At 48.3% G+C, this 276,907-nt stretch overlaps 15 protein-coding genes, 1 long non-coding RNA gene, 2 other non-coding genes and 2 pseudogenes across 48 annotated transcripts; 6 read left to right on the top strand and 14 right to left on the bottom strand.

Annotated features, from left to right (window-relative positions):
• Positions 1–4,448: 4,448 nt before the first annotated feature.
• LOC102531678 (small ribosomal subunit protein eS10-like) lies at positions 4,449–7,549 on the top strand (annotated as a pseudogene).
• Positions 7,550–38,340: 30,791 nt separating this feature from the next.
• On the bottom strand, positions 38,341–38,998 carry LOC102536875 (GTP-binding nuclear protein Ran-like; annotated as a pseudogene).
• Positions 38,999–62,708: 23,710 nt separating this feature from the next.
• Positions 62,709–71,684, bottom strand: CHRD (chordin). Of its 5 annotated transcripts, none has more exons than XM_072963092.1 (23): positions 71,226–71,684; positions 70,888–70,991; positions 70,287–70,416; positions 70,022–70,150; positions 69,829–69,928; positions 69,617–69,704; positions 69,118–69,259; positions 68,862–69,002; positions 68,695–68,777; positions 68,471–68,618; positions 68,213–68,319; positions 67,980–68,099; positions 67,182–67,338; positions 66,620–66,840; positions 66,080–66,193; positions 65,516–65,779; positions 65,344–65,437; positions 65,172–65,228; positions 64,793–64,896; positions 64,223–64,325; positions 63,692–63,846; positions 63,465–63,564; positions 62,709–63,167 (listed from the first exon to the last, which is right to left on the bottom strand). In XM_072963092.1, the coding sequence occupies exons 1-23, from the start codon at positions 71,380–71,382 to the stop codon at positions 63,115–63,117; spliced, it is 2,871 nt and encodes a 956-aa protein (XP_072819193.1). In that variant the 5' UTR covers positions 71,383–71,684; the 3' UTR covers positions 62,709–63,114. The 5 variants fall into 5 exon arrangements, with proteins under 5 accessions (XP_072819193.1, XP_072819148.1, XP_072819011.1 ...); XM_072963047.1 differs by having other exon boundaries at positions 62,709–63,170; positions 71,226–71,683; XM_072962910.1 differs by having other exon boundaries at positions 62,709–63,170; positions 68,695–69,002; positions 71,226–71,382.
• A 3,688-nt stretch (positions 71,685–75,372) lies between these two features.
• On the top strand, positions 75,373–78,668 carry THPO (thrombopoietin). 3 transcript variants are annotated; one of them, XM_015236660.3, is made up of 5 exons: positions 75,373–75,500; positions 75,794–75,880; positions 77,377–77,544; positions 77,780–77,860; positions 77,977–78,668. In XM_015236660.3, the coding sequence occupies exons 1-5, from the start codon at positions 75,384–75,386 to the stop codon at positions 78,358–78,360; spliced, it is 837 nt and encodes a 278-aa protein (XP_015092146.2). In that variant the 5' UTR covers positions 75,373–75,383; the 3' UTR covers positions 78,361–78,668. The 3 variants fall into 3 exon arrangements, with proteins under 3 accessions (XP_015092146.2, XP_072818261.1, XP_072818259.1); XM_072962160.1 differs by having other exon boundaries at positions 77,797–78,668; XM_072962158.1 differs by having other exon boundaries at positions 77,780–78,668.
• A 3,440-nt stretch (positions 78,669–82,108) lies between these two features.
• Positions 82,109–86,152, bottom strand: POLR2H (RNA polymerase II, I and III subunit H). The gene is made up of 5 exons (XM_006201024.4): positions 85,377–86,152; positions 84,391–84,474; positions 84,214–84,307; positions 83,426–83,509; positions 82,109–82,460 (listed from the first exon to the last, which is right to left on the bottom strand). Exons 1-5 carry the CDS (start codon positions 85,447–85,449, stop codon positions 82,343–82,345), a joined length of 453 nt encoding a protein of 150 aa, XP_006201086.1. The 5' UTR covers positions 85,450–86,152; the 3' UTR covers positions 82,109–82,342.
• Positions 86,153–87,347: 1,195 nt separating this feature from the next.
• CLCN2 (chloride voltage-gated channel 2) lies at positions 87,348–101,714 on the top strand. Of its 4 annotated transcripts, XM_072962151.1 has the most exons (24): positions 87,348–87,625; positions 89,895–90,051; positions 90,192–90,323; positions 90,678–90,806; positions 90,893–91,026; positions 91,132–91,209; positions 91,292–91,370; positions 91,488–91,613; positions 91,714–91,798; positions 91,888–91,989; positions 92,873–92,957; positions 93,094–93,249; positions 93,644–93,713; positions 93,967–94,077; positions 94,300–94,513; positions 94,842–94,975; positions 95,249–95,421; positions 95,548–95,662; positions 95,893–95,966; positions 96,193–96,252; positions 96,394–96,432; positions 96,608–96,712; positions 100,918–101,004; positions 101,146–101,714. In XM_072962151.1, exons 1-24 carry the CDS (start codon positions 87,548–87,550, stop codon positions 101,338–101,340), a joined length of 2,718 nt encoding a protein of 905 aa, XP_072818252.1. In that variant the 5' UTR covers positions 87,348–87,547; the 3' UTR covers positions 101,341–101,714. The 4 variants fall into 4 exon arrangements, with proteins under 4 accessions (XP_072818252.1, XP_072818254.1, XP_072818253.1 ...); XM_072962153.1 differs by lacking the exon at positions 90,192–90,323; XM_072962152.1 differs by lacking the exon at positions 96,193–96,252.
• On the bottom strand, positions 101,626–110,708 carry FAM131A (family with sequence similarity 131 member A). 6 transcript variants are annotated; one of them, XM_031682332.2, is made up of 7 exons: positions 110,034–110,708; positions 108,785–108,845; positions 107,735–107,877; positions 105,408–105,501; positions 104,976–105,158; positions 104,691–104,807; positions 101,626–103,371 (listed from the first exon to the last, which is right to left on the bottom strand). In XM_031682332.2, the coding sequence occupies exons 4-7, from the start codon at positions 105,475–105,477 to the stop codon at positions 102,893–102,895; spliced, it is 849 nt and encodes a 282-aa protein (XP_031538192.1). In that variant the 5' UTR covers positions 105,478–105,501; positions 107,735–107,877; positions 108,785–108,845; positions 110,034–110,708; the 3' UTR covers positions 101,626–102,892. The 6 variants fall into 6 exon arrangements, with proteins under 6 accessions (XP_031538192.1, XP_072818256.1, XP_015092140.1 ...); XM_072962155.1 differs by lacking the exons at positions 108,785–108,845; positions 110,034–110,708 and adding exons at positions 107,262–107,308; positions 108,475–108,583; XM_015236654.3 differs by lacking the exon at positions 108,785–108,845.
• Positions 110,709–110,832: 124 nt separating this feature from the next.
• Positions 110,833–129,807, bottom strand: EIF4G1 (eukaryotic translation initiation factor 4 gamma 1). 10 transcript variants are annotated; one of them, XM_072962137.1, is made up of 33 exons: positions 129,657–129,807; positions 128,780–128,836; positions 128,464–128,557; positions 128,080–128,166; positions 126,814–126,990; positions 126,503–126,602; positions 125,292–125,404; positions 124,385–124,477; positions 124,114–124,180; positions 122,988–123,824; positions 122,633–122,721; positions 122,353–122,539; positions 122,127–122,260; positions 121,842–122,000; positions 121,509–121,697; positions 121,113–121,310; positions 120,748–120,894; positions 120,302–120,538; positions 120,000–120,104; positions 119,723–119,882; positions 119,419–119,519; positions 118,716–118,818; positions 118,378–118,480; positions 117,921–118,153; positions 117,659–117,777; positions 117,363–117,535; positions 116,918–117,043; positions 116,671–116,752; positions 114,962–115,060; positions 114,718–114,852; positions 114,508–114,589; positions 114,228–114,368; positions 110,833–111,452 (listed from the first exon to the last, which is right to left on the bottom strand). In XM_072962137.1, exons 3-33 carry the CDS (start codon positions 128,521–128,523, stop codon positions 111,268–111,270), a joined length of 4,821 nt encoding a protein of 1,606 aa, XP_072818238.1. In that variant the 5' UTR covers positions 128,524–128,557; positions 128,780–128,836; positions 129,657–129,807; the 3' UTR covers positions 110,833–111,267. The 10 variants fall into 10 exon arrangements, with proteins under 10 accessions (XP_072818238.1, XP_072818244.1, XP_072818250.1 ...); XM_072962143.1 differs by having other exon boundaries at positions 121,509–121,694; XM_072962125.1 differs by having other exon boundaries at positions 111,121–111,452; positions 122,353–122,557.
• LOC116282911 (small nucleolar RNA SNORD66) lies at positions 119,599–119,674 on the bottom strand. The gene has a single exon (XR_004192452.1). It is a non-coding gene; the product is annotated as a small nucleolar RNA SNORD66 (small nucleolar RNA).
• LOC116282912 (small nucleolar RNA SNORD66) lies at positions 122,856–122,932 on the bottom strand. Its single transcript, XR_004192453.1, has one exon. It is a non-coding gene; the product is annotated as a small nucleolar RNA SNORD66 (small nucleolar RNA).
• Positions 129,808–133,945: 4,138 nt separating the features above from the next.
• On the bottom strand, positions 133,946–142,543 carry PSMD2 (proteasome 26S subunit ubiquitin receptor, non-ATPase 2). Its single transcript, XM_006201036.3, has 21 exons — positions 142,334–142,543; positions 141,830–141,886; positions 141,290–141,454; positions 140,386–140,507; positions 139,995–140,219; positions 139,538–139,696; positions 139,236–139,380; positions 138,994–139,054; positions 138,594–138,740; positions 138,314–138,420; positions 137,978–138,105; positions 137,679–137,766; positions 136,783–136,945; positions 136,562–136,663; positions 136,241–136,386; positions 135,911–135,994; positions 135,501–135,669; positions 135,314–135,408; positions 134,979–135,105; positions 134,437–134,555; positions 133,946–134,287 (listed from the first exon to the last, which is right to left on the bottom strand). Exons 1-21 carry the CDS (start codon positions 142,466–142,468, stop codon positions 134,105–134,107), a joined length of 2,727 nt encoding a protein of 908 aa, XP_006201098.1. The 5' UTR covers positions 142,469–142,543; the 3' UTR covers positions 133,946–134,104.
• Positions 142,544–148,050: 5,507 nt separating this feature from the next.
• On the bottom strand, positions 148,051–178,118 carry ECE2 (endothelin converting enzyme 2). 5 transcript variants are annotated; one of them, XM_072962118.1, is made up of 20 exons: positions 177,824–178,118; positions 173,524–173,807; positions 161,075–161,161; positions 160,595–160,730; positions 160,170–160,385; positions 159,593–159,717; positions 159,330–159,476; positions 159,110–159,175; positions 155,392–155,580; positions 154,551–154,693; positions 154,052–154,166; positions 152,564–152,674; positions 151,589–151,687; positions 151,410–151,487; positions 150,777–150,880; positions 150,478–150,588; positions 150,293–150,360; positions 149,913–150,103; positions 149,708–149,803; positions 148,051–149,028 (listed from the first exon to the last, which is right to left on the bottom strand). In XM_072962118.1, exons 1-20 carry the CDS (start codon positions 178,017–178,019, stop codon positions 148,852–148,854), a joined length of 2,739 nt encoding a protein of 912 aa, XP_072818219.1. In that variant the 5' UTR covers positions 178,020–178,118; the 3' UTR covers positions 148,051–148,851. The 5 variants fall into 5 exon arrangements, with proteins under 5 accessions (XP_072818219.1, XP_072818214.1, XP_072818216.1 ...); XM_072962113.1 differs by lacking the exons at positions 173,524–173,807; positions 177,824–178,118 and adding an exon at positions 161,440–161,631 and having other exon boundaries at positions 160,937–161,161; XM_072962115.1 differs by lacking the exons at positions 173,524–173,807; positions 177,824–178,118 and adding an exon at positions 161,440–161,631.
• On the top strand, positions 169,709–172,046 carry CAMK2N2 (calcium/calmodulin dependent protein kinase II inhibitor 2). The gene is made up of 2 exons (XM_072962121.1): positions 169,709–170,128; positions 171,010–172,046. Exons 1-2 carry the CDS (start codon positions 169,960–169,962, stop codon positions 171,078–171,080), a joined length of 240 nt encoding a protein of 79 aa, XP_072818222.1. The 5' UTR covers positions 169,709–169,959; the 3' UTR covers positions 171,081–172,046.
• A 677-nt stretch (positions 178,119–178,795) lies between the features above and the next one.
• Positions 178,796–183,863, top strand: ALG3 (ALG3 alpha-1,3- mannosyltransferase). 3 transcript variants are annotated; one of them, XM_072962110.1, is made up of 9 exons: positions 178,796–178,985; positions 180,615–180,714; positions 180,809–180,956; positions 181,066–181,226; positions 181,690–181,810; positions 182,240–182,445; positions 182,601–182,678; positions 183,269–183,412; positions 183,557–183,863. In XM_072962110.1, exons 1-9 carry the CDS (start codon positions 178,895–178,897, stop codon positions 183,717–183,719), a joined length of 1,212 nt encoding a protein of 403 aa, XP_072818211.1. In that variant the 5' UTR covers positions 178,796–178,894; the 3' UTR covers positions 183,720–183,863. The 3 variants fall into 3 exon arrangements, with proteins under 3 accessions (XP_072818211.1, XP_072818205.1, XP_072818206.1); XM_072962104.1 differs by having other exon boundaries at positions 178,812–179,022; XM_072962105.1 differs by having other exon boundaries at positions 178,812–179,022; positions 182,601–182,679; positions 183,272–183,412; positions 183,557–183,803.
• VWA5B2 (von Willebrand factor A domain containing 5B2) lies at positions 183,854–195,621 on the bottom strand. Its single transcript, XM_031682267.2, has 21 exons — positions 195,482–195,621; positions 194,804–194,912; positions 194,449–194,594; positions 194,190–194,360; positions 192,113–192,332; positions 191,775–191,932; positions 191,130–191,261; positions 190,770–190,894; positions 190,214–190,369; positions 189,654–189,764; positions 189,365–189,573; positions 189,165–189,276; positions 188,494–188,679; positions 187,873–188,044; positions 187,472–187,785; positions 186,799–186,988; positions 186,335–186,691; positions 185,258–185,395; positions 185,091–185,174; positions 184,769–185,013; positions 183,854–184,682 (listed from the first exon to the last, which is right to left on the bottom strand). Exons 3-21 carry the CDS (start codon positions 194,585–194,587, stop codon positions 184,134–184,136), a joined length of 3,768 nt encoding a protein of 1,255 aa, XP_031538127.1. The 5' UTR covers positions 194,588–194,594; positions 194,804–194,912; positions 195,482–195,621; the 3' UTR covers positions 183,854–184,133.
• On the top strand, positions 194,269–211,583 carry LOC140696635 (uncharacterized). Its single transcript, XR_012073143.1, has 2 exons — positions 194,269–194,476; positions 211,223–211,583. It is a non-coding gene; the product is annotated as an uncharacterized lncRNA (long non-coding RNA).
• Positions 211,584–213,600: 2,017 nt separating this feature from the next.
• On the bottom strand, positions 213,601–221,264 carry ABCF3 (ATP binding cassette subfamily F member 3). Its single transcript, XM_006201042.3, has 21 exons — positions 221,096–221,264; positions 220,720–220,867; positions 220,502–220,581; positions 219,963–220,009; positions 219,700–219,797; positions 219,477–219,599; positions 219,057–219,323; positions 218,665–218,745; positions 218,516–218,575; positions 218,356–218,412; positions 218,221–218,243; positions 218,049–218,104; positions 217,730–217,930; positions 217,553–217,629; positions 216,290–216,334; positions 216,080–216,212; positions 215,398–215,486; positions 215,202–215,293; positions 214,887–215,019; positions 214,662–214,749; positions 213,601–214,572 (listed from the first exon to the last, which is right to left on the bottom strand). The coding sequence occupies exons 1-21, from the start codon at positions 221,262–221,264 to the stop codon at positions 214,414–214,416; spliced, it is 2,226 nt and encodes a 741-aa protein (XP_006201104.2). The 3' UTR covers positions 213,601–214,413.
• Positions 221,265–223,128: 1,864 nt separating this feature from the next.
• On the bottom strand, positions 223,129–232,169 carry AP2M1 (adaptor related protein complex 2 subunit mu 1). The gene is made up of 11 exons (XM_006201045.4): positions 232,013–232,169; positions 229,977–230,093; positions 227,904–228,169; positions 227,077–227,159; positions 226,323–226,458; positions 226,092–226,233; positions 225,460–225,579; positions 225,225–225,360; positions 225,024–225,121; positions 224,419–224,530; positions 223,129–223,747 (listed from the first exon to the last, which is right to left on the bottom strand). Exons 2-11 carry the CDS (start codon positions 230,048–230,050, stop codon positions 223,613–223,615), a joined length of 1,302 nt encoding a protein of 433 aa, XP_006201107.1. The 5' UTR covers positions 230,051–230,093; positions 232,013–232,169; the 3' UTR covers positions 223,129–223,612.
• Positions 232,170–233,308: 1,139 nt separating this feature from the next.
• Positions 233,309–249,757, bottom strand: DVL3 (dishevelled segment polarity protein 3). 2 transcript variants are annotated; one of them, XM_006201047.4, is made up of 15 exons: positions 249,314–249,757; positions 243,852–243,921; positions 243,204–243,325; positions 242,974–243,083; positions 242,648–242,783; positions 242,377–242,470; positions 242,093–242,162; positions 241,344–241,483; positions 241,105–241,181; positions 240,922–240,989; positions 240,619–240,768; positions 239,902–240,033; positions 239,554–239,721; positions 236,349–236,564; positions 233,309–236,249 (listed from the first exon to the last, which is right to left on the bottom strand). In XM_006201047.4, exons 1-15 carry the CDS (start codon positions 249,472–249,474, stop codon positions 235,813–235,815), a joined length of 2,151 nt encoding a protein of 716 aa, XP_006201109.2. In that variant the 5' UTR covers positions 249,475–249,757; the 3' UTR covers positions 233,309–235,812. The 2 variants fall into 2 exon arrangements, with proteins under 2 accessions (XP_006201109.2, XP_072818200.1); XM_072962099.1 differs by lacking the exon at positions 249,314–249,757 and adding an exon at positions 244,323–244,360.
• Positions 249,758–255,225: 5,468 nt separating this feature from the next.
• Positions 255,226–263,552, bottom strand: EIF2B5 (eukaryotic translation initiation factor 2B subunit epsilon). The gene is made up of 16 exons (XM_006201048.4): positions 263,246–263,552; positions 262,003–262,127; positions 260,995–261,180; positions 260,726–260,903; positions 260,555–260,635; positions 260,201–260,278; positions 259,618–259,930; positions 258,564–258,709; positions 258,219–258,360; positions 257,995–258,096; positions 257,704–257,811; positions 257,488–257,578; positions 257,060–257,183; positions 256,353–256,478; positions 255,828–255,938; positions 255,226–255,652 (listed from the first exon to the last, which is right to left on the bottom strand). The coding sequence occupies exons 1-16, from the start codon at positions 263,438–263,440 to the stop codon at positions 255,593–255,595; spliced, it is 2,166 nt and encodes a 721-aa protein (XP_006201110.1). The 5' UTR covers positions 263,441–263,552; the 3' UTR covers positions 255,226–255,592.
• Between the last annotated feature and the right edge of the window lie 13,355 nt (positions 263,553–276,907).

Genomic DNA, 276,907 nt, shown 5'->3' with positions numbered 1-276,907 from the left:
CCCTTGTGCACCACTTCAAATCCTCTTGGCTATAACTTTTACTTCAGCCACTGCTTTGGTGTCCAGTTTTGCACACAGATTTCAACCAGCTCTTAGCCTGGCAACCTGATTGTCCCTTGCCTTGGGCCCAGTGCTATGTACATCTAGTTCTGTCCTCAATGCTATTGGCACTTATACATGTGCAACCCCAAATACAGGGGGATTTAAGGCTTATGGAGCTATTCTTAGACTCTAAGGATTTGATCAGTAGGGAATGGAAGCCAAAGGATAAATCCTTACTCTTTCATTCCTCAAGCAGACAACTCTGAGATGCATGAGGCTTATCAGAACATCCTCTAGTTTGAGCACCAGTCATACATAGCAGTGGCCAACTCACAAACACATCCTTCCTAAACAACAAATGCTGGAGACGGTGTGGAGCAAAGGGAACCCTCCTACACTATTGTTCGGAATGTAAATTGGTGCAGCCACTATGAGGACAGTATGGAGGTTCCTTAAAGAGCTGAAAATAGAGTTGCCATATGATCCAGCCAGTCTACTCCTGGGCATATATCTGGAAAAGATGAAAACTCTGATTTGAAGATACATGCACCCCAATGTTCATAGAAGCAGTATTTACAATAGTCAAGATGTGGAAGCAACCTAAATGTCCATCAACAGATGACTGGATAAAGAAGGTGTGGTATATATTTTAGTGGAATACTACTCAGCCATTAAAAATGAAATAATGTCATTTGCAGCAACATGGATGGACCTAGAGATTATCATACTAAGAGAAGTAGGTCAGAAAGAGAAAGACAAATATCATATGATATCACTTATATGGGGAATCTAAAACATGATACAAAAGAACTTATTTATAAGACAGAAACAGACTTCTACACATAGAAAACATACATGGTTACTAAAGGGGAAAGGGGGAGAGATAAATTAGGAGTTTGGGATTAGCAGATACTAACTACTGTATATAAAATTGATAAACAACAAGGCCCTACTATATAGCACAGGGAACTATATTCAATATTCTATAATAAACCATAATGGAAAAGAATATGAAAAAGAATATATATATATATATATATATATATATATATATATATATGTATAACTGAATCACTTTGCTGTACAACAAAAACTAACACTACATTGTAAATGAACTATACTTCAGTAAAATTGTTTTTAAAAAAACATATCCTTCTGTCAACTAAAAACTGGCACTTGCCTCCTGCCTCTACAAGGATTAAATTACATTGTCACTTGCCACCTACCTCCGCTTGGATTAAATCACGAGCTGCTATAGCCACTGACATCCAACACACTCTGAAAGGAGTTCAGGGTGGAGATCAGGAATGAGGAACTCTGTGCTCTGGGAAAACTGGCAGAACAGGCTTCAGATAGATTTTTTCAGGAGAAGAATCTTACATCTCCTCATATCTAGAAAAGCACTAAAATCATTAATGGTGATATCTGCTCCTTGTGACTAGCAGCAAGCCTCTGTCCTGACTGCACGTATCCTCTTCACTAAAATCATATGTAATACTGAGTTCCCCCTGCCTCTTCCGAGCAGTTCCTCAGAGCTATCTGAGATGCTGTCTCCCAGACTATAGTCCTCATTTTGCTCCAAATGAAACTTAACCCACAACACTCATGTTGTGTAATATCATTTCAGTCAACACTTCCTTCCTTGTTCACTTCCTTGTTCTTCATTCTTACTCCCTGAGATCACATTCCCAAATAAACTGTCCACATGAAAGCCTTTATCTCCATTTCTATTTTGGGGGAAACCAAGATAAGATGCAGGCCACCTAATAACTGCAAAGGAGTCTGGGAAAACGATGTCACTGGGCAGCTGTGTGTTCAGTCTCTGTTACTGTGGAAGAAGGAGGGAGTGGGTTTTGGTGGCCAGAGAGCAGTCTCCACCTCCGCAGAGAAATGTGGAAATCTTTGGCAGATGCTACATCCAAAGAAGTAAAAATAGTAAAAGTGTGATGCTTAAAGGAATGAGGAGTAAAATTGCCCTTGTCCTAAGAGGAGAGGACATTTCCTCGGCCATGACCAATACAGTGGAGAGAAAAGGGGAGATTTCCAAGGGACAGATAGCTGGAATGTGACTGTACTTAGTGGACAGGAAGGAAAGGATGAGCCATTAAAAAAGAAAAACATAAGAAGCTTGGAAAGAGGTTGGGGGCAGATGAGAAAAATCAGGGGGTAAGATTGTTATTCACACACCTATCATGGCTATAAGTAAACTATAAATTTGGCCACAAACTTCGTCAATATGAGAGTCGTGACTTGCCTCGCCTCCCGGTCAACACCCTTCCCTCTCCTGACTCAGGGTCTCTGCTTCTTTTCTATCTCAAAAGAAGCTATTTCTTTTTGCTTAGAGTCATCCTTCCCCTGTGTTCCAGGCAGGCTCTCGTTTTTTAGAACTTGCTTCAAATATACCTGATCTCCTCCCTCTTCATCCTCATGGATTCTTTCTCCCTGTCTATATTTCCCTCATTTCCTTTCCATTTCACTTTCCCCCAGACTGCCAGAGAGCAGTCCAATTGCCTTGTCTCCACATTCTCACCACCCACCCTGAACCCATCCCAGCCTAGCTTCAGCCCCTGTCCCTTAGTGGAGACTCTTCCAAGATCACCAAGGACTCCCAGTAGTCAGTCAAAAGGCTTCCTGTCTGTCTTGATCCTACTGGGCTCTCTGCACTGTCACTCTTGGCCACTCCCTTGCTCTGAAAAGTCTTTCCTCCCTGGGTCTTCTGGATCCTTCTCCTACTTTCCATTCTCTCCTTCCCGTTAGCTCTTGTGGGTCCTCCTGCTCTGTAAATACGGGTTCTCCCTGGAGTCCACTCTCCGACTCCCTTCTTGCTGTACACATTCTCTCCAGACAATCTTGTTGACTCACATTGCTTCCACTTTTATTTTTATTAAGCTATTTCCCAGATCTCCAACTCCACCTCCGTATTTCAGACCCACATTTTTCAATAGCTGCCTGGGGAGCTGCACATGGAAACCCAACCAACGTTTTAAAGGTAGTTCTTGCCAGAGAATGACTATTCTTTTGCTATATGAGAGTTATAGATTCTACATATTTAAGGTATTTTATATTTTCATGATAATGATAAGAAAAGCCTGGCTGTTTGCTCGCTGAAACAACCACACAAACACACACACCCTTGAGATCTTGAGCAAGAGGAGTGGGCATGCTTCCCTCAAACACCCTTAATTCTCAGTACCTGATTTTGTTATCCACCCACCTCCACCACGCACTTCACAACCATTCTGTAGATCTGCACTTACCAATAACTAAAGCCAACAATTGCAGTCATGCATCCCAGTTTTTGCCCTCATCTTCTGTATTTCTAGTTCACTCCCCCAACACCCAAACTCCAGGAATGCTTTGCCCCACAAGGACCTAAGTTCCATTGATTGTACCACCCTTCCAGTTCCTTAATCCCCGAAATCCCCTTTCCTCCTAGCCACATTTAATGTCCTAAGCCAATTATTATAATTGCTCTATTTATCTCAGTCTAATTTTTTTGCCCTTTTGTTACTTCATGATACTCAGAAAAACTACAAACCAGGCTAAATCCAGCCCTCCACCTACTCCACACCTGCCCTCATGCACCTGAGTCTGGCTGGAGAAAAAGACAAACTGCTGACTGTCTTCACTCTAAATCCATGACCGTGACCCTCAAGCACATTTCTACCATAGCCAGGCAGTCATCCTACACATCCTAATCCTTTCACTCTCCTGTGGTCCTAAATGATGATTTTTTTCACCTGTTTTCCCCTCAGATCTCCAACACCTCTCTATTCTCACTCTTACTTGTGATCTTGCTTCTTGTTTTACTGAGGAAATGAAATCTGTCAAAAAAGGAGAACAGTCTTGGACTCTTACCACCACATCATCCCACCTACCGCATCTGTGTCAGTGTCTCTGTAACACCTCTTTTGACTACAGATAAACCATCTGTGATCCTGTCAAAAGCCAACCCCTCTCCAACTCAAGGCTGTCTCTCCAGTTAGTCTACCCTCTCTCTCTCTCATATCATCAGATTGTCCCTCTTTACTAAGTCTTTCCCATAAACTTATAATCATTCTATTATTTCTCCCATTTTCAAAGAAAAACTCTTGATCCTTCCTCCCCCTCCGGCTGCCATCTCATTTCTCTGCTCCCATTCATAAAAAACCAGTTGACAGTATTACTTGTACTTACTGTCTCCAGTTCTCCAATGACTCCACTTCAATCAGGCTTTTTTAAAAAAAAAATCTTATTTTTTTTTGTGTGTGTGGGGTAATTAGGCTTGTTTGTTTGTTTCTTAATTTTTTTTTAATGGAGGTACTGGGTATAGAACCCAGGACCTCATGCATGCTAGGCATGCACTCTACCAATGAGCTATACCTTACCCTGACTTCAATCAGGCTTTTGCCTCTATCACACTACCAATGTCTCTGAACAGGGTCACCAATGACTTCGTTATTGCAAAATCCGATGACCGGCCTGCAGTCCTCATCTTACTTGCCCTATCAACACACCTGGCACAGTTCTTCACCTCTTCCTCCTGTAAATACTCTCTACCAAGACACCATAATCTGGGTTTTCCTCCTCACACACTGGCTTTTCCTTCTCAGCCTCTTGGTTCTTCAACTTGTACTTCTTTACTTTGGAGTCCTCCAGGGTACTCATTCACTTCTTTCTCTATACTAACTCCTTTGGCAATCTCATTCAATGTTAGGATGTTAAATATCTTTTTTTTTAAACATTCAACATTTCTTTAAATTGAAGTATAGGTGATTTACAATATTGTGTTAGTTTCAGGTATACAGTAAAATGATTCAGTTATATATGTATTTTTTCAGATTACTTTCCTCAAGTTATTTTCCATTAAATATACCTTTCCATTAAATGTAAGATATTGAAAATAGTTTCCTATACTATACAGTAAATCTTTATTGCTTATCTAGCTTATGTATGGTACTTTGTATCTGTTAATCCCATACTCCTAATTTATCCTTCTTCCCTTTCCTTTCCTGTATGGTAACTGGAAGTTTGTTTTCTATATCTGTGAATCTGTTTCTGTTGTGTACATAGGTTCATTTATATTATTTTTTAGATATCATATACCATTTGTCTTTCTCTGTCTGACTTACTTCACTTAGTATGATATTCTGTAGGTCCATCTCTGTTACTGCAAATGGCAATATTTCATTCTTTTTTATGGCTGAGTAATATTCAATTGTGTGTGCACAATATATGTATATCTCACATCTTCTTAAACCAATCATCTGTTGATATTGTTAAAATGGCCATACTACTCAAAGCAATGTACAAATTTAATGTGATCCCTATCAAAATATCCATGACATTTTCCACAACATTAGAATAAGTAATCCTAAAATTCATATTGAATCACAAAAGACCTAGAACTGTCAAAGCAATCCTGAAAAAAAAAAAAAAAAGAACAAAGCTGGAGGCAAAACCCTCTCAGACTTCAGACAGCACTACAAAGCTTCAGTAATCAAAACAGTGTGGTATTGGCACAAAAATAGATATATAGATCAATGGAACAGAATAGAGCCCAGAAATAAACCCACACATCTACGGTCAATTAATCTATGACAATGGAGGCAAGAATATACAATGGAAAAAAGACAGTCTTTTTAGCAACTTATGTTGGGAAAATTGGACAGCCTCATATAAATCAGTGATATAAGACCACTACCTTACAGCATATACAAAAATAAACTCAAGATAGTTTAAATACCTAAATATAAGACATGATACCATAAAACTCCTAGAAGAGAAAATAGGCAAAACATTCTCTGACATAAATCATAGCAATATTTTCTTAAATCAATCTCCCAAGGCAAAAGAAATAAAAGCAAAAATAAACAAATTGGACCTAATCAAAAGCTTTTGCACAACAAAGGAAATCATCAACAAAATGAAAAGACAACCTGCAGAGTGGTAGAAAATATTTGCAAGTGCAACTGACAAGGGGTTAATATCCAAAATATACAGACAGCGCATCTAATTTAACAGCATCAAAAACAAATAACCCAATCAAAAAATGGGCAGAAGACCTAAACAGACATCTCACCAAAGATATACAGGCACATGAAATGATGCTTAATATGACTAATTGTTAGAGAAATGCATATCAAAACCACAATGAGCTATTACCTCACACCTGTCAGAATGACCATCATCAAAAAGTCTACAAATAATAAATGCTGAAGATGATGTGGAGAAAGGGAATCCTCCTACACCGTTGGTGGGAATGTAAATTGGTGAAGCCACTATGGAAAACAGTACAGAGTTTCCTTAAAAACCTAAAAATACAGCTACCATATGATTCAGCAATTCCATTCCTGGGCATATATACAGAAAATTCTAATTCGAAAACACATGCACCCCAATATTCATAGAAGCATTTTCACAATTGCCAAGATATGGAAGCAACCTAAATGTCTATCAAAAAATGAATGGATAAAGAAGATGTGATACCTTATGGCACACAAACATGTAAAGACAGGGAAAGATGTTCAATATAGCACATAACTACATTTTTGCTAAGTTAAGGACATTTTCAACATTACATTATGTAGAATATGAAACCTCAGCTCCAGGGACAGGCACAGGGTCTTCAGATCCTTTTTCAACTTCAGCCCCAGAGGCAGCAGCCATTGCAGTGTGGATGACCAAGAAGGACTGGATTGCCACTTATGAACTCCTTTTTCAGGAGCAGGTGATGGTGGCCAGGAAGGATGTCCATATGCCTAAACACCCCGAGCTGGCAGACAAGGATGTGCCCAATTTTCACATTATGAAAGCCATGCAGTCTTACATCACCTGGCTACAGGAAGGACAGCTTGCCTGGAGACATCCTTACTGGTATCTTTCCAACAAGGGTACCCAGTACTTCTGTGATTAACCTCCACCTGCCCCCTGAGACATGCCTGCCACCCTGCACTGCATCCAACCCGAGACTGCAGACCACAGCCCGTGGGTCTAGAGGGAGAACAACCTGCGAGACTCACAGGAGGGGAAGTGGACAGAGATGCCTACGACCAAGCACTGTGCCCCCTGGTGCCGACAGGAGAGCTGAGGCCAGGCTGGGTCAGCGACCAAATTCCAGTTTAAAGGTGGATTTGTTACAAAACAGAAAAAGACTCACATACATAGAAAATAAACTTATGTTTACCAAAGGGGAAGAGGAAGAAGGGATAAATTGGGAGTATGGGATTAGCAGATGCACACTGCCATATAAAAAACAGAAAAACAACGAGGTTTTGCTGTATAGCACAGGGAATTACATTCAATATCTTGTAATAAGCTATAATAGAAAAGAATAAAAAAGAATATAGACATATGCATATACATGTATAACTGAATCACTTTGCCGTACACCTGAAACTAACACAATATTGTAAATTAACTACTTCAATAAAAATGTTTTCATAAAAATAAAAATAAAGGCGGATTTGGTCGTGGACATGGTCAGCCACCTCAGTCAAGCTGGAAGAGATTGTTTTGGGTTGAATAAATCCATAGAAAGAAAGACAGAGAGAGAAAGAAAGAAAGAAAGGTAGAGAGAGAGAAAGAAAGAAAAAGGAGGAGAAGGAAGGAAGGAAGGCAGGCAGGCAGGCAGGCTGAGAATAGTTCTGCAACCTGGCCAGCCAGACCACTGGCTACTGAGGAATCTAGGAGAGGCTCAAAAATGTAGGACCAAACGTAGCACTCTTTGAAAGGCTCTAGTTCTAGGGAGAGGAAGGCAACCTAGAAGAGGGAGGCATTACTTGCAGATTGAGAAATGAAAGAAAAGGGGGAAATGGTGAAAAGTAGGAGTCCTATGGAAATGAAAGAAAATCACAATAACAGAAGACACGCCAACCTTTCCCTCACAAAAGGACAATCTACTAAAGAATTTCACTCCACTTATCACTAGAAGAGGGCATTCTTGAACTAAGGATCTTAGTAAGCCACCCAAGCTTTTCACCCTTCCCACAAAGAAACACCTGTTATTGACAGGCCAGGAAAATTCAACACACTTTTAAATAAATAAATGACAGGTAGAATCTATACTAAGTCACTATGAGAAGAAAATAATGAGAGACTAATATCTTCAGCTGACAAATTTATTCCCTTCCAAAACAGCAAAGAAACATTGAAAATTGTGACACAATATCCAACACAAATTAAATATTATTAAATAGGCACTTGATGATGTAAAACACCAAAATTCAAATTTTCAGGATAGAAATGGACAAAATACAAGATGTGAAATGAGCTAAACAAACTGAGGAAAGAAACAAGAAAAATTAAATAGCAATTTATATAATTATCAACTCAGTATGTTTGTACACTTTAAGTTTATATAATGTTATATGTCAATTACACATTTAAAATTTTTTATTTAAGTTTTTCAATTTTTTAAATTAAAGTTTTTATATTTTTAAATTAAAATTTCAAAAATAAAGACTTTAAAACTGCCATTATAAAAATGTTTAAGGATTTGAAAGGGAAAATTCATGAACACAGTGAGTGAATAAACTGGGGAAATTCAGTAGGTAAATGGAAACTATTGAAAGCATCATGTGGCTTAATCAGAAATAACGCAAACCAGAAGACAATGGAACAACATCTATAAAATACTGAAGGGGAAAATGTTGCTAACCTCTCACTATGATTCATGCAGTGAAAATATCCTCAACAGTAAAGGCAACCAATAAAAGGAACCAGAGCTCCTTGTAGAAATAGCTGATTCCAGGGCTAGAACATGGAAAGTACAACATGAACCTGGGACATCTTATGGAGCTAGAAAGTACTAATAAATATGGAGGGAATGGTTAAATTTAAAATCATCATTTTGCAACCATTTTAGTAAAAATCAGGAAAGTGGGTGCTAAATCTGTAGGGGAAATTTTTATTAGAAGCAGGATATTTACAAGGTCTTAAAATTTCTCCCCAAAGATGGCTTATTAATTGCAAGGAAAAACAAGTTGATAAAGCAGACAATACTGGGCAATCCAAATCAACATCACCAATGATGGCAGGTGAACATGTGTCTTTAAATGTGAAACCCTGAAAAGAGCACAATGTCACATGTATGTTATTATTGCCCAGGATGTGAGCTGAATCTGATCATAAGGAAATAATGAGATGCAATGTTAAATGCACAAAATTACCCAGTGAGTGTACCAAAAATGCTTAAACAGTTTAACATAATCAGATAAATCCAGAGTGTAGAACATTCCACAAGACAGCTAGATCAAGCTTTTGAAAAGTTAGTACCATGAAAAACTACCCCCCAAATTGGTAAGGGGGAACTGTTCTAGGTTAAAAGGAAATATGGAAACATAATAACTAACTTTGTTTTTAAATATTTTTAAAAATATTTCTTTAAATTTTATCTTTTTAAAATCTTTTTTTATTTTTATTTTTGTTGGGGTGAGGTAATTTGGTTTGTTTGTTTGTTTGTTTGTTTTTAAATGGCAGTACTGGGTATTAAAACCAGGACCTCATGGTAGCTCTCTCTACCACTGAGCTATACGCTCCCCTCTAATAACTAACTTTAATATGTGACTCTTGACTCAATCCTAAATCAAAAAAAAAAAAAAAAAAACCAAAAACACTGTTGAAGTAAGTTTAGGCACAACTAGTAGATTTTAAATATGAACTGAATATCAGAAGATAGTATTAAATTGGTGTTAAGTTTTTGGAGTGTGGTAATGACCTTGTAGTGTATAGGGAAATGTCCTTATTCTTAAAGCAAATACATGTTGAAGTATTTAGAACTAAAATGTCATGCTGTCTGCAACTACTTTCCAATGATTCAGAAATACAAAAAGTAGAAAGAGAGAAAGTGTGACAAAATGTTAATTATTGGTGGTTAGGAAGAGGATATAAATCTCTATGTTCAGTGCACTATTCTTTCAACTTATATGTAAGTTTGAACATTTTTTAAATAAAAAGTTGAAAGAAAAATAAGACAAGAAAAATGACGTTGGAGAAAACAAGGCTAATTCAGAGAACAATAGAAAACTTAAAAATAAACACATAGTATCTTCAGAGAAATTTGAGAAGCTATTACAAGCATAAAAAAAAGCACTGAATACTCTAAAATCAGAAAATTCAGTAAACAAGATAGCACTCTTATAAATTAAAAATTTGATCACTGAAAAAAATTTTAATAGAAGGATCATAAAATAGATTTTAAAAACGACAAAATAGAAAATGTGAGAGAAAACATAAAAGCTACAGAGGATCACTCCAGGATTCTAACACCTGACTAATAGCCCAGAAACTGGGAGTAGAACCATGTGGTGGGGGGGGGGGGGGGAGAAATGGATATTTTCAAAAAATAAAACAAGCAAATATCCTAGAGCTGAAGAAAATTTGATTTCCATCCAAGATCCCAGGACAATGAATGAAAAATAACTCCACCAAGGCACCCCGACATTTTTGTAGAAGTTCAAGGTGCTGGGGATTGTTAAAAGATTCTAGAGATATAAACAAACACAGTAACATGTCACCTACAAAGAACAAACAGTCAAGTAAGGTTCTGAACATTCTGACCAGATAGCTTGACGCTCACAGCCCTGAAGGAGTGACCCTCATACCGGGTGGCGTCCCTGGGGGAGGCCCTTATGCTCTGCCCAATACCATTGTTACTGGCATATATTTCTTTTTCACAAGAAAGTGAATCGTCTGAGTATGAGCAAGAATACCAACTTATTCATCTTTACCTCCCCCTCTCTTCTTTATTTCTAAAAGTCCTGCAAAGAATACACAAAGTTCTTTTGAACAAGCTCTAGTCAGTCTCTGTCTCTCCGCCCCTTCATTCCCTTGCCTCCCACTTTCTGTCCCCTTCCTTCTCTGCTCACCTGTTCATCCCAGGAACACAGAGAGACCCAGCATGCTAGGCCAGGGGCATTCAAATGAACAAAGACCTCTCGTGGGTCCCATGAAGGAGTCCATAGCTGTGAGGAGACAGACCATGTGCAGGGATGTGGCCCTTCTGGGAGCCTGGCAGTCTTCCTCCCCAACTTACATACAGCTCAGAATCCAGAGTACCTACACAATAGTTTAATGCTCCCTATTCTTTTTTTTAAATTTTTTGTTGAAATATAATTAGCTTACAATGTTGTGTTAGTTACTGGTGTACAGCACAGTGAGTCAGTCACACACACGCATATGTATTTTTTTCATTATAGGTTATTACAAGTTACTGAATATAGTTCCCTGTGCTATACAGTAGGACCTTGTTTATTGCTCCCCATTCTTAAACTTGAGTTAAACATGAATTAAATTTTCTATTGTTTTAGTTTAAACATTTAGCTAGTTTTTTCTTATGGAATTCTCTAAAGGGTCAGGGGCTCCTGAGGAAAGAAAAGTTTCCTCCTTTGTAACATCCAGTTAGAATCCACAGGCTCCCTCCAAATCCTTCCCCTTGTGAGTTGTTCCTTGAAAGGGGAGGCCACAGGATGCAGCTGAGGCCACATCAGCAGAGCTTGGCCTGGCCTGACGGTGATAGCGGGCATGGCCCAGGGACAGTGGGTGCCATGGAAGGGGGACCTGGAGGGTGAGGCGTTTCACAAACAGTTCCCAGAGGAGTGGCTCCCTCTAGTGGCAAAAAGTGGGAGCTGCAGCGCTCTTCCGCCAAGCAAATGCCAACACCAGTGCTAAGGCTTTTCAGGCTTTCCACACACACCCTCCGTTCCCACCTCACAGACACTGCACCCCCTTTTTGGAGTCTGCCTGTAGAAAAGGCACAGGTCACAGATCCTCTCTGTGACCATAAAGACCTCTGATACAAAGTAAGTAAGTCACGGATGTAATGCACAGAATAGTAACTATAGTTAATAACACTGTATTGCATATTTGAAAGTTGTTAAGAGAGATCTTAAAAGTTCTCATCACGAGAAAACAATTTTTGTAACTCTGTGTGATGGATGTTAACTAGACTTATGGCAGTGACCATTTTGCAAAATATACAAATATTGAATTATTATGTTGTACACCTGAAACTAATGTATTTGTCTACGTCAATTATACCTCAATAAAAAACTTTTACTTAGAAGGACCTCTAATGGAATAAGCCCTCCCTGCCCCAGCGCTTTTAGTCTTAATGGCCAAGCGTCTGTGCAGCAAGTTTCTGCAACTGCAGCCCAAACCCTGATTCTCATCAGCCAGACCACAGACGTTCCCTTTGCCCCCAGCAGTCCGTGAGACGCTGTTCCTGGCTGCCAGCCTCTCCATGGCATCAGCTGCTCTCTGGAACGCAGCTCCAGTTTTGGAGGTGCTGGGGCTCTCCTGGCCTATTTCTAGCCCAGTACTTGGCACCTAATCCAGAATATCTCTTTCCTCACCTGGCTCTCAGGGATGCAGGGGAAAGTCTAGTGGGGAGGGATCCAGGCCCAGATGGAGTCCACACAGCAGAGGCCCCACCTGGTGGCCAACCTCCACTAGCCTAAACCTGTCTCTGAGAAGCACAGTCTCACAAAGGTTGCTCTCCGTGAGAGCTACCCTCTGGCTGTTCCTATTTAACTATTTCCACTCCCAGTGTCCCCAGGCCACATAATCTTAGAGAACATATGCAGAATCCCAGAGCCCCTGCCACAGGCACAAAGCACAGTCCTGACAACCAAGCCAGGCGTTCAGCTAGTTAGTTGGTCAGAACACAATCACAGGGGCCCTCAGAGACCGCGGGGCGTGGGGAGGGTACACCGTGCAGACTGTGTCAGTAGAGTTCTCTGAGGAGCAGAGGCTGGCAGAACTGGGAGTGCACAAGGTTCATCAGTGAGTAACATCATGAAAGAAAGGGGAGGAAAACGGACTGGGGATGGACAGCTGTCACAATGCACACTTGACCGTTTCTGGAACAAAGATGTCCAAGATTTCCTGTTCAGAGTCCCTTGTTGGGCAGAAACAGCCAGGCCCTATACCATCATCATGCTCACATTGGCTGGGCTCAGCTCAAAAATGGAATTGATCTTGAACATGGACCCAGACACTGAGGCTGTCAGCTCATCTCAGTCTTCAAAGCTTCTTGAAGGAGAAGCAGGAGGTGCAGCTCTGTGTCTGCCACTGTGCGTGCCTTGTGCTGTGTGGACCACTTTTCCACACACAGACTCTTGGGGCCTCTCTTCCTTCAGGAAAACCTACAAGAGGGAAGTTAAGGGGATGAAATAGAGACCCCCATTTGCTGAAGTTGGTCTTGGGACCGCAGGTGGTACCTGTCACTTCCCTCCTCTGCCATTCATTCTAAATTCCCCTTACCCTCAGCTACCATTCCTGTGGTCTCAGTGGTTTACCTGGGGTATGACCCAAGCCCTGGTTCTTGAGGAGTCTGAGGCCCTGGTAACAAGGAAGGTGCATCATCCAGACCCTCCTTCAAGAAAAGACATGCTGTGGAGGGAGGGTAGAGCTCAGTGATAGAGCACATGCTTAGCACGCATACGGTCCTGGGTTCAATCCCCAGGACTTCCATTTAAAAAGAAATAAACCTAATTACCTAATAAATAAACCTGATTACCTCCCCCCACAAAACAACAAACAAAAAAGTATTGCTTAAAAAAAAAAAGGAAAAAAAACAGAAAAGACGTGCTGACCACCCGTGATGAGTGAGGTTAGCTGACAGCCTCCAGCTGTTCATTTCCTCAGGATGGGCCCCCGCCCGTAACTGAGTAAGACAGTGGCATGGGACCTAGCATTGTAACAATCATTGCTCTGGAGCTGCCCCATTGGGCGGTAGTTTATCATATTTGCATTTCCAAACTTGATGGCTGCCCCTGCTCAATCCCACTCTCTCCCTTTCCTTTCACAGTTGTTCCCCTCCAATAAAACCTCTGCACCTAACTCTGCACTCCTAACTCTGTCGCAGCAACTGCTTCCTGGAGAGCCCAACCTGTAACGCTTGGTACCAGGAGTGGCCCAAGAAAGCATCCCCCATGAAAGAGGCACTAAGGAAACAAAATGACTCAGCCAGCCTTTGAGGATGGCCACCCCTCTGCCAGCACAATGGGCACATGAGCAGAGTGGCAATGAGGGCAGAGACAGGGGCTGGGCAAGGGCCCAACAGAGTGGATTCACACTTAGCAAGGACAGCCTGGCTGCTGCTGACTCTGAGGTCCAACCTACCAGCAACAGTGACCTAAGGTCTCTGGTAGCAGGTTGACTACATTGGGTCCCTTGTATCCTCAAAGGTCAGGAATAGACATCTATTCTACATTTAGTTTTGCCTTTCTTGCTCATAAGATCTCAGCCAGCACTGGTGGTTAAGGAATGCCTGATTCACAGATGTGGAATCCCATACAACACGCATCTGTTCTAAAAATGTACCCAGGATTTGTTTTAATCGGGTATGGTGAGACATGCAGACATGAAAATGATTGTCGTGATGGAAAAAAAAATTGATACAGATTTCTAGAAAGAAGAAGGCTTCCATGCCGTGCCACACACAGGACCACATAGGGAAGGATCAGTGATGGTCAGGAGGCAGAAGAGGGGAGAGCATGGCTTGAGCCCTCACTGGGGTTCTTGTGAGAAGGGCTGCGCAAGGCAGGCTAGGTACTCAGAGTAAGTGCAGGACTGGAATTGTTTCATCAGGCTCTGGGCTATACGGCTGGTCCCTATTCATTGGTACCTGGGCAAGTTTGATAAAGGAGATAGTTGGGGAGGCAGGCTCTGGATTGGTTGGTTCGTGTATCAAAGGTGCACTTGTTGGTTGTTAGCTATCTCCAGGAATTAGCAAGACCCAGGAGGGGCCATCTCCCCAACGTCAAGGCCCCAAATGCCAGAGGATCAAGAATACAGGAAGCAAGAAAATATAGACAATACAGCATCCAACCAGGGAATTCTGATACAGCAAAGGAAGCAAAGCCCTGATCACGGGACTCACTGGTGACATCACCTTCCACACCACTCAGAGGCAGAAATCAGGGATTCAGTATCTTCCAAGGTATCCACCCAGAGGTCCCCATCCCATGTGCCCGGGTCCCACAGATCTGCCCTAGGTGAGCATTCAGCCATCTTTGGAGATATGTCACTCGGCCACTTTGTCTATTAAATCCTAGGTTTCATTGCCAGCTCTTTTTTCTTCATCAACTGTATGAGATGAAGGATTCTTTGAATATAGTTCCTTGTGCTATACAGTGGGCCCTTGTTATTTATCTATTTTGTATGTAGTAATGGATATATGTTAATCCCAAACTCCTGATTTATCCTTCTCCACTCCCCTTTCCCTTTTGGTAATCACAGTTTGTTTTCTGTGTCTGAGTCTATTTCTGGTTTGTAGATAAGTTTATTTGTATCTTTTTTTTCAGGTTCTACACATAAATGATATCATATGATATTTGTCTTTCTCTGACTTACTTCACTTAGTATGATAATCTCTAGGTCCATCCATGTTGTTGTAAATGGCATTATTTCATTTCTTTTTATGGCTAACTAACATTCCACTGTATATTTCTACCACGTCTTCTTTATTCGTTCATCTATTGGTGGACATTTAAGTTGCTTGCTTGTCTTGACTATCATAAGTGCTGCTATGAACATTGGGGTGCATGTAATTTTTGAATTAGAGTTTTCTCCAGATATATGCCCAAGAGGGGGATTGCTGAATCATATGGTAACTCTATTTTTAGTTTTTAAAGAACCTAAATATGAAAACCTATCATTACATGCAATACTGAAAGGAACACAAGTGTCCAGTGTGCTCAGTTACCTTTCTTGCCACCCTTCTCAATTACCTCTTAATTGTTCACGGTTTGCACCAAGCTGGAGTGGAGACAACTCATCTTTTCCATCTGACAATGAAAGTACTCAGGCCTTTAATTAGATTTGTCAACACATACACACACATACTCAAACATGTTGCTGCAATTCTAATCACCCTACACAAAGTAGTAAAAATATAAAACAGATAAACAACACGTTTCTGCTGTATAGCACAGGGAACTATATTCAATATCTTGTAGTAACTTATGGTGAAAAAGAATATGAAAAGGAATAATGTATAAACATGGATGACTGAAACATTATGCTGTCTACCAGAAATTGATGCAACATTGTAAACTGACTATACTTCAATTTTTTCAAATTTTTTTTTTAAAGTAGTAAAAAATATTAATAGCACTTACTAGGTGCCATGGCACTGTTTTAAGCACTTTATATACATGCTTTCTACTTCCAGTGAAAAGTCATTTGTAATTTAAGTGAAAAGCATATCTGATTAGGTCATGAGTTGTGAAAAATAAGTGAGTTCAGAAAGAAAAAAGATTTTAAAAATTGTATATACAATGTGAACCCAACTACATAATGTTAAGACCCCTGCATCTTTATCTGTAAGACATAACACAGAACCTAACTGGTCTAGAAGTAAATCCCAGATAGATCTGGAATCACTTGCATGTCTCCTGCAAGAGGACATATTTACCAGGAAATCTGGGGAGACTTGTGGTACTTAACTCCATATGTCAACTTGACCGGGCCACAGGGTGCCCAGATACTTGGCTGAACATAATTCTGGGTGTGTCTGAGAGTGTTTCTGGATGAGATTAGCATTTGAATCCATAGACTGAGTAAAGCAGATAGCTTCCCCAATGTGCGTGCGAATCATCAAATGCATGGAGGGTCTGAAAGGAACAAAAAGATGGAAGAAAGAAGAATTCACTCTCAGCCCTACTGTTGAGCAGGGACATCGGTCTTCTGCCCTCAGACTGGGACTCACACCATGGAAGCTCCTGGTTCTCAGGCCTTCAGACTCAAATTGGAACAACCCTACTGGCTTTCCTGGGTCTCCAGCTTGCAGATGGCAGATTGTGGGACTTCTCTGTAATCACATGAGCCAGTTCCCCATAATAAATCTCTATATGCATATATTGTATAATATATATACACACCATAATAGTATGCTACACAGAGTGTATATACAGTTGATCCTTGAACAGCACACAGTTGAAAATCCATGTACAAATTATAGTCAGCAGTTCCTTTGTATCTGCCATTCCTCAACCCATGGATAGTGTAATTTTGTAGTACTTAATATTGAAAAATTTCATGTATAAGGGGACCCGAAGTTCAAACCTGTGCTGTTCAAGGGTCAACTTTAGTATAGTATATACATAGTACATATGCAGTATATACTATAGATGTGTATATATATTATACTACTGGTTCTGTTCCTCTGGAGAACACTGACTAACACATCTGTGTGTGTGTACATATATGTACATGTGTACATATGCACATAAATATACGATATGTGTACATGTACACATAACATGTATATACATGTACAGTAGTCCCCCTCTTATTCGCAGGGGATATGTTCCAAGACCCCCAGTGGGTGCCTGAAAATGCGGATAATACCAAACCGATATATACTATGTCCTTTCCTAGACTAACAGGCAGGTAGCATGCACAGGGTGGACACGTTGGATAGAAGGATGCTTCACAACCCGGGCACAATGGAGTGGGGTGGCTTGAGACTTCACCGTGCTACTCAGAATGGCCCACCATTTAAAGCTTATGAATTGTGTATTCCTGCAATTTTCCATTTACTATTTTAGGACTACAGGTAACAAACCATGTAAGGCAAAACCGAAGATAAAAGAGGATTACTCTACATCCAAACACGTGTATTGTACATTATTATTACCTCGTACAGTGGAGGTGCAGGCACCGTAGACATTGCAGACATCAGGGAGGGATAAATCAGGAGTTTGGGATTAACATATACACATTACTATATATAAAATGGATAAACAACAACTGTATAGCATAAGGAACCATATTCAATATCGTATAATAACCTATAATGGAAAAGAATCTGAAGGAGAATATGTATATATATATGTTATATATATATATATATATATATATATATATATATAATTTTGCTGTATGCCTGAAACTAACACAGCATTGTAAATCAGCTCTACTTCAATTAAATAAATAAATAAACAAGAGACTGTCCTTCTGTCCCCAGCAGTGCTTTGTCTTGTCCCTGTAATGAGTTTTGTGAGGATGCCCACTAGGCGAGTGACACTGTAGTGTCCTGGGATCCACAGAGTGCCTTCCTATCTCAGGAGCCGTGCTCCTTGTCCCCAGATAAAACTGCCAGCTGCTGGGGTGGTTTTTCATGCTGTCAATCTATCAGCCTTCCTGTCTGTCTAGCTTGCTCTGTGGGTGTGGTTTCCAGGCCTCACTGAGGGGATTCCAGGCCTTCTCTGGCTGCTTCTGGAACCCAGGAGGAGGTACAGGAAGAGGAAATGGAGGAGATGAGCATGAACTGCTGGACAACCCAGTCTTTCCAGCCCCCTTACACACTGATAACTGGTAGGAAATCTCCCTTCCTTATTTTTCTTCTTAGAAAGTAGATTGTCTATCCTTGACCTTTCTCAATATTTAAGATGCAGCTACTTTTAAAAGTATGGTGATAATAAACACAAAATTCTAGAAGATGAACCCCTCAGGGGTAGGGGAATGAAGGAAGCAGAAGAATAAAATATGGTGGGAACACAGAGGTAGATGCAGGTTATTGATAATGTTTTAGTTCTTAAAACTAATGGCAGGTTCGTGGGTATATCAGTAGGTAAATAAAAGACCAATCATGGACCAATGGTGAGAGTTTGTCATGATCCAAGATCACAATTAATCCAGTCTGCACACCCAAGGTCTGTTTAAAGCTGTGGATGGGAGTAGGCACAGAGTGGGGTCTCTTGGGTGGAAAAGGCTGTGTGCATTTGTGCCTGAGACTGAGTGCTGAATGTGAGAGGGAGGGAGAGGGAGGGAGTCTGCAGCGGTGGCTCTCAACCACTCTTGTATATTGTGAGGATTTCAGATGCCTTCATTTTTCTGTCCTTTTTGTTTTTGTTTTCTATGTTAATTATAGGTGGTTGGAGAACTTGTTTAAAAACAAAACTGACTCCATCCACTTCTGACCCGAGAGGAAAGGGGGCAGGGCTGGCATAACTGGCAGCAGATTCTGGGGAAGGAAAGGGGGACCAAGGCACTTAGCAGAGGAGAGAGGGAATCTGTGAGGAGTTCCAGCAGTAAGGCAGATAAAGTAATGTGGAGTATGGTGGGAACACGAGGTAAAGGTAGGTTACTGAGACTGTTTTCCTTCTTAAAACTGGTGCTGGGCGGGGATATCTAACACTTAATGATAAAGTAATTTGTCCTGCTGTCATGTAAAAACATCTAGCCTTTTCAGAATTAATGGCAGAGGATGTTGAAAATCTAGATTTATATTCTTCAACAGATGTTAGCCAAAGAGGGATCAGCTGAAGCGGTGATTGTACAGCAATTTCCAAGGTGAGTTATGAATAATTTTTTTTTAGATCCAGCCTTTTCAATAAAGTCTGCTTCTCAAGTAAGTGTTTTGTGTGATTGATACTGGGGAGAAACAAAGAAAGGGGCCCTCTCTGGGTTGGTAGTAGCGGAGGGGAAAGAATCATGAAATGTGGGGTGCAGGTGATCTCAGTGGTACCCAAGACACAGGGACTCGGAGCTAAAAGGGAACCTGAGAATGTCAGCCCCCTGGCATCCACAGTCGTTTTCAGAGCCCTCGGGCTTCTCTCAGAATGAGGAGAGGCATGCAAATCAACCATGATGACAGCTGACACGTTATGTAGACGAACTGCAACATGGCTAAAGCAAGCTCTATAGACATATGTATCCCTTAGTACAACTAAGAGTCCGCTGCTTCGGGTGACATAAGCCTGCCGTGTGTGATGGGTCAGCACAACATTTGGAAGTCTGGGGGGCGGAGGAGAGAAGCGAGGTGATGGCCACCAGAGACACACAGAGAAGATCTCAAATTGAAATCCCACTAGTGAGGCCACTACAGTGCCACAGTGGAGTCTGTGGTCAGAAATGCTGTGATCTGAGGCTGGAAGGCTTCAAGGCGTGGAGAGAGGTTTTCCACGATGGCAGCCAGGTTGAGCTGCAGTTTGAGGACATCACCGAACTTCACCTGAAGGAGCAGTGTTCCTGAGCATCAGAAATAGGCCCTGGGAGCTGCATGGTAAGTGGTTCAATTAGAGACTGTCTAGAGGGGGTGTGGACTTCTTATTTGGAGGGTCAAGTGACATTCTCCTCGAAAAGACACAACATGGTAAACTGACTATACTTCAATTCAAAAAAAATGTATATGTATAAATAGTTTATTTTTAAAAAGAAAAAAAAAGAAAGTGAACTTCTGGTATTTTTTTCCTTCCAATCTTTTAAATCTATGTTAACATTTTTATCATTGGTTGCAAGTTTTCAGATGAACATTTTTTAATAAACTTGTTTTAAAGAAAGTAATATTTGTTCATTGTAGAAACCTGGAATGGATGGAAAAGTGGAGACAAATGTCCCACAGCATCACCACCCAGGATAATCCTCCTGGGTGTGTTGGTCCATTTCCCTCCTTCTGTGTCAGTTGCTAAACTCACATAGTATTTACACTATTAAATCCTGCTTTTCTTCTCTTAATTCTCTTTCTGTAAACTTTACTCCATGATGGGCAGGGTTTTGAGAAAGTGCCAGAGTTCACTGTTTCCCTTCTGTGCAGGAAAAGGCCTTCATAAAAACCCAGGTGCCCTGCTCCCTTGTGGGCTGCCAGGTACCACCCTGTCTGTGTGAGCCTAGGCCCTCATCCAACATGTAACTGAGAGAACTGGACCCAGGTAATATGTCTCAGATGCCCAGAAGCCAAGTCTCAGGCAGATGAGCCACCTCATGTCAGATTCAATGGGAGCTGAGTTGCCAGCAGAGCAGAGGGAGTGTTTGTTTCAGAGGTAGAGGTGAGGATGGGTACAAACCCCCAGGGGGAGCAGGCAAGAGCCAGAGACAGACAGCAGCAGCAGCAATATCTGCCCCCAGAGCCAGGGCTAACAGCCCCTCTGTTCCAGAGACTATCCCAGAGAAGCTCCAGACTTCTCCCTAAAGATCCTATAAGAGAGATACCGTTGTCTTAGGAAGCCTCAAAGGTCCTGACCATCTTCTCAAAGGAAGAAATGCAGATGTTGTCTGGTCTGTGGTTCCCTCCCTCTCCAGCATTGTCTTCACCCCAGCTGTTTCCCTCTGGGTCTGGCTCTTCTCCTTCTTGCTTCTTTGCCTCAGTAGCATATCACTCTGGGCCTATGAGTGCTCACACCCACCTCCAACCCAGCCAAATAAAACCATTAGAAGATTCAATAAGCAAGATGTTGCTTTTCAAAAGTCTTTGAGCATGTCTACTACACCCTGAGAAGGGTTTGGTTATCCGTGAAGGGTGGATGTGGCTGGTCCAATGTGTTGGGACCCTCTCAGGATCTGTGCTCATGTCCTGTCTATTTCACCACGGTCCAAATGGTCTAGTACTTTGAGCAGTCTTTGCTCATTCTCCTACAAAATCTTGCTACTTTCTAGCTGTGTGTCAGTTAGCAAATTATTTGCCTTTCTGAGTCCCAGTATTCCCCAATTCCAAAGTTGCCTAAGGTCAGAGCCCAGGGTCATTGACAAAGATGATGCCCCAAAGAGGCAGCAGGGAAAAGAGGCTGGGTGCAAGCAACAGGGACAGTTCCACATAAAAGGTGTTATGGGAGCGGAGCCTTGGAGTCCTTCTGGCAGAGTTTTTAAGAGCATGTGGAATCTTGGCTCTGGGTGACCATCAGCAACCTACCACCTCGAGGCTTTAGTTTCTTCATCTTACAATGTCAATAACAATGCCCATCTCAGAGGCTTGTTGTGAGCATTTACAGATTAAGTGTCAAGAGCTCAGCATCCTGGACCCAAGGTAAGGGCTCAAAAAATTGTTCTAGCTACTTTTATAGTGTGAACCATGATTATTATTTACCAGGTGGTGAAGGGTGGGTGGTGAGGGCATGTGGGCAGAAAGAACACCATTAGCAAATATTTGACAAGACAAAGTGTGTTTAGAGACAGAAGACCCATCTGCAGGGATGGAAGCAGGTTGGGTGGGACTGTGGGACCTGGGTGTAGGACAGAAGATGATGGTCCCACAAGCTCCCCCATTCTGTTCCCTATCTCACATTTTCTGACCCCCACCACCTGACCAGGTATTCTGTATAGAAATGCTAGCCACAGCCTTGCCTTTCACCAGCCCTCACCTCCTGGAGTGGGAAACTTCTCTCCAGTTCCCCCAGTGCTGACTGTGTCTACGTCCTTGTCACCACCTGTCTGGACAGTACAAGTCTCCTAAATGGACCTCCTGGGCCCAGTGTTCCCTCCAGCACACACAAGCCCCACACAGGCCCCAGAGCCAGCTCTGCAGAATGTCAGTGTGATCAGCTTACAACCATTCCACCTGCCCGCTGCCTCAGCACAGAGTACATTCACGGCCTCCCCTTCCCCTCCAGGTCACTCCCTCCTCCCCTAAAGTCTAGATGACAAAACCACCTGCCTTCATGCAACTATATCACGGACTTGTTTCTGGGCCTTTGCATGTGCTGGTCCCCCTGCTTAGGATACCCTCCCCCATTTCTTCCCTTGAAAACATTTTTTGGGTCATTTTGTATCCAGTTCACTCTTCCTTCTTAGGGCCGTGTGGCTCCAGGTATACTTGATGCTAGAACTATTGTATCATGTTCTCCAAGGACCCCACTGCCAGGCTACGAGCTCTCAGCCCATCCTTACATCTTCAACACCCAGCACAGTGCCTGTCTCTCAACAGAGGCTCCATAGGTACGTGTGGAATGACTGAGACTGGAAAAATGGGTCCAGAGCCCGGAGAGAGGGTCAGGTTATGGAAAGACACCAAAGATTTGGAGGCCAGGAAATGGCATTCCGAGGTGTTTTAGAGAGATAATCATGGGCAAGGATAGGGCAGACTGGATGTGGCCAGGATGGTGGGACTTCTCCACCTCCAGAGCAAAGCTTAAGGCAGGAGAGCAGTGCACATCCGCTGGGAGAGTCAGAGGGCTAGACAGGAGAGGAGGGTTTGTCCTCCACCACCCCTTTAACAATGACCTACTTAGAGGATTCACTCCTGTATTGCAAAAGAGAGCCACGCCTGCAAGAGCTGCCGCAGGGTCATCCTGCCAAACCGGAAAAGGAGAAGAAGCTGGAGTATCTCCGTGCTCTGGGACATGGCTGCCTGGGGAGGGGCGTCTGTGAGCAGTCTCCTGCTGCTGCTGTTCCCTAGAAGGTCCGGTGGCTGCCGGTTCCAAGAGCCTGCTCCTCAGGATAGAGAGGCTTCAATGTGGTGTGTAGGCCTAAGAACCGGCTTTTATACCACCCGAGGTTCCAACCTACCCCCCAGCTCAAGGCTCCACCCCCACCGCATCCTTCACTCCTGGGGCCACTGCTGGGACCTGAGGCCCTTCCCCATCAACTCCCTCCTTGCCTTCCCAAACCTCCCCATCCCTTCCCCTGGCTCTCTCAGAGGAAGGAAGCTCACTCTGCTCCACGACACCCCTAGTACTCTAGGGAGATGTCAGCTGCTGATCACAAAGCTAAAGTCACACTGCCTCAAACCATAATCAGGATTTAGCAGCTCCTATAACAAAAATCTAGGCCAGGGAGGACTTCTGAAGGGTTTTGATCCACAGGCCCCTAATCTCTTTTCCATCATCTCCTGACAACATGTGGCAGCCCCTGCCATTCATATCTTAGAGATAGAACAATGGAAAAAAAAAAAAACCTCTCTGTATTCCAGCATTGCACACCTCCGTCCCACAGCGTTAGCCAGGGTGGAGCCATGCAACCCTTTCTTGTATGTACATCTACATTTCCCCTCTCCTGACTTTTTGTCTGATTCTCAAAAGAACCCATGACCCAAAAGAGATTATAAATCATTACCTGGCCAAAAAGAAAATTATTTCATGATAGTTGTCCTTAATTCTAAATGTTGAGCAAATACTCAAATTCTGTTTGGAATTTTAAGTACCTGGATATGGCAGAGGGTTCATTCTGACTCCGCTGGAGGCTGGAGATATTCTCAGAGCATAGAAGAGGCAAAACAGAGGACACTGTAGCAGGAAAGTGACAGAAGCTAGAGCTGAACACATGACCGGGTAGATTTATTTCTCTTTGGCATAATGTAGCTGTAATGTGATTAAATGCTTAAAGAGGAAAGATTGAAAGTAATATCAAAACTCATTTATTATCTGTGCTGTATAATGTGCATAAGAGTGTACATAACAGTATACATAATTATTTGTAACTGTTTATTCTTAGGGCAGTTGTATGGGTAGAATAATTCTCAACTCATCTTTCTTGATATTTTTATGAAACCCTAAATTAAAAGAATTCCACCTAAAATGCAAGTTAAAATCACAAGGATCTATGTATAAAATAAATAAGCTACAAGGATATATTATGCAGCATGGAGAGTATAGCCAATATTTTATAATAACTATAAATGGAATATGATCTTTTAAAAATTGTCAGTCACTATGTGTACACCTGAAACTTACTATATTGTAAATCAACTCTACTTCAATTTAAAAAAAACACAAGAAGACACCTCCATACACCTATTAGAATATCTAAAATTAAAGAGGTCAACTATATTAAGTGTTGCTGAAGATATGGAGCAACTGGAACATTCTGTGTTGCTGGTGGGGACATAAAATGAAGCAAGTACTTTGGAAAATAGCTTGGCAGCTTTTTAAAAAGTTAAACATACACCTGCTACATGATCCAGCCATTCAACTCCAGGTATCTACCCAAGAGAAATGAAAGGATGCCACCATACAAAGACTTATAGACAAATATTCATATCAGCTTTATTTGTGATGGCTAAAAACTGGAAATAACCTAAATGTCTATCAACAGATAAAAGGATAAACACATTGTGGCATATTCATATGACAGGTTACTATTCTGCAATGAAAAAAATGAACTATGGACACACATACAATAGCATGAATGAATCTCAAAACAATAATGTTGAGTGAAATAAGTCAGCTAGAAAAAGAAAATACACATATTATTTCACATATATAAAATTTTAGAAAATTCAGAAGTTCTCTATAGTGACAGAAAGCACATCTATGATTGTCTAGGTAGTGAGGGGAGGGGAGGAAGAATTACAGGGAACACAAGGAAATGTTGGTGGGTAATGGATACACTTATTATCTTGATAGAGATGATGATATTGCAAGTGTATACACATGTCAAAGCTTATCAAGTAGTACGTTTTAAATACAAGGTATATTGAATATGAATTATACCTCAACAAAGCCTCTTAGAAGAAAGAGCCCCAAATGTTCACTGCACTGCTTCCCCTTTTCTTCTTGGAACCTTGTGTGTTTAGGGCCTCGTTTTAAATTCCCCTTTTTTCTGCCCTGTCTCTTCTTCAACTTCATAATTTGCCTTAATTAGGCAGGATTCTCCTCTCTGGGCTGGGGAGTAATGTCCTTCTTTCACAGCAGTGAGATGAAAGGTCAGGACTCAGTTAATCAGAGTCCATTCACAGGGTTAACACACCCCGTATTTCCTCTCCTGGTGCCAAGCCATTCCCAGATATTGACCCCACTGATCTGGCCCTATGCCAAAGGTCTGAGTTCTTTGCTAGTCTAGGCAGCTATGGATCTCAGAGCTGGGGTAGCTGTCCTGGTGGCAGAGTAAACAGAGAGGAGTCTTTTCTGAAGAGCATGGCCAAGCTTAGAGCAGCAGCCAGATACCTGTTCCAAGGGCAGAAACTGTTACCACACCTTTTGCTACCTTCCCCCCAGGGTAAAAAATGTAACACTTAATGGCACATTCTCGCAACATTCAATGACAAAATGGAAAAATCTTTATGAAAAGAAAGCCAAAAAGCAAACAAAGATGGCGTCTAGTCAGAGATGGATCTAGAACAGGGAATTACAAGTATTTCTAATAGACCTCTGGCTGTATACATTACAAATAAAAATAATAATCAAGTTTGTTCATCCCATCTGCTTCCTATAAAAAGGAAAAATTCCTTCCCTGTAAGTGTCAGGAGGCCTCAAGTCAATGGAGGGGCTCTCCCCATGGTCTACCTGAATCCCCTCCAGAATGACACTGCTGCCTCAGCTTTCTTCTCATCACCCGGCCCTTAGCTCATCGCTAGCTTTGGCCCCACCCCTCCAGGGAGGAAGCTCTCAAAGGCCACCAGCAGCCTCAGGGTTACTCTCAGGACCTTTTCTCAGGATTGATCGTCTCTCAGTAGTCTTTACCCTTCCTCTCGCTCTGCCCTTCTCCAAGGCTCCTGCTACATCTCCCGCTGCTCTTTCCCACTGGCTTTTCATTCTATCCCAGCCCCTTACGTATGGGTGATTTCCTAAATTCTATTCTTGATTGACTTTTCCTCTCTCTGTACACAGGCTCTCTCTGAATATTTTTACCCTTCCATGAGTTTTATTTTATTTAAATGACTATGTGGCTAGCCCTAAGCTCTCCCTCCATGCTTGAGATCCACAGATGGCAGACTATAAATAAGATACTTCCTAACAAATGAAAGAAAAGATTTTTTTAAAATCTGCAACTCAAAATTATGAAAGGGTCCCTTGATGGATTAGAAACTGTGGAGAATTTCTAAAGATGAAATGTTGATTGGATTGGAGTGAAAAAAGAAAACACAGTCCAAAATGTGGATGGGAGAGCACCATGCCCAGGGGAAGGAGTGCCTGGGAGCTGGACAGAACCAGGGAACTCAAAGGGAAAATCACCAAGAGAAGTATTTGGTTTCTATAAACCAACCCCTGCCCACATTCATGCAAACACCAGCCAGTCAGAGGAAACCGGGACAACACAGTTGCCTCCAGGCAACACAGTGGATGTGGACTCGAGTCACAGAGAGAAGGCAGGGTCCCCTGCACACCAGAAATGAGACACCCACATTGCAAGCCTTGGCCATACCCTGTTCCCAGCTGCCTACCCTCCCCTTCTCCCCTCTTGCTCCCAGCCCACTCCTTCCCCAAACGAGTGGCACAGATACTAAAACCCAACTTGGCGGGCCTCTCAATTATGACCACAGCACAGTCAACAATCACCAAGCTCTTGGGTAAGGTCAGCACTGTGGAAGAAGTAGAGCAGACCACAAAAAAGAACTTACTAAGGCAAGGTGCATTCACAGCAAGACCTAAACATCATCCAAGTCCTGAGAGGAATAAGTGAGGGTCTGGCATCCAAAGAACAAGAACACTCAGGCTGTGCCAAAAAGGAACCAACGAGAACCCTTGAAAATAAAAAATAACAATAATGGAAATACAAATTAAGTAGATGAGCTGATAATAAAATAATGACAGTTTGTAAGAGTTACTGAGCTGGAAAACTGAGCTGAGGGATTCTTCTGGAATGCAGCACAAGAGGAGAAAAATATGAATTAATATGTTTAAGAGATGTGGAAAATAAATTCTGAAGTTCCAATATCCCTCTAAATAGGTGTTCCAGAAAAAGGAAATCAAATAGAGAGGGAATTTTCAAAGAAATGTTAAAACTAAAAAATAGGATAGAAAATAATACTGTGTTCCCATCAATCAGTACTGACTGATGCTTTAATGTTTTACCAGATGTGCTTCAAGTAATTTTTTTTTAATGGAGGTACCAGAGATTAAAGCCAGGACCTTGTGCATGCTAAGCATATGCTCTACCACTGAACTATACCTACCAGTCTTTGTCACCCAGTCTGATGGGTGAGAAATTATAACTCATTGTAATTTTTATTTACATTGCCTTGATTCTAGTAAGTTTGACCATCCTTTCATAGACTACTAGCCATTTGGGACTCTTTTTCTGTGAATTGCCTCTTAGAATCTCTTTTTTAATTGAGATATAATTGACATATAACATTGTATTAGTTTCACTGGGGCAGGGAGCTGAAGTCTGCTGATGGGGGTCTTATGACAGCTAAATGGCAGAAGTGAGCCCACCTGGCTCCATCTCCCACATTGACTCTTTGGGCAGTGCTTCCCCCATCAGAGAAATGGGAAACACATTTCATGTTCTTCTCTCCCCCAAGGAAGATTGTGCTTGTCATGGAGGTCCCACCTCTCTTCTAGAAAGATTAGGCTCAAGACAATCAGTGGCAAGAAATGGCTTTTGCCAAGAGAACTTGGCCTTGCCATCAGACAGACAGACAGACAACATGATTCAGGCATAACATGAGCTGGAGGAAAGTATGTCAGGGCAAGAGTGGACCGTAAACCAGATGTTACCAAACTGAACTTCGGTCCGCTTGCCTGATGTGCAGCAAAGCAAATCTGCTAACACCAGGGTGTAGTGAAGGAAAGCACAGCATTTACTGCAGGGCACCAAGCAAGGAGAATGAGTGGCTCATGCTCAAAAAACCTGAACTCCCTGGTGGCGTTCAGGAAAGGGATTTTTAAGACAGTGTGAGGAGAAGGGTCACGGGGTACATGATCAGCTTGTGCTCAGTTCTCTGATTGGTTGATGGTAAAGTAACAGGATGACATTTTGGGAATCTCAGTCATCAACCTGGTTCCAACTGGTCTGGGGTCTACGTGCTGGTGGTCAGATGCAGCTAACTTCTTCAACCTGGTGGGGGTTTTAATGTCTGAAAAGCAACTAAAGGGTATGGCTCAGGATATTATCTATAGCCCTTGGAAGGAACTAAAAGTCCTTCACTTTGTTTTACAGCTCAACTATTATTATTTTGTCTTGCTTGATCGCTTTCTTTTGTTTCTGCATTTTCTCACTTCTCTGATTAAATTTGTTCTTTGGAACTCAGGGAAAGCCTAGGAAACTAAAGCTTTTTTGCAAACAAGAGATGGGGAACACAGGGAGCAGGGCGGTCTGTCCCTAAGGAAAACCCAACAGGGTCTCGCTTGGTTTCACAGGGACAATCAGGTGAATGGGGCACAAAGAGTGATTGTTGGGTATGTCCCAGCTGCTAAATGCTATGTTCAGAGCCCTAAGTAACTGGCATGCTGTTTCCTTATACCAACAGCATTCCAGGAGGGGACCCTCCCCGGCCTGGATGACAACGCCAGTTGGCCTGAAGTTTTCTGCTCATTCTTAGAATGAGGGTCTGTGGTCACTTTGGGTTGCAAACATAGTCTCATTTCAGCAAGTGGAATGCCAATGTAAAATATTCATCAAAACTCTGAATTTCCTCTCTCTTCCCCCAGCCTGGGCCTGCCCAGCTGGACCCCACAGTGGGGACAGTATAAGAGGATTTGGCTTCTTCTTTTTCCACTAGGCTTCCCCAGCCAGTTGCCATGGCTACGACTCTGCCACTCTGCGGGAGCAGGCGGGGAAGGGGGCAGCAACAGCTGGAAGTTGACTTCAGGCTTTCTTGCCACACAGATGTTAAACTCTGCCTCTTGCTCATGGAGTGCTTTAATGCCCTCTCCACAGGTTCCCCATTTAGCCTCTTTCTCCCCAAATTCTCTCTAATCTGTGGTTGTATCTCAAGTCTTATCTCATTTTGGGTGGTCACCTATGACCCCTTCCTCAGAGCTAAACTTTAGTTTCTAAGGAAATGCCAACATCTAGCTATTGGAGTCCCTCCACACAGGACCCAAGACATGGTGTCCTCGTAGACTCTCTGCTGTGAGGTCCACAGCTGTCCATGCTCCCCATATCCTGAAAAAACTCTAGGAGTGCAGGGGGTGGTCCCAGAATGGTGACAACCAGAGCAGCTAGTGAGCCCTCCTCTCCCCTTCCAGACTTCCCAGGTGGGACCAGAGCCCAGGTCATCATGCCCCAGCAGTGGGTATCACATGTTAGGCTCTTGAGCAGCCCCCTCACAGCTATGCTGCCCTCACTAGGTTTGAGGTAAGGGAGCAGGAACTCACCCTGCCCTCCACGTGGGACTCACAGCACAGCTTTCTTCAAAGAAATCCTCCTCCTCCTCACAAAATCCTTCTGCCTCCTCTATTTCTGCTTCTTCAGAGTCTCAAAGTGGTCAAGGGGTTTCAAAAGTCTTGGAACAGATGTTGGCATCTCCTTAGAAAATCCCCATAAGGTGACTTGGCACCTCACTTTGGATTTTCACATCTATAATACATATTAGTGCTTGGTGGAAAATTTAGTTAAGGCCTTGTTACATTTATAGCCATTGACTCTTTTTTCGTTCATAGGTACAAAAAATATTTTTTTCTTTTAAGGTGAGGAAGGTAGGGAAGGATACATTAGGGGTTTGGGATTATCAGATATACACTACTATATTTTAAAAAAGTAACAAGGACCTACTGTACAGCACAGGGAACTATATTCAGTATCTTGTAATAACCTATAATGGGAAAGAATCTGAAAAAGAATATATATCTATTTCATATATATATATATGAAAATCACTTTGCTGTACACCTGAAACTAACACAACACTGGAAATCAACTATACTCTAATTAAAAAAAAAGATGAGGAAAATTCATCTCTGAGGACTTAAAGAGATAAGGCCAAGGTCACCCAACCAATCATTAGTGGAGCTAGGATTCCAACCAGGCCTGTCTGGGGTCATCTGGGAGATGCATGCTCACTGGCCTGGAGCCCAAGGGAAGAATTTGAGGACACAGAGGGAAGTAATTCCTTCATTTAGGACCCAGGCCCCAGGTCACCACAAGAGGCTCCAGGCTACTACAGCACTGATACAGGTCAGCTTTTGCGGCTTGGCCCAGGCCACACGCTCACAGGACACAAACTGGGACCCAGTTTCAGATAGAGGGCTGGGAGGACTTGTGTTGTGAGAAGGACCGATAATTCTATTCACCTGGCAGCCACCCCATCTCAATGTGACTTTCAACTCAGAGGAGGGTGCCAGGAGGGCTGACTCACCTAGTCTAACATCCAAGCCAAACACTGTGAGGAAAGGGCTCAGCTCCGCCAACGCTGTAACTACAGCAGGATGGGGAGTCTGTGCTGGGATCCCAGCCATGTCTTTGCCTCAGTGTTTTCTCGGTGTGTTTGGACCTCCTTTTCTCCATGACTTCTGTGAGCTTGGGAACAAGGCATGCTAGGACTTCAGCAGGTGGTCCAGAACCACCATGGGGTGGTGCTGAGAGGTGAGAGATGGAGGAACTGACTTAGCTGGTCCTTATAGAAGGGAAAGGATATGGCACTGGCCAGCTCCCAAGATGGGCTTAATTTGGTCTCCAATGAGGTCCAGTCTGGTGGGCGTTTCCAACACAGGAGGGTAGTTAATAAGCCACATTCCATCCACAGTGGAGTGGCTGCTGAACACCTTGGCATAGAATATTTAGATGGAGAGATATTTACAATATATTATTAAGTAAAGACTGTGTAGAGCAGGATCCTGTTGTTATAAAAGCAGTGCTCTTGCTTTGAACAAGTGTTTCTGGAGGGCAGGCCTAAAAGGTGCAGTCTGAGTTCTTGGCTCCATTGATGCCTTTGGGTCCCAAGATCACACTCTTTCCAATAAGTTTCATATTTATCTTCAGGCTGACCCAAAGGCATGGGGTCAGTAAGGGTCCAGCCCCCTCTACTTCCTACAGTCAGAGCCACTCACCTCCATCTCTCCTACAGCCTCTCAAGGATCTACTGTCTTGTCTTCTACACCTTCCAAATACAAAGGTAGTTGTTATAACCCCATGTCATTTCCCCAGACAACTGGGCCACTCACTGGGCACCCATCTGTGGAATGCATCCTTCAGTGATTCCAGAAAGCCTCACTCCGTCCCACCCCCAATTTCTGTTGGGGACAGCATCCATGAGGCCAGAATGTGTTTGGGGTACTTTCTCAGTGAAGACCCCCCCCCCCACACACACACACACACACATGCACACTTGTTTAATCTAGAACAATCTACTTTGAAACAAAAACATAAACACAATATAAATATTGTTTATTTTTCTTATTTACATGCAATTGGCTCATAACAGGTATATTTTTCTGCCTCTAAGATTGAGCTAAGTTCATACTTAGGTCTGACACATTTCTCCAAGGAAACAGTCTGCAGAGATGCGTCTCTGCGGCCCCACTACAAAGATGATCTTCAATATGTTGTGCAAGACAGCGTGGCTTCTTAAGGCCACAGTGCCCTCAACCTCCGCCCGCCAGAAGAGGGTCTTCGCAGGACTTGTACAATTAAAGACCTGCAGGCGGACTGCTCAGGACAAAGGGGAGAGGTCCCCCAGCTCTCTCCTATACACTGAGAACCGGTCTGCTCATAGCTCCAAAATTACAAGATTCAGATTCTGTTCTTATTCTCTCCAGCAGAAGGAAGGACTGACTTGCTCTGTTATATATTTATCTACTTATGTATATGTATGCTTAGAGAAAACTCTGGAAGGAAACACAACAAAATGTTAAAAGTGGTTATGGCAAAGGCCTGGAATTAAAGCATTCTCATATTCTTTTATTGTTATCTGTGTTTTCCACAATGAATGTTTCTTCTCTACTTTGCCAAAGAAATCAAAGCCACTGTCTGAAACTGCCTCAAAGTTCTGTTGCCTTCTCTCCAGCCCTCCCCTATGTCTAATCCATCTCTGTGTCCACACGTCCTTCCTGCTGTCCTTCCAAAACCACAGACTGAGGCAGACTCCTTCTGTGTCCTTACTGCCTCTCACTATGTTCCTATTGTGCCTAATATGTAAAACCGAGCGATGAATGCATTACAGATGTGTTGTCAATAGTCATACCCCTAATAAATAAAAAGAACTCAATAAATGATAACAGTGATAATTGTTTTGACTCTCAGTACCTCAGTTTCCCTTACCTGTAAAATAGGGTAATTGTAGTACCTACCTCATTGGTTTGTTACAAGGATTAAATGACTTACCATTCTGTTAAGCACTTAGAAGAGCCTACATAGTAGACGCTCGATAAGTGTTTGCTAGTATTACTAGTACTAGTTAGTGTTGTTAGCATTAGTATTAGCGCATTCCCCATTTCTGCCGAAACCTTGATTTCATTCATTTCACCATCGCTCATGACACAACTCAATCTGCTTCCCCTCAACTTTCTGCAATGAAACTCCTCCAGTGAAGACCACAAATGGCCTTCCTTTGCCAAAGTCAAAGGACAGTATTCAATTTTTATTTTTCCAGACATTTCTTTCTTATCCTCCTTATCACTGAACTACACTCTTTCCTGAAACTTTTTCCTTCCCTCACCTGTTCTCCTCCTCCTCTGGACTCAGCTTCCTTGCCTGGGTTCTTTCTCTCCACTCAGTCCTTAAACACTGATGCTCCCTGGGGTCCGTCTTCAGCTGCCCGCCCACCCTGGGGAGGCTCGTGCACTGCCCCGCCGCTTACCCTCCTTCTCCCGGGACAACCAAATCTGCGCTGCCAGCTCCAGCATCTCCCCTAAGCTGTAGACCCACATGTCCTAGTACACACTGGACACTTACACCTGGAGGTCTCGCGTCCCTGTCTGTAATTAACCTCATCGCCTTTTTAAACCTATGTGTCCTTCAGGCTTCCTACCTAAACAGGTAAACTGTCAGTGGTGACTCCCTCCCCCGGTGGTGGGAGGCTCAGTAAACCCCGGCTTCTCCCTCTCATCCATCATACCTCCACCAGCAGAGCTCTTCTCAAGTGTCTGTGTCTCTCCACAGTCCTCATAAGAGGCAGGCGGTGAAAGTCTGTCCCAATCTCTCCATCCGTCCTCCTTCTGACCTTCCTCCTTTTGCCTTCCCCCTTTCTCCATTTATCTGTTCATTCTGTCAGTCAGTCAACTAACAAGCATGGGTTGAACATCTACACTATGCTAGGCTCTAGGAATATAAAAAGGAAAAACACCATGTCCCTGAGAGAGCTCAGGATTTAGCGGGAGAGGCTACCACAAGCCTTAATGTCATGAAATGTGGACACACAGGGAGCTCAGGAGTCCTTCTGTTCGAACTGACAGTTATGTAGATCTGGATTACGAAGGTTTTTACTACAATATTTCAAACAAAGAAGTAAAGACACTAACATATCTTATATCTAAGCACCCAACACCCACCTCTATGGGATTCTTGTATTATTTTCCACATGTGTTCATATTGTATAATATATGTAACTATATATAATATCCATGTTTTCAAACTTCATGCAAAATGTATCACCCTCTACATGTCATTTCTCAGTGATTTTTTTCTCGACGTTATGTTTTTGAGATTTATCCACATTTTGAGATTTATATATGTACATTTTCACTGCCTTGTAGTGAATTGTAGTATTCCATTTATTTACTCATTCTCTTGTTAGTGGGTATGTAGATGATTTCCAGTTTTTTCCAAACATGAGCAATTTTATAATGGATTCTTGTATGTCTCTGCTGTCTCCTTGTGCACATGGGAGGATTTCTTTAGAAATCAACCTCAGGGTTGAAAGCCATGCACATCTGAAGTTTATCCAACATTGCCAAATTGCCCTTCAAAGTGATTATACCAATTTACTGTCCCACTAGCTGCCTGTGAGAGTTTCTGTTTATCTAGTCTACATCCTTGTAAATACTTGGTAGTATCCTTTTTTAATTACTTTATCAATTTGATGGGTGTGAAATGGTATCTCATGTACTTTAAATTTTTATTTCCTTGATTTTAATGAAGTTGCCCATTCAGATTTCCTTTCCTCTTAATTGTCCTTTCATACTTTTTCTATTGTATTTTCTATCTCTTTCCCATTTCTTTTGTAGGATTTTTTTTTAACAAATTGTAGAGACTAATCTTTGGTCACTTCTCTGAGTGGCAAATATGTTCCCCTAGACTGAATCTTATCTTCAAATGTCTTTAAAGTGTCTTTTTTGAACAGAAGTTGTTCATTTAATACAGGTATGATGTCATTCATTCCTTTTATGCTCTGTTTTTGTGTCCTGTTTAAGAAATCATTACCTGCCCAAAGGTCATAAAGATCTCTCCATATTTCTCCTAAAAGCTTTAAAGATTAGCTTTTTAGTGATTTATTTTGGAATATGGAACCAGGAGTCTAATTTGATATTCTTCCATGTGGATAACCAATTTTCTAAGCATCATTTATTTTTAAAGGTAATTTCTTGCCCCTACTGATTTGAAACGTCAGCTGTTGTGGATCTTTTCCATATGTGCGTGGGTCTCTTCCTGGGCTCTCTGCTCTGCACCACCACCCCACTCTCTAATTACTATTCCTTTACAATACTCAGTCCTCTTATCTTGTAGGTTAAGTCTTCCTTCCACCCCACCTCCTCGTGTTCTTTTCCAAAATTATCTGGTTCTTGCTCTTCCGTATGAATTTTAAGATTATTTTGTCAAATTCCATCAAAAAAAACTTCATTGGAATTTTTATTGAAATTTAATTAGATCTGTAGATTATTTGGGAGCAATTGGCATGCTTAGGACATTGAGTCTTCTGATCCATGAACATATGTCTCTTCATTTATTTTCCGGTCTTTTTGGTATTCTTCCCACAATGCTTTGTCATTTTCTCTATAAAAATTCTCTCTTCTGTTAGATTAATCACTGGGCACCTCACACCTTATCTTGCTATTATGAATGAGATCTTTGTTTTTCCTCGTATCTTTTCTAACTGGTCAAGATTGATTAGTGGGAAGACTAGTCATTTTTCTGTGTTGACTTTGTGTCTAGCAATATAGCTGAGTTAATTTAATACTTCTAATAGTTTACCTGTAAATTCTTTTGAATTATCTATGTAGACAATTATATTCTGCAAAAGAGAACACTTGCATTTCTTTCTTTCCAGCTTTATACCCCTTCTTTTTCCCTTTGTTCTGTTGCATGCGTGAGGTTCTCCAGTGTGGAAAAAAAGTGATAATAGTAGGCATCCTCATCTTACTCCCAAGTTTAAAAGAAATGCTTCTGAAATTGTGCTATGTGAGTATGCTTGCTGTTGATTATTGATAGATAAATTTAGTCATATTCAAAAAGTTTTCTTCTAACCCCAGTGTGGTAGGTTTTATCATGAATGGATTTAAAATTTCATCAGATGCTTTCTGTGCATCTGTTAAGATGAACACATATTCTCCTTTAATTTTTTTATATGATGAATTACATTAATAAATTTTTCTAAGTTAAACATTCTTGCATTCTGGGCTAAACTCTAATTACACCCTACTTAATTCATTCTGCTAGTATTTTATTTATAACTTTTGCATCTAGGTTCTCAAGCAAGAATATCAGTTCCCTATTGCATTAATAATCTTTATCCCAAAGTCATCGATTAAAACAACAATAAACATTTATTATATCTCAGTTTCTGTGGGTTAGGAGCATGAGAGAAACTTAGCTGGATGGTTCTGTATTAGGGTCTTTCATGAGTTGCAGTTAAAACATTGGCCAGCGCTACAGCCATCTGAGGGCTTGACTATGACTGGAGAATCCACATCTAAGATGACCCACTCAATATGACTGGCAAGCTGTGCTGGCTATCAGCAGAAGGCTCAGATCCTTGTCACGTGGCCTTCTCTACAGAGAGGCTTGAATGTTTTCATGATATGACCTCTGGCTTCCTCTGGAGCAAGCTGGACAAAGGAGAAGGCAGAGAAGCTCTAATGGCTTTTATGACCTAGGCTCAAGTCATATGCTGTCACTCCTGCAACACTCTAGTGGATACACAGACCAGCCATTATTCAGTGTGAGAATCTACACAAGGATGTGAATATCAGGAGGTGAGGGGCGTTGGGGGCCATCTTGGAGGATGGCTACCAATGAGATTGGTTTATAATTTTCTTTTCTTGAACTGACCTTGTTTGGTTTATATCAAGAATATACCAGCCACAAACAACAAGGTCCTACTGTATAGCATAGGGAACTATACTCAATGCCTTGTAACAACCTATTGTGAAAAAGAAGAGATATACATACATATGCATAACTGAACCACTAGGATGTATACCAGATTCTAACACAACATTGTAAATCAACTATACTTCAATTAAGTATATATATACCAGCCTCAAAAATTAATTTCCCTTGTTCAATTCTCTGAAGCAGTTCTTTGAAAGTTCAGTAAAACCTTTCCATAAAACTTGTCTTTTGAAGGGAGATACGTTTGATTAATTGTACAATTACTATTGGTTAATTCAAACTTTCTATAACTTCTTGGGTCAAGTCTGATTATTTATTTTTTTTAGAAAAGTATCCATTTCCTCTGTTTTCAATTTCATGACATGAAGTTGTACTATTTTTCTTACTATTTTTTCAAATTTCTAGTTCAGTTCTAATATTACTTATTTGTGACTTTCTCCTTTTTTTCCCCTTGAAGAGTCCTGCTAAAAGTTTGTCTGCTTTGTTAGGTTTCTTTTGCAATGAACTGCTTTCGTGTTGTGTGTCTTTGTGTTCTATTTTGCTCCCTTCCATTGTGTTTGCTATTTTCCTCTGTGTTCCTTGGGCTTACTCTATTATACCTTTTTCTAGCTCCCGTACTGAGTGCTTAATTGATTTTAAATCTGTCTTGTTTTTAATAAATGCCTTAAAATTAGAATTGTTTTGGCTTCATCCTACAAGTTCTGATTATTTTTGTTATCATTCAGTTCTAAATACTTGGTAAATTCCATAATGATATCTTTTTTATCTCATATATTTAGGAGTGACTCCATGCAGTTCTAAACATGTGGGAAATTTAATGTTATTTTTATTATTAATTTCTAATTTACTTGTTTTGTGGTCAGAGAACAAAATCTGCATGATGTTGACTGAAATCCTTTTTCACCTGGTATGTGGTTAACGTTTCATTATCGTGTCATATGTACTTTATATGTATTTACATTTGGAATTTGTTGAGAATATTAGACTAAGAGTAATAATTTTCTGGTGAAAATCATCTATGTACTTACTATATTTTTGCCTACTAGACTTAATCAGTGTCTGATAGAGATGTGTTAAAATCTCCCCTTGTGGGATTTTTTTCATTTCTCTTTGTAATTCTATCAGTTTTTGGTGTACTGTTAAGAGCACAGAGGCCCATGACTGTTGTATCTGCTTAGTAGAGTGGTTTTTTTTTATTGTGTAAAGTTCTTTTATTTCTCTCTTAGTAATGCTCTTCACCTTGATTTTGTCTGTTATTAGCATGGCTACACCAGCTTTCTTTTGGATAATACTGACACAGTACATATTTGTTCATCGTTTAGTTTCAACCTCTATGTTTGGTTCTATTTTAGATATGTGTCTTTTTTTTTAAGATATTTGAAATACAACTTTAATCTGATTCTAAACAAAAAGGAATGGGAATGACAGTAACAAACAAGATTTCACCACTGAATATTGTGATGTGTCTGTAGCAGTCTTATATTTGAAATTCAGGGAGGAAACAACTGCATTCCAAAACAGCTAAATATGTAGGTCCCAAAAAATGAAGGTTTTTTTTTTCAACTGCCACATTCGCTCCAAAGCCCATTCATCTCCTTCAGCATCCCAAAGATTAAGCACATATTCTGCTTAGCTATATAATAAAGCGGCAAACACGCTGCACCACAGACATCACAAGACAGTTGCCTGTAAAACTAGACTCTGACACTGGGCTCTAGCTTCACTTTCTCACAGGTCATCATCTTCATCCAGGAGAGCAGTTGCCTGTGCAATGTCTAGAGCATGCTCATACTGCGCAGCCAGGGCTGGGTCCATGACCACCTCAGGCGGGGCCAGAGTAGGCACGGGGGTGAACTCCAAGTTCGGGTCTCCAATCAGTTTTCTAGCAAGCTGGAGGAAGGGCTTTTCAAAGTTGTAGTTACTTTTGGCAGAAATATCATAGTACTGAAGATTCTTCTTTCAGTGAAAGACAGTTGATTTTGCCTTAACTTTTCTGTCCTTAATATCCACTTTGTTGCCACACAACACAATGGGAATGTTTTCACACACTCACACCAGGTCTCTATGCCAGTTCAGCACATTCTTGTAACTCTCAACGTTACATCAAACATTATAATGGCACACTGAGCTTGGATATAATAGCCGTCTCTCAGTCCACCAAATTTCTTCTGACCAGCTGTGTCCCATATGTTGAATTTAATAGGCCCTCTGTTGGTATGAAATACAAGGGGATGGACCTTAACACCCGAGATAGCTACATACTTCTCACATTCACCAGTCAGATGACGTTTCACGAATATAGTTTTTCCAGTACCACCATCTCCCACCAATACAAGTTTGAACTGAATTTGAGGTTCTCCTTGGGCAGCCATCATGATGTTACTTCCAGAAGCGTCTCCACACCTGTCGGACTCTAGATGTGTCTTATAAGCAGCCTATGTTTGGTTCATCTGCTTTTATCCATTCTGATCATCTCAGCATTTCACTGGCCAACCTAATCTGTTTATATAAATAGTGTTACTTAAACATTTTAACTTATTGACATCATTTCATTTCGTTTCTGTTTAACAACCATTCCTCTTTTTCTCTTTGAAAAATCTTTGCTGTTTTCTATTGGATTGATAAAATTTTTATAGTCTATTATTTTCCCTCTGTTGGTTCAGAAGCTATATATTATATTTTAATTATTCAGCTCATCCTTAATTCTTAATTTTTATATCTAATCATGATTAATCTTAACAAATCTAAAGTTGTTCCATTTTCTTCTTTTCCTTCACATAGACCAAGGACATTGTCACACTTTACCTGATCATTAAACAAATTCTCAATCTCTTGTCATTGTAGCACTGCTGTCCTATAGAAATAAAAAACAATCCATGTATGAAATTTTATATTTCTAGCAGTCACATTTTATTTTTTAACATTTTTTATTGAGTTATAATCATTTTACAATGTTGTGTCAAATTCCAGTGTAGAGCACAGTTTTTCAGTTATGCATGAACATATATATATTCATTGTCACATTTTTTTCTCTGTGAGCTACCATAAGATCTTGTATATATTTCCCTGTGTCTAGTAGTCACATTTTAAATAGTAAAAGAGTGAGGCTTAAGTTAATAATATATCTTATTTAATCCAATATATCTAAAATATTGTCATTTCAATATGTAATCAATAATTTAAATTACTAATGAGATATTTTGTGGTCTTTTATGCATTCTAAGCCCCAGAAATCCAATGTGCATTGCACTGTAATACAACTCTCATTATTGACTAGCCACACTTCAAGTGCTCAATGGCCATATATGGCTAATAGCTACCATATTGAACTATGAAGGTCTAGGGTTTTAGTTTTGCCTGTTGTTTAGGGGAAAAAAAAGAAAGTTGCAGATTTCCAGTAACCTAACTCCTTCCCAAATCTTTATTTTAGAACTGTCTAAAATGATTTTTTTAAACACTGAATCACAGAAGTAAGGAGGCAAAAGGACATCAACAAAATTTGGAAGCTGAAAAGCAGATGGACAAGGAATGGCAGATCCAATATATCTGAATAAGCTGACACCAAAGCCGACTCTACAGGAAATGCAAGAGCAAACTGACACAGTGTGTGCAACCCTGAAAGGTCATAGAAAATTAGGGCACCAGGTATCCCTGAGACTAGGGATGTGGGTGGGGCTAATTGGGATGATTGATTTAAAATCTGTATGAGAAGGATTATCCCTGTGGGCTCCTGGAACATGGCAGGCAGGCTCACACCTCACAGTCAGCAGATTAGAAGATTCCTCTCTGGGGAAGCTGGCCAGTCCTAGAGAAAAGACTTACATATACTGACATTGTGGGCCCATGAGAAAATGGTCCAGCCAGACGATCCTACAGTGAAATCCCCCAGGGCCAGCGACACCCACAGCCACAGAGCTTCCAGTCAGCTTTTTATGCTTTCTCCTAAACATTAACAAGCAAGGATTACCAAACATTTGAGCTTCCCATGTGAAGAAACAAAAATAAACAAGTAAATAAAGAGGAATTTTGAAGGGGGAAAAAACACTTTGAGAACAGGGTAAAAAACTGCTTTAAAAATCTGTAATTAATATCCTCAGAGAGAAAGGCAGTGATGTGTGGATAATAAAAATATGAGAAAATAAATGAAAATTTTAGAAGGAGATTTAGAAATAAAGCCAAGGAATCTGAAGGTAATAGAATGAGAGAGAGACAGATTAAAAATAGAAGTAAAATCTCCAAAACTGTAAAATATATGAATTTTGGTTGTCAAAAGAAAGAAAGAGAAGAAAGGAGCACCTTTAAATGATCGATCCAGAAGTTCCAACATCCAAATAATAGGAAACCTACAAAGAGAAAATGGAGAGAGAAAAGTACCCAAAATATAATTCAAGAAAAACTTCAGAGAGAAAAAGACACAAGTTTTTAGAGTAAGAGCGTCTCCACATTATCAGGACAATTAATTTCTTTTTAGCACCTCAAGAAAGAAAGAGAGAAAGAAAGACAATTAATTTTTAAAAGATCCCACCAAAATGTGTAATCATTAAATATCAGAACAACAGGGATAAAGAAAAAGCCTAAAATTTTTCCAGGAGCAAAGAAAGTCCTTACACAGGATCTGGAATAAAAACATCAACGGACTTCGAAGCAGTAACAATGGAAGCTAAAAGATAATGGAGCCGTGCCTTCAAATTCTAAGAGGAAAATATTTCTGGCCCAGAATCACATGTACAGCCTGACCATCACTCAGACGTGATGGTCGAACAGACATTTTCAGAGATGAAAGTTCACCCGTACACAGGAAGCCTCTGGAGACTATAATCCATCAAAATGAGGGACTAAATCAAGAAAAAAGAAGACACAAGACACAGGATACATCCTCAGAGGGAAAGAGAAGTGATGACCCAGCAAGACAGCTGTACAGGAGGCACAGCCACCATGGACAGAAACAGGAGGACCAATGGTTCTAAGAGGAGATGTCCCCAAGAAAAAGATGAAGTTGATAGATTACCTAGCATGTTCAGACATATTGAGAGGAGACCAGCCACTCATAGGAATAGAAATCTAATCAAACAAAAAGATAGACTATCTTTTTTAATGGCAGTACTGGGGATCAAACCCAGGACCTCACACATGCTAAGAACATGCTCTACCACCAAGCTATACCCCCACGCCCCCCAGACTATTATTTTCACCAGGGGAAGCAAAAAGTGATACAAGAACGGAAAGGTAATCATAGCACAACACAAAGTTTAGCTGTGAAAAGTACTAATATAGTAATACTAATATGAGCATTGAATAACTAGAAAGTATGATGTAATTACTTTGAAAGGGAAGGGGGGAGAACTGGGGAGGGAGAAAAATAATGTCATCTTCCATAATAGGAGATCAATCCATGTTACCTAATGAAAAAATAAGAAAAATATAAATGAGATATATAGAAACATAGAGGCAAAAAAAAAAACACAACAAAATACTAGCTAAAGGGAGTTGAAAGTGTTTGCCTTTAGGGGTTGGGAACTGAGGTGGGGTAGGAGTGGACAAGGGGTTGCAATTATTCATTAAAAGTTATATAGGCACACATAGGTGATATCATGGTCTTGGTTCCAGACCACCACAGTAATGTGAATATTGCAATAAAGCAAGTTACATGAATTTTTTGGTTTCCCAGTGCACATAAATTTATGCTTACACTCTACTGTAGTCTTTTAAGTGTGCAATAGCATTATGTCCAAAAAAATGTACATACCTTAATTTAAAAATACTTTATTGCTCAAAAATGCTAACCATCATCTGAGCTTTCAACAAGTTATTTTTTTTCAGTAGTAACATCAAAGATCACTAATCACAGATCACCATAATGAATATAACAATAATAAAAAAAAAAAGCTTAAATTATTGCTAGCATCACCAAAATGTGACACAGAGACATGAAGTGAGAAAATGCTGTTGGAAAAATGGCACGAATAGACTTGCTCAATGCAGGATTGCCACAAACCTTCAATTTGCAAAACACACAGTATCTGTGAAGCACAATAAAGCAAAATGCAGTAAAACAAGGTAACCCTGTATTAATTATCTACTGTTGTACAACAAATCCCCCTAAGCTAATCAGCTTAAAATAACAATGAACATTTGTTATCTCATTTAGTATCTGGTGAGTCATAAATTCAGTTTAGTTGAGTGGTTCTGGCTCAGAATCTCTCACTAGCTTGCTGTCAATATCCCTGCCAGGGCCATAATCATCCGAAAGCTTGACTGAGGCTGGAGGACCCCTCTCCAAAGCGGCCCACGAACACACCTGGCAGTTAGCATTGGTTGTTAGCATGAGGCCTCAGTTCCCTGCCACACAGAACTTTCCTTGGGGCTGTTTGAGTGTACTCACCACAGGGTATTTTCCTTCCCCAAGAGCAAGTGAGCCTAGAGAAAACCATGTGGAAGATGTGGCAGCTGCAATGTCTTTCATCTTTTAACCTCAGATGTCACACACCATTATGTTCTGCAATATCCTCTTGGTCACACAGGTCAGCCCTATTAAGTGTGGGAGGGTACAACACCAGGGCATGACCAGGAGGCAAGAGTCATCGGGGGCCATCCTTAGAACTTCTGAAAATTAAGCGACTTTTAAAAATATGTGTATGTATATCTTTAACAAAAATACGAATTTTAAAAATTTTGTTTATAGTCAATGCTCATTTAGATGTATCAACATATCTTTATCAATTTTTGTAGTTGACACTGTCTTTTTTATACTGTCCTCTTTCCTTATGGTTCACTTTTTCTTCTTGAAGTACGCCCTATAATAATTCTTTCAGTGAGAGTCTGCACTTCGTATTATGGATATGCCCCTTTTCTTTTAACTGTAAGTTATCTGGGTATAAAAGTCCAGTCGGCACTTGGGAGCTACTACTCCAACATCTCTGGCCTTGGCTTTTGCTGAGGCCGGAAGTTCCTTTGCGAGAAATCTGTCTTTTTCCCCTTACATTTGATGTTCTGTAATTTCTCCCCAAATTTTCTCTGCTACTACTTCCTCATGTATTACTTCTCTGGTGCCATTTATTTTCTTCTTCCAAAACTCCCATTGGACATACAGTGTCTTTCAAACAAGCTATCCTTCATGTCTCATAACTGCTTTTCTATTTTCTAATCTTTGTCTTTATGTACCATATCAGTGTTAACGTCTAGGTAATGTCTTTTAATTCACCAAGTCTCTCTGTATCTAGTCTACAGTCTACTCTGTCTCTTATGTTTTTTAATGGTCAAAGTTTTTGTTTCCAAGATCTCTGATTCTTTTTATATCTCCTTGTTCTCATTTCATTTCTATCTGCCTCTGTTCATTTCTTGTTAATGTTAAGCCTTCATTTGCCTTTTTTAGGCATCCTAAACCTTATTTTTAATTCTTCATAAGATTTTCACAAAATTAAATTAATCTGGAATGAATTCATATTCCAAGTGTTGATTCTGTTAACTGTTTTTCTTACCACAAAGTATTTTTCGTGTATTTTGGTTCAACTCTCAGTGAGTTGGAGAATTTTTTATTTTTGTTTTTACATCTATTTTTCACTCTGTCTCTGTCCTGAGCTGAGACCCCCAGGCCCACTTGAAAACCCGGTCCTAGAATAGCACGGCAGGGCTCCCATTCTTCTGTGGTATGAGGACATCACAGATCCAGGCATGTAGCCAGAGGGTGGCTTGGCTCAGCTCCTAGTCAAGAGTCTGTCTTCATCTTCCCACATTTCAAGCCCCAGGCTGTACATGGACAGCTGGCTTTTTTTCCCCTTGCCTCTTTTCACAAGCAGAGGGAGCCTCACCGCATCCCTGGCTTCAAGGGTCCTGGCTGTTGTCCCCTGTCTTACACAGAGCATGTTAGCTCTTTAGCTTGTACCCAGGAGCTATGCCTCTGGCCGCTACTGCTGCTTCTAGACCCGAGGCCACAAGGCCCTCAGCCCCACTCATCATGTTGCATTTCTGATCTGCTTCTGGTACACAGAGATATCTATCTTGGTTTGTGGCCCAGCTATGTGCCTTTGTTTATCATTTTCTTATTTTGTTTATTACTGCTGTGTGTTTGGAACACAGGGCATAGGCCACAGCATGAACTCACTATGCCATCTTGGCTGAAGTTAAGAACAGAATTGTGTGGTTGCCATACCTATAGAGAAGTCCCATGTTTCTTTTTATTAAACGTAAAAAGGAGAGATCGTTTTATAAACACTCAGCAGGCTTTTATGCATGGGCTTTGCTATGAATACTATCTATGGTTCTGGTGGAACACGTTCCTTCCTCAGGATAAAGGAGGTAGATAGAGTCCGTATGTTTTCAAGTCATTCACATGTCCACTCCACACACACAGTCTGCGAGTTGTTCTTTGAAAGGAGAGACCACAGGATGCGGACGAAGCTTCATCAGCATCCACTCTTCTCTCCTAACGGCACAACCGAGCCCGAGGTGTGGCCCAGAGACCGCGAGCCACGGTGGGATACCGACGTATACCTCCCCCTAGCGGCCACCAGAGGAAGCTGCGGCGCCCACAGCTAAGGAAATGCCCACAGGAGTTAAGGTTTTCCATGCACATTCAATCCCGGCTGAGCTTGGGACCTGTGGAAATGCCACAGGCAGCTGAAAGGGCCCCAGGGTGGAATTCTCTCTACTGTCTCTCTTGCTGTACCAGAACGTAGCCGACCCTATTTGGGCCAGTTCTGTCTGCCTGGCACTTCGAAGCTTCAGAACCTTGACTCTAGGGACCACTTGGTCCACAGAGAGTTATTTGAATGGGTTTCTTAACTCATATCCAGAGGATCCCCACCTCCGTCGAGGCCACACAGAGGGTTGTGGGAAGGCAGTCTGTGCAGGGGTACAGAACATGGGTTTGGGGATTAGCTAGACCTGGGTCTGAATCCCACCGCCGTCACTCACTAGCTGTGTGTCTCTGAGCAAGTTACTTAACCTCTCTGTGCCTCTACTTCTTCGTTTATAAATAAGGATAATACTTTCCTACTTCAATGGGTTGCTGTGAGAATAGAACCAGGTAGTCAGATAAGTTCCATCTCCCCTATATGTGGTTCTTATTTTGAAGGTGCCTGGGCTCTTATAGCCCTTTGCTATCTTACAAGCTTCAATCAGCCTTTTCCGGGCTTTGGGTTTCCATGATGGGGGGATTTTTCTTGAGGAGGAATCAGACCCAGATGGAGTCCACACTGCAGAGGCCGCATGTGAGGGCCAAAGTCCTCCAGCCTAAAACTGTCCCTGAGAATCACAAACTCACAAACATACCCTCTGGCTGCTGGTGCCTGGGTGGTTTCTGTTTAACTATTTCCCACTCAGTGGCCTGCAGTCACACTCTCAGAGAACACATGCATGCCAGAGGTGCAATTCAAGCACAGCCACGCTGGGCGTTCAGCTGGTCAGTACCTGCTCTGTGCTTGGAACTAGGGTTCTGAGGGGAAGGGGATCTCTGCCCTCAGGGCGTTCACAGCAGGGCAGGAAGGCTGTCCACAAAGGCAGGACTCTTTGATGACTGCTGTAAAGAGAGGTGCGCAGGAGCACAGATCAGGGTCAGCCCAGGATCATCAGGGACTGCTGCCCAGAAGAGAGGCTGCTGGCTGGGCCCTTGAATGTGGAGTAAGAGTGTGCTGAGGACAAACTTCATCAATTCATTCAATGCTTTTTTGCTCAACACCTGCCGCCCTCTCCCCCAGCATCTGTTCTCTGCTCTAGGGACCCCATAATGCTAAAGAGAACAGCAGGCCCTGCCATCCAGGTCTTGGCCCGGCACTCACAGAGAGGTTGTGATATAAACAATTCCACAGAACATCGACCTCAGACAAGGCCACTCTGTGACCGTGATGGATCCAGGTAGAAATAAGCCCAAACCCTGAAAGTCCTTTCTGACACCCCCGCACCGAGACCTCGCAGCTCCCCATGGTGTGCGTTCTCCTCCACTGCAATGAGCAATAAATCCAACATGCTCCACTCAGGTGGGATCTTCGTGCTCTTTGGGTGGAGGGTGTTACAGTGATGACCAGGAGGTGGGATTTGAGTGGAGACAATGAATGAGGAACAAGCCATGTGGAGACATGGGGGAAGAATGTTCCAGGCAGATAGAGTAGCCAATGCAAAGGCTCTGAGGTGAGATGTCAAGCATGTTTGAAAAATAGTAAGTAGGTCGACCTAGCTAGAGTAGAAAAGTCAGAGGCGGTAAAGCCCTGTGCTTGCCCAGCATCGAGTCCAAAGAGAGAGCCCAGAGCCAGCAACAGAGACATCAATGGTTTAATGGATGGGGGTGCTTACACGTCTGAAGCAAGGTCCTGGAGCGACACCCCACCATGCATATGGCAAACAGCAGGAAATTTTCAGGGATTTTATTCAGTTTTTAAGTAGCCAATTCAGTTTCAACAAATGCCAGTAATAGACAGTAATGCATATTCACCCACATGCACATACCTCACTTTCAGAGGAACATCAATCAGCATTCAGCTCAGCCTCTGTGGCCTTTCTTAATGTAAAAAGAAACGACCAGCCCACAACTGTGGCCACCGCCTTATTGGCTAACTTCTTTTTTCCCACTGTAATGGTGGCCAATATTTCCTCAACTTTAGGGGTGTCTGTGAATTCTCCGTACTCTCTTGTCAGCCCCCATTCATCAAGGACAGTCACCACAGGACCCCACACTAGTGGACGGCCACCCGGGGATCTTCTCCACCTCTTTTGAAATCACCCCTGGAATTTCTGAAATCGAGTGCCCGTAGAACTGAGCTCCTCTGTCAAGTTTACAATTTACCTCTCTATCCAAAACGTTATCCCCTTTCTTCTCCAACACGTGTTCTCCTCAAGATTGAGGAGTAGCAAAGAAAAGGAGGGGTGAAAGTGAACAGGACCCTGTGGGGCCCTCCTGGGCACAAAAGCCTTTCAGTGCCCCCTGTTTCTTATTTGCAGGAAAAAAGTTTCAGCCTCCTAGGCCTTTCTGAACACCAAAGAGCAGATTCGAAAAGTTGCTAATCAGGGAAGGGAGGGAATGCAGAAACAGTCAAGAAACTACAGTGCAGCGATTAAAGTAGTGTCCTGGTTCCTCCTCAACGAGTATAGGGTACCAATATCTTTGAGTTCTTCTGCAGGAACTAAGGCCCCCGCCCAGATGGAGGATGGTAACTTCAGGCTGCGCAGAGGATTCCTGGAGTACCACCCTGTACCTTACCACCAACCAATCAGAATAATAAATAAATAATTACCTGCATCCCTCACCCCAAATTTTGCCTATAAAAACTTCTTTCTGAAAACTATTGGAAAGTTCTGTCTTTTGAGCACGAGTCCCGTTCTCCTTGTTCAGCTCTGCAATAAATCTTTCTCTGCTCCAAACTCTGACATTTCGGTTTGTTTGGCCTCACTGTGCATTGGGCACATGAACTTGTGTTGGGTAACACTTTTGGGCCCCACATGTTATTGGACAGCCTACAACTTTCCACTCCCCATCCTTATTTCCTGACATCTTGGCACTCACAGGAGTTTCCTTGGTCTCCTGGCTGCTCTGCCAATTGTTGGGCTGCATCCTGCAGCCTACAAGCCCTGTGCTTGCCAAGCTTCAAGACCGAAGAATGAGCCCGGAGTGGGCAAGAGGGACATCAGTGGTTTAACGGATGGCGGAGCTTACATGTCTGAAGCAAGGTCCTGGAGCGACACCCCACCACGAGCGAGCAGGTGGCGGGGCAGGTCAGGGCAGCAGTCTTCACTCTTTCCCAAGCACAGGGGGAGGTTACCAGTTAGAGGGGGAACTGATGTCAGATTGGCTCACCAGATACCAGGGAAACCAGCAGAGGGCAAGCCCCTCACCACCCCTTTGATAAGTTATGGCGATGTTCTCATCTAAAGTTAGAACAGGGGGAGGGTATAGCACAATGGCAAGGTGCATGCCTAGCATGCACGAGATTCTGGGTTCAATCCCCAGTACCTCCACCAAAAGAAATAGATAAACCTGATTACCTTCCCTAAAAAATAAATAAATAAATAAATAAAGTTGGAACAATCATTAGCTGGGGCCTGAGGCAAGTATGGAGAACGGTCAGTCGGATGAGGAGGGTATAGGTGAAGCAGGCATTGGTCAAGCAGGGGAAGTACAGAGAGCAAGAGAACAGCCATCTTGGGTGGCCCGATCATACAGTCTTGTTTTGAGGAAGAAGGACAAAAGCCTTTATTGCCTTTTTAAAGAGATTTTTAGCAAAGTCACCATGGGTCCTAACGCTCCGTTGGAGCCACTCATGATGGCATTCTTCTTTGATATGGTAATAGAGTAAATAGAGCGATATATTCTGTCTTTGAGTAAGGTCTACCAAGGGAGACTCCCAGCTTTTGGATGATCCTGCCAGCTCACCCTGTGGCTGTATGTCTCTCTAGCCATCTGGGGGAAAGCCTGTCCCTTTGGGGTAGGTCTAATAGGGTAACGTAGGCCAAGCATTTGTGTGGTCCAATGTGATTTAGGAGTGAATAGATTGAACAAATTTTATCACCAGCTGCATTTTATGCTCCGGAAAGAATACAAAAAAAGAGTCTGCCTTCTCATTGCTGGCAACATAAACCGGAAATTCCCTGCACCAACTCAGGGCTGCAGGCCGCAGGTGTGAACACACACACACCACACTACACCACCACTGAGCCCCAGCAGCAGCCAGCTCAGGGCCCGGGACCACTCAGCAATTAAAGTTTCCCAGAGAAAAAGGGCTGTAAGTTATGCAGGTGATAGTCAAGCACTGTTTTAGGTTTGGCATTTAACAGACAAAAGTGAACTTTCAACTCTTTCTTTCTCTTGGTGTCCTGAACTTTCTGTTTCATTAAAATTAATAGATTTTTTTAAAATTTTTTAAGTAATAGCATCAAGTACAGTCCGGTCCATAAGAGGAGTAAACTCTGACTTGGGGCAGAGCCAAAAACACTACACACTAGATTTCTATTTCTTATCCTTTTGCCAATCAGGAGCCATGGAAGTATTTTTGAACAGAAGGGAGATATCATCACATTTAAATGTTAGAAAGATGACTCTGGTAGCCGAATGGTGGTGGATTGGGCCCACGCATTCATCTCCAGTGCTTTCTGAAATCCTTTTTTTTTTTTAAGTTTTTCATATTAAAATCCATAAGGAAAGAGAGAACAGGAGAGATGTCAAAAGCAACATTTTGGAAGCTGGAAAAAACTAGACAAATGGTAACCAGCATAGCACAACGAAGAAAGTTCAATCCTCAGCTGTGGGGCAATAAAGAAAAAATTCTATTTATACCCCAGACCTGCCAAATGGTTCAGGAATTGGTGGCTCCAGGTACCTCTGAAAGTGGAGATGGAGGAGGGATGCTGGTGAAGGTGGAGCCAAAAAGCAGAACTAGGGATTCATTCCTGCCCCTTGCCCCAGCCATTCCTTCCCTCATTCCAACAGATGCTGGAGGTGTTTTTTCTTAAAGGTTAAAACTGAGGGTCTCTGGACTGGCATGCCACTGGCATGGACTGGCAGGGCCCCACACTGAAAATGGGATCAAAGTAGGGGTTACACACTGATTACAGAGACATGCCCCATCCACAGCCTCCTCACGCATCTACTTCCCAACACTGGCAGCCAGGTTTCTGACCCCCAGCCAGGACACTAGAAGAGGTGTCTGCGGAAATCTGAGAAGCCCAGGAAGGAAGCCGAAAGATCCTAATAGTCACAGCAGCCCTGCCCAGCCCAGCCCATCCTGCAGGGACGCTTCACAGCAAATTGGCTAGACCTGGTGACCCCCACAGTGAGTGAGGATTGAGGAGCCCGGTCCCAAAAGAGACTGATCCATGTCCCTCTCTCACCAGTCTCCTCCTGACTTGTGACCTTTCCCTTCCCAACTCCAGGTCCCAAATGCCATCACACCTCCCCTGTTGCCCATGCACCTGGTGCACAGTGCCAGGTCGGCACTCAGGAATGGGAGGGATGCTGGCCTTGGGTCCCAGGGAAGGGCAGTGACCATTCCCTCAAGGCCAGGATGGATGGATCTGCCCACAGGGTAAGAGGCTGGGGCCTGTAGTCTCTCAAGGACCACCCAAAGCAGGACCTTGCCCAGGGAATGAGGGCCTTGGACAAATCATTTTTGTGGAGTCCCGGTCAATATAAACAATTTGATTTGATAATGTATTACCAAAACTCATAGGCCCACATGAGTCATACAGATTGATGGAAGAGGTGCCCGGGTGTTTGTTTATTGTCCATTCAGAGCACTAAAGACTCTCCAAAACGTACAGCACCATCTTTTCCTGTCCAGCCTGGGAACTATCTCTTCATGTTGTTTATGCTCAAAGCTGTCATTCTTGGCTGACTTCATAAATCTCACCTCACGGAAAAGAGAGCAAGGCTGTGATTATTCACAATGGCATGGCTCTTCGGAACCTGTTTATATTGAAACAAGACAGACCGTCCTGCCTCTGTGGTTCCCTGATACCGTTTATCCAATGCCGGTCCCATCACTGCTCACAATGCTGCATCATCAGTGGTGCGGCCATGAGCGCTGGCTTCCGGTGATTCTCTCATAGGTGGCAAAGTTGCTTCCTTATAATGGTCGTAAATGCAAGTCTTATCCAGCAGGTTTAAAAAATACTAAAGAGCAATTATTTATTTTTTGCTTATGTTAATTTACCACTGGGAATTTTACTGTGTGGATGTAGAATGGCACATCTGTGCTGTCAATGTCTACAGCTTAGGGATCCTCCACAGCGTGGCTCAAATGCCACCTCTTCCGTGAGGTCTGCTCTGCCACTCCTGCTGGGAGTGTGTCTGTCCTCAGATCCCTGCTGGCCTCACGCATTGTCCTCATCACTCCTGGGGACTTTATGCATCTCAGGTCTCCCTTACTAGACGGTAAGAACTCAGAAGGCAAGGTCGTTGGGCAGGGCGTTGATTAATTAGAGTGGAGGGTGGGGAGCAGGATCCAGGAAAAGAGCACAAGAGCCCAGAGGAGGAGACAGGAGGGAGGGAAAGACAGGGCCAGCATCTGCAGAGCAAGCGAGACCAAGTTATCAGTGGCACAGCATCATGGCTGCCCACACAAAATGTAACCGTTGCACAGGGATACTTTGGCCCCTAGGAAATACCTCAGGGCACCTGCCTGGCTCACAATGGTCCTCTCTGTCTGAGAAATTCCTCTGCCCACTTATTTACCCACTCCCCCACAGAGGTGGGACGCAGGCAGCCGGTTTTCCTGTGTGACTCCATTCTCTGGCCAAATTTCCTATCTATGGATTTGAGGCTCACACACAGTCAGGGAGTCTCTGAGCACGGTTGGGACTGAGTGTCTATAACCGCATCCCCGTATAACCCAGACTGTGGATAGACCACTCTGTACTTGGAAAGGCAGCAAAGACCAGTGTCCAAAAGAGGAAACTGCAGCAGATGAGCCACAATCAGGGGTACTGGCCAGGTCTCCTTCAGAAACAAGTGACAGAAACCCAGACCAAGCCAGCTTGATCAAAAAGGGACGGCTCCGCTCACCAGCTGCCAAGCACCAGAGTGCCGTGTCCATGTGATAGAACTTTGCTCTTCTCTCCACCTCTTGACTCTGCTTGAATCTAGAGTTATTTATCAAAGGTGTAAAAGCCTTTAGAAATGCCAAGGAAATGAGAATTCCTCCCCTTTTGTTCATGGCTCTGCCCACAGGAGACTCTAACTGACCTTAGACCACACTCCAGCACTGAGCCAAAGAGGTGATGGATGCTATCCTCTGTATGTCTGCGTGTACGGGGGTTGGGGGCTGGGAGAGGATGCCCAAAGGCACTAGAAGATGGGTCCAGCTGGGTAAACACAGCGAGCCATCCAGAAGTCCGCGGACCTCAGTGCTTTTCAGAGCAGGCATCTGTGCCTAGCTCCAGCCTCAGAAGGTGTCCATATTTGGGTGGAATCCCCTCCATCCTCCAAACACATTTCTTTCCTTTTTGATTAATTCTACTGAGGATGATTTCTGTTCTCTGATTGGAAGAGCAAGACAACCCCCATCATGTGTATCTGTGACAGCATAGGGAAAAGTCTAGGTGGTTATATCAAAACCTTAACAGGAGTTATTGCTGGGTATTGGGGTGATAGATTATTTTCATTTTCTTCTTTATATGCTTTTTAAGGTTTTCCCAGATTATATTTATTTTACTTTTATTACGCAAGTACCAAATATCTGACATAGCAAAAGTTGTAACGGAAAATAACTAATGTTTTTTAGCAAGAATCCTGACACGCTAGGAATCGTGATCATTACCATTTTGGCCTCTTACCTTAGAGACACACACTCACCGTGGCTTGTAGTGACACCACCCTGTAGGTACCCTTCTGCCAATTAAGTTGTTGCAAAAATGTTTGGAGACGTTGAAGTAGTGTTTTGTACCCCATGGAAAATAACTTGAACTCTAATCACATTCGAGTTCACATGTGTATAGACAGTGGTGATGCACAGTGGGGTGGATGGTGAAGAGATCCGGTAGAGGCCCATTAAGTGAGCAGCACCCGGAACCCCAGGAAAGAAATCACCGGGAGGGAGGAAGTGGGCCAGACTCAGTACCATGGTGCAAAGGTCAGGGGCAGCAGTGAGGTCAAGCTGCCTGAGAGGCGGCTGCTGAATACTCCAAACTCACCTCCTCCTGGGATGTGAAGATCTGAGGTTAAGGGGGTGAGGGAGAGCTACATCATGAGGAACTGACCCAGCTACACTAATGATACCGTATCGTGCACTTAAAAATTTAAGAGGGTAGATCTCATGTTAAGTGTTCTTACCACAACAAATTTTTTTAAAGAATGAATTTAAAAATATATTATACACCTTAATTATGTGCAGTTTATTGTATGTCAATTATACCTCAATAAACCTGTTTTAAAAAAAAAGACCTCTCAGACTGGAGAACTCAGACATGATGAGTGATCTCTGAACTAGATGAGCCCCCAGGCAATCTGGGACCCAACAGGATTGGGAGATTTGACTGACAGCCTCAAAACGACAGCGGATCACTACAGTACCATTTTTCCTCCAATTTGTATTAAGGTATTTTACAGACAGTAAAATTCACCGTTTTTAGTATTCAGTTCTAAGAGTTTTTGACAGACACTTACAGTCATGTAAACACCACCACAACCAAGACATAGAATTGTTCCGTCACCCATAAAAATTCCCCTGTGTATTCAACCTCTCCCCAGCCCCAGTCCCTGAGAACCACAGATTTCTTTTCTGTCCATGTAGTTTTGCTTCTTCTAAAGTGGTATATGAATAGAATCATACAGTAAGTAGCCTTTTGAGTCCAGCTCCTTTCACTGAGCATAATGAATTTGAGATTCATCCACCTTGCGGGGCGTATTCATGGTTCACTACCTCTTATCGCCAAGTGGTGTTATTCCATTGATGATATAACAGTTTGTTCATCTGTTCACCTATTGAAAACTTTTGGGCTGTTCCTAATTGTTGACAATTGTAATAAAACTTACGTAAACATTGATGTACAGGCTTTTGTGTGAACATAGTTTTCATCTCACTAGGCAAATACCTAAGGGCAGAATTGCTCCTCTGTATGATAACCACGTGTTCAACTTTATAAGAAATTACCAAATTACTAATCCATCTTCCAAGGTGGCTATTTTTCATTCCCACCCATGTATGAGAGTTCCAGTTGCTCCACATCTTCACCAGTATTTGTCTGAAATACCTTTTTAATTTTTTCCTCACTTCATCCATATACCATCATCACAATAGATAAACATTCCCTGGGCATCAGCTGTGTCTACAGCTCAGATATAGGCCTGAGGCCCTCTCATCTCGCTCTTGAGCTTCTCCTTCCATCCAGGGTGCAGATATCCCCCTCCACTGGCCCCACCTAGTAGCGACAGAAGCTTCATTTCAGAGCCCTGGACCAGGCCAAGTCCTGAGGGATGCTGAGGTGGGAGAGGGGGCACTCCCCTCAGGGAATCTGCAGGAGGAGCACTGTAGCCCCCAACAGTTATATCCTGACCCTACTCCTTTCCTATGAAATGCAGCTCCAAGAACTGTAACCCTACTAAGCCCAAATACCCAGAGCTCTGGGTTCATTCTCAAAGGAGATTTATATTCAGGAAGTAGAATCTGTGCCTCCTGATATGATCCAATGGGAAATACCCAGCACCCCTCTGAAATGTTCCTGTGGGAAAATTGACAGAATCTAATCAAAACTCTATTCAACTTTCAGTTTACAGGAAATATAAGGGATGGGGGAGCAAACTAAATGGCACTACGAGGAGGCAATACATACATCTAGAATGTGAATCATTCTCTAGAGACAAATAATCCAGTTTCTCCAACAAAACAATGTCATGAAATAAAGAGAAGGAGGGGCCATAACAGAATAAAAGGATTTGAGAAACATGACAAGAACAAAAGATGCACAGCCAGAGGCACTAAAAGAGGCATTCCAAATTTAACAGAATCACCATCTAATTACCACTTCAAGATAGAGACCCAAAGAATTGAAAACAGGGACTCAACCAGATTCTTGCACACCAATGTTCATAGCAGCATAATGCACAACAGACAAAAGGTGGAAACAACCTAAATATCCATCAACAGGTGTGTGGATAAACAATATGCAGAATGTACATACAGCGGCATATTATTCAGTCATTAAAAGGAATGAAATTCTGATATATTCTACTACATTAAAAACATTATGCTAAGTGAAATAACCCTGACACAGAAGGCAAATACTGTACGATTCTAATTCTATAAGATACCTAGAATAGGCAAATTCATAGAGACAGAAAGAGAATAAAGGTTACCAGGGGCAGGGGGAATGGGAAGTTATATTGTTTAATGGGTACAAAGTTTCTCTTTGGGATGATGCAAAACTTCTGGAAATGGATAGTGGTGATAGTTGCACAACATAGTGAATGTACTTAATGTCACTGAATTGTACACCTAAAAACGGTTTAAATGGTAAATTTTGTGGTGTGTGTATGTATATATATATACACACATATATATACATATATATACATATATATATACATACACACACACATATATATAATGTATATCACAAAAAAAGGAATTCAATTTTTTTTCTTATGGGGGGAGGTAATTTCAGGTTTATTTATTTGTTTGTTTGTTTTTTAATCAGAGGTACTGGGAATTGAACCCAGGACCTTGTGCATGCTAGGCATGCACTCTACCACTGAGCTATACCCTTCCCCCAGGAATTCAATTTTTTATTCATATCTTGAAAAGTATTCAAGGAAATCCATACACACAGCCCATAGCAACATGTTAGAATCTCTTTGCTCTGTCCACTTCCCTCTTACCCCAGGTATATTGCTGCCCACTCACCACCTCCAGCCCAGAGCCTTCACCCCTGCACCCCAACTCACCCCTGCACCCCAACTCTCTCACCACTTTATTAGGTGGATTGGCTTAGCCTCCCTCCCAGCAAGAAAGAATGCTTCTCTAGGCTGGGAGAGTGAGGATTAGGCTATGAAGCACTCTCCTTGACAGTGGAAGGGTTGTGGTCACATCCACCGCAATGACTTTCCTCCCATCACACAGTGGAGGCCTGAGCGCTGTTTCCTCTGCCCCAGCATAACCTCGCCCTTTCGTGCGCCTAGCACTTTCCACCCAGTAATGACTCTCACAGCCACCAGACCCGATGATAGTGAAGACATGAGTGCCAGACTATATGCCAAGCACGTTTCAGACCTTTACCATAGTCCTTATAACAGTCATGCAGATAACCATTATTACCACCGTTTTGCAGGAAACTGAGGCTCAGATATGTCAAATGACTTGTCCAAGGTCACACAATCAAAAACCATCAGGCCTTGGATTCAAACCACTATCTATACCAAACTGCTGCTAGTTCAAGTCCAGCCATATTTCCAGAAAGTTTTCAAAAGCAGGAAACTGAAATGATGAAGCTCAGGTGACCAGATGGGTTACTAGCAAAGTTAGCTTTTCTGGCTCCCCAGGTCCCTCCTCCGCTATCCCTCCCTCAACTACCTCCCTTCTCCTCACAAAATGTCACCTTCTGAGCCTGAATCCACTCAGCTGACTCTTCTTGGCAACCAAAATGAATACACACGTTCCAAACTATTAAGGTGACCACAACTATGCGGGGAGAACTCCGTCCAGCTTTGGAGCCGCTTTGACTGACCTCGGGGGAAGTGCCTCCCCTCCCCCCCCCCCCCCCGTCCTCTCCCTGCTTGCCTGTGACTGCCACTTTCCAGCCCTCATGGCTCCCTCTGTCCCCGACTGTGCTCCATTGTAGATGTCCAAACTCATTCCTTCCTCATCCGAGGCACCAAGTACCTGCCCTGCCGGTATCTCGCTGCACTCGGACAGAGGCCCCAGGTTATCCCACCGAGAAGGTGCTTGGGCTGTGGGATTTCAGCCTGTCCCCCGGCCTCCGTGTCTGGCGTCACCCAGATTCGGCACAGGCATCGACTCTCTTCAAACTCCGACAATCCAGGCAAAAGCTCACGAGATGTATGACTCTAGGGCCAAGAGACAAAAAGAGGGATACAGAACTATAAACAGGGTAAACTCAGTAAAACCCACAGAAGAAAAAAAATGCTTCAAAGAGCTGTATTCTCTACAAAGAATTTTTCCCGGGTTTTTTTCTTTAACCAAATTTTCTACTTCAAGCAAACATTAGTTTTATAATTTAAAAAGATGTTTCAATAGAAATACCATTTGAAAGGTTCAAGTAAATCATGTTCAGAAAAAAAGATTAGGGGGAAAAAATCCAAAGTAAATGAGGATTATTTCTGAGTTGGCATTTTAATTTTATTAAGTAATTAACATTAAATTTCCTTCATTTTGTACTGTTCTGTTTGCCAAAACAGAACACTATATTTACAGAGAATGTAGACTCATTCTTGAAGAATCGTTACATTTATGATCACACAAAAATAAACCCTACTTCTTTTATCCCTGTCAGGAAGTCCTCTCATTTGGCTCTCTCTGCGGGGGGGAGGGAGAATTTAAAAGCTAGTCCTGAAGGTCTTCCCTGGTGCCATTTCCATGGTACCTCGGTTGGAACCTATGAGAAAAAGTTCCTTCATAATGACGTCAACCTTGCTGCTTAAAAAAAAGCCTCTAAAACTTATGAAAAACACAGTTGATGTGAATCATATGTCTGAGTGGCCGAGTTCCCGCTAAGCTGGGAGAGCACACAGATGTGCAGGACAGAAATTCCTCCCCACATAGCAACTATTTCTCCACCGCACCCTGGTGAAGGTGAATGGCCTGGCCCTAGTCAGCGTCCCCGCCTGGAGGGTCAGCTGTGAAGTCCCCACTTCCCTACCTCCTCCCCCTTCAGTCTACTTTTTTCTAACCTTCCCCTTGTCAAAAAGGAACAGCATCTGATAATAATCATTTACATTTGTTGACTGGTAGTCCGACTGTAGCAGGTGACCTAATATCATAACCAGTCATTTGCATTTTAAAATTCCCACTTTCAGTAGTGGAAGGAAAAAATGTCTACTAAAGGAACTTCAGGCATCAGCCAGCAGGTGCAGTAATGGGGGAGGGGGATGAGTCCTAGAAGTAAATGTGATTTAGACCTCCTGGGACCTGATAGGGTGGTCAGAAGGAGAGGTGTGGGGCCACTCTTCTGGGAGACAAGCTGGAGCTGGTCTGATTGCAGCTGCTGGAGCTGCTGGGAAAGAATGTCCTCCAGCATCTGAGGTCCGCCCTTCCAGGATGGGTCCACCAGGTACCTCCCCCCACCATCTTCCCTCTGCCCTCCACCTTTCACCTTGACCCCTTTCCTTAGAGTTTTCTGGCATGGTGCCTCTTCAGATGGTATTCGGTGAGATTTCAAACTACAGCCTGCCTGGTCTGCTAACCTGAAAACCTCTTCACGTTTCATGTGGCGTTTGAGACTCTCACAATTCCCACCATAAAACTTGTGCTTAAATTGCAACCTCTTCCTTGGTAGAGACTTTGCCATAAGGTTCCTTTCCCATTATGAATAGAACCCCAACTCTTCGTCCTCCTTTGCCAGACTCGAAAATGCCTGGATGCATTATATCTTGGCAGCAAACCCATGCAGGCAGAACTGACACCTTAAGGTATGTGACCTAATTGCACTGGGTACTAGATATTTCTTTAACTCTTACTCTAATTATATTTCATCTTTATATATTATATAATTCCAGTGTTAGAAGAGATTTTGTACAGTTGAAGCAAGACCTCATCCTCTGTTCCTGCGGAGGTCCACTTCTCTCCCTGATACTCCAAAGGGCTCTTTTTCTCAGAATCCACTCTCGCTCTGAGTTTAGATATCTACTGACAAACTGATTTCACATATATCTCATAGTTATGGCCGGTCTCTTCCCTTCTTCCCTTAGACCCATTCATAATTTTTTTAAAAAATTCATTACATATCCCAATGGTTCATTCTGTCCCCTCCTTCAAGTCTTTATTCAATCACCAGAGCACTCTGTGGTCATCTTTATTAAAACTGCACTCAGAACTGCCACTCCAGAACACCTAAGTCCATTGTTCCTGCCCTATTTTTTCCATAGATCTTTTTCTGGCATGCTATGTGCTTACTGTGTGTATTGACTATCTCCCTCCACTAGATTATAAACTCCACACAGCCAGGACTGTTAGCCAGTTTAATTCACTGCTGAGTCCCCAGCACCAAGAACAGTGCCTGGCACAAAAAAAGATGCTCAATAAATATTAGTTGAGTGAATAAACTTACAGTGGCATGGCAGATTTGCTGAAAATGAGAAGTGATGGATTGTTTCATCCCTGCTACTCACAGTGTGTTTCTGGACTAATAGCATCACATTACCTGGGAGCTTGTCAGCAATGCAGACTTTCAGGCCCACTCCAGACCTTCTGAATCAGAATCTACATTTAAACAAGACTCCCAGATGATTCATATGCACATTAAAGTTTGAAAAGCACTAGGCTATGTATGACAAAAATTCAAACAACTGACACCTGGATCTTGGTCATCCCTCTTCTTAAGAGACATTCTTATATGCAGGAAATAGTTAACAGTGGGTCTCTAGGGAGGGGACCTGGATGGGGACAGGGATAGGGATGGAAGGAAGAAACTATTTCCTAGGAATCATCTTGTGCCTTTTGCATGCAGCTAGTAGCTATTTAAGTGTGAGTAAATTGATTACTTGTGAAATGAATAGTAATAAAAAGTCTTCTGATGCTTCTCCATGGAATGTTTCTTCCTGGCCTCCTTTCTCAGTAGCCTCTTGTCTTGCCGCTTACTACCTGCCACCCCAGCTCTACCTCCAGACTAGTATAAAGAATATGTCTCTACCGATACCCACCCAGAAGGCAGAAAGGACCACAGAAGAATGGGTTTTGAAGAACAAGTTCTTTGCATTTTTTAGATTCATGTAAGGCAGAACCACAAAGAAATAAAAGAAACTGAAAATGTCACAGTCAAACAAGCATGGATGTAAATAACAGATGCAGTGTGGATGCTCCTCTCTCTCCCACATGACACACTTCAGATGTGTGTGTGTGCACGTACACACACCAGTGCTCCCCAAAAGCACCTAAACAAGACACAAGCTTGACTCTGCTTCCCTTTCATCTTTCCTCATCTCCCCTCAGAGTAGGGGCTGGTCAGGACCCCAGAACTCCATGGTAAACACCAGGGCCACCAGGGCCACCAGGGCCACCAGGACAAGTGGTGGCAACAACAGGCCATGATGGGTAGAAATTCACAGCACAGCCACCTGCTCCAGCTCGTAAGGTCCACAGCTACTGGGCTGGAAAAACCTGTCTGTGGCAGAGCTATCTTCCCAGTACCCGGACAGCAGCCTCACTGCCCCCTGTGTGGAGAAGGATTCAGTGGGATCCTCATCACAGCCCTCCTCCCTGGCACCTACTCCCTCCACGTGTCCCCCTTCTTGTCCCAAAGCACAAACGGAGAATGAGGAGTCTCTGTCTCCACAGTAGGACCAGCAGCTCACCCAGGCATGGGGGACGCCGGAAGAGGAGAAAAAGTCCTGGCATCTCACGAGGAGGCTGTGTCTCAGCCAAGGATCCAGCCCAGCCAAGGCAGGTGGACTATAAGAGGTTGTGAATGACTCCTCCCAAAGGAAAGCTAGGGCCCTGGCCCACCAGGCGAGAACCTCAATGGCCCACCTCTGCTGCCCAAGACAGGACAACCCTCAGGCCTGCCCGACATCCATCAGCTGAGGAGCTGGTTTCCCACTGGTGGGCTCCAGTCAACTCACTGAAAATCAGATCACTGAATGCCAACTTGCCAAGTTCTCTGAGTTGCTGAGGATTCTTTTTTTTTTTTAATTTCTAGGTTTTTGCCTCCCCCCCACCACTTTAAATGCAAAAGGTCATATGTCCCTTAAATGCAATTTCCTGCTTTCCCTATTTATACAGATTTACATGTGCTCCAGCTCCAGAGCTGATCGTACAAACACCCTTCACTGAGTCAAGGACAGACATCACAGCCACTTCAAGAGAGGGTACAGAGGTGCTGCAAGGGCAGGACCCAGTGTGGGGGCGGGGCTGGGGCCAGGGGCCCAGGTAAACTAAAACTCAGGAAAATGCTCAGTGATTTCTTTTTTCTTTTCTTTTTCTTCTTTTCTTTTTTTTCTTTTCTTTTCTTTCTCTCTCTTTCTTTCTCTCTCTCTTTCTTTCTTTCTTTCTTTTGGTGCTGAAACCAGGTTCAACTCAATGATTTCTTCATAGCAGTTACCTAGGGGTTGGAATTCTTTCTTTCTGACAGGTGAACTTTTCTTTCTTTCTCACATATTTGTGTATTGCCATAATTGTTCACAGTGATTTACTTTTATAATGAGCAAAAGTAATTCTGGCAGCTCCCCTTGTTCATGAGAACAGATACCAAAGCCAAACAATGTTAGAGAGAGAGGGGGCTCCATTCACAGAGCACTATCATCATTATATGACCCCTAAGAATTTTTCCCCTTTGTCACCTACAGTGATGTATTTCCGGTACTCCAGACTTTTCTCTTTTATTTTTCTTCCCATATCTCTGATCACAAAAGTTTGATAAGTTAGAATGTGCCCCTTTCAGCATGCCTGGCCAACCTCCACCTTGTCCCAATTGTTACTTTATGAGACCTCCCCTTTCTGTCACTTTTGCTGTATCAGAAATGTCACATTTTTGTTTTTTTATTTTCTGTTATTTTCATATAAGACTACGGATGAAAGGCAATGAGACAGTTGTTCAGAAACCTTTTTTGAAAGCAACCAGCTCTTCTTTGGAAAGCGGGCTTTCCTGGAAGCCGAGCAGCTGACATGTGTGTAAGAGTGGGGGACCTTGGACTCCCACTAAGTGCCTGGGCTGCCTCTCTCCAGCTCCCATTTCTCCCTCTTCAGGAGGAGGCACCTTCATACGTCTGTAGTCTGTAGTCTGTAGCCACAAATTACTCAAATACCTGCACTGACACGGACTTGGCCCAAAGTGAACTGGTGGCTGCCAGCAGCGCCACCGTGCGATGGCTCCGAGTGGCTGTTCCTCATCTGACCCCAAATCCAAGTCCGACGTGGCATGTAAAAGATGGCAAAGGGCAGTCACTGGAGAATGCTGAAAGGTGGTTCACGAGTAAAAAGGGGCAAAGTGGAGGATTGTGCAAGAAGGAGTTTTCTCTTCAAAAACCAAGTGTATCAGAACACCCCATTTCTCCTCCGGCCAGAGCCCCTGTGTATTACCTTCCATCTCTTTCTGCTGAAGCTCAGAGGCCTAGGCAAACCCTCTGCAAAGTAGGCCTGACTGACCCCAGGGTAACAGACCAAATTTTAAATCCTACCAGCAACTGTTTTGAGACACTGTAATACTCGGCAAAAATGCCAGCCACGAGCAGTCCAGTGGAAACTAAACTTACGTCCAAATCCTGCCTTAGGTTGCCTGAGTTCTTGGAGCTCTATTCCATCTTGAAGACAGCCCAAGCCCCTCTGCTGAATCCAGCCATGCCGGCCAGCTGCTGCACCATCCTGCTCCCTCCCCGGGTCTCTCCCTGCTCCCCCCGAGGGTCAGAGGAAAGAGCCTGGGGCTCCTCTGTCCCCCTACCTAGCCTCAGACCCTTCTTCACTGGGGCCCACTTAGGCCCCTGGTCACAATGAAACAACCATTAGCTCAAAGACTGGAAAAAAAAAGTTTTAATAAATACAAAAATCTCCAATAATGACTCTGCTCAGCTCAGGGGCAGCAGGAGTGAAGTGGGGGGACCCTTGGTGCTGAGTGAGGATAAATTAAAAATCCCAACAAGCCAGTGACATTATGTACAGAAGGAAAGGGGTGGGGCTTCCAAGGCGGAGGCCGGATGGTGACAAGGCAGGAGTTGGAATGGGCATAGCCTTGGTCTGGCCTGGCTGCCCCTCCCCCTTGTGGAGCTGTGGTTCCCAGAGGTAGTGGGGGAGGGAGAAGAGGCAGAAAAGAGGAGCCAAAGGCACTGTGTTTCCCGCAGGAGAATGCGGGGTCCTCGGCGCCACTCCTTCCCCCGGCCCAGGCCCCGTCCTCTTGGTCATGAGGCCTTCTGGCTGCTCCCTAGGAGCCTTCAGCTTCTTTCTCCAGCTCTGGAACTGTCCTGGTCTCTGGGGCTGCTGGAGACAGAAGGGAATGAATTTTGCAGGAGGACAGAGGCAACAGGGTGGCACGAAGGGCATGGCAGGGCATCTTTGTTCTGGTCTCAGAAAGGCTGGAATTTTTTTAAGCAAGCCAGCACGTACCAGCTGTGTGACTCTAGTCTAGTGGCCTGATTCCTCTGAGCGTCAGAAATCTCATTTGAAAAGAAAAGGTAACCAAGAATAAGCCCACAAGGTGGCTGTGAGGAAGGATGGGGTGTTCCTGGCACTGACAGATGCTCCCCTCCCTCCTTCCCCGGACCCCTCACTTACACCGCCGTGGTGCGCAGTGGGAGCAGCAGCGGCTCTCTTTCCCCGGGCCACAGGACAGTGGTGGTGAACAGTCATCTCGCTCACAGTGGGGCACCCCTGCCTGGTGCAGGACAGACCAGATCCTGAGGGTCCCCAGAGGCTTTGGGGCACAGCGGCCTTCAGCCTCTTGAGGGGATCCCTCCCTCAGGAGCCTGCCCTCCCTGGGAAGGCCTCCATTCTGCACTTACCCCACATCTGCAGGTGATACAGCTCATCTCCCCAAAGGGGGGTACCGAGGGGTGCCAGCTCTGGCTCTCTGGGAACCACTGCCCTGCAAAACGGCAGCCCCGGGGCCCATCAGCCTGCATGGGGTCCCCCAGTTGGGGTTGGGCTCCTGACCCTACTGTTGGAAGGGAGAGAATGAGGGAAGGAGGAAGAGGTCAGCGGATGTGAGCTCTGTGAGGGCCATCCTAGTTTTGTTTTTGAATTGCCATCACCTAGCAGTTTCTGGCACTTAGTAGGTGATACATTTGGATGGATGGATGGGGCAGGAACTGGATCTGTCACAGCCCAATAACACATGCACATTCTTCCTGCTTCGTTTAGATCCCTGGCTCCAGGCTAGTCACGGAACAGTGCTTAGTAAATGTGGAATTAGCTGAGAAGTCCCTCCCATCCACCCTCACTAAGCATCGCCTCAGCATGCATTCCTCCCACCTGGGACAAGGCTGTGAAGAGCCTTATTCACCCCAAGAGGCCTCAGTACCCACCCCCCTCACCTGGACACTGTTTGCAGCAGTCAGTGGGGTTGGCACGGACAGGCTGGGCACAGGCCAGCCGGGGACACTGCACCTTCTCACAGTGCACCTCTCCAGTGCCCCCCTGTAGGGATCCATTGAGTGAGGGGTGTCAGGAAATAGGAGGCACACATAAGCCTCCTGCTTCCTCCCTCTCCTTTCCCATACCTCCAGTGTAACATGTCCCTGGCCTTTTACTCAGAGTCCCTGGACTGGGGCTTTGCATACCGAACTCAAATCCTCATTATAGCCCTGCAAGGCAGGTGCTACCACATCTGCTTATAGGAGAGGAAAGTGAGACTCAGGGAGGTAGAGAAAGTGCCCAGGGTTACGCAGAGCTAGTCAGCTGGCAGAGCCAGAATTCACACCAACTCAACCCTTGCCCTTTTCCTACAGGAAGACAATTCTCAAAGCCCAAAAGAATTTTCTCATATTATTTTGATTCTTGCACCCTCTCCACCAAGGCTGGGTTTTCCTCTCCTGGCAGACCACCCGCCCCAGCTCTGCAGACCCAGCTGGGTTCTGGTACCAGAGAAGATTGGATGGCCATACCTTGCAGGTGCAGACAGCGCACTTAATTAAGCCAAATGGGGGCACGATGGGGTGCCAACGGGTGCCCGCTGCCCGCCAGCTCCGGTCACCATCAAAATAACAGCCTGGTGGGGGACAGTGCCCAGCTGCCATTAGCACTGAGCTCATTGAATGGGCCCCCAGTCAAGGCTTGAGCCTCAGGCCAACCCCACACTTGTTAACCCCAGGGCCCACTTGTGGGCCAGTGACACTAATGAAGCCTATCAGGTGTCACTTGTAACCGATGCCCCTCAGCCTCCCCGCCCCCATATATACTCTCCCCCTCCCATCTTCCCCCACCCTAGTCCCACCTCACAGCTCCTCTGAATTCCCCACCCCTGCACATGCACTTCCAGCTCACCCTCTCCAGGGTCCCTGTTCCTTGGCAACCCTGGGAGGTCTCTGACATCTTGTTTCTCTGTGGATCCAAAGAAATACTGAAGGCAGAGGGTGACCCCCTCTTTCCCTCCCCAGAAGTCTCATCCCCTATGATGGACCCTCCATTACCCTCTCCACTCCTGCAAGGCACTCACCCAGGCACACAGGGCAGCACTGGTCCGGTGCCTGCACCGGGCTAGGGCAGCTGGGTGGTGGACACACCACGGGGTCACAAATCACCGTGCGTCTCTGCAGGGAGAGGCTGGGCGTTGACTGGGATCCTGCCCCAGAACCCAGGCCCCAATGTGCTCTTCCAGGGCCTCCTACCTGGCAAGTGCAGAGCGAGCAGAGCGGGTCATAGTTAGGAGCCCAGCGAGCCCCATGGGGGCGCTGCTGCCCCTCGAAGAAGCAGGTGTTAGGGTCTCGGAGCCGCCCAAGGCCACCAGGTTTGGCTGGCGCTGGGGCGTCTGGGCCCAGCACAGCGGGCAGTGCAGCCACCACTGCATCTGGAGCCCCAGGCACCCGTGCCTCTTCAGCTCCTGCTGCTGCCAGGCGTAGGCCGCCCACCTCGCACTGGTTGGCAATGTGCACCTGAGAGGAGAGGCGGGTTGAGGCAGCACCCGGGCTCCCCCTCGCGTCTCCACCAGTGGCAACCAGCCAGCCCAAGACACCTTGAGCGCCACTGTGCCCCAGGAGGATGCTATTAGCCACAGCAATCATCCCAGCTGCCAGGGACAGGTGGTCTGCTGCCAGCCTCATTAAGTATGTAGTTTGGCTTCATCCTCCCAACCAGCCAGGGAATGTGATTCTACCACCCCCAGGGCTCAGAGAAAGCAAGTGACGAATAGCCCAACTCTGAACCATCCCCACCAGCCCTCACTGCCTGCTTACCTGCCCTTGCAGCTCCCCTTGGGGGCTACCCTTGGTGGTGATCAGCAGGGAGGCTGTGCCCTGTGCCAGGTGCCGCAGCAGCTCAGGCTCCAGATCCTTCACCACGCCCTGGGCCTGTGAGTAGACAGGATAAGGGACAGGAACAAGGCACTCTAGGTCTGAGCCTACAATTCCCAATTCATAGATAAGGAAACTGAGACCCAGGGAGGTTAAGAAAGGTCTCCAGGATAGCCAAGCCCATCAGCAATGGTGTAGAGTGCAGAAGCCAGGTCTTTTGGCCCGTGTCAACCAACCCCATGTCGGGGGCTTGGTCCATCCAACCTACCCCTCTGGAGGTCCAGGATATTACCTACTATCCTTGGGATCCCACCAAACCAGGACACAGGCGGGAGGGTGGGTAATAAAAGGCTGAGTCAGAGTCAAAACCAGGTCTGACACCTGAGGCCACCTGCTCTCTGCTTTCCCTACCACAGGCCCACAGAGCCTTTCATGCTAAAAAGCAGATATTTTCCAAACTGTCCCCCATCATTACATCCTCACCTCCGGGCCATAGAATCCCTTCAGCAGCCGCCGGGGCCCTGGCATCCCAGGAGGCCCGAGGAGGTGGGCAGTGATGGTGCCCTGTTCTGAGCCACCAAGCCCAGCCAGCAGCACTTCATAGTGCAGGTGACAGTGGGTGTCCAGGGAGAGCCAGGCATGCCCTGCTGCCTGGCTCTGCACTGGGGGCAACACCAGGGCTCCTGCCAAGGGCACAGGTAGTGCTGCATCCAGACAGAGGAGAGGTGATAGGTGAGAAGGTGGCCTAGAGCAGCCATTCAGTCCCTGTATTCCCCATCCCCCCCGACAGGAACTCCACAAGCTGGCAGGCACGGTCCACAGGCCCAGGGCTAGGGGAGCAGCAAGTTTGAGCCCCGTGCCACAGTAACAGGGAGGGCCTCCCAGTAGGCCACCCTATATACATCCCCACCTTCTCCAGATGCCAATCTGGAGCTCAGGCACAGAGAAAGACACACTAGACTCTGGCCCTCTGGCATCATCCCTCACGTGCTTGAGTCACAGATTAGAGGACACCAAAGGGCAGGCAGACCCCTGGAGCACTCACTATCATGGCGGGCGCTGTGCCCACTGTAGGGCAGGGCAGCCACGTGCCCCCGCAGCTCTCCATCTGGGAAGTCCTTGGTACCCACGTTCAGGAACAGCTCATTCTGTAGCAGCATATGAGCCCCCCGGGCACCTAGCCCAGGGCAGACACCCACGGCCTGGGGGGCAGGGAAGGGTGAGTCCCAGCTGCAGCCTGCCTGGTCCTGCATGAGCCCCTTCCTCAGCTTTCATACCAGTCCAAGATTCTGAAGCCTTTCATGTTTCGTGCCCACTCTACCCTTACACACTTCCACACATCAGTGACATTGGATAGGAACCCAGCAGGCCCAGGGTCAAGCCCCTTCGGTGCCACTTCCTATCTTTGCAACAATTTTAAGGAGTTACTTAACCTCACTGATTCTTCACTTCATCATCTATTAAACGAGTACTGTGAAGACCAAAAGTAACATAAGCAAGGCAACCAGTGCAGTATGTGGCATATAGAAAGGCTCAATAAAGGGCAGCCCTTGCTATCACATTTATTATTATATGATCTGCTGCACTGATCTCCCTGTCTAACTCCTCCCACTTGACAAGAACTTGCTGAGGACAGGGGCCTCATCTGATTTGCTCTGTACTCCAGTCCTTAGCCTGAAGTTCACTAAAAATATGTCCAGTGAATCAATGCATCAATGAGAGAGCCTGTGAGTGAATAAATGATGCTGAACATCCCTGCTCATCCAACAGGGCTTCCCATGGCCCCCGCACTGTCAGCTCTGGTGCTCGGGCCCTGCGGGCCAGCTTGGCCTGAAGCACTCACCATGTGTCTTCCCAGCTGGAGTCCAGCCATGTGGCACAGGACAGTGTGCTGGTTCCTCTGCTGAGGCTTGGTCTCCAGCGTCATGGCCACCACCTCACTGCCTGTACCTACCACCTGTACCTGGTAGACAGGGTCAGGGAGGGCAAATTGGAGTGGCAGAGAAGGCCTGGGCCCTGAAACTTTGTAAGCCGAAGCCCTGCCCTGCCCTCCCACCTCCTGCAGCCCCTTCTTACCTGGTAGATCAGGGAGCCATTTCCTAGTAGTGTAAGGCTGGCGGAGCCGGCTGCACCCGTCTGAACTGGGGTTAGGGCATCGGCCCCACAAAGGACACTTTGCAGGACTGCAGAGGGGCAAGACAGGTGGAGGCAGTCCTGCCCCATGGCCATTCATACCCTGGTCCACAGGACCCCTCCTATACCCACCCTGGCCCCTCCTCTGGCATTTGTCTGTGTCACTCAGTTTTGTGTCCCAGGAGTGCCACCCTGTCTCACCATCACAGCTCTGCCTGGCAGCAATGTGTCCACTGATGCGCAGCCCTGGCCCGCCTGCCCTCTCCAGAGCCATCTGCAACTCCCCCAGTGCCAGCCAGTCCATCTCCTGGGTTGTCAGGTTGGGCAGCACTTCAGCGAAGCCCGGTTCCTGGGGGCAGAGCAGGGTATGGTAGGCACAACAAAAGGCCAGAGCAAGTGGCAACAAGAGCCAGACCCTCACTCACCTGGACTGAGGCATTGGCCTGGAGCTCTCGCAATAGCTTCCCCTGGTGTAGAATCTGAAGCCGCAAGGGAACCTGGGCTGGTCCTGCAACGGCCACCCAAGTGGACACCTCTGAAAGACAGGTACTCTCCCTACCCTCTTCACATGTGCTGCCCACATCCCACTTACCCCCACTCCTGGATTCCAGCAGCCCACGGAAGAGCAGCAAAAAATGCAAAGAGTCCTCTGTGTCACTGAGAGTGAGTAGGGCAATGCCCCCTATGCCCTGCTGTGGGGGGCCTTCCAGGGTCAGGATGGCACTGAAGGTCTCTGGGAGAAGAGGGACCATAACTGCCCATCAGAAAGTCCCCGCCTCAGCCCACTCCATTCCTGGAGGTAGAGAAGATTCTAGACTTCACCTCCAGGGGCTGTTTGCTCCCCTCACCTGCAGCCAGGGCCCGGTGCCGGATGAGAGGTCCCCAGACCTCCCCTAAAGGATGAGTGGGTGTCACGAGTGCCACATGCAGCTGTTCTGCCCTAAGAAGTCGCAGAGATAACCGAGGCACTGCCCGCCACACCCCACAGACCTGGAGCAGAAAGCAAGAAGGCTCTACTCAGACAATATATAGGACAGGCCTGCCCAGAAGCCCACCTCTGGTGAGGAAGGAATATGGGAAGGCGCCCCTAGGCCCTAGGAAGTTTAAGAAGCAGCCCTGGAGGCAGATGCTGGGCCCAAATCCTGGCTTCACCACTTACTAGCTGTGTGACCTTGAGCAAGTCACATTCTCTTACTGAGCCTCAGTTCCCTCATCTGTAAAATGGTCATGGAAATGTCAGTGCCTTTCTCCTACTGGGCCGTTATGTGAATCCATAGAGGCAATGCAGAACATGCTCTCAGCACAGTGCCCAGGCTGGATAAGCACTCATAAACGGCATCATCTCACCAGGCCATCTTGGGTAGGGGCTGCAGGGTGTTCAAACAGGACGCTGCCAGTGGAGTCTGAGAAGCGAATTCGAGTAGGGCGGTCCAGCCTGGTAATGAGGGTCAGGTGAAGGCTGCCTCTGAGCCCCGGCCAGAAGCAGCACCTCCAGCCTCTCCCAATTCTCTCTCCCTGGCCCTCAGCTGACCCCCTCCTCCCTCCTTTCCCTTTCTCACCACCGGTAGGAGATGGAGAACCGTAGACTGGAACGCAAAAGCGACACTCGAGCCCGTGCCACCGCTTGCGACTTTGGCCCTGTCAGCAGCGCCACGAAGTCTGCGAGAGAAGGAAGATATCCCTAGTACCATCGCCAGCGGCTGCAGCCCAGCCCAAGCCAGGACCCCAGTCCCCGCCCGGCCCCCTGCCTACCGGTGTGGCCGTCTCCACGCGCCCGATCCTCAGCGCCCGGCTCCCCTCGGTCGCTGTAGCTTCGGTGCTCTGGGTCCCGCGGATACTCGAAGGCCAGGCCCGTCGGCTGCTTTTCCGGACCGCTGCGCTCTGCCGGTGGTGGGGGACGGGCTTCAGCTGGGCACCGGAGGGCCAGTCGGCTGCCTGCACGTTCTGCGCGGCCCAGGATCAAGCATCGCGGCCCTGCAGCCCTGCCGCCCTGCCCTCACCGCGGAGCGGGCCTTACCCTGGGGGCAGGTCTGGCAGCAGTGTCCGGGCAGCTGGCGCGGCTGCCCGCAGGCGAGAGTTGGGCACTCGGGTTTGATGTTCTTACAGCTGACCCTGCCCGCGCCCCTCGCGCGGCGACCCCACTGAGGCTGCTCGCGGAGAAGATGGGAAAACAGAGTGAGCGCAAGACGCCAATTGGTGAGATTCGAAGGCGAGTCAGGAAGAGGCAGGGGACCAGGACAAGGTTGTCCCACGGAGTCAGGCTGCTCAGCTACTCACAAGCTGCGTGACTCTAGACAAGTTACTTAACTTCTCTGGGCCTTAGAGTCCCTGTGAGAGTAATGATAGTATCTATCTAGCATGGTTGTACTAGGAGTTAAGTGAGAGACAGACGAAATGGAGTTGGTAAAGAGGCTGACACATAGTGGGTGATCAATAACAGGCAACACCTGAGACTTGAAGGGGGCGCTTGCTCCCCTCTTCTTCCATCAGAAAAATATGCCAAATATCTGCAGACTGGCTTCTTTCTCTTCAGCAGCTCCGAGTCCACTCCGACGTCCTAAAACCCCAGCGCTCCCAGACCCGCGAGGGCCCCAGCCGCTGCCGTTGGGTCCACTCACCGCCTCGCAGGCGCACAGCACGCAGCGCATCACCCCGAAGGGCTCCCCCAGGTCCGGGTGCCACGTCTCGTCCAAGGCATAGACCTTCCCGCCGAAGGAGCAGCCTGCGGGGAAGGGCTTGGCTGGCGGCCGCTGTCCCACTCCTGCCGTGTGCCCGCCCCGGGCGCTGCCGGCCAACCCCGGGTCCCCGGGCACAACGCGCCTCGCAACCCCCGCCCACCCACCCCTCCGGCCGCCGGCCGCGCCGAGCCACCTGCGCCCGGCGCCCCCTCCGGGAGGGAGCGGACTCGCCCCAAGCCAGACTCCTCGCCCGCGCCTCCCCCGGGGCGCCCACCTACCTGCTGCTCCCCGAATGGGCAGCGGCTCCTTCTCGGGCCGGATGGGCAGAGCGGGGGCCTCGGGTCCGGCGCCGCGGGCCGGCCGGGAGCAGAGCAGCAGCAGCCCGAGGAGCAGCAGCGGGGCCGGCGGGGCCGGCGGGGCCGAGAGGCTCGGCATGACGCGAACGGGACAGCTGGGGAGGCGGGAGGGAGGAGGGAGCAGGAGAGGGAGGAGGGAGGTGGGAGGAGGGCCGGGCCGGGGGCGGTACGGCGGGAGGGGGCCGGGGCCAGGGCCCGGGCAGTGCGGCGAGGGGCTCGTCGGGCGGCCGCGGAGTCGGCGCCGGGCCGGGTGGGGCGGGAGGAGCGGCCGGGAGGAGCGCAGGCGGGCGGGCGCTGACCCGGGCCGTACGCGGCTCTAGTGCCCCGGGGCGCCGGCTCTGTCCCGTTTTATGCCCCGCGCCCGGCGCCCCGGCCGGGGGCCTCCTCCTCAGCAAACGGGGCGGCGGCGGCTCGGCGAGGGGCCGGGCTGAGCCCGGGGGGTCCGGCCCAGCAGCAGCGGCCCGGATCGCGAGTGGGGGAGGGGAGGGAGGGGCTGGGACCGGGCAGGGGAGGAGGGAGGGGCTGTAGGGGAAGGGGGAGCGGAGGGTGTAGGGGGAGGGGAGGGACCAGGGGGCGCGAAGAGGGGAGGAGAGGCAGGTCTGGAGCCCCCCACCCCCACCCCATCCCCCCCACCTCCCCACCCCCTCTGCTGGCGGCCACAGGATGGCTGGACCAGAAGGTGCGTGTCTGGCCCGGGATGGGAGCCCCAAGCCAGGGAGGGGCAAAGGCTGGGCCTGAGGCCTGGGCCGGACACTGGGCTGGGACTCGGTTCCCTCTGGAAAGATGAAGAATTGTCTAAGGATGACAACGTGCAGAGAAGGCCTGTCAACTCATCTTCTGCTGACTCTGGGCCCACAGCACCTCTCAAACCCCACAGCCACTCTCACCGCCTAGCCTGTGTCCCCACATCTTCTCTGAGATCTCTCCTCATTCTACTGTACCCCAGGATAAGGACTTAGCCAGAAATAGATAGTGTCCCCTTTCTGTCTGGTGACAGTGCTTCTCTCCCTACCGTTACCTGTGTTCAGGCCCATCCAACCATCTTCGTCCCCAGCCTGACAAACTTTCTCACCCTCTTCGTTGACCCAGGGGACCCTCTGCCTCTCCACCCTACCCCCAACATCTTTTGTCTCCGTTTCCTAGTCATGACAGTCTCTCTGTCCCCTCCCACCCCCACACTCCCACCATCCTCCCAACCATCCCAGCACCCTCCTTCCTAATCTTGGGAGGCATCTTGTCTGGCTGAACTGGAGAATTCCGGGATCTAGGCCATACTCCTTAGCAGACAGCCCCATCCTTGGGAGGAGGAGCAGGAGAGAGCCTGAGGAAGAAAGGGGGTGGGGGGGTTGGTGGGAACAAGGTCAGGCCAGGAGGCCCCTGAGGACAGACTGTGGGGAGACTGGGACTGAGGGGAAAGCACAGGAACTAGAGCCAGGGCCAAAGGAAGAGGGGGGCCAGCGGGAGGTATTTGCGGGGGAGGTTCAGCAGCTGTCTTTCCTAAGACAGGGACACATGGGCCTGGTTATTGCTCTTGTCACATGTGGAGTGGTAGGAGATGGAAGAGGGAGAAAGACAGGGCCGGCAAAGGAGAACATCAGCACAGAGATAATTGGGCTTAGCTGTCAGAGCCACTGGTCCCCAGCAGAGGGGCACCCAAGGCCAGCTTAATCCAGCACACACACCCCTCACCTTCGAGTCCTCTATCCCGGTAACACTGACCCCTGACAGGGTCTTCTCTAATACAGGTAATACCCACATTCCCACTTGCAAAGGTAAAATAAGACATGACCCCCAGGGGGTTATTAGAGAGAAAAGGAGGAAAGCAAGAGCCCTACTGAATTTTAGCAGCAGGTGTGGTATACAGGGAAAAGAAATTTGGACAGCCAGGAGCTGAAAGACCCCCCAGTTTAAACCAGACCTCTGTGTCTCTTCCTCAGGGACCAAAATGTCCTGCCAGATTCCTCCTGGAAAAAACCTGTTTCCCTCCTGTCTCCTCTCCCAGCCAGTTTCCAGATTTCCCATCTCCTCAGAAAAGAGAGATCCACCTATTCAGATCCTCCCTGTAGTGTGTGTGGGTGGAGGAGCTGGGCTCCGCTAGTGGACCATGGTCCAGGCAGGGGCTCCAGGTCCAGAGTGGGTGGGAGGAGAAGGCGTCACTTCCGGGGGCCATCGCCAGTGTCTGGTGGCTCCCTGCTCTCTGATTGGGCAGAAATAGCCTGGGCAGGCGTGTGACCCCACTGGCGTGGAGGGGCTATGCCCCAACGCCACCTGTCTTCCTACCCATCTGCTCCACAGAGTGTTGCCTGCTCTGCCCCTGGGCCCTGGAGCCCTTCTCCACCCGGTGAGTGGTGAGTGGCGAGCAAGGTTTGGAGTTAAGTGAGGGTAGGAAGGACTGGAAAGAGGAATTGGGCTCTCTGCTGGGGGAGGGGCAGGCAAACTGGAACCTACAGGCACTGACCTTTGTCGAGAAGAGTGTAGACTTCCCAGAATGGGAGGAGCAGGACAGAGCAGGGGTAGGGGGTGGGGTGCTGCTTTCTGAGGGACTGATCACAGACTTGGTGGAATATGGCACAGTCCTGGCTGGCCCAAAGGAAAGAGGACCTAGGCCCAGGGAGAAAATAAGAAAGGAGGTACATTTCAGGCTTAGGGAACACAGATCCAAGCTGGACACAGCTGCAATCCCCATTCTTACCCAGTCATTCCTAGTTAGCTTATGGGGTTCTGAATCCTGGGGCTGGGGAAGCTGGGCCAGGCAAGCCAGGCACAGGGAGATGGTAAGGGGAGGAGGGCTCATGCATGTTGACAGACCTACAGGAAATCCCAATATTGAATCAGGTGCAGGCCTCTTTGCACAACTTGTGAAAGAAGGAGGAAGCTATGTGGGGGGTCCTGCAAAGGAACCGGAAGGGGTCTGTGGCGGGGGCTGGGAGGAAGGTGAGGGCTAGGAGACGGATAAGGTGGGTGTCTAAGACGAGGTAAGCCCTGTAAGGCGGGCATCACCTCACCCAGCAGGTGATCATTCCTGGGCAACTTGCTTCAGGAAGGAAGTCTCAGGACTGTTAGCCCATCTCTTTACCTTGGATAACCCAGTATTTCAGAACTTAAGAGTGCAAAGGAAAACTCCAAGAGACTTTATGTGTTGGGGTAAATAGAAAAAGAATGAGAGGTTAATTTCTCCCACACCACCTTCTCAATCTTTTAATCACCGACCTCTAGAAGTCCAGTTTTATTTTTGCCTCATTCCCCTCTTCAACCCCATTCCCCAATCTACTCCTCAGCATACTTTGCATGTTTGGTACCTCCTCGTCCTGGCCCTATACCCTGTTTCCAAGCTCTTCTCCAATACTTCCATTCTCCATCCCCACCCTAGATTTTCTCCAATGAAACAACCAGGGTTGCTCAGACTTTGAGGAGAATTGAGATGTGTGTGTACATATCCTGTCCTGCCGCTCTTGGCAGGGGGCAGGGCCAGACCTGCCTCAGGAACTAAGGAACCCTGACAGAGGAGACCCTGTATGCTACAGTCACAAGACGATGTGGGAGCACTCCAAGCTTCAGCAGTTCTAGGCTGGTCAGCATCTCACACCTTCCCAGCATCTGTTCCCCGAGCCAGGTAGAGTCTTTTCCTTGAAACTCAATTAAATGTTCCTCATTCCTGTCACTTGCAGGATAGATTCTAGACCCTCTTCCTCGACCCACCTGTGCCCCACCTGTGCCCTACCCTACTCTGCCCAGAAGTGCAAGAGCCCAAGCCGCCTCCATGGCCCCAGGAAGGATTCAGGGGAGAGGCCCCATACAGGGAGCCACTCCAACCAGACAGCCTGGCCAGAATGGAGCTGACTGGTGAGAACAGCCTTGAGAGAACTAGGGCTAAATCAGAACTTGGTGGAGGGGAAAGAGAAAGGAGATGGGGGTGGGGGTGGGGGGTCCCATTTCCCAGGAAGAAGGTCTCTGAGGGGCACATTCCCTGGATTTCAGATCTGGGTCCTAAGTGGGAATTCCTGGGCCACAACCCAACAATAATTTCTTCCTTATCCACCCCTTTCAACCTCACATCTCTTCATTTAAGAATTGCTCCTCATGGTCATACTTCTCCTAACTGCAAGACTAACTCTGTCCAGCCCGGCTCCTCCTGCTTGTGACCCCCGACTCCTAAATAAACTGCTTCGTGACTCCCACGTCCTTCACAGCAGACTGGTGAGAATCCCCAAGCACTCTCCCCTCTATCCACCTACCTAGTGAGATACCCTCACTCCCATCACTTCCTCTCACCCCCTGATCCAATCACCACTCTCCCAGTAGTCTTTGGTAAGACCACCACCCCCTGATCACCACATGTTGACAATGATTGTGGTTTACAATCAAACCCTCTTTTAAAAGCTCTCTTCTGGTTATATTACTCTTAGACGCCTATCCTGGTTATTGGGCCACCATACCCCCCTCTATTTCAGCTCCCTCTCCACCACCCCTCCACCAATCTTTTTCAGCAGAGCCAGTGCCCAGACATTAACCCTTTGTCCACACCTGTCCTGCTGCCTGCTGTGGACTTCAGCTTGGGAGAATGGAAAACCCAGACGGTAAGAAAGTCATCCTTTCCCTTGGTTTCCCTAGTCCTGTCTTCATCTGTTTCCGACTGCTTCCCATGGATTCTTCAAAATTCCTGAGCTCCCTAAAAAGATCTCACCTTCAGCTTGGCCATTCTAACCCAATCTACATTCTGCTATGGGGATATCCTCTGGACAAGATGATGGCTTGTGGTCCAGTATGTTAAATAGAGTCAAAGCTGACTACCAATGAAAAGCAAGATAGAAGTCTCTTATGGCCATGCCTTTGACCTATTTCCATTCAATCTTCTTAAGCTGGCATGAAGAAGTAAGATGATCTGCTGTCCTCAGATGACACAAAACTGGAGAGTATAGCTAAAATTAAAAAAAAAACAGAATTGAGGTTCAAACTGCTAAAAGGCTAGGTTGAAAACAAGGTGGAATTTAACAGAGATGTATACAAAATTCAACATATAAAGTAACTGAATAAAGTCCTACTCCAGCTTTCAGGCCACAGTGCTCCTGCTTCCCTCATATAAACTTCTAGCCCCAGTACTTACTATGAAAAATATCTGGGAGGGTTAAATTGATCCCCAAATTAGCATTGTAATGACATTATCGAAGCAGCTACTTAAAAAGCTAGGGATTCTAAGTAGCTTTAGATGTTTAACATCCACATTACAGAAACATTCCTGTAAAACTATTCCAAGTGGACTGCACTTAAAGTACTGTGCTGAGTACTAGCCAGCCTCTTTTAGACACATGCTTATTTCTTCAGAGGAACTGTATTAAACTAGCATGTTTCCAAAAGGAGGAAGCAACCTGAACAGTAAGAGATTAGAAAATACGTTATGTGAGGAACAGTTGAAAAAATATTGCAGCTTGTGTGATTAGCTTGGAGAAGAGGGGCAGTCTTGTGGTAGAGCATGAAGTGCTTTAGTCTGACACTCAGAAAACCTCCTGGGAGGGAGCGCTCCTTGGAAAGCCAGCTCTTCTACCCGCAAGATCCCTAGAATTCCCTGTCTGCCCTCAGGTCTTCTGGGGTCCTGGGTTAGGAAAGAAGGGCAATTGCTAGGGATCTCTTATAGTTCCAGCTCCAACATTTATCAGTAAGCCTGCCATCCCTTTATCTTTATAATCTTTATGATGGTCTCAACTCTACATTGAGTTTTTAAAAAATCATATGACCCTAAGATTTTGTAGCAGATAGAGTAGATTTGCAGCACTAGAACCAGGAGTTAAAAGCTACAATGGGACAGATTTCAGCACAATGTGAGGGGGGATAAAAGCTTTTCTGACTGGAATGAAGTGTAAGACCAGGCTGGGTTACTGGACACTGGAGTTATTCAAGCAGAGGCTGATGACCAATTGTCGGGAGACTGTGAAGGAATTCCTGTGCTGGGTGGGACCTTGGTCCTGTCCAATTCTCAGCTCCTATGATTCATTCTGCTGGCTACTCCTACAGGCTCCCCACCCACTATTAGCATACCCTTTGAAGCTGTCTGCTTCTCTCCTCCATCTCTTTCCAGGAGCAGACCAAGGCACAGGACGTTCTGGGAGCAGCGACCCTTCTGCTGGAGGCAGTGATGGCAGCACGGGGACAACTGGGACCCAGCTGCCTCTCATCCCTTCTGGTGCACCTTTCTGGACAGGTCCGCCTCCTCCTTGGGGCCCTACAGGGCCTCCTTGGAACCCAGGTAAGTCCCAGTCAAGGCAACTACAGAAACTGTCTTTCTTTTCTGACTCCCCTTAGAAGATCTGAGGGAAGAAAGGGGAATTCTAGAAATCTTGAGGGTGGAAGAGCTGACCTGCTAAGGGGTGCTCCCTCCCAGCCACAAAGCCTGGGTGCTGGCACCTTATCTTTCCCACATAGACCAGGAGGCATGATGTCTGGTGCAGGTCTCTGGCCTCAGGCCCATCCTCTGCCCTCAGCTTCCTCCACAGGGCAGGACCACAGCTCACAAGGATCCCAGTGCCATCTTCCTGAGCTTCCAACAACTGCTCCGAGGAAAGGTGCGTTTCCTGCTGCTTGTAATGGGGCCCACCCTCTGTGCCAAGCGGGCCCCACCCACCACAGCTGTTCTGAGCAGCACCTCTCCATTCCTCACCCCGAACAAGCTCCCAAACAGGACTTTTGGATTGCTGGAGACAAACTCCAGTGTCTCAGCCAGAACTACTGGCTCTGGACTTCTGAAGAGGCTGCAGGGATTCATAGCCAAGATTCCCAGTCTACTAAACCAAACATCCAGGTCTTCAGGCCAAATCCCTGGACACCTAAACAAGACACACAGACCCTTGAATGGGATTCATGGACTCTTTCCTGGACCCTCCTCCAGGGCCCTAGGAGCCCCGGGAATTCCTCTAGGAACTTCAGACATGGGCTCCCCACCACCCTACCTCCAGCCTGGAGATTCTCCTTCCCCAGCCCATCCTCCTCCTGGACAATACACCCTCTTCTCTCCTTCACCCCCCTTACCCATCCCCATGGTCCAGCTCCAACCCCTCCTTCCTGACCCCTCTGCTATCACACCCAACTCTACCAGTCCTCTTCTAGTTGCAGCCCACCCTCACTTCCAGAATCTGTCTCAGGGAGAGTAAGGTACTCAGGCAATGCCAAGCTCAGCATTGCCTCCCACATACAATCCCCTTACTCAGAGGAGAGGCCCTGGGACACAACTGCAGCTAGACAGGCATACCTAATTTTATGGCGCTTCATTTTATTGTGCTTTACAGATACTGCATTTTTTACAAATTGAAGGTTTGTGGCAACCTTGTGTTGTCGGATGATGGTTAGCATTTTTTAGCAATAAAGTATTTTTTAATGAAGGTATATACATTACTTTTTTAGACATAATGCTATTGCACTCTTAATAGACTACAGCATCGTGTAAACATAACTTTTATATGCACTGGAAAACCAAAAAGATTCCTGTGACTCGCTTTATTGTGATATTCACTTTATTCCAATGGTCTGGAACCAAACCCACAATATCTCCGAGGTATGCCTGCACCAGATTTCCTGCTTTTGCCTGAAACTGAAGCTCTGGTAAAGGGAGACATGCAAGAGAGAGAAAGTAGAATTTTTTTTACTATATATCATAAAACTTCAGAAGCTATCTTTTTTTAAACTATCAATAGTATCTACCAGGGCAGCCAGTTACCTCTTGTCTATATTCTGCACAAATGTACAACTTACTAGTTCTCTTGTGTTCTTTTTTCATAAAATAATTCTGCAAAGGCCTGGACTAGCCTGGCTTCTGAACAGAGGTAGAGACTGAGCTTCTCTGTCAGAGAAAATGAGTTTTGATTTTCTGCTCTGAACTAAGGTTAGTCTCTTTACTCCTTTTACTATATTGTCCTTAATGGGGTTCTGATCGCTTTTTCTTAGGAGATCCTTACTCTTGAGAAATGAATGAGAAGTTGTATCTGGGAAAGGTTGTCCCTACACAATAGATAAAACTGAGCCTGTGTAAATAAAGAAAAAATGAGAGCACCCAAGAGCTACTTGAATAGCAAGGGGAAGATGTTCTTCTTGTGGGGGCAACAGATCTCCCCCTGCCTGAGGAAAAGCTAACAGGAAACTCTGGAGAGCCTCACACCCCAGGTAAGGCTGTGCAGACAGGTCAGTCAAGACAAGACATGGATGTGACAGCTGAGCAAACAGCCAGCACTGCAGCAGCTCAGCAGGGAGCTGCACCAGGCATGGGTTCCTGCCTCCCTCCTGTGGAGGTCAGGGGGAAGTGCAGGAAGTGGCATGAGTCAGTTTCCTAGGGTTCACACAGCAGGAGGGACAAGTACACGTCAAGTACAAGTTGAAGTCTCATTTCCCAGTTCCTAGATGCACCACATCTAAAAGGCGGCCCTATGTGACCACATAAACTCTGTCAGGGGATCTCTAGAAAAGACACCAGGCTTATGGGGCTTTGCAAACAAATGCCATCTTGGTGCTTAGGAAGAGATCTCTACTGCCCCAAATAAAAACTCTATTGCAAAGTTCAGTGCTACCTCCAGAGGCTCCTGTAGCAAAACTAATGGAAACTTTTTCTTCTCCCACCTCAACTCCCCAAAGGAGAGGAAAAGCTACCATGTAGGAAGAGGAGCCAGGAACCTAGGGTTCCAAACACTGTCACAAATACCCCCAAAATCATTAAAGGCATTCCACAACAGAATGAAAGCCAGTGTGCCAGGAACCTTATGTACATTACCTTTTTTAACACGCACGTCTCTGTAAGGTGGGTACCCTCATCTCTACCTTACAGATGAGAAAATGGACTCAGAGAAGCCAGGCAAGTTCCCAATGGTTTCACAGCCTGTGAGCAGGTAAAGAAACACCCTAGGCTGACTTAGTCTGGAGCCCATACCTCTCCCCAGTGTGGTGCACTGTCCACTATATCAGTTAGTGACTCTATTTATTGGGAAAGATCTCCAAATCCTTAGGAAGCCACACATCAACAGTTAAAAAGAGTTCTGCGTTGAAAACGAAAGCTCTTGGTGCAGGTGACCAATTTGGACATCTCCAGGTGTCCCCCTCTCCCGTCACAGACAGAACAGTTGCCATAGAGAAAAAAAATCAACAAATGCACAAAGCTCAAAAGTGCTGTCCAAATCTCAGGTGGTGTCAGTTTCTGCATGGAAGAGAATCAGTTCATCCACACTACACATTCCAGCATGCACTCAATGGAGTGGCAAGTGGACCTTTTAATTTACTGAAAGACTAAAGACTAAAGTAAGTTATATCTAACAATCAAATGAAATACTTATGGCACCTGAAATCCAGTACCCAGGACGAAATATGTCAAAAGGACCAGAGACACAGAATTAAGGGCTCTCAGCACAGTCAGATGAGAGGCAAAAACTGCAAGAACTATGTGGCCAGAAAGTTCCAGGCATCCAGTACTGGCATTTGACTTACCCCAGGGCAAATGCAAATAACTCACAGGCTTCTCCAGTGTGAAGCTGCCCCTATGGAGGACCTAACCCGTTCCCAAATCATTCTGTCTGGCTGACTGTGTCCCTTCTTCCCTTTATAGAAATGACAAAAACTGTTACAAGAACACTCTTATCTCTATTCAACTGTACGTCAGTTCTCTTCCTTCTGTCACCCGGGGCAGCAAGACAGTCTGCTCTGCCACTCCTCAAACTATTATTGGTAATTAGGTTCACTCTAACCTAAATCTATTCTTCTCCAACCCCTGCAAAAAAATCTGATGGCAGGGAAAGGTTCTAGGATTCCATAAAAATTCATCCCCACCCCCACTTCATCTCCTATTTCCCTCTCCCATCACCCCCACCCCATAGTAAAGCAAAAGAAACACCTTTTCCTCCCCCCTGCAGAGGCCATTCCTTTTCAACCCATTTCCCTAAATACTATTTCTAACACCTCATGTAAAGACCTGAAAATGATAGGGAAGGAAATACCCCAGGCATCCCAGCAGGAGGACCAGCTCCCATGGCAAAACCAGGAGAGCAAAAAAGACAGCTGCTTAATACACACTCACAATCTTTCTAGATTGTTACCCTGGGCTTCCCTTGTAAGCACCACCATTTCCTCAACTTTGTTCTCCCCCCACTTTTAAATTAGTGACTGCAGTCAGGCTGTTGTATTGTCCTGGGCACTGGCACTGGACTGCCAACCTCATTGGTATTGCTGCCCTGTCCACTTCAGTGGTCTGCACGGCAGCTCCCCATTCAGTGTCACTGGTAAAAACCACCACCACTTATCCTCCCTCCAGGTCAGCACCAGAACGTAGAGCAGAGAGCTAGCTCCTCCACCTGCTTCCATAACCACCAAATTGCTCTTCCTCTCCTCTTCAGAGTCATGTCCCATGCCTGAGTCTAAAAGCCTCAACCCAAAGCTTCCATAAAAATAATGAACATTTCCAGGCTATGCAAGTGACTCATTCAAGTCAACGTGCTCTGACTTCCTAAGCAACGGAAAGGGTTGGAAGGACACAGCAGGGCTCCTTGCCTATTCAAAATTCTATGCCAAATGGGTGGTATCTTCCAGGCCTGGGGTGCCCTCAGGAGACAAAAGTACAATACTCTCTCCTAGATAGAAAATCACATCGGAGGACAGATGCTGGGGGTAGTCAGCCAGCAGGCTGAGACAACCCTCAACCCAGAAGCAAGAGGTTGGGATAGATCCTACCTGACATGTGAACATCTGGCGGTGGGCCAGAAACATGATGTACCATACACAAACTAGAAAAAATGATTTTAAAGTAAATGGAAAAAAATTTTTTAAAAAGGAAGGGGAAAGAGTCTGAGAAAGTAAAGTTTAATTTTAAAAAGCATCCACATGAAACAACTTCTGATTCCTTTTAAGCTCTCCCATTGAGTCTTTCACAGGCAAGTCGGTTTCCCATTGAGTCCAGACCTCCTAAAGATGCAGCCACAGTGGACAGAAAACAGGTAAACAAGAGCAACTGCTCCTTGGGCTTGAACGAATATCCATGACCTGAGTGACTGAGCAGCAAGGTTGGCTTCCCGGGTGGTTCAAAATGCCAGTTTCTTCATCAGCAGATAAACTCTGGAATCCACTTCAAATCCATGCAGGTTGTTGGCATCACCCTGCAGCCTCATGAGCAGGCCCCCATAGGACACGTAGGCAGAGCTGAAACAGAACACCCAGTCCCATGAGTCTGAGGTCCAGAGCAATTGCTACTCTACTCAACAGTTCTCCACCTTAGCCTAAGAAAAAGAGGCACCCTCATAAAGTTTTGTCATCAAGAAGCAAAATTCAGACAAAGATGAATGCACAGACATGTGCAAGGCAGTGTTCTTTATATCAGCAAAGGTGGAAAATACTCCATGCCCAGAATAAGGGACATGGTCAAATCAATTACAATATGTCCATTTCCTGGAATGTTACACAGCTATCAAAATGTTTAGGAAAAGCTTTAAACTGACTTGAGGAAACACGTTTTACATAACATTAAGCAAAAAGAACAGAACAAAACATTGTAATAAACAACATGATCTAACAGAAAAAAAGTACACAGGAAAAAAATCCTAGAACATTCAAGAATGTTTATGTGAAAGATTCCCTCTGGGTATAGAATTATAGGTGACTTTTTTCCTTCTTCAAGTTACTTCTCTGCTTTTCAAATTTCTTACAAAGGGCACATATTGTTTTAATAAGATTTTAAAGAAAAGAAAAAAATAGTTGAGCAGGGAAACCAAAGAACTGGGGATTGGATTGCAGAGTAGCAAAACACACACACACACACACACACACACACACACACACACACACTCACACACTCACACACACAAAAACAAAAAAGCCTAGCAGTTTAATCACTTACGCTGCATTTAGTTCTTGGAGAAGTAACTTTCCTTTGCATTTCACACAGCAAGACGTTTCAGTTCTGACAGACGACAAAGTGAGGAGCCTACACTTCAGACTGGAAACTGTTCCCAAAACAGTTTCTTTCTGGGTCCTGCCTAGGTCTGAGATGCTTGGGTAGAGAGAGACCCAATACAGGAAGCCTGAGCAAGGCCCATATTTTTAGAGCTCAGTCCAAATTCTCACAAAAGAGAAGGGGGAAAGGGTTCTCACAAGACCATGGAACTTACAGGCGTGTTGCTGCTTCGGTAGAAGTTTCATCTCCCTCAATCCTATACACTTTCCCATACATTACGTACTCAAACTGGTCAGCCCTGTGAAACAATAGTGGCAGTTATTCTCAAAAGCAGTTAACAAAAAGAGGTCCTTTAAAATGGTAACTGGTAGGTAAGTGCCAACATCATAACAACAGGCACTTTCCAAATGATGTCATTCACTCCTCACAGCAACCCTGTGAGCTAGGTATGACCATCTGTATTCTACTGATGAGGAAACTAATTCAAAAAGGTTAAAGTTATTCAACAAGTAAGTGGTACAGCCAAGATATGAACTGAGTGGGGCTCCAAAGCCTTTCCAACACACCAAACTCCCTCCCAAACAACAAACATAGGTCATTCAGTGGTCATTTCCTTAACTATCAAAAAGCTACAACTCAGGGGGGAGCGTATAGCTCAGTGGTAGAGCATGTGCTTAGTATGCACGAGGTCCTGGGCTCAATCCCCAGTACTCCATTAAAAAAATAAATAAACCTTGTTACCACCCCCCACCCCTTAAAAAAAGTTTTCAAAAAATAAATAAATAAAAAGCTACAACTTACACACATGTAATCACTGCTCTGGATAAACACCTGGATATCTGGATTCTTAGGTGCAGCAATTTCCTTAAGGTTACATAGATTCTACTAATAATCATTTATTCTACAAATTAGTAGAGTAAACAAAAAGTAAGGGTCTTTCTATACCACTTATCTACTTAGTCCTCAGGCAAACTTCAAGTACTCCCTTCTCCACTCCCTCACCTGGAAGGCCTATCATCTGTGGGGTTATATTCACCATCATCCAGAGTACCATCTTCATACAAGGTACTGGCTATGACCAACCGGAACTTGTCACCTGAAAATCACGGCAATATCAGAGAGTAAAGAACAGCTGAAACAGTAAAAAGCCTCTCGCTATTGTCTGTGTTCAATACTTACCCAAGTCTACGGGGTAAATCTGAATGTTTACATCTAAGATGAGGTCCATCTTGAAAGATTCGCTCTCACAGTGCAGTCGAGACACTGGAGGGGAACAGGGAAAGAGTGGCAGAGGTAATTGCCTGGCCCAGGGCAGACCCTGCAAACTCACTTTGAGGGACTGTATGCAACGGAATACTCAAATCTAACCCAATCTGCATCCACTGGCTTCTCCTCTGCTCTCACAAAAGTGCAGGCCTAATCAGAATCAAATATGCAAGAAGGAGAGAAAAACTACAGCAAGCAGATAGAATCCCCAGAAAAGATTCAAAGATCCTCTGGCACCAAATACTATCTAGGTTCTAGGCCTGCTGAGGTAATTAAGAAACAACCTGATTTGGGGTCAAGTTACTCATTCATCCAAAGGTTTCATCTTTCAGTGCCAGGCACTGTACTAAGGGGATTATCAAGGTGTATAAGAACTGGTTTTCATCCTAAAAAACATGTCTCCAGACAAAGGAAGAGACACCAAGGACAAACAATTATTGATCAATGTCATAAAAAAGAGGTGTGTATCAAGCCGTCAACTCTTAACTGTAAGGATTTCACAAAGAACCAGATTCTGAGGGCGGATTATTCGCTGTATATAGTCTTGGATGGATTGCTGAGTCTCTCAGAGCAAAATGGGTGAGACACCACCTACCTCATGGAGACTCTTAAGTAAATTACGACAAAGTGTGTGTAAAGTACACAGTACAGCGCCTAGCACAGAGTGGGTAGCGAAGAGAAAGATGCCCATAAGTTCACTAGTGCCTCGAGAAAAGGCCGCCCAGGCATCGGGCACAGCATGTGTGAAGACAGGGAGAGCTCAGAATCTCCGTTTTCACACCTATAAAGTTTCCTGGACCTGTAGGGGCAGACCACGTGAGATGGGTGGACCAGAGGCCCAGGGGCGTGGCCCCAAGATTAGCCCCTTACCCCAAACTGCCCCTACATATCTTACTTACCTCGGTCAAACTTCTTGCCCTCTGGATCAATGTCTTTCACATCAAAAATATCCTCAAACAGGATGCCCGCCATGGTGAGGAGTCCACGAGAGTAGAAAAGGCGCTGAGCGCGCGACCACGGCTAGGGGTACGCGCACCCCCTCGCGTGGAGAAAAAGAGCGGAAAAACAGGAAAAGCAGCGCTTGAAGAGCGGCAGCAAAGAATTAGGATGACGCATGCGCACGGACAAGCAGTCACACGGCCACTTCCGCCGCCTGGCTATCGGGGCTTCTTAACTTCCGCCCCGAACTATTGTTTCCAAGAGGCTTCAGCTTTAAGGGCGGGTCTTAGGTCCAGATAACTCCGCCCCAGGGCGGGGACACCATAGGTCCCACCCCCGGCCGAGGTGGCGTGGTGGCACGTTCTCTCCGGAGGCTCTACTGCGCCCTCTTCAGAAGCCGGGTCAGGAAGACTGGAATGCTTGGGGGCCTATCCCAGCCAGGGACCTTGATCTCTGGCCCAGAGAAGCCCAGCCCTGGCCCTACCCTGCCGGTCCGAGCCTGCCGAGGCCACAGTCCGCGCGAAGGGCGAGCGGAGCAGAACCCTGCCCCCGGCAGGGCGCAGTACCCAGCCCCTCCAGCTGGCACCGAGGCCCCCCCAGGCTGGCCAGGGCCGGCTCGGCCCAGCTGGGTGTTACCCGAGCTGGGTCCATCCAGTTTGGGAATTTGCCATGATATTACCATGAGAAAGAGGAAAGCCTGCACTGTCTCCTCCCCTGGTATTGCACCCCCCTCACCCTTGCTCTCCTCCCTCTCACCGCCCCTTCAGCATGGCATTAACCCCTTCACACTGCCCTCCTCAAGCACTGCCTCTTCAGCAAGGTTCTGCCTTTACCCCTACCAGAGCCCTCTCTGGACATTGATCTCCTATGTACCCCTTCATCCTGGCACTGTCCTATCCTACGGATACCACCTCTTCCTTTACATTTCCCCTTCCTCTAGGGTGCTGGTTCTCACATTGCCCCCTTCCTGGTCACTACTTCCTCCTCCTGGGAACCCCTCTGCCTCCCACGTGCCCATTCACCCTGGAACTGCCTCCTTCCCACACTGCCTGTTTCCTGGGCACCGGCCTCTCCCCTGACACTATCTCTGACACTGTCCATCCACCTTGCGCTTACCCCACCCTCTGCTCTATCGTTCTCCCGACCCTGATGGAGAACACAGAGCCCCAGCAGACTGTTCCCCGATGGCGGCTAGATGTCAGCAGCTACTCGGGTTTCTCCTTGGGCCTTGTCAGGGAGAAACGACCTCTGTTCCCCCACGCCCGCCTCCCAGGAGCGGCCTCCTTGGCACCTAGACCTCCCTTCCCTCTGGCCTCACCCCTTCCCGTTACCTCCCCACCTCCACCCACCACCCCGCCCCCGCACACTCTGCCGGCCAGGATGCTCCCTGGGGGAGCCGCAAAGAAGGGAAGGAGAAAGGAAGGGGGTGAGAAAGACCGAGGGTCCCAGTTCCAAGCATCCCCTTCTGGGTCTAGCGTCCCCCTCCAAGTCCCTCTAGCTTTGTTTCTCACCCCTCGACGGAGCAGAGGGGTCAGGCCAAGCTGGTCTGGGCCATTGGCCCCGCCGGAGAAGCAAGAGAGGGAGCCACTCCTGAGAGAGAGATTGGGCCCCAAAGTCTGATTGAGACGGCTCTGCAGCCCCCGGGCTCAGGCCTTACTGGGCCCGGCATCTTCAGTCCCCTCCCGCCCAGGCGCAGAGAGCCACAGACCCGGCCTGGCCAGGCCCCTGCACGTGCCGAAGGACCCGCCTCGGCTCTGGCCCCGGACTCCCCTCTTCAATCACCGGCCTCTGCGGAGAGCGGGCGCGGGCTCGCGCGTTCCAAGCGCCCCCTGCTGCCTCTCCGGAGCCTGGGAGGCGGCCCCAACCTGGACCCCGGCCGGGCTGGGCCGGCTCCTGTGGATGGGCCGGCGGGCGGAGCAGCACGGAGGGCACCGCCCTCGGCCCGCCCGCCGAGGAGGGGACGCGAGCGGGAGGCTCCGCCAGCGGCGCCCGCCCGGGGCCCGCCACACTCTGCACTCGGCCGTCCGGGCTGCGGGAACGGGACGAGTGTGGGCGCAGGCTCCGCGGGTCGGGAGTCGAGTCCGGGCCAGAGCCCGAGCCGCCGCGGGAGGCCAGAGGGCTGTGAGCGGAGATGGCGGCTGCCGCGGGAGCGGCGGGGGTGGCGGAGGAAGGGATGGAGCCGCGGGCGCTGCAGTACGAGCAGACCCTGGTAAGTGAAGCCGAGCGGAGCCCTGAGGAATGTGCTCCTGGACCGCTGGTCCTGGTTACCCGTAGAAGCGCGAGGTCCTGGGGCCCAGCCTTATCCCACTCCAGCCCTCTAAGCTGGGGAAACTGAGGCTTGAGGGCCTGAGAGGCTGAAGGGCTAAGGGGTGGAAAGCTGCATGCAGGTTTCTGGCCGAGGCTGGGGGCCTGCAGAGGACAAGGACTTCAGGTGCTAGTTCCAGATGTCCTGCCCTTTACCCACCTTCCAACATTTTCTTTGCTCCTCCCCACTACCACCTGGGTCCAAGTCTCAGCACCCCACTACCATTTTCCAGACCACTCTCATCCTTGAACTTTCTGTACACTCCTATCTCCACTATCCAAGACTCCTTCTGTCTCTGCGATGTGCATAGAAGGATGATCAGACCCAAACCCAGCCCTTGCCCTTACTCCTAGGGTCTGGCAACCCAGCATTGACAGGAACCCTTTGGTCAATTCTCTGGGAAAATGTGGCCTGCCACCTTAGGGACAGGAGTTTTATGGAGAATGGGTAAAGCAGGAATGGGTGTGGGAATTGGGACCTTTGTTCATGCTGAGTCTATATAGCCCCTACTCAGCCCAGGACCGTCCCTTAACATCATTAGAAGCAGGGGTCCTGGGGTTCTGAGCTGACTCATGGCCACCACTGTAACTCAGTGTTTGAGAAACTTATTGCTCCTGCTTGTGTCATTGGGGTGGGGGACCCAAAGTCTAGGGAAGGGAGTGGGCCCTGTAGCTCTTTTTTATCAGTGCAGGCTGGAATTTGCCCAGGAAGGAGGCAGGGAAGGAATCTCTTCAGGAGGAGGGGGCCTGGGCTATAACTGAGGCTGGGAGGTGCCCAGTTACAAGATAGTGACTGGATGAAACAGGATGACAAGGAGAGGTGGCAGGGATGGGGGTGGAGCAAGGGTAGAGGGGTAAGCCTTTACATAGGGTGGAAAGTGTCTGTCAATTTACACAGACCAAGAATGGGGCATTGGCCAAGGAAGCCAGGCACCTGGCCTCTGAAATCGTGTCTATCTTTACACCAACCACCTCTCCATCTCCTTTGCCTGGTCTCTATCTCTGGAATGAGTTCTCAGACTCAAGCTCTCTCCCCAGTACTGTCTGCTTCAGCCTCTCCCCCTTGTCCTTCCAATTCCTTTGTCTTTCTCTCACACACTCACCTCCCCCTCCTTCGCTGAGTCTGCCTCTTTATACTCTACTTTCTCTCTTTTCCCCCTCCCTTCTGCCTCTCTGGTCTCCTTTCTCTTCTCTGCCCCTTCCACCGGCCTCTCATCTCCCCCTTCCTCCTGTCTCTGGTTCCCTTTCCTCCCTCTCCTTGCTCTCTATCACTCTCTCTCTCTCTTGTGTCTCTATCTTTCCCTCCCTCTGCCCCCCCACCCCAGCCCCAACAGGAGCCCTTTGTGTCCCGAAGCTCTGCGGGTGGCAGCCGGAATCTACTCCTCCCCACCCCCCAACACACGCCCAGCTTGGCAGGTCTAGCCATGGCTCAGCCACTCTCCCATCCCATCACCCCAGTGTCCACAGTCACAGCCCAGCCATCAGCTTCTGCTGTCCCCCAGCCCGCCACTGGACTCAGGGCAGCTCCAGAGTGGCGCTGAGACCACCAAGCACTCTCCACCCACCCAGAGAGACTTTCCACTCCCAGCTGGGTAGGCAGGCTGGTGGGGGGTGGGGGTGGAGAAAGGGGACAAGGGGATTAGGGTGGGTGGGAGGGGTGCAGCTGAGTCAGTCACAGGCCAGAGGCCCAGCAGGAACGTGATAAGGATTGGGGCCCCGCCTGTTCCTAGGCCCAACGCAGCTGCCCCCAGTTCCCTGAGGCCCTTATTGTTACCCATGTGTCCTTGACCATCCCTTATTCTCTGACCTTCCCTCCTCCCACTTTCAGACTGCCTTAGGTTTTTCCATCTTTTCCTCCTCTGGAGCCTTCCCTCCCACTCCTCTTCAGTTCTCCTCCTACCCAGTACCACCCCAGGCCTGTGAGAAGAGGACCGATTATTCTGCCACCCCCAGAGCTGTGTCCCTGTACCTTGGCTGTTTCCATCACTCCAGCCAGGACAGCCCCCACAGTCTGCAGTGTGCATTGTTCCCACACCCTAAGCCGAAGTGGGGACTGTGGGTTTAAGAAGGGTATAATGTGGGAGCTGGGAGAAGGGGAGTAGAGGCCCCAGGAGCTCTCCCTTACATCCCCACTCAGCCCATGCCTGCTAACCCCCATCTCCTCTATTGCTCAGATGTATGGCCGGTATACTCAGGACCTTGGGGCCTTTGCCAAAGAGGAAGCTGCTCGGATCCGCCTGGGAGGGCCTGAGCCCTGGAGGGGTCCACCTTCCCCTCGGGCTACCCCAGAGCTCCTGGAATATGGACAGAGCCGTTGTGCCCGATGCCACAGTGAGACCTGGGTTGGGGCAGGGAACTTGGCTGTGCTGTGCTGAGGGGATCAGAAACCACTATAGCTGCCCATAGGGAGGGGGACAGAGGGAGGACCACTTCGGTGCCAGCCTCCCCTTTCTTCCCTTCCCTGCTCCCAGTCTGCACCGTACACTGCCATAAGTTCCTAGTGTCCAGGGTTGGTGAAGACTGGATCTTCCTGGTCCTGCTGGGGCTCGTCATGGCATTGGTCAGCTGGGCCATGGACTATGCCATCGCTGCCTGCCTGCAGGGTGAGGACAAGGGCTGGCGGGGGAGTGCTGGGAAGAACCCACCTGCTTCCTCCGTGCCACACTTGTCCAAGTATCTTGGCCACTGGCCACTCCCTCTGGACAGCCTTACTGCCCCGTCTTCAGGCATAATCATTGCCACTCCCATAGGCCACAACTTCTTCCTTCCCTTGTCCAACTGACCCTCTTACCTATAGTGATCTTTGTCCCAGTGAATGTCCCCAGCCTCCTCTCTACCCCTTGTGCCCGGGTTCCGTGTGGTATTCCCTGGGACAGCTTGTCACATCAGTACCTCAGTGGCCAGGCAGGGACTGGGTATGCACATCGGAGCTCCAGTAGCACATCCTCTCCCCACAGCTCAGCAGTGGATGTCCCGGGGCTTGAACACTAGCCTCTTGCTCCAGTACCTGGCCTGGGTCACCTACCCCGTCGTCCTCATCACTTTCTCAGCTGGATTCACACAGATCCTGGCTCCTCAGGCTGTCGGTACAGTAGGAGAGAAAGCGAGGGCGAGATGGGACCTCCTGAAATGGGCATATCAAGTGACTCTCCTAGGACTGTACCCTCTCCAGGGTCCGGCATCCCCGAGATGAAGACCATCTTGCGGGGAGTGGTGCTGAAGGAATACCTCACCCTCAAAACCTTTGTAGCTAAGGTCATCGGGCTGACCTGTGCCCTCGGCAGCGGGATGCCCCTTGGCAAGGAGGTGAGTGTAGATTGGGAAACAAGGGAGCCCCCCCAAAGGAGGAGGAAGCCAGACCAAGATCAGGGGGTGCCCCTTCCACACTCACCACCTGCCCGCACCCCCTAGGGCCCTTTTGTGCATATTGCAAGCATGTGTGCCGCCCTCCTCAGCAAGTTCCTCTCCCTATTTGGGGGCATCTATGAGGTAAGGGGGACCCTGGGAGGAGGCAGAGGGAAGGATGGGCTGCTGAGCCCACACTGACTCCCCTTTCTACCATTCTCACCAGAATGAATCCCGGAACACAGAGATGCTGGCTGCCGCCTGTGCTGTGGGAGTGGGCTGCTGCTTTGCAGCACCCATTGGGGGTAGGCAGTCAGGCCAGCCCAGCCCTGCCCTTGGCCTTGCCTCCTTTGCCCCTCTCATCTGCATCTGCAACCTTAGGCCAGGCCACGGCCTCAAGTGGTGCTCTCCTTGCACCGCAGGTGTGCTGTTCAGCATCGAGGTCACCTCCACCTTCTTCGCAGTGCGAAACTACTGGCGGGGCTTCTTTGCTGCCACCTTCAGTGCCTTCATCTTCCGCGTCTTGGCAGTCTGGAACCGCGATGAAGGTGAGGGGACCTGAGGCATGAGGGGAGCCCCCGAGATGGCTGGGGTTTGGAGACTCTCGTGGCTGCACCCACCTTCCTCTGCTACTCTGCTTCCCTTCAGAGACCATTACGGCTCTATTCAAAACCCGGTTCCGGCTCGACTTCCCCTTCGACCTCCAGGAGCTGCCAGCCTTTGCTGTCATTGGGTGAGGAGCTGAGGGAGTGGGGTGAGTCGGAGAGGAGGAGGTAAATGAGGGAAGACCTCCTTTCACCCAGGTGCTTCTTCCCTCTCCAGTATTGCTAGTGGCTTCGGTGGAGCGCTCTTTGTCTACCTGAACCGGAAGATTGTCCAGGTGATGCGGAAGCAGAAAACCATCAACCGTTTCCTCATGAAGAAGTGAGTTGACTCTGGCCCACTTTGGGTTGTGTGAGCAGCATGGGTGGGGCAGGTGGCCGGGGGAAGTGGTGAGACTGAAACGGCAAGTTGTGGCCCAGTCAAAAAAACAGGCATTCCATTGAGAAAATCAGCCAATGGTGTCTCCCAGGCAATTGAACACTTCGGCTTTTATTTGAATCACCTGAAATATATTTGAAGTTTTAGTCAGTGGGAAAGGGCATTTTGGATGAAAGACTAAGGCCTCCCTGAGGCCCTTGGCCTGCCTCGGAGAACAGTGCTCCCCGGATGCTGTTTGGGCCTTACCTCCTCCCCTGTGGATTTGTCTCTGAAGCACAGCTCTCTCAGTCATGACCCTGAGGACTGGGAGTGGGGAGTCCTGTGACATGACTTCTGTTAGGACTGATATCCTTCAGGGAAAGGGCCTCCAATAGAACCTGCTCCCTTGGGCACCTTTGGTCAACTTCATGAGTGACCTGAGCTTTCCTCAACACTGGCCTTCACTCTTATGTCACCACAGAGAAACAGATGGAGGCAGAAACTTCTCCACACTCATAATGAGCTCTTCAGCCAGGGTTTCTGATGGGGGAGGAGTTGCAGCTCGGCAGTTGTCCAGAGAGGGCTGGGGATGGATTTTCTGCTGCTGCTGCCCACTTAGGGAGTCAGGAGCCAGCAGAAAAGCATTTGGGCTCATTATAACCCTGGATGGCCATCACCCTCAGGGCCATCATATCATGAACAGCAAAGAGGGTCTTCTCTCAGAACTGCGTCCTTTTATGTAAGAGCCAACGCTCTCCTATGGCCTCGGCCCTGAGGTATGTGAGGGCACCCAAACCTATCACCAGTCTGTAGTAGGTGTTTGATGCTGTGAAACCTACATCTCTAGACGCCTGCTCTTCCCGGCACTGGTGACCCTGCTCATCTCTACTCTGACCTTTCCGCCTGGCTTTGGACAGTTCATGGCCGGACAGGTAACCCCAGGAAGAACAGGAATTGTGTTTTCTCTTGGCATGCGTCCCTTCTAAATCCAACAGCCCTTGCTCTCCTGTGGGCCCCTTCCCTTCATCTTGTCAGTTCCCCAGCCTGAGGAACCCTGTCCATCTATAGCTCTCACAGAAAGAGACACTGGTCACCCTGTTTGACAACCGGACATGGGTCCGCCAGGGTCTGATGGAGGAGCTAGAGCCACCCGGAACCTCACAGGCCTGGAGCCCACCACGCGCCAACGTCTTCCTCACCTTGGTCATCTTCATTCTCATGAAGGTGCGGCTGTTTACATATATATACGCAACATAGGCTTACTGTGATTATGCCGGGCACAATCTAAGAACTTTCAAAATATTAACTCCCTTTAAGCTTCACCACAATGCTATGGCAAAGGTACTATTAAGTACCCTTGTTTTAAAGATGGGAAGTTGAGGCAGAAAGTGGTTAAGTAACTGGCCCAAAGTCACACAGCTTTAGATGGCAGAGTGAAGATTTGAACCCAAGCCACCTGGTTCCGGAGTCCTTCCCTTTTTCTTTACCTCTGGGGGATTCTGAGATAGCTGGGATGTTTGTGCCTGACTAATAAGGAAGGTAGGCTTCTGGGGTGAAGCTGGGGGCTGCCTGGGGCCAGGTGGCGCCTCTCCCTGTTTGAACGACCTCCTGCCTGCAGTTCTGGATGTCTGCACTGGCCACCACCATCCCAGTGCCCTGCGGGGCCTTCATGCCTGTCTTTGTCATTGGTGAGTCTTCAGCTGCCTATTCTCCCAGCCTGCACCCTCTGGCCACCCCTGTCCATCCCCTCTCTACCTGGGAAGGGGTTTTGGTCCAGCCCCAGCCCCAGCCCCAGCCCAGCCCCAACCCCAACCCCTGCAGGGCAGTCCTCTGCACTGAATGACCCACTGGCCCCTTCCCTACCCTCTGACCCTCTCTCTTCCTAGTGTCCCTGCCCTCCCCCTCCACTACCTGTTTCTCTTCCCACCCCCCTCCCTAAAGGAGCAGCATTTGGGCGTCTGGTGGGTGAAAGCATGGCTGCTTGGTTCCCAGATGGGATTCACACAGATAGCAGCACTTACCGGATTGTGCCCGGAGGCTATGCAGTGGTGGGTGAGTGCTCCTGGTCCCAGTCTGTCTTGGAAAACTCGTCAGGGCACAGGGCCTGAGGCTTTGGTGCCCCCTGCTGGCAGAAACTAGGCTTCCTTCAGATGCAGAAACCCACTCCCCAGAATTGTACTGAGTGGCCTCAAGCGGTCCTACAGGACTGTGTCTGGGTGGGGAGGGTCGTCTGGGACCTGGGCACTCTGAGAGACTGAGTGTGGCTGTCCGCAGGGGCAGCTGCACTGGCAGGAGCAGTGACACACACAGTGTCCACGGCCGTGATTGTGTTCGAGCTCACAGGCCAGATCGCCCACATCCTGCCTGTTATGATCGCCGTCATCCTGGCCAACGCCGTTGCCCAGAGCCTACAGCCCTCACTCTATGACAGCATCATCCGAATCAAGAAACTGCCCTATCTGCCTGAGCTGGGCTGGGGCCGCCACCAGTACGAAGGACTGGGTGATGGGGGGTGGGGGGTGAGGGAGGGGCAGAAGGCATCCTAGGACCCCCTCACACCCACCTCCAAGAAGGTCCTCAGCCAGTGAGGCTGGGAGATCAGCCACCCTGCTCCCTCCTAGTCAGAGCTGACCTTGTCCACTCCCTGGGGGAGCTATGGCTGGCCCACCTGATCAGAACGAAGTCAGTGGGTACTCCTTGATGCTTAGCCCTTTTCCTCATAGGCTTTGAGGCTTTCCTTATGGCCCTGGGATGGTTGTGCTCCGGGCTACCCTCCCCATGCTGACCACAAACCAAGTGCCTTTCTCCACCCTCAGGCAGTACCGGGTGCGAGTGGAGGACATCATGGTTCGGGATGTTCCCCACGTGGCCCTCAGCTGCACCTTCCGGGACCTGCGGTTGGCACTGCACAGGACCAAGGGTCGCATGTTGGCCCTAGTAGAGTCCCCTGGTGAGACCAGGAAGGGGCCCAGGTGCTAGGGTCATCTAACAGGGTCATCTCCTAGGGTCAGGGTCATCTCCCAGGGTCGCTGCTCAAGAAATGGGCGGGGCAGGAGCTCAGGACAAGTCTCCTTGGTTTCAAAGGGAGTAAGCCAGCACTGCCAGCCAGGGTTTCCTCGAATGTGTGGCCTGTGTCCAAGGCCCCATGCTGAGTGTGAGAGAAGGCCAGAGGGTAAGAGGGCCTCATTCACGGCTCCTGAACCCTCCCACCTGCTCCATCCAGAGTCCATGATCCTCCTGGGCTCCATCGAACGCTCGCAGGTGGTGGCATTGCTGGGGGCCCAACTGAGCCCAGCCCGCCGGCGGCAGTACATGCAGGAGCGCCGCGCTGCCCAGACTGCCTCACCCTCTGATCAGGAGAATCCCCCCAGCCCTGAGACCTCTGTCCGCTTCCAGGTGAGGGGAAAAGGCCCACGGTGGAGGCACCCAGACTTCCTAAATGTCATTGTGTAGACTGATTGGGAGGGCGACATAGAGGTGGTCTGGGGCCACAGGCTCCCCAACTCCTTTCTGTCTGTGCAGGTAGACACAGAGGACTCAGGCTTCCCTGCAGTCCGGGGGGAGATGCACAAGCCCCTGAAGCCTGCTCTCAAGAGGGGCCCCAGCAACACCACAGACCTCAAGGAGAGTCCCACAGGTGAGCCCATCTCCTGCTAGCCTTCTGTCCTCCAACAGAGCCAGAGCCCAGCCCCTGAGACCCACTAGGATCCCTGCCCAGCCTTTCTACTGGAGCACATCCCAGCTAAGACGCTGTCCAGATGGGCCAGGAGTCGAACTGGGACGCCTCTCCCCTTGCCCTCGTCACCTCTCCTGGTCCTTTCTGGCAAAGATGACCTTGCCCTCGGGTCCTTGTGTTTGGGAACACAGGGAACATGGAGCAGGCAGGCATTGCCCTCAGAAGCCTCTTCTGTGGCAGCCCACCTCCCGAGGCTGCTTCAGAGGTGAGTGTTTGGAGCCTCTCCATCTGGCTCTTTCTTTCCACCTCTCTCTCTGATGCTGAGACCACCTCTCCATTAACCCTGCAGTGCCTGCCTCCTGGCCCATCTGCCCTCCTAAATACCAGCTCTGTCCCTGCAGTGTGCCCTTCCTCCTGGCCCACCACTTTCCCTCACCTCCCTCCTCCCTATAACATCAACTCCTCTTCTCTCTGGTTTGGCTCTAACAAAGTTGGAGAAGTCGGAAAAATGTGACAAGCGCAAGCTGAAGCGGGTCCGAATCTCCCTGGCGGTGAGTGCTCCCTTTCTGCCTAAAGCTCAGAAGCACTAGACAGGGAGGGCCAGGGTCTAGGCCGGGCAAGCCTCCCCTGAGCTGGGGAGATACAGCCACCTCCTCAGCTCCTAGGTGCCAACCTTCCTTCCTCTCTCCTAGAGCGACTCCGACCTGGAAGGCGAGATGACCCCTGAGGAGGTAAGGTGTGACTGGACTCTGGACTCTGTTTCTTCCTGGATGTGTTCAGTCATCACCTTGGCTACTGTCCCTGTGGGAGGGACCATGGGATAGGAAAAAGGGAAAGTCAACTTTTAGGGAGGTGAGAACAGCTATTGGCACCTTCTCCCTAACCCTCCTAGTCTTGTTCCCTCAGATTCTAGAGTGGGAGGAGCAGCAACTCGATGAACCTGTCAACTTCAGTGACTGCAAAATTGACCCTGCTCCCTTCCAGCTGGTGGAACGGACCTCTTTGCACAAGGTAGGGCCAGAGGGCCAGCGCTGCCTCTGCTCTCAAGAGCAAAGAGTAGGGATCTAGATCCTCCCACAAGTTTAGATTCAAGCCAGTGGGGAGAAAAGAGACAGCAGAGAGCTCTGTGCTAAGATGTTTTTCAAACACATTGCTTCAAACCATGGGAGGTTAGGAGCCAGGGCCCCTTAGCCTCTTCCTGCCTATGGTGGAGCCAGGCATCATTTTTCCTCTGCTCAGCCTTACCCCCAGGGAACTCTGAACCAGCAAAGACAGGGCTTGAGCTGGGTGGAAGCCAAAAGGCCTCTGACCCTCTAGGGTCAGAGCTGGGCAGGAGGCTGCCAGCACCCAACAAAGCTGATACACCCACACTGAAATAAATGGATGACAAACAAGGATAAGAAAATTTAATAAACAAGCTAACAAACATCCACGTAGGGGTGGAGACACTGTAGAGAAAAGATAAACAAAGATGAGAAGTGCCTAGTGGGGGGCTTGGAATGTCAGACCCCAGAAAGTCTGACTTAACGTAGGCCAAAGGAAAACTGGTAGGGACACAGGAAGATAGCTCAGCAGAAGGGCAAGACAGCCTGCATAAATGGGGAGAAAATTGGCGTCAAGGCAGGTTGCTGGGGCGTAAGGCTGATGCCAATGGAGGGTGGGGGCTTTCTTTGGAGGACTACCTCAGGGGCTCCCCAAGAAGGAGTGGCTGGCATCATTGGGCATCTTCAGGCCTCTAAGTGAAGGCAGGGAGTACGGGCACACCCAGCAGGCTGCTAGGGTGGAAACCTGGGGGGTTTAGCTAAATTGCTGACTGACTTAATGTGCGAGCTTCTGAGGCATGGGGTTGGGAAGGTGCAGAGGTGGGAGATACTCCCAAGGTCTGCAACTTGGGCAGCTAGCTTAGACGCAAGCTGTGCCCAAGAGCCAGCCTAGGACAGACAAGCAGAGGCTGGGGCAGGAAGGACGGGACGACAACAAAAAGCAAAAAGTAATAAAGGTACTTATAAACCTTGGGGTAAAAACCTTGGATCAAAGTGAGTGGGGAACTGCAGTGCAGTTGCAAGAAAAAAAGAAGATAGGCCTGTGAATAATACATTTGGCTTTTATTTAAAGCCTTTCTTCCTAAGACCTCTAAAGCTTTTCCATCATCTTACTTAATCTTCAAACATTGCATGATGATGATGATAATGCTGACATTTTTTTAGTGTCTGCTATGTGCCAGGCAGTGGGCTAAGTGCTTCACATGTTTAATTTAATCCTCACAACCAAACTGATGGTTATTGTGATATTCCAGTTTTTATAGATGAGGACACTGAGATTCAGAGAGGTTAAGCAGGTTTCCCAAGGTCACACAGCTAGTAGGTAGCAGAACCAGGCCTGGAATCCTAGATGGTCTGACCCAAAAGCCTGTGGATTTTTTTTTAATAGCTTTTTAAAAAATTGGGGGGTGGGGAGGAGTAATTAGGTTTATTTATTCATTTATTTTTTAATGGAAGTACTGGGGATTGAACCCAGGACCTTGTACTTGCTAACCAAACATTCTCACACTGAGCTATATCCTCCCCAACAGAAGCCTGTAGATTTAACCATTTTAATACATGGGGAAACTAAGGCAGTGAGGAGGTCACTTGCCCAAGTCAGTATAGTGGAGTCAGGCCCAGAGGCCAGATTTTCTGGCCCCTATCCCAGGAGTCTTTCAGAAGGCCACACTGTCCCTCTCTCTGTCAATTAACTGTTCCCAAGCCCAAGAAGTACGAGCCCTCCAATGGGCTCCCTGGTGTCTAATTAAATTAAAATGAAAAAAACAAAGTAGGTGTTTGTTACAAACTTAAAAATCAGAGGAAGAAAAGAAGGCTTTGAGGAACCAACTAAAAAAAGTATAAAGAACTGGAAGCGATAAGAACATAAAAGATGAGAAGTCACAATGTCCTTGCCGGCCTGAGGAGTCAGTAAGTAGTAGCCCAATTAAGTCCAAGAAAGGAACATTGAGAGGGGAGAGAGAATACACTGGAGATGTTTTAGGAGCCTGTGCAACTGAACCTCCCCGTACTAGCCTAGCCAAGCACCTCATTCTTTCAGGGCCGCCCGCAGGGCAGCAGTTGGGGTGGGGAGGGGTTGAGTGCCAGCAGGAGGCCAGTGGTTTGAACCCAGTTCTCACTCTACCACATGGTAGCTGGCTTTTTAACCTTGTCACATTTCTTAGCCTCTCTGTGCTTCACGTTCCTTATCTGTAAAATGGGATCCTTGAACCTGTATCGTTTTTCTGAGGATTAGCATTGATAACGTATGAAGCACTTTCAACAGCGCCTGGCACATAGTACGTATCCCACATATGTTAGGAATTACTACTACTACTTATACTGAGAGGCAAACAGCAGGGGACTTTAAAAGATGGTATTTTGCAGGAAGGGCTGAAGTGTGGAAGAGACGGATGTTTTCAGAAAAGGATGAGTGATTATATGAGGCTGGAAGCTGGGGTGCCTGGCAGCATCTGAGGCTGGGAAGACAGCCTGGAGTGGGCTTAGGAAGTGTCTTATGGGCCATGCTGGGGAGTCTGGGGTCTAACTCAAGTTTGGGAAAGCTCTTAGGATGGCAGAGCCAAGTTGGAGGAAAGTAGGGCAGGAAGCAGAGCCCAGTAGGAGGTTGTGGCCCCTCCTGGTGAGGATTGTGAGGGAGTTGGGGAGAATGGCCAGGATGTTCAGAAAGTAGATCAGTAAGGTTTAATGGGACAAGTGGTTTGCAAACCTAAAAGGCTTATAATCTGCCAGAAGCTCACTCTGATCAGGATTGTGAAGAACAGCAAATCCAGGGGAACTATTTAGTAGAATCCTTGGGAGAAGATGAGAGGGATTATTAAACCAGAAGAAGGCAAGGCCAAGGGATTAGTGAAACAGGAACTCTTAAAACAACAGCATGTTAACTTGTAGTACATAGGATTCCAGTCAGATATGAGGAGGAGCTCGCTAACCACATGACAGTTATGACATAGGTAGCAAAGGAGCACAGAAAAGCTTATTCTAAAACTGAACTTCAAGCTCCTTTTATAAGTACTGTCATGCCACAGATGAAGAAAGTTAAGAAAGTTCTGGAAGTCCTTTAGTAAAGGGTTTAGCAACTGTATAAGAAATCATTTCTAAAGTGCTAAGATGATTACAATGAGTTCTTAGTAACTGGTACTCAAGAAGCTGGGTTATTAATGCCCATTTTGATTCAAACATTAAGCCAAAAGGTTTACAACTAAACTCAAAACAGTGTGATAAATGATAGGCCAAAAATTCCAGGAACTGCTGAGTCAGTAGAGTGCTTTTCAAGACATCTGGCCCAAGAAAATCTACTTAGAGCACAAGGGGAACTGGCTGGTAGTTTCTGAACCCTTGGTGATTACATCTGAAAGCTTGGAGGAGGGCCCAAAGCAAGAAAAACATGGGGGGATGGGGGCAACTGTTATCCCCCTGGACTGCAAGGTATATGTCAAAAGGACCTTGAGTGCTACATAGGCCCCAGAAAAAGCAAACTGTATGAGAGATGCAGAGTGCTGCAGGCCAAGACTGGGATGTCAAAGCCAGGGTAAAGGGGTTCCAAATGGGAAACGTGTGTCAGCCACTGAGGTGGGCTAGAGGATTCAGGGCCAGTACCTCTAAGCGGTTGCGGGGTGTGTGGAACCTCCGTCCCGGGTATCTCCATGACTAATCGGACATCTGCACAGGACAACTGGGGCTGTGCTTCCTCCTTCTATAGTGTGATGACAAGTGACCTGGGCTGCAAGACCACTTCTTACCAATGACCCTGAGCGGTCACTTCAGCACTCAGCCTCATGGTGCCTCTCCCGTAGAATCGGTATCATACTTACTGCTCAGGATACTACTGAAATTAAATGCTAAAGTAAGAAAGACCTAAGACCTAACCCAGTGCCTGGCCAGTCATTAGATGCTGGATTTGAACAGTCATTCTTTCCTCTGTCCTTTCTAACGTGGGATGAGGATTGCTCCATCAACATAAGCAACATAAACATTCCCAGTATCGAGTTTCTGAGGCCTGGTTACAGAAACACTCTCATTATTCCTCTTTTTCCTCCAGTGGGCCTGGCCCCTTCCCCTCACCATCCATGGCACCCCTCCTACTCCCTACCACCACCTTCCTGGGTCCCTCTGGCCTGTAATTTAGAGCTGTCCCCTCACACATCAAGTCCAATGTGTTTTCTCTCCACCCCACAGACGCACACCATCTTCTCACTGCTGGGAGTGGACCACGCTTATGTCACCAGTATTGGCAGACTCATTGGAATCGTCACCCTAAAGGAGGTGAGATGATAGTGGCCATCAAAGCCACTTCCACATCCAAAAAGGCATGGAGGCATATGTCCTGCTCACCTGGGGAAGTGCTGGGGAGGAGTCTGAGCAGGGAGCTCCAAGTCCACACATCTGACCCTCTCATCTTTCCAGCTCCGGAAGGCTATCGAGGGTTCTGTCACAGCACAGGGTGTGAAAGTCCGGCCACCCCTTGCCAGCTTCCGTGACAGTGCCACCAGCAGCAGCGACACAGAGACCACTGAAGTGCATGCACTCTGGGGACCCCGCTCCCGCCATGGCCTCCCCCGGGAGGGCAGCCCTTCTGACAGCGACGATAAGTGCCAGTGATCCCCTGGGAGGGCAGCCCGGATCCTACACCTCTCCTGTTCCTCCTGCCTTGGGAAAGTGGGAGCACCAGCCCCGCTTCCAGACGTGGGGTGCTAGCTTCTCCTGGCTCATCCTACCTAGAATCTGACCCAGTGCCCACCTGCAGCAAGTGTCCCAAGGGCAGGAAGATCAGCACTGCCCAGCAGGATGGGGAAAGGGTCACGTGACCCCTGCTCCCCCTTTGAGGGGGAAGGGGTAGAACTAAGATGGGTTTATACTGGAACCTCCAATGACCAGATGTATATAGAGATTTACAAAGATTTTTATATTAATTTAATAAAACAAATTCTTAAATAGAACAAAATAAACACCTAATGAGCCACTTATATATAGAATGCCTGTGCCCATCAGCTCTGTTCTTACCTTGGGCCCTCTCACTTGCCAAAGCCGACAAGGCTCCAAATTCAGCAGCCACCCACACCCACCATGGCTGTAACACTCCAGAGCCCGCAGTCCATGGAATGCAGGATCTGCAGAGGCCATCACCATTTGCTCATCAATACCCTGGCTGGGGCAGAGGCCCCTAGAAAGGTAGTTTTGTCCTTTCATTCAGCCAAGAAAGGCACTACCTTCTCTCCTCCCTGAGGAGAGACACTCCTCAGGACTGTCCCTCGTTGGCACAACTCCTGCAGACAACTGCCCGGCCACTGTGTGGCCCCCTTGTGGCCCTCTCCAGAAGAACATCCAAATCTCCACTCTGGCAACCAGAGCCATCCCTTCTTCCAACACCACCACCCGAAAGAGAGCTCTGAGTGAATGGGGCAGCCTGCTGGCTGTGAGGCCCCAGGACCCTGCCCACAAGGGGCTGGGAAAGGGCCCAGACCCCATCACAGGGGCCAGGAAAAGGACCAAGAGAGTACAGGCTTTCATCATTCCAGTGCCTCCCAGAGAAGATTCCACTGAAAGAACAGACCATACCCCTCTTTAGGAAAAAGAAGATTTAGAGACGATGGAGAGGTGAAGCACAGCACGAGCCCAGGTGGGCAAGGGGCCCTCGAGGGGCGGCTTAATCTGTCCGCTCCTGGAGGGTCAGAGCCGGCCCCCCTAGAGGGGATGATTCTGTCAAGCACTGCACATGGACTCGGAGGTGAGGAGAGAAGCAGAGAAGAGAGGCAGGGGGACGGGGCAGGGGAGGCCAGGCTCCCTCCCGCTCTACCCCACAAAGCCCAGTCACAACCGCCCCCTTAGGGGTTCACATCATTTGAGGAGAAAATGTGTACGTGGTGTTTTTGATTTAAGAACATGAACATCACTGTCTGCCACAGCTGTAGCCATGCCCCAGGGGCCCCGGGCAACCCCCGGCAAACCCCAGGAGTGGGGGCAGGACATGCGCCCCCAGCCTGGCCCCTGCCTCCTCTGGAACACTTTCATGCAAAACACACAACGGAGTGAGTGCTCCCAGGAGCCCTCCAGGCTTTGAAGCTCTGCTGGAAGCCTCACCCGAGCTGGGGCACGGAGGCTCTGTCCCCAGCAGCAGCCAGGGGACACATGCCACCACTGGGCATGATTTGGGTCACTGTTCCTCTGGCTCCACCTCTTCCTCGTCTAAGGATACCACCCCAGAAGAAGCTACATCAGAGGCTTGCTGCTGCCATTCCCAGCTGCCTGCTGGTGGCGGGCAGAGCGGCTGGCAGTCCTTGCAGGAGGCTGGCTCCTCCTCGGTGGCAGGGGAAAGGCAGGACTCTGTGAGGGGCGAGCTGTAGAGAGAGTCCTGGGCCTCCAATGGGCCCAGGCTGCGGAAGGCACTTTCCCGGCTGGGGGGCAGTTTGGCGAGGAGCAGCTCGTCGCCCAGCAGCTGGGAAGCCAGGCGGGCCGGGGAGCCCAGCAACCCGTCCTCCAGGCTGCACAGACTAGAGCACAGGGTCTCTGGGGACACGGTCTGCGAGCAGTCGCTCTCAGGCTCCACAGAGCCCTGGCGCAGAGGCCGGGAGAATCGGTGGCCGGTGAAGAGGTCCTGGAGGTGAGGCCCCAGGGGCAGCTGCCCAGCCATATCTGCAGAGGGAGAGGAAGGAGACAGACCTGCTAGCCCCATGTCAACTGGCCAGCCCGAAGGCCACGTCCCCCAGACTCCACCCTCATGGGAGCTAGATAACTTGGAGCAAGTCACTTAACCTCTTGGTGCCTTAGATTCCTTAATGGTGAATTGAGAGTTCTAACCTTATGGGGCTGTTGAGAGAGTAACAGAGTGGTACACAGTAAGAAAGCAATGAATACAGGGATACCATACATGGTTGTGCAGGTTGCTCACTGCACAAGGGGAACCTGTCCAAGACAGTGAGTGAAGGCTGAGATTCAGCCCTCACTCTCTTCACCAAGTAGCATGCCCTGGCATGGGGCTGTGCCTGCCCAAAAAAGGGGTGCCTTTTTCTAATTTGCACAAAGGTTCCACGTGGGCTAGTAGTGGCCTTGGATAAATATTAGTTATTATCATTATCCTGGGGGTCAAAGCAAGCCTGGAACTCAAACAAAAACACTTGTGGTTCATGGCTCCATCTTGGCCTCAAGCATCCAAATCAGTCCCCTCTAGACCACAGCAGCAGTCACCAGTCTGTTCTAATGTATTGCCCACCCTGGAGAACTTGTTAATTAGCTTGAGGGGTGGGGGTGGGTGGAGGCAATCTTCAAAGGCAAAGAGGTCACGGGGGATGGTGGCCTGTGAGGCTTGAGCCCAGAAGCTATAGAGAAAGTCAGCCATGTGGTTGAGAGAATGGAAGATGAAAGGATGGCCTTTGCACAGCTGCATGGACCCCGCAGGGTCCCCTCTGCAAGCACTGGCCTTGGGAAAGGCCCACAGGCAGGTCTCGGCTGGAAGGCAAGGATGCTGAGCTGGAGCCAGCAGGCCTGTGGGCGGTCCAGGCCCAGCAAGCCTTCCTGTTTGTCTGGGGCCCCAGCCCCAGGAGGAGCTGTGCTGCCACAGCCAGCCAGGAGGCTGCCTTAAGAGAGAAAGGCAAGGCACTGCAGACCCTCCCAGAGATCAGCTGCACAGAAGATGTCAGTGAGGTCTCTGGGCCTTTTTTTTCTCTTAAGGACTGCAAGGTTCAACTTCCCAGACCGGCAGAGGAGGCTTAGCACCTATGGAAAAGGAACCACTCCATTTCCAATTGCTGACTGCCCACCCACAAGCGTGGACAGCCTCCTTCCTCTGGAATGTCGAGAGGTACCTGGATGGAGTCTGTCCCTCCCCTTCCTCCTTCCACAGGCTGAGGACATTCTGGAACTCCCCTTCCAAAACAAAGGCTGAGCTCTGAATCACAAAGCTTATCAGGCAATTCCACCCCAGCTGGCAGCACTCACATGGGATGTCCCCTCACCTGAGTCAGTTCCCCCAGCAAAGTCCTCATCATAGGATTCATCCGTGGAGTCCTCACCATCCACTGAAGACCATGCCCGAAGCTTGGCTTCTGCAATGGCAAATTGCTCAGCCACTCCTGTCAGGAAGAACACAGAATTCATTTAGCAGAGAAAAGCTGAGGCTTGGGCACACGAGAGGGGAGCCACTGGAGTGTGGAAAGACTCCAACCCCCACATCAGGCCCAAGGAGATGAGAGCGAGCATCCCTATGACAAACGTGTGGCTGACCCCCTTGCTGTACCCACCTGCTGCAAAGCGAGCCTCTTGTTCACCCTCGCTGAGGTCTGAATAGGAGGAAAAGGCTGATTCCAGGGCAGCAGGCGAGTCACTTGGCTTGCTCCAGCCCTTCCACTCAATGAGGTGAGCCACTCGGCCCTGGGCCATGGCGGTGGGCTTGGTCACGTGGTCCTTCACCACCTGGGAAATACCTGGAGATGGGGCAGAGTGAGAAAACCTGGTAAGGGCACAGGCCAGGGAGCATCTGGGAGGGAAGTGGAAGGGTGGTGGTAATTAGGGTCCACATATGCCTCTGGGTGGGCAGAGAGGGCTGGCATTCAGCTGAGAAAGGGAGGAAAAGGAAGATCCCAGCAAGAGCTCACAGGATACAGTCCCCAAGGGCATGGGCAAAAGGGAGAAGAAAGGACCAAACGGTCAAAAGCATGGGAGAAGATGCATACCATGCAGGGAGGATCTGGCCAGTGCAGCAATCTCCTGGATAGTTAGGGCTCTCCGGGACTTGGGCAGCATCGCGACTGTGTCTCCAACATTCACCTTGGGTGATAGCATTAGAGGGTGAGTGCCCCTCTGACAGCAGCGACTCCCATACGTCTATACTCTACCCAAGGCGTCAAGGGGATATGGAAGCTGGGAAGAGATGTCAGGGTATTTCAAATGTCCCAGTGGCTGCTGGGATATGTAAGAGACTAAGAAGCCAGGATGAGCAAACTGTCCTCCTGGGGAGCAATGGAGACTCGGGCAGGCCCAAAGGAGCAGAACAGCAGCTAATTCTCCACCTTCCCTGCCTACAGAGGGGAAGGAAGCAGGTTGGCAAGTAAATGGAGTGGGAAGATAGAAGAGGAAGGGACAGGGTATGCCATCAGGTTCCTCCGGGTCCTTTCCCCCTTGCCCCTCTCCTCCTCTCAGTTTTCAGACCCACATTCTAGCTGTTTCTGGAGCCTACAGGGCCACAAACTCAGCATGACCAAAACCAAACCCAATACTTTGTTCCCATTTCCAGCCCTGCTTCCGGACTTCCTTACTTTGCATCACCCCACCATTCTCCCCTGCAGCCTGGCTCCAAGCCTCAGCATCACCATCAGCTCTCCCGTAAGCCTTGCTGACCCATATCTGTTGTTAAAACCTAATGATTCCATCTCCAAACTTCCTCTTACACAACCCTCATCCTTTCTACTCCCGCTGCCACTGCTCCTCCTTAAGGGTGAGCCCTCAGTGCCCTTTGCCCCGATTAGTACAAGTGGTGGTCCCCCTAAGTTCTAACTCCATGCTATTTTCTCAGCCCAGAATGTTGTGTAAATGTACCCCCGCCACATCTCCCATGACTGTCTGGCTCTTTGTTTCTCATCTTTTGGGTCTTGGCTGAACCACTCCCTCAGAGAGCCTTCCTGGCCACCATACCAGTTGTCCATCCTCCCTCTGTAGTCTGTAACAAGTCAGCATCCTCCATCAACATAACCCCGTGTGTATCATCATGGTCTATTTCGTATGTTTCCTTATTACTTGTTGGTCTTAGCTCTTGTAGCTTGTAACTCTTTGAGAAATTCAGTGTCTCTCAGTCACTGCTGCACCCTTGAGTTTAGCACAGTGCCTGGTACAGAGTAATCTCTCAAAACACATAAGCTGAATGAATGAGGCAAAATACAAATGTGAACAAATTATCTTCCTGGAGTGCAACTGGTCACAACATGTCCCTATTTAAAATCTTTTCTGGGCTCCTCCAACGCCCAATGAAGTGTAAGCTTCACAGTCAGGCACTGAAGGAACTCTGTGAGGCCCTAGCCTCCTTCCAGGCCTGCTTGGAATCCACCCCTGATCTCCTCTGCCCAGGAAAAGCCCACTTCTCCACCTTCCCGGTAAGGAAGCAGCCCTCCTGCCTCCAGGCAAAGGAAAGCAACTTTCCCCTGGGCCAAGAATGCTATCCTTGCCTGACAAAATGTTCTCTTATCATTTAAGGCCTGACTCTCAAGTGCCACCTCCTATTATGTTTCAGTTCACAGTTTGTCTTCTTCAACGCCCCCACCCCCATCACAGCATTGCCTTTGCATCTTTCTTGAGGGATCTTGGGATGGTAAGGCCTAAATCTGATTCACCTGGGTTCCTTCCTCCACCCTGCACCTGATTCAGTGCCCCTTGGCAGCCCCGGCAAACGCCTCCCTCAATGAATGAATGAAATCAGAGGCACATGCCCCCTCCCCAGCATTTCCTAGCTCTCCTCCATTACGTTCCACCCCTCAGAAAGGGACTCCGCCTACCCCTTGACCTCAAGCCCACCCTCTGTCCCTCCCCTTCAGTACCTGGCTGACAGGGCCCCCAGGGTGGCTCCGGCAGCTTCTGGCCAGCCCTGGGGGGAGGAGCACCTGCTGGGTGTTTCCTGGCTCGCTCTCCCTCCCTCCCATCACTCCCCCCAGCCACCGCCATCCGTGTCAGCGCTCCGCGCAGCTGCGGCCCAGGCCCAGAGAAAAGGTGTATGTCACCCTGGCAACCCATCACCATGCAACAGGGTCTCCCGGGATACGGCCCGGCCCGGGATGCGCTGACGTCAGGGCCCAAGGCGCAAGCAAGCCCGCCCGCTGGCACCGCGCCGAGCAGAGCAGACCGGCGCGGGGGCGGTCTTGCAGCCCTGCCGGCCGGATAGCGCCTCCGCTCGCAGGAAAAGAGAGCCAGAAGCAGGCTGGCGAGGCGGGGGTGGAGTACACAGAATCTCTTGGTGTGGATGCGGATGGTGGGGGGCGCCCCCTTCCCTCTACCAACACGAAGGGCCCAGCACCTCTGGCAAGTCCTGGCTGTCCACGGAGGAAGGGCGGGAGGACCGGCTCCAGCCTCGGAGGGTCCGAGCAGATCCCAGGGAAGATAGAGAGAGGCCCCGAGGAAGTTCGATCCACTCCACAGCCCACGAGGGGTCCGAGGCCACTGAGGAGTGGGGGAAAGGCTGTTCAGTTTGGCTCCCATTTCTGCCAAGATTCCCCCACCTCTTAGACTATAAGCAACCACCTGGTGCTCTCCACAAGTCTGAAAGCCCCTGTCCCACAGCCCTGACCTTCAGACCCCTGGGGCCATTTTGTGGCAGACATTGGCCACTGTCCTCCTCAAGATATATTCTGCCACCAAAACCCAAAGTATGAAACCTAAACTTTGAAAAATTCTGAATCTTCTCGGGTTTCTCAGCCTACCCATTCCTCTTGGAGCACACCACATTCTTCCACCACCATCACCACCCTCTCCCCACCACCACCTTAGACCTTTTGCAGGCTTGCTGCCTTCCTTCTCTTGGTTCTTTCCTCTTGCCAGCCTCAGCTTGTATGCAGTTCTTTACTCTTTTCTGACAAATCTGTGATTTTTTCCACCTTTCACCCCAGTCCCCTAAAGCTTTCTTCTGATGCCTTGTCTGGTCCTATTTCAGCCTGGTTCTCAGTATCTAAGCCAGAGTAATTTTCCTCTTGCCACCAGAGCACCCTACCCCTCAGCTTCCCATCACCTCCCAAATCACATCTATGTCCCTGATCTCACCTCTGCGACTTGTCTGACAAGTCCATCGTCCTCCAGGCCCTTCACGCTGCCACAGAAACATTTTGCCCAGCACAGAAATCATAGGCATGCTGGCTGTGTTGATGCAGAGAACTAAAAGCCCAGAACCGCTCCAGGCTCAGCTCCCAGTTCTATTCCTATTTTGGCTCCGGATGTGGAGTCAGTCCCCTCCCCACTTGGAACCTGTGCCTAGTCACATAAGGAGAACACTTCTGCCTCATGGCTTTGAGGAGGTGGGAGCTGAGGCCCATCCCTTAGACAGTGCCAAGAGGCAATGTACATCACAACTGACCTTTAGCTGGAGCAGCCGTCTCTGTCCCTGAGCCTCAGCCAGCTGGTGGTCCCCAGAAATGCTACCAACCAAAAGGAAGACACAAGGTTACAGGCCATTCCTGGCCCCCAGCTGGTACCTAATCAGGGCTCTTGAGATGAGTCATTAGGTCAGCCAAGACTTCCTGAATTCCAAGCTTTAGCAGGGCCAGAGGGATCAGAGCAGCCTGCTGCTTCTCAGCTTTGAAAAATCATGAGATTAATTTAAGACTACAAATCCCAGAATTCCTCATGGGAGCCTAAGTAAAGCACAAATCTCAGCTAGTCTTAGCTCAAAAGAACCTCAAGTACCAACTACACTAATGCCTGTGTGACTGACCGCCTGCCCTGAAGACCCAGAACCCATTCCAAACCCAGCCCTCAACGTCACAAGTTCCCACTGGACTTAGGCTTGGAGAAATCCATGACAGTGGAGTAAAGTAGGCTGACCCACCTCAGACATCTAAGGCAAGGCCCCAGTGTGCACCACCATCCATGGGAACTAAGGCGCAACTAAGGGTCAGCAATTGTGGGAAGGATGTCCTGAGGGCCTCCCTTTGGGCTCCTGTTTCCCTCCACAGGGTAGGGTGATTTTTGTTTTTGTTAGTAGTAGGAGAAGGTAACTAAAACAGTTGTACAAGGTGAGAAGTGACCAAGTGCTCACAGGTGCCCCAAATGGGGCTGCGGGTTCCCTTCATCAACCAGGAGACTCTAAAGGGGATGGTAAATTTAGTCAAAAATTCTGTAGTAGTAGGGTGCTTGGCCAGCGTTCGCAGGCTACCTCCTGAAGAGGGTTGGGACACAGCTAGGAGAAGCAAGTTACCAGCACAGGGCCACTCCCAGGACAGTGAGAGGAGAGGTGTAAGCTGAAGGGGGTGATTGTGAGTGGGGCAGTCGCCACGGGCTGAAGAGGGTTGCCCACCCCTCCCTAGGCTGTGCGCCTCCTGCCACCCTCAGCGGTGGGAATGCAGGCAGAAAGACCACGAGTCCACCCTGCAAAGCCCAGAGGCAGGCAGGCAGGCAGGCAAGCAGGCCTTGGGAGCGAGCCCGAGTCGGTTTAGCCCCCTCCCCGCTCAGGCCTGCTCCTTTCTCTTGCCGGGCCCGCCTCCCCAGTGCAGGCTCCTCCCTCCTCCAACACCGGCCCCCTCCTCAAGGCCCCCACCCCCCCGCGGGGCGCGCACAGAGCAGCCGCAGCCAGACTCCCCAGCCAGGGCCCGGCCTCCGCCTCTTACCCTGACCTGACGGGCTCCGAGAGCCGATACAGCCCATGGCCGGGCACCCAGGCACGCTAGCCTGCGCTCGGGGCCTGGGCCATCGCCTTGCAGAGGGTAGGGCCGCGGCCGCCACCGGGGAGGGGGTGGGAGCCGCGCATCCACCACCGCTCCCGGGAGAGGGAACCGGGCCGGTGACGTAAGCGTGGGGGTGTGGCCACTCGCGTCACCACCCAAAGAAGGGTGGGGCGAAGCCGACGTCACTGCCACGCAGGGGCAGCCTGGAGCCGAGTCCAAGGAAAATGCTCGTCCTCTGCTCCCAAAGCTGACAGCGGAGCGACCCAAAGAGACGGGGGTACCAATGGGACAAGGCAAGGACTAAGACTCACTGGGTCTCGGGGTGTGGGGATGCACGTAAGACCTCGGTGCATCTGGCCCCCTTATTTCAGATGAGAGATATCGAAGCCATAGAAGGCTTCAGCTATGAACAGCCTGAAATCCAGGGCCTTCACACGCAGGCGTCTGCGTCACATTCCGGTAGAAGACAGACCAGCAAGTGTGTTCCATGAAGCCCCCCCCAAGTTATGTCTCCAATCTCCCCTCCTTATTATCAACAGGGAACCCCACCATGTCCACCTTGAGGGCCCAACCCCCTAGGAAAGCGACTCCCCAGCCCCGCAATCATGGACAGGGAAGAGGCAAGAGGGGTGCCAAGTTACCACCGGGAAGTGCTACAGTGCCAGCTCTGGAAAGGAGGCAGCCCACCTATCCAGACTCCGTCTCCAGAGGGAGCAGGCCATAAAGCAGAGAGGCAGTGAGCTTAATTGAATTCATGTTTAATAATTACAGGCACCGTGCCCCCCCTTCCCCCTGCCCAGGCAGCAGCAGGGGTGGTGCAGGGGCTGGGGCATATGCCCCCAGCAGCGAGGACGGCAGTCCCAAGAGTGATTTTCAGAAAATAAAAAAAGACCCCAGGGGCAGGCAGTGGTGCCCCCCCCAAGACACACCAAATTTCAAGACTTTATATATAATATATCTCTGTGCCCCAGGGGGAGAAGGACACCTGGCAGCATCCTGGAGGGGGGCCCCAGGCAGCCCCAAGCCATCCTGCCTCTTCAGCCACTTTATTAGCTCAGACACATCGCACTACAGGCACCCACTGCCACCGCCGCTGCTGCCGCCCCACTGCAGTCCGGGCGGCTGGCTTGGCCATCCGAGTGTCCATGGGGCTCCAAGTCCCCGGCCCCACCCACCCTCAGTTGTGGTCAGACTCCTCCTCCTCTGCCTCACGAAGCCATTTGAAGAAAGCTGTGACAGATTTAAGGGCCACGCCCTTGCCCTGCTGCTCAGCTGGGTCCTTGCTACTCTCCCAGCTATAGAAGGCATCCTCCTTCACCACATCCTCGTCATACAGCGCATCAAAGAACATCCGAAGCAGGTCTGCAAGCAGGCAGGATAACAGTTAGAGACATACTCCTCCCACCCACATCCCACCTCCCCAGGGATCCCTCCCCTAAGCTCCACCGTTGAAACAGTCCTGACCCACCGTGTTCACATGTGTCTGGTCATTCCAGAGCGACTAGGTCTCTAACAGGATGCTAATCTCATAATCTAAGAGACTGGTGTGGAAGAATGAGTCACTTGGCCAACACTTAAAACACCTACCCAGCCTCACCCCAGCAGTTTCAAATTTCTCCACTCAAGTTATATATAAATGGAGAAAATTATGCAGAATTTGTACTCCTGAATTTGGGGAATCACAGAAGTCTGAGGTGTATCTCTCACAAAATTCAAGGGTATAACCTGGAACTTCATTCACTGGCCCCCATTACAGATCCTGACAAACTTTTTTTTCTTTTCAAGACATGCCACCCAAAATGTGCTGCTGTGGTATACCTGACAAATCCTTGATCTCAACCTCCTCTTACTTTTCACACATCTTCTGAATACACACACCCTTCTCTGGCCCTGATACTTCCACACAAGCTATATAGCCTTTGCCAGGAACATCCTTTCTCTTGTCACATTTTATCACCTTCCTAGTGCAATTCATTTAGGCTCAACTCAAGCACCCTCTGCTCTGACCCCCTTTCTCCTGCACCCCTAGCTACTCGTCAGCCTTCCGAAGCACTTGGCCTATAGTCCCTGAACATAATCCATCCCATTCCCCACACTGCACTGGCAGTCTTTCCAAAGCAAACATTACATTCCTTAAAGCAAAGGAAGGCTGTGTAGTGAATACATTTCTTCTCAATAAAAGAACAGATCTAGGTCCAGGCCTGGGTGAAACGCAGACTGAGCTGCCTAAAACAAGCTGTAAGCCAGAATGTTCCTCAGGGCACACACACCCTCAAATCCACAACCACTGCCTGTGGACAGCTTCCCACCCCCATCGCACAGCAATAGCAGCAAAGCTTGTTCTCCAAATCCCATGCACACCCACCCTGGGGACCCTATACAATCAAATATCCTCTCTGCCCTGTATTTTCAAGCCCAACTTTCTCTCGTCTAAACACAAAAACATCTTCCTTTACAACCACTATCTCTTTACAGCCCAACAAAAGTGGTTTTTGCTTTTTTTTTTTTTTTTTTTTGCCTTTTGACAAGAGATTGATTGAATTCAAAGAGTTTGTCTACACTCGTTTTCATTTCTTTTATTCCTGGTTCCGTCAAATATTATTCTGTCCTTTTCAATCCAGATTCTTCCCTGTGTTCCACCAAATACTGTTTCTGCCAGGGTGGCTTCCATGTTTTCACACCCCAGAAGCCCTAATTTTCAGGCCTGCTCCTGTGGAACTCTCAAACAGCATCAAGTATTACTGACCACTTCCTTTTCCTAAAATTACTCTGCCTGTTGTTCAAAGGGTTCTGTCCTTTGGTCCCTACCTGTAGGATCTCTACCTCCCTAAGGTTCCATCCAGTGGGCAATCCTATACCCTCCTGTGACTTGCACGTATGTTAGCTGCCCTGTGCCAGCAACTCAAGAGATTGGCCTCCAGCCCTGACCTCTTCCTCTCTCCAAATGAATTCAGATACCCAGCTGTCTACCTGAGATCTGTGATCACCCCCACGCAGGGGACCGAAAACTCAGCATGACCAAACTCAACTTGATCTGGTGTTCCCTACTGCCAGGTGAATGGCACCCTAACATCTCACCTGCTAAAACCATCCTGGGAGTCATATATGACTTCCAATCTCTCATCACCCCCCCACCCCCGGCTAGAGTTATGTTTTGAATCTACCCACTTGTCTCCCATCTCCATTGCCACCAGTGAGGCTCAGCCACTACCAATATGCTCATGATCTGCTGATCCTGCCACATTCACACTCACCCTACTCCAAACCACTATTTCCACTAATGGCCAAGTATGATCTAAAAACTAAGAGAATGTGTAAAATCCTTGCTTAAAATCCCACAAAGGCCTTTCCCTGTCCTTCAGCTAAAGCCTAAAACTCATCCCACAGCTTACACAGCCCTGTATGACCTGCCCACGTCCATCTCTCCACCCATCTTGCTGCACATGACTGGCTGCTGTGCTCTCCCACGCTGGCCTTTCAGCAGTTCTTTTACCTTGTGTCCTCTTTTCTACCGCAGGGCCTTCTTTTACATACACAGTTCTTTCCTGTCAACTCTCCCCCTCCCCTTGTCGATTCCCACTCATTCTCTCTGACTAGGTATACTCCCCCAGAGAGCATCCTGCAGGACCCATCTTCCAACATCATCTGAACCCATGCCAACATGGGAATTATGTTTGACCTAATCAACTGCCAATATCCCAATGTCCTGGCACATACCTATTTGCTGAATACATAACCTCGGGCATGTTAACCTAAGCCTCAGTTTCCCAATAGGGAAAAGGGGGCAACATCATCTACCCTAAACAATAGTTGTGAGAATTGAGGCAAAGAAAAGCATCCCAGCCCTGTGCCAGGCAGAGGGAATACACGATACTTGGGAAATATTACCATTTATCACCTCTGCATTCCAGGCATCTAACAGTTGGCTAGGCACAAAATAATCAATCTTGAAGCCCAGATCTAACTCCTTCCACTTGTAGGTAAGGAAACAAGTGTTGCAGGGGAAAAACTGAACCATCGGGGTATTCTGCTCTCCAATGACCACTCACTTTTCTTGGCTTGAGACCATTTCCACGACTGCCCCCTATGCCTGGTAGCTTCTCCAACCCACCCCCACCCATGTGGCCTGGCTCTTACTGGGAGGCTGTTCTAAGGTCACTACAAGGGCCTGGAGGGCATAAAGCGCCTGCAACTCCTTCTGCTCATCACACAGGTATTTCTGTAGCAGTTTCGCTCGCGCTTTCAGCACCGCAACGTCCACTCGGAGAGGAGTCTCAACTACAGGGAGGAATACAGGGGTAAGTGGAATAATGCACCATCAACCTGGTTCAGAACCAGAGGTAAAAACCAAAACCTCCCACCCTCCACGTGTCTGTTGGGCCCACCCTTGCCCCACTAACTCCCCGGTGCCTCTTACAGATAATTGCGGAATAGCAGACGGTTGTCATGAGGGCTCGAACTAATGTGTTGGATGCTACCTGCTGCTCACTCAGGTTGGACTGTGCAGGAGAAAGAGAAACAAATGGCCCGTAAGTTCTGAATTGTGCCTGAATTCTTGCTGCCCCTACCCACACATCAAGAGCCACATCTCCTTTACCGTCTCCCCCAATATCCAGGAGAAATATACCTCTATCCAGTCAAACACCCGCTGGTTACTGCTGTTCTCCTTCAGCAGCTTCTCCAGCTGCCTGCTCAGCTCCTCGGAGGAGAGCAGCCTCTGGCCAGGGGATTCTGACTCCTCTCCCAAAGTGTACTCCAGCTTCTGCAAGCAAAAAGGCCCACAGTTAAGAGGTAAGTACCTCATGTGAGATGAGGGAAGAGGGAAGAGGCCAGCCCCAAATGCTAGAGTTAACCTAATTCCAGCCGCAAACCTGTGCAGTGATGAATGCACCAACATCCTGGCCTTCAGGAAGAAATTCCTTCCAGCTGAGTCCAGCCTCTCGCCACAGCATCCCCACCTTTTTGGGACCCTGAAAAACATAAGACCAACTTAGTAACTCTTTATCTCCAAGACTCTTAGCAGCTCCACAAATGTCATCTAATAAATACATACTAAAAACCCACTAAATGCCTGCTAGCAGCTCAGGATGCTATAGAGGTACTGAATAGGAACAGTCCGTCCATGCCTATGGTCTAGTACCACAGACATCAGTCAAACAACCACCCATAGTCACAAGAACTCATCCGCCACAGTGCTCAGATCTAGGGGGGATGGCCTGAGAGCCTCTAGGAAAATGTCAATTAGCTGTCGTGAGATTCTCAAAGAATTACTGGACCACAAAAGGTAAACAACCAAATCCATGTATCTCATCCAAGCCTTCCACACGCATCTACGTTTCTTTTTTTTTTTAAATAGCTTAGTTTTCATTATTTCAATAAATTCTTATGGGGGAAACAATTTCTAACAAGTATGCTTATTTGAGTCCCAAGTCCAGAAAATTTTAGAAGCATACATAACCCCTAACCACCCCCAATGCAAATCAGAAATCTTCACGTAAGCAGCAGCCTGAGTCCATTTTCCGTAAGGGGCAAGAGATGACAAAGGCATCACTGTTTCACAGTAACAGATATTCACAGTGATGACATCAACCCATAACAAAATCACCATAGTTCACGGATTTCAAAAACACTCATTTTACCACCACTAAACCTTGAGTTGTCACACAGTTGACACATCATCACATTTGAAAAATATGATCGTAAGTCTTTTCTTTCTTAGCAGTGCGTAAATAAAGTGTCCTATGATCTATGGTACCTTAGAGTCAATTAAATAAATAAGTAGTTCAACATGCTTTTTCTTTTAAACAGAAATTATCCTGCTACATATTTCTACCTAAAAGAATTAACATGATGCTGAAAGAACAATTCTTTTCAATTCAAAGTCTCATTCCTCTAAGTTCTAGATAATTCTTTCAAAACTATTCATCACTAGGTACCATACCCAACTTGCCTTTCCCATTTCACCTTTCCACTTCGCTAGTCAAAATTAACCTTCACAAAGCAGCTTTGGTTCCCTTCCAGGAAGACTTTCTGTCATGAAATTACCAAACAGACACCCCCACCCTCAACCTCACAGTCCTTAAGGCACTCCATTTCAACTACTTATTTCACACTTTACTTCACACTGTTGTTTTTATTAAGCTGTCATTTCTTACTTTTTTCTCTTCCAACTTGTTTCCCAACTGTGTTTTATTCACTGCTGTGTTTCCATTGCATAGTATGTGGTAAATGTTTTAAAAGAGGCTAACTGAATGAATGAATCAATCAACCAAGGGCTTAGGGCCTTAGGTTCCCATTCTCCAGCCTTGGCCAGAACCCAGGACAGGAGCTGGCCTAAGGGAAAAGTGCCAGCCTCGGCATTTCCTCTCCCAAGTACCAACACAGCACTACCATCACCATTAACCCCACCCCACCAAAAGGACCATGAAACTTCTTCAGGGTTACCACCAACAGCCAAAACTGCATGGTGGGACCCCACCAAAAGGACCATGAAACTTCTTCAGGGTTACCACCAACAGCCAAAACTGCATGGTGGGAAGAGAAGCCCTCAACACATGACCCTTAAAAGACTCCCACTCACCATGCTTTTGCACAGGAGCCCCAGGATCTCTATCAACAGGGAAGCAGCCTTGCCCAGGGGTCTCAGAGGTTTTGTAATCTCCCTACAAGAGAAAGTCCAGTGTTGATAGCCTCCCACGCCTTCTCAACACACTATCACACCCTTCCCTAGACCCACGGATCTAAACTGCCAGAGCTCTCTTCCCTCTCCACCCCCTACCCTTCTTCCTGTCTTTACCTCCCCTGAATTCCACCAAAGGGGGGCTTACCTGAACAGCTCCCCCATGGGCACCCCACCATCCTGCAGAATGGGCGTTACCAGTTCTGCTAGGTAGAGCCACACGTGAGGGATGTCAATTTCCATGTCTTCAGCCAATTCCAGGATTTCATACAGCCTGCAAAGAGAATTCAAAGTCAGGTCAACCTAGGAAAGACACCCCACCTAGGAAAGACATACTCCCACCCTCCTTCTGGGCAACAACGGCATGGCTAAAGGATCAACTGTGGAGCCCCTCAGGAACATTTCCTAAATATGGGACAATTATCTCAAGCTAAGCCTCCTTGTCCTTAGGTGGCTCACCCCATCCCTGCCAAAAATAATGCTGGCCAGGACAGCAGAGGAGCCTACACCCTTATCCAAGGTTCCACAGGTCCTAGAAAGGAGGGGAATTACTGGGTATGTAAAAGGAGGCGGCCCTCAGAAGTTGATCATACCCTTGGTAGTACTGAGCAGCAGAGAGGTGCCCGGCACAGAGCAGCTGGTGCAGAAGCCGCCCCATATGCTCACGGGCAATGGCGCTCCGCTCTAGTGTGGACTCGATGCCGTGCCGCACAAAGATGAAGAGCAGCGAGGGCGAGGCCAACTCCTGCACGCACTGCACTGCCTCCTGCAGGGGCACAGGGCACAGGAGGGAGAGCGGTTACTGTCTGGCCCAGACCCTACACCCATGCCTGTCAGCACAGGCCCCTCACCACCCACTGCCAGCGCTCAGACCGCTCCCACTGCCTACCTTCATGTCATTGAGATGGAGGTATTCTTCAATGATGGCCCTGGATTTCTTCTCCAGCTCCTCTTCAGAAAGCGCTGCCTTCGGGGGGCTTACAGGAGGCAGGGCAGCTTCTCGCTTCACTGAGCAGGGAAAAATAGATTAGAGATTCTTCACTTCCAGTCCTCCTAGCACACAGGATCCGGAGCCCTGAAGACAGTCTGGGGACTGGCTAATCCCAAACCAGCCCATACCCTTCCCCACCCTCCCCGTCCCAGACCCTTACCAGCATCCCGCCCACGGTCCCGATCCTCCGTAAGGCTTGCTGCCTTGCGCAGTCCCTCAGGCTGGGAGGGCCGCTCTCTACTCCGCTCCTCCACTTCCTTGCTGAAGCTCCGCTTGGTGGCAGGTGTCCGTGCACGATCAAGCCGGTCCCCACGGTCACCTCCCCGTTCACTCCGCTCTAGGCGGTCTCCTCGGTCCCCAGCTTTCTCACCTCGTTCTCGGCTTAAGCTACTCCTGGAAAAAAGACAGGCACATTATCTCTCACCTGAACTGCCCAGGTACCCTCTCAGTCAACTATCCGACATGCTGAGCAATTGTCAGGCCTTGTCCTTGGCATCAGGAATATGCCCCAGTCTCAGCCAGCTCTGAGCATTACAGGTGTGAGAATTCCTATGGCAACAGCCAAAACCCACTCAGTATTCTCAGTGTGAGGAACAAAGACACCAAGGAAACCTTACCTCTGTACCACACGTCTGTTATCTGTGCTTTCTGTAGGAACTGCTTGTTGAAGGGCTGAGAAGCGATTCAAGGTACTAGTAGCTGGACGAGCAGCTTCTGATGCTGGGGAGGCAGAAAACCCAAATAAAGTCTCTATTTTCTTACATTCTATCTCCTACTGGCCAGTTTAGGACACTTGGTCCCAGTCCTGACACTAAAGTTGCTCACTCCCTAGTACCAAGTACACACTGCCAATATTATCTAACTATTCTATACTGAGAGCCTTCTGTACAGACAAGGCTCTGCCCTCAAGAGCACTGATTAATAACCACTCAGCTCCTTACAGTGGCCTCCATACCTGCATCAGAGGGCTTGGCTCCTGAGCCTCCACTGCTGCCCTTGCCCCAGCTCAATCGCCCTCCAGGTGCAAAAAGCTGGTTGTTAGAATCAATGGAGCCAGGCTGAGGAAGGAAAGGGAGCGGAGGAGAGTCATGGGTCTGACCTAGCCAAAGCCCCAGCCATCCCCCACCACACACAGCTGCAAGTGGCCTAAACTGGGGGCCTGGCATGCTTTTCCTGTAAAGGGCTAGATATTTTAAGCTTTGCAGGCCACACAGTTTCAACTACTCAACTCTGCCACTGCAGCACAAAAGCAATCACAGACAATACTTAGAGGAATTAGTGGGGTTATATTTCCATAAAATTATAGACACTGAAATTAAAATTTTATATAATTTGTCAGTATCATTCACTTTTTGATCTTGTTCAAACATTAAAAAATGCAGAAACTTTCATCCTTAGCTTGTGGGCTGTACAGAAGCAAGGAATGACTGGATTTGGTTTGCATGTCAGTGTCTGACCACCGGTCCAGACCAATGCAAATACATCCCCCTAGAGTTGGCAGTCCTGTCTAGAAATCTAACCAGTTTGTCTTAAGGGAGAAAATTCAGCTATCATCTTCCCAACCTCAGAAAGTGAGGAGACTAAGATCCAAACCTGTGCTTAAGGCCTGTATGACCCCTTTATTCTCCTATCACCCTCTCCAATGCACACACCCCTACCTTTGTGATCTTGGTAAGTCGTGAGGTGTCAATAGGGCGGCTGCCCTTGCTGATGGGGACTGTGTTCCAGCCACCATCATCGACAAGTGGAAGGCCACGGCCTGGGACAAAAAGGAAAGCACATTGGAATAATGAGTAAGTCCCAGCAACCCTGTTCCCCTGGGCTGCCCTCAGTCTCCTTTCCTCAGATCCTCAGTTCCATCATGGGGTCTCAGTGGCCCAGACACGTGGCACTAACAAGAAGTCATCAATGGAAAGCATAACCCCTCACACTGTCCATCCTCAGTCCCAGCCTCAAACTCACTGATGGGTGGGCCTGGAGGGCCACCCCGACGCTTGTCGCTGCCCTTGGCCATTAGCTGCTGCACTTTTATGTGCTCCCGATGCTCCTCCATCTCAGCCTCCTTGTGGATCTGGTCAATTGTCTTGGGACCCTGGTCCCCTCGGCGTGGCACCCAATTGCTCTGTGGGGACAGGCCAGTCACAAGATAATTACATCAGAGAGGGCCAAACAGTGTCAGGATCTGGTGGCTATGGGGTCAGAGGCAGCAGACAAACAGTGCAAACGAGAGGACGCATACCCGTCGCAGATCCAGTACATCTTGCAGCATAAAGCGGATCCGGGATGAAGTCTTCTTTTCCTTAATGATTTTTTCCATCTGGTTGAAATACTGATCCATTCGGGGCTAGCAAAAAGCAAAGGGATCAGGTCAGGAACTTCTAAGACCTCACCTCTCAGCTATAGGCCCTGCCCCTCCACAGGCCTCAGCTCCACCACTGTGCCTCAGTGACCTACACACAACAGCTGCAGAGGGTGCTTGTCAGTGGACAGCATACCACATGTGCTCTCCCATATCCCTCTCCCATATCCCAGGACCCCTACCTTGGCCTTTTCAAAGTCCAGGTCTTTGCCAATGGTGGTGAGCAGACGGCAAAGGCATTCGAGGGACTCTTCATCATGGTTCTTAAGTAGTTTAACCACACAGTCGTGCATTATCGCCTCCGTTAACATCTTCAGTTTGAACAACTCCCCAATGAACTTTATGTTCCCTAAAGAACGCCGCCGGGCAATGTCTCGAGCCTCTTCTAGCTCTTCCTTCAGGCGTCCCCGTTCCTCTGCCTGCCGGTCATGGGACAGGGATCACATCAAAAAGAAACCCAGCCGCTTGGCTAAAACCGTTCTCTCCTCCACTAGCTAGATTTCTAAACCTAGCAGCAAGAACTCATGTCCTAAGGCAGAGAAACCCCTCAAACACCACTAACCCCACCCCAACTTCTGCAGCTGAGTAACATCTGGGTGGGCAGTGGAATTGGGGGATTTTCTCTCACCGTAGCAGCTTCATCCATCTCTTTTTGCTTCTTCTCAAAAACCTCATCATCATCTTTGTCCTTTTCAAACTCCTTCTGACATCGATTCAACAACAGTTTCCGGAAGTTCACAGTCACTGTTGGCTTTTCTGTAGTGGGCACTTTCAGCTGTATGTCAAAGAGAATGTCACACTCAGACCAGTCCAGGGCAGAGAGAACCCTCCAAGAGTCTCCAACTACCTGACCCAGGAAGACCTCTGGCCCTGGCTCTGCCTCCTTCTGGCTGCCACCAACAGCACAGGCTGGAGGAGAACCAAGAAGCTGGACTCAGAGTCTTAGGAAGAGAAATGAGAAGCTAGACCACTTAAAAAACAGTGGAAACTAACCGCCATGAGGCAGCGGCACATGTTGGCATAGGCCACAGAGAAGTTGGGCTCTGAAATGGCCTTCTCGAAGATAAGGTCAATGACCCCTTTGAGGCGTTCCTCAGTGTCAATGGCCAGCTGCGTCACTTGCTTCATCAGCTGCTGGAACATCTGGGGTGTCAGCTTATTCAAGATGGAGCGCACCCTGCGGAACAGGTCCTGGGAGGAGAGGGGACAGAGAAGACATAGGATCCAGTGAAGTTCTCAGAAGAACAGGGGCCACTGGGAGGGATGGAGAGGTTGGTGGGGACTTAGATAGAAACTAGTGATGAGAATGGACAGAGGCAAAGAAGGTAAGGCTGGCTCAGAGGGCAGACCTTGGGAAGACATGGAGACCAAAGCACAACTTGCAGGTACCTGGGTTTTGCTACCATCAGCATCCTCTTCCCCTCGGTCCTTATCGGCTGCCGTCCGCTTGCTGCTGGGTTTCCAGGCCTTCTCAGCTTTGTTCAGCTTTATATCTTCAGTCATTGACACTGTGGCAATAATCTTGCGTGGTTCCTTTCGGGGCCCCTGCTGAGAGCGCCGGGGTCCCAGACCAGCCTGCTAAGCAAGAGATGGGGAGAAGACACAGAACTAGTTAGCACAACCTGTGACACCACTACCACACACTCCAAGGCAGGCTTCTCCCCACCCCATAATGACATACAGGGAGTCACCACCCCCACTCCCCTTGCCAGTCCCACTCACCGGCCCTCGGGGCAGCTCCCCACCTGGCCCACCCCTTGGGGGCCCACGGCTGCTAAGGGCTGGTCGGCCAAGGTTGGCAAAGGACGGAGTGAAGTCTGGGCCACAATTTATGCCTTGAAGTCTAGTAGGATCCAGTGACCGCAATGGTGTCTTATTGGCCTGTGAAAAGGATAGGGAAGGTTATCAGAAACAGGCTAGGGCTACTGACCACTCTTTCAGGACCTCGGGCTCCTCCTCAAGCCAGCCAACCAGCCCAAACTCTCCCTTTCCCTCAAGCCTACCAACCTTATCCAACACCACGTCACTGATATGGGGCAATCCCTCTGGCTTCTGCATACTGGCAAATATGAACTGAAAGCCAAGCAGGAACTCACGGTCGTAACGCTTTTTCTCCTCAAGGTTTAGAGGCTTCCACTGATCTGCAAGGAAAACAGGATGAAGCAATCACACTGTTCTCTCCTGAGGCCCTGACAAGAACACCTAGCCCTTCTCAACCCCTCCTACAGCATACCTGACTTATATTCATACTTCTGTTCCCCGGGCTGAATGTTCTCAGCATTTTGAATCTTGTCTTCCTTTGAGTCCCAGGTCTCATCTGCCTCCTCAGGCCGTGGGGGCACACTGGTGCCCTCAGGCTCTGGGCTGGAATTACTGCCTACAGGAGGCTGATTTTCCACTTCTGGTACTCCTGGGTTCACCTGTAACCATTGGACATTCTGTTTTGGTTGCAGTGTGACCACTTCCATACTCAAACCTTGCCCTTCTCCCTCTGCTACTTTCTGCTCCCTTACCTCCTTGAAAGCATCCAGAAGGTCTCCTACAGTCTCCTTCTTATTGAGCTCCTTAATCTTCCGTCTCCTCTTTGGCACAGATACTGCCACTATTTAGGGGATTAAAAAAAAAGAGTGGGAAGAATTTAAGGAATACCCCTAACCCCTAGGAAAAATAAAAAGTAGCCACTGTACAGTAATTCCTTTTTAAGTCTCTAGATTTAAAATCCTTTAATTTAAATTACTTAAAAGCCCTTAGGTTCCATTACAGGGCTTCTCTGACCCAGACACAAAGGCACAAATGGGAGATCACCAATGAAGAACAAGAACCCCACCCTCCAACCTGCCCCACCTCAACCATCCAGCCACACCTTACCTTTGGTGGCTGCTGCTGCCTCCAAATTCTGGGACTGGTGAGCTGGGAGAGGGGTGCTCTCCGGGGGGAGTGGTTCCTCTCCACCCTTCTCACTCTCAGGTTCTCCTGCTTCTCCTTCTTCTTCCTCTTCTTCCTCTTCCTCCACATCCTCCTCCTGAGCAGGGGAAGCAGCTGAGGGAGCCACAACTGGAGTGGCAGCTAGGACAGTAGGGGGAGCCACTGATGCTGTAACCTCCTTGGTCTGCTCCTCTGGCTCACTGACCGGGCTTAAGTCCACAGCTGGTGGTGAGGGGGCTCCATTGAGCAGTTCCTCAGGTTGGGCAGTTGGAGCAACAGGCATGGGGGATTCAGAAGGACAAACCGAGGGAGGGAGAGGGGCAAGCTCCGGGCTTGACTCCACCTCTGGTTCCAAATCTTCAGATGGGACCGTGCCATTAGGCTCAGGAAGAATTTCCACCTTGTGAGATGCCAGGGGGGTGGCAACCTGGAGAGGACTGGAAGGGAACTCAGATTCTGAAACTTGTTTGCTAAGCGTCACTTCTACTTCCAGTATGGGTTCAGCAAGGGGAGCAGGTTCTGGAGAGAGGCAGTATGGCTCCCCAGGTTCACAGGGCATGGGGGTTGTTGATTCTTCTACAGACATCTGTATCATCCCCGTTGTCATAGTGTCCCCAGGAATAGACCCCAGGACTGCAACATTAGGCTCAGACCCCGGTTCCAAGATTGGGGGTGGTGATGGGGTCGGAGAAGGTGATGAAGGCTGGGATTCTGAAGGGCTGTGCTCTGGGCCAGGCAGCCCTGGCCGGTCCCCAATGATTGCTCCCTGCGACCGGTCATCTGCACCACGGGAAGAACGAGTAATTAAAGGCAAGTCTTTCACTGCTGTTGTTCCTCCTCCCAGTCAAAGCATTCCCAGCCTAACACCTCCCGCTCTGCCATAATCTTCTCCCACCTAGGTCTTTTCCATTCTCATCTAAAATCCAATCCACCCTCACTCAAAAATCCCACTACCCAAAACCTAAGTCAGCCTTCTCTGGCACCCGGTTCAAGTTGCTCCACTTCCTTGGCATTCTAAATTGTTTCACCCCTTTCCCCATTAAAAGCTCTGCCCCATCTGCTTACTTACCTGGCCGGACAATGACAGCAACCTGGGGTGTCTCCCCATTAGCCTGAGGCTCCAGACCGCCTCCCGTCTGCAGGACACAAAGGGTTACCAAGTTTGCCCTGAAGAGTCCCACAACCCTTCTTTACTAGAGTCATTTCTACTTTAGCTCTGCCTAGAAATCCAGGAAAGCAGGGAAATAAATCCCTCAGTTGAAGAAAAGATCAAGGAACCTGGGGAGTCTAGGACAGAAAAGCCATCCCAGCCAGGGCATCACTCAAAGAACAGACAGTACCTGGGGAGGAGTGGGTGTGGAGGCGGTACGAGCCCCAGACATGATCTCCTCTGTGATATCCTTCCCTCCTTGATTTGGATCTCGAATTCGGATCTGGGAAAAGAAAGCTATGGGATGAGTGGGAAGCAGGAGGAGCCCATCTCTCCACCCTGCCCCACTCCTAAGACTCCAGGCCAACCCCTCAACCTTCCACCGGGAAGCAGGTGGGTGAGTGCAAGAAACCCCATGAGTTCTACTGTCAACCCATCCAGCTGCTCTTGTAGTCCCTGCCCTGGCCCCCATCCCTAAGACACCCCTGACCTCACAGAGCAGCCACGGGCATCACAATGCCCCTCCCTCCCCTAACCCTGCCCCACCAGCAGTCCCCGAGGCAGTGGCTGCACACCCTGGGGACAAGGACCCCCTTCTAGCACCCATCCAGCTTACTTGTGGCTTGTCTGCCTGATCTCTGGGGGCAGGGCCCAGATCCAGAGGGTGGAGCCAGGGTGACTCAGCGGCTTCCCCAGCCCTGGCACCCTATTCTGGGCACCACGCCCAGGGCTTGAGGATTGAGCAGAGGCGGAGGCCTCAAGAGCTTCCAGGATTGGGGGGGGATGGGGGGGTGGGGCCGCAGAAAACAAACCATTTCCAAGGCTAGCCACCAGAAACCCAAAACCAAACTTAGATCTTTCAGACCCCAGAACCAAGGTCTCTCAGGAATTTCCCCACCAGCTACCTCAATCTTCCCGTGAGCTGCTCCTACACTGGAATCTTAGTTACCTTAAAGAATCTGAGCACTTCACAGATCCCCATTCTCTGCCTACTCTCACCTGAAGATCTCCCTCAACTTCCTGCTCCCTGACCCACAATGTGCTTGACCTTGATTCTCCCTTTCCAAGATATCCTAGAGCCCCTTTCTGCTACTCACCGTCTTCCGCTCCCTCTTGGGAGCAATCTGGGGTGGCTGGCTCATCAAAACCGGGGCGGGGGCCACACCAGTGGGAAACTGCTGCACACCCTGGGCTGGGTAGTAGGCCCCAGCTTGAGGGGAGAAGAGGGGGGGACACAGAAAGGAAGAACAGTGGCAGTGTCAGGGCCCAACCACATACAAATGCCTATTTGAACCCCACCCACCACCCAAGAACCTCTCATCACCCACAGGCGGCCCTGTGCCCTGCCCCACCTCCCTCCCCAAGGGAACTAGGTGTCTATCAAAGCTGGGGAACCAGTCTGAACTGCGTTTACAAGAATTCCTGACACTGACACACACACACCCCTTGTAGGCAGGCACTCCTTCCCCACCACACACTAGCTACCAGGACTACGTCTGTTCTTCTTCTACCCCATAAGGTACGGTGTTTGCACCCCACCCCCAGCAACACATACACAAATACTCTGAGAGAGCAACTACTTAACCTGAAACAGAATCAGGTCTTTGGCTGGGAATGATAAAAACAGATTTGCCAACCCTGTTCCATTCAACCTGAGTCCAGTTCCAGTCTCCAGCCCTTTGCTAAAGGGGCAAGGAAACAAAAAGTAACATTATGAACCGGGCCCAGGATGAGGAAAACTTCCTTAAAGCAATGGTCTCCAAAATGGGATACATTCTTTAATCTCATCCATAATCTCTACTTGTTTGTTTTTGACAAGCAACATGAGTGTTATTTGTTTAAATTGTGCATACATATAAACAAACAAAAGCATACATGTATTACAGGTACATACTCAAAATTTTTCCTGATGATCAAAAAATTTTGGAAACCACTGCCATAAAGAACAGACTAATCCTTTCCTAGAACATAAATGAAAAACAGCTACAAAAACCTCCCAAATCCATGTTACATCGGTTCCCCCCAACCATGGAATGAGAGTCACAGGAAATATTTATTAACAGGCCCTCAAACTGATGCCTAATCTATATCCCTTGACACGGGGAGGACTCCAACTCTCAGCAATGGTATAAAATCCCCTTCCCACCAACCCCCCAGTACCAATTACATATTAAGCACCAATCCCTACTATCTCTTAACTCTATCATTTTTAGACCAAGAGACAAGCCTGGGAAAGGTCTTAGGAATTAGTAAGCAAGTTTAAACGCTCCCTGGGGCACACTCTCACCTGACTCCCTCCCCTGCTTACCGTAGGTCCCAAACTCTGTAGGGCTTGCACCTGGATAGAAGCTTGGGGCTCCCGGCTGCACAGGATACTGCTGTGTTGGGACAACATATGTAGAACGTCCCTGGTGGAGGGGAAGGGGGAGAAGGAGGGGAAAGGAGTTGAGGGAGCTATGAATACCACAGACTACAAAGAGAACGTAAGGCAAGACAAGCCAAGCCAACTCTGGGTAATGACCAGAAAGAAGTCCCACCTCTCAAGAAGAGATGGGACTAGAGGGTCAGGGTAGGGGAGGTAAGGGTAGGGATACAAGGTTCTGTAGCTTCCAGCCTCACCTGTCCAGGGATGTAGTAGGCCCCCTGGGAGGCTGGGTAGGAGATCTGGGAAGGGATCATCATTACTTGGGATCCAGCAGGGTAGACATGGGCAGCAGGGCCAGGGCGGGCAGGGGCTGCACTCTGCACTCGGGAGGCTGCACTGCTCGGGGGCTGGGCCCGGCTAGGGTAGAAGTGCTGTCAGGAGGGAGGAAGGCAGTTGGCATTGGGAAGGGGAGAAAGTGGACAGCAAACTGGCCATTGCAGTACATCTGTAGTCTGGAGAGAAGTACCAGGGGCTTCGGAGCATGGGGACCAACACTTCCAAGACCCACTTGACCAACTGATGGTTAAGTGGTCTCTTGTACTCACATGTGCCCTCCAAATTCAGGTACACACTTCGCACTCTATATTTACTCCCTCCCTGCCATGCATACTCACATCACCTCCACCAGGCTATCCCTCTGCAGAGATTTCCTAACATTCAGACGCATCATGCCTGAGTAAAGCCTCTTTCAGCAACATACTCCCCAGCATGCATTACTCCATCCTAAGGTACTGAGAAGCTAACCACTAACATGCAACAGTCTCCCAGTTCCCAGGTACGCATTCTGCAAGATTTACCCCTAACATGCATTGGTCAGCTTCAGACTGAGGACCTGGATCGCAAACAAATCCCCACCCTGAGGACCCCCAGTCCCTGTGTCTAGTCCTTGACTAGGGTAGATGATAAGGGTGAGACCAGGAGAGTCCAGGATTAGCAAAGGGGTATTACCTGCAGAGACCTGAATCCTCCCTGAGAGCACATGGGGACAGGAAAGAAGAGAATTATCCCCAAGGTGATGGGGGGGTGGGATGAAGGAAGCAGGACAAGAATCCTCTCTCACTTAGTGAGGAAGAATTTAGAGAACAGAGAAAGGCAAGAACCAACTGGAGGGTATTCTGCCAGTCCAGAGAAAGAAGGGATGGGATTGGAGCAATGGCAACCTCCCAGTAAGAGGAACTAGGAAGCAGGAGTTGGCAGTGGAGCCCAAAGCACTGCTCCCAATTCTCAAGGCACCAGGACCGCTAGTAATGCCATCCCCACAAACTACGTACTCCCCAAGGGACCATCCACTGTAAATAATCAATAGTGCAAAGTGCAGAGCTGCATGAAAGAACATATAGCAACTGTCAGGAAACTGGGTAGGTACAGAGCCTTCATCGTTTCCATCCTAGGCCCAAACTGGCCTAAGCTTTACATGGCTTCCACCCAGGCCCCTTACTCCCCTCCCCACAGCCCCTCACCTGGCGGGGCTGAGAAGGCGTGTTCATTTGTGTCGCTTGAGGCGTACTGAACACCACCGGTGCTGTCTGCCCCGGGGGAAACGCTGGCTGAAGGGGGGGAGACCAGAATTCAGCAAGACGGGAAACCCGGGTGGGGCAGAAACTCAAGCTGGTGAACTAAGGGGAGCAGATCCGTGGCAAGAGCCTCTACAGTCCACATGTACCCTCCCCATGACAGCCCCTGGGAACAGCCCAGGGGCCTTGTCTCAATTTGGCAGCAGGAAGCTGCACTTTGCCCTGACACAGAAAGGGGTGGGAAAATCCAGAGGCTGAAACCTGTTCCTGACCCAGCTGCCTGGTCTCCCCCACCCCCACCCCCGTCTCTCCTAATTCCTCCCTAATTACCTGTGGGAGTCCAGGGGATGGGGCAGGTGGGGGGCCTGTGGGCTGTGGAGCTTTGTTCATTTCATTTGGTGCCACATCAGGGTCCCCCCAGCACCTGTTGGGAAAGAGTGGAGCTCGGAAAGGGGAAGGGACCCAAGCTTAAGGCAAATGGAATGGGGGAGGGGTTGAAGCAAGGGCTAGGTCCCACACCGAGCCCCGGAGGTGCCAAGGAGGTGAAGGAGCAGAAGAGATCCAACTTATGTCCCCACCAACACCTTGTCAAACCCGCATCACCTCCAACCACCCCCCTGATCTGCTGAAACAGACCCTCACTCACCCCCTCGGTTAAGAATAAATCCACGGTGCGGCCTACAGGTTCTGGGCATCCGAGGGCCTGGGGTTGGGAGGTGAGGGGTATCAACCTGGCTCCGCGGGGCCCAAGACCAACCAGACCGGAAATTCCAGGTCTCGCTGGCACCAGGCTCCCGGATCACAAACGGAGCTAGTAGCTTCGGCCGTGGTGTCCCCACCCCCCACCCGGGGACACCGGGTTCGGGGCCTGGCCCAGGGGCACACAAGGCACGCCTGCCGCGGATGGCTGCGGGGGCACCCGCGCGAGGCCAGAGGCCAGGCCTGCCGCCGCCCAGCAGTGGAGGCCAGGAAAGGCAGCAGTCGGGCCGTAAGAGGCCAGGCGGGCGGCAGCCGAAGAGGACCCGCTTTGAAACAAGTGAGGGTCGGCCCGGAGGGCGGGCGGGGCCGGGGGCTCCTCCCTGCCCGCCGCCGCCGGCTCCCTCCCCTGCGCCCTCCCTGCGCAGCGCCGGCCAGTGCCAAAGAACAACGTGTCACTTCCCGGCGGCCGGGCCGCAAAGGGGGGAGGGGGCGACAGGCCAGGAGCCGCGGTGCCTGCGCCCGCGGAGCCTCCTCGGGTCGGGCCGAGGTGGCACTTAGCGGCCGGGGAACCCGGCGCCCTCCCAGCCCGCGGGGACCGCATATTCCGGCCCCGCGCTCCTCCACCCCCACCCAGCAGCCAGGCTGGGCCAGGCCGGGCACACGTGGGCCGGGGATCGGGCCCTGGCGGGCCGGGGCCCGGGCTAGGGCCGCGGGGCCAGGGCGCCGGGGCGGCGGCGCAGGGTAGCCGGTCCCGGCCCGGATGGCGGCGGATGCGGGGGGAGGGGGTGGGGGGGCCGGGTCGGGCCCGGACATGGCGGCTTTACCTTCAGTCTCCTTCAGTCCGCGCGGCCGAGCCCCACGCAGCCGCACAGACGTAGTCCACAACCATTTCCGGCTCCCCGCACGGATCCCGCTCGGCGGCCACCGCTTCTCCGCAGGCGCAGCCGGCGCCCCCACGTGACCGGCGCAGAGGGCGGAGCCGCGCCGGGCGCTGCGGAGCACATGGGATTTGCCCCGCCTCGTCATGTGACAGCCAGTGCCCGCCCCCGTGTCCCCTCCCGAACTTTGGAACTCTCAGACCGACCCCCCTCAGCGTCTCTGTTCCGTGGTTCTTTAGTTCATTCATACTTTGAGCAAGCATTTATTGAGTGCATACTGCGTGCCAGGCGAAGTCCTGGCTCGGGGCTGAAAATACTGAAATTAAAGACTCAGTGCTGCTTAAGTAAATAATGGTACGAATACGGAAAGAAATACAAATTAGGCAGCCTTTGAAAATAATGTAGATTAGAACATTGAGAAACCTATTAAATTGAATGCTATGCTAAAAGGATGGAAACATTCTGACTAGGGAATTAGTAGATTTGTCTTTTATAAAGATCAGCCACTCCCAGGGAGGAACTGAAGTCAATCATGGAAAGTTCACTAGTGAGGGAAGAAGTAATTCCAAAACCCCTCCCTGCCCAGTAGCCAGAAGATTTTGTACGCCTGAAGGGACATACTAGAGTCAAATCTCAGAGTCTCAGAGTCAGCCTGGATTTTACTTCAAACTCTGCTATTTATTCTTTGGCGATGTACCTACTACCAGAATACTTAGAACATGTTGTGAAATGGGGAGATTTGAAACTAGGCGATCTGGCTCAAGTCTGAGCTTTTACCCACATGCTTTCACTCTATTGGATTGTGGGGATTAAAGGAGTTAATTCTTGTGAAAGTGCTTAAAACAGTGCCTAAGTACCTAGTAAAGGCTGTTTTCTTTCTCCTTCCTGCCCCTCCCTTTCTCTCTCTTTGTATATATACACATATAATTTCAGAAGGAAACATTTTCTCAGCACCAATGATGAATATATATATGACCTTTGTGATCTCATTAAATACTCACAATTTCCTGCGAAATGAATTGTATTATTATTCCCACTGTATATGAGTAATTGAAGCTCCAAAGAAAGAGCAAAGTAGACACATAGAGAAACCCTAATGAGAATGAAAATGCAGGTCTAGAGTGTTCTCTGTGACACTCTTCATTTGAGTTCAGTGTCTTAATCATGTATAGCTGGCTCCCTTCTCTACTCTTCTTATTTATCTTTCTCTCTAAGTAAACTAATAAGTGAAAATCAATTACTGCCTACAGACCAATTCAACCTACAGAAATCACTCTCAAACTCCAGAACAAGGTACTGCCTAAAAGCCATCTTCACCTAATCACTCTACAGATATCTGAAATTGTGTATGCCCAGATAGAAATAAAATTTGTCATCTCTTCTTACTTGATAGAGTCCTCCTTTTGCCTCCAAACGTGTTATTGCTCATGTATTCTTTTTCAATGAATAGTGCCCAAACAGAAAATCTGGTATTCATCCTACATTCCTTCCCATTCACATATTACATCTCATCAGACATCAGATCCTATTGGTATTTGGATCAAAATCAAGTCCTGTTGATTTTGTCTTTTAAAAAACTCTGCCCTTCCTTCTGCCCTTTCCCATCTCTCTATTTCTACTGCCCTATTTCAGACATTCATTTCCCTTGCCTGGTCTCCAGGCCTCTGTGGTGAGCTTTCTCACCCAGATAGCTAGCTGGTCATGTCACTTTCCTATTCTCATTCACTGGCCCGAATTGAGAGATATTATCAATTTCTTAGTCCAACAAAGCTCTTCCAATTCTGATCTAACTTGATCTGAACCTGTCTCTATCTCCCACCACATTTTCCCCTACCTCTATATGCTTAGCAAAACCAAATTACCCATGGTTTCTGAAAACAAATAGCTTGTCTGCCTTCTTGCTTTGGCTACTCCTTCAGCTGTATCCTACCCTCTTTTCCTCTGGATAAACTCATCTTCCTCCAAGAATCAGTTTCCTAAAATAATCTCCCCTCACTTAACCAGGCGCTTAGGCCCTATTTCAATGATCCCAGCATATCTTGTTCACACTCCAGAACTGATCACAATTTAATACAATTGTTTTTTTTCCCATTATGTAAGTTTTGTGAGAATAGGATTTGTTATTCGATATTTACACACCACAAACTAGAATAATGTCCAGGGCAGAATAAGTAAGTCTCCGTTGATATTTGTTGCTAAATGACTTAATGTGAAAGTTAAGAGCCAGTGTGAAAATTTTACTCTAAAGTACAGTGACTCGGAAAGGGAATTATCCTTTTATTTGTCTTTTTTCAGTTTACAATACTAATTTTTTTCATGTTTTACAACTTTATTTAGATATGTTACACACAAACTATACATACTTAAAATGTACAATTTGATGAGTTTTGACAGATATATCATCACTACCATTAATACAATCAAGATGCTGACCAATTCCATCACTCTCAAGTTTTCTTCCTTTGTAATCATCTTTCTCTTCACTCCTGTCCACAGATAACCACTGATCTGCTGTTCTGTCACTAGAATTGAATATAAATGAAAATTTATATTTATGAACTAATAGAATATGTACTCTTTTTTTTAATCTGGATTCTTTCATGCAGAATAATAAATCTGAGATTCATTCATGTTGTTACTTGTGTCACTTGTTTCCTTTTATTGTTGAGGAATGTTCAGTTGCATGGAAATCACATTCTAATTTCTTATTTTAACATCACCATTAGAAATCAGGTGAGGTACACAACATTATAAATCAATTATACTTCAATAAAAAATAATATAAAATAAAAGCTTAACTCTCTCAAAAAAAAATCAGGTCAGGCAATTACTATATCCCCACTGTATAGATAATAGAGGCTCATCAGACACACTGATTTGCTTAAGACTATAGCAGTTCCCATTAAAAGGGCTTTACAGGTCTTCTGACGCCCAAGTCCAGCACTCTACCTTTTATACAGGTTTCATACAGGCTGCCAACTGAGAGCGGAGAAGATAATGTAGACCCTCAATCCAAAGTTGCTGCATCTCCAGCTAGCCCAGAGCTTGGACTACAACAGGGTCCACTTCACAAGTCTCCAAGGCTACAGAGACATTAATGTAGTGAATAAAGCATAGGCTTTGGAGTTAGAGGGACTTAGATTCCAATCCTGGCTCTACTACTTAGTATGCGACCTTGAATAAGTTACTGAACCTCTCACCAAAACACAGGGATAATACCTATCTCTCCAAGTTGTTGTGAGATCTCATTAGTACGTAGAACAATTATTCTTTCAACATTTATTGATGGCTTCTTAAGTACCAGTCACTGTTCAGTGGTTAAACCCACAGTAAGTGTAGGATAAATGCTAGCAGTGATCTGAGAGAGACACATGTTCTCCTCTGCTGCATCCACAGGGGTCCAGCCCCCTCACCCCTGACAGCAGTGTAGCTATGCTTGTAGCAGCCCCACCAGGAAGCAGCACCACAAATCGAGTGATTACATTCCAGGAAGAAGCCCACATCTTTCCCATTGCCCTAAGAGGAAGGTCAGGGTCAAGCTTCTTTCAAGGACAGCCCAGAGGTAGATGTTAACATGAATGAATCTTTCAAATAGCAGCTTCCCCAGAAGGACAAGAGGGTCATCCCTTTCATTCAGCAGCACAGAAGTCCGGTTGGAGTGGGACTGGAGGGGAGGGGTATAGCTGAGTGGTAGAGTAAGTGCTTAGCATGCACGACGTTCTGAGTTCAATCTCAAGTAACTCCATTAAAAAATAAGTAAATAAATAAATAAATAAACCTAATCTCCCTCCTTCCCCCACCAAATGACAACAACAAAAGAAGAAAGAGTGAGGCTAACTCTGCTGCCTCTGAAGAGCAAGGATCCTTAGTCCAAAGTTAGGGAATGACAGGCTTGAGGTGGGTGTGCATTGGTGGGTGGGAATAGGCAGTATATGGGATCCACAAGCCCTAGAAAGTTGTTTCTAAGAGTTTTTGTAAAAATTTGTGTATACACCTCCTAGAAAGAACCATTACATATTTCAGCTTCTCAAAGGTTCATGCCCCTAAAGATGAACCACTGTTTCAAGATGATTAGGAAGGTGGGAGAAGGGAAAGGGGCTTAGTTTTTCCCATTCAGGGCAGCCTCCCTGATAGCCCAAGCTCAGAGTTGCTACAAACAATACCCTCTCACATCCACTCCCTACCCTAGTCTGGCCTCCAGCCACAATACCCCAGAAAACAGACACAGAGAGACCTCGGGGATAAAGGTCTTTATTCAACAAAGTTATCTCACTCAGTAACAAACGAACAGGAGGTAACAATTCCCCCAAAGGTCTGGAACAGTGTCCACCCCTGGCAACAGGAAGCACAGCCCACTGACATATCAGCTACAGCTCAGAGCCTGTGGTGGCCATTTAGAGGTCATAGTTGGGGTTCTTCCGAAGGATAACAAAACCTTCCAGAATGGGGGTGACAGGAAGAAACTCCTCAGTGGCCAATTCTGCCCGCTCCCCGTGAGCCAACAACACTGGGGTTGTGTGTGTTTGGAACCCTGTGATGGTCTTCGGCTTCCCGGCCTGGCCCACCACATCCACTGCCTGTTGGGTGAGAAAGATGAGATGAAGGAACTCTGGATAGGAGTGCAGCAGCAATCCAGTGCCCATACCAGTTTCAAAGAAGTAGGGATATATGCATTCTGTAAGCTCTAGAGTACAGCCTGAGCCCTCCCCTGTGTTCAACCCCTCACCTGGCCCACACGGACAGACACTGGCAATGGCCGCAGCTCCTCATCGAATGTGACCAGCATTCGGGGCTGCATGGCAGCCACCAGTCCATACAATACATAGTGTGACTTGCCTAGGATGACTGAAGGAAGAATACAGGACAAATGTAGTTAGAGGCATCAGGGCAGACCTGGCCTAAACCCTGGGACCCCACTCCAGCCCTGACTCTTTAACCCCTCAATTACATTGCTGAACCCACAACCTTCCCTACTACGAACAGGAGATGCCACCACCTTACTCTGCCTACAGCCTGCAGACTTGATCACTTTTCCCCAGTCACTGAGGGGCAGAAACTGGGCTCAGTTATGCACCCTCAAAAGAAAATCTCTTTGGGCCAGATCAAAAGTGTAGGAGATGAAAGTCTTATGAGGCTCAAAGAACCTTAGGAACCCAGAGTGGTACAGAGTTAACTCAGAGTCTTGCTCCTAAGTTCCCAAGGTGTCCCTGGTAGGGGTGGAGAAAGGGCACCATGTGCCACCACAGAAAATTCCTGATAGCAACTCACTGTTGCGGACATCCAGGAAAGAGACAAGCACAGTGAGCAGCCCAGCTACAGCCACTTGACTCATAAGCTGCCGGTCACTGTGGTAGGGGCAGAGGGTGAGTGTGCCCTTTCCTAAATGTGTTAGGCCCTGAAAAAAAAAAGAGAGAAGTGGAGATGGGGAGTCACATCTGAGGAAAACTCATATAACCTGGCCACAAAGAAACCCCACAACTTGCTCACATTCTCCCTTCCAGGCCGAATGCAAGGTCCCCTTCACATAGCGTTGGGTCTCCCTTTCATCACACAGACACCTCCCTTGGCACACCTGCTCTAAGGAGAAGAGTTCTATCCTTTACCTGCGCCAAGCGCACCATGAAGAGGTTGTTGGGGTCCTTAGCATGATACTGGGCTAACTGGCGCAGCATTGCAGCCAGACGGGCATTATTTGTACCTGGAAATGTTAAGCATAATTACAGAGACTTGAGAATAGGGCCTCAACCTTTCCCCCAAGGTGCTTATGATCTCTTTCTGATTGGTACTCACCACTGCCCACCATGCCCATGGCAAAGATGGAATTATAGGAAACTTCTGGATCAGCATCATGAGAGAATTTGCTTAGGGTATCCAGGATGTTGAGTCGTGGATTTGAAACAGAGATTAAAGCCAGTGCTAAAGGCACAGCCCTTCGGAGTGTAGGCTCCCCGTATCTCAGCTGGTGATAAAAGAAAATAACAAGGAAACTACAAAAAGCAGCAAAAACAAGCTTGGTTATAGGAACTGACTAACAGGTAAAAAGGGCCTTAACCAATTTTTGTAGAAAGAGCACAGCAAAAAGACCATTTCTCCACTGAGAAAACTCAACAGAGAAGTCTCCTAGGCATCAAAGGAGGACCTGAGGGGAACTTCAGGTATCAAAGCCAATATAATTCCAATCTTCTCCATGTAATACTCACCAGGTGGCCAAAGGTTCGTAGTGCCATCTCTGCACCAATCTCCTCCCCCATAGCAATAAGGGCGATCCCCAGCACAGCCACTCCCTGCAAGTGAAGAGGCAGCAGAACCCAATGAGCTCAGGGAACTAAAAACTCACCCTTGACTCAAACCCCATCTAAGAAAAGAAAAAAAAAAAAAAGCCGTCCTGTGAGGCATACCCTGATCCCCCATTTTTGAACCCAGTCTCATGCTATACACAGCGATACCCAGAGGAGCTCAAAAATGAGCGCAAACCCACGCTTATCTTTTCTCAGAGCCTCATGTGGACTGTGCCCAGCTGCCCACAGAACCTGATGTGCTCCCATGTCAGCAGGGGCTTCCTTCTTGTCCTTGTCCTTCTTTTCCTTCTTGTCTTTGTCCTCCTCCTTTTCCTTGGAGTCAAAGTGTTCACTGCAAATGTGGAGCAGCTGCTGCACCTTCAGCACATTCCCAGAACCTGTGGCAGAGTGTAATGGCAAGGAAGGGTAGAAATGAGAAGACACCAAGGAAAAGCTTACTCTAGGAACAGAAGCTAAAGAACTGAAGGCAGATCAGAATGACTGAGAAAGGAGAAACTGTCTGAAAAAAGGTCCAAGAGAAAAGTGAAGAGTCACCAGAGAACACAGACAGACCTGCATAGGCACACACATCCACCAACGTGTTGGCAAAACTGCGGAACGGCTCTGACACAACCTCCAGTGCAGCCAGGATGGCTTCGATGGCCTCTCCCTTCCCTACAGGAGAGATTCAAAGGGTCAGAGGACACATAGTCCCTTCCAGCACAGCCTGACACACAAACCCTCCCTGTTGTATCCAGTTACTATCAGCCTTTTGCCCAGAGACACCTCCTCACCCAGGTGGTTGAGGCCCAGTCCAAGAGGAAGCCAACGGGCATAAGTGTCCTTGAGCTCAGTCTCTGACTTCTCCATGATGGTCTGAAGGATAGTGGAAGTGACATCGCCATTGCAGGATCCCACTGCTATCATTCCACATGCTAAAGCTGTCACACCTGCCACCTAGAAATAGGAAAAGCAATATTACACATGCAAAGTTATTAAAACAGTTGTTTACCTATCTTGATTCAAAATAGCCAATTTCATAGTTCATTGAAACCACATAAGGTAATAATCCCTTTCTGGTGGTAGATCGAAATAACAACAGCAGCAACCACTCACTGAATACTTACTGCACATCAGCCACTATGCCAAATGCTTTGTGTACTATTAACATTTAATCCTCACAACAACGCCATGAAGCAGGTCCTGCTATTATTCCTCTTTTATTGATGAAAAAAATGATACCTGAAGAGATTCAGTTACATGTCCAAGATCACACTGCTTGAAAGCAAAGGTGGCAGAATCTGAACTGAGGTTTTTCTGACTAAAATCTTTGCTTTTAGCCACAATACTGTATATCTAACAATCACTAAAATGATTCTGCACACGTAAGAAAATTCAAAGTTGGCTAATGACTAAAACAGTGAGTGAGAATTACCCAACCCAAGCTAGGTTAAGTTACTCCCCACTCTATTCTGGTACTTCTTCATGGATACCAAGGGCTGGAACTCAACACCAAAATGTTAACTCTTTATCCTCAATATCACCTGAAGTCAATTCCAAGCAATTTTACTGAAATGATACACCTTCCCCTCACACACATAACACTTTTTTCCCACTACTTATCACAGAGACTGGTAGGACTAAGAGCACCTTCCCTATCTCCCCTAAATAACCAAGAGCCTCTACTCACCTCCATGCTGGACTTGGAATCTCCCATCACAGGTAGTAGCAGTGTTAGAACATCTTCACGATTGGAACCAGCATAGGCCAAGCCAAGCCTGCAAAAGCCAGGGAGAGGCAGGTCCCCGACACACATCCAAGGATAACACAAGGAAGAAACAAAATAAGGCTTGGTCATTGCAACAGTCACCAAGAGCCAAAACTCAACAGGCACAGTGGTAGTCTTTGGCAACACAAAGGTGAAGGGCCCAATTCTGTTTTCACAGAGCTTACAGTCTGAGCACCACCAGGAGAAGCAAGAAGCCTTACCCAAAGATGGAACCAAGTCTCATAGTATTGCTGTTGTGGAGGACGTAGTCTGAGAGCAGTGCCAGAGCAGGGTCACACTCATTCCGGACCCCAGAGTTCACGATGCCACAGGCCAGGAGGGCTCCTGACTGCAAAATGCAAACAGATTCTTCGCTCAGGGTACTCTACATTCCTCACCACAAAGGATGCAACATGGGCCTCATTACAGCACTGCTTTACTGGAGTTTAAAACCAGGTAGACCTTACCAGTGAAAGGGAAGCCCTGAGGGCCCTAGAACATTGGCAAGTTACGGGGGAGACTGGTTGTCCACGTTAGTGGATTGTGCTCAAACCCACCTTGATATAATCCTCAGAAGAGTACAGGTACTTGTCAATCTGGGTAAGGCCACCATCCACATCCCACAGTAGAATCATGCCAAGGGATGCAGCTGCACTCAACATCCCTAAACCGAGAAAAAATCTTTCAGTCTTAAAATGGCCCTGCCCTGAGAAAACTGTTATAAAGAGCTCTCCAAAGAACAGCCCTGGGGATCCCTTGTCAGGTTAACATATGAACATAGGAGGACAACACGAGTGACCAAAGCTACACCAACATAAAGTAGGAACAGAATTATACCATGGTCCTTGTTCTTGTAAAGCCATTTGTTTCCATCATCAGTCAGGAGCTTGTCCTGGCCAAATGCTGCATTCACAAAGCCGTTCACAAAAGAGGAGGCCAGGTTCATTCGGGCAGAGTCCACTTGAGAGCCACTGCCCCCAAACCCTGCAAAGGAGAGAAATGACGAAAGAAAGGTTTAGAGTAGGACAAGAAAGGAACACGACATGGTAGCTGGTCTCTGATTCTGAGGTGGCCCCCTAGGATCTTCTATCTGTGCCCCCAACAGTGACCCAGAGAAAAGGTATGTAGGAATTCTGAGCTCTATAGGACAAGCATGTTGGGCCAAGCCATCACTCTCAGTACAAGGGACATAATTACCAATCCTCCAATCCCCACACACATGGGGACGGCTACTCACTGTTGTTCTCTAGATGGGTTTTATAGATGTCATCTGGTACCTTGGGCTCCATGATGTCCAGCTGAAGAGAAGTCAGAGGGTCACAACTGCTCCCCCAGTCCTCCCCTAGCTGTCCCTTTTGTTATCCCATTGAATGACAATTCTAACCAAGGAGAGTCTAGTCAGAGGCACAGTCAGGGAGGTGAAATGCCAAGCAGAATCACAAGAAAAACCTTGATGGAAAAGGGCAATGAATCTCTCACCTCCCGAGCTAATGCCAAGAAGTTGCTGTTGAGCTGTACATTGGACATGATCTCTGTCAGGTCTTCATACTCCTCCACATCTTCACTCAGCTCCAAAAACACCCCATGCCTGCCTAGCATGAATGCCATTTGCTTCTGTACAACCCTGTGGGAGAGAGTCATCACATCTGCTCAACCCTCATCCACTAAGGGCGCAGAAAAACACTTCAAGCCCTAACCAGAAACTACAAGTCCCAGCACTTCATGCAAATGTCCCACCCATGAGCTTATCTCTCCCCCTGCCAACTTTTTCCTTTACATACACATCCTTGCAGGAGGTAAAAATATCTTCTACCAGCTCCATGTCATTGAGCATCAGTGCCAATCTTAGAGCTTCAGGGAAGCGATTGAACTTTCGGAACACACCCAAGGCACAACGCAGTAGGGCGGAGTTCTCAGGCTCGGGTACATAATTCACACAACTACAAAGGTAAAAGTAATAAAGGAATCAGAAAGTCCCAGACATTCATTTATCCCATTTAATTCACTGACCCAAAACAAATACACTGAATGCCTACTATATACTAGGCGTTATGCTAGTTGTTGGGACTACTAAGGAGACATGTTTCTGTCCTCAAGAAGCTCACAGATGTCAACAAGTTAACTACAGCTTGATTGCTACCTTCAAAGCAGATGCTCTTGGAGAATAATGGAGGCACAACTGAGAAAGAAGTGCTGGAGAGGGTAGGCCTGCCACCAGTCCCTACCTTGCTCACTCACCTGGTGAGATAGAGGCAGACCTTGGCATATGCATTCTCATCAATGTCTTTTTCCAGCATATCCACCTGCTCAATTTCCATGAGTAGGTCGCAGGCCTCGTGCTCTGCATTGTGGGCCATGTTGTAGGGGACAATCTCCTTCACCAGGGTCAACAGTGGCTCCCGCTGCGTCTTCTCTGCATCATCCAGCTCCTGCCACTCCTTAGCCACTTCTCCTGCCAGATGCCTAAGGACAGGCCCAAACTATTAGGGGAGCACACATTCATGGGAAGCACTTCCCTGTGGATCAAGGAATTCAGTGTCTGGGAAACTCAATGCACTGGTACTTCAAGAAAGAACTCAGAACTATACCTCAGAACTCCCTTCAGACTCCCAAAAAGAAAAGGTCTTACCTGACATACTCATGACCCCATGATGCCAATTCCTCCTGGGAGCCCACTAGACGATATTTGAGGCACTCACGCTCCCCACTCATGGTCATGGCCAAAACTGAGATAATGTCAGCAGCAAAACGCTATAAAGAAACAAATCCTTTGAAGTCAAATCTAGGGTAAAACTAATGTTACATTATGGAATCAACAGCACTGTCACTATCCCCAAAATTAAATGTTAATTACATTACCAGCCTTGGTACTAAAAATTTAGACATGTTATCTCAACTAAGCCTCATAAAAACCCTAAGGTTAGTTTTGCTGTCTCCCTTTTGAACCAACATGGCTGAAGGGTGATAACAAGGGGAGAGTGAAGAAAGATGGAGACTGGATTTTATTCCAATTGCAATAATAAAACTATTACAAGGTTTTAAGGAGAAAAGACTCATACACTAGAAAGATCACTATGGGTGCTGTATGAAAAACTGTGTAGGAGGTCACAGACAAAAGGAAAAGTCAGTTAGGAGGCTGCTGCAGTAGTTCAGATAAGAATTAGAAACTTCCTGGATTAGGATTGTATCAATAGGCAGAAAAGTTACTGAACTGGGGCTATATTTCAGAGATGAAATAAATGAAAGTACATGGCGTATAAAGAACAGACAAAAATTAAGGTTAAAAGTAAGTTAATAATAAATAGGCCATGATAATGGTATCTCAAGGCGCAACATAAATGACAGAAATACTGTTTTTTCTGAAGACAATCTTCCTGTCAGTTCTTATGTGAGCATTTTGACTATGATGAGCTCTGTTCAACTAGCTCAGATCTCAGATCCATCAGTCTTCCTGTGACTCACCATGTGTCCCATGGTCTAGATGAAAAGGAATTACTAAACTAGGCCTCCACCAGCTTCGGAAATAGTTTTACCTTATTCTCTCCAGGGGCCATGTTCTCATAGATTTCCTTCAGTTTGCCATAGTGTGGACGCAGAAATTTGAGAGGCTTGGGCACTGAAGTCATGGAAGTTGTAGAAGAACGAATCTGCCTCCGCAGTTCCTCCAAGGCTGGTCGGTATAGGGACGTGTCCTTTTCCTGATCAGGAGACATTAGGGCTCAGACAAAAGGAGTCTCATCCCTTAAGTCATAATAGAGGTATTTAACAACTCCTCTAGGAAAGTTAACTCTGCCTTATTGATCTATGATTGCCCAACTCCCTGCACACTGCCTGCCACAAAAACAAATGACTCCACTTAAGAGTTCAAGAACTGCTTCTCCTACAAGAGAAAACTACAAAATCTTTCAAATATTTTTTGTTACTCCCCGACCCTGACCACAACATTGTCATAACACAGACCCTAAAATACAGTTCATCTCTCCCTATACCTCAGAGTTGTTGCACCAAGTTGAAATAATTCAAAGAAGGAAAGATCCACATATGCACCTGCTCATGTTAACATTGTGACTCACCCCGAGTCGTTCCACGAGCATCTCCAGTTCATCCTGAAGTTGTTTGTCCTCCTCAGACTGGAGATCGGGGGAAGAAGCTCATCAAGAGAAGGAATCTCAAACACATCCTCCTCCCATTCACCCTAGGGCAGGTGGAGAGTAAGCCTGCCTCCTTAGAAGGGATCAGGTGGACAAAGGAAGAGAGCGGGAATGGGAAACCCTGGTGGGAAGGCAGCCTGGCTTCTGGGTCAGGCTCTGCTTGGACGCCGTTTTAAAAAACGGGGTGACAATAACCCGCCCGGGCCCACCTCACGAGGCGTTAGAGAGGACTGGTAGAAGCGGCGGAGGTGACAGCGCGGAATGGAGGATGAGGGACAGAGAGGCGGGGTGCCGGGAGCCCCGAGGGTCGCCCCATCCGCCCTCTCCCGGGCGCCGTCGGGCGGTTGGGAGTCGGGCCCGGGGCCTGAGGAGCGGTCGTGACTCAGCCTGCGGCCTCCTCCGCCGGTTCCTGGGGCCGCGCCTCACCAACTCCTGCTCTTTGTCCTTGTCCCCGGCATCCCGCCGCTCCTTGCCGCTCGGCTTCTCGTCCCCGCCACCGGGGGACGTCGCTGGGGGCTGCTGGGTCTGCAGAGGTGCCCTGTCCCGGCTGCCCTCCTCCATCTCCGCCGCCACTGCCGACCGGCTGCGCGCGCACCGCCCGCACCGCCCCGTTTCCCAGATGGCCTCGCGCGCGTCGCCCACGGCGCCCCTCTTTCTCGAGAGCCCGCCTGCGACCGGAAACGCCGCGGAGACTCGCCCACCCCCGCGGCCTGGAAGTCCCAGCCCTCGGATCCCGCCCTCCGAAATCGTCTGAAAACTACAATTCCCAGCATCCCGCGCGCCATAGGCGCCGCCCCATCTCGGACCTGGAGTTTCCGGAACGCGGTCTGGGATTCAGGTGCGCCCCCGGCTGTAGATACTGAGCCGGCTGCGAGCCGAGACCGCCGGTAGGTTTCCACATAGCAGTGTGAATACTACCCACAGTGACACCCCAGTTGGCTGTGTGGTGGGACAAATGGACGAGATTCTTGAAATCCAGGACGCTTGATTGCCGTCTGTTAGAAGTCTATGTAATCTGTCTAGCCCCACACCACTGTGGAATATTAACCTCGTAACATTCCCCAGCCAGATGAGTGCTCTAATATTACCATGAGGATGTGGATACCATCTTAAATCCACGTGCGGAGCCAGTGGATCTAATGCGAAGATCTGGAGCTAAAAATGGAACAAGATAAGGTTTTGTCCTCAGTCTGTCTTTTGTCTTCCTCTCCCTGTTATGACTTAGAAGGAATGTAACCGACACTGTTTATGTCAGAACTGATTTTAAAGTGTATATATTGTTCACACAACCTTTTGAGTTTGGTAGGATTGTGTCCATTTTACAGAGGAAGTCATATAGTAAGCAGTAAAATCAGGATATGAATCTTGACCTTTCAGTCTCTGAAGCTCTTGACTGTTTCAGACAAACCTCAAAGTTCTTCAGTTTGGGCTATGCTTATGTATCCAGAAGGTGAGAAAACAGGAAATAACTCTTCTCCCCTTCATATGATGAGAACACTCACCATTTGGCCTGGAGTCTTATTTTATGGGTTCTGAGGCAATAAAGAATGCAGAAAGTGTTTTGGGGGAAAAATAAATCCTGGCATAGCACAGATGGCCCTGAATGAATGTTGGCTAAATATTTATAGAGATATAGATGTAAAAGGTCTGATGTCCATTTTAAAACGTGTTGCTCTTTTCCACTCTGTGCTTGGATTCCGAGGATGACCTTTCATTTCCATCACCAACAGAAATTGGGTGGTCCATACCTGTTCTGCCTAGTCTATCTCTGGCTTTGTCATGCTTTCTTCAGTCATCTGTAGATGTATTTCTTCTAAATCTCTTTTTCCATGACTTCCTTCTGTCAGATCTCAGATTTTGTCTCAGTCATATCCCAACCAGTACCTTAGAAGAGATGGGGTGATGTTGTGGCATAAAGTACAGGCTATTTACAGGCAGTGACTCCCGATGAAAAGTATCAAATATTTGTTGTACTATGTTTCAACTTTTTTGTAGGTTTAAAAAGTTTCAAAATAGAAGTTGGGGTGGGTGGGAGAACATAAACTTTAGAGAGGACAGAACTGGTGTTTAAAACCAAATTCTGCCCTTCACCAGCTGTGATACTTGGGCAAGCTTCCTAACCTCTCTTAGCTTGGTTTCTTCTGTGAACTGTGGGTAGTAAAGTATCTCCCTCCTAAGTTTTTATGACAATAAAAATAAGACAATGTATAAGAAGTGCCAAGCTAGTTGCTTGGCAACTGGAGAGGAAGCAGTTGTCATTTTCCAGCTACCTCAAATCTGCAGGGCTGTCTGTCCCTTGCTTGCCACCTCCAAGCACTCAAGACCCAAGCCTCTCTGGCCAAATGCAAATGTCTGGCAAGTATTTTCAAGGCCTCACAATAACATTGATATCCTGCCACAAGCTTCACTTCAGTCAAATTGCTCTCCCAGAAGCACTCCTTCCTACCATTTGGCCAAATCCCCAGCCTTGTAGTCAAATTGCTCTCCGATTAGGGGGCAGCCCATCACCTGTCCCTTCCTACCACCTTCCTTCAAATTGCATCCACAAACCAGCCATGCTTCCCCCAAATTCATGGTCTGAGCTGTAGAGCTGCACATCTGATGGATGGCTCTACTCATCTGAGAATCTTTCAACCCAAAGCATCACTTTTGTAACACCAGAAATGCTCCAGGCAGAACACAGCACTGCACTGTTTCCACTGAGTTGCTACATTCTTTGTGTGATATTTTTCCAAATCAGATTGCACTGTGGCCCTTTATACTGCTAATTCCAGGAATGAAAGCAGATGTTACAATACCTTCTTTTTCATACCTACTGTTACAACTTCCCTTCTCCAGACTCTTATGTCTCATTATGCCCCCTTTCATCTACCCACTTCTGATCAGCCTAAACATTTCACCATCTCCGAACATATCCTGCCCCTTCGAGCTGATAAACCTTTTCACACTGCTGTTCCTTCTATATGGATTACCCTTCCCTGTTTTCATCTAGCAAATTCTCCCATCCTCTGTACTCCAGCTCAGTACCACCTGTGCAGGAACCCTTTCCTCTTCTATCCTTCAAGTTACTCATTTCTTCCCTGTGCTTCTACCATGCTTGGTACATACCTCTCCCTCCCTCTACTCTGAGCTCTTAGAGGACAGGTGCGTCTTACTCATCTTTGGGCCCCTAGCACCCAATCTAATGCTTGGCTTGTGGTAAGCCTTAGCAGATATTTGTTGGATAAATGAATGAGTGAAAGGCTTTGCATTTATCTTCAGAACATCTTTGTGTGCAATGGCCCACTGAGGGCTCTCTTTGCAGCCCAGAGTTCAGCACTGGGAAACTGTCAGTTGTCTCCATTTGTGAGTCATGATAGATCTACTGAAACTGTGCTTATCTTATGGGAAACTCTCTTCCAACTTGACATTTCCAGAGTACTTCCAAGTGTGAAACCATACTGTGTGGCACATGTTACCTTACTCTGCATGGGAATGAGCCAAACTTCCAATGCGACAGTGTAGGGTGTGGCCCAGCTACCTTACTAATAACTGCTCTCATGTGTCCACCCAGGAGCACCATCTTTTATTCCCCCTTCTGCCCTAACACACTAAAGCATATCACAGAGAGGGTAGGATATAGCTCAAGTAGTAGAGTGCATGCTTAGCATGTATGAGGTTCTGGGTTCAATCCCCGGTAGCTCCTCTAAGAATAAATAAGTAAATAAATCTAATTACCTATCCCCACCAAAAAAAAAAAAATAAAGCATATCACAGATGCATACTTATCAGCATACTTATCAGCTTGGCAGGCCACTAAGGGTGAAGGTTACATCTGTCACCTGATGTTCACCTTTCCTTGCCTCTGGAACCAAGCACCTGCAGAGTGCTCAACAAACAGTGCTACCTGGCTTAATTTCAGCTCAAAATGTGCTTAGGTTTTCTGCAGCTGCCTGGCTGCCACATGTACCTGGCCCAGGTGACCCAGGTGAGCTGGGTGGCATAGAAATGCACCTGCTGGTGATGGCCTCACTTGGAAGCACAATGAAATTGCCCAGAAGACATATATATATATATATATGCTTAAGTCAAAACTCTGTCATGACTTAGAAGACTAAATGGTGGTGATTAAAAGCATCTGAGTTCCAAATTTGACTTTAATGTAATCTGTCTTAGCTGACACTGGAAGTTGTGTCATCTTTTTCCTTAGTTTCTTCAGTTGTAAAATAGATACAATGATAAGGCCCTCCTTATAAATTGTTACAGGAATTTAATGAGATGATGTTCTTAAAGTGCTTAAGCACAGGGTTGAGCAAAAAGGGGACTTGGTAAATGAGGGTTGCTTATCGTCATCAACATCACCATCATCATCATCATTTGACACTTTGACCTTTTGCAAAAATGGGGTTTTAATGTCACGGTGGCCAGCTAGTCAGTATCCTAAGATGGCCTCTGAAGTCAGGTGTCAGGGGAAGGGCAAGACTTTATGATGCCAAGCCCCTCTCCTCTATCATTACACTGACATTATAAAGCTCATTCTCTGGGCAACACTCAAACTTCAAAAGCCATTTCTTAATATTTCTTTGGGTTCCAGAACTTGCTTAGCCTTTGAAGTCACTTCTTAAATTAAAGTTGATCTCATCCTCAGAGATCATCTCATCCAACGCACTTATTTTACAGACTGCTAAGGTTACTGAGATCTGAGGAGGGAATAAGCCGTGCCTGGTGTCACACAGTTAGGGGCTGGCAGAGTTGGAGCCAGAACCTTGTTTCCAGACGTGACTGCCCTCCTCTCTCCGATACATTTTGCTGTCCCTCCTAGACTTGTGCTCTCAGAGCAGAGACTCAAGCCATGCTTCCCCTTGGTCTTGGAGTTCCCAAGGCCACTTTACTCTGAGTAGCCAGCAATTTCCTTCCCTTGGTGAGCAGCCGCACTTCCAAGTAACTTGATAGAGACCCACATAGAGCTCTTTATGGGGACAGTCTGATGCTGGGGCAGGATTCAGACTGTGGGATATATGCTGGTACCATCACCCAGGGACCAGTGACCAGGGACCCCAGCAGCAATCACTTCCAGAGCTTCCCTCTTACCCTTCCAAACGAAATACAACCACTCCTACTTACGCCTTGGGGAACACTGTGTTTTTAAGAGAATTGAGATTGAGATCTTTCCCACTGTTTTTCTCTGGTTCTCATTTTACAGATAAGGAAACTGAGGCACTAAGAGGTTAGGGAACAGGCTCAAGCTCTTACAGCTATCAGAGCTTCAATTTCAATCCAGGTCTCTGACTGCAGAGAAGTGATTAGGGTGAGATCTGTAAAATGGAAACTGGAGCACTTATAAAATATGTTGCTGTGAGGGTCAGATGAGCTCACGAAGGTGAAAGTGCCAACAGAAGAAGGGTCACTGGAGGGAAGGAACCATCTTATTCATCTTGCATCACCAGTGCCTGGCACATTATTGGTAATCCATACACTTTAAAAAATCATCTATGAATGTATAAATGAATAAATGAATGAGTGAATAAAGAAATGAGCCACCTAGCAGAGGTGCCTGGAACACAAGAGGTATTCACTAGATGCTCCTTCTCCCTCCCTCTTTCTGGAGGGCGGCAGCTGTACCTGGAGTCTGTGCCTGGCACTTGGTAGGCCTCAATGAGCGTGTGTAGGTGGGAATGAGTGGGTCTCAGGAGCACTAGCCTTAGAGGACATGAAGAAATGCATGTCCTCTCAGCCACAAGGAGAAGGTGGTGCTCTGAGCTCCAGAGAGTGAAGTGCTACCTTACCAGGTCTTCCCTCCACTGCAGGGTAAGGACCACCCATCTTCCAAGCCAACCCTGGCCAAGCAGTTACCCAGACTCAGTGTCAGGCCCAGCTGCACGCACCAGTGGAGGGCTGTGGTAAATGCTTCCAGCTGTAGAACAGCTGGCGATGGGGACATGGGCTACCAGTAAGCAGAGCATGTACTCCACCCAGACAGACTCAACTTCATTCTATTCCTACATCCTGCCTCTCTTTCTGTCTTCTTGGGGCTTCAAATTTCAGACCCCAGTGTCTGGTAAGCGAGTAAGTGAGTGTCTAGAAGAGTACCTGGCATACAGTAGGTGCTCAGTAAATATTGGTGGAATGAGTAAATGAAAACAGGACCAAAGGAAGAGACAGGCTGACTGATGCATGTCTATTTATTGGCACAGGGTCCTACAGGGCCAGGATCACTCCCTCCCCACCCTGTTTCCTGTAAAAATAAACTCTATCCTTCCCTCTCCCTGCTCTATCTGCTTTTCTGCTTGGTCCAGGGAGAATCAGTCAACCCCCTCCAAGACTTGTACCCCAAGACACAGGAACTAGCATCCCCTACACATGTACACTTCTCTGAGCCCAGGGAACCCGGGAGGCAGCAGGGAGGCTCATAAAGGCCCTCAGGCTTCCACTAAGAGCTGAGCACAGCTGGTCTATCAGCGAGAGTTGGCAGCAGTATTAGGAGCAGCAGCACGATGAACATGGGGTGGGGACAGCCCCTGAGGGCAGGACTGAAAGGAGCTCAGTCTATTCTGAAGAGAGCACTGAATGAGCCTTGGGGCACACCAGCCAGGCCCTGCGTGGTCAGAGGGCGGCAGGCATAGCAGGCCCCATGGTCACCCAAGCCCAGTGAGCTTGGGACCAGAAGAGGTGGACTCCTTCCTGTGGGAGCCGGTGCCCCCCCCATCCCAGACTCCTCCAGGCAGGGTGACACGGAAGAATGTCACAGTGAATGGTGGGGGCTCTGCTGGAGGCAGGGGCACCCCCAAAACAGAGGCACAATGTGGTGGTCAAAAAGGGACCAGGACTCATGTCATCTGTGGTATAGAGGGGCCAGACCCAGCCTAGCTGGCATTTGCCTTCTCCAAACCCCAGAGCAAACAGCCTTGCCGGGCGAGCTGCCCCAGGCCCTGGCAACAGCGGGCCATTTCTCCCCTGACCCAGGTCTACCACACCTCACACAGCTGCCCTGAGTTCATGGGGGAGCCGACAGGGCAGCCGAAGTGCCGTAGGAAGTCACGGGAGTTGGAGAGAGTGCCCAGCACGCGGAAGCGGGCAGGGCTGTGGGGGTCGGTCACCAGCCCCTCGTGAGAGCTCTCGGGTGTACGGACCGAACACCACACCTGCAGGCCAGGACAGACATGGGGACATGTGGTGTCTAGTTCGGGCAGGGCCACAGACTCAGCTGCAGCAGAGCCATCCCTGGGACACCCACTACCATGCCCCAGCCCCTCAGCTCTGGAGGCCTCAGGGACACAGGACAGGGCTTAGCCAGCCCCAACGCCTTGCTATCAGCACCAAGGGAGGGGAATGTGCCCTCCTCCCAAATTCCTTGAAGGCCTTTCAAAGGTACCCTGGATACTGGGTTGCCCAGGATGGATGTGTCTGAGGGGAAGAAGCCCAGCCCGCAGAGGATGCCTGCTGTAGTGCAAAGTACCTGGAGGAGACCCTGCTGAGTCTGCCACTTACTTTATTCCTGGGTAGCTCTGGACGAGCCACTCTGTCCCCGAGCTTCCTCCTCCACAGCCACCTCACAGGAGCATCATAAGGATCAATCCTTCTCCCTCCTCCCCCCTCAGGCAGGGCACCCTGCCCTCTGACATCTGCAAAAGCCTCCTGAAGCCTTCTCCTTCCTCGGGCCCCATCGAGAGGCTCTGACCGCGAGGCCTTCCCAGACCACCTTCCACACTCCAACTTCGGTTCCATTTCCCAGTCCCTTTTCTGCATGCCCCAGACTTCTAATGACATGCCCAGGAGCAAGCAGGAGAAGGGCAGATCCCTGGCCTCCCAGGAGGGCAGTACCTGGGCAAATCCCACAAAGAAGAGCTGGTGGTTGGTGAGACCCACTGCTGGCAGCTGCTGCTCCTCCCCATGCTTTCTCAGCCATGCTTTGTAAGCCTGGATTCGGGAACAGGGGTGTCAAGTCTGTTGGGACCTGCCCCCTACCTCCAGCCAGAGCCCTGCCCCCCACGGGTGGGTGAGCCTCAGCCCCTGGAGGGTCACTCACGTTGTAGGCAGCCTTAAGCCCCCCGTTGTCAGCAATGTTCTCCCCCAGGGTCTGGCGGCCGTTGAGCTTCTCCCCGTTGACCTGGTACTGGCTGTACTGCTCCTCCATGCAGGCCGTGTGATTCCGGAAGGCTGCCAGTGACTCATTCTGCCACCATGGCCGCAGGTTCCCTTCCTTGTCATACTCTCGCCCTGAGGAGAACTAACCTTTGCATCCCACTGAGACCAGAGCTCAACCCTTGGGGGCATGAGTCCTCCACCCTTCCCATGAGCCTAAGGCCACAGACCCCCGGATCCCTGGGGCCTGCTCCCAACATCCCAAGGTTTTGCAGGAGCCACTGGGAATTCTAGGCTGGAAGAGACAACTGCATGGACCTCTACCTTGGTCATCAAAGGCATGTGTCAACTCATGGCCCATCACCACACCGATGCCACCAAAGTTCAGGGCCCTGGTAGGGGAGGAATGCGAGTGAAGACATGGTGGAGGGATGTCTAGATCCCACCTTCAGCCCAGCTCATCCACAGGCCCAGGCCGCAGCACCCAGTGCCTCCTGCCTCAGACACACTTAGGGTGGTTGCGGGCATAGAAGGGAGCCTGCAGGATGCCGGCAGGGAAGACGATTTCATTCTTGGTTGGAAGGTAGTAGGCATTCACTGTCTGGGGGGTCATGCTCCACCTGTGAGAGGGAGAAAGTGAGGGAGAACCTGAGTCTTCTGATGCCCCTCCCAGCCCAGCAGCCCCAATCTACATCCTGCAAGAACCTTCGCCTTATTTGGGATCAGTCTTGCCACTACCCCTCCCCCAGCCTTGGAAACCTCCCTCACTTCTCCTGCTGCCCCAAGTGTCTGTGTCCCCTTTTCTTACTGGTCCCGGCTAGGGGGCTTGCGGAGCTGGTCAGCCATCACCTTAGCAGAGAAGTTGTACAAATTTAACATGTTCTGGAAGAAGGAATCTTCAGAGACTTCATACTATGGGAGTGGTGAGAAGTAGAAAGCAAATGAGATAACACTTTGGAGAAGTCAACAGTCCCAGTTTGGCTACTAATTAGCACCTTTCTGAGCCTTAGTTTCTTCAGCTATTAAAGAGGAGTGAAAATCTAATAAATAATAATTGCCAGTATTGAAAGGGCATTTTTTTTTATATATTGTCTCCTTTTATTCTCACAACAACCTGATTAGATAGGTGCTAATAGGACCCCACTTTACAGATGAAGAAACTGAGTCCCAGAGAGGTTATATAACCAAGGTTACAGTTTAGGTAGAAACAGGATTTGACCCAGGTTTGACTGCAAATCCCTGCTTGTGAACATTGCATTCTACTACTGTCCGGCCTGCAGCCTGGCACACAGCCAGCACTTAAGCAATGCCAGTTGCCTGCACTTGCCTCTGAAAGGAAACCAACAAGCACCTCCTTGCCTCCCAGTGCTTGAGTCCTGATTACTGAGCCCTGTGCCCCCACCAGGGCTGAGGTTCAGTACTGGTAAGCAGGGGTACTCACCCCATCATAAACATCATCCAGCTCTTTGGGATCCAGGATGAAGTCCGGAAAACCAATCATGTCATAGATGGCATCTGCCTAAAGAGACCAGGTTAAGGGTTTCCCTCCCCAGGCTCCCCCCAAAACTGTATTCTCCATCCTCACCTCAAGATGGCGCCCAAACTCTGGCCACCACTCACTTTCTCCTTGGCTGCCTGGCGGGTCTTCTCATCCATCCAAACCAGGTGTCCCAGGGCCTCCTCAAAGGCAGTCCGGATCTCGCTGATCATCCCCTCTGCCTGGGAGTGAGGGGGCACAAGTCTTCCTCCCACTAGCATTAATGCATCCTTTCTCCCCATCCACCCTAGGGTCCCACCCCGTTCTTCCAGGGGAGTATGTGGGAGTACCCAGACTCTTGAAAGGCTGAGCATCTGGGGAGGATGAGAAGGAAACATGATTTGTGAAGGTACTGGGGCTGTGGTGGCTTTTTTTCTAATTAATCAAAACACTGACAATAAGTTAAGTGAATTAACATTATAACAATATAGTATGTTGATTTTTATCTGATTATAAAAGGAAAGCATTAATAAAAGAAAATTTGGAAAATTAAGAGTTGAAGAAAATAAACCATTTATAATCCTATCCCTCAGAGATAACTCCTTTTAACATTTTTATTATCCACTTCTAGTATCCTTCTCTGCTGAGATAATCATATATAATATGGAATTATTTGCACAACATATATATATTTTGTGACCTACTTTTTTTTCACTTAACAATCATCAGTTTTAAGGCTGCCCCATAATTCATCCTAACCACAATGTTTTTCCAGTCCCCTGTTTTATTTTTCCCTATTGTACACAATACTACCATTTACATCCTTGTTGGTAATACTTTAAGCCCATACATTATTATCTCTAAATGAATAAATATTATTTTTCTAATTATATAGGTAATATAAACTCATTGTAGAAAACTTGGAAAATATAGAAAACTTTAAAGGAAAAAAAAATCCCTCATAATAATCCTAACCATCCAAAGGAATCACTGTTAATTTTTTGATAAATTTCTGTCCAGTTTTTTTCCCTGTATGAACATACAAATATAAACAGTGGATTTTAACTAAAAGAAGGGGTAGGGTTTGAAAGGCCTTGAAGGACCCCTTGAAGACTCACAATTTCCTTGCTCTGCCGGTCGAATGTGGCCTTCACAAAGAGGGAGCCCAGAGCGAAGCCGAGGGCGTCATCCGTGTTGGAGATGCAGGTCTGCCACCTTGGCGTGCAGGACTGTAAGGGGTAAAGAGCCAGGCCTCCCAGAGATGGCTCTGCCCTCTAGTCTGAGGGCCTTTCTTTGTGTCTGGGGCCAGCCCCTCTCAGCTCTGCACCGCGAAGGCCTGGGTCTGGGGTGCCGTCTCTCCCTCGGGCTCCAGGGAAAACGAAGGGCAGTATCACAGAGCAGTGAAACCTCAAGAGGAACATGGGTGCTGCCCACTCAATTCACAGCCCTCTCCTCCTCTTATGTTTATAGAGGACCACCGGGGTCCAGACATTTCTTTGCTCAGATGCACATCTCAGTCTTACATCCAGTCAGTCCCCAACACCAGAAAACAGAGTCACCAACTTCCTCCATCTCCCTATCCCTACATTCAATCTATCACCAGATTCTCCTACCTCTGCTTCTTAATCTCTCCTCCACCTACCCCACTGTCACTTCTCTGCTCTATAACACTATCATCTCATGCCTGAAGACTTCAGTGGCCCCCTAACCAGACACTCTGACTCCATTCTCATGCCCTTCCCCTGTCCCTCCCTCTGTCTTCTATTTAGCTGCAGAAAGATGATCTAATACATAAATCTCACCAGGTTACTCTTCTGTTTAAAACCATCCCAGGTTCCCTATCCCTGAAAGGATCAAGGCCAGGCTCCTAACCACAGCATTCAAGAACTGAATGCCCCACTCATGGATTGCCCCAGGCCCACTTCAACCACCCTCAGCCTCTTGGCTTCCCTGTCCTCAAACTCATACCAGAACACATGCAAACCCACCATGCTCCTTCTAGCCTCTGGGAATCTGCACATCCTGTTCCTTTGGCCTGGAATGCCTTCTCCCTGGCTTCCTTGATAAACTCATCTTCAAATGTCACCTCCTCAGAGAAGCCTTTCTAATGACCCCCCACATGCCAGGTAAAATGTGCTGTCCTCACCTCTGTCCTATAGCATGAAGAAGGTCTTTCATTCAATGTGAGCACTTATCACCCCAAAATATAATATTCGTGTACATGTCCACTTCCCCCACTTAACAGGGCATCTTGAAACTAAGAACTGCACTTACTCATCTTCTTCTTCACCCTCATCATCAAAGCTGAGTGCCTACACATACCACGCATGGGGTAGGTGCATCACTTACATGAACTCAGTCCTCACCACAACCCTGCAAGAAATTCTTGTTTCACAGGCCAGGAAATGGGGAGTCAGAAATGCTGGCGATACACTCAAGGTCCCATAGGCCAAAAAATGGATGAGGTGGGATTGGAACCCAAGTGAGCTTGATTCCTAATCCCGTGCCCCATGCTACATCATGAGGCAAATAGTGCCTGAAACACAGTAGGTGTGAGGCATCAGTTTGACCGAATTGGAAAGTGGGAGCAGAATCAGAAAGCCCACCTTCTTGGTGCCATAGAGGGTCTCTAGCAGCTTCTCTTGTGCAGACTCAAAGCGGCGGTCCAGGCTTGAAGTTGTCTTCTGCACCAGGTTCCAGATCAGGTAATTGTTCAGGACACTGGCATCCAGGCAGCCAGAACATAAGGAAAAGGCAGGTGAGGTACCATTTCCACTCCAAACCAGCTCCACTAACGTGCAGACAGCAGGAGTTCTGAGAGGCATATGTGGGAGCTGTCCCAAAATCCCTCTCTCTCACCCTGGGACTACACACCTGCCTGAAGAAGTCAGGTTGGAGCAAGGTGTGGAAACAGAGATCACAGGTGGGCCCCCTGAAGCCCTGGCCTAGGGTAACAGCCTACAGACTTTCTGTTTTGATATTTGGAAGGCCCGGGGCCTTGTCAAATGCTGCTCTGTGTCAGCTGTGCCAGTCCCCTATGCCCAGCCCCTACCTGGGACCTGCACCGAGGCCTGAGCCCTACCCCCGACACCTTGGGTTCCCCACCTTGGCTCTGTGCGATTGATGAGCTCTGACACCTGCTGCAAATAATCTGTCCCATACACCACCACGGGCTCAGAATCACCCAGCTCCAGCGGTGACAGCAAGAAAGACAGGAACTCCAGCCAGTCCATGGAGGGCGCCAGGGCCTGTGAGCAAAAAATTTCAAGCCTCCTTGCCTGCTTGGCTTCCAGCAGACCCCTCCTCCACTGATGTGCTGGAGCTGGGAGCCCTTTCCATTGCCATGGCAACAGCTACTAGCTGCTTGGTGGCCCCCTTCCTATAATGAATCCGTTCTCAGGCTTATGTGCTTCTCAACCTGGGAACTCAAATCACTTATTATACCACTGGAAGGAAAGCCACTGTGTGTGGTGTGATAGCTGGGATGCACACATTCAAATATTTTCTAAACAGTTGATACTCCTTTGCTACCATCCAGGGTCCCTACATACCTGGCCTCTCCTCCAGAACCCCCCTCACCCCATTTCTCCATAATCCAGCGACTAAGAGGTTGATGCCTGGCACAGTAAGGATCCTTGAGGAGATGCTCCCATTTCTCTTCTGATTGTTTTACCAACATCTTATACAAGCTGTCATAGATTTAACATAATCCCTCTATGTGTCCCCATGCAACATGAAAGGGACCAAGGGATGGCCCAGTGGGAGGCGTCCTAAAATGGACACCATTTTTCCTTCCAGGATAGCAACAGTGCAGCTGGGAAGCTCAGAAAAAGCAAGGAAATGAGGAAAGAACTGGCTGCCTCCAGAAGATGGCATGAAGGGAAGCCGGGTAGCCTGTGCCAGGGGCTGGCCCCTCCCAGCTGGCTCTATTCCCTGCCCACCCCACCTGCAGCTCCATGATGCTCATCTTGTGGTAGATCTTCTCCTCGTCCCGCCGCTGGTCCTGGGGCACTGTGATGTTGGCCAGTTGTATCTCCAGCTCCAGCACCTGCCGCATCTGCTCCCGCGTAGAGGCTGGCTGTCCGCCCAGCAGCATCCCCAGCTCCTCCATGTAGTCCAAGTAGGCGGTGAGCACCTGTCAAGGATCCGAGTCATCCTCACAGCCCAGCAACAAGTCCTGCCCAAGGCTGAGAGGACTGTTCTGGCCAGCACCTCTGCTCACCGTCTCTTCTGGGGACCTTCCCCACCGAAGTTTTCTTGGATGCCTCTCATCATTTCTATCATACTGCTTATCACCACCTACTAGGATCTTGTTTATTTGTTTATGCACTTGTTCATTATCTGTTTCCCCAAAGAAAAGGTAAGTTCCAGGAAAGCACTGTTCCGAGTCACAGCGGCTCATTCACCACTATATCCCAAGGGCTTGGAACACTGCCTACTGTAGAACAGGAACCCTATAAATATTTGTCCAGTGAATGGACCTGCTTCCCATACTGCTCTGCCTTCCCAGTTCCTAAAGCCATTCTATTTTCCCAGCCCTTCAGTGACCACATGCCTTCACTTAACAGCTGAGTAGACCCCATGGGGAATTTGGTCTACAGTGGCTTCAATTTCCTTCCACCTCTCATCCTGCCAGGCCTCAAACTTGCTGCTTTCCCCTCTGGTCTCCAAGGAGAAGAAAAGCACAGAAAAGAAATACGTAGTGACCACATGTATACACACGTATCAAATTCTCTGCTGGGGCTTTACATATAATGTCTCTCTCCTCCCACCCCCACTTTGCCTCACAGCAACTCCATAAAGTGGGTATTACTTCAGTTCCATTTTACAGATAAGGAAACAAGCTTGGCAAGGTTCCACAATTTGACTTATACCACAAACTAGCAGATGGGAGAATCCAGGGCCACAGGCCAAGCACTACCTGGGCCCAGAACAAACTCATGTCACCTCACTCCCTGCTGGCACTGGAGTGGCATGGGAGCCGGGGCTGTTTGCTCTGTTCTCCACTCAGGTCTCTGGCTCGAGCACAGCATCTGGCACATAGTAGGTGCTCAATAAATATGTGTCGACTGATGGATGAAAACCTGTGAACAGACCCTCAGCTCTGCTTGGCACCAACTCCCTGTGGCCCCTTCCCTGTGACCACTCCTCACTCGCCCTGAAGCCCTGCCCTGGGCTCCTTTCATTGCTAAAGGGCTTCTCCTCTTCCACTCTACTGAGAAGTTTCAGATCCTTTAATATCCATTATCTGCACTTCAAAATCTCTCCTTTCACCCACCTCCCCTCTTCCTTGCTGCTAATGTGAGAGAAAGAGGTTTGAGTGTCAATTTCAGTCACCCTAGCTCCTAAGAAGGATGGTTGGTTCAACCAATGATCCTGCCTCCCATCCCCCAACTCACTTACCCCTTTCTCTCCCTCCCTCCCTACCTTCAGCTTAAGATTTACTTTTGAGACTTTCCTGAACCCTGCTTTGCTCCTCAGTTTTTTATCCCAGCCGAACCTTTCACCCTGCAGCTTCCCTTAGATGCTGGAACAGGAGATTTCCTGCCCAGGACAGCCAGCGGCACACTGAGGGCCCAGTCAAGGCTTCTCCTGCCCTTTCCTGAGGGCCAAACCATGTGGTTCTCTCCTGAATTCTCAAAATTCTCTCCTCCTCTGTCTCAGGTGATTGCAAAACCACACATCTGTTCACACCACTCCCCACTTTTGAGTTTTCCTTTCCATCCCTTTTGGGATAAATGCTAAACTTGACCCACAGTGTTTATGTATAATGTGACACTGCATACCTATCCACAAAGACTTGGGCCCACTCTTCCCTCACATTTCTCTGGTCTGTCAATGAGTCACACCCTCTTCCCACCTCCGAGCCTTGGCATAAGCTGTTCCCTTTGTCTAGAACCCTCTCCCTTCCCCACAGCCCATCTTCACCCTAGGACCAGGCTGGCTCCCTGCTGCCGCACTCTCAGAATGCCACGCTTCTCCTCTACGACAGTTCCAACAACTGCACACAGGAGAACTGCACTGAGCCATTTCATGCCGTCTCCCCACTGAGTGGCAATGTCTTGTTCACCACATGCAAGGGGAGGGTTTGGCTGAGGGATGCTCAGTAGGTGTTTGGGAGCGAATGGGAGAGAGACAAACACCACTCCTGGTTGTCTTTCTCCACAGGTGTCCCTCTTCCTCCCTCTGCCCTTGAAATCCAAGGATCTCCTTCTTCCCCTTCTCCAGTCTTGCCCTTTCTCTCACTTCTCCCAAACCTTTGTCTAAGTTTTCAAGGAGATGTCTCTCAAGCCTTTGGCTCCCTCCCGGCCACGCTGTCTCCTGGACTCCACACAGCTTTTACAGCTGCCTGCGGACCTCTCCACAGAGATGGTGTCCAGGTCCCTCACACTCACACGTCTGAAATGAGCAGCTCCCACTCCCTGAGTGTCTGCCACATGCAGAAGCATAAACTTGTATCCTCTCCCTGCCCCCCAAGCACCACAGTGGGTAGATGCCACGATCTCCATTTTTCAGAGGAAGAAACAGCTTCAAAGAGCTCAATTAGCTTGTACCAAGCTGCAGAGCTGGGGCTAAAATCAAGGTCTGACTACAAAGTCTGCCCTTTTCCTATGATATCATACTGTCCCCTCTTTCCCAATGTGCTCTAACCTGGTTTTCCATCCAGGCACCCCTGATTCTCTAAGGATCCCTCCATCCCACCAACACTCAGGTGCACAGCCTCGACTGTCTTTACTTCTTCCTCTTTCTAATCTTCTCTTCTAACATCCAGTCACCAACAGTTCATGACTCAGACTTGATTCTGTCTCCTGCATCCTCCCCTTCCTGACATTCCCTCCGCCACTTCCCCCATTTGGGTCCTCACAGACACAGAGCCTGGAGTGCTGCAGAGACTCAACTGATCTCCAGGCTGCCTCTTTTGCATCTACTTTTCACACCCAGGCAAACTGCTTTCCCAGAGCACTGCTTACTAGGTCACCCACCCTCTGCTCCAGAGCAAGCAATGGTTCTCTGAGGCCTACCCAGTACACTCAGTGTGGCATTGCAGGTCCCCTTCATAACTGGTCCATATCCACCTTTCCAGCCTCTCATCTGCTTTGAGCTCTACATTTTGCCAAACTGGACCTCTTCCCGTGGTCCAAATACACCTTAGCTTTTCCTTCTTCAACACTTTTGTTTAAACTCTGAGCACGCCCTCACCCACTCCTATATATTCTACAGGACCCAGCTCAAATGCAGTCTCCTTAGGAAAACTTCTCTGGCTTTCTGAGCCTCTCCTGAGCCCTAGGGGCCCCCTTTGAGCCTTGTTCTCAGCTATCTAAGTCCACAAACCCATCTGTACTGAAAGCTTCTTGTGACAGTGGCTCTGAAATGTACATCTCACAGTAGGCGCCTATAAAATGTTTTCCTGGGAGAGTAAGAGAAAAGAAGGAAGGAAAGAAGGGAAGAGGAAGACAGTAAGGAAGGAAGGATGGAAGAACACAGGGAGGGGAGAACGAAGAGACAAAAAGAAGGAAGGGTAGTTGGAAGGAAGGGTAGCTGGCTTACTAGGCAACAGGATAGGCTCCCCTTCCCAACTCTGACCCTGGGCAAAGGAAAAGGTAAACAGGGATCATCCCAGCTCAACAGGGGGTCAGGGTGGGTATTCTGAGGATGCTCCTTACTTTCTCATTGGCGGTCCTGTTTAGGTAGTAATCTCGAGAGGGTAGAAAGAGCCCAGACTGGTCCACCTACAATAGCAAGGTAAGGTGTGAGCCCTCCCCCTGCCCAGAACCTGCATTCTTGTGCAAGAGTGGGTCACTCCAGCCAGCCCATCACAGGGGAGGGGAGTCGGATCTCAGCAAACAGTCCTAAGTCCCATCCCTCTCTTCCCCAGCCTGGTACCTGGATAACGTTGCTGTTGGAACTCTTAGAGTCGGCACTGATATAGACAGTGAAGAAGGGAGTGGCCCTGTAGGTCCCTGCTACTGCCTTCAGCACTTCCATGAAGTTGTCCCGGTCCCAGGGCCCCGTAATATTCCAACCACCGATCTGAGTAGAGACCACAGCAGCATCTATGGCAAGGAATCCCCAAAACTTTCTGGGGCCACATCCTCTCCCAAGGCTTATCCTGCTCACTCCCCTCCCAGTCCACCCAGGGGCCCTACCTTGTCAATGAGGTCTTGAAGAGGCTGGGCTCCCAGCTCCTCGATGCGCTCCACCTGTAGGCAGGAGAGGTAGAAGCGCTGCGTCTTCCGCTCAGCTTCGCTGCTGGAGTTGAAGGTGGTGTTTTCTGTGGGGTAGAACACAGGTCTGGGTGGAAACTATGCTAACTGCTGAGAGGGGTCCTGGGCCCTTGCTTGGTCCCTCTCCTTGCCATCTCAAGGGGCAGTCCTCCTAATGTAGACCCAGGAAGACTGCAACAGCAAAGTATGGCTTCTCCCCTGTCCAGGAACACCCTCAAAGATCTCTAAGCGCTAAGGACTCCCTAGTGCCTACCACACCTCAATAGTGCTCCAGAGTGCAGAGAGTAGTCCCGTCATTATCCTCAGAAGTCTGCCTCCTCAAACACATCTCCATCCCTCAGGAACCCCCTGTTCTCTGCATCTCCTCCGCCAGGAGTGCTAGCAGTTATCCACTTACTCATTTACTCATGGACATTTACTGAGTACCTACTAAGTGCAGGCCCTGTGCTGTGCACAAAGCATGTACTTGGCACAACATCTCCCCAACAGGACCACTCACCAAGCAGGTGCTTCAGTATGGCCTGGTTCTGGTCCCAGAGGCTGTTGAAGGTGTTCCAGCGAGAACGCCCATCAGGCAGAGGATTTCTTCGAATCCAGCCTCCGCAGGAAAACTGGTAAAAGTCCTCACAGGGGCTCACCCCACGGTCCAGGGACTCCAGGATTTTTCCAGCCACTCGAATGCAGGCCTCTGTGAGGCAAGTGCTATGGGATGGGTCTGTGGCAGAGGACATGGTGGGGGGAGGGAACTATCAGTTAGTCTGGGAGAGGCAAAAGCTTTGGAAGGGGCCATGACAGCAGGAAGGATGGAAGGAGAGAGGACAGCTGGGGTAAGGCTGGCCCCAACCAGAGAGAATCTTGGCAGCCCCTTCAGCCTCCAGAGTCCACACAGCTAGTAGGGCTGGTGACCTGAGTGAGCCCACCTACCTCTGTGGTACTGGACCCCCAGAGCCACGAAGCAGCCCACAAGCAGTGCAGCCAGCAGTAGAGAGACACCAACCAAGACCAGCTCCAGCTGAGTGTGCGAGCCCAAGAGGTGACCTGTCCTCTTCCGGAATCCCACCTGGGGAACACAGGAGGATCACGAGCTAGCAAGCTGCATGTGGCTGATCCAATCACAGAAGTCCTCCCAGAGGGTGAAGGCACAGGCAGTTTCCAGAGCGGAGCAGAGACGCTAACGGGGTTAACTTGGGGCACAGGGGTAATGAGGCAGGCTGAGTCGAGCCCCGAGACCGTTTTGTGCAATGTCATGGCTTAGAATCGCCTCACCATAGTCCTAGCGCAGAGGCCAGAGATGGAGCAGAGGTGGGGGCAGGTGACCCTCCAGGGCAACCTAGAGCTCCTGGGTATGCCAGGCGTCATGCCAGGGCGGGGGCCTGGTGAGTCAGGGAGAACCCCCTTGCCCACCTCCACGGCGTCCGGGGAGGCCCCGCCCTCTACGGGGGTCTCGGGCGCGTCTTCATCCCGCAGCGTGGCGCGTTTGTACTCCACCATCTGCCAGACAGTCGGGGGCGCCAACCCAGGTCAGGCAGAGAGGGCTGCGTGCCCACAGCTCTGCCCCGGCGCCCCTCGCCCGGCCGGGCCCCTCCTGCCTGCAGTGAGGGCCCTTTCCCTCAGGCCGGCTGGGCTCTCCGGCCCGGGTCCCTCCGACCCCCGCCCCTGCAGTTCGCAGCCCCTTCTCCGCGAGCTGGAGCCCCTGCCCGACGCCGTTGGCCCCTCTGCCTCCCCCTGCTCCCCGGTCCTCTTCTCTGGATCCCGGGGCCCCCACTCACGTTGCCGCCGCCACCCAGCTCCTGCAGCGCAACGCTCATGGTGGAGTCGCGGCCGGCAGCACCTTAAGGTTCCCGGCGGCTGGCCCTTGCCCAGGCCGCGGCCTCGGCCCCCAGCCCGGCCCCGCCGCCGCCCGCCATCACAGCCGTGGCCGCCGCAGCCCCTCGCTCGGCGGCCGCCGCCGCCACCCCCGCCTGCCCGCGCCCCCCTCCCCCCGCGGCGCCGTGCCCGGGGTGGGGGGACGTGGGGGAGGGGAGGAGCGCGCCTCCGCGCCCCGCCAGCCGCCTGGCGCCCAGACCTCGCTCCGGGTGCCCGCGGCCCGCCCCGCAGGGCTGCGCCCAACCGGCTGCCCCTAGCCCGGAGCGAGCCGCTCTCTAGAAACGCCAGAGATCCCCTCTGCGTTGGTCAGCACCCCTATCCCAGCAAAATCCTCTTACAAGCTACCCATAATTTACATTCCTTTGACCCAGGCCCAAACCCTGCAGATATTTCTTGACCCAATTCCCCAAACTGCGGGCCCTCCCCATCCCCTTTAAACACCTTTAAGAAATGATGCTCTCATGAGGAACATCTCTAGCTGTCCACGAGGACCCTCTTCAACCAGCACACACAGAGCGGCATGCAGGAGGTAACCCACATGCAGGATGTCAGCACATCTAGACAGGGAGCACATAGACCCAAAGTTCACAGGCAGGCACTCAGCCAACACATGGTACACACACACACACACACACACACACACACACACACACACAAGACACTAACAGAATGCATACAGGGCATACTCACACACAAGGTATACACGCACAAGGCGTCCAAAGTCAACACACGAACTGCACTGAGGTTCTGGACACACACACACACACACAAAGTGCTCAGGCAGCACGTACACAAAGCCCACACTCTGACTCTACCCTTATATGTTGCTTCAAGACTGCACTTTTACTCTCCAAGATAATTGTTGTCATCAGATAATCTCACAAAGGGAGGGTTACAGATGGTGACAAATCGGCAGGGAAAAAAACAGCTATGCACAGATATTTAAAGAAAAGACGTGCTAACAGTTCTAACTTGAGGAAAGCAAACTACTTTATTTGGGAGGTTTACAAGAAAAAAATTCACGAAGCAATATTTAACTGCAAGGCAATAGTGTGGCATCTATGTGTCTGCCATCTGCCTTCCATATTGTCATTCCTTAATCAGGCCTGGTGGTGTTGCAGTATGCTTCACTGAAGAGTGCCTAGTGTTTCTTTTACCACAATTTTTTAAAAAGTGCCTCATCCTCCTCCCTCCTCTTTAAAAGAGTACATGGATTTGACCTGAGAAGGCTTAGAATGGTGGCAAATGCATCCTGTATTTCTTGACTCTCACCTCTGTTCTCAGACATCTTTCTGCAGTTGGTTTTAACATGGAATGCTTTTGTGGCTGAGAAAGGGTAGATGATGAATGGATCAGGCTGAGAAATGTCGGATTGCTTTCTCTGGCATTTTCTACCCCCAAATGGCATGTTCTCAAACAGGAGACAGTATGATGTCATAGTTCAGATGAAAGATGCTGGATTCAGTCTCAACTTCCTCACTTGTAAGGTAGGAATAAGAATGGTACCTATTTCAAAGGACAGTTGTGAGAATTAATGAAACAATACTTGTAAAATGCTCAGGACAGTGTCTGGCACATAGTGGGCATTGTATCTGCTATTATTATTGTTGGTCTTGTTGGTATTGTTATTAAAATCCTATAGGTAGAAATGAGAATTACAAGGCTGGAGGAAACCTGTTATATTTCCCATATCATAGAGTAGGTGGATGAGAGCTAGGTTGGTCAGGAATTATCTGATCAAGGAGCTTTCACATCCAGCCTCACTGTGGTCTGTAGCAGCATGGCCTTGGGATAGTCACTGATGACAATGTGGCATCATAGCACTCACCTCTTTCCTCTCTCCCCACCAAGCCTGGATGAAGGGAAACATGGCAGCAGGGTCAGTCTGGCCCCATGGGAAATTCCACTACAATGTGGCCATGTGAAGTTAAGTTACTTTATAAGGACTTCCCAGTAATAGGCCCATTAGAAATAGTCCCATGGCTGCTTCAAGACCATGCTGGAAGTAGCACGCTTATACAGCACTTTACCAGATGAAAGCCAGTGTTCTAGTGGCTTTACATTGATGTACTCATTTACTCTCATGAAGCCATTTTACAGATGAGGAAACTGAGTCATAGAGAGGCTGAGTCACACAGCTAGTAAATGGCAGAGCTGGAATTCAAACCCAGGCACTCTGACTCCTTTCTGGAGAGCAGTTTAACCATATGAATCAGAAGAGGATATATTTCTTCCCAACATTATCAGCTACTCTTCTGCCACATCTTCTCTGGTAGAGTGAGGAGAAGCACACAGACTTCAAGCCAAACAGACCTGGACTCAAATATGGGCTCAATTCTTTATCAGCTGTATAATCTTTATTAAGTTACTTAAAAGCTCTGACCCTTCATTTTTCTCCATCTGTAAAATGGGAACATTTATTCCTATCTCAGAGAGTTGCTGTGAGAATTAAATGCAGCCACATAAGAAGGAATCTGGTACCTACTTTTACAGTGTTTCCAGTTTCACTAGGTTTCACCTAAATGGACATTTCCTTTCCATGCCTCTTTCATGACCCAAGTCATTTATTAGGCTCACAACTATTCCTGACTACATGTTAGGTACTCTATGTAAAAGATACCTGGAGGTTGCTGTATTCTATAATACTATATTTCTTTCCTCTGTGTCTATAACCTTTGACTCTGTTTTATTCTCTCATTTTATTATTTTTTCCTATTTATTCCTTATTTTCCTATAAGAATAATCCCTCTTTTTTTTTTTTTGGTCTTTCCCCTCTGAATTGTGAACTGAGAGGGAATGGACAATGCTTTATGTATTAATTTACATAGGACAGTATGGTCATGAAGATAACAACAAACATTAATGTCCAGTGTTGACAAAGATGGGGAATATGTGTGCTTTCATGTATTGCTGGTGGCTTATTAACTGATTGAATCTTTTTGGCAATATGAATCAAAATGTATGCACAGATATTCTTTGACCCAGAAAGTCTAATGCTAGGAAATTGTTCCATAACATAATCATTATCTATAGCATGTTTGTATCAAGTAGCTTTGGCTGCGTAACAAACTTCCCTGAACTTCATGGATTAAAATAGCGAACATTTATTATTTTTCATTTTCAGTAGGTTGATGGGGTGGGGTCAGGGTCAACTGAGCAGGAGCTGAATGGCTTCTTTACATGTTTGGGCCTCAGCTGGGATGGAGCCCTGTGTGTATGTGATTTCTCCTTCCCCAGTAGGCTAGCCCAGGCTTCTTCATATGATGGTCTCAGGATTCCCAGCAATGAAAAATGGGGCAAGCCACAGTACATAAACACATTTCAAGCCTCTGCTTGCATTATATTTGCTAATGTCCCTATTGAGCAAAGCAAGTCAGATGGCCAAGTCCAGATTCAGGGATGGAGAAATAGATTTTACTTCTTGATTGGAGGAACTACAAAATTTGGGCCATTTTTCTCTTATGACATTTTTTCTTCACAGCATTGTCTATAATAACAACAAGAACAAATAAAAAAAAATTGAAAGTGGGTATTCAATGGCCAAGAGTAGAGGACTTGTTAAACAAATCAAGCATCCATACAATGGGATATAATGCAACATTTACAAGTGATGGAAAAGAGTTAATACTGTTAGGAAATGTTCTCCATATAGAGTTAAGTAGGAAAGAAAAAGAATCACAAAATCTCACGTTTGTGAAGCAAGAAAGTATAAAAGCATAGGTTACAAAAAAGAGAGAGAGAGAGATTGGAAGGACATGCAACAAAATGTTAATATGAATATATCTAATGAAGAAGTTACTTATAAATTCTTTATGTTTTCCTATATAATAGCTAACAATTCCATTGTCTAGCACTTACCTAAGCACTTCCTGAATTTTAACTTATTTAATCCTCACAATGACCCTATAAGATAGATTCTACCAATATCATTTTCCTGTTTTACAGATGAGGAAACTAAGAAACAGGGAAGCTTAATAACATACCCAGTCATACATCAAGTAGAAGGCAGATCCTTGACTTGAATCTAAACTCCATGCTCTTAACTACTAATCCCCTTTCTAAGTCAACAGATTTGTCTGGGGATAGAGGGTGATGTTTGGTAAATGGACTATGTCATTGGATTGAAACCTTTTTTAAAAAATCGCTAAAATCACTATTTACAATAGCCAGGACATGGAAACAGCCTAAATGTCCATCAACAGATGACTGGATAATGAAGATGTGGTATATTTATACAATGGAATACTACTCAGCCATAAAAACCAACAACATAACACCATTTGCAGCAACATGGATGTCCCTGGAGAATGTCATTCTAAGTGAAGTAAGCCAGAAAGAGAAAGAAAAATACCATATGAGATCACTCATATGTGGCATCTAAAAAAAGAACATAAATACAAAACAGAAACAGACTCATAGACATAGAATACAAACTTGTGGTTGCCAAAGGGGAGGGAGGTGGGAAGGGATAGACTGGGAGTTCAAAATGTGTAGATACTGACAGGCATATGTAGAATAGATAAACAAGATTATACTGTATAGCACAGGGAAATATATACAAGATCTTGTGGTAGCTCACAGAGAAAAAAATGTGACAATGAATGTATGTATGTTCATGTATAACTGAAAAATTGTTCTGTACACTGGAATTTGATACATTGTAAAATGACTATAACTCAATAAAAAAGTTTTAAAAAATTGCTAAAATCTTTCTATTGCCAAAGTAATATACCCAGAAGTATATAGAACAAAAGATGAAATTCATCCTACCAGGACCCCAGTACCATCCTCAGAGATAACTATTAATAGCAGTTTGGTAGGTATCCTTCTGCTCTTTCTTTTATGTGCATTTACATCCCTAAATACACTGTGTGTGTGTGTGTGTGTGTGTGTGTAGGTATATATGCATATGTGTATACTTTTCTCAAACATATGAAATCATACTCTTCACTTGTTATTTGGTGACATTTTGGCACGCCTTATAAAGATCTTACTATGTCAGTCCACACAGATCTACTTCATTCTTTTTTGTAATGTATCAGCCTCTGCTAAACAGAAGAGTCCCAGAAATACCCGCATGGTATGAGCTTCCTTTGAGTGGACAAGGTGGGAGCAAAAGGTCCCCAGAGAATTTAAGGAAGGAGAAACATGGTCATGAGAGATGTAAAAAGATGACCCCAAAATGCTTGTAACCAATGTGTTTGCTTCCTAGGACTGCTATAAACAAAGTACCACAAACTGGGTGGCTTAAAACAACAAAAACTTACTCTCTAACAGTTTTGGAGGCCAGAAGTCCAAAATATAGGTTGGGCCATACTACTTCAGAAGGCCCTAGGGAAGAATCCTTCCTTGCCTCTTCCATCTTCTTGTGGCTCCCAGCAATCCTAAGTGTTCCTTGGTCTGTAGCCACATCACTTCTACCTCTGCTTCCTCACAAGGCCTTCTCCTGCTTGCATCCTCTTCTTACAAAAACAGCAGTGATTGGATTTAGGGCCCATCCTAATCCAGTGTGATCTCATCTTAATTTAACTAATTAACATCAGCAAAGATCCTGTTTCCAAATAAGGTCATACTCTGAGGTTGTGGACAGGAATTTTAGGGGGGAACCTGTTCAACCCACTACACAGGCCTACAATTTCCACTTGAATGAAAGGGCCATTAATATTCAGTTGTCAAAAGGCATACTATTCTCTTTAGAACATATGGCTATGGATCAATTCCACTAGGTTTTGAGGGGCTTTCAAGAGAAATTCAAGGTATTTTCCCCCAAATCCCAACACACTTCTTTTCCTCTTAGCTGTGAAAATGAATTTTCGTCTCATGGGCAGGGATGCAGAACATCAGAATTTTAAGTAGAGGATTATAATTTTAAAAACTCTACCCATATTTTCACAACATAGTTGAAGCTTATGTATTACTATGTCTTTACAATTCTGCACTTAGGTCTTTTGCTTTAATCCTGATCCAGTGTGCACAGCAAGGACAGGAATAAGATTACTTAAGAAGCAAACCAAATGAATTCCAAGTTAAATTGTTCCTCCAGTCTCCTTCATTCTTGGGTGGAGAAGAGAGAATTGTTTCAATTCTGCATGTAGTGCTCTCTTCTTATTCTTGGCAAGAACCCTGATGGCCACTTTAACACGTTTGGTGAGGGGCAGCTCATTACCTCCCGAGACAACCTACTTCACCTCAGGACAAGTTCATTTACAGAACTGTCCTTACTGTAGGCTCTGTCATCTCTGGGCTTCACACTAAAACATGGGGGCTCAGAGAGGTATGCATATTATGCAAATATTCGAGGAAAAGATTGGAAGGATATATATGAAATGTTTTGTGTGAATTTCCTAAAATGTTACAAGTACAAATGAACTATTAAAAAGAAACTGTAATTGTGGACTGTCAGTTCAAGGTCACATAGAAAGTGGCAGAGCCTGGATTCAAACAATTCACTGGACAACCTCCCATAGAAATGGAATTTTCTGGACTCTCTCTTAGTGACCCTGGACTCCAGCCTCTCTTGTCTTTCCAGGTCTGGAGGCTCCTTTCACTGGCAGCTGGGCCTCCGCCTCCAGCTTCTGCCCTCATCCCAGAGACTAGAACGCAATAGGGCAGGACTTGATAGGGATGGGTCCCTGGTCTGTGGTGTTGAGTGAGACTTGAAAAAAGGCATCCTGTCGCGTTCCCCATTCTGGTCCCTGAGAGCAGCCACCAGGGCATTCGTCATTTCGTGCCTGGGATTAACAATTGGGGAGTTTTGGAGCAAGGAGACCTAGCACCAGGCAGCCTCACCAACTATGTAATTCAGAAGGAAGGAGGTAAAGCGCTTTAGGGACGGTGGGGAGCCCTCCACCTTGAATATGGACTGAGCGCCCGGATGATTATTACCCTTAGAAGTGTCGTCAGTGTCGCCAAATATGAGGACCCCCACCCCGGCCCCCCAAGGCCAATGATTGCGCCAGAGCCCCTGCGCGCTAGCGAGCAAGTGATGAAGCCGCTGACGGCCGGAGCCGACGGGGGAGGAGGGGCGTTGGGGTGGGAAAGAGGGCGTGTTACCACCGGTGCAGCGAAAACTGTCACACGACCCTCCGCAACGAGGTGGTAGGGGGCGCCCTTTATCACTCTCCCTCTACCTCCTGACACACACCGGCGCGCGCCGCGTCCTCAGGGGCTCCGGGCTTCCCCGCTTCACCTGCAGCCAGGGCGCCCCTCGCAACGCGGTCATTCATTTCTCCTACACCGCACGCGCAGCGCGGGCCTCGGGGACTGGGAGAACCGCAGGGCACCGCGGGCGCTTTGAGCTTGAGTTTCGGCGCCAGTCTCGGTCTCTCCTAGGAGAGGTCTCGGTAACTGGGCTGACGCGCGGGTACCAGGCCTGATCCCCACCCCCGGCTTTGCAGCTGGCGCCGAAACTCGGGCTCAAAGCGCCCCCCGCGCCCTGCGGTTCTCCCAGCCCCTGAGGCCCCTATGTGTCACCGTGGCACATAGAGCCAAGCATGGAGACAGACACAGAAGGGGAGAGACACTTAAGAGACAGCCGTAGAGACCGTGACACAGAGTTATGGGGCACCGAGACACAGATACGGACGGACACATAGAGATAGACTGACGAGTGGATAGGCAGAGACAGAAACGGGACAGTCAGAGAAACAGACTCCAGAGGAACAGTTTAAGACCCGAAGAGCAACCCTACACAAGAGCCCGCCAATGGCAGGGACAACACTCACTGAGCTATTCCCGCGTCCTGCGGGTTCCCGCAGACTTCCCGCGGTATCCGACCCTACCGCGCAGCGCCTCCAGTGTCCCCTCTTGCAATGTTGGCTCTGTTCCTGCCTTCTGGCCCTGACCCGCCCCTCAATTCCCAGTCCCCCTAGCTTGCCTCTCAGAGCCTCTGCGCCAGACTCTTCTGCCCCTAGGGTGCCAGGCTAGCTCCTGCCCTCCCCTAGTCCCGCTTCTCCCCGCTAGACGCTGCACGCGATGGCCCGTACCATTCGCCCTGCCGCCACTCCCGCCACTGTGCAGGACCCTCCCATTTCGCTCCTATCCCTCCGCAGAGAACTGGGCGCGCTCCTGTCCGCACCCCCTCCCGCCCCGCCTCCCTCCCCTGGCCGGTGTCCGCCCCGCCTCCACCGCGCCCCGCCTGCCGCGCTCTGCGGCAGTCGGGCGCTCATCGTCATTCCGCTCTCGCCGCCGCCGCCACCCCCGCCCCCCGCCCCCGCCCGGTCCCCGCCGCCGCCACCGCCGCCGCCGCCTGCCCAGCGGCCCGGGAGGCGGAGGCGCGGGGGAGGAGGCCCCGCTTGGCTCCGCAGCCCCGGATGCTGCATGACTTCATCCTTCCGCCGGCTCCCCTGCTGAGCTAGGGCCGGTCCGGCAGCTAGCCCGCCGCCCGCGCCCCGCCGCAGTCCCGCGCCCACCCCGCGCCCGCCATGTCCGAGATCCTGCCCTACAGTGAGGACAAGATGGGCCGCTTCGGCGCCGACTCCGAGGGCTCTGACCTCTCCTTCAGCTGCCGCCTACAGGACACCAACTCCTTCTTCGCGGGCAACCAAGCCAAGCGACCCCCCAAGCTGGGCCAGATTGGCCGAGCCAAGAGAGGTACGCGGCGGGGGCCCGGAGTCGTCACTTGACCCAGAAACCCTCCGCCGGGCGCCCCCCGGCTGCAGTTCCCCGCCAAGCGCCCGCAGCTCTTGCCGCAGACCAGCGCAGCCAGCCGCTCGCGGGCTGGGGCTTGAGGGGGGAGGGTCCCTGCTGCAGTGTTGTGTCCCCCTCTTCCCCTCTCCTGGGAACGCAGTGCCCCGGATTCGATGCTCACCACCTCTGGAAGTAGAGCCTTGGCACCCGGGCGAGGGGGAGGGGCCGGCCGGGGCATGTGGGGCTGCCTGAAACTGGGAACGTGGGGCGACAGGTCGCTTCTTCAGGATCAAACGCTGAGTCGGTGGATGCTACAGAAGAACCTTCGGGTGGGGAGGGATGTCCGATTGGAGAGTGGGCAGGGGGCCGGGGGTTCGGTTGTCCTGGCTGTTTGCATGGGGAGGGGTCTCTGATGGTGCCAGGATGGGAATGGGTCAAGCCGCAAGAGGGTTAGACTGGGGAGAAGGCCGGAATAAATGGAGATTCTGTGTGAGGAGGGGGTTCTGTTGAAGTGAGGGTAGAAGCGGGGGATCCCATGAGCAAAAGCTTTCCAGCTCAGATGGAGGAGAGCTCAGGCGGCGGGAGGATTTGGACTGGGAGATTGAACGGCTGGAGCCTTTGGAAGAGGGGCGTTCCTCCACAAAGAGAGGAGGGGGTCTGTGGGAACTGGGGTCAGCAATGGGTTGAGTCGGCAGGAGATTTCGGATGGCGAGGACACTGTGGCATGGGGGTCCGAGGGCGTCGCTGGGCCACAGGCAGTAGCTGAGCTGGGCGCGAGGACCGGGGGCCCATTCTCGCCGCCGCCCCCCAAGGCCGCGCGGCTGACGCGCTTTCTCCCTGCGCAGTGGTGATCGAGGATGACCGGATAGACGACGTGCTGAAGGGGATGGGGGAGAAGCCGCCGTCCGGAGTGTAGACGCGCCGGCTCAGGCGGCGGGCTCCGGGCCCAGCCACGCGGCGGCCAGGACCGCGGGCCGGCGATGCGGCTGCCGGCGCCCCCCGCCCCGGCCCAAGCGCCCGCGGGCGGGGGCTGCAGGGCCGCGCCGCCTCCGGGTCGTAGTCGCTGCCGCCGCCGCCAGGCACTCCGGAGCTGTCCGCTTCAGCACCACAGCGGCGGCGGTAGCGGCGGCGCGGACCGGCCCGGAGCCCGCCGCCGCGCTCATGCACTTTAGAACCTCGGGCCGCAGCCCCACCCCGCACACCGGAACGGACACAGAGACCCGCGGCCCTCAGCCCCCGGCCCGCCCCTTCCCGCACGGCTCCCCTGCCCCGCCCCTCTCCGGCAGGTCTGGTCTGCAGAGCCGCTGCCGGCCGGTGTCGGACCTCACGCGGCCAGGGATGTTTGGCTGCGTACTTGCATGAGCTTCCCACCCACCTGAGCCCAGCCCTCCAGGCCGCTCCTCACCCCACCCCTGTCTGGCGTGACCCCATCCTCAGCCTCTTTCTAAGGGACTTCCTCAGCACATTTGTATTTTTATATCCGACTCTTTGTTTACTGATTCCCCTCATGGTTCGTGCCCTCCCCCTATGGTCTTGGCCACGCTCTTCTGCGCCTGGCAGATAGGACGGTGTTGGTGTTGAGGCTGGGATGGGACAAGCCCCCAACATGGTAACCAACCCCATGGCCGGTCTGTCCATGCCTGACCCCAGGTGGCTATCTGGCAGACCCCTCCCCTTAAGGTATCACCTTCCAAGGGCCCAGGTCTGATTTTACCTTGGACTCCTGCGTCCTGCCCCTGGAAAGCCAAATGGGGACTGCTCTGAATCTTTGGATGACACCTGTGGCCCTGGAGATGTTCTCAACCCAGGGGTGTCCTTTGTAAATGTTCCTCCATCCTCACTGTACCAGGAGTGTGTGAATAAACACAGACCTCCCTGTGTGTGTGTTTGGCCACTGCTTTGGTCTGCTCAGGAGTCAGGCCCAAATAACTCCAATTCCTTTTGGGGAGGGGGCAGGTACTTGGGAATCTCAGGTGCGTGTTAATGGCAGAGAAGTGTTGTCAAGTAAACTCAGGCAGGCCAGCCTGGCCTAGGAACATCATTACAGTGTGACTTCCTTGGGTAAATAATACAACCTAAGCAGGATAGGTCACCAGATTTGTGGCTGGAACTGGGACCAGAAGCATAAAACAATCTAGATTCAAAGTCTATAGCCTCCTGTGGCTAAATCCAGGCTGGATGGGAGTCAGTAACAGGCTCCAGGGATGCAAGTTCCCAAGTCTGGCTGGCAGAAGAGTTGTGCTGAGCTTTGCCCCAGGGATGAATCACTGGTGGTTCAGTATGGTGGGGGAGGAAGTGGGGGAACCAAGGAGAGATCTGAGGAAGCCAGAAACCTGGGATTTGGGATCTAGTTTGACCTGGGCTGTATTTTTTTTTTCATGTGGGGTTGCTCCCATCAGCTCTATCTTAGGAATGAGGCTCCTGGGATGTGAGCACCTTAGACCCAACCCTAAGTCCTGAGTCAGGAATTCCAAATACTTGAGCCCAGGACAGAAAGGCAAGGAGGGCTGGAGGACCATGCTTCTGGCCTCACAGTTGAATGGCACGGAGGAAGTCTTCATGATCTGAGTCCTGGAGGAAGCAGGGTGGAGTGGGAGGTTGAGGGGGTGAGAAGATCTGGGCCCCAAGGGCTAGCTGGGCCACACTGAGCTCTTTGCCCTTGTGCATGAGGTAGAAATGGAAGTGGAAACTGTTGCCATAGGTTGCATGCTTCAAGGACCAGCCATAACGGGCTTGGGCATAGAGTCTTGTCCGAAAGTGAGGGGCAGCAGAGGTCATTGAGATGAACCGGCCCCCATGGACCAGCACCCGGCTCACCTGCAAGGCAGATAGAGAAGCCACTGGTGAGGAGCCCATCTCCAGGTTCTCAAAGGTCAGTATTATTCCAGACGCCCTCCCACTGAAATCTCAGGTGCTACTCTACATCCAGTAGCTCAGGGCTTTCCATGGCAAAAGAATGAGGCTCCTCTACCCCTGGTGTTTCCATGGGGAAGGGCCATATTCTAGTCAGGTAGGAGCATGGGAGTGATGTCAAGTGCAGGGGGCACTACTTTCCTGTCAGCTGCTCACCCTCCCTGTCATGGGCTCCCACACCTCCCTATCTGGAACCTGGCTGCTACTTCATCTCTGTGGCAATCCAGTAGTCAATCATCAGCCTCTGTGAACCTAGCCACTCCAGCCCCTATAATCTTGACCCAGATTGACCCTCCCCTTCCTTCAGGTAACCACAGCCCTGAGGGTGACCCACTTCTTGCTCCAAACCATGTCTCCTTTTGGCTTCTGAGTTCTTCCAGTCTTCTGAAACCTCAACCCCTCATCCCCACCCCTTGATCTACCCTCCTCCCTTGTTGTTCCCTCACCTCACTCAGCACCTGGTCCACAGTGTGGACACCTTCGGAGGACACGGTCCAGGGATCCTGTTCTCCCGTCAGCAGGGCATCCAGGGTGCCCTTCTCAAGCACCACGTCAAAGGAGCCACTGGGGAAGTCCAGTGCCCGCACGTCCATGGTCTCCCAGCGCAGCTTGGGCACGTGGGCATAGCGAGCCCGCATGGCGGCCACCACTACTGATGAGTAATCCACACTGGTCACATCAGGGAAGCCCGCAAGGAAAAGCTCATAGCTCAGGGCACTGTTTCCACATCCTGGGGTGAGAAGGGGTGGGTGGCAAAAGGGCTACATTAGCTTTGGCTTTTACCTTCCCTATTATCTATCCACTCCTGGCCTGCTTTCTCTCAGCCCAAACCCTCTCATACTGAGGGAGAAGCAGCATGGTACAGAAAAGAGCATGAGCCTTGGTGTCATACAGACCTGGGCATATATCCTGGCTCTATCATTCCTAGCTGTGTGGACTAGGGCAAGTTGTTTGCATACTAGGAACTTGGATTTCCTAGTCAGAAAAATGAAGATAACAATACCAAGACTATGTGCAGGATATAATGCACTAAACTTAAAAACTAAAACAGCTAGAAAGTAGCTGAAGGAGCACTAAACTTAGGAGTTCAAAGATCTAGGTCCTGACATCCCTAGACATCCCTGACACACTGCCAAGAAAGGTCATTCAACTCTGACCCTCAGTTTCCTCAAACTTATAATGGGGATAATATTGGCATTGTTAGGACCACAATATTATTAATAGGATAATATTAGTATTATCCTAATCCCTAACTTCTCAGAGATTCTCTGACAATATCAGCCCTGGTAAGACTTCATGTTAGGGGTTATTTTCTTACTTTGACTTCCAAGGCAGAACTAACAAGGGGAAACTAAGTGGGGACACCCAGTGGAGCTGGTTCCTTGTAATTCCTTTGTGTATGAATGAGCAATACATATTGGGTTCTACTGATGAATAGAGTCCCTGGCCTCAAGGAGCTCATGCTCTGGTGAGAGGGAGAGATGTGTAATCAAGCAGTTGCCACATAATGTGGAGTGTTTCAATAGGGACAGGCTGTGGGAACATATAGGATAGTCCCTGTCCCCACCTTAGGTGTGTTGGCCAACAGGTTCAGGGGAACTGACAACCAATCAGTCTTGAAGAATCATAACGCCCTGGTGAGAAGTGCCTAGAAAGCAGTCCCAAAGGGGTTGAAGTTAGAGGGGTGGATCTGGACCTATGGCCCAGTGGGCATGGCTTCCTTCAAAGATCTGTTGGTCTCTTCCAGGCCCTCTTGTGGTCAGTATCAGCCTGAGAACAGGCCTGGTTGACAGCTCTTGGTGGCCTCAAATGGGGATCCCCAGCTCCTGGGATTAGATTGCTTTTAATCCCCATTTGCCTCTCTAAGAGGATCACAGGATCAGCTGTTGGTATAGCCCTAATCTAGCAGGTGAAGCTTGGTACCCCGAACAGGGCACCCAGAGGCTGCAGGCTGGTCCTCTGGTGACCTCGAGGTTCCTCCTCAGGCCCTGGGGCTCAGGAAGAGTAATATCTCATCTTGGAAAAACCAATGTGTGCTTCCCAACACTGCAATCACAACAGGCTCTGGGATAGGGGATGAGAGTGGCTGAACAGGAGACCATAACTCAGTTCAGGCTGAAATCCCACTGTGTTCTTTGACCCACAATGCCTTCACCACACAACACCTGACCTCACACGCCTGCAGAGCTCTGCCTAACTGTGGACAAACACAAATTTCCTTCCTTTGTTCCCCTTGGTACAGGAAAGCTATCTTCCAAGACAACTTCATTAAGGATGAATGGAAAATAGAACTTGACCACAGGGCAAGTTATGCCTACAAAACAGTGAATTCAGATCCTGCTGCCTCAGTGATTGGGGGCTAACAACTAAGATGGGGCTTGGAAAGGCTACTTCTTCCCTAGGTGTGGCCTTAGAAAAGCAGAACCCTGGAAAATTGAGCCCGATCCAAGAACCCAACATATGGGAGCCCAGGGCAATGAGGATACTCTCGCAACACCAAGAGACTGAGATGTAAGCCAGAATACCAACTCGATAATTTATAATAGGAAAACAACAGCCATCATGGGGTCTGGACAGTCAATCCTCTGATCAGTCCCTTCTGTCTCTATAGGAAATACATAGTGAAGTCAAATTATAATCAGAAGATTATACAGAGCATGGAGTCAAGTAAGGAGAGAGAACCAGAGAAGTATAATGACAGCAAGGTTGGGACAGCCACATACACTCATCTACCATGAGGAATCTAGCCCTAGGGACCAGAAACATAAGTCCTCAGGCAAGGCACTCTTTCTTGGAGCAGTCTTGTAGAAAGTGCCTCTCTGACTCCCATTTTCAATAATAATAATGATAGCTAACAGTCTTTGAACACTGGATCCTATGTTAAGTACTTTATAAAGATTATCTCAGGTTTTTTTCACAGTAGCTCCATTCAGAAGATACTATTACAACAGCCATTACCATTTTCTAGTTGTAACAGAAACTGTATAGCCTGCAAAGCTTAAAATATTTCCTATTTAGCTATTCTCAGAAAAAGTGTACTGATCTCTAACCTAGAGTAGGTCTCATAATACTATCCTCTAACCTCTAGGGGTTGTCATGAGGATTAAATAAGTTGGAAAAGGCCCACCACATTCCTTAGCATCTACGAGGAGTTCAATTTGTTTGTTTAGATGAAATGTAACATAGGATACTCCGCAAGCTGTGGACCCTGTTCTTAGATCTTGGGAATCCTGCTTGGAAAGTTTTTCTTTTTGATTTTTAGACGTTTTCTCTCCTCTGTCCAGGAAAGGATACCTCCTAGTCAAGCAGATTTTAAGAGAGTGTTACTCTGCCAGTCACCAGCATGAGAATCAGCCTGTGGGCTTGTTGAAAATACAGACCCCTCGGACCCACTTTAGACCATCCCTGGAATTAGAAACTCAGGGTGGGGTCTAGCTTTCCAGGTTATTCTGATGAACAGTAAAGCTTGAAAACCATAGATTTACAGTAAGTCTATAAGTAAATGCAATGGCTTAAAAGCACAGAATTCAAGAGTTTTTAACCTCTAGGGGAAAGAAGTTTAGGGGACCACACAGAAAACCTTGAATACTCAAGGATTTTTATCTTGTCAGGCATTTTTCTAGATATCTTTCATACTCACTCATATTAAAACCCCAATAAATAAGTATGTACTAATTTCCCCCCCCCCAAGATTGAGAAAATGGAGGCAAAGAAACTTAAGTATTTTGTCAAGGATTCCACACCTAAGATTCCATGATTATGCCCGTGATTCCACAACTAAAATGACATGTGACAAGATTCCAACAGAATTCCCTGCCTCCAGGGTCCCAGTTCTTGAGGACTAGGTTATACTTCTAGTCCTAGGAATGTTCTATTTCTCAAACTGAGTAGAGAAGACACATACATTCGAGTTATTATTTATACTTTACATATATACTATATTCTAACCTTCTCATATATGTGAAATATTTCCTTAAATATACACGTGCTTTAAAAAATACCAAAATAAAAACTATAATTGGAAGGAAATCCATTGTGTAATCAAACTTCACTAGAGCCCCCAAGGTTGGCAGTGGGAGAGAACCCCAAGGAGAGGGGCAGCTGGACCTCTCAGAGCCCCACCTTTCATCCCAGTACTTGTTCCTCTTGGGAAATCACTTCAATCTCCCCTCAGAGGGCGCTGTCCTCACCCTCACTGAACACGGGAAGGCGAGGGGGTGGAGGGAGGAGGGGAGGCATAAGACCAAGTTTCTGTTAGAGCTCAGAGAATGAAGAGATAACTCTCTAGGTGACAATGGCTCCTAGTGCCCAGCGGCGCAGACAGAAAAGCGCTAGGCATTGCGCTTGAGGTGCCTGCACGTGCCTTAAACTAACCTGAGTTTGCAGCTCCATTTTTAGAAGTGAATCCGAGGCTCGGAACGAGTTCACAACTTGCCTAAGTCATACAGCCAACTAGCGCTGGGACTTGAATTAGGTCCTCTTAGCTCTCCAGTGCTTAAGTCAGCCTCCCCACGGTCCAGAACGGGGTCATGGGTCACCTCACTCAGATTCAGAGTCTTTCTCCCGGGGGTCCCCGGACTAAGAATCTCGTGGTTCCTGTTTACCTTGGCTAAATACTGCCATGATTCTGGAGGTACTGGATCTTGACTTCTGACTGAGGCATCCTCTGAGAGGAGCAGGTAGAAGTGAGGGGCGGGGCCGGTACAGCCAGCTCTACCTGGGCTGGACTGCCCCGGGACTACCCACCTAGCACAAGGATACGGTCTTCGGGCAGCAGCTCAGGCTCTAGGAGGTCACGGAAAGAGGAGAAGTCCCCGAACCACTCGTAGGGGGCAGAGTCGGCAGCGCACCGGTAGCGCTGGTCCCAGTACTGGACCTCGCGGTACCAGCAATTCTTCTCTGGTAACTCAGGAAGGGGCGCCGAGGGGCCTGGAGAGGCCATGCTGGCAGTGCCGGACCTGCCGAGCGGCACACCCCACCTCTGGGTGGAACTTGTCACCCATATGTAGCCAATCGGAATAGTGGCATGTAAGAGGCGTGGCCCCTGTATCTCCGCCCAGCACCCGCAGTTGCTCAACAGAAACACGTGGAACTTCCGTCCTCTGCTTAGCGCGCTTGGAAGAATCCTCCGGGTGGGAAAACCGTGTCGTTCAGACTCTGAATCCTCCGGCTGCACTGCTCACTAACTTTTGAGAACTACACTCATGGTATCAGACTCACTCGAGTTCGTCACTGCCCCTCTCATATTTTCAGTTTGACTGGCTCCTTCCCTTTATAAGTCTGAAAGTTAATAAAAAATTAATTTCTTCCCAGTTTTGAGCACCCAAAAGGCTCTGAAGGGTGGCGGGAGTAGCTCGGACACAGGTCTTGCTTTCCGGGAAAGACTGGGATGAACACAGATTATTACCAACCACAGGCGAAGTGTTTTATGCTGGGCGAGGAAGGAGAGGAGAGACAGGGCGCCCCCAGGAATGTTACTTTTCTGGGCAAACGCTGGATCCATATTAGCGCTTGTGTGACCAGGGCTAAGTATGTACTGAGGAGTAAGACTATCCCTGCTCGTATGGAGCGTGCAGTCCATCAGGAGAGACAGATATAGAAGAAGTACGTTTTAGTGGAGTAAATAAGCACTCTGCAACTCCAGTCAGCTCTCAGTCCTTTGGGACATGCGGCGCGGGGAGCGGAACCTAAGTGCCGAAGTGTCGGGCTTCCCGGGGTAGCGGTCCCACACCGGCGGCGCACCGTCAAGATGGCGGCGGGCTTGAGGAAACGCGGCCGGCCGGGTCCCGCAATCCGGGCGGCGGGACTCTGCGGGCAATGGCTACGGCGCGCCTGGCAAGAGCGGCGCCTCCTGTTGCTGGAGCCGCGCTACACGCTGCTGGTGGCGGCCTGCCTCTGCCTGGCGGAGGTGGGCATCACCTTCTGGGTCATTCACAGGGTGGCATGTGAGTGCGCCGAGGGGGAGGGGAAGGAGGGAGGGGGACCGAACCCCCAACTCAAACTGGAACCCAGATTCGGAGCGCAAACTTAGACCCCTGATCCACTCAGTCATCAATTGCAGACCTGTATCTTTTAACCAAGTCCCAAGCCTGCTGTACAGAAAACCAAACCGGATTTTAATTCCTTCCAGAAAACCTGGGTCCGAGTTAATGTCCTGCTGCTCCTGCTGCTTGTGTCTGTGGCTTTGGACACGTCACTTCCCTTGTTTGGTCTCAGTCTTCTTATCTGTTCAATTCTACTCTCTCTAAGTCTCTTCTCAGCCATGGCACTTTGTGACAGTTGAGTCTGGCATTATTGGTGGCTCCTTTCCACGCTGAAAACATTGGGCTTAAGGCTTTCTTGATAAAGGCGGTTAATTCAATACATACTTATCATGTGCTTATTATATGGTTAACACTATGCTAAGTGTCAAGGGTACAGTGGTGAAAAAGATAGACACATCTCCTGCTTAGGTGTGTGGGCCTGGACAAAGATCAGTTAGCAGAACATTACAGAGTATCATTATCATGATAGTAGTAAGACTATAAAGGGTGCTATAAAGAACACAGAAGGTCACTTAAGTCAATCTTGAGGAGTCAGAAAATGCTTCCTAGAGTTCCCCTTGAAAGGTGAGAGCTAGTTAAGGAAAGAGAGAAGTGGGGAGGGGAAAGAATGCTCTAGGCAGAGAGAGCCCTGTATCAGAAAGCTCCGATCAAAAGAGAAAGTCTCGTTTGAGAAACTGAAATGATTTTTTAGAGCTGGAACATAGAAATCAAGTGAGGGTAGTAGTGAAAGATAAGATTGCAGAAATTGAGACTAGGTCATGAATGACTCTGTAAGCAGTGTTAAGGAGATAGTTAGCATGGTGGTTAAGAATTTGGGACCCCATGAGTTCCAGTCTCAACTCTGCCCTTCCTATCTCACCAATCTTGAGCTGGTCACTTAACCTCATTAACTCACAATTTCCTTTTCTAAAAAAGAGAATAATAGAATTTTGTCTCTATCTTTAGAGCCCTGAGGAATTGAAGGGTTTTAAGCAGAGAAACTGATATTTCTATTATAGGAAGAGCTCTCTGGCTGCAGGGAGGAAAATATATTGTAGTAGGGTGAAAGTGGAAACTGGGAGCCTAATTAGGAAGTTGTTGCATCATTGAGGCTAGAGATTGTGTGAGGCCCAAATTAGAGTGTGTGATAGCAGAGAAGGATGAAATAGTAGAGATATTTAGAATGAAGAATAGGCAGGACTTGATGACTGGGGGCTGGAAATGAAAGAAAAGGACAAAGATGTTTCCCAGGTTTGTGATCTGGGCAGCTGAAGGCTAATGGTGCCATTCATGGAACCCAGGAAAGGAAGTAGATTTGGAGTGGAAGGTTTGAGTTCCATTATAGACATGTTTGAGTTTGAGATACCTGGATTCACCCGGAGAATGTCAGATAGGCAGTTAGGTAAGGGATTGTGATAGAAGTCCTGAGAATGAGCTAGAACTCTGTGCTTTAATGGGCTGGTGTAGATACATTTTGAACTTGGAAATAACCACACCATCCTGTCCTTTTCCAGATACAGAAATTGATTGGAAGGCCTACATGGCTGAGGTAGAGGGCGTCATCAACGGTACCTACGACTATACTCAGCTGCAGGGTGACACTGGACCTCTTGTGTGAGTGGGGATAGGAGGTTCAGCGAGGATGTGAGGGGCTGACCAGATGCCAGCCTGGATAGCTTGACTCAGACTCAAATTCCTTCTCTTTCAGGTACCCAGCTGGCTTTGTGTACATCTTTATGGGGCTATACTATGCCACTGGCCGGGGCACTGACATCTGCATGGCCCAACACATCTTTGCTGTGCTCTACCTGGCCACCTTGCTGCTTGTCTTCTTGATTTACCACCAGACCTGCAAGGTGAGTCCTTGCTGCCAAGACCAGGGAGCTCCAAACGGGGAGGGCTAGGGAGTGGGGATGGCTCAGGGCTGGTGAGCTAACCGTATTCCCCACTGTGCCCATCTTTCAGGTACCTCCCTTCGTCTTTTTCTTCATGTGCTGTGCATCATACCGTGTCCACTCCATCTTTGTGCTGCGGCTCTTCAATGACCCAGTGGCCATGGCGCTGCTCTTCCTCAGTATCAACCTACTGCTGGCCCAGCGCTGGGGCTGGGGCTGCTGCTGTTTCAGGTCAAACACCCCTCCCTTCTGGCCCCCTCTCTCACTTTATGTATTTCCATCACTTTCTCCCCAATTTTCCTTAACAGAGTAAGTAAGGAGTGGGTCAGTTAGGGCCACAAGGCAAGTCCAGGAGCTATAGAAAGTCTTCAGCCCCAAGCCCCAACACACACACACCCTCTTCCCATCCCATTCCCTCCAGACAGCATGTGTTGTTTGAGTTGGTCATTGCATTCTAAATACTCAGTATGTTTGCTCACTCAATCTGAATGTAGAGACAAAGTATCAGCTTCCTATTCCCAGCCTCCCTCTAGTCTGCCTTATCCTCCAAGCAGTTCTTAGTGTGGGCTCCACCCTGGATCTTGCTGTCAGGGGAGAGGAAGAGTTGCTGTGGTGATGGTGGGGAGTGCATCTTTGGGTGGGGTGCATGGCCCTGGAGCTGATCTCCACCCTTCCTCTCCCCTACCCACCCCAGCCTGGCAGTCTCTGTGAAGATGAACGTGTTACTCTTCGCCCCTGGGTTATTATTCCTTCTACTCACGCAATTTGGTCTCCGTGGGGCCATCCCCAAGCTGGGCATCTGTGCTGTCCTTCAGGTATCCCCTCCTTACCCCTTCCCCTTTCTAATGAAGGGGAGGCCACTCTGTCTGGCCTCCTTTCATCCTTGAGACTTCTCAAAGTCAAGAGTCAGAGTTTTGGAATTGATTCTGGGCTGGGCAGCCACTGTCTCTGGGTTTTGGTTTCTTTAGCTATAAAACAAGGACATTGAACTAGATGGTCTCTGAGAGCCTTTCTGGCTCTGCTCATTTATGACTTGGTGAATCCAAACTTAAAGCGCTGTTATTACCTGCTTCCTTGGCTTGTTTGGCCCAAGGCTCTGGCCTGGGGTGGACTGGCTTTCCCGCTATTCGTAGTGGGAATTAGGGAAACTCTGAGACTTATACCCTGTTCCCACTTCTCCCGGTGATTAGCATGAGGCTAGGGGTGAGCCTGGACATCTCTACTGATATCACATCCATCCTCAGGTGGTGCTGGGACTACCCTTCCTGCTGGAGAACCCTGTTGGCTACGTATCCCGCTCTTTTGACTTTGGCCGCCAGTTTCTATTCCGCTGGACAGTGAACTGGCGCTTCCTCCCTGAGGCCCTCTTCCTGCATCGTGCCTTCCATCTGGCACTTTTGACCGCCCACCTCACCCTGCTGTTGCTTTTTGCCCTCTGTAGGTGGCACAGGTGAGAAAGGGGAGCAGTGCCATGGGCAGAGGTGAGGGAAGCAGTGAAGGGCCTTGGCTTTAGGGCTCCTTAGGGGAGATGTTGAGCTCATGGGGTGAGCTTAGAGCTTGGCCCGTGATGGGGGCTTGATAAATATCTCAATGGTTTCTCCCCAGGACAGGGGAAAGTATCCTGTCACTGCTGAAGGATCCCTCTAAAAGGAAGGTTCCTCCCCAGCCCCTCACGCCCAATCATATCCTTTAAATCATGGGAAGGTAAGTTGCCCTCTGCAGGTACAGATGGGGTCCTAGTCAGCTAGCCCTGGATAGCTGGTGATCTGGGGGAGGGAAAAGGAGGTGTCAGTAATATCTGCAGGGACAATTTATAGAGCTCCTGCTCTTTACCAAACACTATATTAAGTACATTTTACTCTTAATTCTAAATATTATTAGTTACCATGTAAGTGCTCACCCTCTGTCTGGTGCTGTCCTAAGAGATTTATATGCATTGTAACATTTAAAGCTCACAGATCCTGAGATAGGGAGTTATTTTTATTATCCTCATTTTACAAGTGGCAAAGTAAATGCTTTCTATAAGAGGTTAAGTAATATGCCAAAGTCATACAACTAGTAAGTTATGGACTCACTAGGCCTTATGCCTGTAGGTATTACTGTCTCCACGTAATTGAGGAACAGGTCAAGAGAAGTTAAGAAAGTTGCCCAAAGGTATACATCTAGGAACAGCAGAGCTGCGGGGCTATCTGACCCCAAAAAACTCTTGCCGCTCTGCTTCGAATCCTCCCTACCCGTTCTGTACCTGCCCTTGGCCTTGACCACCGCCTACAGATTGTTTTTACCCTCTTCACCTCCAACTTCATTGGCATCTGCTTCAGCCGCTCCCTTCACTACCAGTTCTACGTCTGGTATTTCCACACACTGCCCTACCTCTTGTGGGCCACGCCTGCACGCTGGCTCACACACCTGCTCAGGTACTGGCTGGGACAACCTGGGGGAGTGGGAAGGGCCAGGGAGCTCCTCATCCCAAGACTGTGACCAAGGAGGGGCAGAGGGTGAGCTGAAGGGCTGCAGGCCTAGAAACTGGACAAGACCTGGAGGTTATTTCTCATCTCCAGGTTGCTGGTGCTGGGACTCATTGAGCTCTCCTGGAACACGTACCCATCCACGTCCTGCAGCTCTGCTGCCCTGCACGTGTGCCATGCTGTCATCCTGCTGCAGCTCTGGCTGGGCCCCCAGCCTTTCCCCAAGACCACCCAGCACAGCAAGAAAGCCCACTGAGATCCACCTTTTCCCCTCCGGTCCATTCTCAGGACCCTGGACGGGGATGGACTCTGCCCTTCCCAATAAACCTTACAAAGTCCACTTCTGTACAGACCAAGCTGTGAGGGGCAGGCACGCTGCAGATAAAGAACTCATACAGTCCTAAGAGGCACTTTATTGCATAGGATTGTGGGACTGTGGCTCTCTCCCCTTCCACTGCACTGCACAGAGCTCAGAAGGGACATGGGATGGGAGAAGCGGGAGAGAGCACAGGCAGGCACTTTCTGTGGGGGCAAGAGGATTCTGTGAAGGGGATGAGAAGCAGTGGGGGCAAGCTGTCACCAGCCTACCCCTCCCCAGCACCGAGAAGCTGGCCCTGGGTGGCAGTGACTTGAGTCTGGTGGGGGTGCTAACCCAAGCAACAGGCGACCCTCACATGTTTGCTGGGCTGTAGCACAGCAGGTGCAGCTGCAGGTTCTGGTCCCAGTGGCGTAGTAGCAGGAAGAGACCCCGGGCTGCAGCCTTGAGGTTGGCCAGGTCAAGGCCGTCAGGCAGGTGCTGTGCCCGCAGCCAACAGTCGGCCTTAGCTGCCGCCAGTTCCCATTCGCCAAAGGCAGCGGCACAGCGGTGCTCCAGCCAGGCAAGCGCCACAGCTGTGGCCCAAGTCCGGCCACGCAGGTCCACACCACCAGGCCCTTCGGCCCCTTCCGAGGCCTCGGTGTCTGAGCCCCGCCCACTGTCTACCTGGCCTGGACCCTCGGAGCCCGAGCTGGGGGATGGGCTACAGGAGGCCGTGGCACTGTCGCCTTGGCCGACACCGTGTCCTAGAAGTGCCCAGGGAGAGGAGGCCGAAGTGGGGCTCAAGCTGGCGCGATGCGCTGCAAAGGGAGAGGCGCGGCACAGGCGCTCCCATGAAATGCGCACCGCGGCGCAGAAGGGCGCGTCCAAGCGAAAGGACCCAGGCGCCTCCTGCAGCCGAACCTGAGGAGAGAGGAGGTGGGGGGAGAAACGAGCTGAGACAGTGCCCTGGCCCTGGCCACGCCACCCTCCACCTCCCGAGTCCTCACCAAGGGCAAGTAGTCGTGGGGGCTGCCTTCACTGTTGCTGTCATTGGCGTGGCTGCTGTTGGGGCTGCAGAGCCTATGGCTGCTTGGGCCTCTGGCCTTGCGACGCCCCAGGCTAAGCTGAGAGGGAGGCTGGGGGGACAGGTGATGAGGACTTTCGGGGGCCACTGCAGAGTCTCCCAAAGCAGACTTGGAGTTGCCATTTTGGTCCAGGTCCCAGCCGCCTGCCAGAGAGCCTCCCTGAAGTTCTGCACTGGAACCATTCAGTGCCAATGGTGGTCCCTAACCCCAGTTGCTCCCTACCATTTCCCCCAATTTGTGTTACCTTTCGAGTGGACAACTGTGGGCAGAGGAGCTGCATCTAGATGGCCCTGAGAGGCAGGAGAGGTGCCTGGGGGCTCGGCTGGCTCTGCAGGGACACACAAGACAGGGGTAAGGTTTGTCTGGGGGGTGGCCAGTGAGGTGAGAACTGGCACCCAGGAGGGACCATACCTGAGCTCCGCACCTGCAGGGCTGTGGGCAGGACTTCCCTGGTGGTGGCATCCACAGCTACAGGGCAGGTGAAGCAGGAGGGAGCAGAGCTGACCTTGCTTGTCTGAAGGGCTCGGAGCCAGGACCTCCGGGCATGGCCTATGAAACCAAAGAGCAGCATGCTGAACAGGAGGGGGTGCACTCCCACCACTCACTCTCTACTAAGGGCTTCACAGGAAAAAACCTTAATGCTCCCAAAGCTTCTCCCTCTCTGCACTTTTGAACAGAGTGGAGTTCCTTCTCAGGGCCAGCTCAGAGTCCCCAGCTTTGATGATAAGTGGTTAGGCTGCATGCTCAACTCCCTCGTAGCAGGGCTAGGTCCCCTGGCTACCCACAAATTCAACAAATTCAACACAACCCAGAGGAAGCATTGACTGGTACCTTTTCCATCCATTCATTTCAGCACTATCCAATAGACCTCTATCTGCAATGATGGAAATGTTCTCTATCTGCATAATCCAATATGGTAGCCACGTCACATGTGACTATTAAGTCACTTGAAGTGTGGTGAGTGCAACTGAAGAACTAACATTTTAACTTTAATGTTTTAAAAGAATATTTTATTTTGCTTTTTTTCCTCTCGTTAACAAAGGCAGTGGGGATTGAACCCAGGACCTTGTGCATGTGGAGCATGCACTCTACCACTGATAAAACCTCAACCCCAAAACTTTACCTAATTTTAACAGTCTTCCTAAGTGACAGATTTTGTTTTGTGGGCCCTGTGAATCACTACAAGATGACATTCGCTCTCTGTTTGCTGCTAGGAAGCTTGCCAATTTTGGGGTCCCATGCCTGCAAGGGCACATAACCTCATGGTGTGCATCTTTAATATAACCTCATTCTCTGCTTCCTCTCATTTTTCCTTTTCTTGTCCCATTGTCTTGCTTAATTTTTTTTTCCTTGTCAGTGTGGGTGAGCCACCTCAAATTATTTATGAGCAAGGTGAGATATAGGGAGTGATCACACAGACCCATGCCTCTGCCACTCTCTGCCCCATACAGGCTTCCTGATCCCTGACTGGGCCCACCAGCAACTCACCCTGGTCAGTCATGGTCTCGCCCCCTCCTCGGAGAGCCAGCTGCTCATTGTCCCGGACCACAGAAGCTGCTGTCAGTCGATGGAGTGCTTGGTCCCACGCACTTTCTCTTTCAGGGGGCGATGGAAGCTGTGAGCCACCATCCACAGGCCCCCATAATGTCTCCAGCCCAACACCCACCTCCCAGCACATAGGCTGCTTCCCACACAGGCCCCGGATCACCACGTGGCAGCGTGGAGCCTGGGGAGGCAGTGGTACTGGGGGAGGGGCCAACTCCCCATTGGGAGGAACAGCTGTGAACAAGAACGGTGGTTCCATCAACATGTCCCAGTCCATGGGAGCCGGGGAGAGCAGGTTTCCTGGAGAGAGACAATGATAGGACCAGGGGCAGTGTGGTGCCCTGGTTACCACCTCCCCAAAGCCTCCTTGGTGTCAGAACCCAGCTAGCTCCCCATCCAACCTTTACCTGAGTCATCCAGGCCCTGTCCAAGCTGCTGCCCTGGCTCAGGGCCTGGCCCATCTGGTGCTACACCTAGAGATGGGTGTCGGGGATGGCCAGGGACTGGGTTGACCCGGCCTGGGGGTGATGAGAGGCTTCGACCAGCCAGAGCTGCTCTGTGTCGACGGCCCAGCACCTCAGCACTCAAGGCCCCAGTCTGCACATAAGAAGTGGGGTTCACTGGTCCAGGAATGCAGAGCTCCTGGCCATCAGACATACAGACACAAATGGTCACATTGCCCCTTTGAAGCTCCAAATGGCTGTTCATCACCGTTACGTTTCTCATGGCCCCTGGCCCCCTTCCCAGTGCCGTGTCACTCCATGCCCTATTTCTCACTTGAGGTTGTTGCTTGTCCTATTTTCATTCATGTCTTCTCCCTTTTTACCTGGCTAACTTCTTATTCTTCAAGAGGTGGCTCTTTCCTTCCTGACTCCCTCAGACAGGGTTAGTCACCTTGATTCTGAATCCTAGTAATGCCATGTCCCGGGCTCATCAGTATGTTGTACGGTATCATATAGATTTATCCATCTAGTTCTTCAGCTAGACTTACTAGTAACCACTGCACAATGTATGGCATACAGCAGATGGTCAATAAACATTTGCTGGATACATGGGAGATGGATGTGGATTGAATCTCACCTTGACTGGAGCCAGTGGGGGTGGAGGCAAGGGGCAGGAATGGGAGCCTGCAGGTTCTCCCCAGGCCAGGCTGCGGCAGCCCTGCTGAGAAGGGGGATCCAGGGGACCACTGCCTTCTGGGGAGCCAGGGCCCTGGGAGACAGGGGACTCGCTGCTGCCTGTGGAGTCTGGGCCTGGCTCTGGGCTGGCAGAGCAGTGGGTGAGCACATACTGCTCCCGGATGTATGAGGACTGGAAGATGCGGCGCCATATGGCTGTTTCAGAGGAGGGGTTAGGTCCAGGGTCCGTAACTGGGTCTGTCAGAGCATCAGTACCTATTGCGAGGCAGGAGAATAGATCCTGGCTCTTGCCTCTCTCCCAGTGCCCACTCCTCCCCAACGCACATACACCCGGGCACTCACTCTGCTCTGAGTCCCCAGCAGCCCATGGGCTGGACAGCTCTGCTGACACAGTGCCTGTTCCCAGTGGCTCTGAGGTGCCAGTGGGCTCAGTTCCAGGGCTGGTGGCAGATGGTGCTTCCTCTGGGGATGGGAACACGGATCCGCCCAAGCTCTGCCAGCCAGGCTCTTGGCCCTGGAGAGGGATAGACATTGGGGGAAAAAAAACTGACTGTAGTTACATACTACCTATTCCAAACAGGATTTACGATGGCTCACTGCAAGAGGCAATAAAGTTAATAAACCAAAAATGAAAGCCCAATACTGAAGGAGAAGGATGCATACGTGCTGACCATAGGGTTACTAGAGCTGCTGTGGCTGAGCTACAGGTTTTGGTGAAAACCTTGCAGCAAATGCTGGCACTTTTCTGTATGGCTGTTGCTTTAGTGCCCAAGGGTAGCACATGACAGCTCAGTGGAAGACCTTATGATGGGGGCAGTCTGCAGTCACCTGGGGTTAGGGCACTGTGGTCTCTGGGGAGGCCTTGTGGGTAGTAGTAGGAGAGTCTGGCAGAGAGAGGCACAGGGAATAGGAAATGGGTTTTGAAGAGATACAGGGGCTTCAGCCATCCCAGCCGTGGCCTACCCCAGGGGGGCGGGACCGGAAGCCATCCACCCTGAAGAGTGAGCAGTAACCGAGCAGCTGGTCCCCAGGGTAGAGTGCTGGGATCTCCCGAGGCGTCAGCAGTGCCTCCACCGTATCAGGAACAAACCAGTCTACAGAGACGTCGCTCAATGCGGGCTCCAGTGCCTTCCGCAGAGCCTGCACCAGCTGTGGGGTGTGACCAGAGGGAGGTCATGGGAGAGAAGGAGACGTCACACAGTTAACAGAGCCATCTGCTGAACCTCTGGCTGAAGGGAGAAGGTGAGGCGGGGGTCTGGGGTGTGAACAAGCGAGGGGACTGAGCACTCAGTCCTCAGGGCTTGGTGCATCTCCTGGCCTAAGCCATGCCGTGTAGACGAGGCAAGGCTTTTCAAGGACATGGCTCAGTACCGAGACAAAACTGAGAACAAGATTTTTGAAGGAGTCAGAGGCCGTGGCCCCCACACCCTTGGCCTCCTGCAGCACCCCACAGCAGCACAGTGGGTTCTCCCCTGATTGGCCTCTCTGAGAAGAGGCGGGATTAGAGTGGAGGAGGAGCCCTGGTCAGGGTGCCAGGAGACCCCACAAACTGACCAGGTTCTGTTTCAGACTGAGTGCAACTTAGGAGGAGGACTTGAGTAATAGGGCACAACAGGACCCAGGTTCAAGCTCACCTTGGGCTGAAGCCTTTCCCCAGGCCTCAGGAAGTAGGCCTGGCCCCGGCTAAGAGCAGACAGGCCCTGGAGCAGCTGGCGGCAGGCAGGCCCCAGCCCAAAGGAGAAGCACCTGACAAGAGAAGGGGAGCAGCTGTGACCACCAGGAGCCTCTTTGGGGAACAATCTCAGGAGCCTGGCTGTGCCCACCCCCTCCTTACCTGGCTGCCCCCCTGTGCCACCTCACGAGCTCCAGGGTTTGGTGGGTAACGGTGGCCAGGGGTGAAGCAGCGGTAAGCAGGAAGAGCTGCCGAGGGTGGGCCCTGTGCTGGGGCTGCCCCAGGGCCCAGTCCAGCACAGCCAGCACATCTGGAGGGCCGACCACAGCCTGCAGGGCCTCAATGCTCTCACAGATGAGCTGTATGGCATCCTGGAGGAAGAAAGCACAGGCTGGGCCACACTGAGCTGAAACATCTCTACTAGGCCCCCAGATCCCTGGGCCACACTCACATCACTGCAAGGCCGGCTCTCTGGGAAGAGGGGCTGCACTGACGTGCCAAACATGGCCAGGTTGATGAGTGTCTGGGGCGGGAGCGACTTCACAGCCAAAATGATGGCATCCTGGGGAGGGCCAGGAAGGGCAGGGTGAGGCAGGCCCCACTGGCACCAGGAGAGAACACGGGACCCAGATTGCCTGCCTTCTCCAGGCTGTGTGTAAATTGAGGGGCCAGATGAGGTCATCTGGGAGGAAGCCCCGTGTGTGTTAGTCTGTGTGTGAAAAATCTCTATGAGTGAGACCCTAGGGTGTGAGGGAGACTCCGAGTTTCTGTGAGAGATGTTTGTGTATGTGACCCTGGAGGTGCTTGTGAATCCCTGGGTTTGGGATTTGGGGTGACTGAATGTACCTCTATGTATGAAAGAGGCTCTTGGAATCTGGGAGAAATGCATGGATGTGTGAGTATGAGAAAGAGAAAGAAGGTGTGTGTCTGTCTTCGAAGGCTGCCTCCAGCCCACCACAGATCCACTGCCCCACCCAGCCCCAGGCCTGCCCATGCCGCGCCCCCACAGGCCTTGTGTGCCACGCTGCTGCCATCCACCAGGAAGAGGAGCTCCCGTGTGGCTGTGCCCAGGTGTCCAGGCTTGGAGCTCAGGTCAGGGCAGAAGCTCAGCACCAGCACGGGGTTCAGCAGGATGTCCTTGTGGAAGCGTCGCTGCAGGAACCACACCTGAGCACGGGACCCCGAGTCATCCTGGGCTGGGCTTAGTGCAACTGCGACCTGGGCTGGCAGCAGGACCTAGCCCCGGGGATTTTCTCAGCCCAGTCCCCCCAGAGGGGCACCCTTTTGTATTCATCTGAATAAAGGCAAGGGCAGAGGTAAGTGGCTGTCCTCTGCCTTTGTCAGTCCTAGCCCCCATCCTCTGAGACACATCCCAGGGAGACTTGCAAGGGACCTCCTGTGACAATACCCATCAGCCCTCTGAGATTGTGGTGGCAGCTACTGAGAGGGCCTGCTGAGAGCAGAGACCCCCTATCCATCCCAGCATAAGACAGTTCACCTGCTTCTCCTGCACTAACGCAGCCAGCAGTGAGGCCAGGGGCCAGGCCAGGACCCCAGGCAGCCATACCTGCCGGTCCCCATCACTGTCCCTTCGCTGCAGCCTCTGGAAATCCCGGCGGGCCCTCACCTGGGCCTCGTATTCTGCTGAGCTCAGGCTGCCGGCCTCCAGCATCAGGTGTGGCTGGTGGGGCTCTGGAAAGGAGGGGACCCAGTTCTGTCAGGGAAGCCCTTGTCTCTAGACCCCAACTGCTCAGTCCCATTATCCTGAGAGAACCTTGCAGGTCCAGCCTCCCTGTACCACTGGGCTCACCCTCACAAATGACTCAGTCCCCCTGACTTGGGGCCCAGAAATCTATACTTGAAAAATGGTACCCAGCTGGTCTTGAAGCAGGTCAGAGCTGGCCCACTGTATGCCCTAGTCTCTCACCACTGGGGTGCAGCAGGATCTCCAAGGCCCGGTCACAGTGGTGGCCCTCTGCCAGTGTGACACAGATGGTGGCTGCAGAGCTGGCATGAGGGGGTGCATCTGCCCGCAGAGCATGAGAGGGGCTCTCCAGGCCTGAGGGACATAGAGGTAAGGAGAGGTGATGATCACGCCACCCCAAGCCAGTACTAAGAGCACAAATATCACCTTCTCAGACAACAGTTGTGGGGGCCAGGACTGTGACTGATTCAGCCCAGCTCTGAGTCCAATGAATAGGGTGGACAAGGAGGGATTTGCCTGCCTTCATAGACTGGGAGATGTATTCCTGGCTGGTCAAAGAGTTATATAACAACCAGTTGCTGATTTCACATCGTCCTCCACCTCTTGCAGAAGGAAACATAACTTTATCACTTAGACCGGTCTCATTGTAAGCATTTCTCTTCTCATTGGTGAGTGGAGTGGAATATAAATAAATTACACTGACAATCCTAGGAGTGTGTGTATTGTGTAGAAATGGCCAGGGGATGATCCCACTGTGAGATTGGAAGTTCCTAAGGCTTAGGTCCCTGTCTTCCTTTTGTCCCATGTTCCTCTCATCCCTGAGCCTTGAGTTATTTCCCAGTCAGCTATGCTGGGAGGGGCACCCACCTGCCAGCAGGCATGGCCCAGTCACCAGCATCTCAAAGGAGAAGGTGTATGGGGCAGGGCAGCGGGCAGGGCCTGAGAACACGTCCCGAGGGGCAGCTGGCTCCTCCCAGGCTGGCCCTTCCCCCTCGGGGCTGCCCACTCCGAAGCAGCTGGTGGGGCTGGAAAGGAACACCAGGAGGGTCACTGGGCCACCTCCCAGGCCCCTAGACCCTGTGGCTGATTGGCCTCAGCCCTTCCCTACCCTGCCCATCCCCCGGGGCACTCTGCCAAAGCCCCCTCACCCGCACTAGACCCAGAGTAGCCGAGGGAGGGACGAAGAGAATCACCATAGGCCCAACCTGTCGTCACAGAGCCCCGGAGGCCTGGGGGGCCCCGGCGGGCCTGGAGGGGCCAGAGGGGTGAGCACAGAGGGTAGAGCCACGTGCAGCACCCCATCAGGCCTGGAGGGCAGCTCCCGGCTGCTGTGCAGGGTCACTGTCATGGTGCCAGCCGCGGCGATGAGGCCTGTGGGCAGCACCAGCGTGGACCGGGCCTGGGCCAGATCCAAGACAAGATGACCTATGATGAATGAGGAAGGGGGTCAGAGGGGGCTGGAAGCAGGGGAGATGGGGAAAGATAGGGGTGGGAGCAGGTACTGAGTCAGGGAAGCTTGGGCAAGGGGGACTCTGTGAGGTTGGAGGGATGCTGGGCTAATGCACTGGTGATGCAGGATGGAGGCATGAGATGAATGATGGTAGAAAGAGAGGCAGGTTGATGGTAGAAAGATCTGGCTGTCATCAGGAAAGGCAGCAGTGACACTGCTACTATTGGAGGGCTGAGGAGGAAGAGAGGGCATGTCCACACCACCTCCGAGGTCCTGGGGTTCCCATACCCTCTGTCCCTCTTTCTTTACCTGCTCCAGTCCATTCAACCCTTGGGCATCATCTTCCTAAAGAACCCTCACTGACATCTCCCATAGCTTGGGACCCACCCTGCTCACAGATCCCCTGCTCATGAATGGTCAGGGGCTCCCCACAGCCCACTAGGAGTGGCTCCAGAATTTTCTACCAAAGAGGGGTTCAGGATCAGTAATCTACTTAGAAGCTAGCTGGAAGACATTTGAATATCAAGCACACCATTTTACTTAGATTGTGCGCTTGTTTGGGGACTGGTGGAGTCCTGGGCACCATGTCACCACTGCTGCTAAAGAAAAAATGGCCAGGTGTAAACAGTAGCAGTCAAGGTCACCAGCCTACCTTTACAGCCCTCCTTCACCTCATTTCCCTGCAATAATGATTTATCCATTCTATGGAAAAATGCTTGCTGAGTAAATGAAGGGAAGAAAAAATGGAATGAAAAAAGGAAGTTAAGAAGAAAGAAAGTGGCTTCCATCCCAGGCAGCTGGGGCTTGGGACAGAGCACAGTGCCAGGTTTTGAGACTCCGCTCTGTGACTTTAAATTCTGTCCTTTGGTAACTCTCTTGTTTAGAGGAGCCTCAGTTTCTTCATTTATAAAATGGGGGTCATAATAACTAAATTTCAAAGACTGTGGTGAGGATGAATGAGATAATACACGCAAAGCATCCAACACATAAGAGGCTGTTGCTGTTACTTTTGTCATCTATGAAGAGGGGAAGGAGGACAACACTTGCGTTACATACCTCTCTGGATTCAAATGACATGACACCAGTGACTGGGCTTTGTCAACTGTGAATCAGTATAAACACGAAGTATTTTATTACCATTACCCAGAATCACTTACTTCCAAACTTTTGCTTACACCATTGCCCCTGCCTGGAGTGCCTTTCCTATCCTCTCCACATCAGTACAACCCACCCTTCCTTTCAGTCAAATGCTGGCTCCGTTTCCTTCTGGAATATTCCTCGGGCCTCAGCCCAGAGCTCACTCTAGCCTCTACCTACCTGCTGGGCTTATGCCAACTCTCAACACCACTGGATTCTGTCCCTCTTCTTACCCAGATGATAAATCCCATGCGCAGGAATCAAATGAATGTATAAATAAAGACATGAAGGAATGAAGTGCAAGCCACAAAACCTAGCAGAGGGGCGGGCTTCCATTCTCTCACCGAGCACGCACGGAGCCCCTTTGTGCCACATTCTGTGCAAGATGCTGGGGCTTGGAGATGACCAAAACCCTGTCCTAGGCTCAGGAACTAAAGCTCCAGAGAGGGAGAGAGGCGTGTGGACTGCCCGCCGTGTCTGTCTACCTGGCTGCAAACCTCGGATTGGGCCTGGCTCTCATTCCCCCTGGCGCATGTCAGGTGCCCAGTCCTCGACTGTCAAATAAAGGGATGAATTAATGAATGAAAAAAACAGTGACTAGAGTGGGGACAGGGAGGGGCGGGATGCAGAGCGGGTGCAGGAACTAGAGTGTGGCTGGCTTTCAGGGAGGCGGGGCGGGGGCGCCCCGGACTCACCCTGCGCGCAGCGGCGGGGCGTTGAGGCCCCCAGCGCGGGACCCAGCGCGCGGCAGCAGGCGGCCTGCGAGCGGCGCCGGCTCTGCAGCTGGAAGGAGACGCGCCGTCCTGCCGCCTCTGCCTCGAAGCCCGAAACCACTTCGGCCTCGGCCAGCGGATACACGAACACGCCTGGTGAGGGATGGACACACAAGCGATGTCGGACCATGCCTGCCAGGCAGGCGGTCCCCACCACCCTGCGCCCCCGCTGAGGCCTCACCGTCCACTGGCTGCGGCTGTGGGTTGTGGTAGGTGAGCCGGGCCCGCAGGCTGAGACAGGGTCCGTTGGCGCAGGCCCGGACCCAGGAGTCCGTGAGGGGCAGCGGCGTCCAGCTGGAGGGGCAGTACAGGCCAGGCATGGTGCCCCTGGGGAAAGGGGTGCTCGATGAGGGCTGCGCAGGGTGAGTCCAGGGCGCCCCGCCCTCCTGAAACCAGGCTGGGAGAATCTAACTCGGGCACTGGGACGCGGACCAGCAGGGGACGCCAGGCTGAGCCGGAGGCTCCGGTCCGGCGGACAGGTGGCGTGGGGAGGGAGGCAGGGCTGAGATGGAGAGATGGGCATCCTTAACCGTTACCTGGGAAGCCAGGGCGGAGCGCAGCTACAGACAGCGCGTGGACCCGGGGAGCGGAGGGTTAATATTTAACTGGCGCTCCGGGCGCCCAGCAGTCCCGCCGCCGGCTCCTCTAGGGGCGGAGGGGAGGAGGGTGTCACAGCTGTTCCATCACCCCCTCCTGGGCCTCACCGCCACCCCTGTACCTGCCGGCCCCCCGGGGCTCCCCGCGGCTCCCCGCGGCTGCCAGCTGTTGGAAGTGGCGCGGGTGGAGAGATGGAAGATGCTCTAGGTCGGGAACAAGGGTTTAAAGGGCCAGCATCCTCCTGGGTGCCCCTAGCCCAGCAAGGGATAGCAGGCGAGGGGTGGAATGAGGAGCTGAAGGGCCGCAGTCTTTCTTTCCGGCGCCTCAATTGTGAGGGGCGCTGAGAGGGACTGCAGGCGGGAGTGGAGGGGATTGGGTTGGGAAGAACGAGATGGGACGCGAAAGGAGGAGGTCTTACGCGGGAGGCAACACCGGGAGAGGTGTAGAGGCAGGGGGATTCCGTGGGATTCGTCCAGGGCATCTCCCCACGCTGGCGGGACTGATTTGGGGGTGGGGGGCGGCAGCTAGTGCCGCGGGCCCCACAGCTGAGCCGTCAAGGGATGCTGCAGGCTGGGTCTAGGGATCTTCCCCCTCCCAGCCGTCAGCCCCAGCCTCACCGTCCCGTCCTCTGCGGAGTTCTGGGCGCCACGACGGGACCAGGGTGGATTGTGCCGCCTCTGGGACCAGGGCCACACTCACTCTGGGCACCTGCTGGGCGCCCGCTCTGGACTCCCGCTGCGGAGGCTCTGAATCCGCGCGAGGGCGTCGGCCCTGCGGGTGCTGGTCCCGCCCCGGCTCGGAAGGCCGCCCCTCCAGCCCGCCTCGGCCCCGCCTGCCGCTGCGGCGGGGCTGCTGCTCCCCGCCCACTTCGGGCGCGGTACCGCCTCCGCGGCAGCCCTGGCCGCTAGGGCCAGACCTGGCACCGCAGTGCAGGGACAGCGTCCCCGCCGCCGCACAGCCCCCTACCAGTGCCGGACGGAGGCCTCCGAGGCTCCACCCTTTCCGTCCTTCAGGAAATGAGGCGTCGGGCAAGTGCAGCAGAGGGGCTCAGTCTGCGCCCCCCACAGCACTGCAGCAACCCCAGGTATCCCAGTATCACCCTACCCTACCCCCACACTGGCTCAGCTTTTCATCACTGCAGTGACCCTCCCTCATCACTGCAGCGGAACCCAGGGCCTCACCACCGTAGGGCCCCCCTCCCCCAAGGAGCCCAACCCTTTCCTTTGCAAAGTGCTCTTTTGTCACTGCAGAAACCGCCCCCATCCCTGCAGGTATTTTCAGCTGGTGTGATCACTTTAGTGACCACTCACTCCAAGTAGGGCTCCCCATCACTGCAGCGATTCTCTCCCACCCCCAGTCACCCTTCCCACCACTGCAGCGCCATCTCCTCGCTTTTTCTGGGGGTAGGGAGTGTAGGCAAAATTGTCTTCTGAGGCTGTAACTTCCTGGTACCTTCGGTTGCCCACCACCTTGTAAGTGAGGCCTTACAGCCTGCAGAGCCTTCTGGTAGCTGCGAACTGTCCCCATCATAGCAGTGACCACCACCCTATCACTGCAGAACCTGAAGGAGAAACCATCCCTTCTTGTAAACAGTTCCTTTGTTACTAGCTGAATTTTCATGCTCTTGACAGTGTTACACTGCAAAAGATTAGAGAAGTCCATAAAATCTCTCCTAGGATCCCTGAGGGAGAGTCTGGGAGCCCTGGGGAAGGGGGTCACCTAGGCAAGCTTTCTGGCAGAGTTCACACTCAGATTCTGCTAAGAGAGCTTGAGGAGAGCTAGGAGTGGGAGCCAGCTTTCAAGCCAGATCCAGGGTTCTCATCCTTCCCTGTTTACTCTATCCTGATTCCAGTCACTGTCACCATACTGGCAACAGGGGGGTATCCCCTGACTCTTTGAGCACCAGAACCCTCCACCCCAACCCTTTCCCTTGCCAAACTACTTAGCATGGTGGAGATAGCTTGGGCTTTTACCAGGGAACTTCATGGTTGGAAATGCACAAGGATGATACAGGAGGCACAGCACCATCACAGTGATCCAGGGCATGGGGGGCCCCAGCTGAGTCCCAGCCTTGTTCTTTCCACACTCTTTGAGCCATGGTTCCATTGACCCCTCTCCTCCCTTCTTTGCTGAACCCTCCCCCAGCTTCATTCAGACTAAGTGTTTCTCTAACAGGTTTGGGGGAGAAACAGTAGATGGTGAGTGAGTGGATGGACCCTCCAGGTGCTCCAGTTCTTGAGACAGGACGAGCCCTGGCTCTGAGGGCTACATGGAAGTCCAGGCAGTGACCGCCTCTCCATGGGTGTTTTGTGCTCTGTCTCTTCCACAAATGAACCAAGAGTTACATGTGGCCCTCAGGGAAAACACAAAGCTTCAGGGGGCAGTCATTAAGGGGCCTCAAACACATGGAAATGAACAAAGAGGTCCCTGTATTGGGTCCTGAGGAGACCTTGATGTAAAACAGTGTCCCAGGAAAACGGTTGTTTGTCAGTGACTAGACAACACATTGGTAGAAGCCAAGCTTTGGATGAGTCCTGAGATCCTGCTGAGAAGGCTGTCTCAGATGAGGCAAGTGGCGGGAGAGATAGGTCAGCAGCTCAGCCAGAGGTGTAAAGCATCCCGAAGGATGGGGCAAGGCCAAGCAGGCTGCGTGGCACTGGGGAGGGGCTCTGAGGCCCAGCTCGGAGGAACTCGTGGTGGGGCTGCAGCATAGCAGGCAGCTGAGAACAGGAAGGGACTGCACAGCCCCAGAGGGTCCCAGAACCAGGTTTCAGGAGATCGAGGAGATTCTAGGAAGGGCTAGGAATGGCCTGGAGCCTGGGTGCTCTGCTATGTGCCAGGCTTAGGGGAGAGGGTAGGGGATATAGAGCTACAGTCTTGAAAGGCTCACACTCTGCTGAAGAAGGTAAACATATGGCTACAGTAGACAAAGATGAGGGCTGCATTACAGGGGTGTCATGCGTAACATAAAAGCTTTTAACTGAGAGCTTTTAGGGAGGCTTCTAACCTGGCAGTGGGGGTTGTGGGGGTGCCATTTAAGCAGAGTTCTAAATAGGAGTTATGCCGTCATAAGGAAGGTGCTTCATGCAGAAGGATCAGCTCATCAAAAAATGAAAGAGCCAGAGGGAGTAAGGAAAGGATTAAGTAGATGTGCATTTGTTTTTTTCTCTTTGTTAATATTTGTCAAGCACTTACTATGGGCCAGGCATTGTACTAAGCATGGATTATCCTTTTATGATTAAAACAGCCTGAGAGACAAGCAGTATTATTATCTTACAGGTGAGAAAACCGAAGCCCAGACAAGGTAAGTATCTTGCTCATGATAAGCTAGTAAAGTGGTAGAGCCAGGATGTTGAACTCAGATGGTCTGGCCTCAGAACCCTTGGATCCTTGTTTTTAAACTACTACCATAGACAGTACGATTTTCTTGATATTTATTTCCTGGTTTAGTTCTCTTCGATTTTGGCTAAATCTTTTTTTAATTAAAAATTGAGATATAATTGACATATAACAATGTATTAGTTTTAGGTGTAAAACAATGATTTAATAAATGTATATATTGCAAAATGATTACTGCAATAAGTTTAATTAACATCCACTTAGATTTCCTAAATCTCTTAATATATCTCCTTTTTTTAAATTTTATTTTTCACTTTTTATTTTGGGGGGAGGTAATTAGATTTATTTATTTATTTTAATGGAGGTAATGGGGATTGAACCCAGGACCTTGTGCATTTTAGGCATGCACTCTATCACTGAGCTATACCCTCCCACAATATACCTCCTTTTGAAAATTCCCATTGATCTTGGCTGACCTCAAAAAAAAGGAACACATGGAGGAAGGACAGGGAGACCTAGTACCAAGTCAGGGGGACAGAGGTAGGAGCTGGTGGGGCCCAGGCAGGGAACAGGGCAGGAGGGGTGGTTGAATCTATAGCCTACATTTTCCTTTTGAGCTGCTGAGAGCCTCTAGAGGTGACTCATTTCCACCACAGGCCCTGGCACATAGTAGGTGCACAATAAATGTTGGCTGACTCACAGTGATGATGTGAGAAAACTCACTGGCTCTGTTAGTGAAATTGACCCTATTTTCTGATTTCTGTGTAGAGCAGGCGGCTGGGCCACCAAGTTTCCTGTCCAGGATATTTGCTCACCTAGGCCACACCAGCCTAGCCTATAGGTTGCTTTTCCTCTTATCTGGCCCAGGAGGAAGGTTTGAATCTGCTTCCCAAATCAGAACACTGCTCACGGCAGGGCCATTTTTTTAGATTCCACATGCAAGTGATATCATATGATTTCTCTGTCTGACTTACACTTAGCATGATAATCTCTAAGTCCATCCATGTTGCTGCAAATGGCAATATTTCGTTTTCATGGCTGAGTAATATTCCATTATATATATACCATTATATATATTATTATAATATATATTATACCATTATATATATATTGTATATATATATACATACACACATATATATATATTCCATTACACAGCTTCTTTATCCATTCATTTGCTGATGAACACTTAAGTTTCCATGTGTTGGCAATTGTCAATAATGCTGCTATGAACATTGGGGTGCATGTATCTTTTTGAATTAGTGTCTTTGTTTTTTTTTCAGTGAATTAGGAGTAGAATTGCTGAATTGTAGGGTAGTTCTAATTTTTTGAGAAATTTTCATACTGTTTTTCATAGTGGCTACACCAATTTATATTCCCACCAACAATATAGGAGGATTTCCTTTTCTCCACACACTCCTGAGCATTTACTATTTGTATACTTTAAAAAATTTGTATACTTTTTGATGATAGCCATTCTGACAGGTGTGAAATAATACCTCATTATGGTTTTGATTTGCATTTCTCTAATAATTAGCGATGTTGAACATTTTTTCGTGTGCCTATCGGCCATCTGTATGTCTTCTTTGGAAAAATGTCTATTTAGGTCTTTTGCCATTTTTTGAGTAGTTTGTTTTTTGTATTAAGTTGTATAAGCTCTTTTTCTATGTTGGGTATTAACCCCTCATCAGTCATACCATTTGCAAATATTTCCCGCCATTCTGTAGGTTGTCTTTTCATTCTGTTAATGGTTTCCTTTGCTGTGCAAAAGCTTTTAAAATTGATTAGGTCTCATTTATTTATTTTTGCATATATTTCTTTTGCCTTGGGAGAGAAAGAATTTCTTTTCTATTTTCTAAGAAAACATTACTACAGCTTATGTCAAAGAATGTTTTGCCTGTGTTCTCTTCTAGGAGTTTTATGGTGTTAAGTCTTACATTTAGGTATTTAAACCATTTTGATTATGAGACTGTCTTTTTTGAGGGAGGGAATGGTAATTAGGTTTATTTATTTATTTTTAATAGCGGTACTTGGAATTGAACTCAGGACCTTGTGCATGTTAAGCATGTACTCTACCCACTTGAGCTATACCCTCTCCCCTAAGCCATTTTGAATTTATTTTTGTATATGGTGTGAGGGAATGTTGTAATTTCACTGATTTACATGTAGCTGTCCAGCTTTCCCAAGAGAAAAGACAGAGACTGTCTTTTCCCCATTGTAGTTTTACCCCACAATCCAGCAATCATGCTTCTAGGTACTTGACCCAACTTATCTGAAAACTAATATCCACGTAAAAATCAACACAGAAATGTTTCTAGTACCTTTATACATAATTGCCAGAAACTGAAAACAACCAAGATGTCCTTCAATAGGTGACTGGATAAACAAACTGTGATACAACCATACAATGAAATACTACTCAACAATAAAAAGGAATGAGCTATCAAGCTCATACACAAAGACAGAGACAAATTTTAAATGCATATTACTAAGTGAAAGACAGTCTGAAAAGGCTGCAGAGTGTAGGACTGCATTTACAGGCAAAACTATAGGGATAGTAAACAGATTAGTGGTTATCAGGGTTTGTTGTGGGGGAGGGTGCAGTGAGGATGGAATAGGTTAAATACAGAAAATTTGGGAGGCAGTGAAGCTATGTTGTATAATACTGTAGTGGTATATTACTATTAAATACTATACATTTTTCAAAACCCATAGAATTTTACAGTACAAAGAGTGAACATATGTAAACATATGTAAACTTCAAAAAATCATTTAGGAGGCTGGGAGATCCCAGGATGGAATAAAGAATGTGACAAAAGAAACCAACTATATTACAAATGTATCAAACAACCTCACTGAAGGAAGGAAGTGGGGGGAGTGGTGCTGACCTGTTACTTTGGAAATAAGTAGAGTCTGTAAGACTAAAGGTAAAGGAACTGTACATAAGCACCATACTCTGGTTGATAACATTATTTCCCAGTGGGACATGCATTAACAATTTGGAAACAACTATACATGTATACCGGTTATGAAAAATTAAGTGAATTAATGGTGGATGGTGGGAGTCAGGTTTTTGACTGTTGGAGTGGGTGGTTGCAGGCTAGCAAGGGGAGAAAGCTACAATCATCCATGTGGTAGTAAATTAGAGTTGGAGACATCATTATGAACGTGGTTAGTTTACTATAGATCCAGATGGCTACATATAGAAATAGTTATAAATATGTGTTCATATACATAAACCCATAACTATTTGTATGTGATTTAATTATTACCTCAAAATACCAACAGAATCAACAAGCTGTTGTAGCTAGTGAGAGAATTCAGCAATGCAGCCAGATAGATCAATCTACAAAAATCAATCGGACATGTCTACACCACCTGTAGCCAAGTAGAAAATGCAATAAAAAAGATGCTTTCACAATGGTGAAAAAACTATAAAGTATCTAGGAATTTACTTAACCAACACTATATGAGACCTCTATGAAGAAAACTTTAAAGCTCAAAGGACACAGAAAATGATCCAAATAACTAGAAAGATATTCCATCGTCTTGTTAGGTAAAAAAAAAACAATATTAATTGTTCCCCAGTTAATCTATACATTTAATGCAATCCCAATTAAAATCCATAAGGATTTTACAGAACGTAATAAACTTACTCCAGTATATATACACAGAGAAATAAAGTTTCAAAATGAGCAAAGTCAATATATAAAAAGAAAAAGAAAGAGTGGGGCTTACCCAACCAGATAACAAGACATGCTATAAGACTACAGTAATCAGAACAGTGTAGTACTGTTGCAAGAACAAATAGACCAATAAAGAACCTGACCCACCTGTGTGATATGATATAAAAGAGAACATAATATGCAATAAATGTGGCACCACCATCACTAAAGAAAGGATAGATTGTTTGGTAGATAATATTGGAAAAACTGGTTCATTATATGAAGAAAGATGAAAACCATGTTCCTATACAACAATACATACAAGTAAATTCTAGAGGATTCAACCTAAGTAAGAAAAACAAAACTATACAGTTAACAGAAAAATAATGTAGAAAATCTGTGTTTACCTAGGAGTGGTGGGGAAGGACTTGAACATTTCAAAAAACAAACCATCGTTGCAAAACGTTGATTATTTTGATTACATAAAAATTAAGTATTTCTTCTTCACAAGATACTCATTAATTACACAGGGGAAAATAGCAATTTAGAGCATAGAAACCTGGCAGACACTACCTTAACCAAGTAATCAAAGTTAACATCACCAGTAATGGGACAAATTGACATCACATGCCTCCTGATAAGATGTACTGAGAAGGCACAGCCTCAGTTCTGTGATATGCCTGCCAAAAATGCACAGCCTGAATCAAATCATGAGGAAACACCAGACTAACCCAAATTGAGGGACATTCTCAAAATGAATGTCCTGTACTCTAACAAAATGTTAAGGTCATAGAAGATAAAAAGACGGACTGAAGAATTGCTCCAGATTAAAGGAGGCTAAAGAGACTTGGAGAGCTAAATGCAATGTGTGATCCTGGATCAAATATATATTTTTTCTATTTATATAAGGGAAATTGCTGGTACAATTGGCAAAATGAGGATAAACTAGATTAGATAATATTACTGCATCAGTGTTTATTTTCTGACTTTGATAATTATACTGTGGCTATGTAAATAAAGTCCTTGTTTTTAGAAAACAACATATTGGGTACTTAGAAATAAAGGAACATTATGTCTACAACTTACTGTTAAACAGTTTAGGAAAAAATATACACACACACACACAAATATACACAGAGGAGGATAAAACAAATTTAGCAAAACATTAACATTTAGGAATCTGGCTGAAGGAAAACGCACAATTCTTTGTAATATTCTGCAACATTTCTCCAAGCCTGAAATTATTCTAAAATAAAATGTTACACAAATAAGGATTTCTGTTTAGTGAGACACTAAGGAGAGAGTTAATGGCTGCTACAGTGAAAGAAGTTGTTTCCCTAACTATAAATTTTTAGGTTTACATGTTTATATGCGTAAAGATAAAGTTCGGAAAGCTAGCTATGGAACTAGTAACAATAGTTACCTCTTTAGAGAAAAGGGAACTAGAATTAGGAGGGAGAGGGGATATTAACTATTTGAATGAATCACTGCATTCTTCAACTTGTTACAACACTCATGTGTTATTTTTACGTTAAAAATTTGTATTAAATTTGAAACAATCTCAAGCATACAGCAAATCTGAAGTACAGAACAAAGAACTCCCCGCCATGAACCATTTACAAGAAGCCAATTTATGTCCCATCACCCTTGATTTAATGTGTATTTGCTACAAACAAGGACATTCTCCTAAATGACCACAGTACAACTGCCAAAATCAGGATCAAAATCAGGAAATATTTTTTTTAGGAAATTGACACTGATACATCTCTGCCGTCTAATCCTGAAACTCCATTCCAGCTTCACCTGGAGTCCCAGTAATGCCCTTTATATTAATAATAAAAAAAATCCATTTCAGATCATGTTGTAGTTTTTTTCTCCCTGGAGTCTCTTCTTCACTCTGGAACAGTTCCTCAGTCTTTTCTTAAATTTCATGACCTTGACATTTGAAAGCGTACAGGATATTTATTCTGTAGAATGTCCCTAAATCTGGGTTTGTCTCGTGCTTCCTTTTGACTAAATTCACGTTACGTATCTTTGGCAGGAAAATCACAGAAATGATGCTGTGTTCTTCTGGTTGCATTCTACTAGGTGGCACAAGATTTTGATTTTACATTACTGATGATGTTTTATTTTATTACTTGATTAAGGTGGTGTCTGCTAGGTTCTCTACTGCAAAGTCATTCCTTTTCCTTTTATAATGAATAAATGTTTTGTGTGGAAGTATTTTGAAAAAATGTAAGTATCTCATTCCTCATCAAACTTTTCGCTTATTCATGTATGGACTCATGGTTCCCTATTTTATTTAGGGGTTATAATATCTTACCATCATTATTTATATTGATGCTCAAACTGTCCCTAATTTGTCCAGTGGGAGCACTTCAAGCTGACTTTTCAGTACTCCTTTGCTTTCTAGGACAAGATTTCTAGGCTCATCTTGTATCTTTTCTCCCTCAGCCCTAGAATCAGCTCTTTCACTACGGAACCCTGGAACCTTATAGTGAAGAATGGTGTTTAGAAGTCAGGATTTGGGTACTGAGTGTGTTTATTGCTACTAGGGTGGAAGTGTCACTTTTCCAAGGCCCTCTCAATAGTCAAAACTGAGACAGAGCTACATACACACTTAAATCTGTACTTATTTCTATTATCTATCTCTTTGCATTGAAAACCTAACGTTCACACCAATATCTCCAGTTTTAATCCAGCATCACAAGGTTTATTCATTTTCTCCTTTTCTATGTTCGTAATTTCCTCCTCCAACTATGAGAAACCTGGCTCTCCTTTTCTCTTCAATATGTTTATTTTTATGATTAACCTCCCTGTTGCCACTGCCCTTCTGCATTCAGATGCCTTTCTCATTCTACTCTGTCTCCAGCACTCTGTGTTGGGTTGCTGTCCCCCTGCGCCTTCAGTGAATACCATCCTTACCCCAACCTTGCCCAGTACCCTGTCCTGGTGGTCAGTCCCCTCCTCAAGAGTGCCCCTCTGCCCTGCTTGGGCTCTGAATCTCCACACCAGGCTGCACTTCCATCCCCGTTGCTGCAGGTACATCATCATCATCCTGTTGGGTCTCTGATACCTGCAGCAAGCCATACACATGCATGGATGTCCTCACTTCACTCAGGCTCTGACACCTTACACTGTGCAACCTTCATACACAGATGCTCCCTTCACCCTGTTCAGGTCCTGACATCCTGCTCTGGGTCACTGAGGTAGCCCCCACCCTATTATGGACAATTACTTTGCTCTACCCCATCTAAAGACTTCAGGACTGAATTGTTCAGGAAGGAAAGAAGACTTTAATTTTTAAAAATTCAAGAGCACTGTTAGGGCAATGAAACTACTCTGTGTGATGCTGTCTATAATGGTGGTTACATGCCATCATACATTTGTCCATACCCATAGAATGTACACCACCACGAGTGAACCCTAATGTAAGCTATGGACTTTGGGTGGTAATTATGTGTCAATATACATTCATCAATTGTAAGCCCCCACTCTAGTGGAGGATACTGACAATTGGGGAGACTACATATGTGTAGGGGCAGGAGTATATGGGAAATATGTGTACCTTCTCAATTTTGCTGTGAACCGAAAACTGCTCTAAAAAATAGTCTATTTTTTTAAAAAGGTAAGAATTTTACTTCTTGCAAGGAAATGCATCTCTATGATGTGATGTGTTGATTTACATAGTATAATCACAATCACTGAAAAATGTCTGTATGAGTAGCTTGACATTTTGCACTACTAATTCTATAAGAAAACCTTTTATAAACTGCAAAGAAAATGAAGGGAAACCAAAAACTGAAACTTACCCTGTCATAAATACAAAAACTATCACAAAATAGCAGCCAAACATTACACTCCTCCTGATGGGAGTACTGACACTAATAAGTACTATCCTGGGGTGGAGACGGGGAGTGTTGAGTTGCAGGAAGAGAGGAGCAGGATTCACAGTGCAGGCAAATTATGAGGGTGTAGATGAAATATGATTAACCTGAACCATGAGGGATAATTGTTGAAGCTAGGTAATGTACACATAGGGAGGGGTTCATTATTCTATTTCTCTACTCCTGTACATGTTTGCAATTTTCCATAATAGTTTAAAATATATACTGCAAAATAAAAGTGAATATATAGCATCAGGAAAAAATTCAAGATCAACAGACTCCCTGACTTCAGACTACACTACGAGGCTATAGTAGTCAAAACAGCATGGTACTGGCATAAAAACAGACACACAGACTAATGGAACAGGATAGAAAGTCCAGAAATAAACACACACAGACAATTCATCTATGAAAAAGGAGGCAAGAATATATGATGGAGAAATGACAGTCTCTTCTGTCAGCTACATGTAAAACTGGACAGCTATATGTAAAAGAATGAAATTAGAATATACTCTAACACCATATACAAAAAAATAAACTCAAAGTGGATATAAGACCTAAATATAAGACTGGATACTATAAAACTCCTAAAGGAAAACATAGTCAGAACACTCTTTGACATAAACTGCAGCAATATTTTTTTTTGATTCATCTCCTAAAGTAATGGAAATAAAAAAAAAACAAATAGGAACTAATTAAAAAAACTTAAAAGCTTTTGCACAGCAAAGGAAATCATAAACAAAACAAAAAGACAACATACAGAATGGGAGAAAATATTTGCAAATGATGTGATCAACAAGGGATGGATTTCTAAAACATACAAGTAGCTCACACAGCTCAATATCAAACAAACAAACCAAACAACCCAATTTAAAAATGGGCAAAAGATCTAAACAGAGAATAGACATTTCTCCAAAGAAGACATTCAGATGGCCAACAGGCACATAAAAAGATGCTCAACATCACTATCATTTGAGAAATACAAATCAAAGCTACAATGAGATAATCACCCCATACTGGTCAGAATGGCCATCATCAAAAAGTCTACAAATAATAAATGCTGGAGAGGGTGTGGAGAAAAAGGAACCCTGCTACACTATTGGTGGGAATGTAGTTTTGTGCAGCCATTATGGAAAACAGTATGGAGATTCCTTAAAGAACTGAAAATAGACTTAGTAAGATCCAGCAGTCCCACTCCTGGGCATATATCTGGAGGAAACTCTAATTCAAAGAGATATACGCACCTCAATGTTCCTAGCAGCACTATTTACAATAGCCAAGACATGGAAGCAACCTAAATGTCCACTGACAGATGACTGGATAAAGAAGTTGTGGTATATATACATATAATGGAATACTACTATGCCATAAAAAAGAGTAAAATAATGCCATTTGTAGCAACATGGATGGACTTGGAGACTGTCATACTAAGTGAAGTAAGTCAGGCAGAGAAAGAAAAACACCATATGATACTACTTACATATAGACTCTAAAAAGAAAAGACTCAAATGAACTTATTTTCAAAACAGAAACAGACTCACAGACATAGAAAACGAACTTACAGTTACCAGGGGGGAAAAGAGGTGGGGGAGAGATCAATTGGGTGTTTGGGATTTGTAGATACTAACTACTACATACAAAACAGATAAACAACAAGGTCCTGCTGTATAGCACATGGAACTATATTCAATACCTCGTAATGGCCTATAATGAAAAAGAATATGAAAAGGAATACGTATTTATTTATTGTGTAAATGAGTCACTATGCTGTATGTCAGAAATTAACACAACATTGTAAATTGACTATACTTCAATTTTTAAAAAGTGGTGTATACTAACGGACTAATATTTAATAAAATGATAATTTTTACCATTTCAAAAAAAAAGTATATGGGAGGATATGGGGTGGGGGAAACCCAAAACTGATTAGTACCACATTATGTCTTTGATTAAATTTTAGTGGGAAAATCATTATTTAACAACTTATATTTGTTTCATTGATAAAGTCTTTCAAAACACTGTGGTATGCACTGGGTGGGCTGGCAGGCTGCTCAGATATGGCCCCCAAGGGCCCCGTGTCTGCTGAAGTCACCCCAGCATAGCTCCTCAACAGCTTAGATTTCGAACATCAGCATGGCTGGGTGTCTCTCTGTGCTTCAGTGGGCAAGCTGGAGCTTTGGGCCCAACTTGACGTCAGAAACTCATGAGCTGGGCAGACCTAAGCAAGTTTAGTTTAGTTTTGTCTTTTTTAAAAGATTTATGGGTCTCCATTTTCTCGTTTGTAAAATAACGACTTTTCATACCTCATCAGTTTGTCATGAGGATTAAATGAGTTAATTCATGTACAGTGCTTAGAATAATGCTTGGAACTTAGTACCCAGTAAATTATTATTCTTGGATCAAGCCAAGGGATTCCGTCTTACACTGCTGAAACTTAGAAGAGACTGATGTATAAACCAGATGTCAGTTTATTAATTTATCACTAGAAATATAGCCAACAGGGGGCCTGAAAATCCATCTTTACTGATCAGTACATTCTTTTTGGGTGAGAAAGGCCACACAAACCAAGTCACAAGCCAAAGAAACCAGATGGGGTGGAATGGAGTCAGGGAGTTAGTGGATTGAACTGAGGGGCCAGTGGTGTCAAGCTGTGATGGACTAAGGCATCCAGTGCTGCTGAAGGGCAAGACCTTCTAAAGGGACAAGTCACAAGATAGAGTCTGCCTCCTCTCAGGCTGGTCTGGGGACCCAATGACCAATGCTTGGTCTCTCACACCCTCCCCCCTGCATTGCAGGATTCTGGCCTTCTTGATTTGAACCACATTTCGTGTGCTCTTCCAGTAACTTGTGCTCTTCTCTAGCTAAAGGTACCCTTTAAAAAACCCTGCTGGGTCTTAAATGTACCAACCCTGAGACACACATTCACCAGCAAACCACAACCTCTTGAATGACTTCTACATCTCACCACTGTTTGCTGGTTCTTATTAGTTTTACCCTAAGACAACTCTTCTTCCAAGTTCTGGGCATGCCATACCTATGTTCTTACTGCAGAGTTCATGCGGGAGGAACAATAAGAAATCTGTGGTGGTGAGAAGGTTCAGTATGACTATGCTCAAAGGCCTCTAGCAGTCAAGAAAAACCTAGACTCCTACACTGATGGAGAGTCACTAGCTAGGAACAAAGTATTGAATGATGGAACAGACTGAGTATAAAATATTCATAAAGAACTAGAGGGGATAAGTATGTCTGTGTGTAGAAGAATTCAAAGAAAATATCTCTGCAGTGGGAGAAGAATCCAACAAGGGGTCCCTTCTAGGCCCAAGGAACAAAAGAGGAGGTGTGGGTACCTGTCTATTTAGTTGAGGCACCAGGACTAAACTTTCAGCCGCAAGGCATTGTAAGCAATGTCTCACTAAAAATCAGTAAAGCAGTGAAGGGCACAACAAATACTAATAATCATAATGGCTAACAATTATGGAACTACTAGGAACCATAAGAGTTTTGCTTGTATTATCTGATTTAATATTCACCATTACCTTACCATTGGTCCATAACGATGATTATTCTTCCCATTTTACAGATAAGGAAACCGAGGCACTGAGAGGCTTAATTTGCTGAGATCACGCAGCTATTAGATAATAGAATCCAGACTCAAATACAGTTCTGATTCCAGAGCTAGCTCCCTAATTTAAAAGTTTAAAACAGGTTATAGTCAGTCCCCCTCATTCTGGGTTCAAAATACTTTCTTAAAAGGACAGGAGGGCACGTGACCCTGGGTATGCTCACCCGCATGTGTGACAGGAGTCACCCATTGTATGAACAGCTATGGAACAAAGTTGAGAACAGTCTAAATGGAAAGAAGTAACAAGGCTGGGGACCCAGACACCTTGATTCTTGCCCCATATCTGCATGCACAGAGCTATCTGAACCTAAGCAAGACACTTAACATCTTTCAGCTTCAAGCTTCTGTTTTATTAAATGGGAATAACTCAGCAGGAGCCACATATCACAAGATTATTGAGAAGACCAAAAAAGAACATTTGTGAAAGTATTCCTCAGTGTTAAGAATGCAGTAGCATGGGTTGACAAATATTTATTATAATTTAGGGTTTCAAAGTTCTCTCTACATACAGTACAGCAGAAATCACTTCCAAACCACCCATTTATTTAACATAAAGAAAAGGGAAACCTAGAATTACTGACAGGGCACAATCTATACATGTTATTAGAATGGGCTTAAATTGCATGGTGATTTCTGCCTCACCCCATGCAACTCAGCAGGTGCCAGGCAGAGTCTCATGCTGTTTTCCAGCATTTGTGCTTGCTGATACCCGGCCCGGCAGATGAGGGCTGTGGGGTGCACTCCTCGGGCCATCATCTTGATGATGGCCTAGAGTGTGTGTGTGTGTGCAGGTGCCAGTCTGTCTCCAGAGTAGGCTCCCAGCTGCTCTCCCACCACTCCTTCCATGAAATGACACCCTTGGATCCATGGCACTTCACGGTTCACAAAAAAATGTAGTCAGTTTACACAGGACCTTGTCTCATTTAATCCCTCCTGCTAACCAAGAAGGGGGCAAGACAAATTTATGTCATGCCCATTTTATGCATAAGGATAATTTACTCAGGAGAGGTTGATTTGCCTAAAACACAGTCCAGTGGCAGAACTGGGCTAATCCCAGTGCGTGACTCATCCACTGTACCACGTTTTTAATTGTTTAATTAACAGCTGTTCACTGAGCATCTAATATGTGCCAGCCACTGTGCCAGGTACTTCTACTCATCAGCTTGCTCTCCTGAGAGAAGCTTGTTCAAATCCTTCACCTCCCACCCTCCATCCCATGTAATAGATGAGTTTTAAGTGATGGGATTAACCAACCCTCACTATTCAACACATGGCACTAGGGACTGAGCGGTAGACAGTGTGACCAGAGCTGTGCTCTAGAGCCAGACTGTCCTAAATCCCTCCATGCCAACTCCATTTACTCGTCTATAAAATGGGGATAGTAACTGGGCCAGTTCGTAGGGTTGTGAGGATTGACGTGGTGCAGGTGAAGCAGTTTCTACAGTGCCTGTTACGTAACAAGAGCCCAATAACTATCAACTGTCATTATTCCCTTAACATTGTCTTGAAAGAAAACAAGGCGACGTTTAAAAACAAATGAAAACTGGCCCCTTTAATCTGTCTTACGTCCCAAAGCTTTCAAGACTTTGGCCCAGAAAAAGGGGTCCTCCCTCCTCTAGGCAGAGCTCACACGCCCTTGCTGAGCCTGCACCGTCCTCCAAAGTCTCACCTCCACCTCCGCCGTTCTGACCCCATGTCCTCAGAGCTGGATTTTGGTCATGGCCCCCTTGCTTGTTTCCTGGCCTCTGCACTCTCCTCCAATGTTACTCTCTACTTTTTCTCAAATAATTCCCCCCAAATATTCACTTCTCAAGCGCCTTTACTGAGCACCTCTTTCTGTGCTAGGCACGGTAGTGGCTGCTGTGATGACCTCTCAGGAATGGACTTGCTGCCCGAGCCGCTGAGAGTGCAGACGGCAGCAGCAGGTCCTCAGCGGTCAGCCCCTTAGGGCTAACTGCTAGCTGAAGACAACTTCCTCTCCCAAGGTCACAGCTCCTTCTGGTGGCAGCCAGCATCCAAAGACTGATCATCTCAGCAGAAAAAAGGCCTGACCCATTGCCTCAACTAAGAACAACTCTGCCAGCCTCAGAAGGTGGGGCTGCCTGAGGCTTTTGTTGGGCCTGCACTGCTGCTCAACTTCTCCCTCTGCTAGGCCCTGATGTTGGTCCCAGGAGCACCCCATAATAAATAGCCTGCATGCTGATGATCTCTTCAAGCTACTTCCCAGGGAACCCAACCTGCAACATGGGCACAGGATGCAAAGATGAGCAAGCCAGGGTCTGGCTTTCAAGGGTATCAAGGCCAAGTGGGAACTACAACCTTAATAATGGCAAGCAGCTTACAGTGAGGGACACATAAAGTGCAGTGAAGCCCACTTGGAGGGGGGTGACACTGAGAGGAGTCTGTCACTCCAGGTTTAGCCAGATTTTGGACCCACCGTTAACCTGCTATGATTTCCCACAGATTCTGCCATCTAGGCTGCATGCTTGGGCTGGTACAGAGCCATGGGGCCCTGAGGCTGTTTGGTTTGCATCTTTGGGTGGACCAGACCTGGCCTGGGGAGTGGCTCTTCGTAAGATATCGTGTTCTAAATGACAAACTAGGCCAGGGCATGGCCAATGAGGGTAAACAGCACCTTCTCTTCTTCTCAGCTAAAATTTGCCTGGAAACCAGGGAGAACTCAGCTAAATGTTAGTTTATGTCCAACGAATTTCAAGACAGTTAATTTCACACTGAAATAAACAACTGACTGGCATCTCTGAGCACCCTGTAGATTGTTATGGGAAAGACCCCTGATCTCACTGCACGCCTGCACTCTGCCCCCCAGAGGACCAGCCAGGTTGCCTGAGAAGGCGTTGGGGAGTGTGATAAGGCCAGCAGAAGCACGGAGGCCAGGATTTCAATGAGTTCACACAATGAGGCCTTTCAACCTGGCCAGCTCCTGACTGGCTTTAAGGCCTGACTCCGGCAAGGCAGCTCCAGCTCAGCAGCTGGAGGGACCAGCTTTCCAATGGTTGGAGCTGGACAGGCTCTCCCTAGTCGTGTCAGATTCCTCTCTGCTCTTCGCCCTGTGCTTTCTGGAATGGAGCTGGCTGACACTGCCTACATTTTCTACCCCTCAAGACAACCATCTTCTGCCAGTTCTCCTCTAACCCCGCAAAGCTCACCTTACACACTTATTATAGGGTCTTTCTTAGCTGCTGCAATTCATTCATCCCAACTTTTTACAGGGTGGCAGCATAGGCCTGTATTGTCACATGTACAGGCCCTTATTGAATGAAATCATAAAACTGGAAGCGATCTAGTGCTGCCTCCTACCTGAAGAGCCCTTCTCTAGTGGGCAGCAGGGCTGGACAGTCCCAGAGGCCAGGACGTCACTCTCAGAAGGCAACCTGAACTATTAAGAAAGTTTTTCTTTCCTTTCAGCCAAACTGGCCTACCACTGGAGTCACTCAAGAGAAAATTTACTTTTTCCAAACGATGTCCTCCAAATCAGTGGTCACACAAGAATCGCTTTGAGTGCTTATGTATTATGCCGAGGAGGTGTTCAGAAAGGTCAATTTGTTGTGGTTACTCAGCTAATGTTGGTGACCCTTTTCACTACCAGTAATAGAGCTGGCATTTGATCGCAGATCCAACTCCAGGGCTCTTCATACACAAAGTCACCTCCAAAGAAGCAGATTCTATGTCACAGAACCCTTCAGCTGCACTTCCAGGGACCCTAAAGATTGGGAGAACTCATATAGGGACCACAAGCTGTTGAGGGGTGAGAGGGCCTGAGAACGTGGCAAATAGGCAGGCCCACACCCTACACCAGGTGGCCTCGACTATCTGAGGTTGGAAGAGAGTGGCAGGACTGAGAAAAGGCTCTCCGAGCTGTGAGGTGCACGTGGCCACAGATGTGCCTGTAAGAATGCCTCCTCTGGACTCCTGAGGGAGGCTGAGGAGGCAGGAAGATTAATGACCCTTCTCCTGGCTTCAGAGTCCATCAGTCCAGAGCCTTCCCAGCATTATTCTGCTTTACCCCCAACACAGGTTGTGTCCTCCCCAGCTGTACCACAGTACCACAGTGCCCTGTTAAGACTCCTTGCTTGAGTTCTGCAATGACAGTTCTCCATGAAGCCAACAAGTTCCTTCTGTTGACGCTGGTTTCTCCAATGTCATTAAGAGAAAAACAACCTCTCTACTTTAGTATCTTCTATACAACAATTACATACAGCAGCTGAGTATCCAAAAAATAGTATTTATAAATCTTACTACTTCTGTTAAACAGCTCCTCTGCTTTTAAATATTGTTTAGTTTGAAACAAAAGTGTTCTCTTTCTTCACCTTAGACCTCAAGTCCCTACTTTCCAGGCTCCTCCCACATGGTTAAAGGAAAAATAAAGAACATGAAACCACCCAAGCAAAATGGAGACAAACACTGTTTCTCAGTTTCTCTTTAGCCTTGAAGGGTCCACACCAGAGAAACAGAGTGAGCCTGGGCCGGGGAGAACAGCACTGCAGTGATGTAATACACTGCCCTTTATTTCACCAGCTCCAACCACTATAAGGCCAAGCCCCTGTGGCTTTAATGACATCTCTGCCCAGGGGCAAGGCTGATGCTGCTATGGCCTCCTCAGTATGACTGACAAAGTGTCACAGGAAAAATGCCAAATCAGGGAGTCCACACTCCTTAACAGTGGGCAAACACTGAAGCCCTGTCAGGGAGCAGCACAGATGAGGCAAGGAAGATGCAGGGAGATTTAATTTACACAGCAGCCACTCAGGGCCCAGTTACAGCTGGGGCAGTGGCAGGGATCTAAAATCCCAGAGGGCACCCCCTACTCCTTTCCCCTTGGAAGACCAGTCCTCAAAGACCCTTAGATGGGGCTCCCTGGGTTGCAGAGAGGATGCTCCAGTCAAAAGGAGAGTTTGGGAATAAGGCTGTCCCCAAAGTTGGGGGAAGTCTATGGCCCAGAGATGGTTGCCTACGTGATGTCCCAGGGGTCTGAGAGACCAGTCCATGTCCTGGGCACAGTCCTCAGCCTGGTGGCCCTAGAGGAAGCCCTCATGGCGGAACTGTTCCTGGAGAAGGGCGCAGTACTGATCAAATCCCCCCTCGACCCGGGTGACTCCACCTCCTTCGCACACCCACAACTCCCGGCACACCATCCGGATGAAGCGCTCGTCATGGGACACCAGAATCACACCACCCTGAAAGACAGAAGACCAGGGTGCACTCAGAGGGGCCCAAAGGGGTGCTGAGGCCTGGGGAAGAGTGGGCAGTGTGAAGGCACACTCACCCTGAAATTGTTGAGAGCACGGCCCAGAGCTTCAATTGTCTCCATATCCAGGTGGTTTGTGGGTTCATCCAGAATGTAGAAGTTGGGGCTGGAAGGCAGAACCCAGGAACGTTGGCAGTTATGGGTGTTGGGAGAAAATAAACTCCGATATGAAGGCAAGACAATCATTTCTATCAGGTAAGAGCGGGAAAGGGGAGGGCAAAGTTCTAGAAAACGACGCCTCACCAGGGCATGGTCATCTGAGCAAAGGCCACTCGGCTCTTCTGGCCCCCAGACAAGCTGGCAACAGGGCGCACAGCCAGTTCTCCAGAGATGCCATACCGGCCCAGCTGGTGACGGTACTCCTCCTCAGGCCGTCCTGGAACAGGCCCCACCCCACCATGTGGGTTCTTGGCCCAAACTCACTCCCTTCACCTTCCCCTCAGTCCCAACCCAATGCCCTACGCCTAGACTTGGTGGGCTGTTGAGCAACCAAAGGTAGGCCTAACTGTAAGCATTCAGAACAAGGCCCCCTTTCCTCAACTCAAATCTGTAACGCACCAGGGAACTTGCGTGCCAGCAGTTCCACAGCACTGACATTCAGGTCCAGCTGCTCCACGTGGTGCTGGCTGAAATAGCCAATCTTCAGATTCCTGCAGGCAGAAGTGAAGGTGGAGAGAGGAGAGAGAAGGCAATGACCATAAAGGAGTGCAGTTACAGCATATGATTTGTTGGAGAATGGAGGTGTGGGCCCCACCTGTGAGCATGTCTGATCCCCCGAACAGGAGCTAGGTCCCCCAGAAGCAGCTTTAGCATGGTAGACTTCCCAGCTCCATTCTCCCCAACCTGTAAGAAGAAACACAAGAAGGTAGACAGCATATGTGTGCAGGATACAGAAGGGAAGGAGATGAGAATGGATCCCGGTAGTCCCAGTAACTCCAACAACTAAAAAAATTTTTTAAGGAACTGTAGAGAAAAATGAAGGAAGTAGTAAAGATGTAAGGGTGTCAATATCCAAGTATCCACTAAGTACAGAGGAATTAACTCTTCCAATAACCAAGTGAGGTAGACATTATCTCCATTTTAAGGATGAGGAAGTAACCAAGCTAGGAAATAGTTAGAATCTGAAGTCTGACCCTGAAGCCCATATTCTCCCCTCTACGTTCCATGGTTCCAGAGCTGAGACCAATAAGACAAAGTACTGTTCTGAGTAGTCACAAAATACCACATGGCAGGCTCTTCATCTATCCTGCAGAGCAGCCCTGTGAGGCTGCAGGAGGGGGCTAGTATAAACACAGCAAAGTCCTTGGCCCGGGCACTGACTCCTGCTCCTGGGGACCTCCTCCCTTTGTAGCCCCAGAATCTGGGCCAATCCACATCACGTATTGGGGTGGGAGAGTCCAGTTCCAGCTCATGGAACAGAGAAACAGCAACCATACCACACAGATGCGGGATTCAAGATCAGCAGAGATGGAGAGACGGCTGAAGATGACGTGCTTAGGATCATAGTAGAAATCCACCTCATCCAGTTGCAGAATTGGTGGTGAGAATTTCTCAAACCCATCAGGGAACCTACAGGTGGGGATGGGGAGCATAAGGGTGGCCAGAAACAAGAGCTTCCCCACCTGCCCCTCTGGCCCAGCACTCACTTCATCACTACCTCCAACTCCTTGTCCACGGGTTTCAGCTCCGGTCTGAGGAGAGAGGGGAAGACTAGATATATGACTTTAAAAAGTAACTGTTCTTGTCACACAAGTAATATATATGCTAGAAAAATAGGATTATCCTTTTTGTAGTTTTTCGTCCTCTCAATTAGTATACTCTGATATGTGTTTCAAGGTCACAAAATCCTATGCTTTATGATTTTATGTTCCCCTACCACTAGCACATCTAGAAATGTTTCAAGATTAAACCTCCAGGGGGAGGGATATAGCTCAGTGGTGGAGTGCATGTTTAGCATGCACAAGATCCTGGGTTCAATCCAGTACTTCCATTAAAAATAAATAAGTAAATAAATAAATAAATAAAAGATTAATAAGCCTCCAATGCTCTCCTGGGTATATAGCTGAAAACTGAAGACACTAATTCAAAAGGATACAAGCACCCCCAAAACACCCAAACAAACAAAAAATGATACAAGCACCCCAATGTTCACAGCAGCCTTATTTACAATAGCTAAGACATGGAAACAACCTAAGTGTCCACATCAGATGAATGCGTAAAGATACGGTATATATATGCATGTGTGCGTGTGCACGTGTGTGTGTGTAGGAGGTGGATAAACTGGAATCCTCATACATTGCTGGTAGGAATGTAAAACAGTGCAGCTGCTTTAAAAAACAGTTTGAAGTTCCTCAAAAATTTAAACGTAGAATTACCATGTAACCTAGCAATTTCACTCCGAGGTATGTACCCAAGAGAACAGAAAATGTATGTCCACACAAAAACTTATACACAAATGTTCACAACATTATTCAAAAGAGCCAAAAAGGGGAAACAATCCAAATGTCCACCAACTGATGAATCGATAAACAAATGTGGACTATCCATACAATGGAATATTATCTGGTCATTAGAGGAATGAAGTACTAATTCATGCTACAACATGGATGAACCTCAAAAACATGGTGCTAAGCAAAAGAAACCAGACACATTTATGATTCCATTATATGAAATACCTAGAATAAGCAAATATATAGAGACAGAAAGAAGTCTGGTGGTTGCCTAGGCCTAGGGGCAAGATTAACTCTCCAAGAGCAGTATAGAATACTCTGCTTTCCTGCAGGGGATGAAGCTAAGGTTGGTTTCTAGAAAGGGGAGACCTAGAATGGCAGGGCAAGGAGTGGCCTGCAAAATGAGGGAAGAAATTAAAAGAAGAGGAGTTAGGGCCTTGTCAAGGACAATGTACTCACAGCTTCTCCAGCATCTTGAGTTTACTCTGCACTTGAGAGGCTCTGTTTGCGTTGTAGCGAAACCGGTCAATGAAGACCTGCAAGTGGATGAGTTCAGGCATAGTCAGGCCCCCTCACTCCCCACAACTCTAACACTCATGGGAAGGGGTGGGCCCCTAGCCCTGCCTTTTCCCACACCTGGATATGCTGGCGATACTGCTGCTGGGCCTCATATTCACGCTGCTGATTGAGCAGCCGCTCCTGCTTGCTCTTGATGAAGGTCTCAAAGTCTCCACGGTAACCATCTAGCCGCTGGCTGTGCAGGTGGATAATGTCTGTGGCTATGGCATTCAGGAAGTTGCGGTCATGGGAGACAACCAGGATGGTAGAGGGCCATGTCTGGGGGGGGGGGTCACAGGATGGCAGGCCCAGTTTGGGAGGGCAGTCAGCTCCCAAACCCTAGCAGCCTCGGAAGCAGGCCTTCTCCAGACCTACTCCAGCACCTGGAGACACTCACCTGCAGGTAATTCTCCAGCCACAGGATGGCCCTTACATCCAGCATGTTTGTGGGTTCTGGAAAAGTGGTGAGGACACATTGGGATTGAAGGACTAGAGAACTAGAAATTTGGATGATGCCACCCTTCTGTACCCTGCACCCCAAAGTCAGGGTGCCCCCATTTAGAACTCACCATCTAACAGCAGCAGATCTGGCCTATGGAAAAGAAGAATGCACAGCCTGAGGTTCTGGGTTAGCCACTTGTTGCCACCTCCCAGGAGCCAAGTCCATCCTTCACAGTAGCCATACACAGTCCCAGAAGACTCACCTAGCAAACAGAGCCCGGGCCAGGGCCAGTCTCATCCTCCAGCCACCTGAAAACTCCCTAAGAGAGACAGAACCACATCAGGGCAAGTGTTCATGAGAATGGGGGGGGGGGGGGGCAGAGCCAACAGTGTTCAGAGTCAAGAATGGTAAGGGCCACTCACCGGGTGGGCTGCTGCTGCATTTTAGGGGTAAAGCCAAGCCCAGCAAGAATGACTGATGCCCTAGGAGTGAAGAAATTCAGGAACCTGGTTGGAACAGGTAACAGAAGGGAGAGAGGAAATCTAAAGGAAGGAAGGGGGATTTTAAATACCTGGCAGGGGCTTTGTCAGCTTCAATCTCTTCCAGTTTGGCATAGATTTCTGCGAGCTGTGCAGCTTCTGAGCCCTCAGCCCTAGAATGAGGGGACAGCAATCAGCCTGAGTGGGGGCAGTCTACGAGTTTATCCTGTACCCCAGGATGGCTGGAAAGTAGGCCACTGGCTGCCCTGTTGCCAGGACAGGAACAGAGTAGAGGAAGGACTTGCTCATAGCAGTGAGCACAACGGGTACTGTGGCAGGAACAAGGGATTTACAGCCCCACAGCACCAAGTACTAAGATGCGCTGCTTAATAGGCTGGGCATACGAACTGTGAATTGTGCCAGCATGGCAGTCACTCTGTGAAGCACAGCTGCAGCTGGTCATTCCCTCGCCCAGAGCCCTCACCTGCCGGCAGCAACCTGGGCACTGAGCTCCCGCTCCTGTCGTAGGAGATCTTCTCGCACGGTGTCACTCTCCAGCACACTCTGTAGGGCAGGGGTGTCATCTCCAGCAACCTCCTGCTCTACATGCAGGAGGGAAATGTGGGCTGGAACCCGCAGGCTCCGGGTGGCCAGCATCTTCAGTAGTGTTGTCTTTCCCAACCCATTCCGACCCACCAGCCCATAGCGGCGGCCCCACGCCAGGTTCACATCTGCTCCAGCCAGCAGTACCCTGCAGGGGTAGTAGGAAAAAGACAAAGGATGATCTAGAGATATGTGCACAGCAAGTTTAACAACAGAAATCTATTTTTAGTCCCAATCCATCTCTCCAAATTCTCCTTTATTTGGAAAAAGAAAAACATTACTCCACCCCATTGCCACTCACCTATCGCCAAAAGACACATCAAAGTTCTCAATTCGAACATCGTAGGATTTGTTCTTGCCAGATGATTCCAGTCGACTCTCCTTTCTGCTGCCTGCCTGGCTGGCTGATGCCTCTTCCAAGACTCTTTTAAAGGGAGAAATGAATGGCTTTAGCACTCCCAACCACCCTTCTGTCCCAGTAGAGACCTCTCTGCTCTCTTCTCAGCCCTTCTCACTAAACTCACAGAGGGTTGCTGGTCTTGAGTGTGTCCTTCTCTGAGCGCTTCTCCTGCTTTGCTTTCAGTCGAGCCTCAGCCTTCTCTAGCTTCTTTGCATCCACTGTCTAAAGATCCAAACATAACCATTTCACCCTAGGGTGTTGGCTCAGAGACTCAGGGAAAGACAATTAGAAATTCCCCAGAAAGATACTCCGGTATTTAGAGACAGTCAACTCCCACCCTCACCATAGACACAGCCCCCTCCCTTTCTTTCTCCTCCCCCTCCTCACCGAGGACTGTTCTCTCTTTAGCAGTCCTGGAAGTTTGGTGCCATAGTCTGTAAGCGATAAGAAAAGCAGTCACCTTCTCCCTGAGGGAAGGGAAACTAACACTCTGAGTGGCTAATATGAAACCAGACAGAGACACATTTAAAGGAAAGCCCTACAAATCCTGTAGGTAGGTTATCATCCTCTCAACACTTCAAAACAAAACAAAACAAAAACCAAACTCACAGATTAAGGATACAAAGGCTGAAGCAGAAAAGCAACTTTTACAAGATCATGTAGTTGATTAGTAAGTCACAAAATTGGGGATAGAATCGAAGTCTGTTCAGCTCCAAGGCCCATATGCTTCCTACCATACCCAAGAGCTTGGAGAACTCTCCAATCCTAATCTCTTTATTAACGGACTCATTTACCCTCAGTAAAAACATCAACTAGCTCCTATAATCATGTCCTGTGGGAAAGAAGTACCAAGAGTCCTGAGCTCCAGGGGGCAGGTGGCTAACGGGTGCAGGCTGAGGAAATGACAGAGGGCAGCTCTGTCTTACCGTAGTTCTCTGTTATCTTTGACAACTGGATGGGGGCATCTAGTAGCATCTGGCTGTTTCTCTGGCTCTGTGGCTCAGTCCTTGAGAGTAGGGATAGAAAGCAAACAGTTAGGAGTTGAAGGAAAAGCTCTATGGTCATCAGATCTTCCCCTCACGCCTTGTCTCCTGACCGTCCGCCCTCGCATCGCCCCCACGAATCCCCCTGCCCTGACACGTACAGGCGTAGAGTGTTGTACATGCGCTGGCACACGGCCCTGATGGCCGCGTCATCCTTGCTGTCTCCGGACACCTCTTGCAACAATTCCCCCACAGCTTCCACCAGGTCATCCACAGACTCGAAGTCCGCGCTGCCGCTATGCAAGACGCCTAGGCCAGGCATGGCAAGACAAGGAAGATACCGGGTAGGGTGGACATACAAGCAGTTTTAGTCTCCGAACTGCGGCCCCAAGAGGGGCCCCAAACATAACCGGCCCTCGGGACAAGAGGTCACGCAGAGGAGAGGCCTAGCAGCGGTCCCCAGCACTGCCCTCCCTTAGTCCTTCCCTCTCGACTTCCACTTTGGTACCCCCAGCGCGTTGATTCGGTTCGGCTCACCAGTAACGTAGTCGAAGACCTGTACATCAATTTCGGGGAACTCGCTCCGCAGGATTTCAGCACAAGTCGCCATGTTCCAGTCCGGCTCCCGTCGGCGCAGTCGCCGTACGACCTCGGCCAAGGCCCGCCCCCTGTTCCCCGAAAGCTCGCGCTTCCTTCCAAAGCGCATGCGTACAGTGACGTAAGAAAGGCGCGGAGCGCGCAGAGCTCGGTGGGCAGGGTGAACCGAGTTTGAGGAACCGCACGCTAGCGCCGCTCAGCGTCTTCGCCGGGCCGCACTCTCTGCGCTTGCGCAAGCCTTTCCACTGAAAAATTAGCCACATGTGCGGTTCTCGCTGCCTCCTGGGAGGTGGCTATCCTGAAGGCGGCGGGGGTGGGGTGCAGGGGAGCTCGCGGTTTATCAGGGCGCGAGACAGTGACGGCCCGGCGTGTGGAAACCTTCCGAGAAGGGCGATTGATAAAGTACACTGGCCTCGCTAAGATTCTGTATGCTCCTTTGAGGCACGCCAGCCGGTGCGCGCCCAGCCGAATCCATTTTGGAGCCCGCTTAGGGCTTTGCTGACTCACGCTCGTCCCTGAGCTCTCGGAAGCCCCTGGTGCAGTTCTGTGCGGCCATGGGTCTTGTTCCGGTTTCTGAGGGCCGGCGGGCTGCTATTTCGGTCGGGTGGCCACCTCGCCCGCGACCTGCACTCTATCTTTTCATACTTGACAGCTCAGCGAACCTAAGTGAATTATGCCCTTTGGTCCCTCCACCATCCCGGGGCACGACCTCACTGACCGCCACAGGGCAAGAAAACCAGATCGACAAGGCCTGTAAATTCTTTAGTTTTTATTCCCGGCTTACACCCGAAGACTTCACACCCTAAATCTCAGTGACTCTAAAAGGCTATTGCCTTATTCACTGACTTCCCCAAGTAGAAGTTAGAATTTTCCCCAAATGATGCTACTGTTTCACATTAACGTGAATATTCTTCCAGCCAGGCTTTAAAATTGTCACCAGAAAATCACATCATTATCCATTAATCCTTCTGTCACTGTGAAGAATCAATCCTGATATTTGAAACGACGTTTCAAAAGCTATTAAGCCTCTCGCTTTAATAACCATTTTATAGGAAACACAGGGAAAGAGAAATTCTGACCAGGAAACTACAGAAGAATCTGGTTTCTTCAACAACTCTACAAGAGCTGAGGGAGAACCTGTGGTTTTTAAGATTTAAGAAGCATTCACTAACTATAATGGACCTTATTTGGATCCAGATGTTAAGTTGTGAAAAATTTTATAAGACTTGGATTAAGCCTGAACACAGATTGGATGTAGTATTAAGGAACTGACCATGAGTTGATATAACTGAAGCTGTTGAACAACCATGATGGGACATAGGGGTTCATTATATACTTTCTACCTGCTTATGTTTTAAATTTTCTCTAATAGATTTTTTTAGGTTTAAAGAGGCTGAGATCAAGCAAGGGAAAACTGGTGATGCACCTAAGCAGAATACAGAACACTCCCCTCAGGGGTCCACTCACCACACAATTCTTTACAGAGGGGGAGGTATAAAAGGGAGGAATTTTCTAAGAGGCCTGGGGGGGGGGTCAAATCTTTGCTTTTACAACCCACACACTGAGGTCGGGAAGCCTGAGTAACTGGGAAGAGGATGGAATTAAGAGGCGAGTTTCTACGGATGGCTGGAAAGACCAAAGGTAAACCTTGCTTAATCTATGTTAATTGGAAAAATACCTGCCTAAAGCTGAGAATTATTTTTGGGAAAGAATCTCTTCCCTCAGGGGACTGGGGCTAGGTGGGGCTGCTTGCCCTTGAGGCTATTTTCTCAGAGGAGACAGGAGATCTGGGGCTAACACCTGCCAGGATAAGGGCTTGGGTGGCCCCAAGGGACCTAATAATAGAGATGAGACAAAGGAAGCAAGTTTAGAATAGAAAATTCTACTCAAGGCAGGTGGTGTGAGACAGGGGAGGAGCAGTCCCACCAGATCCCCAACCCACACAGCCCCCACATTGACACTTAGCCAACAACTCCATTCTACAGAGTTTATTGGGTTTATAACTGGACGAAGTCACACGTGTACAAAACGAAGCTCACACTATCCCAAAGCAGAGTAGGAACTGAGGGCTGGGGATCCATTACTGGCCTTTGGGGGAGCTCCGAGGTGAGGGGCAGCCAACCCTCCCACTCCAGAGAGATGTGGCCACAGGGGAGGGGAGGAGAGGAGCCCAACTGGCTTTGGTCACAGAACTCAGAGCCTGGCATTGGGTCAGGGCAGGCAGATGGATGGAGGGACAGGAGCCTCAGAAACCGCCCTGCCCAGGGAGCCCAGGGAGCCCAGGGACTGCTCCACCAGTCCTGCTCACAATGTGGTTGGTCCAGACCTAGACTCAGGGGCTGGTGCAAAGGGAAGGCAGCAAAGCAAGAGGGAAGAGACATTGATGTGTGATGGCCAAGGGCACCCAGACCTGTGGAAGAGGGTAGGTGGGGAGGCGGGCTAGCTGCCATTAGGCAGCTAGCAGCGGGTCTCATAAATGCCGCTGCGGCCAATGTAGCGCACCCATTTGATGACATCGTGGTCGCTGTAGTTCAGCTTCGGTTCAAACACCTTCAAGTAGCGCACCTTGAGGCCAGAAGGCGCGAATGGCACCTGGGTAAGGGATAGCTCCAGTTAGGAATGTGGCCTTCCTCTCACAGCCACTCGGGAAAGTTCCAAAGCCCTGCTGCCCTACCTCATCTCTCACGTTTGAATGACTGGGGCCCTGAAAAAAGCTGGTGGGGGGGGGAGTTGGGGTAGTGAGAGGTCCTCTGAGAGGTTACTAAAGAAAGCATATCCAAAAGTAACTAGCAATCATTTGGGTTTGCAGTCAGGCCTTGCATGTGAAAACTTGAATCAATTCCTTCAATCAGCAGGTGGCAGCAACCAAAGACCTGCCTTAGAACATACTTATCCTACTCAATATTATGGACTTAAACAATAAGGTGGAGAAAATTACATGTCTAACATGCACAAAGCAAAGTCAGCCCATTTTCCTGTCTGTAAGTAAGGTTTGTGTCTCATCTGGCATGCAAGCAATCTAAATTTTTCTCAACAACTGTTTTATGACAAGCCAAAAGAAGTCAAAGATTTTTGTCAGTGTGAATAGCAATTTTTTGTAGGAGGCCTGAGTGGGGTAGAAATGGGTCTGCGAACTGAAGTCACTTCTCTAGGCCTCAGTTTCCTCATCTACAAGGTGATAAGATGCAGAGGTTGATTTGAATGATCTCTAAAGGCTTTCCTAGCACACCCTGCTGTGACTCTAGGCCCCTTCTATGCCATACCTCAAAGTTCATGGAAATGGGGGGTCGAGCCCATTTCTTCTTGTCGTTGGTGGGCAGAAGCTCAATCTCAGCACTGATCTGTGATTCCTTCATGCCTGCCATGCGCTTGATCCTGGGAACACAAGGACAATGGGCAGCAAATGCCTCTGGTAGCTTGGAAGAACTTCAAGGTGGGTTGCTCCTTGGTAGGGGAGGCGCAGGGAAGAGAACCAAGGAGCCAGGACAAGGAAATGTGGTGAGGACTCTGATAACTCTTGCTATGAAACGTGGGTCTGTTATTCCTTCAGCACTGTGGGCTGTGGTCCCTGCTTAGATACATGGCCATTCTATCCCTTGCTCACTGTCTACAGAGATATTACAAGGGCAAATGGAGAAATGTTAAAGAATCTTGATAAATGCATGCATGCACCCTCGTGCCAGCATGTGCACACTCACACGCAGGTGTAAGGGATGACAACACAAGCAGAGGCTCTTGGAGAACCCTCACAACACACCTTTCACCCCCATCCCCCTCCACATATACACACAGAGGACTAAATGTGAAACTTAAGGAGGGTACACCAAGGCATCTTGAGCCCTGCTGTGGCCTCATGAGGGAGACTCACTTCCACACGATGGCATTCTCGCTGGCCTTGTACTTGGCCTTCCCCTTCATGCAGATCACCTGCACCCCGCTGGTGTTCAGTGGGGTTGGGATCCTCACCTAGAAGTGACAGACCTGTCAGGGAGCTCTGTCAAGACCTGACATCAGCTGCCTTTATTCCTGGAGACAAGTACTTCCTCCTCCCCAAGTCCCTTATCCTCACCTCAATCTTCTGAGCCAGTAGTGAGGGCTTGAAGTTGGACTTAATGACCACCTTGACCTCCAGCTTGGTGCGTCCCACTTCCCGCACTAGTGGGATCACTCGGAAAGGAAGGATGATGTCCTTGGTGGTACGATACCTTTAGGGATGTGAAACCTTTAGGACAGCAGAGCCTGTCCTTCTCCCTCTCCCCACTCTCTGCCAACAGCATCCCCTGCTCCTCACACCCCAATGGCACCTCATGAGCTCAAATTCTCCATCTGGTGGGATGAAGCTGATGCTGCGTTCAGAGTCAAACTTGCTGAGTCGCACACACTGGTGGAAGGTGCAGTCATCAATGGCAATTGATTGCTTCCCGCTGCAAGCAGGGGCAAATGAGCACCTCATTGGTACAGGAGAGTGGCAGGAGAGAGTCAGGCTGGGAGACTTCCCTACCCCCAAAGGCTGCCAGAGCCTAGATGAGGCTTGCACTGTAGTCTATGCAAAGCTGCCAGAATGCAGCTTTCTGACTTGGGGGTCCTTGCCCCAGAGTTATGAATGAGTGGGAGCTTTGCAAGCTCATCATCTCTTGAGAGCTCTGCTGCTTGGAGCCAAGAGATTTCAGGCACACTGGGCAGAGGCCACCAATATGTTCAGAAAAGCCTTGGTCCTAAGGACCAAACAAAGGGGCTTACTCTCTGAGTAGGAAGAGGACAATCCCTTCATCTCTCTTAAACATAGATTTTGAGAGCAACCAGCCAAGCACACCCTTGGGAAGAGGGAGTTTGCATTACTGCAGTAATGAAGTCCAGAAGGAACTTGTGATTCACCAGGCTCCGCTCAGCCCTCCAAGGTCCACCCTCTCCCACCAGTTCCCCCTGCCTCAAGCACCTCTTGCTTGTTTCATCAGCTGTGCCTTTGCCCTGCTTCTCAATGACAATCTTGTCATTCATCCCAAATTTGCACTCGGGCATGCCACTCAGGTAGCTCTTCATCACCACCCGGCCTGACACATGGGCGCTCAGCACCTGCCCTGGTGATGGACAGATAGACAGGAATGGCTGAGTCAGGACCAAGAACTGCCCTGGCCCCCCTTCAGCTTCATCATGAGAGGGCCCTCACCCTGCGGGGACATGAGGAGGTTCACACTTTCCAGCACATCCAGGAAGAGCTCGTTCCGGCGATACTTGATGCCCTCCCGCCGCCAGCCAATCTGCCCAGTCACCTGGCTGGTGATCTGGGACTGCTCTTCTTTTGTCTACATGGGGCACAGAGACAAACAGCAAGGCCTCACTCCTCTCTCCTTCAATCCTCTTGTCTCTATCCCCACTCCATTCTCATCCCCCACTTCAAGTCCCCACCTGTGACCCATCTTCCCACACAAGTCCCACTGGGCAGGGCCTGGAGAAAACTGAGCAAAGCTGCAAGGGCGGAAGCTAAGGGAACAGCTTACCTGATGCTGGAGAACACAGGGCCAAGATGGTGCCCACGGGAAGCAGCAGAGGAGCGCAGACGGGAAGAGGCAGGCAGAAAAGAAGGAGAAGGCTATGAGGCCTGTATCCTGGAAGAGGGCCCAAGTACTCTCCTCCTGAGAAATACCAGGCCTCCAGAGCAGCCCACACCCCCCTCCCCCTGCCCAGTGCAGAAGGAAACTGCTTGAGCTATATTCCCAGTAACAGAGATGCTGAGTTGGCAAGCTCCAGGGGTGGGAGAGGGCCACACAGAGCAAAATAGGCCTGCACTCATGGCAGAAGGCTCAGGCCAGCACTTCCTGTCAGGGACAGGCTCATGAGTCAGCTCAAATAAGGCTTGTGGGCCAGCTGGGATGAAGGGAGATTGGGCTTCACCCTGACTATGGCCTGGACAATTCAAGTACCTGGCTCTTGATGCCCTGCTGGGTGATGAAGGTTTTCAGCGCGCCTGTCTCTGAGTTCTGTGGGTAGCCAAAGTCTAGGATCTCTGCAAAAGGAAGGGAGCCATTAGCCCCTAGAAAAAGTTCAAGGCTCCTTTATTCCAGTCTCTCCCCTGGCCTGGACATTTCTGGCCAGCATAGCTCCAGAAGAAACTGTAGCATCATCTGCAGCAAAATTTTCTAGCTTTGAGGCATTCACTCTAGGATTGTCTTTCATAAGAAAACAATTAAAATGTCAGATTTTTTTCAAATAGAGAAAATCAGCAGAAGAGTCACATGGCCAGTGAGTGAGAGGTCAAGAAGCCCCAAGCCCCTAGAAGACAGAGAGATGTTGGGAAAGTGGAAGGACTCTGCTCACTTAAATCATACCCTTCAGAGGAACAGAGATAACAATGCATCCCAAGGGGCCTGTGGTATCTCACTGTCCTCCAGGCTCTGAGGAAGCTTCTGACATGGAAAGCTGAGAGGACAGTGTACCAAGGTCCAAACCATAAAAGTAAGAGGATGAAATGTGCTTAACTGCAGGAGGCCCAGCCACCAAACCCCAGAATCAGGTTCCCAGCCCCTTGAAAGACATTCTGGTCTTCCCCCACCTCCACTTGCTAGCCTATTTCTGTATTCATTTCAGAGCAGCATTTACATCTGGATTTGGAGTGTCCTTGGGGCTCAAAAGACCAGACAATCAGGAAACAAAGTTCAGAGGGCACTGGAGCCTCAGACCTGCTCCCACCTCCAGGCCAGGCCCTATCAGATTCATCCCCACCCTAGACCCACTGCCCTGCCAGCCTCACCATCCAGCAGCTCATATATGAGCACAAAATTGTTCTTGATGTTCTCTTCGCTGATCTTGCCAAAGTAGGCAGCCATTACGTCACACATCTTATAGAGGAATTCGAAGACCATGGCAGCATTGACATTCTGCTTGGTGACAGCTGCCAGCCAGATGTTGGACCGCTTAACATGGAAGAAACTGGTGCGAGCGATGTTGGTGACGGGGCTGCGCACCTGCTGCCGGGCGTGGATAACATTGACCCGAAAGGCGTCCACTGCATTCCTCCTGAGAGAAAAGGGTACACAAGGGCTGCTAAGTACCCAGGCACAACTCACTCCGTGGGGCTCAACCACAGCTACAAATAGCCACCCACCTCTTTCTGCTGAAGTTTGACACACACTCTAAAGCCAATGCCTAAACTGCTGGAGTGGCTCCCTGCGATTCTTGAGTGGGGGCATGGGAGGAGGGCCAGAGCTAGGCTGATGTCTGAAGGCCAGAAGGGACAGGAAGTCAAGTGGCAATGACAGAAGGGCAGATGTAACCTTAATAAAGTGAGGTCCATCAAGTTGAGGGAGGTACATTCCTGACTCCCAGGCCTGGCCCATTTCCCAACTGCTATCTCTATACCATCTCTGTAAGCTCCAGGCCCAGATGAGAAAGAGACACTACTTCTCCAGTCTTCCCACTAGTGACCCCACCAGCAGAGAAGGCCAGCTCCCCCAAAAGTTAGACAATGCCAGCATGACTCCAGAGAAGGCTCTAATCTACTGAGGGAAAAGCACCGAGGGACCAGGGAGCTGGGCCACCCAGTCTTGTCCAGGATCCAATTCCAAGGCAAGTTCAGGGAATGAAAAAAGAATGAAGAAAACAATGATGGGGGGCAGGGCCCCCCACCCACCTGTGCCTGGGCGGCAACTTGACAGGCCGCTTACCTATTGCTACAGCAGCCAATGAGATGGGATGAGAGAATGACGCCAGCAAGAAGAGGAGAGTGACAGCAACGAGAGAGAGGATTAGACACACAACACATTGGGGGTGGGGGCAGCACACACCATGAGGTGGAAGCAGATGGGCCACAGGCAAGGGGTGGAGAGCACAGCAAAACATGCAAGACGTATATGCTCTGGCCTTGGCTTAACCAGGCCCATGCAGGGCAGGAGGGGGGTGTGGATGGGTGTAGCCAGCCAGGTTCATGCAAGCCAGCCAGGTTCATGCAAGCCAGCCGTTGCCACAACTGTAGCTTATGCCCCACCACCAGCCAATGGACAAACAGCTGCAAAGTCCAGGCTAGCCCGTTAGCCAGTGAGCCAGGAGCCACTGCAGCAGGCCCATTCTCTGTCTATCCTAAGCAATCCAAGAAAAAAAAACAGGGCAGCATGAACCAAAGGAGCCTAATCTCATTACAGCTACTGAGGCCAGGACAAGTCCCCTCTGTCAGGGAAGAACAGTGGCATGCAGGGTGGGGCAGAATGAGAAGTAAGGCTTCTTGTTAAGTAAGGTCTGAGGGACACAGGACAAGGAGCTGTTCCAGGTCTACTCTGATAGGCCAGAAAGGGGAGCATGGCTTCCCTGCCCTTCCCTCACTGACCCAGAGAGTGCCTCAGAGGAACTGAAAACAGCTGAGTCAGCGGCCCCACTCTTCCTGAAAAAGGGAATGGGAGAGGATTTGGCAGCCGGGAGAGGCTTTCAAGAGTCCACGGAAGGCTCTTACCATGAGCAAGGCTTTTGAGAGCAAGACTTAGGTGGATTAGTACCTCCAGCTAACTCCACTCACCTGAGACAGATCTCCCTTCTCCTCAAAGAAGGAACCAACCTGCCCAGGCAAAAGTGCTCATCTCCAGCAACCAGGTCTGTCACTAAGGGAAACAGGAGGCAGGAAGGGTAGGAGTTCCAAAGACTGTGGGGGTCCTGCCACTTCACAAGTCCCACTGAGTGGCCAGTACCCCAGACCTAATGGGAACTAGGATGGACTAGCTGAGCTTCCAGGATGCAGCGAGGGGTTGGCAGTCCAAATCAGCCTCTGGCGGAAAGAGATCTGGTCCTGCATGCTGGATAGGAAGAATGGGGGTGGGGGCACAGCCAGGGGACTCACCCGATGTCATCTCGGTAGACCCGGGAGATGAGCACCTCCCCCTTGTGATTATAGATGAATAAGCCTCCAATCATGGCGGCAGCTCAGTCTCCGCGGCCCATCGCTCCGAGAACAGACCTAGGACAGATGGGGGCAGGGTAAGGGAACGCTTCAGAACCCCAGCCAACATCTCCTGTGGGGCTGTGCAGGTCACTCTGGCTGGGCTTTTTTCCTGATTCAACCCTCCAGCAAGTGACCCTGCAGCCTTCCAGGCATGCCCCTCCCCTTAGCCAGTCTCTAGTTCCTGTTTATCCCACGCTGGAAGGGAGAAAGGGAGAGGGACTTAGGCCAAGGATTCTAAGGCCATTTTGACCCTCCCTTTTCTGGGGCTGAGCCCAGAGTAGCCCCCTCCCCCTTTCACAATGCTGAGCTCAGCAAGGCCCCTTCCTGTGCAGACTCACTCAGGCTCTAGCTGGTGAGTCACTGTGAAGGCCTGCCTGTGGCTGCAGGAATGGCGGTAGGAATTACTCCAGTTGGTTCAGGCCTGGGGCCCCCAGGCAAAGCTTTAGAAGCACCCAGTCTCTCAGGCTCCACTACCCTTCTGAGAAGACTGCAGAGCTTGAACCTCCGGCTCTCTAATTCACAGAAGTCTAAACATTCCAGGAAAAGGGTGTGCAGGGTGTGAGGAGGAGCGAAGGGCCTTAGGCCTTGACATGGACGCATGAGTGTGGCTCCAGCCTCTCCCAGGCAGTCAGATAAACAGGCAAAAGAATCAAGTAGAAAGGCCCCAGCCCTGACAGTCACTTCAATGACCCAGGCTACTTATCTGTTATTTTTGACCACCTTTTGAAAAGGAAAGCTCCCTCTAAGCTCCTAAGTTAAATAAAAATATAGGCTTTTTTGGGGGGGTGGGCAGTGAGGTGTGCAGGTTCATAAAGTTAAGAGATCCTTCCAGCTGAAATTCTGTAACTCCAGACCCACAATATAATTCACTTCTGATCTGAGTGCTTGTAAGTAAGAGGCAAAATGCCTGAATTATCCAAATTACTTGGGTCAAACTAATTTGTTCAGCAGACTTTTCTAAACTAGAAAATAAAAGCTATGACCGTGGCTGTCAAGGTCTCCCAGACTGAGTGAGAGGTCTTTCAAAGTAGTGGACACATCTCATTCCTCAGTCCCAAAGAGACTGGGAGAGGAAGAGCAAAATGGAGGTAAAGAACCAAGTTCACAGGTATCAAGTCGTAGGCAGCTCAGGCACCGGAGAAGCAGAGGTGGGGCGCAGGACAGGAATGAAATATTTAGTTAAGGGATAGACTGGCAGCAACAGCCAGGCAGTATACTCAGATGAGCCCACAGCAGTAACAAGGCTGGTGGGGGAGCCTGGAGAAAAGAACTTCCAGTATGGCAAAGGTCAAGGCTTTGAAGAGGAAAAATGGCAGGGAGAGATTGGCAGTGGTGAATAAGGGCAAGCTGGGGAGACGGAGGCTGCTTTGGGGTTCGGGTGTAGAGGCATGAAGAGGTGGTGGGCTTCTCGCCCTGGGAAGGGAAGACATCATCGTGGGAAAAGATGGTTCCAAGGGGTACGGGGACTGTCACCGTCTGAGGAAGAAGAGCCTCGGGGTGTTACTCAACTGCGAGGGGGTGCCTCAGGGTGGGGAGCTTGTGACAGTCCAAGAAGGCGGCACATGGGTGTGTCACTGTCCTAGGGGATGGGGGAATTGTCCTTGTCCCGAGAGGAGGAGGCCCTGAGGGGTAGGGGGTTGTCACGATCCCAGATAGTGGGGAGCCGCGCAGCGTCCTTGCTCTAGGAGGATTCCAGTAGGTCTTTCTCTCATGGGAGGCTCCGGGCGGGTCAGGCTGAGGGCACTGCTCCCCGCCCGTTCTGCAACCGCGCCCCAGGCGCCCCCACCCCGCCGTCAGCTCCCTCCCGGATCTGAAGGCTGAGGCCACTCCTGGGCGTGGGCAGCTTTCCGCGTAGAGCAGTGCAGGGAAGAGCAAAGCTGGGCAGCGGGGCAGGCCGTCCTCCCTCACCCGGTAAGGCCAGATCCCGAGCTCACCTGGTGTCCGCGGCCCTCTGCTCGGCCCGCCCGGCCACTCTCCGGATCCCAAGATGTCCGCCCGCCCCCTGCTCGCCTGCCCGCTGTCTCGGCTTTCACTGCAGTGCCGCGGCTCCGCCCTAGCCTGGGCTGCGCGTGCGCGTCCGCCTCCGGCGCAGACTACAAATCCCGTCAGGCCCTTCGGCTTTCTCGTTTACACTTTTAAACTGCCTAGATTTAGCAAAACTACAACTACCGATGGCCTTTGAGAACTTTCGAAGGAATGGGTAGTAGTGCCTCGTGGGGAGGTAGGAGTGACTTTATCCAGCCCTTCCCGAAATACACAATCCAGGATATGCTGTTCCACTCATTTCATCTTACCTATTTAGCATTCTGGGAATTGTAGTCTCTGAAATCCCTCCTGTTCCTCTTTCAGTGTTTCTGAGAGCCTCAGAGGATTAGTGCCATTTGTTGAAGCCCATCTGTTAAGCTTTGGATTGTTGTAGGGCTCCGGAGTCCGAGCACTGGTTGTCCTCACTTTACACACAAGTACGACTTGGCAGTAGAAGTGTTTGTGCTGAATTTTCTGCTTTGTAACACCATCTCTGAGTCTCCCAAGTTTTTGCATTATATATTTGGTCCAGATATGAAAGTTTTTCTAGGGATCAAGACCCAAGGTAGGGGGCAGGGAGTGAGGAAGCAAATATTTAGAAGAAACTAGCTAAAGCTTTTCAAGAATATGTCTGTTTTACCTCAGTATACCTATGTAAATATGAGCTCCTCAAGGCCAGGACCTGTACACCTTCTAGTGACAGGCATATATGTTGCTTAGAAAACTGTTGGGAAGTTGAATTTAACTGGACATGGGATTTGAAGTCCTTCTCTGATGACAGAGTTAAACTTCACATCCAAGCTGAGGAGACAGAACCAACCCTGGTACGTGAAAGGCCTGCCTGGCTCTTGCAGGACCTGAAGAAAATCTGTTGGCTCTTCTCTTTCTGTAGGGAGAGTACCCTGCTGCCTTCTCTATGCAGGGCTGAGCCCACCATGGAAGAAGAGAGGGCAAGAAAGGGCAAATCTACTTGCAAACCTTATTGTCCCTAGCACCCTCCTGCTAGAAGCCAGAATATGGCAGGATGAAGATCTGGCTTCCCTCAAATTGTGGTTACATCCTTAAGCTATTAAGTGATTGAATACAGGCACTTCTAATCCTTGAAGCAGCACTCAAGGTTTCACTCCCACCTTTCCAAAAGCTTTGTCCTCAATACACACCCTAAACCCCTACTAATTTAGAGTAAATAATAATAATGATGGTGGTAATAATAACAATAGCTACCATTTATTGAGCACCTATTCTACTGTGTGCCAGGCACTGTGCTAGGCACTTTTCGTACAATATCTAATTTTAATCCTCACAACAACCCTGTGAGGTAGGTATTATTATCGTCATTTTGACATATGAGGAAACTGAGGCTCAGAGAGGTTAAATAACTCTCCTATCACGCGACCAAAAGTATAGCTGGGATTCAAACCCAAAACAACCTGACTCCAAATCCCATGCTCCTGTGAACTAGAGTAGAGGCAGAGGGGAGAGGAAGGGCCAAACTTAAGAAAGACTGTTGGAGTGAAATGGATATGATATACTGACTAGTAAGATATGGGGAGGAATTTAAGCCCATGAATGTTTCTAGTTGGTGAGCCTATGCAGAGTGTGAAGGTAACCAGAATTGGAATGCAGGAGGAACACACTTGGTCGGGGAAATGAGTTGAGTCCATATGGACATGTCTATGGAGATGTCCAGTGGGTAAAAATACAGATCTAAAGATAGAGGGAAGTTAGAGCTGGAGATATATATTTGGGAATCACAGCATATATCAGTGGCAGTTGAAGACATCAGTGTGGGTGACACCATTTTGGGAGTAAAGAGAGAGGAAAGAGTAGTGGACCAAGGATAGAATACAGGGACCCTGAAGGCATGAGCGATAGTGGAGGAATCCTCACGAGAGTCAGATACGGCAGAATCAGAGGAGGAAGGGAAGTACAGGAGGCAGCCCTAAAGTGGTGGCTAGAGGAAACCATGGTCTGGGTTGGGAGCAAACCTAGAACTCCCAGAAGGTAAGCAAGATTGAATTACACTTCTAACACAGACCTCATGCACCAAAAACCCCAGGGAATATTAAATCAATGAATGCCAAAATGCCCCTATCCCGCTTTGCCCCAAAGCCTGAAGCTTAAGACTTCATCTTACTCTTGACACTCCAGTCCTATGTGTATGGAAGTCTAGGTGAGCCAGAATTTACAGAAGAGGCTTATAGAGAAAGTCATGATCTGCTTAAAGGAGAGAATAAGATAAAAAACAAAACTTGGCATTCTGTCTGGAAGTCCCAGAAGTCCCCCTGCCCAACCTCGCTCTGGGTTATCATGGTGATTGTGAAAATGGGGAAAGGTGTGGGGGGTGGGGGGCAGGATGAGAACAGTTGCCTGGGGAAATCCTGTGCTAAGCCCAACCTGAGACCCAGCTTATGGGCTTTATCCAGATAGGAAGACATGTGTGGAAGGTTTGAGGGCTATGAGGAAAGTGATAGAAGTCAGGGGACCAGCCCCACAACCTCTTGGGAGATGACTAGGAGAGAGGGTCCAGCCCTCTGGTCAGGGACCGGCCCTTAGGCTTAAGTGAACTTGCATAGGTGTGTGTGTGTAGAAGACAGAGAGTCTGTGTGTTAGCTCTCTGGGGGGAAGGGGAACAGAGTCTTTCACACATGGGTCAGAGGCTGGAGCACTCCCCGGAAGCCTAGTGACTCAACATGTGTTGATTGTGGGGTGTGGGGGCTGAATATCCTTGGGAAGTTCTGAGGGGCTGCTGAAGCAGGGCTCCTGGTCTCCTCGGAGGCTGGGCCTCCCCTCGCAGAGTAGGGGGCTCACAGAAAGTCGAACAGCCCGAAATTCTTGGCTGCTCCAGGCCCAGGAAAAATTGGGGGAGGAAAAAAGAAAGAAAAGAAATGTTTCAGGCTCAGAAGTGAGATGAGCCTGCTGGTTAGTAGGTTAGGGGTCTGAAGGAACCAGCACACAAAGCAGGCATGGGAGGGGAGGGAGAGGTATGGGCATAGAGTAGAGAGGTTCTCTGGAATCCACTAGCAGCTCAGGCAACCGAGGGGGTCCCCTGGGCTTCTGCTAAGGCCGAACACAGGCAAGGTTAATGTGGATGGTTACTGGAGGAGACTACACCTCTAGGGGTCAAGACTGAGGCAGCAAGCCAGGGACAGTTAGGAGTAGGGGCAGATGAAGCAAGTCTGTTTTTTGTGTCAGTATGAAAGGGGAAAAGTCAAGAGATGGCACACATGCTTGAGGCGATGCCATTAATAGAGGGATGATGCAGATGATGCACCTGGAATGAATGGTGATAAGGAACTGAGGGTGAGGGAAGGAGGGGGGAAAGCGGGGTTTAGGGGTCTGCAGGCACTCAAGGGCACTGATGGGGTCAATTCCTTAAGTATGTATATGTTGTTGTAGGGAGAGGGAGATAGAAGGGAGAGGAGTAAGGAGCAGCACCAGCAAGTCGGGTCGCTGGGACATGAAGGATCCTAGGAAGTCCTGCGCAGCGGTTAGTGGGCAGAGGGACAAGCTGGGGCGGTGGCAGGTTAAGGGCTGCAGTGGGGATCAGTGAGTGCACCCCTCCCTGGCTGCACCCAGCGAGCAGTTAGCGCGCCTGGATTTAGTTCCGTTTATTTCCCTTTCAGGTATCAAAGTAAAAAAGACGGACGGAGAGAGGGACGCAGCCGGCCCAGGGCGGGGTGGGATGGAAGTGGGGGAGGGGCCCTGCTCACATCACATCCACAAAGAACTCACTGGGGTTTCCCATGGCCATGCGGAAGGACTGTCTGCTGGCGGTCAGTTCAGGGGGTACGGAGGCCAGGTCGCGGCCAGGAGGGGCTCCCGGGGGCCCCATGGCCGCGGGCGGTGGGGGCATCATCAGCATGGGGGGGCCGTAGAGAGGGGGCACTCCAGGGGGGCCATAGCTCGGATGCGTGTGATGGCTGCGCAGGCTGCTGGCCAGCGAGTGGTGGCTGCGGTGGCTGTGCTCGCTGGCGGCAGGACCCGAGCGCTCGCTGGGTGCCCGCTCCCGCGGCCCCCGCAGACTGCTGCGGGTCGTGTGGTCCGACTCGCTGCCGCTGCCGCCGGACTTCGAGTCCCCGGCCTTCGCGTCCTTCTCCTTCCGCCGGTCGCTGCCGCTGCGGTTGGAGCCACTGCTCCGGCTGCCTGTAGGGGACGGGCAGGGATGGGGTGGGGGACACTCAGGAGCTTGCAGAGAAACACGGGTCTCGCCTGTGGCCCCCTCCACGGCCCCCGCTGCCTTACCTTCACTGTGCTGACTGCTGGCGCTGCCCCCGCCATAGCTGTACCCCAGCTCCGGGAAACCTGGGTGTGGATTGTAGGGGTGCGGGGGAGGCGGGTACTGGTAAGGAAAAGCCATGGGCCAAGGGGCGGCCCCCGGATGCGGCAGAGGGGCCAGTGTATCCTGATCAGAGGCACCGCTGGAGCCATCATGATCGTGGAGGGAGAGGTTGGCCATGTCTGTAGAGGGGAGGAGAGGGCGAACAAGCTGGGTCAGCAGAGATGTCCCCAGCCTAGGGTGGTTGAGAGCATTTGGGAAGACAGCGACAGCAGTGACAGTGTCTTGCAGGAAGGGGAGGAGGCCAGGCCAGAGACCTCTCACTCCATCAGACTCCCTCTGCCACCCACCAGAGGTGGTGGGAGGGAGTCCCTGAAGAGCCAGCACCAAAGAAAATCATCCCCAGGAAGGCCCTGAGTCACCATTTCAGATGCTGAGGGCCAAATTCCAGTTCCCTGGAGGCCCACTACCAAGCTTTTGGCAGTTTCTCCTCCTTCCTCAGTGGACTGGAAGAAGGGTCAAAACTTGCATTTGGCAATTTTCTCCTCTGTTCACTTAGAGGGTAAAAGGGAGGGAGGGAATGTGGGAGGCTGAAATACCAGACAGACACCAGGTACTGCATACCTGCAATTCATCTCATGCAAACGTTACCACAACTCTATGAGGAAGGTATTAGTCACATTTTTTCCAGATGAGGAAAGTGAAGTCCAGATAGGTTAAATGACCATCCCAAACTACAGCCAGAGCAGAAGTGAAGAGTTGCTTATATTCTCTCTCCTTGACTTTCTAGATGCCATTACTAAGGACTAGGGAGCAGTTTAGGGAAATTTAGGTGAAATTTTGCCCTCCCTACTCACTTAGGACTAAAAAAATACCATTAAAAGTCAGAATAAACATACAGCTTTTCAGAGCCTCCCCAAACAGAAGGCCCTTGGCCCAGATCAATTTTCTGGTGCTGCTGGGGAGGGTGGGAGTGGGGTGGAAGGGTCCAGAAACAGAACAACTTAGATGCCTTCTCTGTGCTCTCCACCCCATTCCCAGCCAGGTCTGATTCTTCTCAGCACTTGAGTCACTGTATTAACATTACTTCTTTCATGACTCTCGCTCCCCCCCCATAAATTGTGCATAGGTTCCCACCAGTGCTGGAACTACCTGGAAGAACTGCTTGGGACACCCCTTGCTCACACCCCATCTTACCAGGTCTCAAGGCTCTGAGAGAGCTGTAATTGCTCTAGGAGCCAGCTGCCAGATACAGACTGAGCCCTTTGTTCCAAGGTCTTTAGGGAGCTGGCCCAAACTTACAGGGGAGAAGAGGCCAGAAGAGAGGACTGCAGCAGCCTATGGAGTCTACCAGCCAAACTATCAACCTGTCAAGGCTGGCAGCTAGCATGAGGGGTGGTATATGGGAAGCAGGGGCCTGCCTTGGTTCATGCCCAAAGAGCTGGTGACAGCTGCCAGGCTGTCGTCCCAAGGGGAGTGACTGTGTGCTTCTGGGGCTACCCAGGTCCCCAGCTCCTCCCTTTGAGCCTGCCATACTCCCAGCTGAGGAGACCTCAGGCAGTGAGAGGGAAAAGGTCCGTTCTGTCAGCATCTCCCTGAGCTGGGCCTCCGGTGGACTTGGTCCAAGGGTAGAATACCCAGAAGGCCCCTGGGAGGGAACAATGTCTCTTGAGCAAAAGTCACAGCTATCCTGAGAAGCTTTAGGTACCCCTGAAGGTTTGGGGCCAGGGTCAACTTCTGCTAATAATGATAATAATAACTACATTAGATTGAGTCTAAGAAGCCACTGATTATAAGATACACTCCAATTTCATAGATACTGAAATGTGAAAAAAATGTTCATCTTAAAATCAACTAAATGTATTATAAATGTATTATAAATCAACTAAATGTAATATAAACATTTTTAGAGCCCTTCCTATGGGCCAAAAATGGTGCTAAAAGCTTTATATACATTATCTTATATCATCTTCAAAACAGCTCTCTATGAGACAGGTTCTTACTAATACCTCCATCTTACAGATAGAGAAAATGAGGCACTGAGAGGCTGTGTCACTTCCTCACATTCACACAGTAAGGGTGGAGCTAAAATTTGAACTAAAAACTGTCTAACTCCATACCCTATGCATCTATCACTACTGTATGCGGCCATGCCAAAGCTGCTGAGGCCCAGGGACCGCACCTTCCCTCAGGGACTTGTGCTCTGCAGAAATAGTCTTTCTAGTCCCTAGAACCTAATATGAAGCATTTTAAGAGTTAGCTTTTGGACTCTACCACTGGGCTGAGAGAAGGCTCCCTCATGCAGAGGTGGCTGTTGGGGCTGGGCTTCAGCTCCCAGTCCTGAGCACTGTTGTCCTGTCTGTTTTGAGGACTCACCTTCCCAAGGGCTGTCCTCAGGCTCAGGAGAAGGGGGTTCTCTGCAGACCTCTCCTACTTAATAACCCTTACTGGCTTTGTACTCTCTCAGGATCAAGTCCAAACTCCTTGGTACAGCTTACAAAGTCCTCTACAACCTGGCCTTGATAGCTTCTCCAGCTTCATCCCAAGGTTCAACCCACCCTCAGGGGTCCTCAGACCCCTGTGGACTTGGGGCCTCAGGCCAGCCCCAGGTCCTGCCTTGGTGGAACCCACTTGGTGCTGGGAGGGTGAACAGGGGCCAAGGCTAGGAACTCTGGCCTTGCTGAGACAATGTTTCTGCAGCATCACACACCTAGGGCAGCCCCAGACGGTGGGAGACAAAAAGGCTCTGGAGCCAGAAAGTCCTAGATCCAAAGCCCAGCTCCTCTGCCTCTAGTGCAAAACCTGGGGTGGACTACTTCTACAAGTCTCAGTTTCCTCATCTGAAAATAAGCATAGTAATCCATCTCCCCAAGGATTGTGGGGGACGTTGTGAGGATTCAGTGAGAGAGTAAGATGATGCTTTAGAAACCATCAGCATGGTGCCAGGCACAGAGCAGGCGCTCAGAAAAATGCCAGCCCCAAGGCGGGGGGGTGCACGCCAGGTGAAGAGGCCGGACTGGGCTCTGCTTCTACCACAGAACTCTCAGGTCTTGAGGTTCCCCTAGCTCTGCTGCCCCCCCATCTGGGTTCCCTGGAGTCCACTGCCACATCCCTAGGTACCTCCCCACTCCCAGCCAGGAGACAGGGCAAGGAGATGGGAGAGGAACGCACTGCCACAGAGGTCGCCAAAGATGTAGTAGCACTGCTCGGAGAAGGTGATCTTGTTGACAGTGTGGCGGATGAAACCAGCTTTCAGCAGGTTGCTGGCATACTTGCGGGCCTCTCGCCGGTCAGTGAAGCCTTCGACGTTGTGGTACAGCCAGTCCACCACATCTGAGCCTGGGAGCAAGGCCACCACTTTATTGGAAGGCCCAGCTGACTTGGGCTCACCTGGCCTCACAGAAACTATGAGGCTGGTTCCAGCTCAAAGGAGTGGCCCAAGGGAGTTCTTGGACCTCTGGCTTGCTCTGCCCCACCACTCTCCACCCCATCCTTCATCCCACCATGGGATCCTCTCACCGATGAAAGCGTTGGGGATAGTAATCTTGAGCCACATGCGGTCACGGACCTCCAGCCCGGATTCAGGGGAGGCCATGGCTTTTACGATGGCGGCCATGTCACTGTGGATGGACAGGTGGAAGTCATCTAGGCCTGGGGGTAGGAGGCAGAATGGGGCTATGGAGTAAGGTACACAGGAGTTTACATTCCAGCTCTACCACCTAATAATAGGGACCAATGTTGGACAAATTACCAACTTCTTGGACACTCAGTTTCCCCTTCTATAAAAATAGGAACTTTAATATCAATTTTACAAGGACATCTGAAGAGAGAATTAAATAATGTAAATGAAGGTACTTAGCACAGTGTATAATGCGTCCTATTATAATAAAAAGGCAGTCATTTATTGAATGCTTACTTTATGCCACACACTGTGATTGATGCTTTACTTGTCATCTCTCATTAAACCCCCAGGAACCTGGTAAAGTGCATATCATTATTCCCATTTTACAAGAGGAAACTGAGGCTCACTGGGTGCTCAGTACACGTTCAGAAGCAAACTCTTTTTAGTGAGGGTTGGTGTCCACTGAGGGAAGCTGCAGAGTGAGGTAGCTGGAATGAACTGAGTCCCCTCTCCAGCCCCCTCTGACACTCAAGCAAGAGTCTCCACGTGGGCCTTCATCAGTCCCTCCCAGCTGGCGCTGTCTCTGGGCCCAGGGGACAGGGTTGGACACTCACGCTCTGTGTCAGGGATGGAGCTGGTGATGGAAGAGCTGGTGGAGGTGATGGTGCTCAGGGAAGGGCTCATGCCATAGGCAGGGAAGGTGCCAGTCATGGCTGCAGTATGGGAGACCCAGGCTGCGGGGTCAATGGGCCGGATGGGCTCACCTGCAGGGAGGATGAGGAGTCAGGGGCTGCCCACCCTGCCCACTGCTGGGCCCAACAGGATAGGTGTGAGGGTTCAGGGTAACACAGAGGAAGGAGAGACAGGGCTCATGTATGTCAAACATCAGCTTTAGGGCAAGTGCCCCATCCACTTACTCCTGGGTAATGTGAAGCAACCACGTGGACTTGGGTCCCAGCACTTGGCTACAGTCAAGGTGATGGGCCTGAAAGCACGGGTGTCCCTAGTGAGGGCAGGATGTGTGGAGGCCAAACCAAGCCCCTTGCCTAATAGCCAGGAATGCCTGCCCCCTCCTCCTCAGTGCCCCATGCCAGCCATACCCTGGTTTGTGCACAATCTCCCGCAGTACCCGGACCGCATCGTCATTACTCATGTTCTCAAAGTTGATCTCATTTACCTGGGAAAGAGGACCAGAGATGAGATGAGCAGCGGTGTAGGGGAGGTGGGTAGGGAAGCTGAACTTGGTGGGCCAGGAGGTCTTCCCCTACTAAGAATCAGGGTACAGAAGGCATGGACCCCATCCCTGTCCACACCCCTCCCCCACGGTGGGCAATGGTACCTGTAGGAGCATATCTCCTGGCTCGATGCGTCCATCAGCAGCCACGGCCCCACCCTTCATGATAGAGCCAATGTAGATGCCTCCGTCACCACGCTCGTTGCTTTGGCCCACAATGGAGATGCCCAAGAAGTTATACTTTTCTACAGGTAGTAATAAGACCTTGAGAGGGGAGCAAGGTTCCTACCCAAATTCCAAGCCCCTCATTAGAAAAGCGTAGAAAGGGACAAAAATGAACAGTTATTAAACCCAAATCAGGCACTGTATTTGGCATGCTCAAATATGCCTTCATTTAATCCTTTTTGGCTGTGAGGTAGGGACTCATGCTCAGTTTACAGAGCAGGCAACTGAGGTTCAGAGAATTTAAGTGACTTTTCTAAGTCATGAAGTGGCAGAGCCAAGATTAAAACTCAGACTTAAATTCCAAAGTTGGGACTCTTTTCACTATATCCAGCTATCTCCTAAAGAAGAACACCTAGGGCAGAAATCAGACAAGAAGAATTCAATGGCTGAAAAATGGGCGTGGGAGGAGGAATCACTTCATCTAGGAAGCCTTCCTGGATGTCATTCTCTGCTTCCACAGTTCTCTGTGCTTCTCTCTCATAGCCCTGATCATGAGATACTGAAATGACTGGTTTATATACCAGTTTATGCTTACGAAAGACAGCTCCTTGAGGGCAGGGGACATATCTTGTGCCTCTCAGTGTCTGGCATGTTGCAGGGGCTCAAGAGTGATGTTTCACCAGACTCACCCATGTTGAGAGTGACTGTGATGATGTTGAGTGACATGGTGGAGTCCGTGATGCTGCTGAAGGACGAGGACTAGAAGAAACAGAGGCCCTGAGCAGCAGGCAAGGGTGGCAGGACCTTGCTGCTCCCACCTAGCTCCTCATCGAGGTGAGCCCTCAGTACCACCTCCCCTCTAAGGTTCCAAACCATGACCCAAGGGGAGGGATCTAAGGAGGCACAAACCCTGGCCCTGCCTGGGCAGGAGGGCTTGGTCTCCCCCACCCACCCTAGCATCTCAGCCCCGTACCCGCTCAATCCTCGAAACCTTCTGCTTCCGCCGCCGCCGCTTGTGTCTTCTCATCAGGCGTGAGGCGCTGCTCTGCTCTGTGGAGCTGCTGAACCTGTGGGGCCCACAGTCGTTCCCCACCAGGCTTGCCCAGCCCTGCCCCATAAGAGGCACCACAGGGCCCAGGTCCTCACCACAAAGCCTACATCCCACCCAGGGGCCCAGCGTCCTCAGGGTTCAGGGCTCCTCCAGGGTCACTTGCCCCACAGTATCCATGAAACCAAAGCCCCACCTGCTGGTGGAGTCATCCTCATCCGAATCAAAGAAGCTGGTGGTCTCCAACTCGCTGCTCATAAGGGTGGATGAGCTATCATAACCCCCTGGCTCTCGCCGCCGCTCCCCCTTTGCAGTTCCATTTAGCCGAGTTGCTGCAGGGGATGGAGGCAGCTGGGTTCACAGTGCCCCATGCAGGAGGGAAGGGAGGAGAGGGACGGGCCAGGGGCTGCACTGGGGCCAGGCATATCCAGAGCTCAGGGAGTAGGGCAAAGGGGTGGGTAGCTGAGTGGAAGCTCTGGGGAGGTAATTGGTGGGGAAGGTGTCTGTTCAGGGAAGACGCACTGTGCTCAGGGCCATCCCTCCGGCGTGGCCGCTCCCGCTGGGCAGACACCAGGGAGTCGGTCTCTGTGTCATTGTCCAGGTTCTCCTGGCTGCCCCCACCAGCATGAGGGCTGCAGGGAAGAGATGTCTTCGTGGGGGAGGGGGCAGGCTGGGGGCTCCCTCCCCCAGCCCTGAGCTGAGCTGACGCAGCCCTCTCCCATGGGCCCTCCCCACCCCCAGGTCACACTCACTGGAAGGATGGGGGCCGGGAGTCCCCAATGCCTCCCGTGCGCTCCATGGGTGGTGGCAGTTCTGATGGGTTGTCAGCACAGAAGGGAGCTGGATCTGGGTGTGAGCCCTCAGCCGACACCAGCTGATGGGGACAAAATGGGTGGGTAGAAGAGTGCAGGGGCCCCAGGGAAAAGGGGATAGGCTTCTGGCAGGACACGAAGACTTGGGGAGAATGAAGCAGGGCACATGGAGGGAGAAGAGACAGGACTGTGCAAGGTCAGCTAAGATGAAGAACGGACCCACTGGTGGGCTGATGGGGAGGCCATGAGGCATGGGCTGGGGAAGTTGGATGGAGGCAGAGAGCAAGGGTCAGAGGTCCATGGTAGAAGTCAACAGGTAATAGAAGGGAACCTAAGACAAAGTGCTTCAAAGGACATAGGAGACTTTTTGTCTCCAATGTGTTTCTGTCTTTCCCTTTCCCCATTTCCCACAACCCCTCCCCCTCTCTTCACCAAGGCTACAGACTCTAGGGTGAGAGACAGTTCATTTAGAAAACTCAAGGAAGATTCAAATACTGAAGCAAAAGACCACAGTTTCAGCAATGCCTTTCCTCCATCCAGGCCACTGCAGGAACTCAGGTGGAGGGAGGGCTGAGGGGGGCTCCTTACCCAGGACACCACCCGGCCATTGAAGCAGGGAAGCTTGGCGTTGTCATCCGAGATCTCCTCCTTTACCACTCTGTAGGGAAAGGGGGATGTCAGAGTGAGCTTTCTGGGGTGGAAATGGAGGCATCCTCACAACCCCAACTTCTCAGGGGTTCCTCCACCCTAAACTAGGAACCAAACCACCAGCACCAGCCTGTTCAAATGGGAGCAGGGGTGGGGTGACCCAGGGATGGCTCTTTGTCACCACCAGGAAGACACTAGCCCTGCCCAAGCCACTGCCTTCCTGGGGCATCAGTCATCTCAGTCACCTGCCTCTCAGTCATCAGGTGATTGCAAATCACACCTGACAAATCACTGTCCCCCATGAGTGCAGTTACCCTCTAGAATCTTGAGAGAGCTGCATCCATCCCCAATGTGGCTCTCCTAGGCTGGATTTTATCTTTCCCTCTGTCCCTAAAGTAGGAAAAACCATACCCTTATTACTATCCTCCCCTTTTCAGTTGGGAATCCTGACATTCTTCTTGGAGGTGTGGATGAGAAATTTAAAGAAATTAGGAAAGAGAAGGGGAGAAGGCATTTACTGAACATCCTTCATTGCCATTATGACACTAATTGCCATTATGACAACTGCTCTCATTTATTGAGCACAGATTATGGCCACGCACTAAGTTAAGTTAAGCACTTTACTTCTATTATTTCATTTAATACACGCAGAAATGCAATGAAATAGATACAGATGGGGAAACGAAGGCTCAGTAGGTTCAGAAATTCCCCTATAGTCACATTGTTAATAAGTCAAAAGGCTAGAATTTGAATCCTGGTCACCCTGACTCCAAAGCCTGTATTCTTACCTATTATACTATCTTATCTCCCTAGAGTTAGAATGCATAATCGTCACATCAGCCTCATTGTATAGGCAAATATGATCCTGATTTTATGAATAAGGAAACTGAAAAACATTTTGTCACTTGTCCAAGGTCACTGAGCTAGATGTCAGAGCTGGAATTCAACCCCAAGCTCGTTTGACTCCAAACCCTATATTCTCTCCACGGTATTTCACATTCTATTCTGTACAGTGACGGAGGCAATGAGGGTCTGTGTGGATGGTGGGGGTGCGGGAGAAAGTAATGTGGAGCATGGGGGTGATAGGATGTAGTCTGAGGCATGGAGTTTGGCCTAGGGCATGCAGTGAGGCGACATATCAGACCACAACTATAGCTTGGGGCCAGGAGAGGGAACAGAAAAGTTTGAGGCCCCTCAGACTGCATCAAACACCCTAGGAGCACAAAGCTGGAAAGCCGTGATCAGGGGCAGGAGGAAGACACATGCCTGGAGTTACGAGCAGAGAGGAAAGACAGCAAGGAAGGAGGGTGGGAAGGCCAGTTCCTCCCTTATTCTTGGAGCTGCTCCTGCCCAGAGCTGGGAATGTGCTTGGCTTCTTGTGATGCTCGCATTCTTGGACTCATAGCCAAATTCGAAGGCCAAGCCTGTCCTCCTCCCTCTCATCCAGCTCTGGCTCCTCTGGTTTCCAACCCCCCCAGCGACCCCACGAAAGCAGCTCAAATCATCCTATTCAGGCCCACCATGGCAGAAAGCCTGGAGACAGAACAGGCTGGAAAGAAGGGAAACAGAGATAACTCAGACCCACCAGCCAGTCTGACCACAGGCTACCTCAAGCTTATAGCCCCCATGGGAACTGAGGCAGGGACTGTGACCTGCTTTGGAACACAAGGAACACAAGGCAGGGACTGTGACCTGCTTTGGAGAGGGTCTCCCTGTGGTGAGAAACTGCCGCTGACTCCCCACCACCCAATCCCCACCACACAGCTCGATGCTACAGATGTTTCCCCTATTTCTGGGGGTCACCGACAGGTCGCCAAGGCTCTGCTGACTAACAATGATCAGCTGATCTTCAGCAGCCTTGGGGGACCTCAGACAGGCCTCCTCCTCCCACCATGGAGCTGAATGGCTCAGGGTTCCACAGCACTTATACACTCACACACACACACACACATCCACACCCCAAGTGGAATCAGACAAATCTGGGTTTAAATTCCAATTCTGCCACTTATTAGCCCTCCTATTTTAGAGAAGTTTCTTAACTCTTTGTCTCAGCTTGGTAAAGTGGGATTTGTAAATGCCTGGCATGGTCCAGGCATACAATAGAAGCTAGTTACTAACTTTGTCAATTTTTTTTTTTGCAAGATCCATACTCTAACTAGGTGTAAGTTTCTAAGTGCAGGGATGAAATAAATCTGCTTATTACTCATTGTTCATTCAGTTAAAAAGCTTTCGTTGAGAGCTAAGTGGGCTTTAAGTTTTGTGTTTGCCACTGCATGGACCTCAAGAAGCATCAGACCTGGAGTCTGCCTTGTCCTTGGAGGTTACTGTCCAGTGCATGGTTCATGTAAGTATACTGCAAGTGGGAAGTGCTCAGAGCTGTAACAGCAGCAGATGTGTTCACTGGACTGACATCTGCTGAGTATTAGTGTCAGGTCATGGCTAGGAGCTGACTAGGTATGAAGATAAATTGGAATAAGTGCCATAACTTTAAAAGTCCAACCCAGAGCAAAGGAGAATTTGGACCTGGGGAAGACAAGGGAAGAGAACTGCTCCAGGTAGAAGGCCCGGAGGCAGGCCAGTGGTGATATGGAGCGGGGAAGCAACATGGGAAGTCGGGTTAGTGGCCCGACTTCCCATATTGTTCCTGCCACAGCTCAAGGCCTCTTTAACAGTGGTACCTTGATCTTCCATCCATCATCTCCTCAGTGTTGAAAATGTTTACTCTTCCGCCATTTCCCAAATACTGTAAGAGGCTTGGGCCTACCATGAACTTGACAAATACTCCTGGAGACCAGATGGGAGTTAGGAGTCCTCAGGCCTTACACACCAGAGGGTGAGCTTGGAGAGCCTGAGGAGACAGCGGCCCCTCTCCTCTGACCCTCTTTCCCATCTGTCAGCAAGGGTCGCTGGCCTCTGCCCGAATCACCTCTCATGGGGCTACTGACAGCCCTATCACCTTTACAGTCTGCCAAGGCTCAACATTTCTCTTTGAGAGGATGTATCTGTTAAATGATGATGATAGTAATCCCTACAATTATGTGATTAAGGCCTTAGATTTTGGAGCCAGCTTCCTAATGTTGAATCAAGATCTGCCACTTCTTAGTTGTGTGACTCTGGGTAAGTTACTTAAGTTTTCTGTGCTCTAGTTTCCTCATCCAGAAACCAGGGATATTACTACCTATTCCATAGGGTTATTAAGAGGATTGAATGAGTAAAAGAGTTGAAAATCATTTAGATGAGTGTCTGCACACAGTAAGCACCATAAAAAGAGTTTGATAAATAAATGAAAAAAAATATATATATATGTATATTCCTCAGCAATTAGTCCTCTGTGACAAGATAGCCCTACCAGGTCTTCTGCTCATTAATTTCTCTGAGGATAAAAACAAAATCAATCTCCTTCACTTCATTTTTATCATTCTTCTCAACCCTGCTAGAATGGTGTACTCTAATATTTTGCAAAGGGTGGTTCAAGTACCACTAATGAATGCAAGATGGCTTCAGGTGTATCTGAATGAATGTTTAATTCAAGAGTTAAATATTTATTTTTAACATATTTTAGAAAGAAATATAAATAGAAAATCAGACCTGTGGTTTCATATTATTGATTGGGTCAAACTAAGAAAGAGTGCGTGGAGTGACAGCGGATTTACAGAACAGTACTAAGTAAACAGTGAGTGGATGTAGTAGGGGCCCGCTATGACTGCAGTTAGGCCTGGTTTGACAGCAGCCTGGGGCGAGTGGGAGGCAGCCCACAGAGGTCTAGGCTTAGAAGGTGGGGGCTAGGTCCAGTGGGCTCTGGGATGGGTCAGGGTGGAGACACAAGTCTAGCCTAGTCCCTCAAGGCACCTGGCCCCAGCACACTGGACTTTTACCCTATTCCATACCCCGAGGCAGTATCTTGGTCTCTTCTAACTCCATTCTTCTCTTACCAGGCCAAGACATCTGCCCTCCTTACTCCCACCCCTTGCAGATAGATCCCTCTTCAGAAACTTCCAATCAGGAGTGTCCATCTCTAGACTGTAGCCAGACAATCATTACAACACCAGGGGTACCCCACCCCAAGGCAGGAACAACAGAAACAAGAATAGGTTAGAAGCAGCATAGCACTTCCCACTGTACAAAGCACTTTCACACATATGATCTCATGGCTCATCAAACCCTGAGTTCCAGGGGGAAAGTTGACAGCAAAACATGCCAGGCAGAAGAGAGAGAAGGTGCTAGCTTCCCAGAGCCGGGAGGGCCGCGGTCCTTGGTGAGAAGCCAGGCTGATGAACACTGGGGAGTAGAATGTCTCCCCTCACTCAGCTCTGGGCCTCAGCACCAAAGAGCAGTGTAGGCCTCAGGCTACCGCTAGAGAGGCAGCCTTTAGGCCTGGAGGGCCTGGGGAAGGCCTTCCCCACAGGCCTCCAGGCCCAGTGCCCAGTTAGTGTGGAGCAGGCTAGTGTGGGGGCCTCCCCCTTCCCTCAGTCCCCTGGGATTTGGGGGGTGGTGAGGGGATTGGCTAGGCTCCCCCTCCCAGGCCAGCTGCTACAGAACCTTCCGGCTCCAACATTCCATCCCCTCTTAAAGGGGAAGTCACTCTTCCAAACTCCGCCTGTCCAAAGCCCTGCAGCTGGGTGGAGGAGAAGACCCCGCCAGGGAGGGGAAGATGAACACTAAAAGACCCTTCCTGGCCCTCCCATCCAGGCTCGGAGGCCCTTTCCAAGGTCTCCCCCTTGGACACCATCTGGAGGAAAGAGGCCCCAATTCTGTGATGAAATCAGCACCTGGGCTAGTGGGGACTCCTTCTTAAGAGGTGCGGCGCTCTGCTCCCTGACAACATCCTTAACACCCCACAGGGGAGAGGGGAGACAGCAAAATAAACAACAGACCTGCAGGCCTGAGCACCCCCACCGCCGATCAGTTCAAAGACCCACAGCATAGCCCTTAGATGCAAGATACTCCAAACATGGCTCTGAGTTGTGGAGCTGAAAAGATGGAGAAGGTGAAGGCCGAGTGCCAAACACCCCAAGTCTCTGCTAGAAAGGTGGCTCCGTTGGCAGGAGGAGGGCTGGGGACCGCGCTCGAGAGTCGGCTGGAGGAGGGGGGTGTCTGTGTGGGCAGCTGGTCTCTGAGGACGTGAGCGGGCTGAAGGGACTGGAACTGGCTGCTCTTAGGGAGTTGGACCATCCCCTAAACTAGGGTGCCAAGGTCCCTCACAAGAAGGCAAAGGAGAGTCCCTAGAGGGGCTGGAACTATAGCCTCGGAAAAAACCAACAGGGGCCAAATGGCTGAGTCGCCCCTAGAATCCAACGTAGGGCTAGAAACCAGTATAGCAAGGGGAGTCCGAACCGGCTGAGTGGGCCCCTAGAAGTCGGAGGGGCCGGGGTCCCCCGGAGGCGAGGCGGGGCCATCCTCACCCGAAATCGTCGTCCATAGACTTGAAGAAGAACTTATAGCTGGGTCGCTGCAGAACGCCCTTAAAGTCCGCCAAGGTGACGCGCTCCGCGGGCAGGGGCAGCTTCACCAGGTACGGCGTCTCCTGCCCGTCCAGGTGGTAGATGATCTTCGTCTCGCCCATGGCTCCGGCCTCGGGCCCGGCGGCCCGCGCGCTGCCTGCTCGGGCGGCCGGGCCGGGCCTCTCGGGCGGCGGCGGCGCTCGGCGCGGCCCAGCGGCTCAGCCCAGCTCCGCGGCCGGCCGCGGCGCCAGCTCCCTTGTTCTTCGGCCGCTCCCGGGTCCCAGCGCCGCCTGCCGCCGTCGCGGCCACCGCTTCCGCTCCCCACTCTCCGAGCTCTGCTGGCGACGGCGACTCTTCCGGTGGCCACGGCCCTCCCGGCTCTAGGCTGCGGCCGGGTCCCCTCCCCTCCCCCGACCCCGGCGCGGCCCCGCCCCGCCCCGGCGCGGCCCCGCCCCCGGCCGCCGCCGAGCTGCGCTGGCCTAGCGGCAGATAGCCTGGCCCTCGCCTGGACCCCGTGGACACTCCGCCCACCGGCCTGGCGGTGCTCCGGTCCTGCGATCCGGCCCCAGGCCCGCGGGGAGCGTGGCGGCGGTCGCCTAGGCCCCTAGAGATGGAAGGGCAGATCTCTCCAGGATGGCTGCGTTCCCGAATTCTTCAAGGTTCTTGCTCTAGACCGAAGGGGGATGGCTGCTTCTCTGCCCCTGGGGAGGGTTGTAATGCAGGGGTCGTTTTGCTCCCAGAAAAGTGGGGAGGACACGGTTTTGACAACGCAGCGCTGTTGGAAAGTGACAGTTGGAAAGTGACCTCTACATGGCTTTTTAGGGTCTGTTGAGGAGCATTAACTGCTGTCATCGAGTCTACCAAACTGAACTCCCTGAGGACAGAACAAGATTGAGATCTGAGTCCTCATAACCTCAGTACTTAGGTGCAAAGTAGTGGTTCAATAAGTGGATTGAATGCAGAATGAGTACAAGAATGAAGATACATGTGTGACTGGAACATGAAGTCTCAAACCAGAACTAGTTATAATCGGTTCCTGACAGATCTCCTCACCCCTTAGCTTTTAATTCGTTTAATAAATATTGAGTGCCTGTTATGTGCAAGGTATACTGCAAGAGATACAGCAAAACAAGACAGGTAAGGCTGCTCTCAGGACCTTTACGCATCTGGAAAGAGGAACACAGAGCTTGTAAATAACTAACTTCAGAGTGACAAATGCTATGAAAAAGATAAAATGGAGTGATGTGATAGGAAAGAGGAATAGTATTCAAAAAAGGCCTCTTCCATTTGAACTAAGACCTAGAACTAACAAGGAAGCAGCTATAAGAAGGTCTGGTCTAGGGAAAGAGCATTCCAGGCAGAGAGCACAGCCAAGCATAAAGGCTCAAGACAAGAATAAACTTGCCCAATTTGAGGAACAAAAAGAAGGCCATTGTGACTACAGGGATAGTGGGAGATGAGGCTTGGAAAGTAAACTGAGACCAGATTGCATAGGCCACAGTAACAAGCGTGGGATCCTCCCAATCCGTTTTGTATACTGTTGTCAAATTAGCTTTTCAAGACTAAGGACCTCTTTCAGACACCTCTTCCAATCAAAACCCTCTCCACATCTCCCAATGCCTTTCCAATAGCTATAGCATGATATTCAAAGCCCTCCATAATTTAACCTCTACCTACCTTTACAGCATTTTTATCATTACATCCTGGCTGAAGTTTTGACTTAAGCAATTCAACCCATTTGCTAGCCTCTGCACACACCTGGTATATTTTCACTCATATCCTTCCCTTTAAATTTTTATCAAACTATTATGTGTGCTTAGTCAAATAGCATTAAGAAAGATTTTTAACAGTAGTCTTCTATCGCATTTTCATCCTCACTCCAGTGTGTGTGTGTGTATGTGTATTTTTTAGCTCATACTATTTTTTTTCCCTGAGGAGGGGGTGGGGGAAAGTAGTCTGAATTGGGTTATAATGCCCCCATGTAGGGTACCTCAACTCAGCCATTGAACTCACTTCGTACGTAGGCCACGAGTCTGTTCCAAGCACAGGTTAAGCGGTCATCTGCTAGGACTCTCCCCGAGGGCGGATACACGGCATCTCCTGTCCCCTCTGCCCTAGCCCCAGAGGTTCCTTCTCTGGGAACTTACCTTACATAAGCTCAGGGAGGGCCCTATTGGGGCTGCTTTTGGCCCCGGTCTCAGACTTTCACAGGGGACGTGGGGTAGAGTTACTAAATGCACCCAGCTCGTGGCCCCACGGATGTTTCCTTCCACCCTGTAGCTCCTATTTCTTAATTTATGCATTCTGGACATTGTTTATTTATTTCCAATTTTGATTGATGAATTTATCTTTCTCCCATCTCCCCCTAACCTCTTAACTTTACAAAATCACACTTTTTGGTTAAAAATAATATAGTACTTAGTATTGATATTTTGATTATGAATAAATGCTTCCTTTAAAACTTTTTCTCCAGCGTTCATCACTGCCTTGCTTTTTCATTTGCTTTGTTTTTTATATAGTGTACTTATCATTAAGACTTTCCACATAATCTAAGTTTCTCAGTACATGTTTTACTCATTCAGTCCAATGTACTAGATAATCCAACCGTTTTCTATCTTGGAGCCTTCCATTCCATTGTTCTGGTCTGTGCTGCTGACTGTCTCAGCCTGTGAACAGATGTCATCCTGGGACTTCGCTATATCATTCTCAGAATTCCCTTTACCTCTCCTCTGTGTTGGATCGGTTTCCTGGATACTTTACTTCTTTGCTTTAGTAAAGCACATCCCCTGGTAGTGTCCCTTGAAAGCATGGGAAATCAAAATCTGAGGGGGAACTTGAAAAGGTGAAAGTATGATTCTGAGTTGAAAGTAATTTTCCTTCAGAATTTTGAAGGAATCACTCCATTGTCTTCTAACTTCCAGTGTTGCTGTCAAGTGGTCAGTGTGATCTCTTTACTTTTTCTAAGCATTTGTACACAACTTATTTTAAACTCTTTGTAAGTCTTTAGGAAGTTATCTTTATCCCTGGAGGTTCTGAAATTTCTTGGTGATGTGCCTCATTTACTGTGCTAGGTGTTTGGTGAGCCCTTCCCATCTGGAAATTCAACAATATTTTCTTGACTTATTTAATAACATCACGACTGTTTTTCCTGTTCTTTCTGCAACTCCTGTCAGATGTTGGACCTTCTGGATTGATCCTTTTTTTCCCCTCATCATCCATTTCCTTTTTAAAAATGATTTCACCTTTTTGCAAGATTTTCTTAACATTATTTCCAACCTCTCCCCTAACCAATTGTATAGGTAAAATATTCATAATCCAAAATTCAGTAAGTACCTAAGGATGGATATACAGTCTCCCTCCTATTTGGCTCTGTAGTCCTCTAGTTCTCAGTAGGAAAAAAATGTTTACTTAATTTCTAAGAGCTCTTGTTCTCCAACTCCTCCTTTTTATAGCATTTTATTCAGACACAGTATCTTGCCTGAGTTTTGAGAATTAGAGCCCACCCTCCGCCCCAGGTTTTCAAGAAGCTCCCTGCTTTGTCAGTTTCCTTGGTTTTAATTTTCTGTTCATTTTGGTCCCTGCCTTTCATGTTGGAAGTTTCAAGTGTCTAGTGGCCCTTAACAGTCTGTTTATATTTAAGAGTGAGATACTAAAAAAGCTGATAGGAAGCTCTGTCCATGTACAAGGCTTATTACCTATAGTCTTCACTGTAGGGTGATCAGTGGGGGAAAGTTGGGCTTTTTTTTTGAAGGAAACAAAAACTTAAGTATTTGTAGGCCTTTTTTCTTCAATTAGTTTGTTTTTGCCAGGGGGACCAGCTGGTGTGTGCTGATATTCAGAGCTTTACCACTCATATACTTTCACTTAATCTTTCCTTTTCAATCTAGTCTCTCACTCCCATCCCCACCATGTCTGCTATTTAGTCTGGAGGTCCTAATAGTTTACATCTTCCCTGAGGTTCTGAAATTTCATGGTGCTATTTTACTCACTACGCTGGGCACTAACAAGTTGTCAGTCTAGAAACTCATGACTTTTTGGTTTAGAAACCTTCGTAAGTATTTCTTTGAGAATTTCCTCCCCACCATTTCTCCAGAGACTAAACTCAGCTGGATTGGATAAAGTGGGTACCTGGGGGGCTCTTTCTCATACAGACCTTCATCCGATTTCCCTCTATCCCACCCCTGGTTCGCAGCTCCAATCCTTACGCACTTCTGTTGAACCTTTTCCAGGTTCAGAATGGCACACTGGCTTGCTTCTTGTTAATAACCACCTCAGCAGGTAGAGCCCATCTCATTCTGCTCTGCTAAGTCAACGTTCACCCTTAATTTTTTCCCCCTAAATGTTCATGTTTCTCATTCATTATTGTCACTTCCTGTTTTCCCTATCATTGAGTGACATGCCTTTTTTGAAGAATTCCTTTGCTGGCATTTGAACAGGGTTTTGGAAGGAGTAAAAAGTCCATGTGTTTAACCTGCCATATTTAAAAGGACACCCTTTGCTTTGCTTTTAATGTTCCCTTCTACCCTTTCTATTTTTTAGGCCACTCAAGTGGCCTAAAGGCTTACATTCCTGTAAGCCTTCCCCAATCACCCCAACTAGAAGGAATATCTTCCTCCTAAAAAGTTCTATAAGCCACTTCTGATCTCTGCCACTCATTAGGTATAAATTAGAGGTATTCTATAATTATTTGTATTTAACTGTGCCTGTTAGGTCCATGCCATAACCTTCATATGCTCTCTAGGCAGTAGGTCAACTGACAAAGGAGAAACTGAGATTTACTGAATGAGAAAAGTAAATTAAGCTAAATGTTGGTCAGCCCATTTTTTCCTCTTTAGAAATACTGAGTAATGCCCCTTCACACCCCTGAGTACAGTTCAGTGTCCTCTTCCTCAGCTTACTCCTTTCCACCTAACTGAAATGAAGAAAGGCAGCCGTTTTCTCTGTGATGTCCAGAAGGGCCACTTGTACCAGAGACATCTGCCACAGTTGGAGTGTTAACACAGTAAGGGTTATTATAGGAAGGTAAGAACAAGCTCAAAAAGATAAGATAGAATGGCATGTCTCATGGTTGAGGTTAAAAGAGACAATATAGGAAGATGACAAACCGTAGCTCTACAGTCCAATAACAAATCCTTGCGCTATCTATTACCAATTACGGGACCTCTGTGAACTTCAGGCTCCTCACCTGAAAATGGGGTAAGACTTACTTCACAGGGCTGATGTGAAGGTTAATTACAGTAACACATGAAAAGTATTTAGCAAAATGCCTGCCATACAGCAAACACTCTTAATATTAGGGGAAAGCCTATTTCGCAGGATCTTCCTCTGTTCTTAGGATAACCATTGCTGGCTTGGGGTTGTATTTGCCTCTGCAAAAACTTCCCTTCACTATATGCTGAAGCAAAAAAATTCTGGATTGTGAGGCTCAAGTTCTTAGCTTTACCCTCCAAGAGTCATAAGACCTTGAACAAATTTCCTTGTTTTTAAGATGAAAAGTAGCCCAGCTTTCCTGACAGTAGTACCAGGTCAACTGGACAAAGCACATGAAAGACTGGCAGGTGTTAATGGGCCTTACATATGCTCAGCATTATCACCACCTGAGAGTTTGGACTAGGACTCTCTTATGTAAATAGGTTCAGGCACACCACTCCAGGACTTCAAATTGGTCCAGAAAGGCTAGAAAACCTGCCAGTACCATGAACCTTGGTGATGGTCAATTAGCGAGGCACCACAGTACCACCTAGTGGCCACAACACCCCTCTTCTTCCTCTCCACCAGGTGTTAAGGAAAGGCTACCATGTCAAAGAGGTTTCAGAAGTCTGTGGTCATCTACTTCAAGGGCTGATCAGTCAGAGTTGGAGAGAAACCAAGTATACCTCTCTCTCTGTTTTTTAATATCAACAAATACAGGCAGCAGAGAGGGCCAGCTGCTCTCCGCTGTTCCCTGTGGGGAAACCAGAGCACAGAGCTGTTCCTCTGGCCTTCCTCTAACTGCAGGGCCTGCCTAGCTCCTCCTTAGACAGAGCTGTTACCCAGCCCAACTTCCCTCATCCCAACTCCCCAGTATGGATGGCAGGCACATGGTTGCTGGCGGTGGGAAGAATACTGTAGTTCCAGCCTCTGCTCCTTTAAGTCTCAGCTCATGGTGGCACTCATCCCTCTGCAACTGGCCTCTCACTTGCCCTGGACCAGAAACCAGGAGGGCAATCAACCACAGACACAGGAGCAGGCAGTGCAACTTCAGTCATCTTCAGATGACTCTTCTTCTGCCTCTTTTAGCCACTGGATGAACCTCTGCAGCTGTAAGGAAGCACAGTGGAGAGCTGAGGGAGGGGCACATAACCCTCCCCTGTTCTCCTTAGCAGACAAACAGCTCTAACAACCAGAGTCCCAGGGACCAGCCACCCTGGAGTCTAGGGCCAGGAGCCAGGGAACCAGACAACCACTGCAGTGAGAGGAGGGCAGCTTGACTCACCTGCTGGTTTTTGCGCAACTGCCGGCCCTTGTCAGTTATGTCCCTTTGGCTGAACCAGCTCAAGATTGTTTCCTCAGCCAGGATCTCCAGCTGGTAAAAAGCCATCAGTACCTGCAAAAGGCCAGCAGAGATCTCAGGAGCCTTGCAGGGCCCAGCAAGATAGAATGGATAATAGAGGAAGAGGAGACAAGATCTTAGCCCCTCTTTCTACCAAACCCTCAGCCCTCTTCTACACACTGAGCAGCCTCCTCCAAAATGGACAAGAATAAGTACCACTCTGATACTGGGACAGGTCTAACTTCTGGAACTACTGCTGGGAAGTGCTTTGCGCATTCTGAGGGCAACCTCCAAACAGCTGCCTTCCTAGCCTGTACTATACTAGCAATAAGCACAACACTAGGGGTGGATGATGCAGTTAACCAAACTCCACACGGATTCACGTCAGCCTGTTCTGTGTCTCCATGGAGGTCACCAAGGTCTGTTCCAAAGCAAATGCAGGACTATGAGGCTCGAACTGGTACTCACCTTGGCCGAGGAAGTAATAAGAGCTTCGTGCTCCAGGAAGAAGTCCTCTATGGCTGCCAATGCTTCCAAATGATCAGCTGCACGCTTTACGTAGTTCCTAAAAACAGGGCTCCAGGCCTTGAGCAGCTGTGGAAGAAAGGGGAAAACTGCAATGTATTCCTGAGCATGCACCTATACCTGGACAGCAAAGAAAACCAGTATTGATAACCTGGGTCTTTCAAGACAAAAAAAGATGATACAGATGATACAGGCTCTGCGGAATTATGTCAGAGGGACTTGCAGGTTGTTGGCAGTCAGGATTGGGGAAAAGGAGAAGATTTCCCAGGGAGGGTGAAGGGGTTCAGATGCTGCAGGCTGCCTCAAAATATATGTTCCCATCCTAAAGGTTTATCTCATCCTGGGTCAAATCATTTCACTCAGAAACCATGACAGTCCAGGTCTATTCTGGGTATATCTTTGGGGTCTAGTATGGTCTCAATGCTGGGGTCTCAAAAGTCTCTCAGTACTGAATCCAGTTTGACTCCCCTGGACCACCTAAACCAGCTCTAGAACCCAATCTGTGTCCAGAGGCAAGGAGAAAGGAACCACATGTCACATATATCCTACAATAGGACCCTCTACTTCTGATTTCCTTTAAAGTCAAGTCCAGCAAGGATGTGTATCTGTCTCCACCCAACCCCCTGTACCCAGCCCCAATCTTTGCTTACAGGAATCAGCAGGGCACAGTAGCGATTTGGGTCAAGCGGGGAATCCATTTGTTGCAGGGGGAACTCCAGGATCACGTGGCTCAGTACCTGCATCACCTCCTTTAGGCTTATGTTGTAGGCATACCTGTGGGGAGATTGGGGTGACACTAGGGCCTTCACTGGCCCTTTCAGCATACTGTAGGACTATGACTTTGGCAGGATACCTGGAGAGATGAAGTCAGATGGAACAGGGAAGGGGAGGGTTTTGGAAGGGGGAAGTCCATGCTGAGGCTAGAAACTAATGTTCTCCTTGCTCCACATGCTACTGGTTTTGTCCAATTGGGGTGTTGAGGGAAAGAAAGGTTCCCACTTGGGCAAGTAACAGGAGAGAAACTCTACCTGCCTGGGATTACCCCAAGGAGAAGAGAATAGGGAGGGGCTGCTCTTACTTGAGAGAGTTGATCTCTAGGACTAGATTATCACAGGAAATGTTCTCCTCCTTGCCCCGCTGAAGTGTTCCCAGGACTTCATTCTGGAACACTAAAATCAAAGCAAGAATAAGTTCATGGGCCAGTGATGCTTTAAGTCATCCAGTCCTGACTTTATATGAAATCAAACTGGAGGTCTTCCTCTCTTGTCCAGACACTGCTCCCCTGGCCACTCACCTTTGATGTCATCCATCTGTGGGGAGCCTGCCCGGCTGTCTAGTTCCTCAGAATCCATACTATGCTCACTTTCAGTTTCACTCTCTTCTTCCATGTTGATTTTGAGTCCTGAGAATCCATAAGAGTGAGAAAAAAGAAAAATAAGGAAAGAGCCATTGACAGAGAGCAATGTATCTGCTCTGTCTTCATGAATAAAGTAATTAACCAGTAGTCTGATTCTGAAGTGGTCAATCTCCTTCAAGGTATTTTGACTTAGAAGGGCAGGGGTGGCAGGAATCAGGCCCAGCTCACCCCACAGATTCTGCCGTAGTTCCTCCTCTTCCTCCTTGTTCATGTCCGCAGCTTTCCAGAGGTAGCCCTGGCCTGCAACTCCAACTTCTGCTGGATTGTAACCTGGAAAAGGCACTGATCTTTAGCAAAGGCCCAGCAGAAGCACCAATCCCTTAGGAGGAAACACTCATTTTTCTATGGGGCAGAGAGACACACAGATGCCCCACACCTGCTGAGCCTCACACCTTTCAGCTTCACTTTCTCCTTTTCTTGGTCAGTTCCAGAATCGTCACTGAACTGACCATCATCCTCATCGTCCTCCGCATCTGGAGGGTGCAGAGAGATCACTGAGCCCTCAGGCAGCGTGATACTTGGGCCCACTACCACCTGGAGGAGACAAAAGGAGTGGGTGGCACAGATCCATTAGTGTGCTGGGGAAAAGTACAACCTGATAACGAGAGTGACTTCAGTAGAAGTAGAAGACAAATGAAACCACTGGATTTGGACTCTCAATTCAGAGTGGACTGGGTGGACGTAATGTCCTTTCTGGCTCAGCCTGGGGCCTGTGCGCAGTGTGGAGCAGGTCTTACCTGGGAAGTGAGGACACAGCGTGGCTTCAATATAACATTTTCTTTGACCTCAGCATTGTTACAGAGCAGAGACTGATGGATCTGTGCTGCAGCAGCTACACGAACGCCCTGCCACAGGAACGCCCGGTCCAGTACCACATTATCACCTGGCTCAGGACAGAAAGGAAGGATTCCTGGTCACTCAGGGCTCTGACTACAGCCCAGGGCCATTCATGGAGGATGGGGCTGACTGACACCAGCACCACTCCTACACAGAGCTCTACTACTCCATGCTCAATTAACCAGAAACACCCTCTCCTCCTTTAAGCTCAGGCCTGAGACTAGAACACTGCTCAGCCTGACTACCCTCCACCATGTTTATAGCAATTACAGACTACATACCTTAACCTGAGAACCGTCAAAATTTCTGGGGACCCCTTGAACTCAAGAAACTAATTAGAATCACATTCATGTCTCAGAGTAGAACCAAATTATTCCACTCTTTCTTGTACATTTTAGAATTAGAATCTTATTGTTCTTTTAAAGAGGCAGTTCCCTTAGAAGCATCACATTGTTACAACCACAGTGACTTACTAAGAGTAAAAAGAGCACTAGAACTACAATCATAATACTCAGATTCAAGTCCCAGCACTGCCTCTTATTAGCTATGACCTTGGCTGAGAACCTCTTTCAGCCTTTTTACTTATCTATGAACTGGAGATAAATAATACCTACCTCACAAGGCTTCTGTGAGGATTAAATGAAATAATGCATGCAAAAACCCCTTGTAAACTGCAATGCACTAAACAGATGTTATTACTGCATGTTAATTAACCACTTAGTTCTGAATGTGAAATACAGAGTACCCTGGAATGTGAAGAGTCATCCAATAACAGGCTCACAGGCCACAAATTAAAGTATCACTGTCTTTATATCCCTGTCTCCTCCTTTATTAAGGCAGGTACTCTAGTTCCTTATTCTTAGGGACCATCCCTCTGTATCCTTTTCTGGAGACCTGGGGCCCCCAGGTTCCTGCTCCTCTGATTGCCAGTTTGACTTCCCAACCTGTGCTCACCAATGTGACAGCCGGGGCCAATGACACTGTTGGTGATGGAGCAATTGCTGCCAATGACAGTGCCAGAGCCCAGGAGCACATTTTCCTCCAAGATGCTGCCATGGCCCAGGCTGACCTCAGGCCCCCGGTAGATGTTGTGCCGAGAGTGAGTGCAGCTCTGGGCTGCACTGTCAGTGAAGTTCGTCTCTGGTGTGAGAGGGTAGACCCATCGGCGGATGACATCAGCACAGACAGCAGCATACATGTGTAGGTTAGAGACCCGGGCACCATATTCCTTAGTTGTCACGTGCATGTGGATCTGGTTTCCTAAGATCTGAATGGGATGAGAAAAGGGATGTCATACAAGTAAGCAGGAGAGGAAGAACATCTCCAGGTATAACGCTTTTCTAACCTTCTTAAGTTCCCCACTGCCTCTCAACATCAGAGCCAAATGGCCTGAGACTTTGTGTACCGCTTCCCTCTCCCCTCCAGCTCTTTTTTCCCCTCCTAAGGGTCAATAAAAAAAAAAAAGAGGACCAAAAGTTACCAGCATGAGATAAAATTATAGCCGTCTTCTAAAGAGGAATTGGGAGCCTTTTCTTACCTCCTCATTCACTAACAGGCCTCGCACAAAGTCATCTCGGGTTTGGTAGTCGAAGTTGTCTGTGAAGAGTTGAGCCACCTGTTGGGGGAAGACAGAGGGGGCCAAGGTTAAGTGCTACTCTCTGGGAGCAAAGATAAGGCCCCCAGAGACCTATCAGACACTATGACAGCAGGACATGGGCTAGAATCCCAAAAGGCTGCTAATGAAATATTGGGGTCAAGATGATTACCTACTTGCTGTAGAACAGATAAGAGTAAGAGGGCGAAGAAATACAGCCTGGCTTTCTATGAGGGTGATCATACACCCTCAGAGTTCTACTCTTTGGATGTGCAGCCTTGGCCCTAAAGAGCTCACCTGAGGAGAGCAGATGCTGATATGACAATCCAGTAAATCATAGCGAATCTCCACTCCATCTCCACTGCCCCGGAATAAGCTCTGTGGGGAGAAGTTACAATGACTTTTAAGTTGTCTTTCCTGCTGAAGACTGTCACCTTCCCACCTCAAGGACCCCAGATACCTGCATACCAGGGGAAAAGAAAAACGTCGGAGGCCTTGAGTCTTCTGGAAATGGAGAACCCGGTTTGTGGCACTATCTACAGCCATTACCACGTTGTCCTCGGGGCAACGAGCTGGGTGGCTGGGGGATGACTCCTTGAAGATCATTGTCATCACAGATACATTTTTTTCTAGCTTCCGCCTCAACCTATAAAGGATAGGAGGGAGAGAGCTGCAATAAAGCAGTCTTAGGGCTCTGCTGGTCCCAAACCTTGTCTCTACCATTTCCCCATCCTGACCTGTGTTCTTCCAGGGCTCTGGTAATATTGATGTTTGAGATGACATCCCCATACACCAGAAGGAAGTCAGAGCGCACCAAGGCCTTGGCATCAACATCACGGAGAACATCCCCCAGTGATCTATATAGCTCTGATGTAATTATTCGAACTACATTGAGGGATGTAGGGCGGCACCACTTGGATTTCCTAAAGGAAGAGGGGTGAGGGGGATGAGTAAATCAAGCATAAAGATCATGTAGAGCTTCCCTATTTCTCCCGCATTTGCACTCCTTTGCTAGGCTTTTTTTGGGTTCCTGCCAGCGTCCTTGACTTCAAAGAGATTTATGAACTGTAATGAATGGTTTCAGCATAGTCTGTTCTCAGTCTTGTTTTATGGGTTAGAGAAACATGGTTACTTCCTCTCCATACCCTGACCCCAAACATGGATTTGAACTAAAAATCCTGCTGAGACTTGGGTTACAAAGTATCTTGGGAATACACTTTTCATGCTACTCTTCTCCTTTCAAAGCTCATACTAAATTTAGGAACTGTCTGATGAAGATCATGCTAATATCCTAGACTCTATTTCCCAAACTTCCATAAACGCTGAGAGTCATTCTTTTTCAAAATGACTTCACCAAACATTTGTTAAGTGTTTACTATTTGCCTGGTACTAAGCTAGGCACTGGGACTACAAAGATGAGGAAGAGCTCAATATTTAGAAGCTCAGTGGAAAAATAAGGATGTTACTCTTGTTACTTGCACATTGGAGCCACTAAATAAAAAGGAAAACCCAATGGGACCAAACTTTGCAAGTAAAATTCAGAAAAAAGCAAAATGTTTTTCTTTAATCTTTGTCACAGTGCCAGCTGCTCACCTAAGTGAAGAGAATGCCCTTAGATCTTATGATGGGATCCAAATGGACACTTTTCTCCCTCACAATTTCCCTTTATTTAGTTACATCCATCCTAAGGAAACTGAAAAAAAAAAAAAAGGTAAAACATGGAAAGAAAAGTTGCAGAGCCTTACAACAAATGGTCCTTGATTTGAGCAGCCTTCCAGCAACAAAAGACAAAGGTTTCCTGTACACCTGTGGCAGTCAGAAATTCCAGAGTGTAGTCAATTAGTGCCACATTGGCCAGGGGCAAGAGGACCTGGAGGGGAGGAGATGAAAAACAGTTTGAAGTCTTGAGTCCATGAGGGTACTCTGGGTACCATTCTTTCTCCCATTTCAGTTACAGTTTTCACCCGTCTCTCAGTGTTTTCACACACTAATTTTACTTTATCTTTCCTATTTAAAAGTAATCCAGGCTCCTACCTTTAATGTTCATGGCATGCTCTAAACATCAGAATCTAATCTGTTGCAGTTTGGATATAGTAAGCATGGAATCTACTTGCTTAGCATGAGACACAGAGCTACTACAAGTACAGCAGACTACCCCTGAGAAAAAATAACACTAGAAATCAATCAAATCTTCAGAAAGTTAAGTACCATAAAGCCTTTTTTCCTATAAAATTTCCTTCCTTGATCCCTTTCTAAGAGTCATCCCAATCACTTGTCCAAAATAAAGAGGCATTAGACTATTTTGGGGAGCAGGGAGTCAAAGAGGATTTTTCCTGAACCGAATACAAATCCCTTTCTTTTGAACTGGGGACTGCTGAATGACCCAGCAATCCCTAGGACTAGCTCAGTCCAATTCCCCAGTGTCTAGACAATACAGTGGATATTGGCAACCAGCCACTAAACCCGTTCTGTTCTCCTTTTGACAGATGGCACTGGCTGTCATTAAAACCTGGAAAGAAAAAAAGCACACTGTTCAAGATCCAAAACAGCTGTTACTATGGGATCAGACCAGTTTGCTCTTTTTTTAGGCACATGACCTCCCTTTTGGAGGCAATAGGAAATGACATTCCCTTTTACCTAAGGATCTCTCCTCTACAGAAAAACAGCGCAGCCTCCGCTTGGGGCACTGAATCCCTGTGTGAAGGCTTCTCACAGGCACCGCTTCTACATTCGCCCTTTGCAGGAATCCTTAACCTGAGGTGGACAGCACTACGAGTTCCCAAATCTGCCACTCACTCACTGATCCAGGCAGTCATCGGGGCTTTAGACGGTCTCTCCGCCTTCCTCCCAACCAGTTAAACCTGATTTCTGGGAAACGGAGTGCACACAAGTGCTTCCAGAGCCCGCTTCACTAGACAATCGAAAGGATAACTTGCTGAAGCCTCGTCACCTCTGGGCCCTCTGGCAGCTCTCGCGCGCGGCGCTCACCCGAGGCTGGTCCTTGGAGATGGGGAAGAAGCGGCGGTCGAAGCTGTCCGCCACCAGAACTGCTTGTAGGGGCGGCGGTGGTTCCTCCTCCGCCCCTCTGGCTGCCCCACCGCCGCCGCCTCCCGGTCCGCTGCCGCTGCGCTTGCTGGCGCGGGAGGCCACCGCAACAGGCGGCGCTACCACAGTAGCCGCCATCTTCCTCTCTCACGACCACCACTTCCGCACGGAAACTGACACCGCACGCGGTAGTGGACAAAAAGGCCCAGCACTCGAAACGCGAAAGACTAGCGAAGGGAGGGCGGGTGGAGCCGAGGGGAGAGGAGTGCGCATGCGTCTCCCCTGAGCCTGCCTGAGGTGTGAGCAGGAAGGAGCTGGGCGTGCTAGCCCAGCAGCCTGGGTGATGGCCTGTCGAGGCGCCTGGGTGACGGCGTCCTATGGATTGCAGACTCCATCTGCAAGTATAGCCAGCCGTCATTTGTACGTGAGCAAGCTCAGACTCTTGCGGGATAAAGAGACTTGTGGTCCCTGCGAAGCGGCGAGATCTTTCTGGATATATAATCTTCCCCGCCTCAAGCACGTTAAACGTTGTGGTCCTCCGTCTTCATTCCCTTCACCTCGGCACCTTGGGGAGCCAGACGTTCCTTTCCCTCAGGGCACTCGCAGTCTACATAATAGAGAACGTGGAACAAGGAGAGTAGTAATTCTGCTGAATTCCCTTCACCTCGGCACCTTGGGGAGCCAGACGTTCCTTTCCCTCAGGGCACTCGCAGTCTACATAATAGAGAACGTGGAACAAGGAGAGTAGTAATTCTGCTGAATGCTGATTGTGGCCAGGAACGATACAAGCATTATCTCTTTTAATTAGTCACACATCTCTGCTGGAACGTCTTATTCATTCGTTCAATAGGCATTTCTTGAACGCTCACTGGGGTGAAGTTCACCCAGCTAGTAAGTGGAAGAACTGGTATTGGAACCCGATCTGTATGACGTCATAGCTCCACAACCTTTCTGCCAAGTTGTGTGTGGATAAGAATTTACTATTTTATATCTTCGTTTATCCTTTTGGCCTATCAGCATTTATTGAAGCTCTACTTTGTGTCTTAATCAGGGTGGAAATAGGGGTGGATCCAAGAACACTATAAAGTTGAGTAGGACTGGAGGTAAACCGCAAGCTTTCCAGGCAGAAGGGACTTGGAGAGCAAAGGGCTGAGTCTTGAGAGGCACAGCACCTTCTGGGGAAAGAGACAGAGCTTGCAGCGGGTTAGCCAGGTTTGTGAAAGTGCGCGACCATGCGGACTTCCCAGCAAGGCATTACACTCTTCTGCATGAGAACAGTCCAAATTCCATTTGCTGGGTCCCACAACGTTTCTGCAAAAGTTGTTCCCACCCGTGGCCGCGTTGCATGTCGGGATTTGGAGTTGAAAAGGCTGGGGTTTGATGTTTCCACGTGGCGGTTGCAGCTTGACCCGTGGCACTCAGGCGCCCTCCTCTCGGGTCTGAGGAGTCTGTCATTTCTTCCCTCTACCAGAGCGAAAACCAATTTTAAAGAATTTTCGAAAATTTAGACTGGAGAAGGAAAAGAAGACAGCAACTCAGTAAAAGTTTTCAATTAAGTGAATGTACATTGTAGAAGATGATGTTGGACTGCCCTACAAATCCACAGGAAGAAAGAGAAAAGAGGGGTGAGTAAACAAGACTAGTAATTTGAGCGAGCACGCACAAAACGGGGTGGCTTGGGAGTGTGATAAGGATATAGAAAGTAGATCCAATTGTAAAAATTTTAAATGACTCCTGACAGCTGGGAAAGTGTGAGTGGTAAATCCACTAAGGTTTTGATGGATGGGTCTTAGGGAGAATCCTCAACCTGCTGTTAATTTTTGTTTGTTTTGTTTCAAAATTTACTCAAACCAACAACAACAACAAGGAAACAAAAATAGGCAAAGGATTTCAATAGACATTTCTCAAAAGAAGATACACAAATGACCAAAAAGCACAAGAAAGGTGCTTAGGGAAGTGCAGATCAAGAGTACAACGAAATATCACCTCACAGTCGTTACGATGGCTGCTATCAAAATAAACAGCAATAACAACAAAAAACCCCGAAACAAAGCAAGAAACAAAAAACAGAAAATAAACATTAGGGAGGATATGAAGAAATGGGAACCCTTGTGCCCTGTTGATGGGAATGTAAAATGGTACAGGTGCTGTGAAAAACAGTATGGTAGTTCTTCAAAAATGAAATATAGAATTACTATGTGATCCAGCAATTCTGCATCTGAATATTAACCCCCCAAAAGTGAAAGCAGGGGTCCAAACAGATAGGTATTCACACATGTTCATAGCAGCATTATTCACCATAGTTAAAATATGTAAGCAACTCCAGTATCCATTAACAGATGAATGAATAAGCAAAATATGATATATACATAATGGAATATAACTCAGTCTTAAAAAGCAAGGAAATTCTGACATATGCTGCAACAATGGATGAAATTTGAGGACATTATGCTAAGTGAAATAAGTCAGTCACAAGAAGACAAGTAGTATAGAATTCCATTTACATGAGATATTTGGAGTAGTCAAAATCATGTAAACAGAATGATGGTTGCCAAGGGCTGTGGGAAGGAGGAGAAAATGAAGAGTTATTGTTCAATGGATGTAGAGTTTCAGTTTCACAACAGGAAGAGTTCTGTGGATGGATGGTAGTGATGGTAGCACAACAATGTGAAGGTACATAAGGCCATTGAACTGTGCACTTAAAAATTGTTAAAATAGTAAATTTTATGTTATGTATACTTTACTGCAGTGAAGAAAAATTGGGAAAAATGTTTCTGGAAACCACAAATTAATAAACCACAAAAACCCAACAGACACACAAACTATATAACACAGTAAAAATTCCTTCCCCTACTTCTCTCATTCCACCCAGCACCCAGAGGTATAACCATTATTAATCATTTACTGGATATTCTTTCTATTTCCCTGCTAAGCTTATGTATATAGGTGTAGTGATATATGCCTAAACTCACATATACCATATTTATGTATTCAAACATATATTTATGCATTTGTATTCACATATACTCAAACACAGAATTTGTTTAGAGACAAGATACTATATAATTATATGCTGGTTCCCCAGAGCCAGTGTGCCTGGATTCCATTCTAGGCTCTAGCTATTTAATCTTGAGCAGGTTACTCAATCTCTCTATGCCTGGATAGCCTCATATTTGAAGTGGGATAATAACAGTGCTTACCTCATAAGGTTGTTGTGAGGATCGAATGAGATACTATATGAAAAACTCTTAGAACACTGTTTGATGCAGTGTCAATGCAATTTAAGTATTAGCTATTATTATGATGATGCATTTTTTTGTCTGCAACTTAATTTTTATTCAATATATGGTGGAATGTTGATAAATCTAGCTATTTTCAATGATTCCATAACATTCTGTAGTAAGAACATACCATTATTTATCCAACTATTTCTTGACTGATAAACATTCAGATTTCTTTTTGCAGTTTTTGCTATTTCAAATATGCTGCAAAAAGCACCCTCCCATTGATGTCTTTATAAATTTTCATTTATTTCTTAGAATTTGTTGTCTTTTTTTTTTACATTTATTTTTGTTTGTTTGTTTCATTTTGCGGAGGTAGGTAATTAAGTTTATTTATTTATTTGTTTTTAATGGAGGCACTGGGGATTGAACCCAGGACCTCATGCATGCTAAGCACACACTACCACTGAGCTACACCCTCCCTTCTTCTTAGAATTTGTTCTTAAAGGAGAGTGACAGGTTCAAATTGAATTCAATTCCCATGGCAGGGGATATGCTGTTGAACGCACTGGGAAGCTGGCTGATGCTTAATTGCTCATAGTGTTATATTTCTTAATGGCTATCCTTGGAAAATGTGCCATTTTGCCCTGACACTGGCGATGTGTGAGTGCGTGTTCCCCTACCGCCTTACAGAGTGTTTTCAACAGTTTGGACCTTCTGTCAATCTATAGGGGAACAAAGTGTCGTTTTAATTTGCATTTCTTTAGTTTGAGTGAAGTTGAATGTATTTTTATGTGTTAAAAGACTACATGTATTTCTTAGGTTAACAGTCAGTTCTGGTTCTTTTTGCAAATTAATATATCTCCATTAAGGTTTTGAAATGAGTCTTGAATATCAATCAATTTAGAATGTAAGCTCTGTGAAAATTAGGCTTTCTGTTTTATTCACTGCTGTATCCCAGGTGTCTACAAGAGTACCTAGCACATGGCACATGCTCAGTAAATATTTGCTGAATGAATGACTGGTTGCTGCTAGTCAGTAAGTGAGAGTCTCACCAACTTTAGACAAATAAGTAAAAGTAATTTCTGGCTCCTCCAAGCTGAGGCTTGTTTTTTTGTTTTGTTTTTTAATTGTGGTAAAATACTCATAACATAAAATCTACCACCTTAACCATTTTAAGTGTATGGTTCAGTGGTTTTAAGTACCTTCACATTGTTGTGCTACCATCACCACCATCCATCCATGGAACTCTTCTCATGTTGCAGAACAGAAGCTCTGTATCCATTAAACAGTAACTTTCCATTCTCTTCTCCTCTTGGCCCTGGCAACCACCATCCTACTGTCTACATGATGTTCACTGCTCTAAGTACCTCATATAAGTAGAATCATATAATATTTGTTCTTTTGTGACTAGTTTATTTCATTTAGTATAATATCCTCAAGTTTCATCCATGTTATATAACATGTCAGAATTTCCTTCCTTTTTAAGGCTGAATAATATTCCATTGTATGTATATACCACATTTTGCTTATCCATTCTTCTGTTAGCGGACACTTGGGTTGCTTCCGTGTTTTAGCTGTTGTGAATAATGCTGCTATGGATATGAGTGTATAAATATCTAAGTCCCTGCTTTTACTTTTTGGGGGTTATATATCCAGAAATAGAATTGCTGGATCCCATGGTTTAATTTTTTGAAGAACCACTATTCTTCACTTTACATTGCCACCAACAGTGCACAAGGGTTCCAATCTCTCCATATCCTCACCAACACATGTTATTTTCTTTAAAAATTTTTAAATTTTATAATGTCCATCTTAATAGGTGTGAAGTGGTATCTCTTGTGGTTTTCATTTGCATTTATCTGATGACTAGTAATGTTGAACATCTTTTCGTGTGCTTATTGACTATTTGTATATCTTCTTTTGAGAAATGTCTATTCAAGTCATTTGCCCTTTTTAAAACTAGTTTTGTTGTTGTTGTTGAATTGTAGGAGTTCTTCACATATTCTGAATATCAATCCCTTATCAGATACATGGTTTGCAAATATTTTCTCCAATTCTGTAGGTTGTTTTTTACTCTTTTGGTAGTACCCTTTGATGTACCAATGTTTTAAATTTTGATGAAGTCCAATTTGTCTATTGTTTCTTTTGTTGCCTGTACTTTTGGTGCTGTATCCAAGAAATCATTGCCAAATCCAGTGTCATAAGGCTTTCCCTCTGTTTTCCACTAGCTTTTAAATGGCACTTTTTCCCTTTCCTACAGGTTCTACCTGTAAAGATGTCAAAATAATGATGTGATATGTCCCCTTCAGGGCACCCTTGATACATGTACAAGAGCTGGCCTTTTCTAGGCATTGCTAAATAGTCAGGGCTCTGGTTTTGTATGCATCAAATTGATGGATTGGAGCACTTTGAGCGTGAATCATAGGGCCTTTTGTGCTTCTCAGCTTAGTGATCAGAGCCAATTATTCACTACCATGAGTGTTTTAGTTTTTTAGTCACTTTTAGGTCTGGAGTTATTGTTCTAAAAGTTGAAGATTTTTAATATGCTATTGGATAGCTGAGGTTTTTACTGTTCATGTCCTAGCTTGCTAGAAAATGATGGAAGAAATAAAGTTCTGAGTTCTCCTCTGTTCTCTGTTTCTTCTTCCTCCCCCTGGAGTCCTCGCTATCACCTCCAGAGGTGATACTTAGGCTCCAGAGGTATGACAATCCTCTTTGTTTTCCAGGCTGAGAGTTGAGGGAAAAAGTCCTTTAAACTTTTTCCATAGCTCAGTTGAAACAGGTTGGGATTACTCAAAAGAACCTTCACTTAAAAACTTAGGGGACTAGAAGAAGGGTGGAAAAAAAGAAAAAAAAAAGCGACTGGCGTACGTAAAACACTACTTTGGCTAGACGCTGATAAATACTGGAGGGTGGCTTATGGAGTTAGGCAACACTACCCCCTAGAGGTCTTTGCTGGGCAGCAACCTGCTTCCCATTTGTCAGACTTTTCAGGCTGCATGGAGAGCCAATAGGGTTCTTAGATAGCATTGCCAAGAGAAAAAAAAAGTCTGGTCAAGCCGGCCAGTCTGAACATCAAAGTCTTGAGTCCAGATGAACAGAAATTGTAGGAAAAATGTGTCAACCTAGAATTGTCTAGTTAGAGAAATTATCTTTCAAGAAGAAGAAATAAATACAGTTTCAGATCAACAAAAATGGAGACAATTGATCATGAAAAAATCTTGACGAAAGAACCTCTAATGTTACACTGTCTAGTGCGGCAGCCAATAGCCATATATAACTATTAAAATAAAACTTATATAAAATTTAAAAGTCAGTTATGCAATCACATTTGCCACATTTCAAGTGCTCAGCAGTCACATGTGGCTAGTGACTAGCATATTGGACAGTGCAGATACAGAAAGTTCCCACCATTTTGAACAGCAGATTGAACAGTACTGTTAAAAAATATTCCTCAAGCAGAAGGAGAAAATTCCAGAACAAAAGTCTTAGCTGCAAGGTGGAAGATCTAGTAAAAAAATTGTAAATCTGTGGGTAAATCTAAACAAATATTGATATAAAATAATATTAATGTCTAAACTTGAGGGGTGTCAAAAAAGAAAGTGCAAATTACTTGTACATGTAAGTTAGGAAGGAGGTGATCAGAGTTAAAACATTCTAAGACCTTTTTAATTATTCATATGAAAACTGGACCAAGAAATAAAATTGAGTAGCATACTGTTTACAAGTGAAATACTTAAGACATAAGACTCAGAAAAGTTGAAAGTAAAAAGATGGCAAATGTCCAAAATAAATTGGTTGGTAAGCTGTACTAGAAATTGAAATGGGAATCTTACAATGATAGAACTTTAATTCATCAAGAAGATAAAATATTTCCAATTCTGTGCACCTAAAAATACAGTTTTAAAATGCATGAAGTAAAACTTTACAAAACTATAAGAAAAAAATGGACAAATCCACTGTTGGAGTAAGAGATTTATATTTCTCTCAGTATTTGGTAGATCAAGCAGATAAATGAATAGGATTCAGAAACCTTGACTATCACAATTAACCATGTTGATCTAATGAATTATGTAGAACACTGCACTCAATAATTAGGTAATATGCCTTACTTCCAAATGCCTGTGGAATATTTGTGAACATTAACTATATATAAAGCAAATCTCAACAGATTACAGGGAATTGGTGGCTATAGACCCCTTGAAAAGCTTGGTCCACAGAGCAGCAGCAGTGGCACTTGAAAGCCTGTTGGAAATGTGGAAGCTCAGGCCCTGTTTCGGTCACCCTAAGTCAGAATCTGCATTTTGACAAGATCCCCAGGGGATTCATTAGCACATTAATGTTTGACATGCATTGACACAAAACATAATTTCTGATCCCCTGTGTAATTAAGTTAGAAATCAAAAAAGGAAAGATAATTACAAAAACTCCATATATTTGGAAATTAAAAACACACCTCTAAAATAGTTGTATATATGTATATATGTGTATATATACATACCTCTCCATATATATAAAATGTTGTTTATTCCATCTTTAGACAATACTTGGAGTACTTGTGTAAACACCAACTCCCCCATGGGTTGGTTCCCTGGGTCATAACCCCCAAATTGAGAATCACTGTCTTAAATTTTGTGACAATAATACTATTTTAATTGTAGGTAGTATTTTGAGAGCCAGTAATATGCTTTTTGCTTTATCTTTCTGAATATATGACATCATCATGGTTGGTTTGAGGCCTGCATCTGTTTGAGAAGAGATTAGGGTTTGTAACAGAAACGAGGCAAAGAGAAAGAAACAAATAGTGGAAAAAAAATTTTTATAATGAAAAAGTTAAACATGTACAAAAGTTGAGAAAATAGTATAATGAATCCTAGATATCCATCACCAGTGATCAATTTATAGACAATCTTATTTCATCTGTGCCCTTCAACATGCTTGAGGTCACTAAGGCTGCCAGCACCAAGAAACAATTCTAGAAGTTCTGAGAGTGGCCACCTGCCATTCCCCTAAACATGTAATTTACAAACCATATAGTTCACTCACTTAAGGTATAGAATTCAATGTTTTTAGTATATTTACAGAGATGTGCAACTATTACCCTAATCTAATTTTAATACATTTTCATCATCCCACAAAGAAAGCTTGTATCCATTATCAGTCACTCCCCATTCCTCCCAGCCCACCACTATCTCCTCCCCCGACTAGCTCTAGGCTGCTACTTTCTATCTATGAATGTGCCTATTGTGGACATTTCATTAAAATGATATGATACAGTGTAGTCCTTTGTGTCTTTCATTTACAGAAAGTTTTCAAGGTTCGTCTATGTTGTGGCACGTATCAGTACTTCATTCTTTTTTATGACAAAAGTATAGTCCATCATATGTATAAACCACATTTTGCTTATTCATCATCAATGGATGTTTTTTTCCATTTCTTGGTTATTAAGGATAATGCTGCTATGAACATTTGTGTAAAAGTCTTGTGGGGACATATGTTTTCATTTATCTTGGGCATATAGCTTGCAGTAGAATTGTTGGGTCATATGATAACTCTATGTTTAACATTTTGAGGAACTGTCAAATTATTTTCCAAAAAGGCTATAGCATTTTACTTTCCCATCAGCAACAGATGAGGGTGCCAATTTCTCCATGTCCTCACATTTGTTATTATCTGTCTTTTTGATCAGAGCCATCCTCATGTGTGTGATGTGGTGTCTCATTGTGGTTTTGATTTGCGTATTCTCCTAATGACTAAATGTTGAACATCTTTTCATGTGCTTATTGGTCACTGTTATTGTATTTTCTTTGGTGAAATGTCCATTCAAATTCTTTTCTCCTTTTAACTTTTTACTTATTTTATACACACACACACAAATATATATATATATATATATATATATATATATATATATATATATATATATTTATTTATTTATTGAAGTATAGTCAATTATAATGTGTCAATTGCTGGTGTACAGCATAATGTCCCAGTCATACATATACATACATATATTTGTTTTCATAAAAGGTTATTACAAGATATTGATTATAGTTCCCTGTGTTATACAGAATATATTTGCTTTTTATCTATTTTTATATGTAGTAGTTAATATTTGCAAATCTCAAACTCCCAAATGTATCCCTTCCAACCCTCTTTCCCTCTAGTAACCATAAGATTGCTTGCTATGTCTGTGAGTTTGTTTCTGTTTTATAGATGAGTTCATTAGTGTCTTCTTTTTCTTTTTTTAGATTCTACATATAAGTGCTGTCATATGGGTTTTTTCGTTTCTCTTTCTGGCTTACTTCACTTTGGATGATGATCTCCAGGTCCATCCATGTTGCTGCAAATGACATTATTTTATTTTTTATGGCTGTGTAGTATTCCATTGTATAAATATACTGTAACTTCTTTATCCAGTTCTCTGTTGATGGACATTTAGATTGTTTCCATGTCTTGGCTATTGTATATAGTGCTCTTTACTCATTTTTAAATTGGCTATTTATCTACTTATTGCTGAGTTATAAGAGTTCTTTGTGTTTTCTGGATACAAGTCCTTTATCAGATATATGACCTTCAAATATTTTATTCCAGTCTGTGGGCTTCCCCACCTCCTTTTTTTTTTTTTCGCTGAGTTTCATGGTTTTATTAACACAAATGCAATGTGCACAGGAGCTGTCTGTTCATTTTCTTTGCTGCGCAGCATGGCATTAGGAATTGGTGACTCTGATGGCCAGCTGGGCTGCTCTTTCAACAATGGCTTTGCTGTTTTTGGAGAGACATTGTGAGCAATCTCAACACAGTAAGATTTGTTGCACATCAGCAGCACTTCTAGATCCTTGACCTTGTGCACCAGGAACTTCTGGAAGCCGCCGGGAAGCATGTGCCTTGTTATCTTGTTGCTCCCATAACTGATGCTGGGTGTCAAGATTTGGCCCTCTTATCTACTGTGCACCCTATTGTCAATGCCACTGGCTTTCCACCAGTTCCACTTAATTTTGACGTATCAGTCTGACTGGTGCCAGATGAACCTCTTGGTCCTCTTTTTGATGATCCTGGGCTTCATGAGGGGTCTGAGGGCAGCCATGCTACCAAGTAGGAGATGGCTGCCACTTCTGTAGGTAGTGCCAAGGGAGAGGTCCCCCCACCCCACTTTCTTGATGGCTCCGTTAAAGTAGAAAAATTTTTAATTTTTATGAATTCCAATTTATCTGTCTTGTCTTTTATCACTTGTGCTTTTTGTGTTATATCTAAGAAACCCAAGATCATGAAGCTTTACTCCTATATTTTCTTCTAAGTGTTTTAGCTCTTATATCTAGGTCTATGATCTAGTTTGAGTTAATTTTTGTGTACTGTGTGAAGTAGCGATCCAAAGTTGTTTTTTTGAATGCTGATATCTGGTTGTCCCATCACCATTTGCTAAAAAAAAAAGATTCTTTTCTCTACTGAATTGTCTCAGTCCATTTGTAAAAATTGGTTATAAATGTTAGGGTTTATTTATGAACTCTCAATTCTGTTTCACTGAGCTGCATGTTTATCCTTCTATTAGTACCATATTATCTTGATTATTGTAGTGTGTAGTAAGTTTTGAAATCAGAAAGTGTGAGTCCACCAACTGTGTTCTTCTTGTTCATAGTTATTTTGGCTATTCTGAGTCTCTTGCATTTCCATGTAAATTTTATGATCAGCTTCTCAATTTCTGCAAAAAATACAGCTAGGATTTTGACATGGATTGTGCTGAATCTGTTGATCAATTTGGGAAATATTACCAACTTCACAATATTAAGTTTTTCCAAATCTTGAAAATATATCTTTTCATTTATTTAGATCCTCTTTAATTTTTCAACAATATTTTATAGTTTTCAAGGTACAAGTCTTACACTTGTTTGGTTAAGTTTATTCCTAAATGTCTTTTTTATGATCTTAAATTTTATTTTCAGGTTGTTCATTGCTAACATATATACATACAATGATTTTTGTATATTAATCTTGTATCTTACAATATTGCTAAACTCATTTATTCTAATAGATTTTTTCTTTTTTTCTGTTTTATTAGGTAGAATTGTTACAATTTGACTGTACATACACAGTATATTGCATACAAATACATATATACAATATACTACACTTTTTTTTTAGTTTACATGTATGTACTGACCATTGTTTCTAAGAACAGTTTAGAGCTTTAGTTTTTTAAACTTACATCGTTATCAAAGGAATAAAGCCAATCACAAAATAAGAATCAATAGAAGGTGGTAAGCCAATCGTAAAAGACAGTCAAATGTGCTTACACATATTCAAGAAATAATCATTATTATTCTAATAGATTTTAAATGGATTACTTGGGATTTTCTATTTAAGAGTCTATCATCTGCAAACATAGTTTTACTTCTTTCTTTCCAATCTGGATGCCTTTTATTTATTTTTCTTGCCAATTGCCCTGGCCAGTGTTGAATAGAAGTGAAGAGAATGGACATCTTTGTCTTGTTCCCAGTTTTACGGGGAAATGATTCAGTGTTTTGCCATTTAGTGTGACGAAAGCTGTAGGTTTTTCATAGATGCCTTTTATCAGATTGAAGAAGTTCCTTTCTAGTATTAGTTTGTCAAGGGTTTTTATAGTGGAAGGTATTGAATTTTTGTTGAATGCCTTGTCTGCACCTATTGAAATGATCATGTGGACTTTGCCCTTTGTTCTATTAATACAGTGTTGTATTCATGGATTTTCTGATGTTAAATCAACTTTGTATTTTTGGGATAAATTCCACTTGTTTATGGTGTATAGTCCTCTTTATATGTTGCTGGATTCAGTTTGTTAGTATTTTGCTGAGGATTTTTGCTTCTATGTTCATAAGGGATATTGATTTGTAGTTTACTTTTTTATAATGTCTTTGTCTGTCTTTAGTATCTGGGTAATAACACTGGCCTCATAGAGTAAGTTGTGAAATATTCCCTTTTTTTCTGGAAGAGATTGTGTAGAATTGATATTAATGTTTCTTTATATATTTGACAGAATTCACCAACAAAGCTTTCTGGGTCTATGGGAAGTTTTTTCAAGTTATTAAAATCAGTTTAGGTTTGTTTGATATTTTATCATGATTACATTGAAGTTATGCTCCTTAAATCTTTTATTTTTATAGATTCCTTCTCTATATATATATTTGCAGTTTGTGAAAAAACAACAAATTTTGAATGAGGCTGCATTTAATGGCTCATATTCAAAATGTGGTTATGTAGCAAGATAATAGGTAGTTTGAGACTGAAAGGACTTTCCATATATCTTTATATCTCTCTTAGCATGTCAAGGACTAGGCCTAGTTGGTCAGATCAGGAGTTTATCTCATTGGCTGGAGAGGGTATCTCTGCCATTTAGTCAAGAAACTGGAGTCAGAAAGGATGATGATATGGCATAGGGAAAAACCTAACCCCTGAGATCCTAGGGGTGTGTGGGCAAAATAATAGGTGAGACAGTGGCAAGAAGGGAGATGGTCAGATCTGTGCCTTTGTTTCTTCTCCCTGGGTCTCAACTGAGTGCTATGGACCAGTAGGAAGGAGAAAGCTTGCCTCTCTTTGGTAGATTATAAAGATCAGAATTTCATAGTTCTCTAAGGGGGTCCCAGAGGTAGAAGTCAGTGAACTTGGGGAAGAGCTGCCTCTGATTGCTTGCTGCTGTGGTCGTTGGAAGACTCTCCTGGTTCGTGCGTGCATACGTGCGTGTGTGCGTGTGTGTGTGTGTGTCTGTATAGTAAGTACACTGATGAGTTTAATTATTTGCAGTCCCTGCAGATGGAAGGGGATTGCTACTTGCTCCTAGACTGACCTGGGAATTGAGAAGTGCCCTCCATATACTTCAGGTAAGAGTTGATGTTGTAGTCTTGAACTCAAAATCTGTAGGGCAGGCCAGAAGGCTGGAAACTCAGTCAGGGTTTATATGTTGTACTCTTTTTTTTTTTTTTAAATTCTGCTGTACTGAGGTGTAATTGACAAAATGTTGCACTCTTGAAACAGAATTTCTTGTTCAGAAACATCAGTCTTTGCTCCTCCTTCAGCTGATTGAATGAGGCCCACCCACATGGAGGGTAATTTACTTTCTTCAGAGTCTACTGATTGTAAATATTAATCACATCTAAAAAAATACCTTCACAGCACATCTAGACTAGTGTTTGACCAGACATCTGGGCACCACAGACTAAACAAACTGATACATACAATTAACCATCTCAGTGACCAAGATGGATATTCAGGACAGAAGCTCCAACTGAAGTAGAAAAGATGAAAAAGAAGAGAAGATAATGTTTAGGGCATGTGATCAGAACATTTAAAAGACTTTATGAAAGTAAAAAAAATTTTTTTTAATTAAAGCACTCAGGAGATGAACTGAGAG

This window comes from Vicugna pacos, chromosome 1 (genome assembly GCF_048564905.1).
Source record: "Vicugna pacos chromosome 1, VicPac4, whole genome shotgun sequence".
Taxonomy (NCBI): Eukaryota; Metazoa; Chordata; class Mammalia; order Artiodactyla; family Camelidae; genus Vicugna; species Vicugna pacos.
This window is presented reverse-complemented; position numbering and strand designations above follow the sequence as displayed.

Coding starts and splice junctions, on each gene's coding strand:
- EIF2B5 (XM_006201048.4), bottom strand. CDS start 263,440: ATGGCGGCTACTGTGGTAGCGCCGCCTGTTGCGGTGGCCTCCCGCGCC. Junction 259,931..260,200: donor GCCTGTTAGTGAATGAGGAG/GTAAGAAAAGGC, acceptor CATCCCATTCAG/ATCTTAGGAAACCAGATCCA. Junction 255,939..256,352: donor TTATTACTTCCTCGGCCAAG/GTGAGTACCAGT, acceptor GGCCTTTTGCAG/GTACTGATGGCTTTTTACCA.
- ALG3 (XM_072962104.1), top strand. CDS start 178,827: ATGGCGGCGGGCTTGAGGAAACGCGGCCGGCCGGGTCCCGCAATCCGG. Junction 182,679..183,268: donor CAGCCCCTCACGCCCAATCA/TATCCTTTAAAT, acceptor CCACCGCCTACA/GATTGTTTTTACCCTCTTCA. Junction 183,413..183,556: donor TGGCTCACACACCTGCTCAG/GTACTGGCTGGG, acceptor TCTCATCTCCAG/GTTGCTGGTGCTGGGACTCA.
- DVL3 (XM_006201047.4), bottom strand. CDS start 249,474: ATGGGCGAGACGAAGATCATCTACCACCTGGACGGGCAGGAGACGCCG. Junction 243,922..249,313: donor TCTATGGACGACGATTTCGG/GTGAGGATGGCC, acceptor CTTTCCCTACAG/AGTGGTAAAGGAGGAGATCT. Junction 242,471..242,647: donor GAGGATGACTCCACCAGCAG/GTGGGGCTTTGG, acceptor TGGGCCCCACAG/GTTCAGCAGCTCCACAGAGC.
- POLR2H (XM_006201024.4), bottom strand. CDS start 85,449: ATGGCGGGCATCCTGTTTGAGGATATTTTTGATGTGAAAGACATTGAT. Junction 84,475..85,376: donor GGGCAAGAAGTTTGACCGAG/GTAAGTAAGATA, acceptor GTTCCCCTCCAG/TGTCTCGACTGCACTGTGAG. Junction 83,510..84,213: donor ACAGATGATAGGCCTTCCAG/GTGAGGGAGTGG, acceptor ATTGTTTCACAG/GGCTGACCAGTTTGAGTACG.
- CAMK2N2 (XM_072962121.1), top strand. CDS start 169,960: ATGTCCGAGATCCTGCCCTACAGTGAGGACAAGATGGGCCGCTTCGGC. Junction 170,129..171,009: donor GATTGGCCGAGCCAAGAGAG/GTACGCGGCGGG, acceptor CTCCCTGCGCAG/TGGTGATCGAGGATGACCGG.
- EIF4G1 (XM_072962125.1), bottom strand. CDS start 128,523: ATGAACAAAGCTCCACAGCCCACAGGCCCCCCACCTGCCCCATCCCCT. Junction 119,520..119,722: donor CCCTCCAGGCCCACCCATCA/GTGAGTTTGAGG, acceptor TTTTTGTCCCAG/GCCGTGGCCTTCCACTTGTC. Junction 117,536..117,658: donor TCCATCTCAATGACATGAAG/GTAGGCAGTGGG, acceptor GTGCCCCTGCAG/GAGGCAGTGCAGTGCGTGCA.
- PSMD2 (XM_006201036.3), bottom strand. CDS start 142,468: ATGGAGGAGGGCAGCCGGGACAGGGCACCTCTGCAGACCCAGCAGCCC. Junction 140,508..141,289: donor TGGCCCCTGGAGAGAATAAG/GTAAAACTATTT, acceptor GTTTCTTTATAG/CGTTTTGCTGCTGACATTAT. Junction 136,664..136,782: donor ACTGGGCCTCAACCACCTGG/GTGAGGAGGTGT, acceptor TCTCTCCTGTAG/GGAAGGGAGAGGCCATCGAA.
- CLCN2 (XM_072962151.1), top strand. CDS start 87,548: ATGGCGGCTGCCGCGGGAGCGGCGGGGGTGGCGGAGGAAGGGATGGAG. Junction 91,371..91,487: donor CTTTGCAGCACCCATTGGGG/GTAGGCAGTCAG, acceptor CTTGCACCGCAG/GTGTGCTGTTCAGCATCGAG. Junction 91,799..91,887: donor CCAGCCTTTGCTGTCATTGG/GTGAGGAGCTGA, acceptor TTCCCTCTCCAG/TATTGCTAGTGGCTTCGGTG.
- CHRD (XM_072962910.1), bottom strand. CDS start 71,382: ATGCCGAGCCTCTCGGCCCCGCCGGCCCCGCCGGCCCCGCTGCTGCTC. Junction 70,417..70,887: donor TGCTGTGCGCCTGCGAGGCG/GTGAGTGGACCC, acceptor CTCCGCGAGCAG/CCTCAGTGGGGTCGCCGCGC. Junction 66,841..67,181: donor GCACAGCGCCCGCCATGATA/GTGAGTGCTCCA, acceptor GTCTGGATGCAG/CACTACCTGTGCCCTTGGCA.
- ECE2 (XM_072962118.1), bottom strand. CDS start 178,019: ATGGCCTCTCCAGGCCCCTCGGCGCCCCTTCCTGAGTTACCAGAGAAG. Junction 159,477..159,592: donor TTCAAGACCTCATTGACAAG/GTAGGGCCCCTG, acceptor GTCTCTACTCAG/ATCGGTGGTTGGAATATTAC. Junction 150,361..150,477: donor TATGCCCGCAACCACCCTAA/GTGTGTCTGAGG, acceptor CTCCCCTACCAG/GGCCCTGAACTTTGGTGGCA.
- FAM131A (XM_006201030.4), bottom strand. CDS start 108,562: ATGCCTATGATTTCTGTGCTGGGCAAAATGTTTCTGTGGCAGCGTGAA. Junction 104,808..104,975: donor AGAGGCTCGCTTTGCAGCAG/GTGGGTACAGCA, acceptor TCTTCCTGACAG/GAGTGGCTGAGCAATTTGCC. Junction 103,372..104,690: donor TGCTGGGGGAACTGACTCAG/GTGAGGGGACAT, acceptor CTCCCTCTGCAG/ATATGGCTGGGCAGCTGCCC.
- THPO (XM_072962158.1), top strand. CDS start 75,384: ATGGTCATACTTCTCCTAACTGCAAGACTAACTCTGTCCAGCCCGGCT. Junction 75,501..75,793: donor ACGTCCTTCACAGCAGACTG/GTGAGAATCCCC, acceptor CTTTTTCAGCAG/AGCCAGTGCCCAGACATTAA. Junction 77,545..77,779: donor AGGGCCTCCTTGGAACCCAG/GTAAGTCCCAGT, acceptor CTCTGCCCTCAG/CTTCCTCCACAGGGCAGGAC.
- ABCF3 (XM_006201042.3), bottom strand. CDS start 221,264: ATGCGCTTTGGAAGGAAGCGCGAGCTTTCGGGGAACAGGGGGCGGGCC. Junction 218,244..218,355: donor GCCCGGGCTCTGTTTGCTAG/GTGAGTCTTCTG, acceptor TCTTTTCCATAG/GCCAGATCTGCTGCTGTTAG. Junction 217,630..217,729: donor AGTATCGCCAGCATATCCAG/GTGTGGGAAAAG, acceptor ATCCACTTGCAG/GTCTTCATTGACCGGTTTCG.
- VWA5B2 (XM_031682267.2), bottom strand. CDS start 194,587: ATGCCTGGCCTGTACTGCCCCTCCAGCTGGACGCCGCTGCCCCTCACG. Junction 190,895..191,129: donor GATCCTGCTGCACCCCAGTG/GTGAGAGACTAG, acceptor CCTCCTTTCCAG/AGCCCCACCAGCCACACCTG. Junction 188,680..189,164: donor GGGAAAGGCTTCAGCCCAAG/GTGAGCTTGAAC, acceptor CACACCCCACAG/CTGGTGCAGGCTCTGCGGAA.
- AP2M1 (XM_006201045.4), bottom strand. CDS start 230,050: ATGATTGGAGGCTTATTCATCTATAATCACAAGGGGGAGGTGCTCATC. Junction 225,361..225,459: donor GGAGAATTTGAGCTCATGAG/GTGCCATTGGGG, acceptor ACATCCCTAAAG/GTATCGTACCACCAAGGACA. Junction 225,122..225,224: donor TACTGGCTCAGAAGATTGAG/GTGAGGATAAGG, acceptor TGTCACTTCTAG/GTGAGGATCCCAACCCCACT.